This window comes from Microtus pennsylvanicus, chromosome 2 (genome assembly GCF_037038515.1).
Source record: "Microtus pennsylvanicus isolate mMicPen1 chromosome 2, mMicPen1.hap1, whole genome shotgun sequence".
Taxonomy (NCBI): domain Eukaryota; kingdom Metazoa; phylum Chordata; class Mammalia; order Rodentia; family Cricetidae; genus Microtus; species Microtus pennsylvanicus.
Genome location: NC_134580.1, coordinates 506,049 through 778,347, shown reverse-complemented (window position 1 = coordinate 778,347; position 272,299 = coordinate 506,049). Strand labels below are relative to the sequence as shown.

The following is a 272,299-nucleotide window of genomic DNA, read 5'->3' as shown; positions in this document are numbered from 1 at the left end:
ACTTTGATTTTCACCTTGCTTCTGCCATTGTCTATGTTGAAGTGTATTCTAGTTTTAACTGTGATAGACTGTTACAGTTAGGATACTTTTGTAATATATTATAATTTAAAATCATCTACAGCATTCCTTCATGTCCTGCTCTTTTCAGTTGATCCTCAGAAGTTTTGCTCCTTTTTCAGTACATTTCTCTAAAGAATAATGAATATTCCCTGCACCCCAATCTCTTTTTAATCTGTCCCTATCAGCCATTATCTAATGATCTGATTTTTCATCAACTCACTCATTTTATCTCAATGGTGAGAATTCATTGATCCGTTCTCAATTTTCATTTGAAGCATAAAAATCAGAAATACTTGGCAAGGATCACATTTCCACTCTATCAAAGTTCGTTTTTGTTTGGCTGCTAGACCTCCCATGTCACTAATGGGTCTTGGGCCTCTGTCTTCCTCTCTTTCTCTCTCTTCAGTCACGCTCCTTTCCCTCCACTCTCACTGCTGCATAATCTCAGGATTCTGCTCCTGAACCTCACTTCTGTCTTTATGACATTATTCATCTCATGGTCTGCAATACCCAGTGCTTGGAGATGACATCCAAGTTTAGGCTTCTCTGTGTCTCCCCTGAACTCCACATGCTTTGCCCTTTGTTGCATCACGTTTCCACCAGGACACTCACTAATCTTAAATAGTGTTGGTGGGTTAAGACCACATGCTCTCTTTCCAATTTCTTGTACTTGTATCTATTCTTCCTATTTTTGCCCATGCGTTATGACCACCTTCTAGTCATCCAAATAACAATCCCTTGGCATGAATATCGGAAGAGTCCAGAAATCATGAGAGTCTCCATGGAAGACTTAGCTTCAGTTTATTAGCTACACATGCAGTCTTAGAAGGTATGGCATTACGCCATGCAGGGCTCTGCTGGGGGTTCACTTGAGTACAAGAACAGAGGTCACAGAAGGCAGGCTATGGAATAAGCAAAAGGCAAGTTATGCCTCAGCTCCCAAGGGAAGGTAAAGCTAGTTTCTTAGAACAATACTGCAGGCTGGTAGGAACTGAACTGAAGCCTGTTAGTTTGAGGACTAAGTGTCCTGATGATCTAGCTGGTTGGGAGCTCATGTGTGGAGAGCCTCTTTTTCTTTTTTTCTTATAGCTTTGGAGCCTGTTATGGAACTAGTCCTTGTAGACCAGGCTGGCCTCGAACTCACAGAGATCTGCTTGCCTCTTTGCCTCCTAAGTGCTAGGATTAAAGGCATGCACCACCACTGCTGGGCAAAGCCTCTTTTTCTATATGAGAAAAAGCATCCTGTTGGGCTCACAACTGCCAGTGTAGCAAATAGGAGCTTAGGTTTTATAATAACACCATTCATGCATGGAGATCCCATCTTTGCAGTTACTTAAACTAACAGATTTGTCACCTGGACTGCTCGTCCTCTAGAATTCCCTGAAGCAGATGTCTGAGGTAGGAAATACTCCTGTGGCATCTTGTTTACAGAAATGAAAAGGACTAAATCAAGATAGTAAAGCCAATCACCGAGTCTCCAGCGTGTGACTGAAACAGTCTGGTTTCAGACTCAACATTCTTAGCCCCAGTGCCGTAAATTCTGCCATTGAGGACTTCTGTCTCTTCCTTTTGAACACGGAGTGTGTCTACCCTTCTATCCTCTGAGGTTTCCAATGTCATCTAATTCTTTCTGACCAAGGAAATGTGCCTGATGTGATCTATATTATCCCTTGGTTGTTTTCCGGGGTATATCAGTGGCCTCTCTCCCTCACAGATGGTGGGGATTCTACATTAAGATAACAGGATGGTCAGGTGAAGGGTTCTGGCAACCTACAGGTGTCTGTGACTGGTTGATTCTTCAGGCTGGCAGGGAACTGTATTCTAGTAGCCAGTGATGACTGTAACTGTGCAGGGTGCCATTGATATGGGGGGTGCTCAGGCAATGGAGGTATACTCAGGAGAGGAGACAGGAAAAGGCCCTCCTAGGTTCATCTAAACTTTGGGTAGCATGTAATACTGAGCTTGGATGGTAGGCTTAGCACTTACACAGTCAAAGGAGATCTCCCTATGTGTTCTAATCTCATGGTGGAAGGATGTGTGGAAATGAAACGACTCCCGACTGGGTCCCTACCCAGCTTTGAGCTGCAGAGCAGTCCCACAGCGCAGAGAGTCAGTCTCACATTTGGAAGCTGTACTCCTGTTACTATGGGAATGCTATCTCCCAAACAGGACACACCCATGATGCTTCTCCCCAGATCTACACTCTCAGGTAATTAACCCACTTCTAGTCTGAAAAGGGAGATTTGAAGATATAATTAAAATCTTTAATCACTTGGCTTGGACCGTTGAGCCCTTCAGAGAGGTCAGACACTTTGGAATGGTAGAGTGCATGAAAATGGACCAGACTCATGATAAGAATTTGAAGAGATATACTAGAAATTAAGAGGGATCTGACGGATGCAAAAACAAATAGGGGGTTACTTTAGTCCTACACGAGAAGAAATCCTGCCAAGAGCGTAAGGGAACCAGCTCACCATCCTCTAGTCTATCTTACAGATGATGGCACAGATGCAATCTGCATCTTGGTTACCACATTGGGTATCTCTGAGTAGAGGACTCTGCTAATATCTGCTGGATTCCCGAGTGACATGAGGAGCATGTGCTCTTATGATCCTGTATTTGTGATAGTTTGTTTTCTTAGCATATACAGCTGCATTAGCTTAGCTTAGCTGGCTTAGCAGTGTTAAGATCTGATTGTCATGGTGGGATCGTCACAGCAGGACCATTCCATTTGACCTAGTAGATGCATTTTGGAGCACAGCCTCCTTTGCAACAAGGAACCCACCAGTTATCACCTAAGTAGACAGTTATTAATTTTTTTAGCCTTTTTTTTATTGAGAAAAGGAAAAAAAAAGTATCCTCCTCCTCCCAGCCTCCCATTTCCCTCCCCCTCCTCCCACCCTTCTGGTTTCTCAGGAAATTCGGAATCAACCTACCCCTGGACCCAGTTATTAATTTTTTGAACAACATGCAGTATTCCCCAACTAGAAGTAGGGTTGTCTGTTTGGATGATTTTTGAATCCTCAGTGTTCTACTTGGTGGGTACTGAATGGCTCTGTGTGAAATGAACATAAGAAAGAAACTAAGGAGTTCATATCCTGCAGAGGCACCAAGCGAGGGCCATCCATGATCATGCAGGAAGGTTGAAGAAGTCAGAGTGGGCTGGCAAGGTAGGGAGGGATTCTTGGCAGAAATATAAACACAAACAGGAGACTGGCATCAGCACAGCCTGTGTGAACCTTTGCTAAGAGTGGCCTGGAGTTACAGGATGGAGTTATTGAGATGGAAATTTTGAGTCAGTTCTTTAGACTCTGAAAACTGCCTGTTCACAGGGAGAACACCAACATGTTTAAAACTCCCCTACCTTGTTTCCCAGAATTTCAATGCAAGTAGTGAAAGCTCTCTGGCAGTATCAAATACTGTCTAGCTAGTGTGACGTTATGAGATCTTTCACAATAAAATACCAAATATTTTCCCTCAAAATACCAAATAAAAATCTTGATCAATCATTTTGGGTCAAGTTTTTATAACGTACTAATGCTGAACTTTGACAAAGATAATGTTGGTCTAGTGATTGTCTATGATGAGAAGACACAATGGCCTGGGCCACTAGGCCACGAATGTATATTCTTTGCAGTGCAGTTCATACTTCTCTTTAATTAGAATACCAGACTGAAAGACTGAACCTAAGCATACATTTCAGAGGCTGACTTGCTGCAACTCATGGCTTAAACCAAACCAGCTTTTGTTTTTCTAGCTCCTGTTCTGTGTCAGGAATCTGTATACATCTTCTTGTAACATCCTGTCACAGCCTGATTTATGATTAAGGGATGGAGGGAGAAGCTGTTTATCTCTCCTCCAGAAATGGAGGTACATATGGAACACCAAGGCATGTGAAGGTGAAGCCTAGAGATATAAGCCTATATTTATTTTTTCTTCCTCTCTTCTTCCATCTCTCCCTCCATCTTCTTCTCCTTCCCATGCTATATTTTCCTCTATAATGTGTTAGTCAGTATGTGAGAAGAAATCAGACATATGGGACCGGAGAGATGCTAGTGTTTAAGAGAGCTGACTGTTGTTTTCAGAGGTCCTTTGTTAAGTTTCCAGCACCTGCAACAGCAGCTCACAACCGTCTGTAACTGGTTCCTTGAGATATGAAGCCCCTCTTCTTCAGTGTGCTAACACATATGCAGGCAAAATAATCATCCTCAGAAAATAAAATGGAGAGTGAATCCCCTGAACTCAGTGAGCTCAGAGTCAGTGCACAAATGTAATTTAGAAATCTGTACTACTTAGAGCACGGAGTGGAAGTGCCAGGACAGAAGAATGGGAAATATTTAGTTGGTCTACAGACATGGGAATGAAGACTTGACTCTTGGTATTACCGAGGATTGTGCAGGGTGATGGATATGTTATGATGCATGAGCAGCATTCTGTAGGAGTATAAGGCATGTATGGGACCCCCCCCCCAAATAGGAAAAGGTGTGCATAGCCAAGATGCCTTGTGTACTCACTTGAAATTATTGGAAGATAGCACGGGTCAAGTGTCAAGGGAGGTTCGGGCAACAGTGATATGCTAAATGGGTGCCCGTTTCCCAGACTCATGGCTTTAAATGTACAGTTACTAAAAGAAAATGTGTGAGTTCTGACTCTACAAGAATCAGATCCCCTTGTGTTATTAACAGGTAGGTATTTTATTGGGGAAAATGTCTATGTAAATCAGAGTAAACAGGAAGCAAGAGAAAGCTAGGGAGATGCAGACAGGGTTCAAGTCTGATGTCAGATGGAAGGGCAGGGGAAAGAGGTTGGGAAAATTCCTAAGTTTCTGTGTTATGGATCCCACGCTAGTGGCCAGTGTAGACTAAGTCTCCTGGTGTGCAGCCTGTCCCGGACTTCTGATAGTCCTTGATCACAGCAGACATCTGTAGTAGGTGTGGATGGCCCTGTTGCATATTTGATGGATATCAGAGCATCAGAGCTGAGTCATCTTCCAGTATCTCTCTCCTGCTAGAGGACAGGGATTAACTATTCTTACAACCACCACAAAAGAAAAAAAAAACATTAAAATGTATAGGCATCCATCAACATCCATAACAGATTAACGTGTACTCTAAGAACACATAAAATGAGTTGTCCCAGTCATGACAGAAAGGGCCCTTGAGGAGGTGATGACTGGGCTAACATAAAAAGGACCCAGAATGGGGAAGGACTCAGGACTGACTGGAGTGTGAGAATTATAACAGTAAAATTCCTCAGATATACCTGGTGAGCGTGAGACAGCCTAAGAGCCTGAGGAGTCATTGAGGAGGACAGTTGAGGCAGAGCAAGTCAGGGGTTTGGGGGATAAGAAAAGACTGTTACCTTTTGGTCCAAGGTGGTGAAAAATAATATGAACATTAGATGTGTAAATCCTGATGGTGTATATTTGGACTACAAGGATATTAAACCAGGAACTAAGAGATGGAGCAAGAGGTTGCTCTGAAACCAGATATTTAAAGTGGATGGCAGTTGAGCTTCATGGAGGGACGAGTAACAGTTAAGTGACAGATGAGGTATTTGGGAAGCAAAAGGTCCTGATTTGTGTGCCCCATTAGAACCAGCTGGAATAGGTAGTCTGGACAGAGGAGACCAACAGAGAGATAAAGGAATATACCAAGGACAAGGCTTGGTGTGAAAGACCTGCCTTCTTGTCTGAACTCCATTTAGCTCTGGACTCACCTCAGCACATGGCTGATGTTCAGAGTACTGAGCCAATGAGCCACTGGTCTTATTCTGCAAAGGCAAGAAGAAAAACTGCCAATTCTCACCATCCCAATTTTCAGTACAGAAAAGTGATTTGTTTGAGGCCAGAGAGAAATTACATCAGGGAGAAAAGGATTATTGGGGTTTTTTGTTTGTTTGTTTTACTTTGCTTTTTATCAGAATCCTATTAAATGTAAACATCACTAAGATGGAATCTTGATTTTTTTCTACTAAAAATATAATACTGTGTGTGCATGCATATGGGTGTGCATATGTGTGTGCATGCATGTGTGTGCACATGTGTGTACATGTGTGTATGTATGTATGTGGGAGCATGCACATATTTCTGGAGTATGCTATGGGTATTATTTATAAAAGCTCTTACCATTTTCTTGATAAAATTGATTCCTGCCTCTTCTCGTATTGTGTTGCTTCTCTACTGGGAATTCCGATAGTTCTACTTACCAGTTTTCCCACTTGTGTTTTAAAGGCAATTGATTCTTGCATATGAATTTCACACAACTGAAGCCCTCTTCTTCAGTATGCTCACACATACACATAATGTAAGCAAAATACTTATGCACAAAATATAAAATGAAGAACGAATTTTCTAAACTCAGTGAGCTCAGAATCAGTGTACAAATGTGATTTAGAAGCCGCAATACTTACAGCACAATGTGGAAATCTATGACGGAAGAATGCGACATATTTATGGCATGAATGTTGTGGATTTTAGACATACATCTAAGTGAGTTACGCTGTTGTTTGTGCTAGGTTTCTGCTATGTCTCTTGAGAATTACCAATCAACTCCTCTGTGCAAACTGATAAATACACAGCTTGTATTCCTAACATGATGCCTCTAATTATCCCTCTTCTCTAATTTTACTAGGTAATTACTCCAATGTAACACACCTACTTTATTGAGTGTGATCTACTATGCATGAACATTTTTTTAAATGCTTACTTAGAATTTATGGGAAAGGATAGCTCAGTTTTAATAGTTTAATAATAAGAAAAACATACCATTAAATATCAAACTATTTTTGTATTCTGTAATAAGCTGTATTAGGCCATAGAATACTATTTTGTGAACTCTGCTTTGTAAAATTTTCCTTCAGGTTTTGAATTGATACTTCTAAACAGCATATGTCTTATGTTTTAAAAATAAATTTTTGTTTGGTTTTGGTATTAATATTGCATTCTGTAAAGATAATGTAAAAACACTTATTTTATGGTCTCTAGAATAGTTAATATGGTACTGAATTTATATGGTCTTTATGTCTTTTAGGGATAAATGATATATTTTGATTTTTGATTCTATATTATCTATTTGTTAATTATATTTATCTATGAATTGCAAGTAATTTCCTGAATTTCACATTTATTTCCATAGAGCTAACAAGGTGTCTCTTGCAACTGTTTTTTAGTGCTCCCTGCCTCCAGTGGCTATTTTATTCCTGGTATTCATTCTAAAACATTATCTCTTACAATTGTCTTGATTTTGATTTTCATTAAAGTCTTGATTTTGATTTTCATTAAAATGACTAGCCATCCCAGGAAGCTGATGCGGCTCCTGAGGAAAATCAACTGTAATACAGGGAAGCTCATGGGGACTTCGTTTCAATTACGGAGCAAGAGTTGAAAGTGTGACATCTCAACATAAAGGGCTCTAGTAGTTAAGAGCCAGAGGGATCCATAAGAAGGGAGCACACACTCAAGCCAGCAGAAAGGTGCTGTAAAGGAGCCCTGGGCTATGGTCAAGGAATTCAGCAGGGCCAGGCAGGCTAGGGTCTGAAATGAAGGGTAAGGGTGGACTTTTCTCATTATGTCCCACTAAACAAGTGGAGAGATTTAAATAGAGGGGCTCATGATCTAGTGCTGTTTGTGGATGTTTCCTTTGGCTCCTCTGGTCAGCCAGAGTGATGTGTGCAGGGGTAGAGGAGACAAGTTTGGGAGGCCTCCTGCATCCAGATGAGATTTGACAGTGGCCAAGCAGAGGTTAACAGCTAGAGTTTGGAGAAATGGTTGGATTTGAAAATGAAATGAAGGTAGAAGTAATAGAATTTTTTGGTTTATTTTATCCATGATTTTTCTTTGGGGCTTTTATATATTGTACATGGATGCTTTACTTGCATGTGTATGTGTGTATCACATGTGTGTCCAGTGCCAACTTAGGCCCAAAGAGAGCCTTTGATGCTCTATAACTGGAACTACAAATCGTTGTGAGTTGCTATGTGGATACTGCAAACTGAGCTGAGATTCTTTGCAAGGGCAGCACGTACTCTTAACTACTGAGCCATCTCTCCAGTCATGTTGAGGGCCTTTTGAGACAAGGTTTCGTGTAGCTCAGGCTGAAATTAGTTTCACTATGTAGCTGAGGATGGCCTGGAACTCTTGATAATCTTGCCACACCTCCCAATTGCTGGGATTATGGGCAAGCACCATCATATGTAACTAGACTTCCATTTGTGCTGGCTCCTCGTGTGTACCAGCTTTCTCACGAGACTAAGCAAGAATAGGTTGCTTGTTATCAGGAGGCATAATGTTCACTATATTTTAAAAGCCGATATGGGCCCTGGGATGGTTTAAGCAGGATCAGGTTTGTATTTCACATTTCAAGATGCATGTTTAATTAAACCAACCCAAAAGGCTTAATCAGAAAACTTTTCATTTCCTTCTAGATTCTTACCCCACATGCTGTGGCAGGGGTGTTGACTGGTCTGCCATGAGAACAGGTAGATGGGTGTGTAGGTCTTCAGAAAGTCCTTCATCTGTCCCTTCTTCCCAAGGCAGCAGTGTGGAGGTGGAAGAGGCATAAAACGAGCTGCCCACACCAGTTACATTACCTCCCACTGACATCGTGAAGGACCTGGGATACTTGACATCAGTCTGGAAACCATATTTAGTGCCTAAAGGTGCAAATAACAGACACTGGGAGGAGGTTTAGTGGTCTTGACCTCAATGATACTTTAAAAAAAATCAGCACGTTGTAGCTTTTCACATAGGACGGATGAACATACAAATATGTGGGTATTATTACTTTTCAGGAAGAATACTCTGGCTTATTTTTCTTGATATGCCCGGTGGCGGGAGAACATTGTGGAGGAGGAGGCAGGAAGAATGTCAGCGCAGGATGACGGGGAGCACCCCTGTGAAGTGCAGACTTCTGGACATGATGTGGTTGGGGCACGAATGAGCTCACAGCAGCTATGGTTACTTGCACAAGACCTACACAAGCTCAGTCTAGCCAGCATCCCAGCATAGATAGGAGGGACATGCTTGCCACACCTCACTCATTACAGAAGAGCCACTGATGGTTGATAGCTGTGAGGGAAGGAGAATCACTCTCTTTTATGTTTTGAATGTGTGATGCCTCATAAATTTCTCAGCTCTGGTGGATGGCCCCATACCCATACATGTGTGGGTGGAACTAATTTGACTAAATGAGTTGCCAAAAGTAAAATAGAAGCATAACAGAAGATAAGTTAGGAGGGGACTTAGTCGGGAGTTGGGGACTTGGGAGGATAGGCAGGAGGTGTAATCATTTTTTATTGTATGTATATATGTATAAAATTATCAAAAATAAAGATTAATATAAAAACAAAACATATTCAGTGATTTGTGAAAATAAATACAATATAATTTAAAATAAACTACATGATACAAATGTTACTCAGTATTTCGTTAAAACAACATGACTGGTTGTGTAAGGAGTACAGTCACCTTGGGCTATAAGAATTAGATGTGTGTGGTGGTAAGGATTAGAGATATATTATTTGTTTGCATCCTTGGTTTGCTTTGGTTTTAATATAGAAAACCATATTTGTGCTAGGAGTAAAATATCAATGAACACCAGGCGATGGAGCTCACTGGCCTGATGTGTTTGTTAGTCCTGTTTGTATTGTATCATTTTTGCAAAGATAAATCACACATCTGAGCTAAAAAATCAATTGGTTGCTAATCCATGCATTAACTTCTGGTCTCCATTTGCTTGCTTGGGATTCAATGCCTGTTTCCTGCCAGAGACACACTGGTTTGAACCAGAACTTTGCAGCAGATTCTGAGATTCTGTGTCACAGGTCTTCCTGGTTTGTTTCTTTTGCTCAAGATTTTGTTAGCTGTTCAGAGTAAATTCGTGGCTCTGTGTGAAGTTTAAGAATACTCTTTCTATTTCTTTGAATAGATCATTGATATTGTTGCTGTATTATGCAGAATCTGTAGATCACTTGGGACAGGACAGAATTTCTAATAGTCATTTCTTCCAGCCTATGAGTACAGGTTATATTTTCATTCATGACAGAGTTACAGGATTCACACTCAACATAAACACCAGTAGTATTCTGTACCAGTACAAGTTGCTGACACCTGAATCGAATAATTCTTTGACAACAGCAGCATCTGATCATTGTTAGGAAAAAATCCAACCAATGAACTCTCACTATTCCCAAATCCCAGTCATTTCATTGGGGACCCCGTGTGAAAGAATCAAAAGCCTTAGAATTCTTTGATCACAACTTAAAGGCCTAATGAACTCCTTTGTAGTCGGATAATTCCCTGGCATTCCCCAGTGAGCTCTCTGAACATTTGTGATGGTCAGATTGGCTTTCTATAGCCATGTTTCCTAGAATACCCTTCTCTGCCTGGTTCTTACCTGGTGCTAACTTTAAGGAAAAGAGTACAGTGGGGCCTATTTTTATGATCTTGACATTAGTGTTGGGCACAGGTTTTATGGAAACTACGCACTCCATCATATATCTTCCAGAGAAAAAACAGGCTATGACTCCCACATTCCTCAACAGGTCCTCTCTTTCAGCTTCTGAATCTTTGTCCTGATATATGTAAACTTCCTTGTAAGTCATTGAATCATTGAATCATGAAGTCTTGGCACACTTCCTTGTAAGTCATTGAATCATTGGAAATGGCAGACTGTCCTTGTAAGTTCCAGTTCACCTTCTCATGAGTTCCTTTTTTTCCATATTCGGTTGCTTTGTGTCTAACTTTCATCTTCAGCTGTCGAAATGGCCATGGAGGAGCTGTGCATGGACTTTGTGGCCTGCTTCCCTAATAGTAAAATGTTGGATCCAAGGACAGATTTCTCATTATCCAGAATTGTTCCAGTTCTCTAATCAAACTTGCATGACACAGGAAGCATTATAAGAGCAAATCAGAATAGAACTTATATTTCAAGACTATAGTTTATATCTGCCTATAAACTTCTGAAGAGTTAACTAGACAAAATAAATAAAAAACTTTATGGTATTGTGTAGTTGCTTCTGATCACGGTGCTATTTGAAATCATGGGAAAGAGGGACTTATGGGAAAATGGAGTTTCACTAGTAATGAGCAAACTCTTCACAGTGAAAAGTTTAGGAGACAAGCTTAAAGTGATAGCATTATTCAGTGTTTGCAAACTGATTTACTTAAAAAAAACTGGCATAGAGTTTGCTTGTGAGCTTGGCTATCAGAAAAACTAAAGTTCTGGTGTCCTTGGGAAGGATCAGAAGATCACTTATCTAAATGACTTATCTAAACTGACTTGGGTGTTATCAGGTTAGATGCTCCTATCTACAGAGCCTAGGATCAGAGAGATAATCAAGGGGGACAAAAAAGAGGTCACTGCTGTAAGGGAAATAGCCGTGGAGGAGGAGAGATGAGGAGAGGCTGGGAGATGATGGGTGAGTCTGATGACAGAGTTGGCTGATGCATTGACACAGACTGCGAGATAGAGGCTGAGGAAGAACATGAACTGGAGGACTTTAAAGAGCTTCGCATTGTTTAATCTCTGCCACAACTCACTGTGTTCAGAAAGAGTGATGTGATTAGGCATGATCTCTGATATGGAGGCCATCGCTGGGCAGAGAGGCTGAACGTGAAGATGTACCCTGGAGGCAGTCAGACCTGCTCTTTCTATAGCCAGGGTTTAGATAAACGTAGAAAACTAATTTCATTTCTCTGACGACCCCATCTTCATCTGAATAATAGGTTATTATAATCTTCTTCCTCATATGTTTTGGACATTCATTAAAGAAAAATACTTCAGCAAAGCACCAAGCTCTATGGTCTATTCATTGCAAATGTCAGAAAAAGCATAATATTGATTAAGACTAGAGCTATCCCACAAAATACAAAGCTAACATCCATAGCGAATGTGCAGAGGATTTGGTGCCTAACAATAGAAGCTGGTGTATCTCTGGCTCTTTTGCCTACTCTCTTGTAACTTTTTTTCTCTTATTGGGTTACCTTGTTCTGCCTGGATATGAGAGCTTTTGCCTTGTTTTATTGTACCTTGTTTTGTCCTGTTTGGTTGTCATTTCTTGGTGGCCTGTTCTTTTCTGAAGAGGAAACGGAGGAGGGGGTGTAGATCTGGAGGAGAGGGGGGATAGGAAAAATCTCGAAGAGTGGAGGAAGGGGCAATTGTGGTTAGGATGTATTGTATCAGATAAAAATCTATTTTCAATAAAAAATTAAAAAACCTAAATCATAGAAAAGACTAGAGAGATCTATATATGTCATGGACCCTTTGGGGAAAAGCCTACTACTATTATCTTGTTAAGTGGATATAGAAATTTAGTGGCTCAATGGCATTCTGCTATACCCATAAATCAGTGTACCACTCACACCTTATCAGAGAAGCTTCTTGCAGTAGATGGGAATTAACACAGATGTCCACAACTGGATGACGTGCAGAGAGTAAGAGATCTTGGAATGCTCAATCCCAAATGGGATATTCTTAACAAACTTTTCCCCTCAGGGCTCAAAGATCTATGTGGAAGAGAAGGCAGAAAGATGGTAAGAGCCAGAGTTGGTAGCTTCCTCAAAGGAAACAGTCTTCCAGATAAAACAGGACTGATACACATATGAACACACAAAGATTGTGACCATCAGTACGAGAGCTGCACCCAGACAAAGCCTACAATGAGGAGGGGAGGTAAACACAAAGTCCCAGTCCTAACCAAGAACTTGTTTACAACTGATCCCTTCAAGGAAAAAGAGAATCAGCTTACTCCAATGAAGTGATGCTGGTCATATCCACTCTGAAGGACAGAACTCACGTTCAGGAGCAGTTGGCCAACGCAAAATGGACTGTGTTATTTTGGTGTGATTTCTTTGCTTTTGGCTTGGTGTCTTGTTTTGCTTGTCTTTTTTGTTTGTTTGTTTGTTTGTTTTTGAGAGAGAGAGAAACGGGTGGGAGAGAGGGAGAGAAGTGAAGGTGGGTGGGAGGGAAAAGGTAGGTGTGTTCTGGGAGGACTTGGGAGAGGGGAAAGAATATGATCTAAATTTATTGTTTAAAATTTAAAAAAAAATAACTAAAAATGTAATTAAAGTGGCTTGAGCTCATGTCTAGGGCACAATCTGACTGCCAAGGAGGGAGATGCTTCACTGATGCTCTGCCCTGAGAAAGGTCCAAACAATGGGCCCCCAACCTTACTTCAGATGCCAGGCGAGTCAGTTTTCCTTCAGCCTTGGTTCCACTATTTGTAAGGATAATGGGTTATTCATCTCTAGCTTAGAAGGGTTCAATGAACATAAAGTAAATTCTACCTCATTTAAAATAGCATATCAGTTTCACTGGAGGCTAGTTGCTTCTCAAATTGAATGAACACGTTCAGCATTAGTCAGGGGAATTTTATGTGGTTCCATAAGGGCAACATCTTGGAATAGGATTTTAAAGTCTCCCCATTGTCATCTTTTCCTAAAAGACCATAGTTCATAATTGCTAATGACTCCAGCTTGCTAGTCCCTGGAATCAGAGCCCTGCTAGTGTGGAAAGAAATTATACTAAGAAATATTGGCCATCCAACCTTAGTTCATTAATTTCAAGCATCTGCCCGCTGCCTCGCAACCACCAAGTGTCTATTTACTCTCTATGCCGGTGTGACCGAGTCACTAAAGCCCATGTTCCATCCTGCTTAAGGGAAAATTGAGTTTGATGTCTCAGTATGCTGATTCCACCCCTTCTCTTCCCACAGCAGAAAGTTCATCCTGCAGGGAAGATGATCGCTTGTCACCCGTCTTCCCCAGAATGAGACCTGTCACGTGTCCTCTTGTCGTGTCCATCTCTGAGTGCCCCTGAGAGGATGAATCAGTAAATATCTCAGGTAACCATACCTCCATCTGTAACTTATCCATGGAGACATGAAGGCTGGCTATTCTTAGTGACTCTGGTAAGTTCTTTCATGTTAAAAGAGATGGGTTCTTCTTGGGCACACTTAGTGATTGGCTACCAGCAACCAGCACTAGGATTGATTCATGTCCTTTAACTTCTTCTTTTTTTTTTGGGGGGGGTGTCTTGTTGCTTTTTTAATTTAAATTTTTATTGTTTTCAGAATTATGTACCTGAGTACTATATTTAAATTTTTTCCTTCCCCTCTTCTTCCTCAGTTCCTCCTATGCCCCCTTCTCCCTCCCAAATTTATGATCTCTTTTTCTTGGTTTTATTATTATCAAGTAGATACGTATACATATATTTGTAACTTACTGAATCCATTTAGCTAGCATAGCTCGTGTGTATATATGTTTAGGGCTAACCACTAGGATTTGGATAGTGTATCAGGGAGCTCTTCTGCAAATTCTCCCTCTCTTATCAGTCATTGGTTACCTTTTGCTCTTCATCTAGGGGTGAAGCCTTGTGAAATTCTTCCATCTACATTGGCATGTCAACTGTCATGTGTTATTGATGTCCAATGACAAGATAGTGTTATTGTTCAGGGCTTGTTTAGACAGCTGTATTGTTGAGGTTACATAAGTGCAAGTCCTTACTATGTCCAGATGATACCATCTAGCCATAGGCATCCTGGTCTTCTGGTTCTCACAATAGCTCTGTGGCTTTGTCTAAAATTTCCCCATGAACCTTTGGTGTAAGGGTTGTATTATAGACTTATTAATTGGGGCTGGGCACCACTGACTCTCTGCAATTTGACCAGTTGTGAATCTCCATAATAATTTCCATCTGCTGCACCAAGAACCTTTTGAAGAAGGGTGAGAGTTATACTCACCTGTGGGTATAATGTATTTTGAATACAGTTAGAAATTATATTGATTCAAGAAAATGTCAGTAATGATTTCTCCTCTAGGGTTCACTACCTCACTGACCATAGGGAGCTGGGAGGGTTCATAGTACTAAACATGAATTCCTGTCTTAAGTCCAATTAGGCAGCTTTGGGTGACTCCCGAGATAAAAAGTGCCATTATGCCCCATGGTGGATATCTTGCTGGGCTGGCTATTGTTGTAGGTCATTGACTTTGAAGTTTGTTAGGACTATTGATTGCTTTTCTCCATTGGCAGCTTGCAGAGCACCTTCTGATATAGTGAGAACTAGTCACCAGGAATGAGAATGCCAGATCAATTCCAGTTCTGTTCTTTTAAGACTCATGTCTTAAGTGTGTGGTGTTTACAGCAAGAGAGTTTTAACTTCAAGTTCTGTGAGGCAACCAAAGGCAATGATAATAGCCTGTGTTATTTTGGGAGTCTCTTGAACTATCCTGACCAACACTTTGAAGGCAGGTTTCCCATGCATGGCACTGGGAGTTTGAATAGATCGCCTGTGGCTCTTGGAATGAGCATTTTCACCCTGTATAGTTAATTACATGTAAACTTCATACCCATACAATACTAAATATACATATTTAAAGTAAGTTTATAAAATAATGTTTCCCTGTGACTTTTTCAAAGATCTTCCGTGCTATTTATCTTTCTTCCTTTTCCCTCTCTACTGCCACCCTCCTTCCCAGCTAAAGCCCCCATCACATTCCCTCATTTATTGTACCTGTATCCTGCTCTTGCCTTTTCTAGGACTTGTCCTCCACCGATTGTCCCTTTTTTACTTTTTTGGCTTCTGTGCTTACTTTGGGTTATATACTCTCATTTAAAAAAATTGGAGCTAGGATCCACTAATGATACGGAATATTCAGCCTTTGTCTCTCTGGCTCTGAGTTTCCTCCCTCAGTGTAATAACTCATAGTCTTCTGTGACTGTGGGGCCCCTTTGGTTGGGCCCCACATTTGGATCTTGCTCATATTGAAACGTGGATGCTCCCTGTACACAAGAGTGTCAGAAAAGACTGGAGTATAAACTTCTCAAGGTCAGGCAATGTGTCTTATTCGTCTCTACATAGGGCTTAAAGCAACACATAATGGACCAAGACAGTAAATAATTGTTGGGTAAAATCAAATTGTGAGCAGGTACATGGGTAGTCTCCTGAGTTTAGATTCTGAAGTGGAACCTTATCTGTGCTTTACTCGATCAACCAGAACAAGATCAGTTGCAGGACCGATCAGCTGTTGTGTGAAGAAGTAGGAAAGCTGATGCACTCTATGAAGGGAGGCAGGAAGAGCTGGTTGACTCTCAATCATAACTGTTTGCTGTTGGGATCCTTGGGTTGCTCACAACATCACACATGGAGCTGATAGGAGCTGTCAGCAGAGGAATAGTGTTTCTTGAGAGTCGGTTAGCATAAGCAAGAGGTATGGCCTTTCCAAACACGCATAGAGAAACTGATGTCCTCTGTCAGCAGCCCATCAGCCTCGCATTGTCCCAGCAAATTCTCACTCTCTTTCATCCCCTTTTCCCTAAATCAAATGCTGTGCTGGGGATGGAAGGATAAGCAAAATTGTCTCTACTCTCCCGGTCATGTTTCCCTTAACCAATTAAGCACCAGTTGGCCTTTGGAGGTCGTGAGCGGTATGACAGAGCTACAGAGACCTCTGAATTAGATATGAGATAGAGGTGTGGAAATGGGCATGAAGATGGTCATATAGACCATAATAGTATAACGATGTGACGTGTGCTTGGTGAGTGCATCATTTTGTGTCCATTAACAATTTAAAGTGATAAACTCTAGACTGTTAATGTAATAAGTGAAATTCATTATATATAACACACTGATAATTTTTTACATACTTGATGCATATTGAATCTGGCTTGCCCTCATTTTCTATAAAGACCCTAAATTAGTGATTCTCCCAGAGCTGTTCATTAAACTTCAAAAGTCAATGAATAATGAATAGAAAATCTATTTGTTCATTAACTTGTAAAATGAAAAGAATTATATCTCTCTCTCTTTGGTGTGTCTTGGATTAATTTGGCCCTGAAGCAAGTTAGTGAGTAGGTAACCCTTTCCTTAGGAGCCTCTATTTCTTATAAGGGATGCATATCTGCCTCTGCTCCTTCTAGAAGATTTTTGGACCAGGTAGTGAGTGACCTTAGCTTTCACGCGTATGCATTTTGCTTTGTTGAGAGTCAAGGTGGTATCTGTCAGCACCACTGAAGACTCTTCTTAGGGAGTGTCCCATTGGAGGACAGTCAAGCTTATCATGGTCACCTGCAGTCTTTAGGTTGTCCAGAAGTGAGAAACCCAAGTTAATATGGAGCAGGAACAGCCAACGGAAACTCAGTTTGGGTCTCTTCTGTGGACTATTTTATATTTAAGCCTTTGTCAAATGCTGCAATAACTTTGACCACATTGCCTTTAATTACGTGCCCCATCTATACATCTACTGGTTGAGCTCCATCCATATACTCATCCATTCAGTAATAATGACCTCTTTGAATGATCTGTGGAACAATACCTGTAAGCAGACAGAATTCTCCAAATTATACATAAGGCTAACAAAGACTTTGTATCAAGGAACTTATTTACATTCAATTGGGAACAAATAAACCAAGCAATAGGCCAAACAACATCATAGGTGCAATGAAAAACACAAATGGACACTCACAAATGGGCACTCACAAATGGGCACTCAGTGCTGCAGGAGCAAACTGTTCACAAGCTGCAAGTTGCTTTGTGGAATATTTAGAAAGCCAGCCTTGAGGACACTGTTCAACCCGATTCCCTTCTCAAGACAAGTTCAAGGGAGGTAGAAAAGAGGGAAGAAAATGAAAGTGGGGAAGCAATAAAGGTTGCTAGAGGAGGAAAGAAAGAAGAGAAAGAGAGATTAGAAGACTAACTGGGTGTCACATGATTAAGTTTAGTGCACCATCCCCTTCAATTTTTCCAAACAGAGGAGAAAACTGAATCTCAGAGAAGCTGAGTCTCCAAGATTGAACATATAGGAAGGAGGAAAACTGGTGTTTCTAGAAACAGGTGGAATATGGAGCAGGAAGGGTGAGAGAGAAGGGGAAAGCTCTGAGAAGGACATGGGCAAGCAGGAGAGCACACAAAAGGATGAGGAGAGTAACAAGATGCTTGCTTCTTACAAGCTTTCAAACAACTTTTTAAGATTTGACAGCTTCAAGGAAATGAATTCTCCATACAACATAAGGAAGTTTGAACCTGGATCCTTCCAGATGAGGAGGCAGTCAAGTGAATAATTTGAGTTTAGAATCATTGGACCTCAGCTTCTAGTAACACTCCTGATCCTTGAGACTGGAAAAAAAAAAAAAAAAACAAGACAAGACAAACTGACTTTGTATCAAGACTGTGTTTTTTGGGATAAGTTGCTACACAGCATCAAAAATGCTTTCATTATTCTATTTAAGTACCTCCTTTGTGACAGAGACAGGGGATGCTCACTTCCTAGCATAGCTTAGAAAGATGAGGGCTACAATTCCCATGAAGAGAAAAGACACTGATTCCTACACATGGTGGGGGTAGTTTATGTCTTGAAAGATGAATTTCTCAACTTATGACATGATCCAGTCCTCAAACATGCAAGTATGACAATCTGTTGGATGTTGATTTAAGAACACAGATGTCTTTAGAACAGCTGACATACTTATGGCAAGACACTTTTTCTTACTCTAGGTCCCTTATGTGTTAGAAACATAAAAAAAGAGCAGCAACAGAATATTGTTCTCTATGGTGGTCATACAAATTGTCCCAAAGTAACTTACCACAACATACACTAGTTATATTGCATGCTCATCACTTAGGAGTTGCCTGTGAGCCTCCCTAGGCTGGCATCAATGTGTGGTAGTTGTGGTGGGCCCCCATGGACCCAAATATTGTCTATAAATGTTTGTTTACATTTAAAGGGGGATATGCTATAGAGATTTGCATTGGTATGGATCTTGGTTTATTGATACAAATTTAAGGTCAATTTTGGTATATATATATTTCTGCTCTTGATTAAGGGATTGTGTTTGTAATGTATAATTTAAAAATATAGGTTAATAGATAATCATCTATAATAGTCAATCTTGTAGTCATGTTAGTTAGGTTTTCTAGATATACAGTGATATATTTCAGTTAGATAGGTATTCATCAAATCTTTCAGAGACCTTCAAAATATGACATTTAAAATGTTTTAAGAGCTTAAGACTTTTCATGATAAGGAGACACATCTGCTCCTGGCAGCACCAATCTACTTCAAGAGGAAGATGGACATTGAGGAAGCTCCTTATGGAGTTGTTAGCCATTTGGGCAAAAAACTGCTCTTGCCTGGACTGCTTGATGAACTGGACATGCAAGACCCACAGAGAAATGACTCCTAAACTTGCATAAAGGTGAGATAGTCATTCAGGGTTCCTGCTACACAAAAGAGTCTGCTAGACATTCTGCAGGACACAGAAGAAAGTGACTGACAAACTACCAATATAGGCAGAACTGTCTTTAAAATTTCCTGCTTCATGGAAAAGTCTGCTGGATACTATGGGCCTGTAGGCTAAAGATGGATGTCCCAATGGTACAAAAGAACTTTGGGTGATTGTCCAGGCAGCAAGATGTCTCTGTCATTTCTAGAGTTTTGGAGGTTGCTTACAATGTACTTCCTGTTTACTTAGGTAATATTATATCCTTCTGGAGTTAAAAAATTTATAGTTATAGTTATAGTCTTATATATTGTAATTATAATTCTTACTTAATACCTATTTTGTTATATGTAATTTTACTATGTTAAAGTTAGGACCATCCTTTTTATTTATACAGAAAAGGAGAAGTGATATGGGATTCCCCTCTGTATGCTATAAATACCATTGGTTAATAAAGAAACTGCCTTGGCCTGATAGGTAAAACTTAGGTAGATGGGGAAAACTAAACTGAATCCTGGGAACAATAAAAGGCAGAGTCAGAGAGAAGCCATGTAGCCCCACTGGAAACAAATGCTGGAACTTTAGCTGGTAAGCCACAGCCACGTGGTGATACACAGATTAATAGAAATGGGTTAAATTAATATGTAAGAGTTAGCCAGTAAGAAGCTAGAGCTAATAGGCCAAGCAGTGATTTAATTAATACAGTTTCTGTGTGATTATTTTAAAGGTCTGGATGGCCTGGAAATGAACAACTGCCAAGCAGCCTCCTTCAACACCCATGGACTGGCATCAAGCTGTGTGTGGTGGTGGTAAGTACCCATGGGCTAAGCTGGCATCAAAGTGGGGGTGGAAACGTGTACTTTATGAGTAAATCCCACTTCTTCTTTAAAAGCTTTTCCTCAGTTTTGGAAAATTGAAAACTTGTCGTTGGTCCTTGGTCTCTTCTAGGATCTTTCAAACTAACAACAGTGGCCAAAGTCCCTGAATGTCTTCCCATAGAACTTGAGCCATGATTACATCTCCTTCTCCAACTCTGTGATTTGGCCTTTAAGATCTCCTGCCCACGTTGCGCCCATAGCGGTGATTTTTTTCTTCAACACCACTCCCTTTGCATATAGTGTGACTATTATCTGGATTCAGGATTAAGATATAACCTTCTTTTGTGAGGCAGTAATGATCCTAACTACTATGCCTTGCAGGAAAACTATAACTATTTCAGTAACAGATTGAAAATGAAAATGGCTTGCTGTATATTTGACACATATCAAGGGCTGAAGAAATTGTAGCAGTCATTACAGTGTTTTGTTTGAAAATCTGGTTTCCCACAACGAGCTTGGAAAGTGTATGAGTTAGTGCAACAGCCAATCATTTTCTTAGAGAATAGATTGGAGCCCAGAGAAGTGCAGAATTTTGCTCAAGGTCACCAGCAAATAGAGAAGCTACTTTCAGATCTGTCTTAATAGACCTTGCCATAGGATTGTGGGATAGGATCAAAGAAGAGTTCTGAATGACAAAGCATTTTAAGGAGAGACAGCAAAGGCCCCAGCCATGCCTCTCTGCTGGGCCATGCCAGAACTCTAATGGAAAGCATTAGTCAAATTGGAAACAGGCTGTTCTCATTAACCATAGAGAAAACCCTATTTCACGCCCAGATGGAAAACATTCCATTATTTTCATCGGGCCGTGCTCCTCCTGGCTGCAGTCTCTGGGATGGATAATTTTTTCTACAAGCCTCACCTTGAGGGATGTCTATGCCCACTCCCAAGGGTACCTAGTGAGGTTAGGAGCACTCTGAGGGTTCACAGAGGCCTGAGCATCAGCTCCTGGGGGCAATATTGACACTGCCAATAAATACTTGAAAGGGTCTGGAGCAAGACCTGTTCTGCGCACAGATGGAATTGAGGTGCTAGAATTTGCTGGCAATGGGATAAATGGAGGCACTCTTATTACAAAAGACTGTAAGAGGGTGATAGGAAGAAAGCATCACTGAGATTGAGGGCTGCATGAGTACCCCTAAGAAGAGCTGAGTACAGAGATGTGAAGATACTGGGGAAAAGTCTTGTGTTTCAGGACCATCTAGGCCAGAAGACTGGCAGCTGTCCATGTAGGAATGCCCTCTGCTGTGTCTACAAAGAAGGAGTGCAGATGATATCAGTCTCCTGTGTAGGCCGGGGAGTGGAGGGGTAGAAAGGCTAGCAAGCACCCTGGTTTACCTGTTGTGAGACAATGGCCTTGTACCCTGGAAAGATTTGTCACTTGTATTGGTTTAATAAAACACTGATTGGCCAGTAGCCAGGCAGAAAGTACAGGTGGGTGACAAGAACAGGAGAATTCTGGGTAGCGGAAAGGCTCAGTCTGCAGTTGTCATCCAGACACAGAGAAGCAATGAGAATGCCTCACAGATAGGAGGTACCAAGCCACGTGGCAAACACAGGCAAGAATTATAGGTTAATGTAGGATGTAAGAGTTAATAAGAATACCTGAGCTAATAGGCCAACCAGTTTATAATTCATGTAGGCCTCTGTGTGTTTCTTTGAAACTGAACAACTGTGGGACTGGGTGGGATAGAAGCCTCTCTCAACACTTACCCCCAGAAGAGTCTGTTCTTCTGGATCCACACACTCTTTCTACAGCAAATGTCGGTGACTGTAGGTATTTGCCACCCTGGGGAAGTGGAAGGGCTGGGAAGATGTTACAAGCAGTCTTTCCCAATCTAGCACAGTTGTTCTCAACCTTCCTGATGCTGCAGTCCTTTAATACAATCCCTCCTATTGTGGTGAGCCCCAACCATAAAATTATTTCATTTCTACTGTCTAAGTGTAATTTTGCTACTGTTATAAATTGTACAGTTGATATATTTTGCCAATAGTAGAAATTATGCTCCTATGTCTAAACAAAGTTGGACAAGATTCTTATAAAGTGAGCAAACCATAAAATGTTAATTATTAAATTGTGTGATTCTATTTTCAGGTAAAAATTTATTGTGTAAAAAATCTATAAAAAGGAAAAGCAAAATTGAAAGGAAAAGATATTAAAATAGCAATATTATCTTTGGCTGAGAGGTGAGTATTTTTTTCTCTTCTTTGATATAATTTATGTGCCCTTTCATTGAATGCATATGGCTTTCTGAATGAACTAAATACATCAGTAACACTACTGCAACGTGTGCTAGGGTATGTGTGTCAGTGTTTCCTTCCTACCCATCTTAATGGGTATGCTCATGATAAGACACAACGAAAACCTCACCTTCTTCATTCAGGAAATCAATCTGTCTGCCTTATGGCACAGACTCTTGACCACAGGGAGTCAAAGTCCTATCACAGACATTTGTTCATCACTGTACTATAGAGTCTACATATTATTTTAGCATTCTTGTGGAGTTAGCTTTCTTTTATTGCTGCAATAACTATCCACATTTTGGGACTCTCCCATGTCCCAGGCCCTATTCTATCCTTCTAGTCTTGGTCTTCTGATATGGATATGGACATATCTACTCCTCTTGGTTGCTAGTGATTCCAAAGTTTTGCATGTGAGGCACATGGTGAAGCATAGCGCTAGAGTGGGTTATTAATACCAGCAGTGACTCTTCTGACTCCATTCCCATCTTCCTCTTCTTCCTCAAAACCAGTGGGAAGTACTCCAGCTATCTTCACAGTGCAGCTACAGAGTGAATCCCACACAGTATATAAATGTGAGGATTACCTGTCTGGGGAAGCTTCCCTTCCTCCTTACTGTGGGGAAAAGCACCGTGTATTACACCAACCCTAGGGAAATGTGGGTACCAAAAGAAGCATATTGACTTCTGAGTTGAAAACTCTCTAGGAATCACAAAAATGGTTTGTCCCTTCTGGTGATGGGAATTGAGATTAGCTTTCCTGGAAGCCCACTGAGCAACCTGAAGCCTACTGGTAACTCTAACTTGTCTACAACTGCAGACACATGGAACCAATTAGGCCACACAGTCTCAAAATATGCCGGGGACTTACTTTGCTCTTGGGGGTGAGGGTGCTAATCACTTTGAGAAGAAGGCAAGGCTCTTACTTTGATGGGTGCTGTAAATAAGGGAGTAAAGATCACTTCGTATTTGATCTTGTGTTTCTCTGTGGTTTGGGCTTTCATTGTACAAATATAATGCTGAATTCTTTCCAGGTTTTATGCTGCCTTTTCCTCTCAGCCTGCTTGTGAGTTATAACCTCAGTGTCAATTTTAATGAAAGAAGTTCCATGCCATAACTTAGTTATGAATCATGCACACAAGAAGTTCAGGATCTACCCTCTTGTAGGTAAACCTGCCCCCTAGCCTCTCACTCTTACAGCATCCATTTCCCCATCTCCATCCAACACAGCACTGTTCTTCAGGTCATGAATAAGACACAGATCCATGGATCTAGATGGTCAAGATTTTGAGTGTGATATACTGCCAAAGGCCAATTCTCGAGACTGCCTATTGTGCATACCTTGTAATATCGATGCTGGTTCCAAAATTCCTGTAGAAGACCATGTAGATTGACCACTACCCAGTGCTAAGATGTCATTATTTGTTATAAGTCATGAGCTATACACCTCCAGAGTTTGGCTGCAACCTCTGCGGAAATGGTCATTCTTGTTTCTATTGCCAGTAGCTGACAAGGACTTAGGTACTGGGGCATTGGAGCTGAACTAGAATGTGTGTTTAGCCTACATGCCTATTCCAACAGCAGAACTCTCTGTGACCCTAGTCAGTTCTCCTGCTCCACTGAAAGGAATCTGGGGCCAAGAGGCCTTTGCTGGTATCATCTAATAGAGCATCACCTTTCTATGCTAATGGCTTTAGCTGTAGTATGCGTGCATGCATTAATGTCATTTACTGCTGTAATGGGTTGCATAACTTTAGCAGCTTAAAGCAATACAAATTCATTCTTAGTTCTGGATGTCAAGTAGTACTATGTTCCTTTGAGAAGACCTAAGGGAGAACCAGTCTTTTCCATTTTCTAGCTTCTAAGAGTTACTGGGAATATGTGGCTGATAGCCCACACCAGTCTGACCTCTTTCTTTCAGACTCTATCTCTGCCTTTTATCTGGCTGTCCTTGGCTCTGTTATTTATAAGGTTATATCTTACTGGTAAAGGTATTTATTACCTATAAGGGCCAAGGTGATTTACAATAACCTCCCCATCTCAAGATCTTTCAGTCAATAATGTGTATACCATTCCTGTGGTCATGCAAGGTGAGGTCTTTCCAGGATCTAGGACTTAGCAAGTGGTTATCCTTAGAAGAGGACATTATCCATCCCAAAGGAAACTCCCTGACACACTAATTGAAGACTCTCATTGTCAGTTTCCCACATTCTGCTTCCAAGTTAGTCTTTACTCGGTGGCACTTCTGAAAGGGAAAGTAGAAATCTAGTTTAAAGTGGCAGTTGTTTAGGTTACCTACAACTCAGAGATTGTTTGCTGTAGGAAGAGTTTTGCTGTCCTGCAGCCCCTTTCAAATAAACACATTGAGGCTTATATTAATTATAAATTCTCATCCAATCACTCAGGCTTATTACTAATTAGCTCTTATATTTTAAATCAATCCATATTCATTTTGTACCCTCTGCCACATGATGGAACCTTTATTAGCATAGCCTATTCATCTCCTACTGTCTCTGTGTCTGGCTGGCAACACTAGATTCTGCCTTTCTTCCTCCCAGTATTCTCCCAGTCTGACTCTCCATCCTAACCTTATTCTGCTCAGCTATTGGCAAGTCAGCTTTTTTATCTTTGTCAATCACAGTGACAAATTTTTTACTGTACAAAAGGATTATTCCACAGCAATATGTCTGGGGTGGGAGGTCCTTCTGTTAATGGTTAATGAATAAAGAAACTGGCTTGACCTATAGTAAAGCAGAACTTAGTTAGACGGGGAAAACTAGGCTGAATGCTGGGAGGAAGAAGGCAGAGTCAGGGAGAAGCCATGGAGCTACAACCAGAGACAGACACACTGAAACCTTGCCAGTAGGCCATGGGCCTTGTAGTAAAATATAAGACAATGTAGATGGGTTAATTCTAGATGTAAGAGCTAACTAGCAATACGTTTAAGTAATTGGTCAAGCAGTGATTTAATTAATACAGTTTCTGTGTAGTTATTTTGGTTCTGGGTGGCTGGGACAAACAAGCAGACTCCTTACAACATATGTCTTTGATTGAGAGACTTAAGAGGGTCTTTCTTTGCAGTCTAGTCTCCTTAGGTAGGAGCCCTCTCCTACTATGCTCCTCTGTAGAAGGAATAAAGTTCATTTTATCTGAACTTCTCATATTTTAAGTATTATTCTTAATTCTGGGGAGTTTAGAAGGGAACCATGCATCTAAAGTCCTTCTTTCCTCAGCAACTCCCGGGGCAGGACCATGGTGATGTGTTTGCTGGGTACCTAGTAGCTATTGGAAGCTGTGAAACCTGTATCTAAATTGAACTATCATGGTACCTGTGACATTTTGCATGGTTATTTCCACTTGATAGCAGCAGAGCTGAAAGATTGCAGAGAAGCCTTCTTCACAGGGTGGACCTAGGTCTATTTAACATAAACTATGTACATATTTGTTTTTATTCTGCTTCCTCTATGTTGCAATAACTGCAGCCATCTTGGATCAGAGCAGCTGTGATCATAAGATGGGCTCTTTGAATATTCTCTCCTGGGGAAGGAGGAGCTCATATGACTCACATGTCTCGGCTCACCGAGTTCTCAAGAGTCACAGAGCTTATGAAATTCAGCATCTTTTTCAAAAACAATGAGAGGTTTTCCCCAGGCCATCAAAGAGATGAACAACTAACCAACTAGAGTGGTGGGATTTCATTATTCATTATTCCGTTGCCCAAGAGTCACCCAGGCCCCTGTGAGGGACTTGCTGTCTCACAAAGCTAGGCTTGGATAGAATCCTCTCTTTGGCTTATGTCTGTCCAGTCTTGGTGAATAGCATTTCTTTATATCTGTGTAGGAAGGTCATGCAGCAGCCAGTAGACAATGTGATCAAGACTTACCTGGAGTCCATTTAGCTCATAGGAACCCAATGAGATCTCTGGGCAGGGAAAATATGAAATAAATAAAGTGAGGGTGGGTTTGATGGCCAAGAACGCCCCATTTGCCCAGTAGCTGCTGAAGCAGCCATTATAATCCATTTGATTATTGTTTTCTTTTTAGCCCAAAATTTCTGCATAATTGTGTCAATTTTCCATTTTGCTCATTGTTTTTAAACATAGCCAAGACTTTCTCTTTTTTTTCAAAGGGAAATTGGACAACAAACAACGAAGCAGTCATTATTTAGAGAAACAGACAGCTTCTGGGAAATTGTGTCATTTAAGCTGAACCTGAGGCCTCCATTTCCATTCTCAAAGTGAAGCAGCTTAATTGAGAAGCATTCTTTGCAAACAGACAAAGAGGGAGGAATAGGTAGGAGTCTGGTTAGAAATAATGACAGGGAGCTGAGCTTCGTAACCATGCATTCTAAATTTGCTTTCTTTTGAGAAAATTAAGATAACAAACTGCATAATAATTTACCTTTAGTGCTAGCAGTTACGAGCTTGTGGATGGATTTCAAAAGCAGCTCTCAGAAACAAAATTGTTGTTTCAAGCTCATCCCACTAGGAAAATGCTTAGAAAACAATTTTCTAATACTTCAAACTAAGCCAAGAAGGTCTGTGTATCCTCTTACTGCTCTGACTGGGACATCCACAGAACAGAATTTATCATTGCTTACTATTTTCTTTTCTTTTCCTTTTGTTTGTTTGTTTGTTTATCAGGGCTGAGACTCTGAGGACATATACTCCTTTGTAGACTCTGAGAACTCAAAATGTAAATGATTCCTTTACGGTGCTGAAGATGACTTTAAAGGTTTAAGTGACCTGTAATGCATTAGTCAATGTCGTGTTTAACTTAGCACGCTTTCTTCCTATAAAGTTAATTTGTTTATGCACAGCAGAAACACACAGGGGAAGTGATATTGATAACAGGGTTGTCTGCATAAGAAAAATAGCTACCGCTTCAAAGGCTAAAGGTGCTTTATTCTGGAGTCAAATATGAGTAACTATAGTCAGGGGACACAGATTTAGGTTACACCAAGTCCATGTCCCAAACATAGTAATAGTTCCACTTCTTCTGTGTTAGACTCAGGAACAATCGCAGTGGGTTTTTGATCCTACTGCACGTACTGGCTTTGGGGGAGCCTAGGCAGTTTGGATGCTCACCTTTGGAGACCTGGATAGAGGTGGGCGGTCCTTGGGCTTCCCACAGGTCAGGGAACCCTGATTGCAGATGAGGGAGGGTGACTTGATCGGGGGAGGGGGAGGGAAATGGGAGACGGTTGAGGGGAGGAGGCAGAAATCCTTAATAAATAAATAAATTAATTAATTAAAAGAAAATAAATAAACCAAATAAAGCCAAAAAAAATAGTTCCATAGTTTTTGTGGTAACACAACAAAAAAGTATAAATCTAGACATTTTTTCAAGTACATTTCGGAAACTTCTACTATACAGCTTTCATCGCTGACAACATTCTTAGATTAGGACTGATGGAAGCTACATTGCAAAGAGTTTGCCTAATAGTCACATTGCAAATTAATTTATATACAGGGGAACAGCAAATAGCTATGAAAGGGGATAAAGCTGGCCCCAAATGATTTGACTTTGGCTCTGGACTTGCAGCATTTCAACGGTTCTGCATCACTAAAGCTCTGAGTAGTCAGTCAGTCTTGGAGAAGGAGCTTCTTTCTGAGAACTTGTGTGTGCGTGCATATGTATGTCTGTATGCATGTGTATTTGCATGTTCATATATGCACATGTGTGTAGGTATGTATACACATACATGGTGCTCTGTTTCTTCCTTTGTGTTGGCCTTACAACCTTGCCGGCTTCCAAGTTCATGGATTGCATATGTCTTTAAAATGATGCCTATTTTTCTAATGTGAATGAAACTTTTTTGCTAGACAGGAAATATTTAAACATATAGACAAAAATAGGCAGTAGGGTGAGACAGGCAAAATCATGAAAGTGCAGAAGGTAGTATCCATTCAAAAGTCAGGCCTTTGGTGACTGCAGCCAGTGGTTGCCAAGGATTGTCATGCAGATGTCAATGGACCTGTTTTTAAGGGAAGTCGAAGATCCAGGTTTTTATGGGAGATTTGCATTTTTCCATCCCAATAGGTCTGTTGTCTGAATCGTTCCTGTAACTCACCAATGTCTTTTAGTCTTACATATAAGTCCAGTGCTTTGCTTTATCCTAAGTTCATCCCTAAGGCCTTATGTTGTGTGTATGTGTGCATATGCAGACCAGAGGTCAATGTTGTGTATCTTCCATAATCGCTCCCTACCTTGTTACTTGAGATAGGGTTTCTTTCTGAACTTATATCTCAGCAATTCAGCTAAATTAGATGGTTAGCAAGTCCCAGCGATTCTCCTGTCTCTGTCTTACCCCAGTACTGGAGTTATAGGCATGCATTACCATGCATGTTTCTATTTGTTTGCTCCTTCTTTAATGGGGATGCCAATGGCCCACACTTGATTCTTCTTTCCAGGTAAGCACTCCACAGACTGAGCCATCTCCCCAGACCCCAGAGTTTCATGCTCTCAGCTTGTGCTTGTCTTCCATCCCCTGGGCTCCTGCAGCTGCTTGCTAGCTAGTGTGACCAGTGCCAGCGTTGGCTACTTCCAGCCCAATCTCTGTAAGAGCAGGTCTTGCTCTGTTCCACCTGTTGCTTTTAGGAAAAAGAACAAAACTCTAACCTTGATCCAGAAGGGTAGCTCTTTTCCTGTCTTACGTTTTTCCCCCATCTGTGGTAAGATGTGTTTTTTGAACTTATTAAGTGTTCCCTGTGTGTATTTCTCATAGGCTAGAGTTTCTTGGTCCCCACCCAGACTCTCATGAACCTAGCTTCTGTTCATAGTTTCGACCTTTTTTAATCATTTCCTCTACTGTTCTCCTTTATTTAATTATGCAGACACAGTGAATACAACCCCATTGCTTTTGAAATAGACTTTAACATTTTAGTTGGCCAGAAACCCCAGTTTTCATTGGCAGCCAGGAGAAAGTCCGAAACTATGACTATTCAGAGCACTTGGCCATTACCCATTTTAGAAGGATACTAGGTTCACATGGAGCTAGAAAGTAAAGACTTGAGTCCTCATCCCATTGTCCTAAGATGTGACTAATGCCCATTTTCTAATGAAGGATTTTTTTTCTTACAGTCTAAGGTTGGGTTTTGTCTACTTTTGTTTTTATTAGTTAAATTTAAATTAGCACATATAGTAATGGGATTCATTATGAGTCTTTTCATGTAAACTTGGGTTTTTATTAAACCTCTTCTGCCACAGTACCTTTCCCTACTGCCCTGCTCTTCCTCTGCTGACCCCATTCCTCCCCCTACTAATCTCTGTTCTGCTTTCTTATGACCTGAAACATATTACCCCCCCAATCTCTCTTTGAAGGAATATAGATATTCCATCATATTATATATGATGGAATACATACATATAATCCTTCACACACATATATATGATTCACATGTAGGAATATGTATGCAGTATTTGTTGCATATCTGAGCATGTGTGGGGTACTCTCAGACATATCTGGTTATAACTTTTATACCATGGGAGTTTATTTCATGAAGCTATAGTGATGATCTTTGTGGTAGAGGATCACTCTTGCTAGTTTAACATCAGCTGCCTTGTTGGAAGATGCTAAAGTTAGTACACACCCTTGCAGTGATTGACTTGCTTATCCTCAACCCATTGATCTTAATATATATATCAACACATGTAAGTTACTTGAACATATATATCAATGAACATATAAGTTACTCGAAAACCATCTGTGCAGCCTGAGGACTGGCTGGGTGCTAAAAGTGTTGTGTTAATGGCGGAGTCACAGATCTCATCATGAGTGATCATCAGTATCTTTCTCTGAGCTTATGCCTCCCTTTCGGAATATTAACATGCCAAATAACATTCCACCAAAATTAGGAGGCAGGCAGAGAACATGCAAGGAACCCTTACAATAGAATCTCCTTTCCCAAGTGCATCTGAGGTTTACCTAATTATCTAAGAAAATTTGCTTCATTGTCAGATGATACATGAAGCATCACACTCCGTGTGACATTTCCTGCCAAGTTGTTGACCTTCTCAGGCAGTGTTATGAAATGGTTTCTGTCTTGCAGAAAGGATAGCTGCAAAGGTCATGGTTTATCAAGCCAATTTTGTTGCTGGTTCAGAATATTTATTGCACATGGTGGGACTTCCTGGAAACCACATGCCCAGCATATGGAAAAACAAAAACCTCTGTTAAATGTGCTCAAATGGGGAGAGAGCAAACTAAACCAGGGGCTGGTGAGATGACTCAGTGAATTAGGGTGCTTGGTGAATAGCCTGGCAACCCGAGTGCCATCCCAGGAATTGACAGGAAGGACAGAGAATACTCAATGTTGTTAATTAATTTCTGGCTGCAAGGTAGAAGACGAAGATGGTTACGCGAGGAAAAGACACAGACACGCGGCAGTCCCACGTGGGTGCACTTTAATGGGGGAGGGGCAACAGGCAGGTAAAGGTGTGCCGATACAATAGGAAAACGAAAAAAGGGAAAGAGGGCGAACTCGTAAAGACCTTCGCTTTTAACGGGGAATGCAAAGGCTTCTGGGAAATGTCCGTATCCAGGAGAACGCTGAGAACTGTAGTTTGGCAAAAGAACAACACTCAAACTTGTCCTACGGTCTTTGCGTGTGAGCCATGGTGTACAAACATATACAGAATAAATAATTCTTAGGAAAGAATAAAAGGAAAACTATGTCAGAATGAAATATTTTGTAGGCTTTATCATTGCAAGTTATATTTCATTGTTTATTGTACCAGTTAGTTTAAGCTGGGCGTGTGCAATGACGGCTTCTGATTTTTACAGTTAAGAGCGATTTGGTAGGCCGTTTCGTTGTTTGGATTTTTGGAAGAAGAATCACCAGCTATTTCTCAACAATAGTTACAAAGAAAAACAACCATGAATCAGACCTTCATTGTTTTGCAGATAATCACTTGAATGTGCTCTTCTAGTAATAAATGCAAATAGCTAAGTGTTCTTTGTTGCAGGAGAAAGAATACACAGAGCCGATGACTGGAGACACAGCCTGGTTATCTATGGAATTAGTCCAAGCAAATTAGGAGCCCCACTGGGAACACAGAAAAGGGTCTGTGTCCCTGGTAATAAAGTAAGGTTTGCAGAAAGGTGTAGGCTAGTGCTAAGATAAAGGCTCATCAGCATCAGCAGGAGGACTGTGGGCGGCTTGTGCACTTACCTCCTTGTAATACTACTCTTTAATGGTGTTCTTTTATGTTGACTCTGAGCTTAGCAATGTTCCTTGCTTTGGCCAGATGAATAGTGATACTTGTGATATCACGGGAGCCTGCAAAGTAACTACATATTGGCTCTTGCTTTAAAGAAAATTTACATTATATTTATGCATTTGTGTCTACACGTGCATTCATGCATGTGAGTACAGTGTCCCTAGTGGCCAGAAGACATATTCAATCCCTTGGAGCTGAAGTTATAGTTGCTTAGGAGTTACCTGAAGTGTGTGCTTGGAATCAAACTTGAGTCATCTCTGAGAGAAGCATGTACTACTAATCTCTGAGCTACCTGTCCAGGCTCCGGGTCTTGCTTTTATTTATTGCTCTTGCAATCCCCTTCTAAGTGAACAAACTCCGGAAAACTTGCTGACAGATCAGGGACAGGTGGCTCATTTGCCCTTCTTTTCCCACTACATTGGCTTTTTTCTTCCTAGGGACAGCTCTTTGTGGCAATGTCTTGTTTGTACAAATAAGGCATGCCTGCTTGTCAGAGGACAGAGCTAGCCACTAACTAACCATAGAGTTCTGGAGGTCTGACAGTCAGACAGGAAATGATATGGCTGGGTGGAGAGAGGAACTGATAAGGCGGGAGGAAACAGGAACACGGTCTTTCTCAACTTCCTGGGAAGCTGAGGGGTTAGGTGGCTGTGTGGCTTTCCTCCTTTGTCTCTCTGATCTCTCAGCATTTCCCCCAGTATCTGATTCTGGGGTTTTATTATTAAGACTTATTAGAACTCATGCTGCAGCTCTCCAGAAGTCTGCCACAAACAGATGCACGGGAAAACCCAACCCGGGCTAGCAGGGGAACCTCTCAGCTGAGTGCAACTTCCCAGCTCAGGCTAATTGTGCTGTGACACTCTGAGTCTGGGCTGGCATGACATAGCAAAAGCTATTTGATAAAGAGTCTATTTGTGATACACATTCAACTGAGGTTGGAAGACCTGCAGATTAGAATCACCCGGCTCCAGTGCTATGCCTTGGGAAACAGCAATGGTGAGAGATAATCATGGATCCTGGAGCACTAAGATAGACCGTGGTTGGTGTGTCTGCCAGAAAGCACAACCTAATAACAGTGGAAAAAGTTTGCTTAATATATAGTGCATCCCGGTTCACTTTCTCTGCTTCTGACACCATGAAACAGCAGTGAGCTGATTAGATCCAAGTTCTGTTTCTGTTTGACAGCTAAATGCAGCTCTCAGAAATGTTTTGCGAGTATGTAAATACATGGCTAGCTGGGCCATTTAACTCTGGCTGTGGTAGGTTTGTATTGGATAGGCAAGTATCTGAAAAATAACTGAAAACATGAGACACCACAACCATAGAAATTTCCCTGTGTTTGGAACGTGTCATATAGTTCCACACACTGCTATTACATGGCTATTTTGCAAATAGAATCTTGGGTGAGATGAAAAGGAAAGTAAGCAGAGGCTTTCAATCATAAATGGAAAGCAGTGGGGAAGGAAGAATAAGACTTCCAGCGTTGGCAATTAACATCACTGCGGCCCTGGAGAAGGCTGCAAGCAACTTTCCAAACAGCTGGAAGCCTCGGGAGCATGGATGCATGTGCTGTACAAAGAGGGCAGGCCCCGTAGAAAGGAAAGAAGGAGTATGCTTTATGTCAGTGCCTGCCATTGCTTGTCCATGTGCTGGTGGGAGAGAGAATTAATTGAGCTGTGTCTCCAGTTTCTCGCTTAGAGAATTGATTGTCAATATCTCGGCGGTGGCAGTTTTACATGTTTAGAGCCAAATGCACTGGAAAGCACAACCCACAGAGAACAGGACAGACAGGCTGCTCAGTGGGTTTTCTTTAGACCAGATGCTGATGGAAGGCAGTTGCACCAGCCACCCCGATAGCAGAGGTGCCGGAGGCTGGTTGACCCCGTGGGGTGTGAAAAGCTGCTTTGAATATAGGACAGGGATGATGTGAGATGGTGGACAGAGCCAAGGATTTGACACTGAGATTATTACAAATGTGAAATTGTTTTCCCTCGCTGAGGAGCTATTGCCAGTCAATAAATGCCGGAGGAGAGAAAGTCACTTATTATTATGGAGGTGGCCACTGATGGCTTGTATATGCTCCAGTAGATGACATTTTCCCATGTGTAATGGGTAGCACTAATTGTACTAAGTGGGTTAAAAATATACGAACAAATGAACAACGTTTACAAAAAAAGACATGAAGTTAGGAAAGAGATGTGCTGTGGAATTTCTGGAGGCATTTGGAGGTTATGGTAGATATGATATAGGTACATTGTGTGCCTGCATTAAATATTCAAGGACTAAGTAAAAAGTATTATTAAAAATATATTCAAGGCCGGGTGGTGGTGGCATACACTTTTAATCCCAGCACTCAGGAGGCAGAGGCAGGCGGATCTCTGTGAGTTCAAGGCCAGCCTGGTCTACAGGGCAAGTGCCAAGACAGGCTCCGAAGCTACAGAGAAACCCTGTCTTGAAAACCAGTATATATATATAAAGAGGTTTATGAGTGGACTATTGCTTATACATTCCTTGACTATTTTTTAATTTACACCACTGTTTATGTCAGTATCCATTAATCATTTGCAAGGTGAAATATTAAAAAGCACAGCGAACTTTGGAAACCTCTGCAATCCTTACCTATGCTCTGCATACAGGTGGCCACATGCATGTCCACTAAGAAGTCCTAATTCCAGAGATGACTGTCTTTGGAGAGCATGGATTAACCAATTCTCAGACATGTGACAGCAACTAGGCAACTTTTTCTGCTTTTATATTTGCAGTCCCCAGTTTAGACACCCCTCCCTGTCTATTTGTTCTCTTGCTTCAATAAAAAAATACACCATGACCAAAGACAACTTAAGAAAAAGAGAGTCACTTGGGATTATGATTTCAGAGAGAAAGTCCATAATGACAGGGGGTGCTTAGCAGCCGGTAGTTGTAGCAGGAATCTGGGAAGATCACATATCAACCAAACAAAGGAAACAGAGCAAACAAAATACGGAGAGTCTGTCCTCTGGCAGGGTTCCACATCCTAAAAGTTCCACAACATCCCCAAACCGCACCACCAATTTGGAACCAAGTGTTCCAATACACAAACCTATGTGATATTATTCACTGAAAATCACCACACCCCCTCTTTTCCTCCTTGAGTCTCTGGGCTCATTAGAAAAGAAGCCACAGGCAAAAGCCTACAGGCATCCCACCCCGTATACCATAGAACAGTTAGAGAAATAAGGAGCCTTGCCTCAAACTTCAAAGGCTAAAATATTACGAATATTATATTATACATGCACATATTATACCCAGATTCTGAATGAAGCCCCTGAGAATGAGACAGACAGTGCCTTTTACATCTTTATAAATCCCCTGTTAAGGGCACAGTATCTTTTCCATCTTCCAACAAGAAGAAGAGCTGAATCACTAGATGTTCTCAACAATTCTGTGCAGTAGGCTGTCCAATATGTTAGCATGATGTATCCTGGTATTTTAGAGGTCAGCACACATATACACATGCATGTATGTATACATATGTATGTTCATCTTTTATAAAAATTCTTTGAATCAATTCCAAATATAATTATTTTTAGTAGGGACTTGCTCCTTGTGAGTTTAAATCCTTGCTTGTTTTAAAGGAAGGAAATTAAGAAGCAGTGTTTTAAGGACATAGCAAAATAAGTGCTGTATCTTAAAAATGGATTATTTAGTGTTCTCTGGTTCTTCACTTGGCCTCAAGGAATTTAGCACTTCAAGACTGGACTCTCATGAGCTTGTAGTGTGAGACTTCTAAGGCTGAGGTGATGAGGTAGCTGAGGTGACAGAGAGCCTTCTGTGGTCTTTTTGGAAAGGTTCATATGTCCTTCCTCACTGAAACCTCCCTCTGTTTTCTTCTTTTCCTCCCGCCCCCCCTTCTCTCACACACATATTGTGACTAGCTTCTGAACCTCTTGTATCCTTGAATGTGTGCGGCAGGTTGCTAGCTCCCTAGAATGAACATGGACAGTCCTGTATTCTACACTCAGAGACTTCTTTGATACATTTTCTGAGCATCTCTCAATTATTAACACATCGAGATTTTCCTCATGAATAAATAAAATTCTGACACATACCCACTTTGCATTTTTTATGATAACCAAACTTACACCTTTAGGAAAGTCCTATCTTTTTACAGTTGAGTATGTCATCTCCTGAGATGGATATGTGCCTGTTGGGTTTACCTGCCAATCACAGGTGAACTATTGGTGGAAATGGAGACATGATTGATTGAACACAGAGGTGAATTCTGACAGGCAGTGGAGTGTTAGAGTCTGCTGCTACTTTAGTTCCCTTTCCTTGATTTTGTGTTTTACTTCACTTTGCTCCATGGGTAACTAATAAGTTATTTGTTGAGATTGGGCAGAGGAATCTGTAAACTTGTCTTATGATCTGGATATCTAGACAGTTCTGCCAGTAGATTAATAGAGCATAGAGGTCTTCTTTGTTAGGTGAGAAATGATAAAAAATTTGGTTCTTAGTCTTTTTGTTTGTGTCCCTTTGTCCATTTTCACTCAAATCAAATTAAGAATCTTATGTCATTAAAAAGTAGAACTACTCTTTATTGTAGAGCTATTGAAGCTCGGACTCTCTCTCTCTCTCTCTTTCTCTCTCTCTCTCTCTCCCCCCCCCCCCGTGTGTGTGTGTGTGTGTGTGTGTGTGTGTGTGTAGACAATGGGTGCATGTCTCTATAACTCCAGTAGTCCTTTACTTATATGGAAGAGGTGACACTTTCCTAAGTCTGGATGATGTTTATAAATTCACCTTCAAGTTTCATTCATATATATGCTTATCTATATATGATTCTGATTTGTTTGTTAAGATAAAATTATATCTACAAAAGTTTGATATTCTTTTTAATATTTTTATTCCTTGAGCATTTCATAAATGTACTTTGATCATATTAAGCCCCCCCACAACTCCTCTAGATCCACCTCTTTTCCTATACACCCAAATTTATGTTCTCTTTTTTTAAATTACTTTTTAAGCCCAATGTGTGTTACACATATATTCTTAGGTCATGTGCCTTCTATTGGATTGTGATGTGGGAGTGTCATATATCAATCTGTTGATTTCATTGGTTAAGCAATAAAGAAACTGCTTGGCCCTCATAGGTTAAAACATAGGTAGGAGGAGTAAACAGAACAGAATGCTGGGAGGAAGAGGAAGTGAGCTCAGACTCGACAGCTCTGCTCTCTGGAGCAGAGACGCCATGCTCCCCTCTCCTGGGTGGACGTGAGAGCTCTGCTCTCTGAGGCACACGCAATGAGGCTCCGACCCAGGATGGACATAGGCTAGAATCTTCCCGGTAAGACCGGTGCTCACAGATTATTAGAGATGGGTTGATCGGGATATCAGAATTAGCCAGTAAGGGCTAGAGCTAAAGGGCCAAGCAGTATTTAAAAGAATACAGTTTGTGTGTTGTTATTTCGGGTAAAGCTAGCCAGAGGCCAGGGTGCTGGGGATGCAGCCCCGCAGATCCTATGACTACAGGATTGAGATGCGTCCTAAGCAAACTATTGTACAAATGGGATGGACAAGGCACAGTGTCCTATAGTCAAGATCCCTGGGTGGCTTTAATTTTTAAACACTTGCATCAGCACACCCCCATTCTTCTTCAAGACACAGCTAAATGCCTTTCTTTTATTAAGCACTCATTCCATTCCCCAAGGTCCAATGAGACTGCATCTTTGATGCATGGCATTGTACTGGTAGAGTTTTTTCTCATGCCACTGAAGCCAGAAAGAACAGATGGTCTTGGTGAGTGCTGTTTTGATTAAGGGTTACCAGTTTAAGATACCTCTATAACAACTTCATATTCATGCACTATCGTACTCACTGTCCAGGAAGAAGGATCAGTAGGAATAGAAATTTAAATAGCTTTTAAGTGGTAAAGATAATATTTGTAACTCAGAACGCAAGGCTGGCATTGGGCTTGTTTTCTCTCTCCTCCTATGCTCAGCTATGTCTGGCTCATCCTAGGAGTCAATCCATCTGTATAGAAGGGAAGGAGGAAAGGACAAATGGAGGGATATGACGAAATTCACATTGCTTGTGCCTGGCTCCTCATGAATATAATCCATGTGACTGCATGTTGCCAGTGCCCTCCTGGGCTGCTGACTCTGTCACAATACTCTCATCACTTTTCTCCCTAGATCTTTCTTGGTAGTACAAACTGAACATGCTATAGATCTGTGCACTGCAGCAGTATCCCTGGAGATACACACACACACACCTTTCTTGACAATGCAAGTCTCCCCCATGCTGTTGCCTCCTTCTGGAATACTCTCTACCCATGGATTTTAGCCCAAACCCTGCCTCTTCATTCCCAAATATTTTGGAATACACTCTATCTTATCATTCTGAGGCTGTTCCTATTGGGAACTTTTTAAATTTTTTTTTTATTTAAAACTCACAGGAGCAGTAGCTTAAAATAAAACAGTGGCAACCATTTGAATCTACAGTATTCTTCTCTTGATTCTATAACCTGTGTTCAGGGAGACAACTCCTCTTGCTGTGGTCTAAATATTTTGTGTGTGAGATGGAGCTGATGATACAGTAAAGACAGTACTGTGCTGGGGACTAACTATGTTTCAAGTGTTTACTTAGAGTTGACCCTTAAGATTTGATTTGGCTTTCTTCTTTTCTTGTGTCCACGAACACTTTCCTGATGTGTATTTTAACCTAGCGAACACTGTAATGATCGGTACAGGATCCTTTTTTTTTATTTTATTTATTTTTTTTATTGAGAAAAGGAAAAAAAGTTTCCCCCTCCTCCCAGCCTCTCATTTCCCTCCCCCTCCTCCTACCCTTCTCCCCCTCCCCCCACTCCTCTCCTCCTCCCTCTCCTGTCCAAAGAGTGGCCAGGGTTCCCTGCCCTGTGGAAAGTCCAAGGTCCTCCCCCCTCCGTCCAAGAGTCTTGAACCTAGAGTGGCTCCCAGGAGCCCAAGGTGATGTCCCCAGTTAGTTCCTTGGGCAGATGAGGATAGGGAACCTGAAACGACCCTATCCTATAGCAATACAGGATCCTTTTAAATTTTGAGCTTCAATGTAACAGGCATGCCTCCTTCAACAGTGAATTCTATAACAGTCTTTTGCTTGCATACAATATGTGCTTAATCAATAATAGAGGATTTGAATTCAATATTTCCTTATACCCTTAGCAAAATAACAGTCCTCTCATTTTCAAGAAGAAGCAGGAGAAAAATCAGTCACATGATTTCAAATCTGTTCCTCACACTCCATGGGAAGTGAAATGATGTGTCAATTAAATGTCTGATTATGCAACAGATATGTAATTTTCATATTCACAAAGCAATCATCCATTATTAAGATTTCTTCTTTTAAATGAAAAGGATCCTTTAGGTAGGATGTTAGTAAATTACTTTTATGTGGGGAGAAATGGAATGCATTTCTTTTAAACATCAAAATCTTAATTGCAGCCTTCACAGCCTCCAGTTTGTGTAGAAACTGGTCCTTTAGAAGATAGTTTAATGCATTTATGTATTTTTGTCCTTTTGTTGCTTAAAAGAACCCTTAAATGCAGGTAAAAGTGCAGCCATTGTTCTCTCTTGCACTTGCAAGTGAAGGCAGAAGCTGAGCAGTTCCTTGAGAATCAGAATATCCACTGGTGATTTGTCCATCCAGAATCAGTGAGATTCTGAGACAGAGATGGAAAGAAGCATCTTTGCCAGGCTTTATCTTCTGGTATCCAGGCATCAGAGATGCTCTGAGCTTCATTCCCCTCCTTAGGACAAATGAAGTGCCAGCATAGGACCAAGGAAGCCTGAAGGATAAATCCTGCTAAGGACTTTGTTCAGTCACAACCAGTTCCCATTATCAAGACCATCCTATAGAAACCCTATGGATCCCAGCTCGGGTTCTGGCTCAGCAGTGCTATTGAACCTTGCCCGGCCTGAGTGTGGCCCACTGATCCCTCACTTTGCTGTTGCTGATAAGGCGCAAGAAGCTGCTTATTTTGCAGTACATCAGGTACCAGGGAAAAGCAAAGCCAGGTATGGTACAAGGGGCTTCCACAGTCCTTGCACTCTGTTGTTTGCACCTGTGGGTTCCCAACACTGTCTCTGCTGCAGCTGTATACCAGTGGTGGCAATAATAGGGCCAAAGCAGGGACATCTACCCTTCCCATAAGAAGAGTGAATAGAAGGATGAATGACTATTAAATAAATTTCTTACATACAAACTTGGGGACATTTAAATCAAGGTTATTAAAAACAATTCACAGTTATTTTTACCTTGATGATAAGGAGAGAATGCATTCTGCTGCAATGTCTGGATTATGGGGAAAGAGGACAGAATATAGAACACTTTGGACTCCCCACCTGTCTTGGTATTGTACATTTTCAAATTGTTTTGATCTGTTCTGTTTGCACGAAATTGAGATAATACCATAAAACTGCTAAATCATTTTTTTCACTTTATAGACCGCTTTATTGTTAGACTCAACCAAAGAATATTTAGGATAGTTGGCTAACAACTTATTATTTTTTTGTTACTGCAAAGGATGCAACCTCTCTTTGCATTGCAAGAAAAGGGCGCTCGATGACTCAGTGCTTTACTTAGATAATTTACAAGTAGGAGCAGCAAAGACGACCTAAGAGTCTGTCTCCCATGCCAAGTTATTAGAAGCAAGGAACATCTTGAAGAGGAGCAGTAACATGATTATAGGATAAATAAGTCAAAATTGTCTAAAGGCTCACTGTGGCAGCTGATGGCATATACCCCGTTCTGGATTGCCCACGGAATATAGGTGTCTAGTTGTAACAAACAAGGAAGTAATGGGAAGTTAAGATGAGAAGGTATTACCAGACATGGGTAAGGTGTGTTGGTGAGGCCCCCAAGGGCCTGGGACATGGACTGCAATGTCAATAAAGCCTGTATTAGTCTGCCTTGATTTCATGCTAAGCAATTTGAATTCTATCACATCTCAGGGCAAATATCTACTTAGCTTTTAGGATACTCCCAACTATGCCTGGTAGCTGGGCTTATCAAGCATCAACCAGGAGCTATTTGACTGAAGTCTCTTCTTCAGAAAGTGCTTGTTAGACCCAAGCTGAGTGTGATTGTGTGTGATAGCCAGTGGAGAACCTTCATAAACAATTCTGTGTTCTAGTGTTCACTGCTGTGGGCTGTTAAAATATGCTCACATTCAGAGATCACTTCACTGGCCCAGAGACCACGTATTTTCAGAGCTTCTACAGTGCTTGGACCACAGAGTCAATGCCTTGAATGAACAAATGCTTAGTCTTGGTGCTTCCTCCTCCATTCTCTGCATTGAAACATTCTGTTACCAACACTCTAATGAGTCCCTTCCATGTCCATCATGTCTGCCTCTCCCTGAAGCAGCACAGATGTGAGCTGCCTTCTAAGGTGTTAGCTCTGCTGTGAAAGGACAGGCTGTGGGTGCAGGCCCACATGATGGAGAGTATTATGGATGAGAACTGAGGACTTAATAACTATTTTAATGCCACCCCCCGGGTGACTGACACAACTAGTGTCTCAAGGTCATACCTAATGGCAGGAAGTTATCATACTGGACAGGAATTCCCATCTTCTTTATGTCAGCATCGGAGTGGGAGATGAGCTATCTTGTTCTAGCCATTTACCCTACAGATTAGATGGACGCTGCATGGAAAGGAAGTATGGTTGGACTTTAAATAAAGGGAAGGAATATTCCTGTTTGACAGTAGAGGGGATGGGATGTACCCAGAGATTGTTGCTGTGATGGTCAGTCATGGTCAAACTGTCCTCTGGACATGTCTGTGAAGGAGTTTCTAGGCTGGCTTACTTAAAGTAAAAAGATTCATCCTAAATATGGGCAGCACCATTCCTTGGACTGGGGCCCAGGGTGGAATAAAGGGAGAAAATGAGCTGGGGAACAATATTCATGACTGCCACTTCCCAAATGTAGGTGCAGTGTGACTACCTTCCTTAAGCTATTGTCACTAGGCCTTTGTGTTGTGGAATATGAGTTGAAGTTATGTTGCATTTGTTTATGCTGTGGAACATTTGTTTAATGATGCAAAGATGTGCTGCATTATTTTACGTTGTATTTGTTTAACTCTGTGAAGTTGGGTTGCTTTGCCTCTCTAAAAACGCCTGATTAGTTCAATAAAGAGCTGAACAGCCAATAGCTAGGCAGGAGAAAGGATAGATGGGGCTGGCAGGCAGAGAAAATAAACAGGAGGAGAAATCTGGGAAGAGAAGATCCGGGAAATGAGAAAAGAATGAGAGGATGCTGGGGGGGTCAGTCACCTTGTTACACAACCAGCCATGGAGTAAGAAGGAAAGAAACACATACAGAATAGAGAAGTGTAGAGGACAAGAGTCAAAGGGTAGAAGAATAATTTAAGTTAAGAAAAGCTGGCTAGTAACAAGCCAAGCAAAGCCTGTCACTCATAAGTAAGAATAAGCCTCCATGTATTTATTTGGGAACTGGTTGGTGGGCTCCCTAAAGAGCAAAAGAGTTAAAAGTAAAAAGCAAGCAAGCAAACAAACAAACAAAAAAACATCTTTTCTGCCATGAGGGACTGAACCAAAATAAAACCCATCTTTAGTTTGTGAGATATTTTGTCACATCAACAGAATAGCTATTAAGAAAAGGCAGTTCAGTCTCCTCCCTCCATCCTTCCCTCCCTTCTTTCCACCCCTCCCTTTTTTCTTTCTTCCTAATTTTATTTTATTTGTTTCTTGGACATGACTTGGATAAAGCGCAGATCATATAGAACTAAATCAAAACCAGAGAGAGGATTTCTAGCCAGTACCAGTCTCTACAACACTTGCCATACACTATTGCTTCTGACCGCAGACTCAGGCAGGGGTGGTACCAGACACCCTTCCTCAGAGGCTTTGAACCTATGGAGATGACATACCGAAGCCCTATGTCTGGAGTAGTACAAGATATACAGTGAGCTATTTCTTCTTTTTTATGTTCTCCAATTACAGAAGATATATGTAGCTAGACAAATCTCTTGATCTCTGGGCTTATGTTGTATTGCCAGTAGAGTGAGAATAATAACATTCAAGTCACATGGCTGGCAAAGGGGATTCAGGACATACGTTAAATGTGAAATGCCCACTCAGTTCTCTTGCTCATCTTGGGAACTTATAAACAGACTATGGATGAATAGAGAATGAGAAACAACATGAAGACTGCTTTTTGGTGTTGAGGGGTGGAGGAAGGAAGACCCTTGGAACATATATATAGAAGCCTGCAGAGAAAAGCTGATTTCATAGAACAGCAGACTGTGAAGGTTGCTTTTGGATTTCAAAGCTCACCAAGGACACCTACTTGTGAAGGATCCACCTTCACTTGCTGATGAGAAGGTACAGGCTTTAGCAATCCAGTAATCTTACCCTCAGTACTAAGGTGGAAGGGGCTCCCTGCTGTGCACGGCAGGATTACTTTACAGTTAACTCCAGAAATAGGTAAACAAGCATCTACCAGTGTCTCTACCTTTTAATAACCCTTCCTGGGCACGGGGAAACTTCCCTTCTCAGAGACTTCAGGGCAGTGCATCCTCTCACTGAGAATGTTTTCCTCACCTCGTCTTATTTGCTCAGCAGTCACCCACTCTCTAACATTTCTTCAGAGTCTGTGCAAACACCACCTCCTCTCGGAAGCCCTGTGGGCAAAGCTAGGCAGTGACTTTCTGGGATCCACAGCGCTGTGCACAATCCTCATTAGAACTGCACGGAAATGGGACCCTAAGCACCCATTTCCTACTGCTTTCATTGCCAGAGGGAGGGGCTCACTACCTGCCAATTACACCTCCACACAAACCTCCCTCAGGCTTTGGTCACAGTGAAAGGTAGTTAGCTTTGATTAGACCCACACTCTCTATACCCTGTATTTTCTCTCTCTGAAATACCAGTAAGTCTCTCTGAAAAAGTATTTGGGCTTTAAAACTTAAGTTTGAGCATCACCTACTTTTGGGAGATACTTCATTGGCCACAAGGTAGACTATCTGCCCAAGAGCAGCTTGTTTTGTATGCTGTTGCAGAGACCACACACTCTTAAATCCTATCGTAGCCTTTAAGGTGAGTGCTCATGTGAGGGCTTGTGTTGATACTGAATAAAGAGACATACGTTCAGAACTGCTCTAGGCTAGCAGACACATGGTTGGCACCTGCCGATATTTGTGGGTGCTTTCTCTCTATGTATTCATCTCCATGGAATGCATGTCTTTGCTTTGGTTCTTCACGAACTCTAGATCTTAGCCATGTAGCAGCTTCTGAGTGAAGGGACTCTGGCCATCCTGAGCATGGCAAACATAGCTCGGGAAGGCTTTGCCCTTCTTCCTCATTCCCTCTGCCTTGCTTAAAGTGTTTTTAAGCTTTATATTGTTAAAACTAGTCACCAAGATCTATTTCTTTATTTGGCCACTTCTTCCACCCAAGGCAGACTACCCAGGTCCAGCTATCAAAGTATTGAAGTCTCCAGCAATCAAAAGACCCCCTTTTGCTCACCTAATTAATATGACCAATTAAAATTAAACACCTCATTCTAACAATGGGTTTACCATTGTATCCTTAGAAACTGCTAAGTGCCTATGGGTCATGTCGGACTCCTCTCTATCCAGAAGCAGTCCTTTGTCCATTGAGACAAATATCCCCCCACTGCTCCCTTTTCTTTTTCTCTTTTTTCCTCATCCTCCATCTCCTCTCATTGTTTCTTACTCATTTCTTTCTGTCCTTCTGGGGCAAATAAATCTCCTTTGTGCCAGGAACTTGGTCTTGGGGTGTCTTGTGCTAAATTCTAATCCCTTCACTCTGTGTCTGTGGAAATGTTTTTCCCACTTGTCCACTGTCCTAACAATGGCATTGCTGACACAAGGACTTTCTCTCTTACTCTTACTCTGGGAGAAATTTGCATGTGTTGTAAATTAAACTCCCTCATCCCTGACCTCTCTAGCAGTTAGGATCATGGCTAAGTGTAGAGATCATAGGGTTAGAAAGACCTGGTTCATCCTATGTCAGAAATGTGCAAAGTGAGCATGGTGCTGTGCTCCCTCTCCTGGGAACAACCTTTTGTCTCTAAGACTGTTAGGACCCCTCTGTTGTGCTGTGGTGAGGATTACATTATATAAGTATGTGAATTCTGTAATGTCCTGAAGGAAAAATTACAAGGGTGCAGTTTGTTCACACAGAGTTTGTTCCATCATCGCTTGTCACTAAAACTCCTTTGTCTCCTTTCCTAAGATGTCACTCAGGGTTGACCCTACATTTAAGTCAACACAAACTATCAAGAACTTTCACCCAGATAAGAATGAATTTAACAATTTAACAACAACAACAACTTCTTCTTCTTCTTCTTCTTCTTCTTCTTCTTCTTCTTCTTCTTCTTCTTCTTCTTCTTCTTCTTCTTCTTCTTCTTTTTCTTCTTCTTTCTCCGTCATCTATAGAACAGACATAGACCCTCTGCAACCTCTTCTTTTCTGGTCACCTGACTTTTGTTGTTATGGTACTGTGGACAATCTTTTTTATCTTTCTTTTTTAGTTTTTGACAATCCCAAACACATACATAGTGTATTGTTATCGTATTCTCCACATTACCCTCTTCTACCCCTATCATACTCCTGATAACCTCCTTTTCATACCCAGTTACACCCACTCCTAATTTCATGGCTGATTTGGTACAGGCAACCACAGCTCCTGTGGGTTCAGGTGTGCAACAGTTGTATCATATCCAGAGGGCATTTCACAGCACCCAACCTCCCATTGTGCCTGTCTCTAAGATTCATCTTTTTTCCCCCTACTATTTTGGCTTTTTAAATGTTTGCCTTCATCATCTCCAATCCCAGTTATTTTTTTCATTTCCCAGCTACTCATGTTCTGCCTCTTGTTAACATATTAAAACTTCCCTTAATTTTTAAATCTCAATCTCTCCTCACCTACAGATGCTATAGGCCCTTCTGGAATCCAAGCAATCCAAGCTCTTGTCCTTTCATAATGAACCATACCATCCTGGAGTTCCAGGTTTTTTAAACATCAGATCTCAGCCCCCATTTTACTCAAAACCCCGCTCCAATACACACATACTCTACCATGTATGAATGTATGAATGTGTGTATGTATGCATGTATGTATCCATCTATCTACCTATCTCCCAAATAAAACAAGGTTACATGAGGTAAGATTTTTTTTTTCTGCTTTCTGCCCCATGTCTGATAAGAAACAATTCCCTTTTTTCCAGTCTCTGCAGGATAGAAGTGTCTCCTCTTTCTGAGATGAGTCTTCCCACCTTAGCCTAGGGCATTGGAACCATTCTCTCAGTTCCTCCCTGTGCTTCCTTTATCCCTAGCACATCCTTTGTGGGTCTTTCTTCTTGGCTTATAAATGCGTTCTAGTTGTTTCCATTCAAAGCAGCTGTTTCATCTCTTAAATTTCATTTAGTGATTTTATTCTTCCGTTTAGCAACTGAATCACTGATGAATAGTCCTCTTGCCAAGAAAATGTTAGGCCCATACTATTCACCGAAGTATTCAAGAATCAGATATCACGAATACTGTGCCGAACACATCAAAGAAATGAAACACAGGAATGGTTGTACAACTTGATGTTAGGTGTCTGGTGTCACCAATTCTACACCCAGACAAGTTTGGTTGAACAAAGCGAAATTATGCTTGAATCTCAATCATACACATAAAGTATTTTTATATACAGACCTGGCAGTGAGAACAAAAAATATTTGTAAAAATATGACACATTTTCAAGAGGGGCTTATTTCAGGAGTATAAGTGTACATTACTAAACAGAACTCATTAATGTAATTTATTATATTAATATAGGTAATGGGAAGTAGCCCCCTTATTTTAAATAGTTATAGAGAGAAATGTTTAGTAAAGCTAAAAAGACATTATTTTACAACTTACTATTGTAAAAGTAAAAGAAATGTACTTTAGTTGATAAGTAGTGATTATCTACCACTAAAATAAATTGTATATACAATATTGTATCATGGGCAAGCATTCTCTTTAAAGGAGATTAAGTTAAGATCACACACTATTAATTCCTCAGCTTTATACTCAGCAAGGGAGCAATGGCACGGGAAAGAAATGATCTGTATACAGTATAAAAAATTCACAACTGTAATTATTTTGTGATGCCACCCCTGCATCTGTAAGAAACCTAATGAATCAATAAACAATTGGAAGAATGAGTACTACATTATAAGAAAATGGTGGATGCACTCTAAATGCCCCACCCAATTCATATGCTGAAGCGTAATCCCCGGGTGTGTTTGGTGTTAGTTAGGGGAGGTCTGAGGGGCATGGCAGCATCCACGGGCTTACTCCAGTCACAGAAGCTGAGGGAGCTTCTTTGTCTCTCAGATACTGTGAAGGCTGAGCCAGAAGGCACTGTCATGGAAACAGAGAGCCCCTGCATGGCATTAGATGCAAGCACCTTGATCAATTCTCTAGATTCCGTAATTCTCAAAAATTTTGTTTTGTTATAAGCCAGTTTGTGGTATTTTGTAGAAACCCACACATATTCAGCAAATAATTAATTAAAAACAAATGTTCTTTACAACTGCATTTCCTCCGTCAATGGCTAGAACGTTGTATTTTTAAAGCACAAACCATGGAAGAGGGAATGATGCTGGGAGAAGCAACCCAGACTCGGAAAAACAAACATTGTGCATTTCCTGGCAGATACAGAGCCAAGATTTCAATTTTTACATTTGTCTGTGGTGGTGGTGGAATACAAGCAGAGAGAAAGAGATCCGGGGGGAGGAATAAATTAACAATACACGAGACACGCAGCAAAAGTGAGGGGTGGCAAGGAAAGGCTGGAGACAGGGAGAGAAATGAGAAGGACCCATAAAAATGAAGTATATAAACTCCCTTTTGTGTGCTAATAAAAAATTAATAAAATATCATAACACATATATACATATATATGTATATATATGGCTCTTAGATCGAAATAAAAATATCCAAATAGATAAAGCAGAAAATTATATTTTTGTATAGGAATCTAAATATATAATACATATAGCCATATATATGTACATATATAATTATTTTCATAAACAAGGTGGTCACCCCTAAATACTTTGTAGACTCAACAAAATTTCAATGAGCAAAAAACTGATCAGCATGAACCTAACCAAATTTTTTCTAAAAATATAAAGAAATCCTCTCCTCCCAGAATCCCTGCTTGCTCTGTGTGGTCAGAAATAACAGATGCCCTCCAAGGAGAGCCAGTTGTGGTGGAAGCCCTTACTAGAAAGCAAAGCCCAGTATAAAACTGGAGTGTCCTGAAAGGTGGCATCTTTCCAGAAGGAAGAGTACTGAATAACAAAGGAGAAAACAGGGATCACTGAGTTGACCTTCTTGTGTTAGAAAACCTGATCCCTGTGAGAGTCAATAGAATGACCTCACTGCTTGATTGGATAGAAGAATTTAAAGGTGAAAGACAAAGGCGTGTGGATAATATGAGTCTATTTAACTGTGCACACACAGACACACACACACACACACGATATAAGTGCTTGGGATTTTAGCATTCTAAATATAGAAAGTGGTCTCAAGAAGCTTTAACACAAAGAAAAACAGATGGGCGGATGTGTTAGAGGGGGGGACTGGCAGGAAACTTCAGCCCAGTTGTAAAAACAAACAAATAACAAAAAGGAAATCATGGAAAAGCAGAAGAGAAGCCATGAACAAGCAAGAGCTAGTGTTCTGGGAAGGTATGTGAACACCTCAATCTGAGAAATCACATCAATATCTGAAGAATTCCTATAGATTTACAGGGAAAATACAAATGATCCAAAAGTAAGAATCAGTGAAAATTTTAGAGAACAGGAAACACAAATGGCCAGAAAGTGAAGATAAAAAAAATAAAGAAAACACTAAATATCTGAATCAAAATGCATTTCTCATTTATTGAACTTAAAAAAATCAGAGCATGGTCGTAGCAGGGTGAGGAGGACACGGTTCTTTGGGGATCCACGATCCTGCTGATGAGAGTATAAAATAAAGCAACTGTAAAAAGTGGTGTGGAATTAGCCAGCACACAGGGACATGTGTGTGTTCCCTTAGCTCAGCAATTGTCTTCCTAAGTATAGATATGAGACATTAGGCATACACGAACATAGTATTTTCAATGACACAATGGAGCCTGGTGTGCATACACATGGCACAAATATCCCTTGGCTGCAGAAACTCATGAGTGAGGGATGCGGGATGCTCAGAATGGAATAGTACGCAGTGAGGGCAAAGAGTGAGCCGTTAACATGGCAGCCTGGCTGACTCGCAGAAACACAGGCAGGGAAAGAGAAAAAAGCAAAGGCCCTTGACGCACACATACAGTATCACTCTTTTAACCAAAATACATTCTACTTGGCACACATATTGCAGGTATAAGGCCTAGGACATAGTACAAAATTCATAATAGTTTGCAGGTATGATAAATAATATGGGTGTGTATATTCTTATATATTTGGTCTGTTTAATTATTTAAAAGTCTTCTAGAAAATGCACTTGGTTATATTTGATCGAGAGAAGAAAATGACCTCAAATGAGAATAACATATTTAAGTTAAATTTTGTGTTGAAGTGTTTTCATTCCAGGCAACAAAGCATGGGGTAGGAAGGGGATAGCGCACAGTACCATGCAGACTATCCAACAGCAGGGACTTAGCATTCATTTAAAGAGAACTGCCAGTTATAGGGTTAAGGAAACAGGACGGGAGAGTCACCGAACACTTTTCTAGCAGAGGTGGCGCTGCATAAGATATGAGACCCTTGCATTACCCTTGGGAGGCTGTTTTACCAGTTACGGTGAACTATAAAATCCTTGTAACGAAGAGGACAAAACAAGATTGCAGAGTCTGGAAGGAACCGTCCTTAGATATTCCAGGAGCCTGTTGGGTGCCAGCTACCTGGTAGGGTAGCTGTATGCCATGTTTACATTTAAAGTCCCAGACCACTTACAGGGAAAGGATTCATATCCTATTACAAAGAGGAAAAACAAGTCTCAGAAATAAGGATGAAAGAAACACTGGGTTCACGATAAACCTTCCTCCTGCTTTATAATTTACTGAGGATATGCCTTGGAACAGGGCCTGGAGTTTCTGCTGGCAGAAACATTATTGCAGCCCCAAACGCTTCCATCAGAAGTGAGAATGCCCTGGACAACTCCCAAGGCTGTGTTCTTTATAAAAGGAAGAATTTGTCCCCAAAGTGCTACCATCATTAATGGAATGATTCATCAATCTTGGAACATAGATATATATTCATAATATATGTATATATAACGTATTAGATGTAATTTTATTTGTGGAGTTGCGAACGGCATTATGAGCTCATACTTAAGATGCTTGCTTTTAATGGAGCTCACTGTCCACTCAAAAGAACCTTTTCTTTGGTTTTCAAAGTTGCAGATACTCTCAATGACACTAATGATTTGTTTCCAATGAACATCTCTTGTTTTGGCTATCGAAGCATTCTCAGTAGTAAAGCAAAAGACATCGGTAAGTATGATAAATACATGAACCATTTGCTTTGAATTTTACCAGCTATCCACTACGCAGACCTTTATTAAGGTTTGTCAGAATGGAGGTCAAGTACATAGATGCTGAGGCCACGCTTTCTAGCTCTGTTGGCCAGCTGCGCCTCAGGTTCCTCTCCTGTGAGAGGATTAGATGGCAAGCTCACATAACCTCTCACATGCTGTGGTCATGGAAACTCTGAGTGTGGGTTTAGCATAGCTTATTGGTGATTAGAAGTCTGTTTCTCTGTTAATGTTATTCAAATGAGCTACTCCATGACACATATACAAGTACACTCAAGTCTCAGTGATTGAAAATGACGGTCCACTTCATCAACCTTCGTGGTCTGTCTTAATTTGCTTTCTATTCCTGTGATAAACACCCTGCCTGAAAACAACTCAGGGAATTGCTTCAACTTACATGTTTAGTCCCACACGAAGGGAAGTCGGATTAGGACCGCAAGGCAGGAACTTGGAAGCAGCAGGAACTGAAGTAGACCATGAAAACACACCGCTTACTGGCTTCTTTCCGATGGCTTGCTCAGCTTGCTTTCCTATACCTCCTAGGATCACAGTGGGTCGTGCCCTCCCACATGAGTCATTAATAAAGAAATTGCTCCCACAGACTTAGATTGTCCCACAGGCACTTTCTCAATTGAAATTCCCTCTTCCCAGTTGAACATGACTTGGATCAAGTTGGGAAAAAAAATCTAACTAGGGTGCAGTCTGATGTGCTCTTTGGAGTTTCAGAGGGGATTTCAGGAGTCTAACCCAGGCCTACTCTGAGTGAATCTTGCCAGCTGCTTTCCTTTAGCTTCTGTTCTCAGTCATGTAGATACAAGAGAAGATGATTTTATACAGGTGTGCTGATGTTATGCCTTTTTTCTGTACACATGGGAGGTGACATCTCACCTCTGCTCTTTGTACTGTAAGTGAGGTCCCAGTTAGATTTATGGGACAATTGTCAGTTGCTGGAGGCTGGTCGTGATGACGGGTTGGAAGTTCTCCAAGCATATAGTAGGATGATGTCTGGAATACTTTGGGGCTAAGGCTCACCTGTATGCAGCCCTTGATGATACTGAGGTTGAGAGCAATGTGTTGCAGAATGCTGATAAGATACCCGGATAATGTATGACTAGAAACTCCACAGAAAAATGGAAACAAATTGCAGGAGGCACCGTATGGTGCTTATGCTATGATAAGGAGCTTGGACTCACAATCCAAATCCTGACCTAGCTGCTATACTTGTGTGAACTCAACTAAGTTTACCATCTTGCTTCAGTTTTCTCATCACAGGGATACCCCCAGAATTATCCTAATGGCTCCATGAGATTAGACATAATGTCTAGGATGGTGCTGGTGCCCTGGAAGCACTCTCTCTCCCATGTGCCTGCTATGGTCACTGTTACATACCCCATAGAAAGCCTGGATTGTAGCATGTGGTTAACACAATGTGGATTCAAGACTGTAGAGATGACTCAGCAGTTAAGAGCACTTGGCAGTGTTGCAGAGGGCCCAGGTTCAGTTCCAGTGGCACACAGACAATTGGAACTCCATCTTCAGAGGATCTGGAGCCCTCCTCAGGCCCTATGGGCATCAGGAACAGACATGGTGCATATACACAACGCAGGCAAAGCATTTACATACATAAGACAAAAATTAATACATAATTTTAAAAGCAGATTTCTGGGGCTGAACTGCCTGCCATGTGGACAAAGAGTTTCTCCAAAGTTCAAAGAATCACCCTCTCCTAGGTCTGCTCCAAAATCCATGTCAAACATGCCAAACAATCTTTTAGTCAGCTGTTCAGACATCGCCATTGCACAACTGTCAGAAAGACCTAAGTGTTTTTAAAACTATCTTATGTGTATTGACAAGCAAGAAAACCACCCTGGGAAAAAAAATAAATCTTAAATCTATTCATATACTGTTCTAAATCTCTTCAGTGGCATTTGTATGTTCTCCATACTGTGATGTGGGTTGGAGAAGGAAAGATAAAACAGAGACCATTTACTTAAGAATTTCATTCACAAACACAGCAAAGACAACACAATGATCATAAACACTGACCGCTCTTGCAGTGGACCCTGCTTCAGTTCCCAGCACCTGGTCGGTGGCTCACAATCATCCTTAGCTCTAGTTCACTATCCTGAGTGAGGTAAGCCAGACCCAAAAGAGGAACATGGGATGTACTCACTCATATTCGGTTTCTAGCCATAAATAAAGGACATTGAGCTTATAATTCATGTTCCTAGAGAAGCTAAATAAGAAGGTGAATCCAAAGACAAACACATAGGCATCCTCATGAATATTAACCTTCATCAGGCGATGAAAGGAGACAGAGACAGAGACCCACATTGGAGCACCGGACAGAAATCTCAAGGTCCAAATCAGGAGCAGAAGGAGACGGAGCACGAGCTAGGAACTCAGGTGATCTGAAGCCTACTTCTGACCTCTGAAGACACCAGGAGTGCATGCAGTGCACACATTTCCATGCATGCACGCACATCCATGCAGTACACACACATCTATGCAGGTAGAACACTCATATACATAACATAATCATTCCAGAAATGTCTTTGGTGGGGGAGGGGAAATCTTGTTCTTCCCAGATTGACCTAAGCCATGAGGCTTGTTTATTTCCAAGAGAAGACCTTCTGGCTTTCTTCACACAGATGTAGCGAGTGGTCTGAGATCTCTTCCTGACACTTGCTTCTCAGTACCACAGGGTGTCACTATTGGAAGCATGCCTCCCATCCAGGGATGCTGGCCTGTTCTTCATGGATTCTTTGCTTACTAATACAAATCTCAAGCCCCCTTTGCTTCTTTTTGGGAGAAAACCCTCATCCTAAACCCCAGAGTCAACTTCAGCAAAAATGTTTTTCTCTCACATCCCAGACTGCATAGTTTGATGCTCACCCGCTCAAAGGGACTGTTACAATCATCTCATTCTATATCAGCCCTGGGGTTGGCTAGTGTAACACCTGTCATGGAATCAATCTCCCTCTATTCAATCCAGCTGGTTACCTCTAAATATAAAGCCGAGGCTACTTCTGTTTCTCTACATACTTTATAACCATAGCCCCTGATGAACCAGATTCAGGGTTCTCACTGGCCTCCTCCATAGATGATTTTGAAAATATGTGTATTGTGGAACACCTAATAATGAGATGTTATTAGGTGAAGGAAGCAAGGAGAAGGGTGCCTAGGAGAGTCTCTGGCTTCTATGATTCAATGGATGGGGATGGGACCCATCCCTGAGAAAGGCAAATAGCAGCATCTATAATTTCTGCTTTAAATTAATTTCTAGGGATTTTTCACTGTCGACCTTATAGTGACTTTTCCTTAGAGGCCTTTTGCATTGTCTGGTTGTTCAGGGCCTGGCAATTATCTTAGTTTCATCTCTTGTTGCTTTGAAATACCTGGACAAAACCAACTTAGGGGACAAAGGGCTTATTTTAGCACAGAGTTCTGTATTATGGCCCATGATAGCATAGAAGTCACAGCAATGGGAGCTTGAGGGAGTTGATGAAATCATCTACAATCAGTAATTGAGAATAATAAATGTTCCTCTGCCTAGGCAATGGTGCCACCCACAGTGAACAGGTCTCCCCGCCATAATTAGCATAATCAAGATAATCCTCCTGATCTAGACAATCTTTCATTATATTTTCTTCACAGGTGTTTTTAGATTGTGCCAAGTTAAAATTAAAATTAAACAAATGTACCATCTAAGAAGTGATGTAGCAATAAAAATCAATAAAAAAAGAAGTGAATAGACCCAGCTACAAGGAGGGTATAAGACAGAGGGTGACTGAACCCAGATGCCATCAACCATCGCTCCAGCCAAAAGCCTGATAGTATCGTGATGGCTGATCCATGAGTAGGGCCTTAAAAGGAAGGGCTTCATAAAAATAATTTATAATGCCATTTTTGTCACAGAGGGGACAGGGGTAGGTTTGGTGATATATCTGATTGGAATATGTGTCATTTACATATGTACACACAATCTATGTAATTTTTTTCCTCAAAAATTAAAAAAGTTTTACAGAATTCATGCCTCTAATCCTAGCCCTTGGGAGACAGCAACAGGAAGATCAGGAGTTCAAGACCAGCCTTGGCTACACAGAAAGTTTGAGACTAGGCTTGATTTTTATGAGATCCTCTCTCTCACGATGAAAATATGTTTTACAGATGAGTACATTAAAAGTCTCATTCCCACTCCAAATTTTCCATTCAATTTTCTCCCAGCCCTTACTGGCCTTGGTTATTTCCCCCAAGTTTCTTACCCGGCCCCTCCGCCCAGTGTATTTCTATGACAAGACAGGAAAATACAGATTGGCCTGACTATTTCTCTCCTTGATTCAGGAGAGCTAAGCTGTTTGAAACATTATTCTGTACTACACTTTTTTCACTTAATCTATCACAGAGATTTCTAATCTAGATGCTTGAAGCATGTTCCAACACAAGGGAACAACAATTGCAGCATACCTGCTCTGCTGGGCACCAATAAGTGTAGAGAAAGAAACACATCGGAGGCTTGCGTTGACTTTCAAAAGTAAGGTTGCATAGAACTGAAATGCAAAATAAATGTCACCCGATTTAAATCATATTTCAAGGACAAATATTTGCAAAAGAAAGGCAAGCATTTCCCCGATGGAGAAATAAATATTCCTTTATTAGCCATCCTCCCAGTATTTACTTGTGTGTGTATTGTTCCATACTTGGCTAGTTTACTATGGGGAGGATCAGCAAAGCAGATGGGTCATTTGTTCTGGTCTCTGTGCCAACAGCCCCCTCACAATAACCCTTTTGCAGGAACTTACTGCCGCAGTAGCCAAAGAGGCACTCTTCTTCACATGATGACCCAGCCTTTCCCCCTACATAAATGCCTTAGGTGTCCCCATTGTGTTCAAGGTCAGGTCTAAGCACCAGTCCTTGGTGTGAATCTAGCTGGTGTCTCACCTTCCTTGGCTCCCTCTGATCTAGCCTTACTGGATGTCCCCTGTGTGGGGGGAACAGGCAAACAAACAATCAAAATGGAACAGTCCCGCCTGTCTAGTTGTAGGGCTTTTGCCTGCCCCTTTCAATCTGGAATGAACTTCCCCGTTCATTACCATCACCTTTGATTGTACTCACTCACACCTTCTTGCAAGGGTCTTTCCCTCACTGCCCTCTTGCGACCATCCGACTTTCTAGCTGGTGTGAGTTAGCGCAGCCTAGTCTAATAGAGCGCTGAACCTCCGCCTATCAGCACTGGTTCCGCTCTAAGGCTCCCCTGTTACCTGTAACAAGTAGGACACACAAACTTCTTGATACAGTCATGTAGGATGATGCATTCCTAGGCAATCTACCCGCTGAAGGATGGCCAGCAGATGGGAGTTGCCTTATCTTTCCCCCGTTGTTCTCATCTACTCCATGGACCAAATCGGCACACCTCTAAACCTCCAGTGTCCAGTATGAAGAACGTCTGCACATGATGGGTGAGTTGTTGACTAACGACCATTGCGTATTTAGTAGTGGTGGTATAGGTCGCTTGGCACTTTTAGCCTTTCAGCATGTACTTGTTGCCTCCCCTGACTTCTCCCAAGTTTAATAACCCTCTCCCCTTGGGGTCTGAAAGGAACCTTCCAGCTGCATCTCAGTCTTGGTTCTAGAGGACAGTCCCAGCGTGGGGACTGAGCATGCTCCTGGCCAGCTTGGGCTGTTTGGGGCCCGACTTCTCTGGCCCAGCGTCTTGCGCCCTCCACAGGCTGGGCGGGCTGGCAGGAGAGCCTGCAAGCAGGCGGGGTTTGGCCTCAGGGCAGCCTGGCGCGTCTAGGCTCTCCTGGCGGACAGGGGTGGGGGATTGGAGCGGCGCCTCCCAGCCAGTCGCACAGCCTACCACGGTGCGCAGAGGCTGCAGGAGCAGAGCCGAGCGGCAGGGAGGGCTCTCTAGGCCTTGAGCGCGCTCTGTGTGGTGCTTAGGTTTGGGCTTAGGTCCCGGTGGGGGAAGGAGAAGCGCAAGGGCGCTGAGGTGAGCAAAGCCCAGAGACTCAGCCAGGGCTCGAGTGCAGTCTCTCATTCTTCTCTCAAGCGGGGGAAGAATTCCCTTAACCACATTCACAACCTTGCCTCGGGCACCTTAGCTGGGGCTGCCAGGAGGCCGTGGTGGCCGGGCAGCTGTTGCACCAAGAGGGGGCAGCTGCGGAGTTCCATAACCATAGCAACCGCATCAGTACCAAGGCGGCAGTGGCGGCGGCAGCAGCGGCGGCGAGGGCAGCATCCGTTTGCTCCTCCTCCAGGCAGCCTCACAGTGGAGACCTGAGACACAGCTCGCAGGTGCCGTGGACTCCTTGGTCCGCCCACGGTCGCTGCCAGTGTTGGCTGCTGGAGAGGTGAGAAGAAGAGAGCGGGACCAGAGCTGGAACTGGGCCCTAGGAGGTGAGAGAGAGAGAGAGCGAGCGAGCCCTGCAGTGGGAGACAGGTAGGTGAGAACGCTCTGGGGTCACCAGCTGTAAAACTCTCTCCTTTGTGGCAGTGACGTTTTGGGAAGCGCGGATGCTAGTTGGATGGCTTTCTATTACTAAGTGAGGATTCTGCCGCGAAATGTGTTTTTATCTTTCTCTTTTTTCTCCCAGATCTCTCTGTCCTCTGATCTTGCCCCACATGTGGGCAAGTCTTGAGAGGACAAGAAGGAACACTGATGTGACTGGGTGAATGAGGTGGTTCCCCAGGGGCTCATTTAGACCTGTCTGTTCAGGTCCTCTGAGCCACTGAGGAGCAAGCTCAAAAGACCTTGTTGAGATGGAGGGGGTTACGGTCTCTGTTCTGTGTGGGGCAGCTGACTCAGAGACCTTCTTTTTTGGGGGTGGGATGCAATGTAGTTCAGTTGTGGTACAGAAAGGGACCATAACACACAACAGCTCTTCATAGGTAAAACCAGCTTTAAACACAACCACTGCAGGACATATTTAGACAGGGTAGTAGTAACTCTTAAGATGTGAGGACCAAGGAGTACCCCTAGAGTTTACTGTGCTGTAGATAAGATGCTTTGATTGTAGCGGGGGGGGGGGGATCTGATAATAAAAGAAATAAGATTTTTCAACCAGCGTTAGGAAGAGACTCTCCTCCCATCCTCCTCATCTACTTTCCCCCTCCCTCCCTGATGCCAGCAAAACAAAAACTGGATGGTGTTCAGAGACACCCTTCAAGCCCTTGGCCACTGATAAACCATCCCACTTTCAGACAGCTAGAGAAGAGAACCCCACTTCAGTCCCTCATATAAACTGGGGGACAATGTTTTCCACTAGGTTCCAATGCTCTTAATGTTAAGTTTATTTTAAACCCTAGATTCACTTGGTATCTACACTGTATGATGGACTGTTAACTGCGTCTTTGGGCCAGGGAGAGGGCTGGAGCTTTTTGGCACATGATTTCACCCAGTTCAGTTGGGAGAAGAACCCCAAAGGACCCAATGGGAAGAACGTCGAGTTCGATGGATAATTTGAGTCAAAACCTCTTCATAGAGTTGAGCAGATTTCTGAAGAATTTCCAGGACAGGTAGCCACTAACTGTGAAAGGGTTCTCTTTTTATATCCTAGCCTCAGGGGACTGTGATAAGACCCAGTTAAAAGGCTATGTTCTTTAATTGGGCTTTTAATTTATGATGTGGTTATGTTACCCAAGAGGATGTGATCTGGCCAGTATTTCATCTGGGGATATATGCCACAAGGAGAACAGTATATTATAGGGAGATGGTACATTGTCACATAGAGGAAAGAGGGCAAGAGTCTGGAGTCAGAACTGGGTCTCAACTCTGTTTATATGATACACCTGTTGTATGACCTTGAATTGCTCCTACCTTGTTGGGACTTCCCTCGTTTATGGCATGGGATACTAGCAACCCTTGGAGTTTGCTAGGCTCTCCTAACAACCAAATGTAATGGGAGAGGGTACAAGTGGGAAAGGATTTTAAAGTCTGATGACTAATGCAATTTTAAGAAAAGCATCATTTTCTAAAGAACAAGTCTCAGATTAGCAAGGCATGACATAGATATCACCTATGGAAGGAGCGGAAATACTCCTCAGTGAGTCATGGCTGGAATACTGTCTTGTTCTGGAGATACCTGGGCAATATAAAAAGGGCTTTATTTGGGGTAAACACTGCATGTCCTTCTTGTTTATGACTGCTGAAGGTCAAGAGCTTTGCCGTGGAAGGTGGTGCTCCAGTCTGTCCATCAGTGAGTTCTCTGTAGCACAGAGTGGACCGAACATTGGAGAGCGCAGAGAGTATTTGCAAAAAGGGAGGATTCCTTTAAATGCCGCACACACTGTGGGTTCTTTGTGAGCTGCAATTGTTTCAAATCCAGCTCCACTCTGTAATGCCAGATTTATTTGATGAACCTGACCAAATCCGTAGAGTTAGATTTCACTGCTGAGGGAACTGTAATCTCTGAAAGGAGCCAGGCCTGGTGTTCTGCCCTTCTCTGCTTGTTTGTGCTTCTGCGTTGGCCCATGCTGGTGTCTTTGCCAAAAGTAACCATTCCTCACTTTCTCCTTCTTTTTGTGAACCAGTTCAAAGGCCCCATCAGACCTGGAGCCTTCCCAACAGGACATTGTGTACCTGTTGTGACGGGAAGAGTGTGCTGTGTCATTGCTTGTATACACATGTCTTTTCTCTTTAGACTCTATGTTCCATAAGGGCAGAGGCTTCTGCCTACCTGGCCTTCCTGGTGGCCCCTCAACCTATTTTGAATGGTGCTGAGTGAGAGAATAGACTTTATCCACAACCTGACCACATGTCCTGGAAGAGGTACCACAAAGTCTGTTCCTGGTACCTTCCTGTCTCAGGCTGCAGCAAGCCAGATTGATGTTTGTACTCTGCTATGCATTGTTTAGGGCCGGACCACTGAAGCAGAGTGAAAGGTACCACAGGCACAAACTTAGTCCCAAAACATTCATTTCTTTTCCAGGGACACTTTAGAATTGTTGTAGTCTGGTGCTAAATGGCTTTCATATAACATTTGCTGAGTGTTTCAGATAGGATGTGTTCCATTTAGAATGTATTTCTGGTCCTTCCATTTAACTCTTTTAACAGCTTTCATAAAATGGTAAACTGTACAAACAGGCTTCAGAGAGCCTAGGACTCGGCACAGGTTCTAAGAGGTCTGAGAGCTAGGGTGCTAGACTCCCCTTTTATCTCAGTTTCCTCATTTGTAGCATATGACTGTTGACATCAAACTCACAGTTGATGCTGACCACTTAGGAACAGCAGTGCAGGAAGAAAAAATAACACCTTCCCATGACCCACAAAGTACTCAGCATCAGCACATGCTCGCTTTTACTTCATTTCTTCCAGAAAATGAGCAGCAAGCCTGAGCTTAATTGCACAGGCCTGGATGAGATGCACTCCAAAGCCCCGCCTCCTCTTCTTGTTAGCTCTCTGTGACCTTCAGTAAATCATTCTATTCCCTCAGCCACTTGCCTTCCCTGTAAGAGATCATAATGACGGTTACCTTCCCAGATTGGCTCAGAAGACATAAAGTAAGAAAAATGGCATGTGACTTCCCAATGAAAAATATAGTTGCCAATTATAGAAGGTTCCGGCATTATTTTAAATGCCCCAAATCCATTTCTTTCCTGTATTGCATCTACAAAATAGACATTGAGATTGATGAAGGGGTAGAGGGAGAGAGGGAGAGAGAGAGAGCAAGCGAGAGAGAGAACACCTTTTGGTTATACGTGAGATGTGAGAGTCCGTGAGGGAGGGGAGTCCAGTTAGTTGTGGTTCTGGTTCTGATTCAGGAATGGGTTCTAATTCTGACATCGTTTATAGGACTGTTGACCTGTCCCCCATGTTCAGACCTTGGTTCCATTATCTATAATTGGCCTGGAGGATTTCAATGGCCCTACTTACTTGTCTTTCAGTACTCGTACACGTTGACCTATGCTCTCTTTACCGAGGTTTCATCTGTGGTCTTCTATCTCTGGCTCTCCATCTATCCTTTTCATCAAACCTTAGAACTTGTTCAAAACTTTAGACTTCAAAGCCTAATGCCACCACTGACACCAGGAGTCTTTTCTTTCCTTGTGAAGGTAAGGTGTTGAACATGATCTTTGGCCTTTGGGATTTTTCGGATACCTCAGTCCACCTCTCCCCAGGTAAAATGTTTTGCTGCAATGTCTAGCCTGCAGGAAGCACTTTATTTAACCAACTGGAAGGTGCATGTATGAATTCTGATATTATCTGAGAGGGTTAGTGGAATCTGTACGATCTCTAATGCTTTTGGATCTCCTGGACTATGGGTGATCAGCAATGTTGAATGTTTCTGCTGAAACAGGAGCCATTTTTAGGTGACTACACAGTAGTCTCTGACGTTGTAGTAGAGGATGATCGCACCACCTCCAAAGGTGACTGACACCATGAATCAGTCTCTGTGACCCCCCCCACCCTTAGTGTGGGTTGAGTGGGATCCTGCTCATTGGGTGTATAGAGTTTATGTAAAAATTTTTTCCCTCTGTCCTTCCACATGCCAGACCTGGAAGTTCTACCATGAACTGAGCAAGGTCCTGCTAATAAACTTAGCATCTGTTTTGGGTATCAAACATTAGAAGTGAGAAGAATGCACCAGGTCAGGTTCAGGTTATATGAGCCAGGGGAATGGCCTTCTACCCATTCCCTGGAAGAGACTGTCAAGGTTGATTTTAAATAATAGAAGAGATCTAAGCTCTGGTCTGAAAGAATATCTGTGTGGAGAACAGAGGGAAAAACAAGTGGGTATAGGAGGTGACATGAAAACGGAAGAAGAAGTACCAGGAAGTGAGTACGAGGCTGGGCTGAGATAAAGTCTTGTCCATGGGATCTGGTGAGAGGGAGAGAGGTGACATCACTGAGAGTCTGCACACCAGCCTCTTAAGTGTTCCCTCTCCTCTGAAGGTCATGGGAAGCCATGGAAAAAACAGTATTTGTGCAGAGTGCTCTTGTTTCTCTAGCTACAGAGTGGAGGGTAGACTAGAGGAGCTAGATCAAATGAAGCATGGGATGGCCTGAAAAATAACCTGGCAGGTAAGAGTTGCTTGCAGTTGGGCCATGGGAGCCAGGATGCAGAGAACAGGAGGTAGCGAGTCGTGTGATAATGGTGCCGGAGAACTGACCATGCTGCTTCATCTCTCAGACAAATGTCCGAGTGGAGCACTGTCAGGACTGGGGACCAGTGAGGGAAAAGGAAAAAAGGGACACAGTTGTTTTCCTGGCTGTCTTCCAAGACTCACTACAATCACTCTGGGTCTGGTCCTTTCACCCTGTACCTGAACTAATCAATCTGACATTGAGTTGGCACGCTGGCCTCCCTGGTGAGCCTCTGTACACAGCAGCTGGCTTGATGGTTGGAAAATTGAAATTGAATTTGATAAATCAAAGCCCTTCTCTGTTTTTGTAACCTAGAGCTGAAAACCTCTCTCCAAACTTTAACCTATTCCCACCCCAAGATAGACCCTCATCGTAGCCTCTCTTACTGTCCCCACCTGTCACGATATTCATTTTTAACCTCTGGTCATCTTGTTCATATCCAGCAGTCCACAGAGATGCATTCTCCTGGGATCCCCTTTTCTTCCATAAGCAAATGTTCATTTGCAACGTATATTGGTAGCAGCTACAGTGTCTCCTTATGAGAAAATTAGCCCACCCTTTGTCACCTACTTCTGAACAACATCTCTCTTTCCCCTATCTTTCCCTGCAGTACTGTAAAAAGTGTACCATGGAACTCCCACTGGTAGAACAAATTTTCTCAAGTGATGTGTGCTCAGTGTGTGCATACTTGAATAAATGGATTCACGAATGAATATAGCATTGGCTTCTGAGAACTCCCAGAAGAACAATAGGTCCTCTCCTGATGCGAGATGAGTCTATGTTTGTCAAGTGGATGAATGTATGAAGAAAAACAAGATTTCTAGACTCTAGGGTAAATGATGATCCCAACATTATAATGATGCAGAAGATAAACAATGACATTCTCAATAATAGATTAAAAATTAAACCATTAATCATTACAGTTTACATCCCTCTGATGTACTCTGCATGTCCTGGCAGTTGGACATCAAGACCACTCATAAATGCTTCATGAGACATGGAAACCTAGAGAAGTCCCTGTTTGATGAGTCCCTAGTGTGGCATTCACTGGAAGGTCTGGCTGCTTGGTACTCATTCATACTATATTTTAGGCATTTTTTTCTCTCCAGTGTTTGATGTCATGACTTATATTTTAATCAAAGTTATAGTTTTTCTTTGTTTGGCTTCACAACACAGGGAAGTTTTCCCCTGAGAACTTCCTTTCTTATTTTGTGTTAGGGGAAGTGATGTCACAGTTTCTGAGATCACAGTCTTCAGCTATGGGGGATTGGTAAGGGTAATGAAGAGAAGAGGTGTATTCCATCCTGAGGGGTGAGGGAACGTTGGGCATGTAGCTATTCCCGAGGCAGAGCCACCTGTTTCCCTCTGATGGAACGTTTTGTTAGAGCACAACAGGAAGTCTCTGTATGGACATGAGCTATGGCCGGAATGGCGAAGATGACTCTGATTCAGACTTGTCTACCTCTTCCAACCAGATGCACCTCCTGGTAATGTCTCAAGGAGAGGCTCCCGTGGAGGCTTTGTTGACATACCAGTGCCTCTCTTTTTCCCCAACAGTCAGTTAAATTCCTTTGAATTCAGCTTTGACTTGAGTGTCTGACATTTTTGTGTCCAGACATTTATTCTTCTTGGGCTATTACATTTTAGTGAGCTGAGTATCTGGAGTCATCTGCTATGAGAAACCTGATAGAGAAAAAAAATGAATAAGAACTTAAATATAAGTGCTGGAGAGGCTGCTCAGTGGTATGATGTTTGTCACTCTTGCACAAAGCCCTGGATTTAACTATCTGTAACACACACACACACACACACACACACACACACACACACACGTACACATTCATCTAAATGTGTCTAAAAACACATAATAAACAGATAATCTGAAACAAATTATGTCCCTCAAGCAGGACGTGGGGCAACTGTCCTAACTTGTGCAGTGAAGGGACTTGAATATACCGTAACTCATCTAGTCCACATATATTTTATAAGAACACTTTATGACCCCCGTTCTGTCCTAGAAGCTTAGAGGGCTAAAGACAATGTTTCTTCCCTTAAGAAGTACACAGACTATGAAAAGAAACAGAGTGGAGAAATCACAGAACAGAATGGGTCAAGCACAGAAGTGACTCTTCCAGGGATGTGCTATGAGTATAGGTTAGAAGGATGATATTCAGCCATGATTAGACCAGGTGGGTAGCTTCTGGGAGGGAAAGATACCTAAAAGAGGACATAGATGGTAGGCTGATGTTAGACAGACAAGCATGGCGTATGGAGATAGGAGGTATTTCAGATAAAGGGTAAAGCCAGTACTGGGACCAGCATTTCTATAGGACACTGCACACTGCGGGATGAATGGGTGTGAAGTACCTGGGGGAGGTTTGAGACAAGGGTGAGAAGAAAGAAACGTAGATAGTTAAGCACACACTGAGCCAAACAGGGTCTTGGGCACCTTACAGGGGAATCTAGTTTTAGCTGGATCCAAATGTGAGTTGTGGGCAAATTTTACAGTGAGGAAATGTCACTAAATTCTTGTCTTTAAATTTTTTCCATTCTGTCTACAGTGTAGAAAACACACAGGGAGAATATAGGCAGTGTAGAGGCCAGAGACAGTAGTTAGATGGGGAACTACAGGGCACATGGAGGCAAAGACATCCCAACTCAAATGAAGGTAGTACACGGAACTGGAGACATGTCAAGTCAGTGGACTCTGAGGGCTTTGCTAGATGACTCAGAACACCATGAAGGAGAGTGGATGGGGTTACTAACTTGTTCTGACACATGGACTTGTTGTTGAATTTTGACTGGGGGACATAAGGCCAAGACAAAAGGTTTTAAGGCGGGAAATGATGAATTCTCTTTGAATAAAGTAATGTAAAATCTCTGAAGCTGTCCATATATATTGTAGGTAAATAGAGATATATCAGAAAGCTTAGGGGAGAAAAAGGTCTTGGATGCATGTGTAGAATTAAGAAGCCATGGGCAGACATTTCTTGAGATGACAGGAATGGAAGTTATCACCCTAAGCAAATCAATAAAGAGAAGAACTCTTTATGAGAAAGGGGATCCTGAATATTATTAATTGGATTTAATGAGTTATAAAAAAAATGACATGAAATGAAAACAGAGATGAAAAGTATTTAGAGAGACTGGGGAGCTGGAGAGAGGGAGAGAATGAAGAATAGAGGTGACCAATGTACATGCACACATATATGGATTTTAAAAATGCTGTAATAAATATTTAAATAAATAATTACATTTCTACCAATCAACTTCTAAGGCACATAGAATTCCAATAAGTTAAAACATTGGTTTTATTTGAGAAGAGATGAGAGAATTGAGAGTGGGGGTGGGAACAAGAGAGGGTACTGTTGAGGTCAGCGTGATCAAAGTATATTATATACATTCATGAAAAGACATAGACTCATTGATTTCTGAAATTAATATTGGTCATGAAGTTTATCAATATAGAAAACATCACTATTCTAAACTCACAGGCCCTCTACCTCTTCCCACCCAAAATGAAAATCACAAGTCAATCTTTCTCCTGGGTAGTTTCCCTTCGTAGAGACTTCTCTATGAAGACACTGCTGGCAGCGTCACACTATCCCTAAGGCCCCTATGGTTCACTTCTTCCCTGGCTCAGGCCCTTTCTTCACAGAGTTCTCTCTGGAAATTTCTCCACATTTCTAGATCCTGAAGTTGCTTTATTTTTATTCATAGTGTTAGAATAATCTTAAGAAGAATTTGTCCACCAACGCAAATAATTCAAATCAGACCAAATTAGACCGAATCAAGGCCCACCCTTACTGCAATACTTCTGGGTGGCCAGGGGCATGGTGAGGAAAATGGAGAGAGACAGAGCACATTTTGTTTTTCTCAATGGCAGCCTAAATAGCCTGTAGGAGTAGTTCTGACTCTCCCTGGGGAGGGGTCAGTGCTTGGTGGGCTTCCCGGAGGTGGTGTCTGGACCAAGGCAACTCCCAGGGAGAGGGGGCTTGAAATAGAGCTTCCTGCTCCATTCCTGCTCCAAGGGTGGATGCTATGGGCTGGGGTGACACTTTCAATCAATCACATAGTGTTCATGATTCTATCGTTCTCTGAAATAGTACTATAGATATATCGAATTATTTTCTTACTGACTCTCTGTCTTACAAGATAGTGTGCTCGGAAGTACCTGGACTTCGCTACATTTATAACTGCATCCAATACTCAGGAGAGTTCCTATCTACAAACAGGATGCAATAAATATTTATAAAATAATAATGAATTAATATTCGAAATCTCCAATAATAAAATACTGCTTTCTATTTTCAGTTTAAAATCGGTAACCACAGCATGACTGAAGCATCGTCAGCACAGACTGGTCAGAAGGTGGGCATCTGGTTCAAGGGCACACTGAAACCTGGTCCCAGATACTGCTCCTTCTCTGAGGCAGCCTTCCCTGCCTGTATCTTTTGCCTGCACTGGCAAAAGTCTTCCAGGTTGCAGTTTAGTGGGAAAGACACTACAGCACAGCACATAGTTCATCACCAGGACTTAGAGTAGGGCAGACTAAGCCATCTAGCAGATGACTGCTACCCAGGATACTGCTTAGCCCAGGGGTAAATGTTTTATCATTTCTTGGGAGTCATTTCCTATTGAGACCAGTAATTAAGGGTGAGCAGTACAGCCACCCTGTTGTATTTAATCCAAAGATAAGAGCCATGTTCTCTTGGATAGTGATTCTTAACCCGAACGATGTCAAGGATTCATTGAACATGTGATAAAATACACAGCCACTCTTTTCAGACAAAGCTAATGAAACACATCCTGTTAAACCTTACCAGAGTCATCACGGAATCCCCAGTTCTCTCACGGTTCCCAGTGAAGAACGGATCTTTGGATAGGGCTTCCTTGGAACTGTGAAGATCCTGCATGTACGTCATATGGTGGATGCATTCTTACTGAGCTTCTGCACAGCATGTCGTCTGAGTGCACGTAAGACAGGAGTGTGTCAACTAAAAAGCATCATCTTTACAGGGAAGCATGTCTTGGGTTGAATCCCGGTTCTGACTGGAGTTAACACTTTGTCCATCTCTCCTGGGATTGCCCAGTTTTCTGGGAAACCTTTCAATCCTGGATAACACAGCTGGGATGGTCACACTAGTTCTAATACTTGTTAGTTCAAGGACCCTAGGCAGTTCCTTGGTCTTGTGGAGGGTCTCGCTACTCTGTGTCTTTGGTCAAGTTCCTGAGATACAAAGCCAGAATTGGGATTCTTGAGAGTGATGGACTGATGTTTTGTCTATTGAAAGAGGTCAGGGAAAGAGAGAGAGGTTGAGGGGGGGAAGGAGGGAATGAGGTAAAATGGGAATGAGAGAGAGGGATAAGAGAGAGCAAGAGTGGAAGAGGGAGAGGGAGGGAGAGAGAAGACAGAGAGAGGAAGAAGAAAGGAGAGGAAAGGGGGAAAGAGATGGAAGGAAAAACAGAAAAGAGAAGAGAAGGAGAGAGGACAAACAGAGATGTTGGTATAGTTCCGGTCACAGTGTAATTGTTCTTAAGGCTCTGGGCTCCACATGGCCCATAGTATAAGGGCCAGGATTGTGTGATGGCCTGTGTATCTGTCTTTGGCCACATTTCTTCTCAAATATTTGTGAGCAAGGAAGTTACTATCAGCCTGGGACAGTTCTCAGGAGGCTTTCTTAACTATGTCCTTTGTGTTATCAGCCAACACAAGAATTTGGTGAAGGGCACCCAATAGAGGACCACTCATCACCTTCAATACATTATAACCTATTTCCATCGGAGCTCACCCAGCCTGCTTTTGATATAAACTAGATGCTCAGGGGACCCTGAGAGAAGTATCCAGAAAAACATACTGCTGTGCAAGGGTCCCCTAACCTTGGAGTGCTTGAAAGCCAGGCAGCTTTGCCATGACTTCCTTTTCCATTTTCGCTGCACTGTTTGCTACTTGTTTCTCACAAAACATGAATGCAAATATATTTTAGCTACAAATAAGAATGAAATATTGTCATTTGGATAAATATAGATGGAGGCATCAAGAGGTAAAATAAGCCAGCATAGACATAAAAGCATCCAAATGGGTTTCATTCTATGAAAGAATTTATTGTTTGGGAGAGAACTCACAAATTTGTTGCTCAAGGCCAAATGGTTAACCCTAAACACAGAAGTGCTGAAAGAGAGTCCTGCACAGCGGGGGGCTTCCTCCCAGATCGGGGATTAGGCACAGATCACACATAAACACCCTTTTCACAGAGAGATCCTTTATTAAGCAGGGAAGAAAAGTTAACCTGGCTGCTTTCTGACTTAGGCAGAAAAACAGTAGCAAATGACCTTGAAGGTGTAATTTTAAGAAGAGAAAGAGGGGAGGTTTGTATTAGAATGGGCTAGGAGCAGTGGTGCAGGAGATAGAGGACAAGCAAGAAGGGGACCGAACAAGGGAAAGGGTGGGAGTATTTGTCCCAGAGGGACAAAGGACTGCCTCTGCACAGAGGGGAGACAGACATGGCACATAGGCAAAGGACAGGTTATAAAGGTAAAATGGGAAACCCCGTGTTAAAATGAGGTGTTTAGCTTGGGCATGTTAATTAGATGAGCTAAAGGGGACTTTCTTTTGCTGAACTTCAATACTTCAAGAGCTGAACCTTGGTAGATAGCTTCAGGAGGAGAAAGTGGCCAAATCAGGGAATAGACCTTGGTGACTAGCTTTAGAAATTTAATCTAACTTTTTTTATTATCAAGGTAGAGGGAACGGGGGGGGGCAAGGCCTGTCAGAGCCATAGTCTATTTATTAAGCAACATTCTTCCCTTGATCATGGTTAGAAGCTCAGCTTCCTCATGGATGATCTCAACACTTCAATTGTGTGTGCTACTTAACTTGTGTTACCTTTGGTTTCTTTTCCCCTGAAGCAACGATAAAATGCATCTCACGTGGACCTGCTACTAGTAATAATACTATACTAATAAAATGGAACAGATTCAATTACAATTCACAGTTCATAGTGGGAGATTATTTAGTGCTTGCTCCGATTAAAGAGTGACCTGAATACTTTAGTATCCATTAAGAAGAGGCAGCATTTTACTCTTTAAGATAATTTACTGGTTTTTATTTTATGTGTATTGTTGGCCTGCATGTATGTATGTGTGTTTATGTACCATGTGTGTGCAGTTTTGCTTAAGGCCAGAAGATGATATTGTAGCTCCTAGCCTTGGAGTTATAGAGAGTTTGGGGACTCTGTGTGGGTGCTAGGAACTAAAGCTGAGTCCTCTGCAAGTGCTCTTAACTACTGAGCCATCCCTCCATCCCCTGAAGCAAAAAACAAGGTTGCCTGGGTTAGATTTTTACTTAATGGTGTATCTCATAGGATAGATCATGGGATGACAGTGTTTGTTAGGTAGCACCTTGGACCTTCTGTGTTGCACTTGGGAGATGATCATGATTTAGGGGTTCTAGAACATTCATGTGTGACCATTCTAAGCAAGGACTTAATTGAGAAGCAGAGCTAGCAGTGAGTCTTCAAACCAACCAACAAACAACAACAAAAAAAAAATACCAAACTATAGTCCATAGACTTGACTGGAGTAATACAAAAGAGAGATTTCTGAAGTGTCAGAGAGCATCTGACACTGATGAAATCAAATATAAAGTATTTTTTATTCGAAAGACTGAATATAAGTTATGTGGAAATAGGTTTCTAGGGCACACAACATGTGAGGTGTTACTTCAGGTAGATGAGATGTGGCTTTTATGAAACCTTGTTGATTTTAAATGAGAGCATAAAACACACTGAAGAATAAATTACCCTTTTCTGTTTGTTTAAAGGAAATATATAAAGATAGGATTAACTTTTGAATCTTGGGACCAGGGTAGAATCTGTCAAGTATGGCATTTCAGCATGCAGGTTTCTGTTGGCCTTTGGGAGGAATAGGATGGTTATTTATATAATTGCTTCTGAATCACACAATAAGGTTTCCTTGCTTTTTTATTGTTTCTTCTTAGTTTTTAAATTGCATGAATATTGGAAGTAAAGAGTGACCAATACAATCATGTTTAAGGGATATTTTAGCCTTATCAGTGTGATGATATTTTATTTGTGCTATAACAAATAAAGCTATCCTGAGGATCAGAGTGTGGAGTGATCACTAGTTAGCCATAGAGGCCAGGTAGTGGTGGCACACACCTTTAACAAAAGCATGTTGATCTCTGTTAGTTCCAGGCTAACCTAGGCTACAGGAGATCGATCTAAAAGAGAAACAGAGCCAGGCAGTGGTGGCTCACACCTTTAATCCCAGTATTTAGGAGTCACATGCTTCTAATCTCAGCACTAGGGAGGTGGAGAAAGGAAGGGATATGGCTGGCTGGAGAGAGGAATATAAGACAGGAGGAGATAGGAGCTCAAGGCATTCTCAGTCTGAGGACTTGTAGAGACAGGATATCCCTTTCGGTCTGAGAATTTCATAGAAGTAAGAACTAGTGACTGGCTGTTTTACTTCTCCGTTCTTTCAGCATTCAACCCCTAATAGCTGACTCTGGGTTTTTATTATTAAGCCTGATTAGAATTTCTGCTACATATCAGTCAGCACTGAAGATGAAGGAAGGGAAGTTCTTTCTAAGGCCCTCTGTGTGCCGGGGCTAAGGAAGGTTAGTTCACTCTTAGATAACACTCCTACTTGAACTCTATGTAGAAACTATTGTCAGCCACAGAGGAAGGGGGGAGGAGAGGAGGCACAGAGACGGTCAGTACTTGCTCTCAGTTGCACAGCAAACCTGAATGGAAGCCAAAACTTTATTCCACGGTAGTTTGGTCGCCAAAAACATTTCCTTTCCCTATCACTTTGCAAAAGACTCTTGTGAAGTATCTTTAAAATTTAGCTACTCATCATTTAAAAAAAAAAACCAACAACAACAAAGAAAACAGGGCTTAAAAGCCATCCAAAATAACCCTATGTCCAGTTTACCATGAAGTTTTTCCATTCAGCTGCGAGTTTGGAGGATGTGATTAAACCTTTGTTTGATGACTTGGAGAAGGTGATTCATTTAGGGGGTTGTGGATGGTTATTAATGCCAGGTCTGCTGCAACATCTTTTGACTGTGAACATGGCTATACAGAAATATCATTCATAGGATTAACAAACTGCTCATGTGAAGTACACAAACAACAGATGACTATAAATCCAGGGCAAATCATGTTCTTTGTACTTATTCAGGTAAGAAGTCAAAACTTTACCTATTTATTTTTCAATACATTATTGACGATTGAATCAAAAGTGAAGGGAAATGCATTCCCAGAAATTCCTCATCTGCCCTTTCCTCTCTGTTTGTATGGTTTAATTCAGCATCCCTCTGGATGTTTGAATTCCAAATCAGTGACTAATGTTTATGCTGGAACTTCTGGGATGTTAATGAAATATATTATGTACATCTAGACTTAAAATCAGTATGCTATTTTTAAGATGTGTCACATGTGAAGTTAAAACTGAGGCTATGTTGAAACAGTGGAATGCAGTGGGAGACAGACATTGCAGAGTTGGTGAGTGAGTGTGCCCAGGACTGGAAGCTTCTTTGCAGGTATTCCTGGAGCCCTGAGTTTGGCCTTCAGGGGTAGAAAGGATGAGATATCACCCAAAAGAGGTTGGTGGATTCATTTACACTTTTGGCAGAACCACCCTTTCTTTGGAAGAGCATGGGCATGTGTGTGTGTGCGCACCTGCACACACACACATACACACACCACTTTCATCTGGAACTTCCCTCGCTGGTCCAGATCCATCTCAGTATTCATCTTATGTGGGAAACTTCCCCACCCTTCAGGGGGTTGAGCTTATCACTTCCTTCTGAGGCCTTACAGAACTGGGCTTAGTTAGACCATCGTATCATTATAGTAAGAGACTATGGTGTATGAGGGTAAGAAATTTCTGAGATCCTAGCTCCCATCATGGTTACCTCTGTTCTCATGGCCAAATTACTTGATCTGTGAACTTTATTCATAAAACTGAGATTAATGAAAAGTTCATCCAGGTATGATACAACAAGCCAGAAATTCAAGGCATTAGAAGAAATAGGGGTTGGGATCTGAAGCTTTTTTGGTTTGCATATCAAGTTCCTGACAAACCTGGGCAAGATAATAGGGCTCTTGTCTTGGAATAGATGAATATGCTGAGATCTCCAGCCAACAATAACTAACCCCCAAATACATAGGAGCAAACCTAGCCAAGGTAGTGAAAGACCTCTTCAGCGAGATGATGGAACAGTAAGGAAGAAGCTGATAGCCAGGTCACTGGGGGATCTCCTGTTCACATGGGATGGTAGATTAATATTACAATAGATATGTTACTGAAAATGATCAAAAGAGAAAATGGAATTTATACCAAAATTATATTCAGATACCTAAGGAAAAACAATTTCTGATGCTGATGTGAGACCACACCCCAAAAAAAGAATAGCCAAATCATTCCAGAGCAAAAAGCAGTTGATGGAGATATCATAGAATCTGACTTTGAATTCTGTAACAGAGACATGATAATGAAAGAACATAATGGGACCAAAATGGACATGTAGACTCTTGGAATAGAACACAGGACCCAGGAATAAACATAAGAATATCCAATAACATGCTGGTGCATTTGTCCCTGTGGGCATGTGTGGAGGCAGGGGAGTTCATGAGTGTCCACCCCAATTTGAGACAGGGTATCTCACTGAACCTGGAGGTAGGCCGAAAGCCAGAAAGTCCAGTGATCTTTCTGTCTCGGCTTCACTCTCAGTGCTGGCTTAAGGGTGCATGCTCGTGCATCTCTCTCTCTCTCTCTCTCTCTCTCTCTCTCTCTCTCTCTCTCTCTCTCTGTGTGTGTGTGTGTAGCCACATTAATACTTTAAATAGGTGCTGGGACCTAAGTTTAGTTTCTCACTCTTTTCACAGCTAGTGTTCTTACACACTGAGCCATTTCTCAGGCTTCAGATCTCCCTATACAATTATTTCTATTTTTATTTATGTGTGTCTATGTGAGTATACACCACGTAGGTGTGGGTGCCTGTGCAAACCAAGAGAAGACATTTGATTCCTTAAGTGCTGAAAATATAAGCAGTTGTCAACCACCTGAAGTAGATGCTGGAAACATCAACGTTACACATCACAGAGCTACCTTCTTTCCATCAATGTGCTTACACTAGTATAACAATGCCACCCCTTCTGTGGATTGTACTGGGATTCACTCGATGTATATTTTGTTGGTTTGGGTATATAAGTTATATCTACCACTGTGGTATCTGATGTCCTAAATCTCTCAGGGTCAGTGAACTTTACCATTTGTTTTCATAGTTTTACCTTTTCTAGGATGTCTTGTAGTTGGAATCGCACAGTAGGTACTGCTTTCAGATTGCTTATTTTCCTTAATAATATACGTTTAAGACTCTTATGTACCTTTTCAAGATGCAACCACCCATTTCTTTTTAGTTTTGAATGATATTCCATCTTCTAGAAGTGCAACCACATGCTTATCCCTTCATTTACATCTTGATTGCCTCTAAATTTGAGTGTTTATGAATAAAGATTCCATAAATATTTGCATACAGTTTCGATTTAGGGGGGGATAGACACAAGGGTTCATCTAGTTTAGGTAAGTACCAAGGGACATGATTGTACAGTAAGAGTGTGTTTGGCAACTGTCTTCCATGCATTCTGTTCGTTTATCCAGCAAAGCCAGAGAGTCTCCTTCATATCCCCATTGGTGTTTTTATTGTTTGTTTTCAAGTTAAGTTTTGGTGAGAGTCTGAAGAAAGGAGAGGCAATGACAATTAGTCTAGCAACTTCTAAAGGTACAGAGGATACTGAAGGAACGTGTTGAATATTGAGTGATTCTGAGGTTCTGGTGTAAACGGCAAAGTAGGTAGTGGTGTTACCCGCAGGCAAATGAAACATCAAAATTGAAGATTTTATACTTAGTCTGTGTCACATATTGAAGGTGCTATTTGGGAATTTTTTTTATTTATAAAGGTTCTAGTGGATGTCAGTTATGTCATTGAGAGTAAACCTTGAGGATTAGATCCACTTTTGATTCTGGTCTGAGCTCAGTCTTGCCTGGCCCTCCATGATGTGAAGCCTCAACCGCATACTGCTTTGAACTCCATCATGGTGCTATGGACTCTATCATGGCATGCCTACTGCGATGTACCCACACTGTGGGCCAAAATAGTCTCTTTCTCCTTGATGTTGCCTATCTTAGAATGTTGTCATCATGAAAAGAAAAATAACAAGTCTAGATGGAGGCTGCTCAACACATTGAGAATATAGAACAAAATCTTTATCACACACAATCTCTTCCAAGTGTAGTGAATAGAAATGTAGATAAGTTTAAAAACAAAAAGCAAGCCCAGCTAAGAGCCCTAGCAATAGTGGAGAGGGTGCCTGAACTGCCCTACCCCTGTAATTATGTTGGTGATTACCCCGTTATAATAGAACCTTCATCTAGAAACTGATGGAACCAGACGCAGAGATCCACATCCAAGTACCAGGCTGAATTATGGGAGTCCAGTCAAAGAGAGGAAGGAGGGATTATAAGAGCAAGGTGAAGATCATGATGGGGAAACCCATAGAGGCAGTTGACCTGAACTTGTGGGAGCTCACAGACTCTAGACCAACTAGGGATGCTGCATGGGATCAAACCGGGCCCTCTACATGTGGGCGACAGTTTTATAACCTGATCTGCTTGTGGAACATCTGGCAATAGGACCAGGATCTGTCCCTAGTGCATGACCTAGCTTCTTGAAGCTCATTCCATATGGTGGGGAGCCTTGCTCAGCCTTGATGCAGGGGCTGGGAGGGGGTGGGCTTGGTCCTGCTTCAATTGAATGTGCCAGGCTTTGTTAATTCTCTGTGGGAGGCCTTTCTGAGAAGAGAATGGGGGTGGATTGGGGAGAAGTGGGGAGAGGGGAAGGGAAGGAGGGAGAAGGAAAGGTAATTGGTATGAAAAGTGAATAAATTAAATAAATAAAAACAAAACTCAAGAAGTAATGAGTGTTATGCAGAAGAATATAGAATGGTAAGAGGAAGCAGAAAACTTGCTATGTTAGGGCCATAGGCATGTTCTCTCTAGAGTCATGTGAGCCTGGAGGAAGGACTTTATGTTAGAAGGAATGACCAGAGATCGTCAAGACGGTTCTGCAATATAATTTAACTCTTATGCTTTCAGTTTCTTTTTGAGACAGGGTCCGGAACAAGTGTAGCCTGGGGTAGCCTCAGATTCACAGAGATCCACCTGCCCCTGCCTCCTGAAATACTGAGTTTAAAGGTATGTACCACCATACACAGCCTTATAGATCTCTCTCTCTCTCTCTCTCTCTCTCTCTCTCTCTCTCTCTCTCTCATGCATGTACATGTGTGTAGGTGTGTGTGTGTGTGTGTACATATGCATGTAGAAGCCTGGGGTTGACATCGAGTATTTTTTTCCATAGCTCTCCATTTTTTTTTTAAAGATAGAGTCTCTTTGGCCAGCGAGCTCCAGGGATCCACATATCTCCATGTCCTGTACCTAGAAGCCTCCATGGAGTTACAGATTCATGCTGCCACGCTTGACTTGCTATTAGGGTTCCGAGAATACAAACCCTGGTACTCTGCTTGCATGATGGGTTCTGTGGTAAATGAGCCATCTCCTTAGCCCATGTCTAGACTTCTAAAGAGCTTATTATAAATGTATGGTTTAGACATGGAGTTATAGTTTCTGAATTTTGTTTGACACTTCTCACTTGCCCCTCACAAAATGTGACATAGAGGGTATCATTATTCTTTTTCTATGAGCTAGGAAGAGAGGCTCAGAGAGTCCATCACCTGCAGATGGGCACACAGTTGGTAAATGATGGAACTGCAATGTGTATTATTCCAGATGCAGAATCCATACTTTTCCCCATGCATCACCCTTCACAAGTGGTCCAGGAAACACATCAGCTGTATTCACAGAGCAGATTAAGCGTTCTTGGTCTTGCCAAGAAGGAATTGGGGCTATATTTGTTTTCTGTTGGCCAGCTGTCTTTCTACAATGAATTTGCTAATCTCAGATAAAAAAAAATCACTGATTCTATTTAATGTTTAGCTCACGGCACATTGATATTGCCAAATAAAACATGGGATATTGATCTTTATATAGTGTGCATAGCAAATCTGTCCTGTAGCGTTCCTTGTTGAGGTCTCTAGGGATGGTTTATGTTTGAAGGACTAGCTCTGTTTATAGTTTTATGTGCACTCACATAATGCTTGGATGAACTAAAACAGTAAAAAAAAAATCACAATTTGGTGGGAAAGTTTTCTTTCTCATATCAGTGCGATAATGTATCTGAACATGATTAGCAATTGGTTGGAAATATTTTTTTCATTTATTTTGTCATTGTAGATAAGTCCCTTTGATGACAGGCTGATCTCTGGTAACCTATTGATGAAAGAGTAGTAGGCTGCTCTCATTGGCAACAGCTACCTTTGGCGTCCAGAAAGACTTAAAGAAATTGTTTTGAATTGTGTTAGTCAGAATCTGCCTGGGACATTTTTAGAAGGCTCATCTCCTCAAAGACAGAAATGAGACGACCAGAGAATTTAGAACTTCTCAAGTATCTATACCCATGAGGTTTGTGAAGGAAGGAACCCATAAGTACCAGGGCATTTATGTGCCCTAAGACATCAGAAGATGCTACACTTTATCATGCTGGCAATGTGGATCTCAGGATGATATCCAGCAAAAAGCTTTTGGATTGTTCTTGGTGTTTCCTGTTGCAGCAACAAGGGTGTTGCTGTAGGCTGAGGTAGGCGGGGCATTTGGTCAGGTTTAATGGTTAGTTTCGGGTTCCACTTCTGGATCCAGTTGTCAGTCAGGAGCAGAGCTGGTCATACTACCACACTCCTAGGTGTAAGCAAAGATGGAAGTAGTTTGAGTTTGAGGAGAATTCACCTGATCGTTTTATTCCTGTTTCCAGAATGTGCTGGCTCCATTTAAGAGATGTCCTTCTGAGTCCATTTCATGCTGTCTATGTGCAGTGTAGTGTCCCATTCATAATAAGCCATGTTCCTTTTGTCTTCAGGTAGATATATATACCAATCAACACATCAGTTAGCAAACCAGGCACATGGCTTGCTCAGGCTTCCCTGAAGCTGTCTGAGCTGCTGAGGGAGGCACACCTCTACCTACTGCCTCTCTGGAATGGTGTCAGCTAGAATCCAGTCTTTGTATTATAAACTCGGCATGATTGTTGCTATCTTTCAAGCATCCATAAGCTTCTCTCCATCTCTCTTTTACCTAGTGGAATTATAACAATTAGTAGTCTCCCAAATCCTGTTCTCCTTGGACTGTGCACCATCTTCCATATTTTCTCACAGTCAAACAAGATCAGCCTCACCCTTCTGCACTAGGAAAGCAACAGGAAACAGTGACAAGATAGGTACTGCTTCTTACTCACTACCCCTGTCCTCAAACATACTAGTTCATATTTGCAGAGCTACCTTGGGAAGATAGGATTCCCTATGAAGTCAACTCTCCTGCATCTACTGTTCTGGATCCCAGCCCTAGAGAATGACATGGGGGAGGTCTATTGCCTACACCTTTACTTGCTTCTTCATGATTAAAAAAATAAAAGCTTTCTTTCTCCTGATCTATATAGTTCAAGAGTTTCTGCAAATGATAGAAATTTCTCACCTTTTTCAAGAGATGTAAGCACAATTACATGTGCACGGTGATCCTTCTGACCACAGACATACTCCTGATATGCATGCTGTGCCTCTTCCTGCTCCTAGACTTTCATCCCCCTGAAAAGTTCACCTCAGCTAGTTTGTCTAAACCGGGTGGTCCCATTTCCTTACTTTTCCTTACTCTTCTCCTACTGTGTGTGTTCCAGTGCAGACTTAAGTGAGGCAAGCATCCAAGAAAAGTTTAAAGATGCTCATTGGAACACAAACAGAAAATGCTACAGCTTCTTCTTCTTCTTCTTCTTCTTCTTCTTCTTCTTCTTCTTCTTCTTCTTCTTCTTCTTCTTCTTCTTCTTCTTCCTCCTCCTCCTCCTCCTCCTCCTTCTTTCTTCTTTCTTCTTCTTCGTTTTGGATTTGAGTGATGATTTTTTTGGGGGGGGACAAAGGTTGTGGCCCATTTCTTTTTTAAAAAAATTAAATTCATTTATTTTACTATTTATTTATTTATTCATTTATTTATTTTCCCCTCCCTCATCTCCTTCCATCCCCCTTTCCTCCACCTCCCTCAATTCGCTCCTCCCCTGTTTCTGTTCAGAAAGGGGCAAGTCTCCATTTTATCTCAGTTAGCTGTCTGAGTGTAAAATATGCAAGAAATTTGATGTCTGACCACATCCTGCAGGCTTCTGGTGCCTATATCCATCCATTTATGAGGTCATAAACACAGATATATTGAGGCATTGTAGCAGACTCCCTTATGAAGCAGGTTGGAGAGGTGGCCTTATTCATGTACATTTCAGTGTACAGTTTGCAGGAACTCATTAGACTGACTGGTAGATTGAGGAATTTCATTTTTAACTAAACCACACTTAACAAAAGAACATGTGCCTTTCTATGGTGAAACTAATAGGTGAAGACAATGCTGATAACTATATTTCTTTACAAAGTCACTCTACAAACTAAACAACAAAGCTGACCCAATAAGTTACTTAATAAACTGTAATGTATCATAATTTGAAAGAGGGCTTGGATGTATGACTACAACATCTGTACAGAGCCTGGCATTTGTGGTTATGTGTGTGGGTTATACATTGTTTCTGTTGTCTGCTATGATGCGGGTCTAAAATGTTTTGGAAACTCTCCAGTAAAGCTGCATGCATCCCATCACAGGTCCTCTGTGGGAGCTGCAGTGTTCCTTCTCATGGTGGCTTTCATGTTCCAGTCAGAGATCTCCTCTACCAACTCTAGCCTTGCTTTTTAACTTACCCTCATCTCTGTCGTTGTTCTATTACCTCATTTAGTTGATATAGTCCGTGGAGAGGAGGATGTCTCTGCTTTTGCTTGAGCTTCAGCCCTTGCACACTGGCTGTTGTACCAATGTGGTAACACCTGGTGAACCTCTGGGTCAATGCACACATGGCTGGTGTCTTGCTAGCTGTGCCCCGTTGGTCATTTATCATTCTGTTGAAGAATTTGCATGTGTGGGATGCTGGCAGCTCTGGTTTGAACTAGCTGGTGATCCTGCTGAAATCCAAAGCAAAACACCCTCCTCTTTCCCCAATACCATCGATACTTGACTTTTCTATAGTTTAAGGTGTCACACAGTACATGATCCCTCAGGGTCATGGCATGCAGTTTTTATGTAAATTCTCCAGTGTGGAAGGCACTGGTGTCTGCTTAAAGAAGTTACAGCTTTTCTGAGTCAAAAGCCTTTGAGACAGAATTGAAAGAGACACAACTTGGGAAGCCAGGTGTCTCGTATTTGATGGGCTGACACAAATATTGCATGCACATTCCAACAGCCAGCCTGGAAAATAAAAAGGAGGGGAAGGAGGAGGAGAATAAAGACAGCAGGTCCGGTGGGATCATGATGGGATGGATTGTTTCCAGAGTAGGAGGAGAATGCTGAAGATTTCACAGCTGCGCACTGCTCAGGCTTGCTTCTGCCCGTGAATACTGAGCCACGGAGTGCTAAACACTTGGGTCGTGAGGCATGATGCAATTATTCCTCACAGCTGACCTCTCAGACACATGTGTAAATAAGACAGCGTCAGAGGGATGGAAATATTATCTCACCAGGCTTGGCAAGCACGGGTTTTCAAAGACAAATGGGAAGTTTTGACACTTAGCAGCTCTGGAAACTCCACTGGGATGCTGTGCCACAAAGGTTTTCAAACAAAGACTTTCAGTCGTGGAAAGAAGCTGCAGGAAGATGGAATGAGTTCCCAGAGTTTCCCCCAAGATTTCACAATTGTTAGCATTTTGTAATATTTGCCTTAGAAGAATTAGAGTATATGCATGTTTCTCTTGATTGTTTAGTAACGAATTAGCTGTGTGTCATGGCATATACCTGTAGTCTTAGCACTCTAGAGGCTGAGGCTAGGTAAGCTTAAGCCCTGTCTGGGTTGCATAGAAACATAGACAGGAAACAAGACTATTATCTCAAAAGAAATATGTAAATGAGAGATGGGAAAGGAGAAGGAGTTAAAGATTTCAGGGCAGCTTCAGCAGGCTTATTATAATAATTAAATTTTCTTCCCCAACACCCCAACAATATACCAGCACTAGAACAATGAGCAATGATGTAGTATTGTTCAGTGTGTGCTCCATATTCGTGCTGTTTCTATTACTTGAGGAAGTTGGTTGTAATCAATACCTTTTGGAAGTATTTTCAGGTGGACTCCACCAGTGCTTACATGTATTCTGATGTTATGTTTACATTCTTTTCAGCTAGTAAAGTTATTTCCAAATTTTCCTCTTTTAAATCTTCAACCATGGTCCCCACTCACATCCTCTGAAATCCATGCTGGAGTCATCTGATTATGTCTTTGTGGGATCATTTACCCTGACTTGTTCTTCCCTGTATTTCAGAGACACCAGAAGTTAGAACTAAGACAATACTGCCCCGAAGAAAATGTTGTAATGATAAAAGCGTTCTATACACATAGCACTGCATGCTAGCAGCTAGCAACATGTAGTTGTCAATCACTTGAAAGGAGGCTAAGATGAAATTAGAAGATACATGTTAAAAAAGAAAGTCTAGTTAAATAATTCAAATTAAGACTATCAATCTGTCATGCAGTTCCAGACGTTTGAATAAACTTGGGTCAAATATTCCAGTGATCGTGCCTCTGGTCTGTTTATTCTGTTTCCTTGATGTTAAAGTCTGTAGCTCTGTTCACCCTCAGTTGGACAATGGCGTGACCCAGAGCAGTGAGTCCTCTAAGCAGTTTGCTGTGAATCCCAGACTTTGCTTCACAGTTCCTTCTGCCTGTTCGGAGAACAGGCAGAGAGCACTCTACACATCGATACCGGGGGAAGCTATGGAGATCGCAAAGCATGTTATTGACCTCGCGCTGCTTTGGAGAGAGGAGACAAACTGCTGGGAAAGCCACCAGGAAGACCGGGATCGTCATCATTAGTTCTGCCATTTGTGACTGTCTTTCCTACTTTGCCTCACTTCCCGAATAGGCATTTGCCTGTGATCATAGCCAGCTTTTCAGTGGTGGCACAAATGTCTGATCCTAAACCATCAAAGCGAAGTTAATGTAAATTCGCCACACTATTCTCATTAGGAAAAGAAAATCTTTAAGCGACTGAGGTGATGCAAACCTTTCATCTTCTGAATGAGACGTGAAGTAAATTATACAGAACACCACTGCCTGCCATAGAGTTAACTAAAAGCTTTGAGAGGGGAGGCTTCTGATAAGCCACTCTCACTGCTGTCTGCGGAGAGATTAATTTGCTCTAACCACTCATCTTGTAACGGGCTCCATTATTCTTTCTTAGACTCTGCTGTTCCATCATTAGCTCTGTCAGCAACCGCTGGCCAGCCACCGACTCTGCAGCTTCGTTTCCTGCACGCTGTCTTGCTCGACGGACTCACCTGCCCGTGGAGCCACCAGATGGTTCATTGTGTCCTGGTCCTCTCCCTTCTCTACCATGGATCCCTCTCCATTATTATTTCCAGGATCACCTCATGATCAGCCTCACGCTGACCTACTTCTCCCTCCTGACTAACCCATTCTCTTTAACTGGGTCACAGTGCAGTCTCTCTTGCTTGCTCCTACTTCAGCATCAGGACAAAGTCCGCGGTATCAAGAACGGGCCACTCAGTCATTCGATGGTTGTCCAAGGGGCTCAATTTGACCTTGTCTCGTAGGTTTCTTCCCAGGCCCTCTGCCTATGGGGGCAAGCTTGTCACTCATCCAACTAAAGGAAAAATAAACTTGGTCCTGGCTGACACTGACGGTCAATTTTAAGAGATCAAATGAGTCATGTACCAAGCTGTGCACTTAGAAGTTGGCAGTGAGGCTGACATTCACCCACTGAGCAGGAAGCTTGGAACCAGAGCAGGTTCAGGTGAGGAGAAGCTGTTGCTGTTGGCAGAGCAGCCTCCTGCAGCTCCCATTTGCTGCATGCTATATATTGGGAAGTATAGGTTGCCCTCGTGTGCCAGGCTCAACATAACCCCCAGTAATGCCGAAGAACGGAGCCTGAATTGTTTGGGATCAGGAGAGGCCTATGGGCATGAGAGAGGTTGGGAGAAGCCCTTTGATCATGAAATAACCTGGTATCTGGGAATGAACATCCGTCAGTCTCTCATGTAATTCTATAGAGTTTACTGTGTAAACCATCTTAGGACAAAATAAGTGATGGACCACGAGCCCTGAGATTTTCATCTGTCGATTGGGGAGCACAGTACATCTGATGCCCAGGATGGCATGAAATGATGTGTCTGCAGGATCTTAGCATGGGGTTACTACCAGGAGCCCTTCTCAGACACCCACCAGGAAAGGATTCTGGAGGGCATATGGGGCTGGTAGTGTAAAACATCCCACGCATGCAACTTCAATGCGCACTGGCTCTTGCCTGCCCCTTACACCTAACAGAACTGTGTTTTGATGTGGACAGAGGGGATGACTTATATTTGTTTTGCTCCTGCTTTGGACTTGACAGCTCGCCTCCTGAAACCGCAGCCTCTAATATTCGTAATTGCTAAATTGTCCCGTGGCCTGTGATTCCAGCTTGTTGCTGTTTCCTCGCTAATCATTCTTTAAACAATGAGTGCGGCCTGTTGATGTTTTCCCAGCTTCTACTCTTCTCTTCTGTGGCCTCAAAGGTTCCGATACAGACGGTAAATTCTCAATGCCCACACGCACAGGGAAGGAGGTTCTGTTGTGTTGACTGCTGGCCTTGGGGATGGCAGAGGGGCACTTACTGCAGCTCTGCAGAGCACTGGCCGCATCTCCCCTGAGGAGATGCACCACCTTGTTTTCGGTCTGAGGATCTGGGCAGTGGGCCCATTGTCATCCGGCAGGCATCTCTGCTGGGATCATGGCCGAGTATTTTGAAATCGTTCCATTCTGTTTTTTTCCGTCTTGGAATTTCACTGTTGTCGCTTCAGTAAACCTATGTTTGCCGCATTCAAATGTATGGTTAGCTCAACCTCTGTTTGGAAGACAGGGAAGGAACCTTATCGATATACAACTCTGAAGCCAGAGGCTCAGAGATACAAACTGAATTGTGCCCCAAAGGGCATGCATTGTTTTACTCTCTTTTAATCCCTTGCCTCTAATGGGAGTCCTTAGAGAGATGAAAAACTGAGTTCTGGATCTCAGTGGAGGATTATTTGGTGGGTTCTACACTAAGTTCAATATACTGATGAAGAAAGTGCTGCTCCTATTTCAGGAGAAAGAACTCAGTCCACAAACCCATCTAGTATTTTAGCCATCTCTTTCTCATCCAGGCTGGACCATGACCAACTTGAAGTCAAGGTTGGCATCTACCTTATGTCTCTTCCAGGTTTGAGGTCTACTGGTGCCTAGCTCCTGGTTCCCAAGGTCAGGTGTTTAGTGCAAGAATGGATAAACACAGAGGTTTATGTTTCTAACCACAGTCTCTCTTTCCCTTAAAGCAGGTGATAAGTGTTTGTTTCTTCTACATGTTGAAAAAATTGTTGAATGAGATCATACGGTCATATAACTCAGAGACAAGGCACATTCTTAAGTATCCTGTGCCTGGCCAGTACTTTAATAGTAATGATTATTATTATCTACAATGGATTTATCTGGCAGTTCCCCTTTCTTTGTAAAGCCTCTAACAGCTTTACAAACTTTAGAATTTACAAATTTTAATGGCTCCTTAGCAGAACTCAGGCCTCAAGCAGAAGTCTCCTCCTGAATGTGATATGTGCTACCCCTTGAAAGACCATCTTTCCGTTTATCTTCACTCCCTCTCTTTCTGGGAGCTTACTTAAGTTGTCACTTGGTTTAAGGGTCTCAATATATTTTTAATCCCTTGTATGGTCACCAGGAAATTTGTGGTGGGCACCACACTATAACTTCATTACAGCAGCCTTAAAGACATTTTCATGGATTTACTGAGTGATTAGTGGTGAAGCTGGCATCTGGGTTTTCCTGCTTTACTGGGATTGACAAATTGTTTTGTTTTTCTTCTTCTTTTTTTAAAGTGTATGATATGTGTGTGCTTGTGTGTATGCATGCGCATGCGTACACATGTTTGCATGTGTATGTGCCCTTGTATGACAATTCCCTTGCATGAGAGTACCCATGGAGGTCAGAAGAGAGCATCAGATTCTCTGGGGCTGGAGCTAAGGCAGTTTTGAGCTACTGACCAGCTGGGAACTGAACCTGGATCCCCAGAAGAGTAGGAGGTGCTCTTAAACTTTTGGCCGTCTCTCCAGCCCCAGGTTCACATTTTCTTTCAGAATGCTTTTGCTCTATGACAAAGCCAAGTCGTTCTAGTGGTTGTATCTATCACCTCGTCCAATGCTCAACGGCTTGGTTATGGCAGACCATCCCTGATATAACTCCTGACTCCATCTTTCCTAGCTCATTGTCCCTGCCACAGCTGTCCTGTCTTGGATTGTGTCTAGCTGGTAGTTTCCTGTTCTCCAACTGCAAATCATGGTGAGGAGAAAGATAGGGTTTTGTTTGTACTATCTCTTTTCCACCTCTTTCCTTAGTTTATTTAGCAAGAGAACCAGATAAAGCAAGTACTCAACACATGCTTTTTCACCAAAACCTAACAGACACTATTAAGTGACAGATACTATCTTTTCAGGGCTGAGAGCTTTGATATCTTCAAGATTACTTGTTGCCCTAGAGATGTCTGTGACCTGAGATTGCAGAACATTTGAGTTACGAAGTTCTCTCTGTGTTTTTTCCTTTGAAAAACATTTCTTTCGTAAAAGCTCCAAATAATATAAACAGAATCACAGAGTGTCCTCTCTACTCAGAAAAACCATTTCCCAGCCTGGTATCCGTGTTTTCAAAATCAACAGGGATTGCCTTTTGAGACCACTCTCTTTTAAAATGTATTCATTAGTTGTGTGGTGTGAAAAGCATTAGGTTGTAGATTGGCACTACCAGTCCCTACTTATGTTTGTTGACTCTGCCGCTTGTTCTTTCCCTACATCTTGTTCCTTACTCTCTTGTTTTCAAAGGGAGATATACATTTCCTGTTATTACTTAATTTCTCTGTGAGCATAGAGCAAACTTTAGACCCTTACAACTCAGAAATAACAGAGCCCCAGAAAACCCTTACTTGACTCTAGGCTGGGCACTTGTCTGGACCTGTGCCCAAGCACCCCCACCTCTCAGGTATTGGGGAGAACTCCTCCCACTCTCCCAACCCCACCTCCACACACCTTGCTTCGTGTCTTTGCCTCCTATTTTAGTTTTGTCTGATGGAAAGCTCCTGTTGCTTTCTTTCTCTTACTTATGGAAAACTATAAAAAAAAAAATGGTTTTTCCAGTGAAGTTGAACAGAAACTCCTTTACAGGAGGAAAGTGAGGAGGATGATTTGGGCTGTATCTGGACTGGGAGGTCTTGAAGCTTTCTCTTGTTTGCCTTCAGGCAGTTGTCAAAGGCCAGCCTCCTCTCAGGAGGAGGGCTGGAACCCCAGAGTTCTGGGTCTCCCTGCTGACTCTCCTAACAAACAACTACTCTGCAGTAAAACGGCCTCCCTTGGAGCTCACTTAGTGTTTACTGCTACAAGGAAGCCTTGATCCTGCCCTCGTAAAATCCTTGAAAAAACTTAGGTGCAACTTGCTCCACTAGAAAGGCAAGACTGCAAAGCTACAGAAACAAAATGAAATGTAAAAGATGATGGAGTAAAATGTAAATAAAAATAAAATCCACAGATGGCCTTTGGTACAGTGGAAAGAAAAAGGAGACAAAATACCACATATGCAAATATATGTATGGAAACATTTTCGTATGCATTCTCTCTTTGTAGATGTACATCCATAAGAAGAAGTCCACTATCCTCCTGGGTACCTGATCCGCATCTTCATTTATCAAGCCAGCCTTGAATCAGTGACTCAGCTGGACATAACCTTGATTCAGACCTTTATTTTGTGGGGAGAAGCGGGTGCTGACAGCTCCACAATGGTCTATGCATCATTAAGTAAGATGACATAGACATGAGTCATGATACTGTAGGTGGGTGGTTATTAGCAACCTTCTCTTACAGTCGTGGGTTAGGCATAATAAAGAGAAATTTATCTTTGTTCATAACCTGTTGGTTTTAAGAAAATTGGAAACAGTTCCAGTGTGGCCAATTGGTGTGGGAGGTCCTTCTGTCTATGTGTTGCTTTTATTGGTTAATTAAATAAAGAACTGCTTTGAGCCTATGGCAGGGAAGAACAGAACTAGGTGGGGAAAGGTAGGATGTATGCTGGGAAAAAGAAGGGTGGAGTCAGACAGAAGCTCTGGAGCTGCTACCAGAGTCAGACTTGCCGAAACTTTGCTGGCAAGCCACTCCCATGTGGTGATACACAGATTAATGGACATGGGTTAAATTAATATATAAGAGTTAGCCAATAAGAAGCTAGAGCTAAGGGGCCAAGCAGTGTTTTAATTAATACAGTTTCTGTGTGGTTATTTTGGTTCTGGGTGGCCAGGACAAGCAAGTGTCCCCCTCCTTGCCACAGCCATGGCTGACAAAGGAAGCCAAGCCCAGGATTAGATCCCAACAGTAACAGTTGGAGATGAGTTCCTGTGATTTATGTTGACTTTGAACTCTGAGCTCCACCTTTTGTCAAAGAGAATTCCAACTTGCTCCTTATGTTTTCATGAGGGTTAAATGAGTTATATCCTAAAAATCTTGGCCAAAAATGGGGTATCTTCTTTGCAATTTTGTCTCCATTTAAAGTGAACCTGAATTTGAAAATCAGGAGAAATTACATACCAACAGTGAGCCTATGCTTACATAATTTTTCTGGTAACTTCTTGTATGTGTGTTGCCTGTATCATCTCACAGTATTGCGCAAATCCTCTGCCATCTCCCTTCAATGCAAAATAAAATGAAAATCATTATATATCAGAGGTGAAATGGACCTTTATTGTCAGGTTATTTTACTTCCTTCTTTCAGCAATGAGAATTGATAGCACAGAGAGTGAATTTGCCCCTTGGGGTCCACTGCCTGACTCTCTCCATAAGAACTTAATACCTCTACAGATCCAGCAGCTTGGCCTTGTCAGCCCGGATTGCAATCAGCTCTAAGGAACAGTAACCTTTCAGACTGTTCACTAAATAAACAAACCTAGAGTTGCCTAAGACTAGAAGAGTCCAGCACTTTCCTTTTGTTCTTTATTTCATACTTATACAAAGGGACCGATTCTGGAACTTTTCAGCGATAGGTGTTCCTTGCCATCCTTACCTGTTTGTTTGTAACTCTTGGTTGTGATGTACATCTATGTAGCATCCATATATACCTGAAGAGGTTGGAATGTTTGGGATCTCCCATTTAGTGCCCCATTCCACCCTCAGATTTCACTCTTCCTATTCCAAACCCCACCCTCAGTGTACCAAGCGGTGGCCCCTTCCCTGGAAGTGCCGTCTTCAAACTCCACCCCTGAGGAAGCCTGCCAAAGATTACCCCCTCCTTAGGGTTGCTCAAGTCCATGACTATAGGCTACTTAAGACCTGATAGCCATATTTGTCACATGACTCCTTTTCTGTCCTCCTGAGGGTCACCCAGGAATTGCTTTGCTCTGTTCATGAAACCTGGATTTAATAATTCAGTTTGATTGGCTTATTACATCATTAGTAGTGGATTTCCAAGAATCAGGTATTCAAAACTTATCAGTATAATGACGAATGCTCTGACATCACCAGCCCACAGAATACTAGGAAACAAATATCTGTCTTCTTTTCTCCAGTCTTTGCAGAAAGTCTGGACAAAAAAGGATTGAGAGGGAATAACCCTTGGATTAGGCAGCCTGCAGTCCGTGGCAGCATCTGCCGTGCCTGAGTGAATCTTTTCCAGTTTTGAACTGCCTTTAGAACGTCTGCCCTGAGTCTTTCTCCTTTTCAGTGGAGGGCATGGGTGAGTTCTAGTCTAGGCTGAGCCTGGGAGAAAGCTGAGACTCATGATCTGTGGCCACTTCAATCGGTACAGCGTAGCACAGGGGTCCCTCTCCGCCTTGAATCGAGATAGGAATCTTCCATTCGTGCCTCCTCTATCTATTATGAGCAAATTATTGCCTTGTGGACTTGAGCCTCAACATCCTCACCTGTAAAACCAGGGCGCTAAATCTGTCTACAGGAGCCAGTGTGCCATTGAGTAGAAACAAAAGCAATAATGGATGAAATAGGATTGGTAAGGAATGGGTAATGAGTAGAAAGTGCTTAGCACATTGTGCCACTTGCAATGAGGGTTTAACTGCAAGTTGAGCAAATGAACAATCACACTCCCAGCCCGGCTCCATTGAAAGTGCTTGCGCATATATTGAATCAGTTCCCACAAAAAGTTTAGAAGGGAACATCTATTGTTATATTCATTCTGCAGCTGAAGGAACCAAGCAATGATATGCTAGTAGCTATTTCAGATCATCTGCATTTGTACTAAAATGGTCTAGACCCAGCAACTATGTCTAATCACTACAGAAAAGCAAAACTGCAGATTTCCAAGATAGCTTAGCTGTTGTCTCTTTGTCTTCCTTTGCTCTAGATTAGAAAACAGGCTGCAGCATATCAAGAACTCATTGGCCTCTGCCTTAGTCTAAATTTAAACCAGAATGTCTAAAGAACTGAGGTTCAGGGTGGCGTTGTCTTTCGAGAGGGTGGGATAAGAGTGGGCATTTATTTCCTCCTTCCATATGGGAATCAATAGCGTTTATGCTTCATGATCTTTCTGGTCCTCAGTGACACTGTCAGTGAGGAAGTCCATTCCCATGGTGGCTCATCGGGCTCATCATCCTGTCTGCAGTAGACGAAAAAGGATTCAGATGGTCTCTGAAGGGCCTGTTCAATTGTATGCTTAAAATCTCCTGGAAGCCGGGCGGTGGTGGCGCACGCCTTTAATCCCAGCACTCGGGAGGCAGAGGCAGATGGATCTCTGTGAGTTCGAGGCCAGCCTGGTCTACAAGAGCTAGTTCCAGGATAGGCTCCAAAGCTACAGAGAAACCCTGTCTCGAAAAACCAAAAAAAAAAAAAAAAAAAAAAATCTCCTGGAGTCCTCGAAGTCTACTACCGACTCTGACACTATTGCCATTTCTGACTCATTTATCTGGTTTTCTTCTTTTGGCAACTGGGAGCAGGGGCTCTGGACCAGTGCGCATGGACTCCCTCGTGCCTGAAGGCTGACTGTCAGTGGCAACATGGCCAAGCCTTGTGCTGTGTCCCTTTGCTTCATCCTCAGTGCCCCCTGCAGCAGAGCACCTCTTCTCCCTCGCAGGGCACTGGAGGCAGAGAGCTTTCTTCATCTCCTTTTGCTTTGGCCTAATTTTTCCAGGAGTCAAGTGGATTCAGAATCCTAGGCTCTACCTTGTTAATCTGGGCTTTTCTGCAAAAGGAATTTTATACCCAGGCGTCAATGACCACTCGAACAAATTGCAAGTTTCACATGTCAGAAATCCCACGGTTCATTTTTGTTTGATTAATGAGCCTCGTGCCAGTTGAGAATCACCATTTATGCTTTGTTTTGAGTTCAATGTTACTTCTTTTCAAGCAGCAGAAAAGTAAAAGAGGCCCCAAATCATGGGTATATAAGATAGTTCATATTTTAGGATTTCTGCTTCTATGTCTTCTGTTACAGTTCCTTAACTCTGCTTTTGGAGTGAGACCTCAATAGACAATACATAAACAAACAGCTATGACTATGTTCCAATAAAGCTTTATTTATACAAATAGGCAGGGGGCTGGGTGTGCTATAATTTTGGTACCAGGAAGCAAATAGGATATTCTCTGGCCACATCCTAAACACTTTAAGCTTAATAGTCATCCCTCCAGAGCCCAGAAGTCTTTGGTGGGGTTTCCCCTTCTGTTAATTTCTCTCTATAGTAACCTTTGCTGCCTTTTCCGAGCTCATCTGGCTTATCCAAGTCTCTGACAATTTGCCTTAGACTTTCATCCTCTAACATGCCATTCTGACTCCCACAAGCATCTGAACTTGACTCGCTCAGCAAATGTTGCATTCCTGCCACATGGCAGGTGGTTTGATGTTCACTACTAACGCTGCACAGGGGAAGAGGTAAACAACAACAGCAACAACATTTTCCTCCGTCAGGGAGCTTAAAATTTATTGTCAAAACACATTTCATGCACTAGACCATGGTAATGTACATACGTGATGGATGGTGGATGTAAAAGCATAAAGGAAGCTGACAGCTGTGTAATGGAAAATTTGAGCAGCAAACTCCTGCGAAAAACCCTTCCATTCTGTGCCTGATGGAGGTTGCCAGTGCTGGGCAGACAAACATCACCTGGAGTAGCCCGTGCACAGCATCGTGTCTATTCACTTAGCCATAGGCAAGCTCAATTTTCAGCAATTGTTTGTAGCCATGTCAAGGCCATTGGTTTGGATATTGCTGCATGAGAAACTCAGTTCCGGAAACCAGAGTGGTACACCCTTGCTCTGAGTTCAAGTACCGTCCATAGTGTGCTGGGTTTTCACCCAGTCTTCCTTCTGCAACCTTCACTCTGGCTCAGTGATGGAGATGCCTGGTGCTCCTCACTATCCTCATGTTGCCTAACTTTCTTTCCTTATGTTGGCATACATCGATTCTGTACTCATGTCTCTTGTATTTGGCTCTAACTCACCATCAGTGTCTAGCTGGAGATTGGCTTACTGTCCTTCTTTCCTACAGTATTTTACCTAGACTTTACCCCTCTACATTTGAATTCTCCTTTTAAACCTTCCTCTCACTTTTCCTTTTACATCTACCCTTTTGTCACAAGCTTCTCCCCAGATCCTCCCATGATGATTTCCCTTGAACTTCCTGCGTTTCATCTTTCCATGTCAGCTATGGGAGAACTGGGGAACACCTTGAAGAAAGGGAGTGTGGACAAGGTCTCCAGGTCCAGCCCCCCTTCATCTGTGAAGAACTGAAGCTTGTAAACACAATGCTGAATCATTTCACTTCCTCTCCTGAGACAGGCGCATTCTTTAATGGGAAAATACACTTTCCAAAGGGCTGCAAGGGAACTCAGAAGACACATAGTTTGTCCGGTATTGTGACGATGAAGCCTAAAATGACTTTGCAATGATTTTGTCTCTCACTGAATACAGAATGATCCAGTGTGACCCAGAATGATTTGGAATTAGTGGAACCACACATTGCAGACTGGGAGAGAACCACCACTCATCAGCACACATCAGCCCATTAACTTGAGGGCAGAAACTTCCCGCTGATGTTCAGAGAAAGCCCCCTCCCCAGACTGAACCTGAGCATTAAATAGAAAAAGCACATAAGGAAGCTGGCAGGCTGTCCAAACTTGCTGTCTCTAGGTGACAAAAATCCTCTCTTCACACTCCTCTTAACCTTTTCAGAAATTCACTTGTTTATAGAAAATCGCAAATCTCAGCTAGGGAAGTTACCTGACTTTGTGGATCACAATTAGCCCTTAATTTGGCTTGATGACTGGGATACATGAGAGGCAGTACATTTCTGTTACACAGCCCGTCATATGCATGAGGGCTTAACATGTGTCTAGGACCTTTGCAGTTAGCCGATGGGATGGTTTTATAAGACATCCCAAATTCTGGATTTTTCAGAGATCACCTTGATGAAAGGGACAATATTTTACTGTTAAGTCACTTACTGTCTTCCCATGCTTGTGGAGTATTTACTATGTGTCAGAATACCACTGGGGCCACACACATTCTTATGAGTAGATAATGGATAGCTCTCAGGTGTTCCTTTTTAACATAAAAACTGATACTCAGAGAGAGTCTTCATAAAGGCACGTGGCTTCTAGGGTAAAGATGGATATTGGAGTTCAGAGACAACCTACGTAACCACTCTTCTTGGCTTCTCTCCAAACCAACTTACTGAACGCCAATTATAGATGTCTGGATTGTGAATTAAGAATCTTGGAGGCCAACTCTCTACACTAAACTCACTCCATTAGTTGGTTCTAGTCTCTTTAATCCCCCCATCTGTTTATCTGTCCTTCTGCCCATACACCCACCTACTCACCCCTTCACAAGGACAATCATTACAGCAAGAATAAGGATATTCAGGATTTAGAGGTAGCTGGTCTATTAGAATTGCAAAATTCTGTCACAGAGTCACCTCATCCATAAAACTAGCATATTAAAGTAATAGTAGACATCTAAAGATTAAGATTATGATGATTAAATGAGCTAACATGTAATTTACTATTATTATGTATTGTTTCACTTCATTATATATAAATGTCCAGAATATTTTCTTTCCATGCTGAAGATTAAAATCCAGGATTTTGCAATTACTAACTGCTCTACCATCCCCAGGGACCTTAAAAGATGTTGTTAGATTAAGTAATTGAAGTTTAAAGCATACAAAATCCTGCTTAATTTGGATTTCTTGGAATGCCATCTTTGACGACAGTGGGGATTTATGCACCGGTGTAGTTCATATTTTCCCTCTACCATAAGGAATTGATTGAGCAAATGAGCAAAGGCAGCACCACTGCTTATGATGCGTCTCACTGCAGGAACACTTTGAAAGAACCTGTGCACAGAGAGCACAACGCTTCTGAGTTGGGAGCAATCTTATTTACACATTGAAACAGGTCTCTCAAGTACTCTCTTTTTCTAAAGGTGGTAAAGTTACTTCTAGATCCTGCATTTATGTCTGCCCTGGCTCTGAGAAAAACATCCAACAAATCTGAGCTTTTGTTTTCCGATTTGTAACACAGTACTCAATGGTTGTTTACAATTTAAGTGAGATCTTCTGAGTTGTTCAACATGTTTATTGTTTACTGCTGAGTGCCAAGATGTGGGGCACAGTGAAGAACAGAATCTGGACAGTCATGGTTCTTTGTCTTCCGTGGAGAATAAAGGAGAGCAGCAGGCCCACAGTTATCCTTTATTCCTATCCTCCTAAGTTCTATGTGGAGCCACAAAAGCACCAAAGAGACACTTTTCTACAGCACTTTAGTGTGAGGCTGTGGGTGCAGAATGCACCTCTGTGTTGTTCAATCCAGAGAGACAGGAGGAAACAAAGACGAGCTGGTTGGCCTTAGCTCTTGTCCTGGTGTTGCATTTCCCTACTTTGTAATATCAGGGCAGCTTTAGAGTTTGTTTGGCCTCAGTTTCTCCTTTAACTCAGTCAGTAGGTCAAACAGATAAACACCCCCGTCTCTTTCAGAGAAGACGGTGGGATTTTATGATCATTTATAATCCTTGCCAGAGACACGAAACCTTTAAATCTCTTAAAGCCACTATTCAAGGGGGCAGATGTAGGACAGCCGTTTTCCATTTGATGGATGGAGAGGAAAATGGGCTACTGAAATGTGGCCCTGGTCCAATAACCCTCTTTTCTGTACCTGTGCCAGTACTTAGGCTTGAAGGATTGACCACTGGGAAGATGCTTGGCTAACTCAATGGCTTAACACTTAGGCTGCCTGCCAAAAAGGCATTTTCAAAATTAAGCCTTTCAATTTTAAGAGCACTGGTCTTGACGTTTCTGCCCAATGTCCATCTTTCTCACCTGCCTTAATTCACTTTGACTATCTTCCTGGACCAGCCAAGCACCCATACAACTTGGGAGTCAGCATGCAGGAGACGCAGACTTGCATAATCACAGGATTCCTCGTGTCCTCCCTGGTAACCAGATTCTGCTTTAGAGATATAAACAGCATATACTTGATTACTTTGTAGCAAAGATCCTATAACCCAATGAAAGTTAGTAGCTGCTTTGTATTATTGATAGGGGGAAGGAACTTTAAAAGTCAGGGCCCAGCAAGAGTTATGTGATTGGGGGATGCCTCTCTGGGATTATGGGATGCCTTTCTGGGATTGGCTCTGTTTTCTCACCTCCATAAAGTGGGTAGCTTCTCCTGCAAAATGTTCATACCATGGCATAATATATTGCCACAGCCAACCCCCCAAACAAGATGGTCAACCATCCATAGACTAAAACCTCTGCAGCTAAGATCCAAATAAACATTTCCTTTCTTTAAATGGGCATGTTTCAAGTATTTGCTATAGTAATGGAGAACTGGTATGATATCATAGTATGTGATTTAATTTACACTTCGTATTATAGAACCAACACAATGTCCCATGTCATACAGATAGTAAATTGGGGTGTACGAAGGTGAAATATCTTGTCAGATGTCACAAGGATAACACTAGGTTTGCTGGATCTGAATCTGAGTGGTTCTGAGTTCAGTGAGGACCATGACACTCAGTTGCTTCAGAAAGAGCTGAGAATAGCACACGGGCCTTACTGGTTCTGCAAGTGACCTTGGCTCTGGGCTCCTTTCCTTACCCATAACTCTTCCTTGATCTTCTGCTAAATTTTTAGGCTGATTTTTCACTTCTCTGCTTGAGTGGGGACGTGTTCTCTCACACAGTGACACTCATGATTCTGCTGGCATGGTTTAATTGCTGTTTTTGTTCCATTTGAACCTAAGCAGGAGATGCTGAGGGTGTTAGATTAATCGTAGCACGTATAATCGTCTGTGTGAAGAAGCAGTATTTGGCAATGATGATGGCTTTGTACATGATTGATCGCAAAAGAATGCTGGTACCCTGTATTGGACAGTTTTACAGAAATAATGAGAACACACCAGATATTTCATATTATTTTTTGTTATTAGGCTTTATTTGGGACATTAGGATATAATGCTGACTAACACATGTCCTGTCCCTTTGGACATCTTTAGAAAATGTAAAGGAGTCATAATACAGTCAGGAGGATGTTTGCAGTCACATGATCTACCACTCTTTTATTACACACTCTAGACTTTAATGTCCATCTCTAGAAGTCATCCTCCTCCTCCCCCTTCTCCTCCTCTTCTTTCATCATTTTCATTTTTTTTTTTTTGAGACAGGGTTTCTCTGTGTATCTCTGGCTCTCCCCAAACTCGCTCTGTAGACCAGGCTGGCCTTAAATCACAGAGATCTGCCTTCCTCTGCCTCCCTGAGTGCTGGGATTAAAGGTGTGCACCATCACCACCTGGATCCAATGTTTTCTATCTGTAATCTTCAACCTAAAATTCCCCATTTGTTTTTAGGCTTCATTTATTTAATGTGGAATACAACAGCTCCTTTCCGACTTAGTTATTGATCGTGGGGCTAGATAGATGATTGAAAGGCCAAGACATTAAGGTATATGCACAGGACACAAGCTACACAGTACAAAAGTGGTCTCAGATGCAATGGATTCATGCGAAAATGCTTAACAGCACAGTAAGAGTTAGATTTTCATTTCAGAAGGATTACTTTGTGGTTCATGGAAGCTGTATTTGAAAGAGAAACAAGCGGCAATGATTACAGTCAGAAACTGGCTACCATCTCCCAGGCCAGAGATAAAGGAGAGCTGAAGAACTTTGAGAAATGAAGACAAATGAGGTTTTTTTTTAAAGCATTCTGGAGATTAAATAAGTAAAGTACGATTATCTATTGCATATGGTATATATGTAATCAGGATAAATGTAAGGTAATTTTCTTATTCTTGAGACAAGGCCTTAACAGTGCAAACTTTCATTTAAACATATGTGCATTTGAATCCTAGTGCTACTGCTTTTACCAGATATGGTGTTGAATAAGACTACCGTTGAGTCTAATTCTCTTCTTTTTTAAAGTGAGGACATGACAGATGCCTTCCTCCCAGAGCGTTGGAGAGCTGAATAAGCTTTGTACATGCAGAGTCAGGGACCTTGGCATGAAGACATTCATGGGGTGGTTGACATTAATGTAATCTGCCCCCCGAGGGCCTGACTGGCCCATTCTCACATTTTAATGACCAGATATCACCCTTGCCTCTTTCTTTTCCTCATATTTCTCATTGAATCACTAGATTCTGTCAAATAGTCCATAAAATTTCCTAAGTTTCTAACTCATGGCCATTTGTCTCTACTGCTGTCTCAACCACCATCTCACACAATGTTAATGCCCATTTTAGGGTAAGTCACCATGGCTTTTCTCCTGGATTGCAGACAGACCTTCCAGGTAGGTCTTCCTACACTCATCTTTCCCATCAACAATTACCTACAGCATATTATATTGGTAGTAACCTTTAGGGATATAATCTTGCTCAAAAGGGTGGAAACATGTAGGATTTATTTGTGAAGGTCAGTTTTTTTCCTATGTACTAGCAACTGACAAATAGAATTAAAATAAAATACACAGTAACATTTATATCATCACATTCCAAAACAGAATACTTATGTATACATCTAAAAGTATGTATAAAAGATCAAGACAAAAACATTGCAAACACAGGTGAAAGAAATCAAAGTAATAACTAATAATGAATTATTACATGTTTATGAACAAGAGGATTCATTATTGTCAATATAACACTTTTTCTACGTAGATCTGTAGACTTGACACATTGCTGGAAAATTTTTAGCAATTTGTTTAAGTGAATATTTGTAAGCATATTCTGAAGTTTACATGGAGAGACAAATAACCCAATGTAATATCAGAGTTGGAGGATTATCAGAACCCAATTTCAAGACTGGCTAAAAAACTATAATAATCATTAATGATTATGATGGGTAGAAAATAGACAAATTGATTAATGTAATAAAATAGATACCAAAAACAGTCCCACAATTACGACATGGGAGCAAAGGTAACACAATGCAGGAAAGATAGGCAATAACAAAGGGTCCTCCAATAACTGGACCACCATATGCAAAGAATGAAACTAGAAACATCCTGTGATGAGTAGTTCTGTCAGCTGACACAATCTACAATTACCTAGGGAGGGAGTTTCAATCAAAAATTGTCTAGTTCAGGTTTGACCTGTGGGCAGGTTTGTGAGGGATTGCCTTGATTATGTTAATTGTAGTGGGAAGGACCAGCCCACTGTGGGCAGTATCATCCCCTGAGTTTGGAGCCTGAATTGAATAGGAGTAGAAAAGAGAGTTGAACAGTAAATATGCATGCATTTTATTTGCTCTTGATTGTGTGTGACTATATGATGTGACTAGCTGCTTGTAGGTCCTGCCGTGACTTGCCCACAATCATAGATTGTAATCTGGAACTGTAAGACCAATAAACCATTTGTTCCCTTGCTTTTGTCTGGGTATTTCATCACAGAAGTAAAGAGGAAAACCAGGACACAGGATTTTCATGCTCATAAGAATTAACTCAAAAGGAAACATAGTTTTTAAATATTGTACAATCAAGAGTAAAACTGCAAGAAGATAACGGGAAAAAAATTGAGATGTCCTTGTGTCTAGAGAAGACATTTTAGTTTGATACTGATGGCTCTGTGAAAGATCTAATAAGCTGAAGTTGACTAAAATTTGAGACTTGGGTTTGGCAAAAGGCACTTAACATTGTAAAAATGATGGAAAAAAGCCATGAGCATGAAGGAAATATTGGACATTTACCCAAGGACTAGTAACTAAAACATGTCTATAACTCTTACAACATAATAACAGTGATAAATAATGGAATTAAAAATTGCCCAGCATCTTAGCAGACGTTTTGGCAAGATAGTGCTTAGCTGGAGAACAAGGTAGAAGTTCTTCCACATTACTTCTTACCAGGGCATGACAAATGGAACGTAAATGTGACGTCCCTGCAGTACAAACGCTGGCAGTCTTGGTATCTGGAAAGGGCAGTCAGTGTTCAGGCAGAGTCTGAATCCATAGTGGCCAGCATCCCAGCTGCAAGGCATTCACAAAGGAGGGGTTCGTCCTTACTCTTGGAAGAGTAGATCTTATGATCTATTCTGGTCGTTAACTGGTTGGGTGTTTCCTACCCACATTAGTGAAGATAATCTGCTATACTCAACTCAGAGTCTATCAGATGTAAATGTTTAAGCTCCCAGGAATGCCTTCACAGAAAGATTGAGAATGATGTTCGGTGACACATTCAGGAACCCTAGCCTATGACCCTGTCAAGGTAATTCAGAAAATTAATCAACAAAAATCTATCTTGACACCCATCTTAAGTATTTTCCAATCCCTTTCAGGCCTCCCTGGCCTCACTCTGGTCTTTGATATGTAGCTATGATGGCTAATGTTGGTGGTCAGCCTGAAGAGGGAATCCCAGTTTAAAAACTGTTTCCATCAGATTCCTTTGTGAGCTTGTCTGTGGGGCATTCTCTTGATTGCTAATTGATGTAGGTGGAAGGACTCAGCTCACTGTGAGCAGCACCAACTCTAGAAAGGGGGGCCAGGGCTGTAAAAGAAAGCAGCCTGTATGTGAGCCTGGCAACAACTATGTGAACGAGTTCCTCCAAAGTCTGTGCTTCTGTTTCCATCTCCAGGTTCCTGCCTCGAGTTCCTGCCCTAACACTCTTAACTGAAGGTGTGAGATGGAATAATCCCTTTCCTCCACAGGTTGACTTTTTGTTGTTGTTGTTGCACTGTTTATCACAGCAAAAGAAATAGAGCAGCTTCTCTCTTTTATCTTGGGTTGCTTTGAGACCCTGGTTCAGCTCTCCAAACTGGAGCCTTGGAAGAGAACATTTCCCCTTAGGGGGTGTGAAGGCAGACAGTCTAAGATTCAAGGACTGCAGTCCCTTGTGTTCCTTGGCGAATGACACCCAGAATAGCAACTTCAGCTCTGCCTTCTTACCTCCGCTTCCTTCTTATTATGTGCAATGTGTGTAGTTTTTGTTCTTGTTGTGTCTCTCCAACCAAAGGCTATAGGCCCCATGGGCTGTTGGCATTCTCCCTCTACCCTCCTGCCCTAATTTCATGAGCAGTGTTTAGTAAATACTAGCTGGATTAAGTGACTAATTAATGGTAATTATGGAAGAATGCCCTGGAAAGTCTAATTAGCAGTTCTATTTGTGAGTGCTGGCTTCCAGGTTTGATGTAAGATTTTGGAAGACCACGTACTGTCTTTCTTGGTTAACTCTTCTATTTTCTGCTTTTGTCTCTCATAGGACAAGGCTGATATACCTAAGTATAATATGTGTAATACTGAAGAAAAGTACTGACATCATGTTTTGTGCCTCCTTTTTAGAGAAATTTGTTGGGATCATAAAAGAAAAAGGACATTTGAATTGGATGGACGAGATTTCAATCTCTTTCTCAATTACTTATTTCTGGGACATTAGTTTCCCATTCTATTTTTGGTGTTTGACAAAAATCTCCTTTACCCAGATGTGATGAAAAATGAAGCTATTACTGTCTGGCATTAGCGTAGATAATGGACCATATCACCCCACCACACGAGACTCCTCCATACATTGCCCTGTCTGGAGATAGGACCTCATGGGGTCCTTACCTGCCATTTAATTCAAGCCCTTGTGTGAACCCTGACTCCTCAACGGGAAAAGCCTTAATGGTGTGCAATCCACCAACATAATGGGATGCAAAAAGCACTGGGAGCCCCCTCAATTAAGCACAAGGTGGCTTATCCCCATCCTCCCCAAAAAAGCAGCACACAGTTCCTTCAGACTGGTCAGTGTACTGCATTAAAATCAATATATTTCCCGAACTCCATTGCTGTTCATGTCTTACTGAATTACACAGCCAGCCTGAGTATATCAGCTTCTCCCTCTGGGAGTGGGGACTCCCCAGCACAGCAGGGCTTTTTGTTGCAGTATGATGTGCTTGGAATTCATTACCCCGGGGACTTGGCGAATTGAAGATCTATTACTTTTTACATTCCACTTGCTGTAGAGTGCCTGGCATAATGTGCTGGCTACTCTCCAGAATCTCTGATTGTTTTTATATCTCTGTCTGTTCCTCATCTTTGTTTTATTTTGCTCTGTGTTTGGTGGCAGAGACCAGCTAGAGATAATAGGGTGGAAAAAGAACAATTACAGAATTGGAAAGATAAAGCTTAAGTCACTTCCATCCAATAATGTGCCACTTTAAATATATTGACAGTGATGGTAAATGGTAAATAATATCTACTCCTAAGTATGCACTAATATGTTCGGCATATTCTAAGTGCTTGATAGGCATGTATTGAGAGGAAAACATTAACACAGAAACACAGACTCACATAAATATATTGTGATAAAAAAGTGATGATCAGCTGCCCTCTGATTTCCTCCTCCTCCCCTTCCCATTCCTTGCAACCTCCCTCCTTCTCTTTGCCCCCTCACTTCCTTCTCCTTATTCTCTTTCTCCATTTTCTTCTTCTTTTTGAGGTAAGATCCAAGGTGCTGAGATGAGAGATGTTCACTATCACATCTGGTCAAGTCCTTCTTATTGTTTAATTATTATTAGACCTATATTTTCATAGTTTATTTATCTGTGGCTTCAACTAATTATACGGCAAATATATTAAAATTACTGGTCTGTATAATCATGCATAGACTTTTTCTTTTATTATCTTAAATATTATACTATAACAAATGCAAACAGTATTTACAGTGTACTGCATGCTATAAGCAATACAGATAAGATTTGAAATTTTCAAGAGGAAATATATATAAAAGTGCTATGTGATTTTATATGAGAGGCGTGAGCATCCCATTCTTTGGTACCCAAGGTAGCCCTTTAATGAACTTACCCGTGAGCAAGTAATAACTATATTTCTCAACTAAAACCATTATTCTAGGAAAATCTTGATTCTCATCCTGTATTGACATGCCTTACACAAGTCACGCAACATCTTCAGACCTTTTCTTTCTCATATGTGGAATTGGGGGTGAGGTGCAATCACTAAATGAATTTTAGAAAACTCAAGTAATTGCTCTCTGCTACCTGGAAGATGCCTAGAAAATGGATTGTGCTGAATAAACTTTTATATTGTTTTTCTACATCATAACAGTTTTTCAGTTTAACTGGCTATAAAAACTAATACATATGTGCCAGTGCATATATGTATATTTATGTATACATATTTAAACTTTTTTTCTTAAGAAGTTCATACAAGCCTATGATACATTTTGATCAAACTCACCTCTTATACACCCCCTCTAATTTTTCCACTCTCTTCCCTCCCAACTAGATCCACTATTTTTAAAAAAAACCTACTGAGCAGACTTATTGCTAGTGGTGGAATCATCTACTCAGACATGGGTAGACTCCCAGTGGCTGTATCCCTGAAGAAAACTGACTCTCTTTTCCTGAAATATATATTCTGAATTCTGAAAGACCACAATTGTTGACCTCCTACTATTATACCCAGCAAAACTATCTATTCAAATTGAAGTAGAAATAAAAAGTTTCCATAATAAAAATTCACTAGAGGAATTTATATCATTAAGCCAAATCTACAAAGAATTTTAGAAAAAATACTTGAAAAGAGAAACATTGACACACCCAAGAGATTATAGAGAATAAACACATCTAGAACACACACATACACATACACAATATACATCAGTGTCAAACCCTCCAAATATAAGTACACCTTTCTCCCCCTTCCTATACTTCCTCATCTCAAATTTCTATTTATCTCTCCTTTGCTTTTTTTGTTTTCTGATACATTGAGAAAACAGTCCAAAACTTTGGGAACTATCACAGCAGGAGTTTGGGGAGGCAGCCAGTCACACTACAATGGTAGCAGAACAATATGAATGCTTACACTCTACTCACTTTCTCCTTTTTATTCTGTTCAACACCCCAACCCATGTAATGGTGCTTATAGTGAAGATGGATCTCCTACCTCTTTTAATCTAACCTAGATAACCCCTCACCGACATGCCCAGAAAGTTGCCTCCTAGGTGATTCTATCTCCTGTCAGGAGGATAATCAAGGTGAATCATCACATGTATAAAGGAGCAGTAGTTCTGATTTCTGACTTCCCATACCCATTGGCAGAGGCACCACTGTTTTCTTGTAAGACCTGGATTGGCAGCAAAATCTGAAGTCCAGATGCCCTCAGCTTCTTCTTGTTATTTTGACAATTCAGTAAGCAGTACCCCTGCTACTCAGGTCCTTATAGTCATGAGTAACGTCACAGGCAAGCACAGGAGCCACTTGGTTCCCCTTTGTGAGTGCTGAGATACTTAATCTTCAAATGGATGCTGCAGAGTTCAAGGTGTTTAAACTCTTTGTTTTAGGCCCCTGGTGTTGAGTGCTAGCCGTCTCTCTTTAATGTCAGTATTTCTTGTCTAGGCTTCTTTATGGAGGGACAGGGTCTCCACAAAGAGGAAGGACTGAGGTCTGGCTCTGGAACTCACACACTAACTCAGGCTGTATTCAGTTGCTTTGCTTGAAGTGGATCACAGCCAGTTGGATCCCAAGATGTGGAATCTGACTCTACCTCCCAAGGAGATAGGAGAGGAGGCCTGCTGTATGAATATAGCTCAGAGGTTGGATAGATTTTAAACTGATCTTGTCTTTTAAAAGACACTCTATGTATTTTCTTCTTCTTTTCAGCGGTTAAGAGCACTGACTGCTCTTCCAGAGGACCTGGGTTCGATTCCCAGCACCCACATGGCAGCTCACAACTGTCTGAAAATGTAGTTCCACGAGATCTGACACCTTCACACCAACAAACATAATAAAGTTAAATAAATAAATAAAAAGTTTTTAAAAATGTATTTAAAAAGGAAGGAGCTGCCAGGTATTCACATGGAGCTCAGGGGCGAGTGGAGAAGAGTGTTTTCTTCTTCCATCACATGGGTGCTGGGATCAAACTCAGGTCATAAGTTTTTGTGACAAGTGCCTTAATCCACTGAGAAGTTTTGTCATCACAGGGACATCTCTCATCTGTCTCTGTGAAGGGACATCACTCTACATCCTCCCATGCTTAAAAGAGTATTAGGCAGGTGTAATGGAACTGAGTTATGTTATCTTTCAAAGATAGTAATGAAGCTGTTTTTGATGATGATGGCGATGAGACTTTCATTATATACAGCTTATAAAATGCAGCTTACTTATGCCTTCACAAGTATTGTTAATTGAGAATATTCAGTGAAACCTAGTTTTACCTTTATGAGGCTTGAGTGCAGTCTATAAAATAAAAAAAAGGTCATGCTATATTTTCATCTTGAATTTTGGTCAGCATAACTTCATACTACCACCCAAATAGGATAATTACCTCTTAAATGGGTGTATGCTGTTGAGCACAACCCAGATTTATGTCCGCTTTCCTGGTGGCTTAAGGGACAGATTGGGCTGGTCGCTTGAACATGGTGGGTATATCAGAAATGGGATAGTTGGGTAGCATGGTAATTGCAGTTTTGTTTGTTTTTTTTTTTTTAAAAGAAACATGCACACTGATTTCCATAGTGGCTGGATCAGTTTATATCTCCTACAGCAGTGTCTAAGGATTTATTTTTTTCTCTGCATCCTCAGCAGTATCTATTGTTTCATTTTTTTCTTTTATATACTTTTTCTTCGAAGATTTATAAATGTATAAAATATATCTGAATGAAATCCACCCCTACTCTTCCTCCAATACCTCCTAATCTCCCCTCAACACATCTCCTTCCCAATTTCATGTTCACATATATATATATTACAAAATCTAATAGTCTGACTAGTGCCGCGCCTGCCGGTACATGCATTGGTTTCTTGATAGTCACTGCCTTGACAGGGGTAAGACGGAGTCTTACTGTCATTTCATTATCCATTTTTCTGGTGGCTGATGAAGTTAAAGAGTTTTGTATGTTTATGGCCATTTGTCCTCTGTCTTTTGAAACTTCGGTTCATTCATTAGCCTGGTTAGCGGTTGCGTTTTGTGGGCTTGTAGTATTTATTTATTTTAAGATTTTTTTATTTATTATGTATACAACATTCTGCCTCGATGTATGACTGCACGTCTTTATTTATTTTTACAAAGCAACATTTTAGACATTGGGACTCAGTATGTCTGGTTTCTGCATGATTAGTTATGTAATGTTCAATGTTCAATGTGCTGTGATCTCCCCTAATACCAACCAAAGCCAATGTGACATGAAAATGGATAATTTGTGTGAGGGGGAGTCTATAACACGGAAAAAAACTGTCTTTGTGCTGGGCCCTTAGCAACGATTTTCAAGTGCGTCCATACTGGAGCCCGTGTCTTGTGAAGTTCCCCATGAATAAACAGAGGCTTCAAATGGGCAGGAAACAATGCAATTTCCATGAAAGTTAATTGCTATCTGTGTTTCCTGGGAGCTAATGGCCTGGTGCGAGATGTCCTGAGCCATGCTAATGTGATGATTCAGGCATTTGTTCAGGTACCAATTATGAACAGGAGTCACGTCTGTCACTGCCAACCTGTTTGGAGAGCCAACCACCTCTCCCCCACCCCTGAGAAAGTTGCCATGGCAATTGCAGGACAAGAAATCATCCCAACAAAAGACAAGAAACCGGAGTGCACTACAGCCACAGAGGTCTCGCTTTAACCAACGAGCATTGGATCAACATTGGAGTCGTTCTGTTTATTTATTTTTTTTATTTTTGTGCCCAGCATGAGCGTAGGCATAGGCTGGAGGGAAAAATGTCATGGACCCTAGGTTCAAAAGATTGCCTTTTCACATGCCTTGTTATAGCTGGCAACAGGCTTCTTCAATGAGAAATGATCAAACGTTTGGGCAGCTTATGACAATAAGTCTGAGTTGGTAATGTTGCTGGTACATTTAGAAGAATCTTCCATGTCCTTCGTGGGCCTTATGTCCTGCTTCACTTGTTTCTCATCCATGTAGAAGTCCTAGTATTACATAATGTATGTAACTGTCACAACAAAATTTGAACTCTTATTATTTATTTTTTTCCAGTGGTATGATAAGATTCTTTTTAATTAAAAAAATTAATTTGTTCTCAGATGATTTCACCCATGTATGAAAACCATGCAGGCTGCTCTCACATCCACTTCCCTTCCACCCTGTGCACTGCCTTCTCCTTAGCTCTGTACTCTCTGCGCTGTGCTTTTTTCCTTAAATGCATATGGCTCTTCTGTCTCTACACCAAGGTTAAGTAAGACCTTACATTGATTCTGTTGACTCTAGGTCACACCTCTGACCATCCAGTCTTCAGATATTTCTGCAGGTGCATCGTCTATGTTTTCCTTCAGTTTTGATCCTTAACTTCAGCCCTTTGTGTGCAGTATTCTTTTGCTTCAGTATCTAGTATCATATCCAAATGGCATATCCCACCCTACCTGCTTGTAGTCCTCCAATCTCATCCCTGATCAGTCCTGATCAGTTTTCCCATTTTAGGGGATGTCAGTGGGCAAGCAATTCAGAAATAGCTTCCTCGTCTGAACCCTCAGGGAGTGCAATGGTTTGACACTCAGAGTCATACCTTCTGCGTGCCTTACCATTCCATATAGTGACATCCTGGTTCCAACCACCAGCACCATCTCCTTGCTTCATTGTCATTGTTTTCTAGTGAGTCTCCATCTCATCTTTGCTTTTCTACATTCTGTTATCTATCCTATAGTGAAAGGCATCTCTTAAAACACAAATGAGACCAAGTTGAGTCTCTGCTCAAAACCTTCCAGGGCCCATACTTGAACCTAACTAGCTTTAATTACCTGCCAAAATTCTTGTACTCTTACAAGATCTAAATAGTTTAGACTCTGCCACCTCTTGCACCCCCTTTCCTGCTTCTTTGTTACCTCCAGTCAGCTTCTTTGTGGAAAAAAAAATGTCCTGCGGGGCTTTTCTGTTTCCTCTTTCTTCTCCCTATAAACCTCTGTAGGTGACCAAAGGACCCACTCTTATTGATTCTATTCTCTACTTAAAAATCCCTTCAATATGTTCTTTCTGAACTTTCCCTAAAATTCCCTTTTCCCCGCCACCTCACTTCCATCATCCTCTGTCCTGCTTGTTTCCTTAAAACTGCCACAGCTGGGAGGAAGAAGCGCAGTGCAGTGCAGTTTCTCTGTGTGTGTGTTTTGCAGGTAAGATAACATGATGAAAATACGGGCAAGGTATAATTATATATGTATATGTATATATGCATGCGAAGCTCATAATGAAGTCTATTAGAGCATATGCAACAGTAGTCTTTAATATAGTATGAAATAGTGTTACCATGTTTTACTGGATGGAACCTATGAGGTCTGGAAGTGTGTCTGGTTCATACCATGTTTAAAGATGGTGCTGTTGTATGGTAGAAGCCCCATGCATGTATGTTAAATCTTCAGAGGTTCGGTTAACTTGCATGCTGCTGCTCTATGGGTCTTGAGTGTTATACCCAGCTCAGAGACCAGAGTTCTAGACTATTCTTTACGACATATCTCCTATGTTGCCTGCTTCAACAACTTGACCTACTGTAGAGATAATCTGCTTCCTTAACTTCAGTCGTCATCCTCCTATGTTATATAATGAAATGTTCAACTTTCTCATGTAGTTGTCTCTGAATTTCACAAGGGAAGATATGTTATTATTTGTTTAATCTTGTTGTCTAGAACAGAACGTTATAAATGTTCAACATCTGCATGAAAATAAATAGCAGAGTTTTAGTGACAGATATATGTTTCCTATGAAGAAGCAACTTCTTAATATCTCTACCAATAAAGTAGAATTATGGGGGAAATTTTAGACAATCTATTTTAGAAACATCTGAGGAGCGGAAATAAGAAATCAGGCATTAAAAGACCATAATAAAATGTCTAAATTGTCAACTATGTCATATAAATGAATTTTGAAACCCAGGCAATTATAATTGAAGTTGAATGTAGAAAAACCTAGTAATTTATTTGAGTCTATTTTCCTGCAGTTAGTACAATGCCTGGAAGATGTGTATTTGATGCTTACTTACTAAATTTTTAATAATTACAATTAATATCTTTTTTGCTTTAGGTATCTGGTTTATGCCCTAATATATTTAACATATTAAAAATAGTATCTTTGGTGATTAAGTTATTTTACAACCTTCATTCCACATTTATTTTAATTTTGACACCCAAGGAATATAGGTTGTGTAACTTATTTTCATTTACTGTGGATTTATTTTGAGCATATTTTTTCATTATGTGATTGAACTCAGTTGCATGCATTCCAAATCCAGATCAATGTAGTCTCTTTTTCCAGAGATACTTTTCAAAGAGTGGTTCCCAATTTCTTTTTATGTTGAACAATTTTTAATTGTGTCCTAGATTTTGTGTATGTCATTTTTTGAGACTACTTTATCTTAATCATTCAGTTAGAGTCGTAGTTGATTGTTGTTGGTCACTGGTGTTATTTCTTGCCGTGTTATAGTGGACAGTTAGCTTAGTTGAAGTAAAATTAAAAAAAAAAAAACCTGTATCACAGGTTTCTCTTGTTTGTTTTTCTTTTGGACAAGTGATAAAACTTCATTGCATGAATAATGAAATCACTAAAATCTTGGTAACATCTGTTAGAATAGGTGAGTGTATTCTTATGAATACACAGGCATATTTGAGTAGCCCATGGACTTTAGGTATTGGGTCATCTTTTCCCTCACATTCACCTAGCTCAGTCCTAATTATCCTTCAACATCCTCAGCATCTTTCCATCACCCTGCTAAGAGGCTCATCTCTCAGTTGTCCTAGGATCCTACTGAGTTCTGATCTTTCATCCTCAGACCATCTATTTGGTATTTGTCCTCATACACATGGTCTGGATTCAAGAGGTATGTTCAGTATTTGTATAAAGAATATGTCCTTTTGGAGTCTTTTCTGTGTTCTTTCCTTCACTTTGAAGATGCCTTCTGGTCTTTGGGATTTTTGTTTTTTCTAGCAATTGCTTCCTGTCTCATGTTAAAGTCACACAAAGAGTAACTTACTGCATTACTTCCCTGACTCTGAAGAAGTCAGTTCTCCTTGAGAATGTGTTTGCTCTCTTCTATACTGCCTTGCCTTCAAAGAGGTGTTTTTGAATCATTCACTATATCCACTGGCTGGTGTGTAGGAAGATGAACCTGGTAGGAGCTCACTTGGTCATACAGCAAATTAATCTCAATAAAACAATGAGGAGCATTCTTGAGTCCTGCTAAGGGACAGTCCTTCTACCAGTGATTTGTTAACACATTTTAGACAGTACCGACTCAGTGACACAGTTGTAAATACGTACAATGATTGCATCACGGTTTAGACAGATTTACTTCTGTTGCAAGGAGTCGCTTGTTCATCCTGGAAGCCCAGAACCAAAATAACCTCACAGAAACTGTATTAATTAAATCACTGCTTGGCCCATTAGCTCTAGCTTCTTATTGGCTAACTCATATTAATTCAACCCATTTCTATTCATCTGTATATCACCACGAGGTCATGGCCTACTAGCAAAGTTTCAGCACATCTGACTCTAGTGGCTCCATGGCAGCTTTCTCTCTGCCTTCCTTCTCCCAGCATTCAGTCCAGTTTTCCCCACCTACCTAAGCTCTGCCCTATCAATAGGCCAGGGCAGTTTCTTTATTCATTAACCAATAAAAGCAACACATAGATGAAAGGACCTCCCACACCATATTTCTTAAGAAATTCAACCACTAATTGTGAAATGCTAATATTAGTAACTGCTACTTCTGAGATATTATTTGTTTCTAATAAAGTAGATGCTTATGTATCATATATAATTATAGATTTATCAGTAGTTCTGAAGAGATAAGGACTAAAATGCAAGAAGATTTATGAATGAAATATTTAGCTTTTTAAGTCTTGCGATCATCTCCCATGCCTGCTTTGTTTTCAGTGTAGAAAGCAAGAGGCCTGGTGGTGAGGGAGGGGTTGGTGTGATAAGATGGGAGGGCTGGGCAGTTTTACAGGCAGTCGGAAGAAAGGGGTGCTGAGAAGCATGTCAAGGTAGCAAAAGCCACAAAGGTGTACCCCCTTGTTCATGATCTTTTTCTTAGATTGTATGTGTGTGTATATATGTCTCCACACCTGGGCTGGCAATGCTTCCCCTATTAGCCATAGATTATCTAACAAAACCCCAACTCCAACCATGATTAGTCCCCTTTTGAGTTGTTGGTAAGGGTGAACCAAGAGACAGCTCAAACTTTATAGTCTATTGCTATTACCTTTGCTTGCCCAATGGAGGTGGAAGGTAAGTCCCTGTTACTGCAGACACCATGCACCTCAGCCACAGGACCCCAAGGGCCTAAGCTGGCAATGTCCTGAAAGCCTTACCCTTGATAGTATCTGTTTTTTTATCGTATGTCTTCTCTCAAGTGATTTGTGTCCACCCTCTTCAGGAAGAAACCTGCTATATCTCTTTATCTAGCATAGCCTATTCCTGATGGTCCTTCTCAATAAAGTCTCCCTTCTTCTTGACTCTGCTCCTAGACCACAGATCCGTTTGCTCACGTTGCACTCAGTACTGAATTCATTTTATTCTATAGTCCCCTATCTCCTGTCAGCAATGGTTCAGGAAACATTTTTAAACTCCGTTATTATCACTTTCTATTTTTTTTGAAAACTCTCAGAGGTGTTCCCAGCTGTGATTTGTAGACTTAGAAGCGGCCATCATTGAGCTGGTATTTGAAGGGGAAAAAATTCCATCCCTACTTAATCTTGGCTGCTTTATTACAGTATCTAACATCCTCCTGTTTTTGTTGAATAAGCAGCATTCAAAAAACTCCCTGGAGTCCCTGAAAACCTCATCCTTAAGAGGGCACAATGGTGTTTTCCCCTAATAGAAGGCAAGAAATTCCAGGAGCTCCGCTCTGCTCAAGAGCTCCTTGAGGAATAACTGTAAAAATCCTGTTGTAATAAAACTTCACCTTCAAATTGCCTCTTATTCTTAGGGTGTCAAAGTGCTTTATCAACATGAATTTCTAGAAACCTTTTAGGTTAATTAAAATGAACAGGTTTCCTAGACACAGAGGGTGACTACGTTTATACTTGGAGGTGTTTCTCCAGGGGAGCAAATCGAAGCACAAACAAGACCGTGGATTAATCAGAGACTTTCTAAGAACTGGTGAATTCGGCATTACCACGCAAACAAATTGCCAAATCCATTGCTCTCCCGAACAGTAATGATAATAATTTTGTGGTCCTTAAGTACAGGCCTCCCTAGGCTTATTTGTGCTACCATTTACTTAAGGGCCGCAGGCAGTCCTGTGTTGCGCTTGGCACCTGGCTCGCAGCAGCGCACTGTTTCCTTTTCTTTGTGTTGCAGCAGTATGGGTTTTACCTGCACTTGACATCCCAGGAAACCGAGGTCTAAGGAGTAGCCGTGCGGCTCTAGCAAGTGCCAGAGCTGGGGTGGTAAACTAGGTTTGTGAACTAGACATCTATATATTATTTGTTCCTGACTGCATGGCCTGTTCCTTCTCTATTTCCACACTCACCGACAGTGTAACATATCCCCACCAGAAATAGAGGTGCACTGCAGACCTCGGGATTTAGAATCGGAGTTATACAATGGCAGGGAGAGGAGCTGAAGCCAGACTGCTGGTGGAAGTCGGAACACCGAGTGGAGGTGGGGGCTTGCAACGCAAGCCAAGGCATTTGGACTTTTCCTCCGTATGCCGTCGTGCTGATCAATATTCATGCAGCACTCAGTGATCCAATTAGCAAAGGAAGGAAATTTTGCTCTCTAAGGATATAATGCGACTGCTACTAAGGTAAAGATGTTTCCAAATCTTATTCTCACAGCAGCCCTCCCAGGTAAATCCTCGTGTTCATTTCACAAGCTATGAAATTAAGACTTAGGAAGGTTAAACGATTTGTGGAAGGTTGTACAGCCCATAAAAATGCCATCAGTTCATTGAACTCCAATGGTTCATCATATCATCCTCCCAATGTTTGACAGCTATGTCGTTAGACTTGATGGCCCTAGCAGGCTACGCTGAATGTATGGATTTCATATCACTTCCTGGCCCTTTGGCCATGTGGTGTGTAGGATTCCTGTTCAGAGTGAGCATGCTATTGGCAAATTTGCATTTAAAGACCTTTGTGATTTTCCAAATGGTTAGACCCCCCAGCATACAAGAGCATATAAAAACGTACCACCTTTGTTAGGGAAAGGCTTGCTCAGATTTAAGCCTAGACAGGAGCATGCCTTTGATCCTGTAATCTGTATTGCATCATAGAATTGTTTTTGGTTTTCTGTATCTCTGTGCCTAGTATTGATTTTGCATTCTGAAGGTGATATGGGATTTCCCTTTGTATGCTGTGAATACCATTGGTTAATGAATAAAGCTGCTTTGGCTGACAGCAGGGCAGAATTGAGTAAGGCAGGAATTCCAAGATCTAGGAGGAAAGAAGGTGGAGGCAGGGAGGTGTCATGTAGCTGCTGCAGGAGACAGATGTGCCCTGGAACCTTACTGGTAAACCACAAGCCTCATGGTAAAATATAAAAGAATAGAAATGGGTTAATTTAAGATGTAAGGACTAGCTAGAACTATGCATAAGTTAATGGGCCAAGCAGTGTTTTAATGAATACAGTCTGTGTGATTATTTTGGGTCTGGGAAGCCGGGAAACGAACAAGCAGCCTCCAGCTACATGGAGGATATCAGGTATCATGGCATCCTGCAAGTCTGTGCCCTGAGCACAGTGGCTGTCCAGTGGGAAAGTGAGCAGGCATGTTGGCTGATTCCCAATGTCCACCTGGAAAGAATACTAATTTACAATCATTCCTACAGAATTAGCCACATCTACATTGTGAAGGAATCTTTGTGTTGTAGCAAAATTCACGTTCAAGTTGTTTAGGGGCGTTTTCTAGGGAAATGGGAGACATAGGCATGAGACTGTGCCCCCTGTACCCATTCATGGTCCTTGGAACTACCGAGTTGTTTGTAATCATTGCCGCTTTTTCTAACTCCAGGTCCCCTTATTACTGAGTGTACTGATTTATCATGTGTGTTTCTTATTTCAATGCTTGCCCTTGGCCACAAAAGATAAATATCATCTACTGTGCTCCCAGAATGCCATCTTGCATGAAAGGGAAGGAGTCATGTCCTTAGTGACCCTGTATTATAAAGTGAATACATAGGAACTTCCACCACAGCAGGGCACACAGGTTGTCACAGATGGTGGAGGGATGAGTCAGCGAATACAAGATTTAGGAAACGGAAATATCTCCGATCAGCAAGGAAAGCAGAACAAGATAGCTTTGAAATGCTTGTGAAGCCTGATCCCTAATCCTAAGCTCGGTGTCTCAGACTGTTTATTCAGTTCTATCGAGTGGCCTGATTTGAAATCGCCACAAAAATATTTAAACAAAAATTTTAAACTCGAGATTAAAAATCCATAGCTGTAATTTAGAAACATCACATTGAGAGCAGGCCAGAGGGCTGCTCATATTTGGATCCATTTTAATGTGAACAACTTATTTGGGACATAATTTTAAAATATTTTAAGCTCAAATTGTGATATAATTGAAAATACATAAAAAGTTTTAAAGCTCTAAAGTATGTGTAGATATTATTGCTGCCTTTAAAAATATTGAGACATATTATTACATATTGATAGGAAGTATGGTTTGGTACAATGAAAATTTTCCCTTTATTACAGTGGCAATAATGGGGCACACAGCAGTGTATCTGTGGGTAAGTCAACATTCACAGCTTTGATTTCTTTGTCAGCAAAATGAAGAAAATACTGTAAGCTTCAACTGTGCTTGGGGGTTTCAGAGGCAGAATCTGTGGTATGTCATCTAGCTTTAAGCATGGTCCATAGTTTAGCTCCATTGGGGAGATAAAAATGTCCCCTTACCACGGGGAAGAGTGGGTATTGTACTGTAAGACATTTGTGATTGCTGCCAGGCGGGAGTTCTTCTCTACCCATGTCTGACTTGCTTGAACAACATTAGCACTGGTCCCTATGTTCCTGGACCATGTTCCTCAAGGTAACCGGCTTCATGTTTATCCCTTCCTTACATATATTCTAAAGGGCCAAAGGTAATTAGTTTTCAGCAGTTAAAACAAGGGTCCTAAGATGACAGTAGACAGCAAACAACACTGACTGGTGGTGGGGACAGTTGAAGCCATCTCTAAATGAGATTTAAACAAACAAACAAAAAAAAAACCAAAAAGAGAGAAAGAAAGGAAGGAAGGAAAGGAGGAAGGGAGGGAGAGAGAGAAAGAAAGATAGAAAAGAAAGAAAGAAAGGAAGAAAGAGAAAGAAAGAAAGAAAGAAGTCTGTCTGCTATCATTTTTTACACTGTAGCCAAGAAAGTCAAGCAGGGCTGATGATAGCAAAGGATTTAGCGTGTAGCACACTTCAGTGGAATCTTAGCTCCATCTGACCACTGCCTGTGGCACTCTGGATCAATAAACTGCTCACAGGAGTCTCAAGTTCCTGTTCCACAGAAAAGGAATACTTACCCCTGCCTTGCTTTTGAGGTGTGCATGGAATACATAATAAATACCACCTTAATTTTAAAAACTTTGCTAACTGTTCTCACTCTTCACCCAAAATGAAGGCTCAGAATTGAATAAATCAAAGAGATTCAGAGACGACAGTAGAGTCATATTTAGGCAGCAATTGATTTTTTTTTCTTGGATAAGAAAAATTAGACATCTGCTTCTAAAATCTGAAGAGTGGTGGCTGTGATTCATGCACACATGATTCACGGCGAAATCTGGAGCTGAAACAGTGAAACTAATAATATTCCACCCTTGTGACTATAGCTTGCCTAAGCTTAGAATGTGTACCCGGAGTCAGGGCTGTCATCCCCAGGACAAGTATGGTGCTGTCTTGATTTAGCGACAGCGGTACAAGCAGAAATGATTGTGGTTTCCCCGTAGCACACTCCCCAAAGACAGCGGCATCGGCACCCGCTGCAGCAGCCGCTTTCAGCACTGTTTGTATAGTTTTTATCTGTACCTTGGCAGAACCACCACAGCAGCTTCCCCCAGTGTGTCCATCTCTGTCTTCCCTTCCAACAAACCCGTTCATTGTCTTCTCCCTGGAATGAATTTATGCTATCAGACAGAAGTCCGCTTTTTGACTCAAAATGGAGTCATCAACTTGAGCATGAAGGAGATGCAGGAAGAGTCCTAACATTGTCATCTCACTACCTGTCCTTTACCTCTTCTCAACATCCATTTTCTTACGAGCGAAATAGTTGACAATGATTTCATCATACTGTCTAAGGATTAGATACACATACACACAGCACATAGCTCATGAAACCAACTTGTCATCAATACTTGCTCTTCAGTCACTCTCTATATTTGGAAAATCAGAGCTATGCTGTTGGCACCCGCTGGGCACTCTATGTGTGTACCGTTTATCTTTTGCTACAAATGCACAGCCCTTGCTCATCTGTTTTGTGTTGCACCTTTCTCTCTGAAGTCGTCTTTTGCCCATTTGAATCTTCCCAGAACTTATTACTGCCAAGATAGAGACTACAATGTCACTCTTTCTCATGTGGCTTTCTGTTGGACTGCTGAATTCTTGCAGAAACATCCAGGTTTTCTAGGAAGTCATCACCCTGAATGAACTGAAGTATTGTGACTCTAGCCTCTAGCTACCGTGCCGATTTCAGGGGGCATTCTGCAGGATTGCACCGTGTACACACTATGCTACACATTGTCATGGTAAATGGGAGTGTCACCTCCTGTCACTGGGTTCACATCCCAACCCACCTACAAATATATACTCAGCAGAATTAGGAAGGTACAAAGACGGGCTTCGAATAAGGTTTCATGAATCAAGGAAGATATATATTTGGAGGACATCGTAGACTGGAAAGGACCAGGATACCAACCTGGCAGCCCCGAGATGATGGTGGCTATTTGACTTCTTTCAGGGAGTGACCCAAAAGGACTCTGGGAGCGTGAGCGCCTGCGTGAGTCTTTTATTAGTTTTCAAGGTCTAACGGTTGTATCAGCTGGAGGTGAACACAAATCTCTTTGTAACCTTTGTCTCTACAGTAAGTTACTCCACATGGCTTCTTCTATTCCTCCACTCCCAGTGCTATCCCAAATGTGGATAACGCATTGCCTAATGACAGAAACTCTTTGTAGGGCTTCTCTGAGTATAGGGCAAGTTGTCCCTTAAAGGGATTTTGTGAGGTAGCTATTTTATATCCTCCTTAGGAGAAGGAAGGAGGCTCAGGGAAGTAAAGCATCCTGTTTACAGACACATGGTCGATGACAAAGCAGATCTTTCAGAGCTACGAAAACACAATCCTCACCAGTGTATTCCAGTAGTTGTTTCTCAAGATGTCTGTAATAATATTTCTAGGGACTTCTCACATGGTCTCTACAAAGTGGCCTGACATCCCACTGAGAGGCAGATCCTTTCTCCAGTCCCTGGAAGCTACGCCAGCTCTGTCACAAGGCTTGAAGAACAGATCATGGCAAGGATCATGTTGTTTACTTTTACTCTCTTGAGCCCCAGCATCTACTCTTCCTCCGGGGTTTTGTTCTCTCAGAGGCCATTGTGATCTGGAACTCTGACTACCCAGTTTGAGGCGGAGTATTGACAGAGGTTAATCCAGTCTCTCACGCACATTCTAAATCGGACCTGGAGTTACCACATGAATCCTTATTTTTTTTCATTTGTTTGTTTTTAGCAATGGTTTTTCACTTCTTTGGGAATTTCATCAGCAAGTTTTTAACTTTTTGCTTTTTTACAAATGTTGTAATAATCAGTCAGTTCCTACTTTCAGCCACTCAGGTTCAGGGTTAATGTGTGTATCATTAGATACTTGGGGTGCACACTAAATATACTAAGTAACAATGCCATGTTTGTCACAACTTTGGAAGAACTGCCAGCCTAGGACCCTACCCAGTGTACTGCATAGGAAATGATAAATAATTAGGGACATGTGTTGTCCGATGCAAAAGTACCCAGAGTTCAAGAGCAGGCTATTGATCAGTTAAGAGCATCATCTCATTGCGGAGCCAGCTATCGAGAAGAGCAGCAGGGGCATGACTGGAAGAAAGTGAAGCCATCAAGTGCCACGCTCAAGTGAGAAACGTGCACTATTATCAGACCTTAGTCGAAGATTCCACCTCGGCTTTGAACTCGTGATTTTTGTGTCTTATCAAAATCATTGGGGATGTTTTAGGGAGTCTTGTGCATGTGTACGCATGCACACGTGTGCCCACACACACAATGCTGGGAATCAAACTTTCAATTTTGTTACCATCTTTGTGTATCACCTGTGATTTATCTTCTCAGGCTCGAGGCTCATCTTCTCAGTTTCTTCTCCACGAGGGTGGCTTGGCGGGGTTGCTGAAAGAGCCCTTTAGCAGATGGCAAAAACCACAAACACCACTCCTTCAAACAAACACAGACAGACATGGCTCTAAGACATAAAGCTCCTAAGGACAGATCTTTTTTGCCACCACAGTTTATTTGATCTCTGCTTTGGACTGGATAATAACACCCTCCTCTCTGCTCCTACTGGCAAGCTGCTGCTTTAACCAGGCTTAATATAAAACATAATCACATCAAATTGGATTCGCAGGCAGCCATTAGCATAAGCCAGCGCTTGTGCAATTGTCGTCAAAGAACCGGAGATGCAGTGAGAAAAGTGGCACTGCAATGCTCGCAGGTCCTTGGCTTCCTCTTTTCTTTTGTCAGCAGCAAATGGTTGTTTTTGTTCTTGAGGTTCTAGGGTGCAGCGAGAACAGAGACACTCCTGCCCTGCAGACGTCTCTGGTATTCTTCTCAGGTAGTAAATGGCACAAAACTTCTCGCCCATGAGAATGGCAGAAATAAATGTGATGGTAAGAAAAGCCACTTTAAGGGAGCTCTGTCAGCCACCTACCAGTTGCACCTTGGTAGTTTTCTAGGGCAGAAGGTAAAAGTGTTGATAAAGCAAGGTCCTCGCGTCACACCTAGACTAGAACAATGTAAACTGCACACACTGCAGTGAGTTCTAGCACAGAGCACAGCCAGTGCCAGGCTAATTACCTCTTTCTGGGCACCAGGCAGACTTCCCTGACCTCAATAACTAGTTCTAATGCCCAATGTGCTTCTCAAAGTCCCAGTACTCTTCATTCGTAGCATTTACCACAGCTGGAAACCGCATTTTCAAGCCATGCGCGTTCTTCTCCACATTGTAATCTGTAGAAGAGCGAAAAGGGTGGCTTTCTGTGCACCACCGAGGCCTCCTGCATGGTCGGTCCCTAGTTGGTTGAAAGAAACAGCCAATACAAGGTCCAGGAAAGATTCCCAGAGAGCAGGGTGTTTGAATTGCGTTTTGAAAGATGAATAGAGAACTGCATCAGAAATAACAAGAATAAAAGCAAGTTTGAAAATAATAACGGCATAAAAGAAAAGTATGTTTTCCCTAGTCATTTGGGGTTTGGTATACTTCCTACTCAATCTTGTGCATCTAGATCTTAAGGAGGTAAGGTTTGTAGTGTAAAGAACCTGGCATAAAAGTACTTAGGGTCGCTGAGCAGTGGTGACGCACACCTTTAATTCCAGCACTCGGGAGGCAGAGGCAGGCGGATCTCTGTGAGTTTGAGGCCAGCCTGGTCTAGAAGAGCTAGTTCCAGGACAGGAACCAAAAAAGCTATGGAGAAACCCTGTCTCGAAAAAAAAAAAGTACTTAGGGTCTTTTAATTTTAAGCTCAGTTCCTATCACTGGTTGCTGTCTTTGAGTACATTGCTTGGCTTCTATGGCTGCATTAAACAGCAGCTACAGATGTTATTCTGAGTTACTTGTCTATTTTGTGATTCCTATAGTAGCATTCACAGGTTTTATCCAGGCATTGACATAAACCTCTCTATCTCGGCTCCCTACACTCTACTATAAATGGATACTGTGCCTGTGTGTATCCTACTGCAGGCTAGTGAATTTTTTTTATGTTTTTACTTTTGAATGCCTGACCTTAGCTTGGCTTGTTTCTTGTCAGCTTTTCTTTTTTTTTAAAGAAAAATTTATTTATTTATTAAAGATTTCTGTCTCTTCCCCGTCACCGCCTCCCATTTCCCTCCCCCCTCGAGTCCCCCTCCCTCCTCAGCCTGAAGAGCAATCAGAGTTCCCTGCCCTGTGGGAAGTCCAAGGAACCCCCACCTCCATCCAGGTCTAGTAAGTTGAGCATCCAAACTGCCTAGGCTCCTACAAAGCCAGTACGTGCAGTAGGATCAGAAACCCATTGCCATTGTTCTTGAGTTCTCAGTAGTCCTCATTGTCCTTTATGTTCAGAGAGTCCAGTTTTATCCCAGGCTTTTTCAGATTTAGGCCAGCTGGCCTTGGTGAGTTCTCGATAGAACATCCCCATTGTCTCAGTGTGTGGGTGCACCCCTTGCGGTCCTGAGTTCCTTGCTCGTGCTCTCTCTCCTTCTGCTCCTGATTTGGACCTTGAGATTTCTGTCCGGTGCTCCAATGTGGGTCTCTGTTTCTGTCTCCTTTCATCGCCTGATGAAGGTTAATATTCAGGAGGATACCTATATGTTTTTCTTTGGGTTCTTCTTATTTAGCTTCTCTAGGATCACTAATTATAGGCTCAATGTCCTTTGTTTATGGCTAGAAACCAAATATGAGTGAGTACATCTCATGCTCCTCTTTTTGGGTCTGGCTTACCTCACTCAGGATAGTGTTTTCTATTTCCATCCATTTGTATGCAAAATTCAAGAAGTCCTTGTTTTTTAGTGCTGAGTAGTACTCTAATATGTATATATTCCATACTTTCTTCATCCATTCTTCCATTGAAGGGCATCTAGGTTGTTTCCAGGTTCTGGCTATTACAAACAATGCTGCTAGGAACATCGTAGAGCATATACTTTTGTTGTATGATAAGGTCTCTCTTGGGTATATTCCCAAGAGTGGTATTGCTGGGTCCAGGGTAAGTTGATCCCTAATTTCCTGAGAAACCGCCACACTGCTTTCCAAAGTGGTTGCACAAGTTTGCATTTCAATGCCTGGTTTTGAACCCCATGTCATCCAGTTCCCAATTTAATTCACAGTCAATTATTTCCTTGTCATGATCTGAAAACAGCATATTACCGTCCAACTCCCATGGCTCTTGCTAATTTGTTTCCTCACTTGGATATCTCAAAAATCAAAAGTGCATACAAATTGTTTTAGAGATTCTGGAACCTCAAGCTTATATAAAGCACTTATCCCAGAGCCTTCCATGTCACTGGCTCCTGCCTGATGGAAGTCTCTTATTGTGGTGCTCTTACCGCTGCTAGGGAAATAGACAAACCCTAATTGAATTTAAAGAGGAGCTTCTGAGGAGATTACATCGTTACAAGCATTGAGGAAAATAGGGGTTTCGGATAGACTGCTAGGGAAGGAATATCAAGCATATGGAGCAATGTGGGCTGAGAGACATAGCACAAAGAGTGTTTCAGGTAGGTTACGATGGTTCTGGTTGGGGGAAAGCAGACACCATGAGGGCAGTGATACTTCGGTGGAAATGTGGGAAATGATCAGAGCAAAACACAACATCGATTTCGGTACTATGACTTCTAGGTCTAGATTACCATCACTGTGTCGTGGGATACATATGAGGTTTAGTGAGCTGTAGAATGATCGCATCTTAAAGTGAAAGCATTGATCCGACTAACTAACTTATTTACTCATTCACTTACACTCACTCATGAATTATTCATTCATTAATTCCCTCATTCATTCATCCCCTCTTTTACTCATTCATGCACTCATTCACTGTCACCCACTTATCCTCTTACTAACTCACTGTTACCCATAACTCATTCCCACCATCCCTCCCTCCCTGTCGTACACTAACTCATTCCCTCACTCACTGTCTCTCATTCCTAATTCACCCACTCTCCCTCAGTCATCAAATGTTGCAGATCAATTTTACTAATTACATAACAATTCATTGTTATTTTCATAAGCCTTTTGTCAGAGAGAACCTCATAATTGTCACTTCACAAATTGAGGCTTCAAATATGTATTTATGATTCTAAGCTGTGTCATCCTGAGTTACATGGAAGTATATGTGCATTTTGAGTATATTCCCATTCTCCGCTGACCTTTGCTTCATCATCCCCTCTCCCATTAGTTCTTTTCCTCCACCTGGATAGTTTTGTTCTTATGTTTGCATCGTGTATACTTAATGCTTTAATGTAGTTATAGAGTTGAGAACCCCAAAGTGAGAGAAAATGAGACCATTTTGTTTTTTCAGACTTAATGATATGGACTTAATTATAAAATATTCACATAATATGATCATGTCCGGTTGCATGTATTTTTCTTCAAGTTTACAATGTCTTCTTCTTTAGAACTGGGAAACATCCTACTGTGTATATGAACCACCTTTTCTGTACCATTCTTCCTTTAGTGGCCGTCTAGGCTGGTTCCATACTTATGTATTGTGAGTAGCATTGCCATAACAATGACATAAAAGCACCTCTTTGATGTGTTGACTAGGACTGGTTGAAGTTACTCGTGTGCCATCAGTTAAGAACTGTCTACTAATTCCATTAGTCCATTTGTTGGCTGTGTTGTTTGTTTGTTTTTAGTGTGTGGTTTTTGAGTGATTTGTATTTGCTAGATACTAATTCTCTGTTAGGTAAATACCCAGGGGTGGTAGAGTGAGGTCATAGGGCAGATTGGTTTTTATTATTTTTTTTTATTATTATTTTGGATGGGCTACTTTAACTCCAGTGTTTAGAAAAGTTGAAGAAGGAAGCTCGACACAATTTTGAAGCCAGCCAGAGCTACATAGCAAGTTAGAGGATAGTTTGGGCTACAGAGTGATATATTATCTCAAAATGAAACAAAACAAGAAAATGTATATACATGTACATGATCTTGAAAACATTTCCCAAACACAAAGACTAGTTTTTACCAGGCCATGGATCCAGACTCAGAAAACCATTCACACACATCCCAGGAGCCACCATGCTCCTTTCTATCCACTTACACATTACCAGATACTCTGTTGATACCCAGCGAGGTAGCTTACTTTTACCTGGTTTTGAATAGATTTATGCAAATGTGACCAAGAAGTATAGATCCTTTTATTACTGACTTTCAATGTTACTTAAACATTATTTTGCAATTTGTGCATATTGCTTGTAGAGAAAGCCTAGAGTAGTGTGTGCTTCATGTTCTGCCATATCGTGTCCAAAGCACAGATATGCCACAATTCGTTTCTACATCTTGAAGAGATCTTTGTATAACTGTCAGCAGTGAAGCATTGCAGGAAATGATGGCTGGCGGCATTCGTATGCATGTGTGCATGTATTCCTGTTGAATACTTTGAAGGGCTCACCTTGGCACAGAATTTGTATATTCTGAGTTTTAGGAGACAATGCTGAGTACTTTCCCAAAGTGGCCACGTCAGTTTACACTGGAGATGCATAAATGTTAATGTAAGCTTCCTCTCTACACCCCCACTTGGTGTTGCCTGTGTTTTCTATTGGCATTCTAGTCATTGTGATGTCATATGTTATAATTTTAATTTGTATTTACCAGATTATAAATAGGGTTGACCATTTTCCTTCACAACAATTGTTAGTAGTTGGCACAAAATCTGGTGAGTAATCTGAGGCCTAGATTTTTCTTTTTCCATGCTCACCCGTTCTTATGACCTTGATGGTGCCTGTGGAGCCTTTTACCTTTGCCCGCTTCCAGGTCCTGGGACAACACCTGACAATCAGTTGCTAGAACTCAGGTTCAGGGTCCACACTGAGGAAAAAATGGATGAAGCCCCAGAAGAGACCTGGGGACCTCTGTACTGGGTCTGTTTTCCATCTGCTATGGGGGGTTGGCTTAGGTTGAGCTCACACATCTCTATTGTGCAGACACAATTCCAAACAGAATGTTTGATGCAGCCAATGAGTGAGGGCATTGTGGACAATGGACATTCTTCTAAAGCCTCTCTGAAGCACAGCACCAAGGTCCAGATCTGCACTTTCTCTGGATATCTCTATGGATACCTGAAGATGCTCTGCCCCTCCTTGCTCCCTACCTACTTCATATTGACCAGACACTCTGCTCAGATGCTAACCTTGTCAGTGGTACTTAACATTTCCAAGTAAGTGATCGTGGCTGAAATATGGTACCAAAATCAAGTCCTGCCTCTTATTGATCTTGTTCGAATCTTAGTCAGATTACTTGTAGTGGGAGCCCTTTCCATATGTACTGCTAGAGAAATGCCATCCACCTTGGAGGCTGTCATAAGGCTTGAGTGTCCACACAGGTACAGTTCTGTGGGGGTGATCCTGGATGCTATTAGAACAGCCACTCAGTGCTGACTCTTAAATTCAGTGTCAACTCTTGAAGCATGGAGTTTCACAATTAGTAAGAGAATAATGATGACAATATTATTGACCCAATATGGTTTGGGGATGCCTTTGTGCCAGCCACATTTTGATGAGGACAAATCAGTGAAGCTGAAGGTGGTATCTGAGCACTGCTGGGGGTTGATTGCATTGATTCACTGTAAGTTTATTATGAAAACCGCCTGAGAAACCTAAGAAGTTCGCCATGATGCATGTTTTAAATGATATCACGGACTATAATTTTTTTTAAAAAACATTTTTGAAATGGAATGCTAAATATTCCTTCCCATGTTTCATATTTTATTTGTCATTCTATTTATTTCATTACTAATTATCCAATATGCCGAAGTACTGAAGTCAAAGGGAGGATTTTGTGGTTAGACATACATCAATATAAATCTTTGTACTCTATTGATTCCTACCTGAGAATCTCAGACCAAGTACAATAGAGCCATAATTTTCTAATACAGACATGTAAAGTTCCCTTTTTGGAAATCAGAAATATTTCTAAATAGTGCATAGAAATTATTTAGTCTAATCCTTAAAAATGTAGGAAATTATTTCATAAAAGTAGATCTTGTAAAAAAATAATCATTTTGTGTAGATCAATGAGGTAGAACTGGAAATAGAATTGAAGATAAAGATGCATACATGTCTGTCTTCCCAGGTATGAGGTGTGATTGCTGAGAGTGGAAATCATGTTTGGTTGTCAGTTCACTATCTCCAGTGCCTAAGGCAATACCTGCCATAAATTGGCGCTTAATGATTTATTTATGAATGAGTAAACAAACAAGACTTATATATGAAACTCACAGCTTGCTTTGTGAAGAGAAAGGGGAAAGACAGACCAAAGCAATAACCAAACAAATCAAAGAGTGACATCAGAATAAAACCAGTCATGCTGTCATTTTAGACATGGAAAAGCAAGGAGCAACCATGGTCTGATTATGTTACAATATTCTGTGTTAGAAAGTCACTCGTCCTCAGAAGCTAACTGCATGAATATCTTGCTGCGAAAATGAAATGTTCAGGCATCCAGGGAACTTGCCCAGGATCCCACAGCCGGCATGCATCAGGTCTGTTTGACTGAAGCCCAAAGCTTCTCACCTCTCTCCTGTCCTGGTATTCTCATTTTAGCTACCTGATCCAGAATTATGAAGCAAAAGGGGGCTGTGCCTTTCCTCTGCTGCATCATACAAGCTGAGCTGAACTTGAGGAGGAATAGCAGGGAGAGCATTGCAGCCTGGGTAAAAGGTTGAAGCTTATGTAGAGCTGGGTCAAGAGAAAAGGGAAGAGGCTGGAAGTGCAGTGGAGCCAGGTGGAGGGACCGTGAATCTTACACGTGGGAACTGGACTTCGGTTTCTGAATGCTGGGAAGTCAGTGGAAATGTCTGATGAGAGATTGAGACGCAGCCATATTTCAGAAGAAGACTCCACTAAGACACTCGCGATCAGAGCAAATAAACTTAATATTTTCATTGCTTCCATTTTGGGATTTAGGAGGAGTATAGACTTGCCCTTGGGGGCCACAGACCCTGGAACAGCACTTCATACTAATTAACTATCTCTTGTTCCTTTGTCTTCACCCACTTTAATCTCTTAGGATATAAAAAACAATGCCCAGCTCTTCTTAGGAGGACTTCTGGGAGGCAGGGGAAGGATGGCGGGTATACCCTAGGTTTCACACTGGTTACTATTTACAATTCTGTGCTCAGGGCTGTCATTTCTTTCCCTGGGGTCTCAGTTTGCAAACTATAATTTGAAAGAGCTGACCTTAAGGTTCCTTCTTCAGCAAAATTTCCATAATTAAATCTTCCATCATTGTCACCACCAGCAGCTAAACTTGGGTCCAAGGGGGCATCTTGTAACAACCAGGTTCAGTTCCACACCAGGGGAGGCAGGTGTACTCATTGCACACCTGTAGTAGACTGAGTAAGGAGGCTGTTCCCTTTACTTGTGGTGACACATCTTAGTAATCCAGAATTAGGAAAATGTAGCTCTTCACTTGTTCTTTACTTGTATGGAAACCTCACTTCAACTCCTGCCTCCAGATCTGAGATGAAAACAACAAAACTAGTTTCTCCTCATTTTGTGTGTGTGTGTGTGTGTGTGAGAGAGAGAGAGAGAGAGAGAGAGAGAGAGAGAGAGAGAGAGAGAGAGAGAGAGAAAGAGAGAGAGAGAGAGTCTTTAGTTAAGGAACAAGAGTAAAAATGAAGATAAAGACAGAGTGCTGGTAATGTCCCTGACAATTTATAGCTGCAGAATCACACTTGAGTTCCTTCATTCATTTTTGCAATGACCCCTCAAGATTGAACCCAGGGCCTTGTGTGTGTTAGGCAAGAGTTCTATCACTGAGCTGTACACTGCTCCATTCCACACCTTCTCATGGAGCATTGGTCATTGATGCGTTAGTCCTTATCCTGTGGTTTCTGTTTCCAGCCCCCTGAGCCCTTTAAGGTCTTGTGATAGGACTTCAGTTGGTACTGGTGGAAATATGAAGATCTTCTGTGCCCCAAACTTAACCCAGGGAGGAAGACACACAGAGGTCCCTTTAAGCCATCTCGTCCTCTCATTAGAATGGCACACACAAGAAGAGCTGAAGATTACAGAAGAGCTGAGCACCTCAGTCCTAAAACAAAAACAAAACCATTTCTTCTTGTCCAGTTGTACTAAAACTGCCCTAATCTAATCAGACCCTTCCTCAGTTAATGTTAGTACAGTGGTTGGTTTCAACTGTCAGCTCGACACAGTCTAGCATCACCTGGGAAGGTCTTAAGGAGTTAGCTAGATCAAGTAGGCCCATAAACTTGTCTGCAGTGATCATTATATTAATGGAGGTGTGAAGAACTACCATGACCGTGGGCAGGATAATTTCATAGGCTGATCCCTGAACTGTGTGTAAAAGTGAAGAGAGCTAGCTGGGCATAGGAATCCAGCAAGCAAACATGGAAGAGTTTGTTTTCTTTGCCCTTGACTCTGGGATGGGATGTGGCCACCTGCTCGACATCTCTGAAATAATGGACTGCAACTTGGGGAAAAAATGCTCCTTTTTCCTCACAGTTGCTTTTGGTCAGGATATTTTATGACAACCACAGAGTGAAATGTGTCAAGGTAAGACACGGTTCTTTAGACAGATGCTGAAATTGGAGTTCACACCCATATACCTACACTGTGACACTCTGAACTAAATGATTTACCATTCAGTAGTTTTTATCTAATTCAAAAGTTCATTTCAAAGTTTGAAATCAAGGGCCATCCTTTTTAATGTATGAATTCCAACATGTCACATGTCCTGGTAACCTGGTAAATACCTGTATATGTTTGGGGTGTGTGTATGTATGTATGTATGTATATATGTATGTTTGTGTGCACATGGGCATGCATGTGTGCATGCGTGAACATGTACATATGCATGCAAGTGTATGTATGTGTACATGTCTGTATATGTATGTGTGTATGCATGTATGCACATGTGTGTGCACGTGCTAAGGTTTATCAGTGCCTTGCATTATCAAATGTCCCAAACACCCTCCAATCTGTTGATGTCATTGATCTGTAGCCTTTTCTAAAACTGCAGATCATAGAGTGTATCATGCTCTTGCTCTTGACAGTGGAGTCTGCATTGTCAATAGGGGTTTTGGCAGCAGAAAGGTTAAGGGAGGTGGCATATACTTGCTTGCTGGCTTTCCAAGGTTTGCTCGGTGTGATTTGCTTTGTCACTCCGATTAGCTCTTTGAATGAGCCAGGCACTTTGCTGAAGTTCACCAGTGACACCAAACTCAGGGCTGAGCATGGACCTAGGTGAATGAGCATGTGGTTTTCTTCTAACCACCTCTTCTTCTAATACTGAAGTGCATGGATGTCAGGTTTAGATTGAAATTGTTAGCATGATGTTCACTAGAAAATTCGCTTTACCTTTCTTCTTCCTTATTGGATTCACTCATTCAATCAGAGAGAGTCGAATCAATGCTTTAGATGAAGTATGAGCACATTGTGAGACCCGTCCCAGCAGAGTTCAGTGTTGTTAAAAGAAATGAGTAAGTTAAAGTCTGTTATGTGTTCAGGGACCTTCATAACACAGAGAGAATGGGCATTCACACCAATGGAGGGGACAGAGGGCAGATTTCCTCTGTAACTGGATGCCATGTCCCTTAAGTCGTTCTATTAAATATAAATGGTAACTGATCAGATGATGGGAAGTTCTTCAAAGCAAGGACACAAATAAGCAAACGCTTAGCACAAAACAGTTCATGAGACAGGGAGACTCTGAGGTGGGAAGGAACAGTGTAGCATCAAAGCCACATGAAAGAGAGAAAGAAGAAATCATAAATGTGGGGGAGGGGAGAAAGAGAGGAAAAGAGATCGAAATTTCCCTTAATGTGATTCAAAACTCTTTAAATGAGCAATTGCTTTGTGTCTTCCATTCTTCTATGTTCCCAGGTAGAAAGTGAGAGATTTAAAATATATATATATATATATATGTATATATATATATATATATATATATATATATATATATATATATATATATATACAGACATAGATATCCAGAGAGAGAAGGGAGGAAGGGAGAAAGAAGTGTCACAAACATTCACACACACACACACACACGACACTGCAGTTGCCCAGTTCATGAGAGCAAGGATTTGATAGTTGCTATTGAGTGCCTCTGATAGATTCAATGGACATGTACTTCCAAGACCATCTAAGCAATAGAGTCTGAGATGAAGTCTTAAATGAGCACAATCCTATATGTTGTAGTCCTAAGGAACAAGAGCCAAGATCAGGGAGCAGAGTTCCAAAGAACGAAGAGTTAATGTAGGCATCAGCCGGGTGGGGGCCGTCTCAGTGCCTCTTAGCCACACCACCTGCAGGCTTAACAGTACCTGGTGAGCGATGAGTGAACGTTCGGACATCACTTCCAGCTGGCACAGAAGAGGAGCCTTCATATTCATACTTGCCCCTTATGGCCAAAGATTTGTTCCATAACGACATGACTCCCTTGGATGTCTATGGGGAGGGGAAAGAAGGTTGGAGGACAGGGCTGTGGGCTGAGACAGAGTCAAGGTGGGGTCAGCATCTGCCTGCATGGGGGGTTGAAGCCCAAGAGCTGCTCACTGTAAAAGCTAGAATCAGAGCCAGGTGAGGGTGTAAGGCTACACAAGTGTACCCCAGACATACCCGGTAGGCTGAGTGTGAGTTTTTGCTGTGATTGAGCAGACTACCGGTACTGTTAGCAACTTCAGAGCAGAGACACCCGTGATTGAGGAATTAGGGTGTTGGTGTGGTTAAGCCAGATGATCTGCTCCAATCTGCTATTAAGGGGTATTCTGACTGGGATCTTTGTGAGAAAATACACATCCAGTTTCTCTCCAATTGTTGTTAGCAGGATTTGTTTAAAGCAGGCTGTTCCTCCAATTCCTCCCTTGTTTCCTTGCTCTATCACAGTTTACAAAATGGCACCTGATCTTTTTTCCCTTTTAATATCAGAACCAGCAAGAGACAGTAAGAAAGGCAGAAGCAGAATGCTTGTTTGCTTATCTCCGGAGAGGATTACACAGGCTTCTCTACTGGGTCAGGGTCATTAGAACCTTCTCAGGGTCAGCTTACCACAGCACACGTTGCATTTCATAATCACCAAAGTTCCAGGGCAGGATCCTCTCAGGTCACTGAGATCAGATCTTGTCTTTTCAATTCCTATTTCCTGGAGTTCTTCTGGATAGCACCTGAGCCCCACACATGGAGAAGTACTCAGTGTTTCAACCATCTGTCATACACATAGAGATAGTTCTGTGTAGTACCCGGGAGCTTCTGGCCATAATCTCTGTGCTGCAGAGACTTCTGTAACCACCATCGGCATAAACTACCTTACAGCATCACTAGGCTGTGAAGGGCAGGCTTGACTGTCAGTATGGGCTGGAAGGTAAGGCTTCTGGGTTCAAGGATACTTCGCACTGTGTAGTTTTTCACTGGGAGTGGAATCTAAGTGTCTGAGGGAAGACTCCCGGGACATCAGACTTTAAATGTGGGGTTCTAGCAGAGTCCTTTCCTGCCATAGATAGAGCCGGGGCTAAGCAGCGAGTCTCCTTGTATGTTGGTTTCCTAATCTTTGATTAGGAACATCTTCCTTTGTGAAGGTAGGGCTAAGTAAAGGTCTGATACATGGCAAGGGCTATGGCCAGGTTCTCTTTCATTACTACTTGAAGATATATGTTTCGTCTTGCAAGAAAAACAAGAAATTCCTTGTTGGTAAGCACCGTGACATTTTAAGAACTAGTCGAATAGCATAAATCTGTGTTCCTAACAACAAAAGCTTGAGTCTATCTGGATGTTCCAAGTATCTTAGGTGGCAGGTGTCTTAGATCCCAGTGATTAACTGTGGAGCCTTAGCTGTTCTTTCTCATTCCTCTGTTTCTATTTTCTGTGCATCCAAAAAAGCTCTAGTTCCTGAAAAAAGGACTGCACCCCTCACCCTTTCCCAGAGATAGGGACACGGAATACAAGTGGTAACTCTTAGTGCCTGGCTATCCTGGGAGCACAATGCAGGTCTGTGGGGAGCACGTCTCCCAAGTCAACCCAGCACGAGTTCCCAGAATGCCGGCTTCTCTTGAGAAGATCCATCACGCAAGCCTCACAATTCTCAGAAACGATGGGGTGAGTTTGCCTTTGTGGCTCTGCCCTGAGACATATTATCCACAAGTGGCATCTCTGACTTGTCAGTTGCATTCATCACCCGGCTCCAGAGAAAGGAAATGGAGCTGCTTAGCGTCTCTACCGGAAAGCACTGCATTAAACAGTAGAGTCATCCTTTATCGTCCCTAGCCACGGCCTGGGCTGTGTCAGTTCAACTGAAGGTGGTTTCCCCTCCATTGCCAAGGAGTAAAAAAGTAAAATGGAAAACACAACCAAGATGGGCATTTGGCTCGGAGCTTGGACCAGTCAACAGATGGGATCCTCTGAAGTTTTTAGGTGTCTCCGGAGAGATCAATGACATGCTGGGAGCCTCTTATGTGGTTTTGCATGGTGCATATAGTTACGCTTCTACTGTTACTCGCTACAGCAGAGGATTGTGGCAGGGGCAGCTAAGACTCAGACCATTTCAATGATTTTCTCAGGTGACACAGCTGTCAGATTAGCCCTTCTCAGAGTGTGGCATGGACCATGGGGCAGGTGATGTCCTATATAATAAGACTTCCACTATCAAGAAGGGCATGCTAAATCCTATTCTAGGTCTGCATATAGTGTCATCTAGGGAAATACCATGGCAAAGGTTCTGAGAAGCTCTGCAATCCCCAGATCAATTCAATTTAACGTGTCCCAAGTCTAGTTGAGAATCGCTAAATTATAGTTCATAGCACACCAGATTTACAACATTATAAATAAGTACTCGGCCAGGTACGTGGCGCTCTGCTTAGAGCCCATTTTATGAATTTTCCAAGTTGTCCATTAACGTGTTGTTTGTGGAATTCTGTCAGAGGTCTCAAAGTCGTTGTTGGTTGTGTTCCTGTAAAGTCACCATCTGTAGGAAATAAACTGAAAATAGAAGGTTGGCCCTCATGCTAATACTTCTCGTACCTGGTGGATGTTTGGGATGAGACTCAAGACGGTAAGGATGGCAGGTTTTTAAAATCAGAGGAGCAGGCCACTTTCCCTGAGACTGGAGTCTGTGTGTAGTCCAAGGAGAAAGAGCCCTGCCAGCCTTAGAAGGCAGGGAGCACCCTGACATGAAGAGCTTTCCACAGACTGGGTAGCAGGCACAAAGAAACTAAAGGGGATCCCACAGCTTACAAAAGCAGCTCCCGCTACCCAGTGCTAACAGGAGTGGGTGTCTGACCTACTTGTTCGGCACTCATCTCCCCTCCTCCTCCCATTCTTCCTTTCCTCCCACTTGCTTCCCGTGGAGGTGGGTGGAGGGTGAGGCTGGGATAAACTAGGCAGGTCTGAGGGTATGCCACATGTGAACGACGCCCGGTCTCTCCTTCTAAGCTGACCCTGTGTGCTCCACCCTTCTGCAGTCATCACAGAAGAGTCCACTGCACACTGTCCCCAGCGGGTTCCAGGTCAGTGCAGAAGTATCTTCTCTGTGGATCCTTGCCTTTCACACCACTTTCCCCACCCAGCTTGTCTTAGTCCAGTTAGTGTAGCTCTAACAGATCACATCAATGATAAACAAAGGATCTTTTCAGTTCACAGTTCTAGAGCCTGGGCAAGCCAGTGTCCAGGCGCTGCGTTGTACAAGAGTCTTCCTGTTGCGTTACAGTATAGCAGAGGGTCTCACCTAGTGAAACAGAAAAAGTATTCACACTTGGGTCTCTTGTCTTCCAAACCCCCTAATCCCTTCTTTGGCTCCACTTCCACTAGCATACCTGATCCTCGTTACTTCTAAAGCCCACTTCTAGACAGCACTATAAGCAATTTGGGGAATTATGTTTCCAACATGTGAATTTGCGGGGACACATTCAAGCTGTGGCATCATCTGAGCCTTGGCGTCCCTGGGATTCCAGGCACTATTCTAGCCAAGTACTGCTGGTTTCCGGCACAGAGTCCAGCATTGAGAGCCCACTCTCCACTTGAGAGGCGTGGGCTTGTTACAGAGCACTAACCATGCTGCAGGAACCATACAGAATAAATATGAGTGGAAACTAGTGACTGAAGGATGGCTTTGCATAGGCGGCACTAATGGAAGCACTCACACTTTGGGGAAGCAAGGGAAAGTGCACTTGTGAATGAATGATTCCCTTAAAGGAGTGACTAAAGATGTGTGTTTATCCAGACAATTTTGAAGTGATGGTGATGAATGTTGACCCCTCTTTATAACCTTGCCAAGAGTGCGTCTTTGCTTCCTAGGAGACCAAGGATACCTTCTGAGATGATGGGCTTCCCTTCTGTCTCCCTGTGATGTACTCTAGAGCTGGGATTGCTTTAATTTGATGCAGTTATTTTGGTCAGAAGTTTTGACATGAATGTAACTGTGAACCAGGAACCTGTGTCAATCATTTGCAAATTATTTGTCACCCTAGGGAGTTAAGTGCTGGTGATAGCTGATTCTGTTGTCCAACAGGCATTCACTATAGACTCAGTGTGCAGGCATTGTTCTAGACATTTCTCTTACAGACAGAAAGTCATTTTGTTCCTGTTTTTTAGATACCAATATTTTCCCCTAAAGGAGCTTTTGCAGAGGTACCTGCCTCTCATCTATGCAGTCCACAGAAACAGGGGTGGAACCTTGATACTCCATGCTCTTAATGAAGCAAATATACCAAGGCAGCGTTTCTCAACCTGTGGGCCATGACCCCTTTGGCTAACCTTTATGGCCAAAAATACTTGATCCATAACAGTAACAAAACTGCAGTTATGAAGTAGCAATGTAAGTAATTCTATGGTTGGGGGATCACCACAACATGGGGAACTGTAAAGAGTGTCAGCATTCGGAATGTGAGAACCACTTAGGGCCTAAGGGAAGTCCCTGATCTGTGGCCTCGGGCTTGAGGAGCAACCTGGGACCTTGTGTTCTGCAAAGAGTTGCTGGATAGGGCTGGGAGTTTAGTCCTACTTTATATGGATTGGATTTCTATGGCACTCTGTCTCCCTAATAACTAAATCCCCTGTCAGGGCTTTTACTGTCTTGTCAAAGGAGATCAGCAATAATGCACTCCTTATAGCACAGAATGTAAGAGGATCAGGTGGTGTGTTAGTCAAGCCCAAATGCTTCTGGAATAGAATGGGGATGCTATGAGCAGTTCTGCTGGGAGCCTAGACCTTGTTGACTGACACTAGACCATGGAATTAAGGACAGTTGTTCCCATTAAAATTATGCTATACACACAAAGCCCCTCTCGTTATCATGTCAGTTAGGGTCGATATTCACAAGCAAAGTACATATAGAACAAATTTTCTTTTAGAATCCTGGGTATCTGTATTCAAGTTCAATTGGCAACTTGCTTCTAGGTAATCTTTGAACAACAACTTGTTAGAGAATGTACCAATTGCATGTTAGGGGAGAGGCTAAGATTGGAGATACATAACTTTGGATGCTAAGCACTCATAAGATGCAAAACAAAGGCATTCATTCATTCTTATCTGTCAGCTCCCTTGCTAATGGGTGCTACAAACAGCTTTGCATCATAGCTTTAAAACCATGGCTTCAAGATGCTGCCTTAAAAGAAATGAATGCCCCTCACTTTGCGTAATGAATTTTAAACCTTCTTTTCTCCCAATAGGCCCCTTCCATTACCCTCAGGAGCTTATGGCTATATTTCCCCTATATCTAATCTGTCTGAGTTAGAATTTATCAACAGCTTAATACAACCTAAGCTCACCTGGGATGAGGGAACCCCAATAGAAGATTCACGTTGACCAGATTGGCCTGTAAACATATCTGTAAGAGATTGATTATCTTGACTGGTGACTGATGTGGGAAGCTCTACATCATTGGAGGGGCATTAGACCTGGGCAAATGTGCCTAGACATTATAAGAAAGGTATTGGAGCAAGCCAGTGAGTTTCCCCCATGTTTCAGGTCCTTGATCTGAGTTCTTAGCCTCATGTAGCTCAATGACGGATTGTGGCCTGGGAGTATAAGTTTCAATAAACTCTTTCCTCCCCAAGTTGCTTTTGATCTTGGTGTTTATCACAGCAACAGAATGGAACTAGGACAAACTCTGTGTTCCCCTCAGGTGGGTCTGAAGGCATATCTGCTAAACCTTCTTCCCTGGGGCTACTGAGTGTGGATGATCTTTGTTCACTTCTGTCTCACTCTCATGAGCACAGGGCATCAGCTCTCAGTTTTCTGGGCCTGCAAAAGGGGGGAGTGAGGTAACTTTTGATTTCTACATTGAAGAGATTCATATGAAATCATCCATAGAAAGCTTGCTATTTTTAACAATATCCTTTTGACTACAGACACACTTAAATCTCCTTGAAAATCCACTCAGTAATCATTTTCTCCACTGGGTTCTTTCTCACATAGGGTCAGAAGGATGCCTGCCACGTGTTAGATACCATGCTGGGAGCTCATACACTGAACCACCATCCACTGGAATCTGATGAGTGGGGGGTAGTGCAACATCCCATTTCACAAAAAGCATGGAATGAATTGTCACAGGGTCAGTGGGCCATGAATAGAAGAGCCAACCTGCAGAACCATTGGCTCCTCTGAATTTTCATTATTGGGGCCTGAGGGAGAGAAGCCAGCTGAAGTTCCTATCTAGGCAAGCTCTCAGTGACCTGTTCAGGGACTTGAGGCAGGTATCACTGTTGGGAGAGAGCTGCTTGTTCTTCCTGGTTGTCTGGCTTGCTTAGCCTCGAAATAATCACACAGAAACTGTATTAATTAAATCACTGCTTGGTCCATTAGTTCTAGTTTCTTATTGGCTAACTCTTATACCTTAATTTAACCCATGCTTTTTAAAATTTTTTTTATTGATTTTTATTGAGCTTTACATTTTTCTCTACTCCCCTCAGTGCCTCTCCCCTCCCCTCTTCATCCCTCTCCCATGGTCCCCATGCTCCCAACTTACTCAGGAGATCTATGGTAGAGGGTCTCTTAAGACTAGCGTTCTCCTCCTACTTATTTTCTCTGCCCTTCAGCCACGCTTATCCCTGTCCTGCTTACTTATTTGCTGTACAGTTTTTATTTTATTAGACCAATCAGGTGCCTTAGGCAACAAGGTGAAACAAATGCAACACATCTTTACATAATTAAACAAATGACGCATAGACAAATGCAACACACATTTACATCCTTAACAAAGCAGCATAAACCAATGTGACACATAATCAGAGTAATATTCCACAACACTTGGGTCTAAACCCTGTGGCTTAGAGAGTTTGGATGAAGGTACCAAGACTACTCAGGTCGTCAGTAGCGAACATAGATGTAAGCTGGGTATTCCCGACCCTCACTTTCCCCCTTCGCCAGAGTTCTTTTGACTTTCTGTTATTCTGTATTGGCTCAGAGATGAGCACATTTGAAATGCAAAATAGGAGAAGACCTCTGGGCTACCCAAGCAGGTGTATCTCTGATTTGTGTTCCTTCTATTTTGGGGCTGGCACATCTGCTAAAAATTTTTCAGAGACGCACACGCTGTGAAAGGGGCTCTAGAGCAGAGATAATGGCAGGGCTGTGTAGGCAAATTTATTGTGTAAGTGGCGACATTAAATATAATTAATGTAACTGCCTTCTCATTAGGTAAATCACTCTTAGATTTAGGATGTATTTTTCATATAGGCTAAAGCTACAAGGAGGAAGGGGAAGTATTAGCTCAATATACTGGCAACAAGCCCCTGGGCCAGTCAGGGGTTACCTTTAAAAGGGCAGTGTAAAAGGGTAGGGGCAGAGGTCAAGAGGCAGGAAGCAAGTGTCTAATAGTATCTATAAAATAATTGGCCTTGATTGACTGTGTGTTCATCCCCGTTTCTTTTAATATTTCAAGATAACGTCCTGATGTGACTGCTTTCTCTTATGCAACGTGGGAGTCCTGGCTTCCAGAACTGCTGCTTTCCTGGACAAGTCTGAGTTGAGGTCTATTTCCTGTGGTCAGTAGCAGTGCGTTCTGGGACATCATGGCCAGTGTGAACCTCTGTCGCTCACTGTCCTTTATCCTCTCTGGGACTCTGACATATCCATCTAAACCCAAACAGTTGCTATTTGCTATAGTTCTCAGATGAGGATTTAGATGCTCATGAAACCTTGGTTACTTATCCAAGGACACAAAATTAGAAGTGGAGAGAATTTATACTTGGGTCTCTTTCTAAAATGTTATTTATTCACGACAAATACCCCAGAGGAGAAGCAAGGCTTTATGATATACAGGAAAACTTCAGGGAAGGAGAGGGAAGCAGGCATCTGTTTGGGAGTGCTCACCTCATGGCTTAGAAAGAACGCCAAGGTATTGGGTGCATACAATTTATTCACAACTGCTCTAATTGCCCCCCTTTTTCTTCCTGTTTAGTTATGTTCTTCATTCCCACTTTAGTGTGAATTACCCTAATTAGTTAATATCTTCACAGGTAGCAAAGTGCCACTTATGCTTCTGGCCTGCAGAGTTCCTTAATGCAGGCCTGGAGAAGCAAGAGGAGGAGGGAGCTTAACCTCATGGGAGGGGCTTCTGGGCTAGGGGCCAGGAGACTGGTGAGCAGTTCTGCAAAGGCAATTCTTATTCAAGTGAGATGGTTAAGTTCCAAGACTTATTTAAATAAATGTGTGACATTCACCGTGCAAGGTGTTTCCTTTGCATGTTTTATTCAATTAAGGATTTAATGTTAGATTTCAGCCATGCCCCTCCTGGATAGGTGTTAGTGTGAAGGCATGGTGTTGTAGTGATAACTTGGATATGTCTCCTGGCTTAGTGGGGAGCCAAGGTCATAGTGAGGCTGTCCTGGCTCTGTGTTTTGTGAGACAATTTTTCTGGGAAACTTGGAACAAATGTCTATTTAACCCAGATGGGGATCCAACAAAAGTAGTAACCAGTGTTGAGTCCAGAGAAGCAATAAGTTGATCGGTGTTCCTTACAGGAGCTTGGGCAACTCACAGGCAACCGCATCACTGAAAAACCCACCTCAGCATTAGTGATGCCCCAAGAAAGCTGCATCCTCAGAGATCCTTGCAGGCCATGGAGTCTCCTCCAGGACACTGGGCTGGTCAGAGAATTCGTCCTTGCCCTAGAAGCTATTTACTGTTTCCATAACCTTGGGAAGGAAACTTGTCAGTTTCTGCTTCCAGTATTCGTGGATTTTGCTTATTTCCTGGCTCTCATTTCCTCCTCCTTTCATAAGAAAATGTTTCTATTCAGATGAGGTGATCACTGCACAAAAGGCTCCAATCTAGCTTTTCTTCTGATTTAGTGTATGACCTTCAAGCAAACTGCTCCACTTTTATAGATCAGTAAAATGGAATGATGGTAATGCCTGCTGTCTTGTAACACAAAATAATAATATAAAACAGAATGTAAACTATAGATAAAATACAAAACAGAATATAAATCCGCTGCCTTGAAAAACAGAATAATAATTATTATTATTCAGATATTATTATTATTATTTTTAACAGACATTAGACTTGGTCTGTTCAGATGAAAGTTCCCAGTATATGTCAGATAGTGCGTTCTTTACTTGCAATGGGAACAACTAAACTGATGATTGGCAGTCCTGAAATAGTTAAAAAATTAATCCTACCAATTCATCTGCTTAGTCTTAAGGAACAGCTAGCTGGTCAAAGAATTCATCTTGAAGAAAATGTAGGATCTTTTCTTGTGATGGAGATGTTAGGTCCAAGCAGTTTATACTGTATGCAGAGCTGGGAAAGTAGGAGTTGGATCTGGGTTATAAAGTGGTTTCAGTGAGCTGGGACCAGCAGGATCTTTGTGAGCTGGCAGGTAGCCAGAAGCTGAGACGTGGAGGGGATATAGGAGGAATGGTGCTGGAGGAGACTGAGGGAGACTTGTCCTGGAGGCTCCAAAGTCTTCCTATGTAGGCTAAGAACCATGCTACACATAGACAATGATGCTCTCAGTAGTGGTGAGATAATCTGACATTTCACCAATCCATTAGGGTTCAAGATAAGACATAAGAGTCCATTCTAGAAAGAATGAGCCTTGGGTTCTTAAGCTGCAAGAAGAGAGGGGCTGGTGAGCAGGTAGACCACACAGCTTGGGAGTAGGATTGCTCTTAGATATGGGAGTGCTCTGCTGATGTCCCTACACTCCTACCCTATATGTCTCCTTCTCAATAACTTGGAAGGGAAGAAGGAAAAAGGAAAAGAACCCATCACTGAGATATGCTCCTTCCCTACCTTCTTCTGCGTTCTCCTTCATGGTCTCTGTACATGGCAGAATAGTGTAGAACCACGCAGGAATGTTTACTAAATGACTGGTCACTCATTAGTGAGTACTAGAATATTGCTAGCTGTTGTTTATCCACGGAATTTTCCATAAATACTTATTTCTGCACCTGCTCTCTGCTCTTGCAATAAAGTTATGATGAGTGGATAGATAAACTGAACCATACCTATCCACATTTGATTGTCATGCAGGAATATTGAATATATTTTGCTTCTAATGCATTCCAAAATTTGCATTATTCGATTGGTTTTTTTTAGGTCTTGCAACTTCACTGGTTAAACAAGTGAACTAAAGGTCAGTCTAGCTGTGTACGCCTGTGGCAAGGAAAGGAATGAATGGCTAATCACATAGGTGACATGGGCAGTGAATATAATACATGTTCATCCGGGCAACTGCTGGCTGAGTGCCCCAAAGATTAGTGTTGACTTGTCCAAGAAGAGAAATTGCAAAGTAGGACAGGAGGAAGGACTTATTTTTGTTTTCTTTAAGAGTGGAAATATAAATGTGACAAAGTCACATAGTTCGATAGTTTCGGGTATTTTCATAATCATTGCAGTAACCACCACTTTCTAGTTCTAAGAAACTTCCAAGACCTCTGAAAGAGATGTCCTGTTCATTGGTCGTCAATGCCCTGAATGTTCCCCAGACTACAGATTCTACTGTATTTCCTTTCTGTGCAGATTGTCTCTGTCTGCATATGTCTTAGGAATGGAATCAGAAAGCATATTGTACAATTGTGTATGGTTTCTTTAATTTAGAATCATGTTTTAAGGTTCATCTATATTTTAAAACTCCATGCTTTTTGTAGTTAAATAATATTCTGCACATAAAGTCAAGAAAAATGTAATGGTCAGGTGTATGTCAATTTGATACAAGCTGGAATCACTCAGGAAGAAGGTGCTTCAGTTGAGAAAATGTCCCCACCAGACTGGCCTGTGAGGCATACTGTGTTTAATTTTCTTAGTTGATGGTTGATGTGAGAATGCCCAGCTCTCTGTGGGCAGTACTATCTCTAGGTTGATGGTCTTGGGAACTATAAGAAGCAGACTGAGCGAACCACAGGGAGGAAGGCAATAAGCAGGACTCCTCATGGCCTCTGCACCAGTTCCTACTTTGTGTTCCTGTCCTGACTTCCCTGGATGATGGACTGATAACCTCAGGACAAAATAAACCTTGTCTTCGCCAAGTTGCTTTTGATTGTGCTGTTTTATCACAACACTAGAAATCCTAACTAAGACAAAACACCATGCAACCATGGTTTCCTGACCAAGGTCTCCTTAAGGTCAAGCCAGACAAAGTCCAAACATGGAAGAGGCAGGTACTAATGAAGTCCCACCCCTAGCTTAGGAGCTTTTGACAACTCATGGTTGCAGGGAGAGGGAGAGTCAGTTTTCTGCAGAGTTGTCCCTGAGAGGCTACCCAAGCTCCAGTAGATGACCCTGATACATGCAGCATAAAGTGGACTACATGGGTTTGAAAAAAGGGATGACATGAAATTGGGAAGGTGGTGGGAAGGATGGGGAAGGAATTGAAGGGGAAGGAGATGGGGTAGATTTAATCAGAACACATTATATATGTATGAAATTCAAAATTCTCAAGCAGTAAACAATTATGAGATTAGAGGAACAGAGGAAAATGATATTCTCTTGTGTGTATATACCTGCCATGTCTGTTCTAGTGATTCATCAGTTGATGAACCTTAGTTTCTTTCCTTCTTTGTCTATTGTGTATAACAGTTTTGTGAACTGTCACACATGAAGTTTTATTTGATCCACTGTTTTCATTTCTCTCCAGTAAATACCAGGCTTGGAATTGCTGGGTCACACAGCAGTTCTTGTTTATGTCACTGAAGCTTTCAAACTGCTTTGCACATTGATAGCCTCATTTTACACTTCCACAATCAATGAGCAAGGGACCTAGGTTTTCTACTATCTTGTTAGAAATTTGTATTTTTCAAATTTTCAAAAGTACATAGCTATCCTGGTGAGTGTAAAATCATGTTACTGTATCATTTTTATGTATGTATGTTGACAGGCTCTTTCAAGGAAGAGTGTTACATTCATATATAAAAATGTAGTGGAAGGGATAGAGATTTTTCTATTTCCTATTTAACTCCACACTTCTATAATTTACTTCGCCATCAATAATGCCCACATATTGGTACAATGTGTTTAAATTGTAGGTGTTTATTGTCATTATAATATAAAGTTCAGGGTCTACATTAGGGTTCATCTTTGATTCTGTACACTGAATGATTTGGGGTATATATTGACACCCATCTATACTGGTGTCATACTCCCCTAAAAAATCTGCTATACTCCATCTGTTCATGGCTTGCTATTTCAAAACCCATCACCACTACTAAAGGTTTTTTTTTTCAAATTCTACAATTTCAACTTTTACAGAATGCCATAGCCACAATCATACAGTATAAACCCATGCTACTAGACATGTAAGGTTTTCCCATAAGCTTTCATGGGATGTGAGTCCATTTCTCTTTAGCTTTATCTACCATCCCACGATCTGGATTGATGAATATTCATTTAGCTTTCAACTGACTGAAGGATATCTCGTTTGCTTCCAATTTTGCATAATTATGATCACTGTGCTTGAGCCATATGCATGCAGGTTTTTTGAGGATAGTAGTTCTTGACCTTTGTGTATCTACCAAGGAAAATAATTGCTGGATCTTGTGATAAGAATATGTTTGTTTTTGTATAAAACCACAAACCCTTTTCCAAAGTGACCTAACTATTTGTGTTTCTATCAGGGATGAATGAGAGTTCCTGTATCTCTCTCTACCTCTTCTCTAGCATTTGGTGCTTTGGTGTTGTGACTTTGGGTCATTGTGGTGGATGTGCAGTGAGTGGTGTGTCTTTGTCTTGCTTTGCATTTCCTTGATGACACACTTGATGGAAGATCTGTTCTTCTCTTTGTCTTTTCTTCAGTGTGTCTTCTTTGCTGAGGTTTCTGTTGAGCTCTTTGGCCCTTTGTAAATTGGTGTCATTCACTTTGGTTTGAGTTGGCATCTCTCTAATGACTAAAGATGTTGGGACTCTTTTCAGGGATGTGGTGGCCATCTGTGTTTCCTCTTTAGAGGACTTCAAATTCATTTAAAGTGTGATAGGAAGCAAACGGGATTTTCTAGCTAGGAAATTCTAGGATTTAATTTTCATATCAAAAGATCCTATGACTTACAAGTGGAGAACACAGAAAATCAGGGAGTATTTGTGTGTGTTGTTTAGGATCGGGGGATCTGGGAAGATGGTTGGGCTTTGGGAGATAGTGGTTTACAACTTTAGCGATTTCTTTCTGGTACTGTTTCTGGGTGCACATTGCCTCCCTGAGCCCCAGTTACTATCTCTGAAGACAGCACCATCCTCTCAGGAGCAGATACAGGCTAAGTGAAAAGCTGAGTTGGAAGGACTTACCCTGGGATGATTGTGCAGAAGGAGCCCCGAGAAGTGGACACCTTCCCAGTAGCATCTGGTTGGCTGCCAAGACCTGGAATCTTTAGCAGAAATCTCAAGTTTTGATTTCTTATTTCTGTTGTGTGTTAGGTTATGTGGATGATGAGATTGTTGTATGTTCTGCATTGGAATAAGTCTTAAAGCACAGTCTTTACTACGTGAACCTCTTCTCTTGTTCTTAGCCAAAATACAGAGATGTGATTCTGTCAACCACTTAACAGATAATGAAATGACTGGGCTACTTTTGCAATCTTGAGACAGGATCCCTGAATATTTCTTTTCCCTTATACCTTTCATTCATTCTACTCTATGCTGGTCATCTCATATAGTTAGTACCTCCCTCTTTTGGGGCCTGGTTGTCTCCCTTACATCTCTTATCCTGACGTTAGTTGCTGATACAACATGGGCTTTTAGTCAATACTTGCTGAATAATTGAGTAGAGTCATCATCTCTTCGTGCCCAGAAAAGAGGTCTACAGAGCCTTTGTGGGGACATATATTGAAGATTGTTTTTAAAAAGTAAAAAGCATAAGTTCACGATTAATTCATGCCAAAAATAGGTTTATTGTTATCATTTTATAATGATTAATAGCTAAATCAGTATGAAGTTTCCAACTTTAAGTTCATTCTGATTCACAGCTGAAGGAACTACCAAGATCTTTAAAGTTGGTAGTTTTTTTTCCTACCTACCTTATATTTTCTTTCCCTCTGAACTCTGCCCTTATCTCAAGGACCCTACACACTTTTGACCGCTGTTTTATGGAATATTCATTATCTTCATTCTCCCCTGGCTAAGGACATGCCAATGAGAGCCATGACGTCAGTTACTAGCTGGGTCATTTGGAGTAGCTCTGGCTGCCCATCTCCACTTAGATATCCTTCCCCAAAAGCAGGAACGTGTTCCTGATCACTTGTTAGGTTGCATTTTAAAGCTGTACTGAAATAAAATTTGAAGTATGCAGTATTAAGGGGATTGGTTGGCCCTTCTTTTTTTTTCTTATTTTTAACTTTTTTCTTTTATTGTTTTAGTACTTAAAAAAATACCAATCCAAATTCCCACTCCCTCCCCTCCTGTCACTTCCTCCCCACACCCTCCCACCCCTCCCCTTTCAATCCTAAGAGAGGACAAGGCACCCTCCCTGTGGCAAGTCCAAGACCCTCCCTACTACATCCATGTTGAACAATGTATACATCCAAAGAGAATAGGATCCCAAAAAGCCAGTACATGCAGTAGAGACAAATCCCAGTGCCACTGTCAGTGGCCCCTCAGTCTGCCCCAACTGTCAAGCACATTCAGAGGGACTAGTTTGATCCCATGCTCTTTCATTCCCAATCCAGTTGGAGTTGGTGAGCTCCCATTAGCTCAGGCAGACTGTCTCAGTGGGTCAATCACTCAGGATCTTGACCTCTTTGCTCATATTCTCACTCCTTCCTCTTTCAACTGGACCCTGGGAGCTCAGAACATGGCCCTTCTTAGCATCTGAGTTCTCTGGAGTTTTTTTTTTTTTTTTTGTTGTTTTGTTTTGCTTTTTAGAACTCAGTCCATTCTCCCTTTTGTGCTTTTAACATTTATGAAATACAGTGTCTGTCCTGAGCCTTATGTTCTCCACTGGGAACACAGCATCTCAAGAGCAAAGACTGCTCTTTTCCAGGAATGTAATTTTTCAGCAGGACATAGAAACCAAGCAAATAGTTAATTCTATAGAATGATAATTATTCCCCAAAACAATAAATCAAGATGATATACCAGAGGAGCAGACAGAAATTTTGGGAAAAAAGGCCTTGGATTAAGACCAGAAAACAACTGAGAACCACCTTGGAGAAGCCTCAGTGGCACAAGAAAGGTTCAGTTCAAAGCCTCAGGTACATCCATACAGGCACAGTTCCTGACTAGTAAGGAGTCTGAGAACAGGCTCATCTTTCTAGGAAGAAATTATCTCCAGTAGAGCTAGGAGGAGAGCCTGTGGACCATACTGGCCAAGGTAAGAGTCTAGAACTTCATGACCAAGGGAGTAAGAAGTCCTTAACGACTTGCCTTGAAGCAGAGAGGGTACTTCCAGTCCTGTAGCTACCTTAAGTTCTGACCTAACGTCTATAAATCTTCATACTGATCTTCAATTTTCTTAAGCTTCCATTGATAGTCCCTTTATAACTAGGCAGCATAGTATTCTGCGCCCTTTGAAAGACAAGAGTTTGTAAGGTTAGCCAGTGCTTTTAACTAATAAGCCATCTCCCCAGTTCTAGAGATTACGGTGTTTGAAAAACTCTTGCCTCTGCTCCCCTTTTACCCATTATTGTAATGCCATAATACTTATTTATAGAAATAAGGAATATAGTAAATAACGTAACCTTTGGAGAAAATGTAGATAGAATGTTAGGATCCTACTGTTCTATCCCACAGCTGCTGTGAAGCTTCTCTGGGTAAGGACTGAGACTGTGTCTACACAACTCATTTCTGTGCAGCGCCTTGGCATTCTGACCAGGCGGGAGACACTGGTTAAGTAAACTGGAGTGTTCAGGCTTCATGAATGTCTCCTGGATCTTCTTCTTCATGTTGGATGTGCATGATTTTTACAAACGGGGGAAACTGAGTAAAAAGTAGTAAGTGGCACACCAGAAAAAGTGCATTTTGGATCTGGGATTTGGAGCAAAGCCTGACTTCCTTTAAAGACTGTGAGTGAGGAGCTCAAGAAACAGAGTGGGTAATGAATATATCTTTCCCCCAGGATTCTGAGTCTCCATCTAAAGAACCATTCATTCTGGAGCTGAAAGAGGCTGCCACCTTCTCTGGCATTAAGAAGCCTGGTGACAGCACAGTACAGAAATGGTCATTTGTGGTTGGGGTTAAAGGAGATACCTAACTTGGTTCAGCTTGTGACATGGCACATTGCACATTCCCTTACACGATGGATGTGTCCAGTACAAACTGATGCCCATTCTCTCTCTCTCTCTCTCTCTCTCTCTCTCTCTCTCTCTCTCTCCCTCCCTCCCTCCCTCCCTCCCTCCCTCCCTCCCTCTCTCTCTCTCCCTCCCTCCCTCCCCCCCCCCTCTCTCTCTTCCCCATTCATCTATGTGTCTCTCTATGATCCCAGGGTAAATTCCTGCCAAGATCATGGTGTAGATAGGATTTCGGAAGAATCACTGTTAAATGAAAACGCGATGGAGAGTTGGCTCCAGGGTCAAGTACTCTTGCTGCTCTTCTGGACAGCCTAGGTTCAGTGCCCAGTACCCACATAGTGGTTCTCAACCACCTGTAACTTCAGTTTCAGGAGATCTGACTCCCTCTTCTGACCTCCGTAGGCATCAGGCACACATGTGGTACACAAGCATATATTAAGGCAAAATATACTTACAAGTAAATTAAAATAATTTAAAAATTTAAAGAATAAAATAAAACCCCTCCATGTACTCTAAGCGGCCAATATTTCTAACCCTGATTGAGAGGATCATTACTTTTCTATGTCACTCTTTTTAAGTGTTGTCTTTTGTCACAAATACAATGTTAACAATGATGACTACCTCAAGTGTTTTCTGTCCGTGAGATGCCAAACTGTGTACTATGGAGGGAAGTTATTTGGCTTTTCTCACAATCCTGACTGTAGAGGGTTATCAGCCACCAAACACAGAGGAGAAAACTGAGAAGCAAACCAGCCTACGCATACCCAACAACTAGTAAAGAGCTTGGAATTGTGGTCATGGCAGTTTGGCAACACACCGTCACCCCCTCTGGACCAAGCAGTTCTCCAAACCAACAGCTGCCCCAGTTTTCCTTTTGAAAGCAGAGGGAGTTGGGTTTGGATTTGTCCAAATTCATTCAGCTTTGATACCTGGCGAGCCAACAACTGAAGCTTCAGGGGAGGCCTGGACACCTAGACAAATAGAGTTTGTGTCCCTGAAGCAGAATGCCTGATGCACATTTGACACCACCTCTAGTAAGTCCGTGGAAGACTAATCCTCTTTGAAATCTGTTTGGATCCCAGAAAAGTCCAGAATACATCCCCAAGCATCACCTGTAAATGATTTCCATCCTTTGACTCTCTCTTGAGTAGAATCTGCCTGGAAGTATGTGAGAAGGCTGGAATGAAGGCCCAAGGATCTCGTGGGTGGTCAGTGTGGGAATGAAGTGATGCAGGCTGAGTCACGGTGCTCTTACAAGGCTAATGACAGATGCTAAATGAAATGAGATTGCAAACCATTAAATCCAGGGCACAAGCAGAGCTCAACTGAAATGTCAGCTTTGCCTCACCTCGTCAGGGAAGCCGGTGTCCTGCTTTCTTGTGGTCAGGTCCTCTACTGTTGATTCAATAAGTGTGAGCCCGTCTGCAGTGCACACACCAGGAGCCCCTGAGTCCTTCCGCTAGGCAGGCTGCTATGAGACCCTCCCAGGCACATAGCATGTACTTCCCCGCTACTCATAGACATGTACACAGGACAAAATAAGCCCAAGATTGAATCTCTCTCAAGTCATGAAAGCGGGTTCAAAGTGAGCTGGGATAATCTATATGGAATCACCAAGAAGAGTCCACTGGCTCATTCATTCAGAAGAGCATTTGCCTTGTTCTCCATTCCTTCTCTTGCCCACCCCTAATACTACTCTATCTCCCATGATTCCTGGTAAATTTGGTAGAAGTCCTCTTGTAACGGGTCTATGCTTCCATGTAGATGTGCCTTCACAGTATAGGACAGGAAGAAACTTGTGTTGGAGAGGGTGGTGCACAGACATTCTGGGGAATTGGATAGGGTTTGCAGGGATAGATAGCCTATCAAGTAGGGAGGTGAAAGTTAGCCTTACCTTGCTGTCAATGGCAGCTTGGGCAAAAACACAGTGATATCTTGAGGACACAAAGTGCTCAAGTGTAGAATGTTGAGGAATTTTTGCAGGTTGACTCTGAGGTGATGAACGAACATGACAGAAGTTCCTGGTTTTTCTAAGACTTCATGTGTTTCTTGGAATAGATGCACACTGGTGCGGGGCTGGGCCAGTGGCACAGTGGGTCTTTCTGTGGAGCCCTATGTACCACCACACTCTGAAGACCCAGCCATTAAAGTTCCAGTCATGGCTTTTCTCTCACATGACTGTGTGCCAACCTCTTAAGCCACCACTAGCTAATAAAGGAGCTGAGTTCTTCTTTTTCTGAGTTTTCTAAAATCTCTAATGTCCTGAGTACCCAGTGTAGCTCACTTCACTTGCCACAGTTCCTGTTAGTGAGACTGGGCGCTTTATGTTTTCTTGATCTTTTTTAGTTCATTCTGTGGTTAAATGAAATCATGAATCTGAAAACTTTGTTCACAAAGAATGCTGAGACTCTGGTTTGGAAATCAAGAGACAGGATTTCTGAAGAATGCTGAACACAGTGCTTGCATCTGTGTATAAGTTATATGTATAACTTCCTCAGTGCCTGGGTAGTGCAGGTGAATTCAAAGGGTTAAACGAAGAAGCACTGATCCTAGGCCCGCTGACGTCTTCCCGTGATTCAACTTGAATTGGGTGCGCTGCAGTTATGCAAAGGAAATGCTTCTGAAACATTTATAGCCATTAATGAATGCAGAAACTTAAAATTAGATGGTGTGATATTCATAGACTCTCAAAGCTGTCAGGAAGCCTAGAGGACGTCGACTCAAGGCTCGATCCTAAAGCAGGAGTCCCCTCTTTAGCTTCTGGGGCAGACAGCAGCTGCTGATATTCTGCTGTAGACTGCAAATCTGTGCCTTCCAGCGGGTGTGTTAGTCACCTTTTATCTCTGGTGTGGGTCATTTCTATCATTGCTTGCAGACACCCCACCTCATCAACCCTAATGAATGTGGGTCTTACCACCTCACTGACCTGGGTTTCCTCAGGAAAGAGGGAAGAAACTTCTGTCTTTTCTAAGACTCAGGGAGATGTGAAGTCAAGTCAAACCCAGCTTCCCTGGCTGTGACCTGGACTCTCAGCATGCCTCTTCTGGGGCAGGGTCCTAGTCTTTGAATACCACACAATACTAAGACCTTTTCTGAGGATCTCACCTCTGACCAGTACTCCTGGCGCTTCATACATCCATCTAGTATATTACTTTGGAAGTTGAAGCTCATCTTTAGTTATGCTCAAATATTATTACATAATGTATACTCAATTATTGTTAATTCCCTGAATACTACCATTGTATACTATTTACTAAACAACTATTATATGCTTTTGTTGAAAAATGTATTAGTAATAATTTTTAAAAATTAAACCATAAAGCTAAATAATATTTCGCATACATATGCTTGTAGGATTTTGGATGAAGAAAGATGGGAGGTCTAAAGTGTGGTTGAGGTGACCTGTGAGGTGAGAATAGAATAGTCAGATTTGGCAAACTTGGAGCCACTGCGATTCCTATGAACCCACATTCTCTGTTGGGGGCCCAATCATGGGATACTTTGGGTATGTGTGCACCCACAGACTTAGATGCCTCTGTGTACACATGCTGTAGTGTTTATCAAGAGTCATAAGGGTGTACCTACTACAGAATGACAAAGTGCCTGTCTCTGGAGTATCTCACAGGAGCTGAGTTCTGTGCCCAGATCTGTGGGTGTGACAACTCTGACCAGGGCTTCCTTAGCTTTGCTTCTCCACAGCTTTAGCTTCCGCTTATGAACCACTGTCTTATGACCAAACTGTAAAATTATGCGTATCTTTGTACTGCAATTTAAAATACTGTGCAAGATGAGGGTCCACGAAACCCTAGGAAACACAAACTTGAATCCTCTGATTTGAATTGGTTCTGGTATACATATATACATAAGTATGTATGTATGTATAGCACATTTTGATTTCTGTGCCAAATGCAAAGTCTTTAAGCATACAGGTCCTTAGTCCACAACTGAATGTGCTTAATAGATGGGCTTCTGAGTCCCAGGTCCTGACTTCTTTGGCACCTGACATCCGGGAAGTCCTGAGGAAGCTTGCCAGCTGCAGATTGGTGGAAATAAATGATTTCTCTCATGCGCAAAACTATTTCAGGTTTTTCTCCTTACACTTATCCACTGTTTGTTATGCAGCAAGCTACAAATCAGCTTGTAATGGGAGAAACCGAGTCACAAAGAGGTGCCTCTACCCCTTGGGTCTTGCTTCCAAATCAGTCTCCTCCTAAGGGCTCTTCTTCAGTGCTGTAATGACTGATTAAGAAAGGTAAGCTGGTTTTTTAGGTCACAAGCGTCAACACTAAAATGCCTACTACATTTCTCTCTTCATTCCCATATCATGGTATCTGTTTCTAGATACTTCTGTGACTTGATTTAATCTCTGGTCTGGGTTTTCTGATGGCCTAGGGACCTCGGATCAGTCATTCTTTATCTGTATCTTCCTCAGTTCGAGAGCATCCCTTCAGTGTGTTGAATATAATCTGCCTCTCAACAGTGGGCAAGTATTGTTTGCTTGTGGATAACCCTAAATATTTTCCTAAAAGATCAATGTAGACCCATAATCCAGATGTGAACATGGAGGCTCAAAACCATGATAATGAAGACAAACTTGAATAATAAAAGAATTGTTGGAGATATCACCTCTCCAGATTTAAAGTTGTATTACAGAGCTATAGTAATAAAAACATTATGAAACTGGCATTAAAACAGACATATTGATCAATAGCATAGAATTGAAGATCTGAACATAACTCCACACATCTACAGACACCTGATCTTTTTAGAAGAAGGCAAAAGTGCATGCTGAAGAAAATTCCGTCTCTTCAACAAACCGTGTTGCTCATTTTCATTCTTTATGAGATCATTTTTCTGGGCATGGAGCAGATTCTTTCACAGCAGCCACAGCATCTGGCAAGTTGTGATAGCGCATTTCATTGGGGGGACCGCTCGGAGTAATTCTCCTGAGGAGACAGAAGAGCATAGGTTTCAGTGGTGGATGCCTGCAACCCATCTCCGTGTGGAGTGGAGACACGGGTTGCTTGTTACCATCTCTGCATGAAATGCAGCAAGGATTGCTCAGAACAGTCTTTTCACAGAGTGCAGGTAGAGACATCAGGGAACATTTTCTCCATGGTGTGCTGGTTGGTACAGGATGCTCAGAAGTGCAGAATTTTCAGATTCTGGGTCCATCTCTGCACGGAGCACAGAAGCAAGTGTCAGGGAACCATCTTTGTCATTTATCTTGTGGCTGAGTGAAGTCAGATTGTGCTAACACAGTGTTCTGAGTCCGAGACTGTGGCTCTCCGTTGCATTGCTACGTTGTCCTTGAGTGACCTCCCGTGTTCGCAACCTTCCATGAAGGATGAGAGATGTTTGCCCACCTCTCTTTTCCCAGGCACTGTCTTTTTCAGCACACTAATGCCGTGCGCCCTTTTGAAAAAGTAAATGTATGTAAAGGTCAACATACTCTTTGCGTTAGTTTAAAGTATCAAAGGCTGCACAAATTAAATACTGAAATTTTGGATAAAAACCATACTTTAATGGAAAGCATGCCCGCTAAAGAAGTTTTCCTCAGGTGGTATATATTAAGGTGATGGAATTATAATACTTAAAAACAACTATACATATTTATTTTTAAGTCAGATTAACCAAGAAGGTAACCGAGGGCATTTTAAAACATCATTGAAATATAAATCACTAATTAGACATTTTACTCATATTGTATATGTTCAAATAATCATGAACATTTAACGAACACGGACATCACTTCTCTAGGGGCCCCACAACCTCTAAGCTAAAGCAATCTAGTTGTTTTGGAGTGGATTACATGCCAAAGCTTTGAAGTCCTGCAAACTATGTTGAAGAAAAATAAAAATAGCAATGTCTTTGGCTGATTTAATGCAATCTGGTGGCAGTGGCTGAAACCCTTGAATGTTTGACCATCATTAGTTATGAGCACCATCCTTCTGGGCTGGGGTCTGTTTCCCAGAACCTATACTAAGATGGGATCCTCAGAAAACCTCACATTATAGAGCTGAGGAAGGGAGATTAAAGTTCAGACTCAAAACGGGAGTGAGGGTAGAAATCACCATCCTAAGAATAAGAAATGCATAGCTTTAAAATATCTCTTGTGTTACACTGAGGGCAAGGAGAAGCAACTGCATGGTTCTGGAAATTGATTTATGTTCTAGAAAGCCCACTACTGTAGTGAGAATATGAGGGTTTCCTAACAGGAGCATGGGCTGGAGCAGATGCTGGTACCCAGGAGACATGGCTAATGCATGGAAGAGGAAGGTGACCACATTCCCAATGCAGCACTATGGAAATGGAGAGAAGGGGTTGGACTTGAGGAACTGAATGTGGTGACAAGTGAAAACCATACTCGATGGATAAAAGATCAATGTCCAGTTGATCCCAAGATACCTAGGTAGGCAGTGGCAATCTTACATAATTTAGGAATCCTTCAGATACCGCTGATCCAAGGGCGGAATATTCTCCTGGACCTATCTCTTAAGGAGGGAGCTGCTGGTCACAGTTGTGGAAAAAAGTGAACTCATTCTTCCACCCCCTCCCCGTGTTGCTCAGTTTTCAAAACCTTTGACTATACCCTCTGGATAGTGATGACAAAAAGCTAGAAGGAAATTACAGGCACAAGAGGGACCAATGAAATCTGAAGACTTACATCAAACGAAAGCTCAGATGAAGCACTCATCAGATATACACTTAAACTTTGTGTTTTGAGGAGTCTTAGATGAACATACTTTGTCAACCTTCTCCTTCCTATGAGGTAGATTGTTTATATGGAGAAGAAGACTGAGGCTTACAAGTTGAATCAAATGATAAAATAGGTATATAAATCCTAGGTTACTTATATGCAAACCTAAGACAGACAGGCAGACAGACAGACACACATACACATACATACACACTACACATACACACATGCTCATGCATGCACATTCACATGCCTCCCATGTCCCCTCAACCACAGAGACCCAGATGCTGCCTTTTACAAAACAGTACACAAATCTAGACTGTCTGCATAACTCTAAAGGAAGGAGCTTGGGCCTCCAAAGAGAAAGACTTAATATTCTGCGGACACTTTCTTGTCTTTCTTTGGTTGTACAAATAGGAAATCGATGCCTTCATCTTGTCTCTAGCTCCTCTTTTAGCTCCTGGTTTTCTTCTTTACCCAATTCGCATCAGAAGCAGATTCAATGGCTACAAACCTTACCAAGCATGTTACTCTGTCTCTTCTGGTGTTTAGTAAGTCTGACTGTTTCACCCAAAAACCTGTATTTTTAACTTTAGGTTTCTAGATGGTTCTTTTATAGGATGGGCAGGGACAAAATGTGGAGGAGAGATTTGCACTGGAGAGACTAGGTATTCTTCTGCCCTCTTCCTGATCAATTAAACCTTTCTGCAGCTCCCTGTTGCATCCCCAAGTCCTTCACTCTCCTTTTACCCTCCTGTGTAAGGCCAAACAGACCCACAAAGGTGAAGACTTTCAATACTACCCAAGCCAGGACCAGGCAGTAATTGAAACATGGCGTGCATGAGGCCTTACAAACTGTGGAAGTATGTGCCAAGGACGAACGTGCTGACTTCAAGTGATCTCAGATGGCAAAGACCTAATGATCCTTGGCTCCTTTTAAAGAGAGATTGCCATTGATTACTCTGAACAAATGCTTGACAAAGTCTCCCTAACTCAAAGGTTAGTCCCTTAGAAAAAGGCTGGGCCCCCCGTGAATTTGCCCTCCCTCTCCTTGAGCTCCCAGAGTCAAAGAACAATGGTCGCTAGAGCTCCCTTTCTCAGTCTGTGAGTATTTTGAGGGAACATTTTCCTTTAAGCTCTGTAATCATAGTACCTGAGGATGTAGCTCCTAGGAAATGTAGCTGTAGAAATGAGCATGCCAGAATCAAATACAAAAGGATGTGTGCAGCCATGAGTCATGGGAGGCATTGGTTGCAGCAGGCATCACAGAGACACTGTGATGTATACAAGGTGAGTATATGTATAGTGATTTGGGTGTTTTGCTATGGGTGTATGTTGAGTGTGAGTGGGTGCATTGTGGGTGTTTAATAATTAGTGTTTATACTGTTCGTGGGCATCTTGTCAGTATCACGGATATATCATGCCATGTGTAGGTATGTATATGTTTGCCTACATTGTGTGATTGGTGAGTACTGGGTGTAGGGGAAGAGGATTGTGTTGGACGTGTGCCTTGTAGCTGCCAAGTGGATGTCATTGTGTCAGTGCACACAATACTGTATTAAATCTTTAATATTCTCTATCCCTACCAGCCACAAAGGATGCCTTACATGGCAAATGATCTCAATAGTCTGAATAAATCTTGTGGAAACCAGGGAACAGGAAGTTCAGCCATCATTCAATATTACGTGACTCATAATGGACTGGGTTAACCCAGGTCTAGTCAGCTCCAACCTTAGCATCCGGGCTAGTGGTTTTCAAATGAGTGTATGTGTCAGAATTCCGGGTGGATGGAAGAACCTTTGAATGAATCCTGACTCTCTAGATCTCGGTTAGGACTCAAAGTTGCTTTCATCACTGAAGCTGTGAGTTTGAGGATCAAGTTGAAAAGCCACCAGTTTAAGGTCCTCATTAATTTTCAAATAGAAAGATCTGGGGAGAAGATTGGGACCGAGGGAGATAATTTTGATTTGTTGAGCATGAATTCCATATTGTGCAGTTAGTTCCTTGAAAAAATCGAAGTAAACATTTAAAATGAATATTTTAAAATTTGTGCTTAGCATCTTCACTTAGTGCCATGTATTAGTTATAATTTATCATATGGCATTAAAAAGAGAAAGGACCCTGTGTTTGTGTTTACAAATTCCCGGACTCTGAGTTTATTAAGATGTTTTTGATCATAGGATGGTAACCTGCACTTTCCACGGAGAAAATGATATATCCATATATTAAATATATTTTTCTTCTAAATATTTATTTCATAGAGTTTCATTCTCCCAGAAAACCTGTGTATAAGCCCTGGAGATGGAAAGGCAATGTCTTTGGCATCCTGGGTCATCACGGACCCCAGAATCCTAACAGTGTTTGTGTGAAGCCGAATGTGTAAACCCTTTTGCCTCATTTAACATGTACCAATTGGCATTGCCATTCTCTCTCCCACTCCTCCTTCTCCCTTTTCTTCTCTGCCCACTCCATACCCTCTACTTATCCAGCCCCAGGGATCATAGAGACAGCAGGGTAATGAGAGCCTGGCCTCCACAATCAAAAGATCAGATGGCTGAGCCAGAACTGCAGGTTTGTGATCATTGCGCCTGCGAGGTGATAAGGGAAAGGGGAGCGTGCAGTGCTGCTTTCAGTGTGATAAGTGAGTCATAGAGGGAGCTATCTGGCCTCTCCTGGACACATCTTGAGATCGGTGTTAAGAGGGTGGCTTCTGACACCGGCTGATTCTATTGTGTTGGACAGCATTCTAGCTTACTCTGTACTGCCCAGCACAAAGTGTAGGCTAGGAGTTTCATGTTTTTTTGTTTGTTTGTTTGTTTTGTTTTGTTTTTGTCTGAGAATTCTTTCAGGTTTAATATAGTTTGGTTACAAGGATATGTAGCATTCTCATTTGGTACACAGTCTTCTGCATTTTCATAAATGTTTCCTGGGAGGGAGCCCTTGCCAGTACAGAGACACAGTGTGAAAGCTTATTTAATCCTGAGTGGTGTGTTACTATCCTCGGGAGCTGGCCCAGCAAGACCCTGGGCATTGGGCTCTGAACCAGGGAGAGAAAGGACAGAAAGAGAGAAAGAGAGTGAGGCCTTCATAGAAGACCCACAAGTCCATCACCTGTGCCAGTCATGAAAAACTATGTGTCCTCTGCTTTTATCTTTTCTGCTCTCTCTCTCTCTCTCTCTCTCTCTCTCTCTCTCTCTCTCTCTCTCTCTCTCGCTCGCTCGCTCTTTCTCCCATAGGTCATACCAGATACCAATAATAGCAGGTCCACAGGTACATTGTCTCCATGACACATTATGGCAAACTGAGCCTTTGAATAATGAGAAGACTTGCCAAATGATACAATATTTGGGTTTTGGGTTGCAAGAAAGAATTTCCTTCATCTTTTTTCTTTATCTTAAAAAATAACATAATAGTCTTTATCACATAAAGTCATTGTTGTCAAAGCCAGATAGTATGTAAAATAATGTACGCAACACTGAGAATATAACAGGTGTTCTACTGATTTACTTTTTTTTCTTTCAACTATCTCACATCTAGTTGGTCTTACAAACTCAAAAATTCAGTCTGCCTGGGGGGCTCTTCTTGGTTTGTTTCCAGTATCAGATGTGGACAGTTGTAATTTTATTTTATTCCAGGTGTCTTGCCCAACATTCTTATCAGCTTTTGCATCAATCTGTCAAATTAGGTTAGCTTCTGCCTGTCACAGCACCCATGCGTTCTGCTGCCACCTCAGGCACCTGCGTCCTCAATGTCTTCAGTACTGGTGATAGAGTGATATTCAGCGATCGGTACGCATTATCAGTGCTGGTTAGCGTTTATTGAGAATTTGCTACATGCCAGGGTGTGTACAAAATGATAAGCAGGGCATGTTCACTTCATCCTCTCCTCAGTTATCCAACCCTGATGCAGTTACCAGTCCACACCCACTGATGAAAGAGCACAGAGTCGCCTAAGGTTTCCTGTGAGAAACTGGGGGTATGTGGCTTCCAGGTCATGGGCAGATGAATGGGCCTGGACCAGGACTCAGTTCCAGCCATAACAGGTGCTAACCACATGGCACTCAGGAAGGCACTGTGTGTTTCTGCTTTTTTTTTCCCTATTAGAAAAACCTTTGAACACACCATGAAGGAGATACACAGTGCTCTACTGATCCTGTCAGCCACATGTTCTTGTCCATCTAAGCATTGCTAAGTTCCTACTATTGATGCCAGGCTATGTTTGGCTGAAGCCATCTTAATCAATTAATTTATTCCTTTGTTTTTCAGGTAATGAACCGAAAAGATCATGTCTGAAGTACAAGGAACAGTTGAGTTTTCTGTAGAGCTACATAAATTCTATAATGTGGATCTCTTTCAGAGAGGGTGAGTACACTTCAATCTCTCTCTCTCTCTCTCTCTCTCTCTCTCTCTCTCTCTCTCTCTCAGTGTGTGTGTGTGTGTGTGTGTGTGTGTGTGTGTGTGTGTGTGTGTGTATGTTTATATCCAAGTGTATCTCTGTGTGGGATCAGGTGAGAAGATATTTGGGATTAATGGAGAATTTCCATTATTTTCTTGACCATGGAAAATTCCAACTATTAGTTCATCTGAGAGTAAAATATGTATTGACTAAAAGCCAATTTATTTGTCCACCTTCATTTTCTTCTGCAACTCCCTTCTCTGTTGGTCTTTTCACTGCGTTTTGAGTTGTGGGAAGTGAGGCTTGACTGTGTCGTTTTGGTAAAAATAAATCCTATTTGTAGTATTTGCTAGAGGTATCTCCCACACACATACGGTATAAAACTTATGACCAGATCTTTAAAAACCGGACACTGTTTTTAATCATAACTAAAATATAATTGATGTCATTATTTTGAGAATGTAATCTGAATTTCGCATTTTAAATGCAAAATGTCCACGAATCCTTATGACAAGTTTCACTCCGGGGCTACTGAATAATTAAAAAGATAAGCAGTTATGTACATAAAGTAATGGCTCACGGACCAGTGCTACCCATTCACAATGGCTGAAGCCCCTTTCCCCACATTACTGACGAGAAAACCAAGTCGTCTAGCAGTGGGATTTCTATGCTAACGTCCACAGAGCCAGAGTATGTCCAGGACACCAACCACTTTGCAAAAGCAACAGCAACAAACCCATTGTGGCTTTGTACGAGAACATTCAACCTATACCATCGTTCTGGGGTTAAACAATGTGGGCTTGGCTTAACTTGTGGGGGCCACTCATTTCTACTGGCCTAGGCTTGCCTAGTCTCAGAAAGGCATGCTCTAAGGTCTGTGGCCATTGGATAGGAGTTATTGGTTCTTCTGCCTATGGCTCCCTGTCATATCATAGGCATCTAGATGTGAGAATTGGAGTCGCACAAACTCACTATTACCCATTTTATCCAAAAGTATGAATATCTCTGGGGTACAGGATGATATTTATATACTTAAACATGTGTAATCAAATTAGAACAACTGTCACCTCCTTGGCAGCAAGTATTTGTCACTTCTCAATGCTGGGATTATTCAAAACCTTCTCTATTATTTTGAAATGAATGTACAATTAATTGTTATCAGGTAATTTTTCCAAATTATAAATATTATCCCAACTTGAGAAGTAAGTTCTTCTGTCCAAATGTATACTTGTATCCACCAGTTCTTCTCTCCTATGACCTTTTTAAGGTTCTGGTAAGCAGTGTTCTTGTGCTGGCAGCATTTATGTCATGTTGACCCAAGATAAAGTTGTGAGAAGAGGGGACTCAATGAAGAAAATGTCTCCAATGAGGTCACAGGAGACAACCAGTTCAGCCTATGCATTGCTATTGCTAGGGGTCTTAGATGGGGTCATCCTTGAAGATTTCAGGGAGATTCCCATGCACCAGGTTTTCACCTGACACTGAAATGCACCTCTTTTACAGTACTCCCCCCTCCATACCCTGCACAACCTGATCTCTCATGTTCCCATCCCCTCTACCTTCAGTCCACTCTTATAATAAAAGAAAATCCCAATGCCAAGTGTGGAATGCATTCCTATGAGTTGTGGGTCCTGGGGAAGGCAGAGGTTCCCAAACAGTGTAGTCTATTACTATACTCTTAGTTACTCACTAGAACTGAACAGAAACCCTCCAGCATCATACCTTGGTTACCAGGACTGTTAACATTTAGCCCCACTATTTATATATACATTAGGTCTTGAGCTTATAATTAAAAATATGAGAATATATAATAGTAAATATGTCTTCATGGGTTTGGAAGAAAATGAATTCCACTTTTAGAGAAATGAGTTCTAGAATCCATAATGTATAATCAACAATAAAATAAAAGTAGTGAACAGCAGCCCCCTGGATTGCTGCCTTTAGTGAACTGTAGATGAGCTGGGCATGATGCCAACCAGAGTTCTGTATTTCTTAGGAGAGTTTCTGATAGGCATGATCCCTGAGGCTCAATATTTGAGAATGTTTTTAGTGTGAATCCCAAAGGAGCCACACTTGCAGAAAAACTTCAAAGAAGATAGATGGCTGCATCCCAAGTCTGGTAGGCAAGACGAGGCCCTAGGGTACCTCCTATAAAAGAAATTAATGCATTTCTGCTTTCAGTAAGAATAACAGCAATGGTTGCTAAAAAGTGGTTGATTTAGAGAATGAAAGGTTTAATGATGAAATGATTCAATGAATATTGCATATATGGTCACTAGGAGGGTCTGCCATTCAGAGCTCCATCATTTAAACAACTTATAAAATCAAATTAGAAAAGTTTTGTCTTGGTTAACATGTTTGGAAGCTTTGGTTCAAGATAAGTGAGCTCCAATGCCTTGGAACTGTGGCAAAGTGGCACATGACAGAAGTATACAATGGAGCAAAATCAACCATTTCCTGCTGAAAATAAACAGATTGGTATGGGGATTATATATATTACATATAATATATATTATAGATAGAGATGTGGTTTAGAGGAGGATGGAGGAGAGAGAGGAGTGGGTAAGGAATGGAGTGGGAGGAATGGAGGGGGCAGGTAGACATATCCAAGTTCTTCTTCACCACGAAAGGTAAGGTGTGTGTGTGGGGGGGTGTGCATGCGTGTGTAAGTATGAAAAGTATTCATTCTATCACTAAAATAGCAAAGTCTTAATTATTTCAAACTGGTAAGATAGAGTTAAAGGACAGGCGCACTGAACATTCCTACTTCAAAGTGAAAGAATAAGAAAATGGGTAATGTAGGCTGTTGCGGTTCTTGTTTTCCCATCATAATTAACTGGTATTGTTGTGATGCTAAAGACACTGTGTGTTTTGTTGCAAGACAGACAACTCAGTCTAGAGCTGACTATGAAACTCATCTCATTGGTTACTTTTCATTATGCTGGAAGATGCTATCCAGGTTGCTAGATAAGAATAGACATCACTGGTCTTATTCAGAGCTAGACTCTGCATGGTACAATACCAACCAGTCTTGCAAAAAATTCTAAATGATACGACAGAGTCAAAATTGTATGAGGGTAACTACTCACTTTCTTGGTTGAATTTCAGACCTGGTCTACAGGAGGGAGATTCGTACCTGGTACTATAAATATGGGTGAAAACCATAGGCCCTGTTGATTGCCTTTGGGTGGGCTACTCAGTCTAGGGGTTGTAACCCACCCGGCAGTCAGTTATTCCAGGGTCCCGGAGAGGCACTACCTGGAAGATATGGGCTAGGAGACAGGAAGAAGGCCATGCAAGGTTTGTCAGAGCCTCCGTTTATTACAGATGGGGTACAGCTTTATATATGGTAAAGAGTTGGGGGATGGGCACAGGGTTCTGGGCTCTTGCCGCGTGGTTCACGTTGGTCACATGGTCCGAGTTGGTCACGTAGGCAGGAGGTTATCTTCGGTCAAGTCACTGTAGGCCAAGAAGTCACGAGTCGACACACCTAGATCTTTAGATAGTTTGGAATGCGGGGTGGGTTCCACTAACAGATAGCTCTCATTAACAGCCAATTTGGGTGTGGGGTAGGCTTTGATTCCTAACACAATTAGGGGTTTGGGGTTCTCTGCAGACTCCCCAGGGTGATGGTTCCTGTAATGATTTTAGGAGGAAATTGGCTCCTGACAAGGCCCTAAGGGACATCTTATTAATATTGTATTGTTTGTATAAATTGTCATATTGTCAAACTGCCATCTAAATATTTATATTTATATTAATAGAACTGCTACTCCCAACTTTGTTCAGAGAAACTTCATTTTGTAGTGGGTAGTGGTTAATGCAGGCACTCATTCCTGTTCAAGATGCAAAGAATAAGCCACAGTGAGTGCTTAGCTATTTATCAAATATCTATATCAATTCCCCTTTCCTAAGACTCAGGGAATATCAAGGAAGAGGAGAAGAAACAATGTAAGAGCTGGAAGATGGTGGAGAGAGCAGAAGTGCAGAAGGTTGCATGAGAATTGCCCCTGCTAGCAGAGTTACTGGCTTCTAGCACATTAATATTTGAGGATGGCTTTTCTAGCTCCAGGAAGCAGGATGTCTTCTGATGATGTTTGCTCTGAGCAAACACTCAACCTGCATTTATCCAAAGTCTATATTGGCTGAGGCAAATTCTCAAAGGGGAACATATCTTTACCATAGTCAACAAATAGCACAAGGTGTTGCACCCACGTTCAACACTAAGACTTGTGCTAACAAAAGGCAGACATAGTCTACTGGGGACCTGGAATTTGGAAACCAGAACGGGATTTGAAGCCATGCTCTGCCACCTATGAGCTTAAAGAACGTTTGCGTGTTTTTTTTGTTGTTGTTTTTTGTTTTTTTATTGAGCTATACATTTTTCTCCGCTCTTCTCCCTTCCTTCCCTCTCCTCTTCTACCCTCTCCCATGATCCCCACACTCCCAATTTACTCAGGATATCTTGTTTTCTTCTCCTTCCTATGTAGATCTGTGTATGTTTCTCTTAGGGTCTTTTTTGTTGTCTAGGTCTAGGTTCTCTAGGGTTATGGGACTGAAGCTTGCTTTTCTTTTTTTTTTTAATGTCTAAAAATCACTTATGAGCAAATACATATTATATTTTTCTTTCCGGGTCTAGGTTACCTCACTCAATATGATTTTTCTAGATCCATTCATTTGCCTTCAGATTCCAAGATGTCATTGTTTTTATTTTTTTCCCCACTGAGTAGTCCTCCATTTTATAAATGTACCACACTATATTTATACATTTTTCTGTCAAGGGGCCTCTAGGTTGCTTCCAGTTTCTGGCTATGACAAATAATGCTGCTGTGAACATAGCTGAGCACATGTCCTTGTTTCTTTCATTAAACAAACAAAACAAGACAAAAAAAAAAAAGGCATGAAACAGGATGAGGATTGCAGATGAGAACAGGTTTGGCAGGAGTGAAAGACAGATGAGAAAGGAGAGGAGGGAGAGTGTGAAAATAATCAGAGTACATTTTATAAATGTATGAATTGTCAAAGGGTAAAAACACATGAACTATCATATGGTGTGGACTGGAGAAATGGCTCAGTAAAATATAGTGCCCAATCTTTCAGAAGACTCAGTTTTGATTCCTAGCACCCACATGGTGGCTAACAACTGCCTGTAATTCCAAATTCAGGGAATCCAATTCCCTCTTCTGGCCCCAGTGGGCACAACATACATGCGGTTAACAGACATTTATGTAGACGAGACATTCCTACACATGCTAACAAACAAACAAACTCAAAACATATGGAGGAAGAGTTAAAGCAGGAGGAGAGTAAGAGACTGTGATGGAACACATGTTACACTGAGCAGAAAGAGGACCAGCTGTAGAGAGGAAGTCCACATCAAGCAGGAACAGGGTAGTGGTAGGGGAGGGAAGTGAAGGGTGGATAAGAAGAAAGAAGTATATTTGCATAAATATATGTGAAAATTCCAAAATAAAATTTATAACTTTGTGTGCTGATTAAAAACAAAATTAAAAAGTCAATATCTTATAGCCTATAATAGCTAGCCTTCTCACCATGGAAAGCTGAAAATTATAGTAAAAAATACATGCAGTGAACCAGCACAGTAGCCAGTGTCTTTAATATGTGGTTTGTTCTCTTGTTTCCAGTCTGTCTGTAATACCACTTAGGAAGGGACAAACTCCAGGGTTATTGTGACCATTCTGCTTTCCTGTTGAGAACCCTCTGTTCCTTTTGCTTTTACTTCTTCACCAAGTTCTCAAATCTTGTATAATTTACTCTTAAACTTTTTTCTTGGCTCTCAGAACATTCTTGTTCCTCTGATGTCTATATCTACCTCAAAAAATTCTGTGCTAGGCAAGTTCCAGCTCAAATATATTCCTCAAACCAATTTTTAATGGCTGGTATTGGCTCTCATTTTTTCTTAAGGCTAGTCTATTAACCAACAGTATATAAATTTTAATGACTGACAGTGGTTTTCATTTTTTCCTTAAAGCTAGTGTTCCAACCAATGCTATGTAAATGTTTTTCATATTTTTTGTTCTTTGAAAATTTTATATATTTATACAATGTGTCTTGATCATATGTGGACTCCAACGTCAGTCTCCTTTCATTACTCTTCCAACTCCCCACAGGGCCTTGCTATCCCATCACTTTTCTAACCTCATGCTTCCTTCTTCCTTCTTCCTTCCTTCCTTCCTTCCTTCCTTCCTTCCTTCCTTCCTTCTTTCTTTTCTTTCTTTCTTTCTTTCTTTCTTTCTTTCTTTCTTTCTTTCTTTCTTAATTTTGGATATGTTTAACCCACTGAATCTAATAAGTGCTACCTGCAAATAAATGAGCATGAAGTCATCCATTGGGACATGAAGAACCAACCAAACTATTGCAAAATAGTGACTCTCCCATAGAAACCATCAACTGCCAATACTTTCCTATAGGAGTAGGAAATCAGAGTATCCTCTGTCCCCAAATGCTGGAATTTTAATAAGCATGATCCTGGAAGATCTTGTGCAGGTGCCATAGGTGCTGTAAGTTCGTGTTTTGTGACAGCCATGCCACATCCAGAATACAGCAGAATACAGAATTCACAGCACTTCCCACAATGCATCAGGTTGTATGTTCCTTTCTCCCTTCTTTCCAGATGTTCCCTGAACACTGGGGGAAAAGCTGATTGGCACAGATGTCCCACCAATAGTTGAGAACAGTTGCTTGTTCTCAGAACTTTGAACAGCAGCGCATCTCTGCATCAACCACTACCCAATAATAATAAAAAGCACTTCTGACCAAAGTTAGGAGAAGAACAAATATATGGGTTTAAATATAAATATTTATAAGGTAGTTTGACAACAAGGCCATGTAGAAAAAAAAGAAAAACAAAAACACCCCCAAAACCGGTGTTAGTAGATTCTCCCATAGGGCCTATGCATTCCATAGCTATGAGTTTTGGCCCTGTTTGCAGGCCTAGGCTTGAAAGTGGAAGAGGCCTCAAGTCCTCAAACCACTTTGGTATGTTGACACTACTGTATTTAGCCATAGTTTCATAACCTATTATTATTTCTATAGTTCCATCACTTAACTGATTCACAAGATGTCTTTTGGGGACTGACATTCTGTTCATTGTTGTTATATTCGTTATGACATTATATGTGGAAACACTACAATGAAAAGATTGTGCCCATGACTTCTAGGTGCTTACCACCTAAAGAGAGAGGCAAATAGACATATTAGGTAAAAATAAGCCTAGAGACCTGAAAAGTCAGCAAAACAGACATGTACGGTACCAGGGAGGGAAACAGGAAGGGTAATCCAATCCCTTGGCAGAGAAAGGCCATCATGAAGCAAAACTGTGTCAGGCTGTCACTTGAAGGATGAGGGGAGTTAGCATCTCAGAGGGCCTAACCAAGCAGGAGCAGGGTGGCTCTGATGTCAGGAAGGTGAGCCTGCCCTAGACTAATGAAGATAATTGATGAAGAAGAAAAATGGGATGGGTCTGAGAGAGATGAAAAGACTCACTTATTCATGATTTTTATTTATTTTACTCAGGCTGTAGGGTACTGGAGAAAGTTAGGAATGTTATGGGTAGCTTGTTTTCCCTTTGGTAAGTGTAAAATTTAAGAAAGTGAGGATCTGGTCTTGCCATCTTTAAGTGCACCAGTCCCCAGTAATGCCTGGTGCACACTGGGAGTGAAGATCCAGCTTACATTTGATGAGTTTGAACTCTGTGTTGCTGTTTTCTTCACCCCGTCAATTACAGATGGCATCATGCGGATCTTAATTAAATGGTGTTAGCACAGAGAAGATGATTCCTAATTCTTTTCACAGTGCTTAAATCACTGGAGCCAAAAATGTGGCCCAAGGGCTGCAGCGCCACTCTTCCCCCGGCACTTTTTTTTTTTTTTAAATGGAATCCATAGCCTCTGCTTTAGACTCCTAAGCCAGCACCACAGGAAACCACAATCTAGCCTGTTCTCCAAGTGTTCCCTTTGGAGTGAAGCCAGGGCTAGTGTTACAAGCCTATCAGTGAAAGTCTAAACCCTGGAAATCCACTAGAATTGACTTAAAGCTGAAACTGGCCCCTCGCTAGGGCAACAAAACCTAACATTTCCACTGAGCATTTATGCCAGGGTTCAGCCTTGGCTTGGGTTCAGGCCCTGAGATGGGGGAAGGGGCATCAGCACAAAGAAGTGAATTGGCGGGCCTCTAAATGTGTTTCATATAAGTGGCTGTCCCTGAATAGCTCCAGCCATCTTTATTCATACATCAAAAACAAGCATGCTTTTCCTTACTAACAAACAAGTTTTTCCCATCCTCCAGTGTTAACCTCCAGCAATAGCAAATGATTTCTTCCCAACTTACATTTGATGAGTTTTAACTCTGTGTTGCTGTTTTCATTCAAAGCATCTTTAAATCAAAAATAACACTTATTGTTTTGCTGGCTTGGCCCAATATCAAGCCAGGTACATCTTGTCTTTAGAAAACTAAAAGGTGATAAACACAGACACACGTTTTCAAGAACATTGATATTGCTCAGAACATATTTACAAAAATAGGGGTGATATGCCTCTGATCTTGTCAGCACTGAGTCAGAACAGCTCCTGGGATCTGAAGTGACAGTTGGCATCTCCAGACAATAAACCTGAGAAGCATCATCTCCCAAAGAATTTTAGGGAAAGATATTAGAGAAAAAAAATGGGGTTTCCAGGAAGGATCCAGTCTATCCCATGCAGGGTTTACAAAATGGCACTAAAACCACCAAGAGAATCACTTTTATGATAGAAAAGAAAGAACTCAGGCCATGCGGTCTCAGCGGTATTCTGTATTGTGCCCAAATCCACTGGTCCTCCCCGAGTGAGACTGTCCTCGTGGGCTTTTGCCTCATTTGGAGACCTGTTGAACAAGCAGTCATATACTTGTCTAAAACTAGGCTGCATGAATGCTGTAGGAAATCCTACAGCAAGTAGTCCTTACTTAAGTTACCCGCCCACTGGGGAGTGGCCTCTTATACTAATTGTGTTGATGTAAAGCGTGTCTCCAGCCTCTTTTCCGGCTGCGGAATTCAGCTGCTGTTTTCTGTTCCAGCAGAGGATATTTGTGAGTCTACTCCTAAATAAGCAGCCATCAATTATTCTCAATTCTGAGCTAGTGTGGGGTTACTTTTAAGCATCCTTCTTCACACGAGTCCTACCACATGCAGTTTGTCAAGATCCCCGGGTGAACCTTCAGATTTCAGATGACTGACTGGATTGAAGGAAATAAAGAGTCCACTTGCCTTTCTTGCTATCCGTTGTAACAGGAAGACTGTGATGTTTCATCTCCCCAATGCCTTTACATAGCCTTCTGCTGTGGAAACTGCAGCGATGCCTCAGGTTGCTCTTGGAATGGAATGGTACTGGGAAGGCAGCAGAAAATGTCTCATTTCATAGAGGGCAACAATGTTCTCCTAAGAAAATAAGTTATATAGATGATAATAATAGAGGGGTGATTAATGACAAGACATATCCTGTTCATATTTCATATCTGACAACTATGTACATTTCTAATCCAGCTGTATCTGTGAGAGAGCAAAAATATTCACTTTTTAATGTTTCAAGATGTTTATTCTCAGGGCAGATCACAGTACTAAGCTTTTGGAGATTCTGTTGCTGAATGAATTGTAAATGCTTGCTCAGCATCTCAGGGGAACACTTAGAAGCATCCTGTTCCTGTTCAAAAGGTGAATAAAACGTGCATATAAACCAAATATCCACAGTTTCCGCAGAAGCACAGATAAGCATGAACACTATCTCTAACAAAGATATTTTTAAAATTAGCAGTAATTAAGCTAAATGTCTCCATAGCCCAGCCCTCCCTACCCTTTAAGGCAAGGTAAACTCACAGGTAAGAGTTACAGGAAAGGCAAGCATGCTTTTCTAATATGGACAGCTCAGTTGAAGCTATCATCCATTATTCAAAAGAAATTGAAACTTGCTTCTAAGTCTTATTCCTCAAAAGGCTTTTAAGCCAAACTGATTTTCCTTCCGAGTGATGTTTTCCATCATTTGATGTTCAGAGTCATCTCTTGTCTTCCCTTGACCCTTTCTCCTTCATCTCGTTTTGAAGATGTCTCTTCAGAGGTGTTAGATGAATAACTTCACATAAAGGATTATAATCAGTACTGTCAGATCTGGTGTAGACGTTCAGTCGTTCATAGACCTGTCGGGATGGGAATCTCTCTGGAGCCAATACACCTGCCGCTTGTCTGCTCGCACTGAAACGCTGAGTTTATAGCTGCCATGATCCCTGGGAGAAAATGCCATCTTGTGTTTCTGCCCGATGTTTCCTATCGCTGCCTAATGCCCAACGACAGCCAGTTCCCCTGTGAAATCAGCTAACTGGCCCTGATGTGCCTTAATAGACTCTGAAATACAATTATCTTTGCTTGCCAGAGATCGGCTAATTGATTTGTCTGGTTTTGTCAGAAACAATCTTGTTTTAACTTCTTTTATTAATCTGTATTGAGATTCTTTTCATTCTGTCCCACAGTTTGGAGAGGGTATGGGGATTGTACAGGGGTGAGAAAAGCATTGCATACCCCACTTCTTCAGGAAAAAGGATAGAGCTAGGGGCAGCATGGAAGTGGATTGGGGGGAAGTTAACAAGCCTCCATCACAGTGACGCACTGCACAAACTGAGTGGTCTCTGCCCGTGGTCAGGCACCCCGCAGAAGTGATGGATTTGACATTTCGTTTCAATCTGCTCTGCAATTTTCAGTTTAAGAAAAACAATACATTTCTCCCATTTGGTTTAAGCCAGTTTCTTGAGGATGTGTATTACCTGTAGTTATGCACAAAGAGTAGAGGAAAGTTTCATGATCTTTGATTACTTTTTGCTAAAATAGCATAACTATTATTTTAATAATTTGATCGTCCTTCATGAAATGTCATTATTATCCCTGTGAGGATTGACCTGATTTCAGTCTCTTGAGTCCTTATGTACATGGGCTTGGCGGATTATTTGTATAGCAAATCCACATGGATAATAACAATGTCCCAGGCCTGTTTTTCCCTTATTTGCCTTTTAATCTGTGACTTCAGGAGCCTGCTGCTTTAAGCCTTTTATCCTCTTAACCCCTGGTGAGGACATGCTCAGCAGGTGGGCAAAGCAAAGACCTTTCCAGGGGACAAATGTTCCACTGCAGGGCTGGGAGAATACAGCAGGAGAGCTCAGAGCCACACAGAGGGCCCAGTTACTCCCTGTGGAATCAAAGCAAGGCACAATGTCTGGGGGAAGTAGGGACCTTCCTAGTTCCCTCTCTAAAGAAAGACACTCTGTGAGCCTCACCCACGACTCCCCTTTTAAAATTTTATATTTATGTATCAATTGCATATGGTGGTATATGTGTGTATGTGTGTGCCTCAGCACACATGTGGAGGACAGAGGATAGCTTGTAAGAGTGAGTCTCTCTTTATACTTCATTGAGGCAAGGCCTCTTTGTTCTACCATGCTGTGCTCTGTACTCCAGGTTAGCTGCTCCATGAGTTTTCTGATGATTCGCCTGTCTCTGCTCCCACCTCCAGTGCTTGATTACAGATGTGCACCACAGCATCCAGCTGTTTACAGGGGCCAGCCTCGGGTTATCAGGTCATCGGGCTTGTGTGGTGAGTGGTTTTAGCTGCTGAGCCATCTGGCCAACCTTCAGCTAGGACTTTTAAGTAGAGCGAAAGGCCTGTGGCCCTGAATACAGTCAAGTGCACAAGAGGGCATTTAGGAAATGGTAGTGTTGGCTGCAGTCCTCTGTTTTCTACTAGCTGAGGCCTATGGTCAACTCGTTAACATCTCTGATTTGATTTTGTCTTTGTTCATCTTTATTGGGAGCTTATGAATATTTATAAAGTACACAGCAACACTAAGGTCCACATTTTGCATAGCAAGTCAAGAGAGTCTTACCTTCCAGTGGTCCCCATTGCATTCTGAACCAAGCATCTTCATCAGGAAAGTGTCCAGGGTGAAAACCCTGGCCTTCTCAGGCTCTGAGTCTGGTTTTGTTCAAGCATTTAAAGCAGAGGTTTCATACTCAAAACAGTAATCTAGTAATTCCTAAGAAAAAGACATTCTTTCCAGTGGAAACACCAACAACTTCATGTGGATTCTCTTTTGTAGGAGAAACTGCATTTTCTGTTATTTAATAGTTTGTGCCCTAGGGATTCTGGTTATAATAAAGAGAAGGACCCATTTGTGAATGCACGTTGTTCACAAGATCCTATGGGAGAGAGGGATGAGAAAGACAGGCCAGTCTAAGCATGGATAAAATGTTGAAGGTGAACCTGGATATTCAGTCACCTAGGAGGTATCAGGACATGTTACTTGAATGAAGGATGTCACTAGTCACGCAAGAATGGGAAGGGGACCTCAAGCCTCGAGAACATAGTGTGGAAAGGGCTAGACATGGAAAGGGCCTGAAATCTTATGAGCAATACCACCCTGCACAAGAGACTGGCCTAGAAGTGATATTTTTGATAGAGTGGAAGTGATGGGACTGGCTAAGCTGCAGGAGGATTGACGGTGATGGTCACTTGTGTCCTGCTTTGAGCTAGAAATGCATCTCAGAGAAGGAGGGCTGTAATCAAGTATCAGAGGGCTGCTTGACTGGCGTGGGTGGCATAAATGCCACTTTGAAGAAAAAAAAAACGATGCCATTTGGGGTGGGGACATGTTGGAGGAGGTAGGGACAGCTCAGAGGGACAAGCTGGAGAAGGCTGGGATAGTAGAATGAGAGAACAAGCGTGTTTTTGTTGTGCCGAGGGGGAAGAGAAAAGTCAGCACAGTTCTCTCCTGTGGGAATTAGGTGGTAAAGCTGAGGAGAAGGACCAGGTGGCAGCAGGAGCTGGGGTGAGTCCAGATATCTTGCAACTAGATAGCATTTGGGTGCCTGCTGGAATCTGGATGGAGATGTCTCAGTTTATGGGCATTGCTGAGCCTAACCAAAACCATGTAGAGACCCTGGCTCTAGCAAAGGCTTTGCAAGCTGAGAGCATGTACCTGCACCTTCACTGTACCTACTCCTGAGATGCCATCCACAGCCCTATAAATTAGGCTTTGTGATTTTCAAATAAGAGTTAACGTCACCCGTTTTCCCATATATGTCACAGCATGAACTCACAGATATGTGCCTCTAAAGAAAATCTTTCTATTGTTGTTGGTGACATTGGTTATAGTCATATTCCAAGGAGAAAATTCATGATTTAACTCCATTTGAATGTGGGAATCTTTGCAAATAGTCTAGGCTAGAACTATTGGGGTGGTGCAAAGAGAAACAGGATGGTGGAGTCATAGCAACTAAAGGATGCAACAACAGAGTTACTCAGATATTATAGAGGAACAAAGAGTTTGAGGAGCAACTCTTTCTTGAATTTGGTCTCAGGAAGTCAAGGCAAGCCTTGACTTGTCAGAACTCTTTGCTCAGAGTGAGAAATCAGAGATTTCAAACTGTGCAAAGGTATGTAAATTGTTTCTGAAGAGGACTATCTCACCATTTACAGAGGCAGACTAACACAAGAACTGGTATTTACTACCCATTATAATCAGTATAAAGGTAGGGTTTATGGGAATCATGTTGTGCCTCATGGTGTCACTTCAGTGATACCGACACAGCACTGGTGACATGGTGTTGCAGAGGATTCCTGGAGGAGGTGGGCAAGCACACAAAGGAGCATGCACCTTACCTTCTCTCCATGTTGTTGAGTGGGTAAGACTGGAATGTCTTGTGTGGATTGGCTGGATCCTCAAATGTCCACATGTTAAAGGCATTGTGCTGGTTAGATTTTGTTTTGTTTTGTTTTTTAGTTAACTTGATACTCAACTTACCTCCAATGGATGGAGTCTCAACTGAATAATTGTTTCCTCATATTGATCTGTGGATATATATATATGATCAATTTCTAAAAATGATAATTGATATAGAAAGACCCAGCTCACTGTAGGCAGTATCAACCAAAATCCTTAAGTAGAGAACTCTGGGCTGTATACGGGAAGAATGTGACCTTGGGAGCAATCCAGTAAGAATTCCTTCATGTTGATTTTCTGCATGCTCTTACAGAGTTCCTCATCTGGCCCCCTTCCCTTGATAATGGGCTGCAATCCCTAAGGCAAATAAACCAATTCCTCCTGAAGCTACTTTTCATTGCAGTATTTATTACAGCAACAGAGAACAATTAGAACAGGAGTGAGCCCAGTTTGGGACTACTGGGCTAGAGGTAGATTTTTCTGTCTTTGGGGTGTGCTCACAAAGAGGATTTGGAGACGTAAGCATGGCATGGCTTTTCTCTTTTTCTCCCTGAATTCTGAGGTAATCAGTCTTCTGTCTCATACAGTTCCCAGCAGTGCCATCTAGAACCCAGGCAATGGAGTCACTAAGACTCAAACTGAAGCCTCCAGATCTGTGATCCAAATGTTTCTTTTCTTTTATAAGTTTGTTATCTCAATTATTTTATTAGAGTGACAGAAAGCTCTCTGTCACAATGTGCTTTAAGTAAGGGGTGATGTGGTCATGCTTGGCCTACAGGAAAGTTGTCTGAGAGTGGAGAAGGGACTTTGGTCGGTAGTGTCATTGTCCACCTTGAGCATAACAGACATTTTTTTCTTATGTTTAAATTTCTGCGCGGGAGGTGGTTCCTTATGTCAGATAGATGGGAATGATGATGAAGATACCTACTGACCAGTAAGAGGCCTCTTACAAACTTTAGTTTCCAACAAGGAATGACTTCTGAAAGCTGGGCTTATGTTTGCAGGAAGCTTACTATCCTTTAATTTTTCTTTCTATGACCTGGTGAGCAACAGGACCATAGGAAACAGTACTGAAATGAAAACAGCATGCTTAATTCATAGTTAAGAAAGCGTCTGGTACTCTCCTAATTCAGAAACTAAAACAGATTGAGAAATGAAGGTGGAGTATATTTAACAATAACCAAATAGAATTATCTTCTGTCTCTTTCCACCTCAAGTGACACGAAACTTTAGATTTGGGTCTTAAATGTTTGGAGGCTACAGCAGAGGAGGAGGAAGAAGGGGGAAGGAACAGGGAAGGATCATTTGAGAGGTTGGATGGAACCTGATTCATATATGCCTGTGTTCAAGAACTGTGTTTATTTACTGAATACAGGGAAATCTTGCTGATTTAAGGCTGCATTATTCTGGACAACTTAAGAAATGGAGTGATATCAACTATTAAGTATTTGCAAACTATATCCCACCCTTCAGCCAATCAAATTTGCAAAATATTTTTTAATCTTTACCCACAGATAGGCTCAGTTAACTCTCACAAGGTTAAAGGTCATCTATGTACCAGTGACTTGCCAGGTTTCATAATCAACAGAGCTTTCAAGCAGAAGAATGTTTCTCAGGGTCTCAGATTTCCTGATTGCTAATTGTGTCTTTTTCTGTTACAAACATGTCCCAAATTCAATGGAACAATTTCCTCTCTCTTCTTATCTCTTCTCTTGGGCATTTCCCTGTAGCCCTATTTGCCATGATATGTCCCCCCCCCCCCCCGCCTCTCTCTCTCCTCTGTGTATGCATGTGTATCTACTCACAGTTCTTAAGAACACATCAATAGGAGTGGCTAACACCCTTATGTTGCCAGTTTTCCTGTTGGCTTTATCATTTGATTGGAGGACTGGTGGACACACTGTGTTTCTCTTGTCCAGAAGCCTTCATTTGAATACTGAAGACAGGAACATTGACAGAGGCCAATCAGTACTTTGAGTAGCATATACTCTAGTTTGCAGCTTTGCAATACAAACAACATATCAAGTGAAGACAGGAAGGTTTGGTCAGTGGTTAGGACTTAGGCTATGTTGTGCCCAGGACTCTGGAGAATGAGAACATACTTGTTTGACCAAGCGTCATTCTGTTGATGAGGTTTCTGTCCTATCTGGTCCTGTAGTCATTCAGTCCCAAAGAAACACACAGAGGTCTACATTAATTATAAACAGGTTGGCCTATTAGCCGAGGCTTCTTATTAACTCTTATAACTTATATTAGCCCATAATTCTTGTGGGTTAGACACGTGGCTTGGTACCTTTTCAGGTGAGGCAGTCACATCTTGCTTTCTCTGTGGCTGGGTCATATCTGTAGACTGAAACTTTCCTCTTTCCATAATTCTCATTGCCCTGCCTCTACTTCCTGCCTGCTAGCTCCGCCTATGCTTCCTGCCTGACTACTGGCCAATCAGTGTTTATTAAACAAGTACATGAAAGAAATCTTTACAGGGTTAAAACCATTGTCCAACAGCATACTTGGACAAGTGAGTATGCTTTTCCTCAGTCACAGCATAAAGGCAATGGTAGAGCTAATGTTTTTGAACAAGGCAGAAGTGTGTATGTATTGTTATGTGTCCTTACCCTCTACTTGGCTTTCAGCAGTAGATGTGAGGGAACATCACCAACCAGTACACCTGAGTGTCAGCTCTGTGTCCAGTCACTGGGAAGTCTGTGCTTTCTCACACATTTGAATTTAAGCCTTTGCTTGGCTCATCTTAGTCAAGAACAGATTCCTGCATGGCCACAAACCTGCCTTCGGGGAGAGAGTATCTGTCTATATTTCTATTTATCAATCAATCCATTCATCAATCTGTCCATATGTCCAAATCTATGGCTTAAATTTGGAATGGACCTCATGCAATTATGTTTAGAGTGACTCCGGCTTATAGCACTGTTTAGAAGGATGTGGAGGCTGGGTGGAAGTGTGTCTCTATAGACCGGACTTTGAATGGATTCTATTCAGCTATCTACTTCCTGCCCACAGCCATATGAACAAGCAGTTGTGTACTTACACAGCCAACATTTTATCTACATCATATTGTCACATGCTATCTTTCCATTTTACTAATGAGCAATGAGAACTCAACACACCTGAAATGAAGCTTTGTAGTCTACTCTATCAAGGGCACAGAGCTTACCACCATGCCAATCTCTCTTGAGGGATATAGCTTTTTCTTCTAATGCTTGTCCATAAACACCCCAAACTTGGTTAGGCAGTCCCAAGTGAAGGAGTACGGCTATACTCCCTTTGCTTTTGTGGCAGCTATTTTATAGACCAGTGAGCTCAGAGCAGGTATGAGGGTGTCCAATTGGCCATCTTGTGCTAGAGCCAAGTGATGGATTGCTACTCTTCTCCAGTCAGAGTTCTGTTATCCTTCCCTACATGGGTGCCCAGGTTCGTATGTCTGAAAATTACTGGCAGTTTGAGGCATGGCTGTGCTCTCCAAGAAATGGTAAAGATGCAGCAGAACCGTGAGTGCCCTCTTGTCTGCAGTAAGTAGCAAATGCCTCCTGGGAAGAAAGGCCAGTGGGATTTGATTTCTAGCACCAGGAAATGAACTCTAATGGGGTTCTCTTCTGTGCATAGGGTTACTCTAAGCAAATATGAGTGTCCTTAATTTGGAGAAAACGGGGTTCTGATGGGTGGCATTCAGGAAAGCTACTTTTTGTCTGTGGGAAGACAGTGGTGAGGGATCAGGGCAAAGTCTTCCATCATTGTTGTTTTCAAGTTCCTTTTTCTTTTAGTGGGTTGACTCATTTAGAAAATCCCCGTCTGTAATAGGAGTCAGCCTATTGGCATTAATTGAGAGGAAACCATGGAGATTTACTCCTAGGCCGTGGTGTCTTCAGTGGATGGATTCCAAGCATGAGACAGAGCAGTAAAAATAGTGGCAGTAGTGCTTCTCAAAGCCTATTGAGTGCTGCACCTCATGTCTAATATTCGTCTAGGATCTTCTGCCCATTAAAGATGTATAGTGGTAGATCTTCTTATAATCAATCAACACAATCAAAACAACCCCCCAGACAGGCCATCCAAGGTAAACAATCTCCTACTGAGACTTCCAATGTGATTCCAGCATGTATTAAGTTGACAAAACTTGGCCTCCTGTTGAGAATGAGCCAGTTATGGAATCATGGACCACTGGTCTCACAGGAGGTGGTGATCTGTGTTCTAAGGGATGGGCTGTGTTTCCTTTTGCCTTCCCTCTAGGGAATATCTGTGCCATCAGCCTTGACAGAAAAGTTCAAGGCTCATCCAGACCTGTTCTGAAATGTCCTGTTCCAGCAAGAGTAGCTAGTTCATCATAGAACATGAGTTCAGGGGAAGAAAATTCATTAACTCCAATTTATTTTTTATCTGTTCAGACACAAAAGGCAGTTTGAACACAAAAATGACAGTAGAGTCCTAATTTAAAGTGCCGACTAGACAAGGATTACTTGAGAATGTAGCATTGAGGAGGAATTCTGAAGTTAATTAAAAGGTGGTCAAGTGCAGGTAAGAAGAAAGAGAGTGAAGTAGGAAGTATAGAAAGGAGGCTACATGGTAGGAATAGCTTATTTCAAAAAAGGAAGTAAGGCTGTTGTCATTACTGGAAAGACCAAATGCTGCCAGATCAGGAACAGTCTCAGTGCTGTTAAGAGGATTATGGACTACCTTGCATTCAGCAGGCTGTCATTTAGAATCATTTTTAAAGCTATTCCTTCTGTTTTACCTTTTGTGCTAATTATTTACATTTCTGTGCAATATTTTTAATATATAAATCCATCGAATAGGTTCTTCACTTTTCACTTTTATTTACTTCAAGCATAATTGCTGTAGGCTAGAATTTACCTTGCAAACATATGCAAAGTACTGTACACAATGGCAATGTATTGAACAGTGCACCTAGGGAAATGGAGTCCTTGATGGTCTGGGATTAAAGAAGGACCCTTAGATTTGTTGATTATTCCCTACCTTTTCTCCAAGATAACCTAGCAGTTATCTTGTCTCTGAAATTTGCTTTTCTTCTTCCTGGTGCTCTAAAAGCACAGAAGAAGTGTTAGGTGTTGATGTTTCTCACTAATCTTTGATACACAGTATGGCTATGCAGAGAGAGAGAGAGGAGTAGTTCAGAGGAGAAGAGAAGAATCCAAACCACAAGGCATTGCTGATGGTGAGGACTGTACATATTGTTTCTTAGATTTGATGATTCACTTTAGCAGGTCTGCATACATGGCTTCAAGCCAGCTAATGTGTTCATGATTCATTAGGTGTGGAGCATTTGATCTACATGATGATAATAGATTCTGGACTTTAAGCCATAAAAATCAGCAGGTGCATGCCCATAGAGTCTCCTTTCTTCAGCATCATATGAATTCTGAGGGACAGCAGCAAGAATGTTCTCCTGGCTCATTGATAATAATATCCTAGAAGGACACTTTAATATCATCACAGGGTGCCATTTGTATACCACTATACAAATCCAGGCACCTCAAAAACAAGTAGAGCTATGCTTCTCAAACCAATGAACAGATCTACCTTACAGCATGAATAATAAAAACCCAGAGACAGATATTGGGGTTCAACCTGAAGGTCAGAAAAGCAAAGCATCCTAGCTATTAGAGAGCTCTTACCTCTTTGAAATCTTCAGACTGAAAGTGAACAAGTTACTGTCTCATCCTGCCTTATATTCCTCCTTAGCACTGGGATTAAAGGCATGCATGCCTGGCCTCTAATTCTAACTAGTGTGGCTGTTGGGATATAAGGTGTGCGCCACCATTGCCTGGCCTGTATGGCTGACTAGTGTGGCTGTTTTGTGTTCTGCTTTTCAGGCAATCTTTGTTTATTAAATACCAATGTGAGTGTGTAAAGCATGGTTAGATTAAATTGTGCACGTTGAGTCTTTTCTTCTGATTCTATAGTAGTTTATGGATGAATAGATATTTTTAGGAGTTTTGTAGACACTTGTGGTAGGACAAAGTGTACATGACATGCAAACATGAATACGCTGCCAGGACAAGGGTGTCTGGACTCTCCCTGCTACGATGGGTCAATAAAGAGTGATGAGTGTCAGAATCAGGGTGAACGTGAAAAGGTTATCACACCATGCCATCTCCATCACAAGACATCCCGTTAGCTCTAGAGAGCTGCTGTCAACTTTGGATATTGCTCAACAACGTTTACTAGAGTTCAAATGCTCTTGGGTCACTGCACTGGTACACTCTTCTGCCCTCCGTGTCTTCAGTATACCTTACACACCCATTTCTTCTCCAGGTCCACCTCACCAATAACAGTTAGTGATTTCACCTCTTGTGTCACTTGAATTCAACAAGAATGATAGAGAGGGCAAGTATGCTCTCTGCAGCCAGGTCCAGTTCGGAATTTTCGATCTACCTTATTTGCCTCTTGTGGATTGGGATACGTCCACTTAATAAAATCCCTTCGAGTACTGCATGATGTAATGTGTATATGACGGTGTCCATCAAGCAAATGATAGGATTATATCAAGAGTGAATGTTTTTTTCCCCTCAAAGATAAAACCCTCATTTGACTTCTGAGAGTGGCAGCAACTTTGCAATTATGCATCAGACAGAATTGTGGGCCACAAAAATTGTTCCATTGATCAGCAGGTGCACATCCCAGACCACCAGGCTTATTCATAATACTTATATATGCTTTTCTTCAACACAGATAACCAGTCCTGGACTAAGGCTACAGTGTCTATGAACTTCTTAGAATAGAGTCCTAAGCCTTGGACTCAGAGACAGCATTCCAAGTACAAACCTAAGCATGGGTGCAGCTCTCACTGTGGCTTCCAAAAGCCAGAGAATAATTTTGTGTGCATCTTGGAAGACAATTTTGGTGCAGAATTTGTAGAGTTATGTGGTCAGTTTTCTTGCTTTAGACTACACTCATCCCAGAGCTACTGACTGACTTGTCTAAGGTCAGAGGTGAGTTAGTAGCAAGGGTGACTCTAGGATCCTCTGGCCATAGCATGATATAGCTATCTTCCCCACAAAATTTATGTCCTCATGACATCCCAGGGATGCCTACAAATGCTGAGGTCTTCTTTATGTTCTACATTCTGTTTGGTTCCTTTTATTCTAGCTTCAATTATACTTTTGTGGAAGAAGTTGAAATGAATCCAAACCAAATAAATGAAACTGAAGGGCTCACACTACTACAGGACACCCAATAGCAAAGATTTCATCATATGTTTTCTTTATTTTTTTATTGCCCTGAAGTTGTTGCTACTTGACTGGGTGCTTCATTTTGGAAGACCATTCTTCTATGGAAGGCCTGCTGCTCAAAATCTGAAATACTCCAGTTTTAAATCCAGGTCCACTAGTTCTTTGTTGTGTGGCCCTGGGGAGGTCTTTTGACTTTACTGTGCCTCTTTCTTCATCCATAATTTGGGACTATGAGAGCCAGAGTTTGGGAATGACTGACGTAAAACAGTATCTTCTGGATATGGCAGAGTTTTTGAATTCATGGGCTTACTTTTGATATAAGTTGCCTGTATAACACTTGTATAAGATCAAGTCAATCAATGTCCCTACATGGAATGGGTAGTCCCTACCCCTAGTGAGGAACTATTGGCTCCTGATGATTGCTGAGAGAGGTACAATCATTTTTTTCTTTGGTGTGTGGCCCCTGGTAGGTTTCCTGTGCTCCAGTGGATACTCCCAAACCTGTGTGCATATAGGAAATGCTAATTGAACTCCATAGTTGACACCACACACACACACACATACAGAGAGAGAGAGAGAGAGAGAGAGAGAGAGAGAGAGAGAGAGAGAGAGATGGAAGGACATCAGTGAGAGAGGTCTTGGTAGAGTTGGAGAAGGGGAAATAGTAAAGATAAATATATAATCAATATACATTATATATAAGAATGATATGGATCATATAATATAATAATAATTAATTAAAATTTTAATAATAATCACAATTAATTGTATAACATTAATTTATATGATACTTGAATAATAGATAAAATTGTGTCTTAAAAATAAATGAAGCTATTTTCTGTCATCATGAAGATAAGAGAATTATTTTTTATTGAAAACTGTAAACTTTAGTTTTCACATATTATTGATCAAAAATGCTCCAGGATCTCAATACCTTATATGTATGAGTCAGATGAGAAATGTGTGCCAAAGTAAATCTTGTTATAATAATGTGTACATGATTGGAGCCATTCCTGGATGCTCTGGGGGTGCTGTGCTGTCTGGTAATAGTCCCTATCACCTGCTGTGGATTGCATGGGCTGAGCTAATGAGAGAAAAACGACTGCTTCCTTTCAATAATTTTGTCTAGAACCTGACAGAGGGCAGTTTCCAAGTCCTGCCCTGCAATAATGGAAAGAGAGGCCAGAAGATGGTGAGGATGGAAGAATTCTGTTACATCCGGGCTGGATTAATCAAGGAGCAGAGCCTAGAGAAGTCGTACAAGTTTTGTGAGTTTTATAAGTAAGCAAAGCTGGCCATGTTCAGGGTGTCTCAGAACCTACAATTAATGCGTTCTCATGGCTCAGGTGCTATCGCATTACAATGTTCTCATGAATTTCCAGGAGCCCAAAGGGATAGGATCTTCTCAGGCCCTGCCTTTATAAGATTTGGTGTTTGTATTCTAACAAATCAAGACTTGGGAGGGTACAGCGGTGGGTTATAATGACCAGAGACTAATCTGGTATCTCTGCAGCCAGAACCTTGAACTCACAACACCTTGACTTCAGGTTAAGGGAGAAATACAATGAAAGCTAACTAATAATAGGAAGGGGCTAGTGATGCCTGGTGTAAAGCCAAGAGCCAGAATTTCACTGTCGGGGAAGTATGGACTCTCTCTCTCTCCAGTGAGTTGTAAACCCAGATTCAAGCTGGCATTTCTGTATTTGGTCCATCTTAGCTTTACCCAGCAGTGTCTGCCTCACGGTTCTCAGTGTGTCTGTAGGAAATCAATCTGTTATAACTCCTCACTCCAAGACCAAGGCTTTTTCTGCACTGTCATAGTGATCTTATTAGTCCAAGTGTGACTGAAGTGCAGGCCGTTGCCGGGTGTTGAGCTGAGCTCTCACGTATGTTGCCCTGCTAATCCTCACAGTGGAACTGTGAGAGCCTGCAACTCCCCACAACTGAGTGGCCCTGGAATTGCTTCCCCACCATGCCCATCACTTCAACCAGAGTGCCATTCTGCAGGATTATTTGCCTCAGAGTGTGTGGTATTTGGTTCAAAGACCCTTCCTCATTGTAATGAAAGAGTACTCCTATCAGTCACATGCAGCTGAAGGAATTTCGTTATTCTGTGTGAGCAACTTTCTGGAAATAAAAATTTGATGAAGTAATGGAAATTGTTACACCTACCAGGATATCCATTTAAATTTACAGAATGGTTTCAGGCCATTCTGATTGATTTCATATTCATAGGAAATTAAGAGACTTGGGAGAGCGGACATGGGAGAATATAAACATGTGACAGTGGCACTTCCTCCTTAGAAGAGAAACATTCTGGCGAAACTGAACAACGTCAGGGACATTCATTTGTTTCTTAATACTATTCACTCACCTACCCATCAAGCAATCCATAGATCCATTAAACCACCAGCCATCCGTCCATCCATCCGTCCATCCATCCATCTGTCCATCCATCCATCCACCCATGTCATCACTTATCTACCCATCCTCTACTCCATCCAAGATCCATCTAGCTATTAATTTGCATAGGTTTCAGTTGCAGTTTATATGTTAAATATGACTAGGTAATTAGTCGGTAATTTTGTCAGAATGTGTGTATTAGCATGTTTGTATACATGTGTATATGTATGAGTGAGTGGGTGCATGTGAATATGTGTATATGTCAGTGTTTATGAGAGCCCGTGTGTGCGTGTGCATGTGTACTTGCATATGCATGCATGTGTGTGAGTCTGTGTGAGTGATTTGTTGGAGGGGACCATTGCTTGTTCATTCCCGGCTACTCAGCCCTGAAATAATCACACAGAAACCATATTATTTAAAGCACTGCTTGGCCCATTAGCTCTGGCTTCTTACTGGCTAACACATATTAATTTAACCCAACTCCATTAATTTGTATATGGCCACGTGGCAGTGACTTACCGGCTAAAGTTTCAGCATGTCTGACTCTGGTGGCAGCTCCGTGGCGTCTCTCTGACTTGGCCCCCCTTTCTCCCAGCAGTCAGCCTAGCTTTCCCTGCCTATCTAAGTTCTGCCTTGCTATAGGTCCAAAGCAGTTTCTTTATTCATTAATGGTAATCACCGCACACAGAGGAGACTCCCACATCAGTCCTTTTGGAAAGAGGCAGAGTAGAAGATGTCATCATCCAAAAGGAGGTTTAGGCCACCTTGCATTTTTCAAGTACATCAGTCATATCTGTCCTTTCCATGTGTAGTATCACATACTTCTCGGAACATACACTTGGCTGATGGGTATTATTGTCCATCTGAAATAAATGAGAAAGCAGGTTCTCTGACAAGTGTAATGACACCCCTAATTTAACACACCTGGTAGATGATGCAGCCAAAATCTGAAGGCCATACCTTCCTGCCACCATGACTCTCTTTATTAGGATAATAATAATAACTATCAATTCAAATAACAATTATCCAATCCTTACTCTGGGATATACTAAATCTCAACAGCAACCCCAGTCAAACTCATGATTCTGATTTGTTTATCTGCATGTCCCATGAAGGAAATTATAGCTCATAGTGGCTGAGCAGTTTTCCTTTAGATCATCTAGTAAAGCTATTTTATTTCTGCTAGTGCCACTAATCTCGATGTTTACATTTCATGATGGAAAATGCCTTCTGTCACAGTTTATATAAGAGTGCTACGGCAAATTTTGAGAAGGGAGTAACCACTTGTCCTCCTTACTCTCCATCCTGTTCTCCGTGCTTAGCTTGTCTGCATTTTCCCACACTGTTTCTTCATAGGAAGGGTGAAATTAAATAGCTTGTGAGCTCTGTGAATATTAACTTACATCTGTGACCTTAGCCCGGAGAAAGTCAGGTGTACTCATGCCTAAAGCTTTAGCAACATGGGCACAATTTCATTACAGAGCATTCATTGCTGAAGCAGATCTCAATATCTGAGGGTCAGTGTCTACATTTCAACACCGATGCCCTCTGGGGAATGCAGACACACTGAATTCACTTGGTCCTTCTTTCCTGGGACAGCTTTCAGTAAGAAACTGAAGAAAGCTGTTGACATTGAAGATAATTCTTTTTGCCCCAGCCTCCCTGCTCTTTTTATTGGCCTTGAGGCTTTAGGATGATGTTGCTACTCCATGAAATGAGATATGAAGTCTGTCCTTATCTCTCATGACTTTTTAGTGAATTCTAACCTCATAACCTCTTCTACATTGGGCCAATCGAACCTTTTCTAAAGATAACATCACACTTGGTGTTAGCCTGGCCCTTCTTCTAGCGGTGATGGGAGCCTGGGATCCTTCTTACATCAATGCAGTCTTTCTCTGTTTTGTGTTGAGCCCCATAGGCGTCCACATTATCACACACCCCATTTTTCTCATCCACTACCCTGTTGCTGTGTTCCCAGTATGGGCCATTTTTCAGCTGAGTAGAGCTAAACTGAGATCAGTACAGAACTTGGAATGGCCTCTCCCATTTCTCTATCATGGCTTTCTGATATCATTCAGCTGGTTTCCAAAATGCACAGATTGAGTACAATTTTTAAGAATCTCTTCAGCATTAAAGTTCCCAGCAGCATGCTTGCATCCTGGTTCTTCTTGTGGAGCACTGGCTTGGGAGGAAAGTGCTTTCTGCCTTGGACTCCTGTTCCTTTCAAGTGTAATGGCATTATACTGAAAACCATATGGATATCATTCAGGTAGAATGTGAACCACATGCATGAAGCATCTGAGACGGTCCCTGTTGCAGGCTGGTTGTGAAGTATCTGCTCTTGTTGATATTTGTGGAGTATCTGAAAGGTAAGCAGCAATAAGGTCACTGTCTTAGGGCTTCTGTTACTGCAGCAAAACACCATGATCCAAAGGCAAGTTGGGGAGGAAAGGATTTGTTGGGCTTATACTTCCACATTGCTGTTCATCACCAAACAGAGCAGGATCTTGGAGGCAAGAGCTGATGTAGTGGCCATGAAGGGGAACTGCTTACTGGCTTGCTCAGCCCACCTTCTTATAGAACCCAGTACCTGCAGCCCAGGAATGGCACCACAGACAGAACAATGACCTGGTCCCTGCCCAATTGATCACTAATTGGTAAAAGAAATGCCTTACAGCTGGATCTCATGATGGCATTTCCTCAACTGAGGCTCCTTCCTCTCTGATGACTCTAGCTTGTGTCAAATTGACACAAAACCTGCCAGTACACACACTGATCTTCAAAATGACAGGTATTTTATTGTTTTTTAATACTCTGCATATATTCTAAAATTAAATCATATCAAAATACAATGGGATGATGAATTGAATGGGGGCCAAAAATAGTAACTCTGAGTTCTAATACAAGCCCTGCTAATCTGTAGTGCGTTCTTTTCCCTTTTTGTGCCTTTCTCATAAGCAACACATGAGTGTGTCTTGTGCTGTAGAAGAATAAATGTAATTATAGTTTCTTAAGGAATTGGTACAGAAGGTGTCTCTCAGGACCAGGTGTTCAGTCTGTATTATTTCATCTGTTGCTTAGAACAATTGATTTTTAATGTGAGAAAACCAATGCTCTGAGACACAAAATGAATTACCCAAGGTCATGTACCATTAGTCACTGACAAATGCAATGCTTAACATAGGGCTGTGTGGGTCAGTGCTGGGAACTTGGGTTCTATCCCATGCTTTCATTTCGTTCTTTGGAACCCTAATTGGAATGTATGTGAGCTGTGTTTATGCCATGATCCCCCACTGCATTTTCTGCTTCTAAATGGCTAAGCATTCCAGATTTGTCAATTAAAACAAAATCCTCTCTGCAGAGACCTCCATCACAGTATGAGATTGCAAGGCAGATTTTCTGGTCTGAGGTTTTAAATTACCCGTGTCATCTCAAGCTGTGCAAGTTGCTTGAAGGTCTCCTTCTACCCAGGCTCATTTTGTTTTCATGATGAAATTTTTTATTGAAGATTTCACACACGCATATAGTGTGTTTTGACAAGTCTAACCCCCCCTCCATTTTCTCCATTCCAGTTCCTCACCTATCCCTGCTCCACTTTTCTCTCCCAACTTCCTTACTTTGAAAAACTGTTCTCTTAATTACTTGAAAATTTTATACAATGTATTTTGATCATATTCACCTCCAATTTCTCCCATATTAGCTAGCCCCCATACCCTGTTCACCCATCTCTGTATCTTCCATTTTCAAATTCTGGTTTTAGTGAAATACTCAGTCCATTTAGACTGCCTCTGTGTACAGTCGAGCGTAGACTCTTCCCCCTTCATTATCCATCAGTTGATAGTAGTTCCTCAGACAAGTGTGAGAGTTCATGAGCTCCTCCTCCACCCATGCTGGTGTTTTGGCTGGTTTGTTTCTGTGCAAGTCTTGTGCATGCAGTTGCAGCTGCAGGTGCTGTGAGTCCTGAGTTCATAGGTGCAGCTGCACTACAGTTCAGATGTTTTCTCCTTCCCTTCCGATCTTCCGGCCTTCTGTTCCTGGAGGGCCACTGGGCCTGCGTCATTTAATCAACAGCAGGCACCCAGAGGAAACTGGAAGCTTCCCTCCTGAGGAGCAGCAAGCAGGATCATCTGAGCACACACCATGTGCCAGCATCTTGGAGGGGGAGAAACTCTTACCTGCAAATATTGCCTCCCTGATTGAAAGTGGATGGCGAGCAGCCACTTTCCCAGAGCAACACAAACAAATGCCTGCTCACACAATTTGGAACTCCCATCTGGCTGGCTCATTAGGTAGGAACTACAGGTCCCCCAGGCAATGCGAATAGAAACAACAGAGGGAGATGTGGGGTGGGAAGGTGCTTCTCAGTCTCCCAGCACATATTTATATGTATTCACGCCCAACCTTTTTAAAGGGGAAAAACACTTAAAAATGAAATGATGCTCACCTAATAAGCATCTTCCTCTTTACTTCTTTTCTTTTTATTTCCTAAATGTGTTTTAATTAAAATAGATTTTCTTCACTTTCCCCTTTCCTTTCCCCCCCTCCTGTCCCTCTCAGGTACCTTCCTTCTAACTGCTCCCATGCTCCCCTACTTTCAGATTGTTTCCTTTTCTTTATTACTGTTACATATGTATGTGCATATTTATGTATATAGATATAGATATTGATGTAGATATGCCTATCAGCTTCTGCTTAACTACATGTGTTACTGGCTGATACGAGTTCTGTGTAGGACCTCCTATTACAAACACACATTTGTTAAGGCACATACCAGATTTGAGATGCAAGGCCTATAGTATGGATAATAATGTCCACCATTTGCCGAAACTCGGTTTTGATTTTCGCATTTATTTCAACTTCTCATCAGCTTCAAAAAGTATCTGATGCTTATTTGCAAAAATAGAAATCAGATAATCTCAAGTTGCCAGGAAAACTAAACAAAACACACCACCACTGTCCATTGCAGTGGCTGCTTTAACTTTACGTGAGTGAGAAAGGAGGCTAATGGTGAGGTTGCCTCAAGACCTCATTGTGTGTGTGGGGGGGGGGGGGGGCATTCTTTCTTCTAGCTTATCAGAGAATTATCTCAAGAGCCTAATTTATATCACTGTGTTTAATTATATTTTCCTGAGCAATAAAATGTTTTGTTTTCTAAAAGCTCACCAGTGATTTTTTTTTTTTTTAGAATTATTCTAGTTATTTTCTTTGTGTGAGTTTCAGACTTATTTTGATTGGAAGGGTGCAGTGGTAGGCTTGATAGGGGATGAGAAGCAATGTTGTGCAGATAAATGTTCAAAGACTGTTTCTTTACAAAGAACAACAAAGAATATATAATGTATCAGGGGCCATGCTCTGCTCCTCCTTCCACCACAGTCAACTCCAACATATCAACTTGACGTCTAAGAGCACGAAGTTGTGCACAATCAATACGCTGCTGCCTGGTGAGGGGAACGCCACTTAAAAATGCAGTAGCTGTGCTAATTGCTTCTATAGACATCCAATTTCAAAACAACTGGATGGAACAAATGTTTATTTATTGCCAACAATTCAGATCTCCTGTTACTAACTGTAAAGGCAGGCATGTAACTTAAATTTGTTGGTTGTTTTATTGCTTCCATTTTTTGTTAGTGGTGTGTGTGTGTTATTTGGAGTTGGTGACCTGAAGAGAGAGCTACAGACCTAAGAAAGGGTATGATATCAAATGATAAAGTAGGAACAATTGCATTGAAGTCAGAGTTTGTTTGAATCCTGACTCTGTCATAGTCCGGGATAAACTGTCTAAATATATTGCATTTTAATTTTTTAGTATGGGGAATAAAGGAATAATCATGCCTTAGAGTGAGTGCAAGAATTAAATAAATTAGTGCGTGTGAATTGTAAATAATGAAACTAACATAGAGGATCACTCAAGGAATTGCAGCAAACCCTTAAAGTAAAAGTCGTGTGAGAAGAGAAGATACCTCAATGCAAAGATTGAGAGGCAAATGAGACTAGAAAGTCCAGACATGTGGAGGATTTCTGGTTTGGATGAATGTTTGATATGCATACCAGTATGGAAGGATCCTGTACCCCTTTCCAATGCATTTATCTCATACAACATTGGTGTGTGTGTGTGTGTGTGTGTGTGGTATGTGTGTCTAAACAATTCTGATGAGAAGTTGCCTATCATTCTTATTTTATTTTTCTGTGTTATATAAAATACTTCCCTGTTATGAGTTTTTAACTTAATTTTTTATTTATGTCTTTTTGTCTTTTTGTGCACTTCCTCATTCATTTCAAGTCTTTGTTTATCAGTAAAGAGTTTGAATGAGAAATGTCCCCTACAGGCTCAAATATTTGAATCCTTTGCTTCTAGTTAGCTGAACTGTTTGGGTACACTGTGGAACTTCTAGGGGCAGAGTGTTGCTGCAGGAAGAACATCACTGGAGTCAGACTTTGGAAGACCACAACCCCACCCCGTTTCTATTTTCCTTTCTCTGCTGCTTGTTTGTGGTTAAACTGTAAACTCTCAGCTTCCTGATCTCGCCATGTGCCTCCATGTCTTCTCTGCCATTAGAGACTCTCCCTCTCGAACAATAAGCCCCAATAAACCTATTTCTTCTCTAGTTTGCCCTGGTTATGGTGCTTTATGACAGCAAAGTAAAATGAATATCAAAATCAGTTATGTGCATTATTATCAGTCTCATTCTCTTTATTTCTGCCCTCTGAGGCATAGAATGTTCTAGAATCCATGAGGTTATGAATGACATCAAATTTGAAATGTTAGACTGCTATTTATTAAATAATTACTTTGCCTTGTCAGCTCTTTTCTTAATTGAAAATAAGTTTTCTATACATTACATTCTGATCAGTTTCCCCTTCCTCTTCTTCTCCCAGGTCCTCCCTACCTCCCTACTCTTTTAACTTCACATCTTCTTTCTCCTTCTCTTCAGAAATCTAGGAGGAAATCAAACAAGAATAAACAAAGAAAAAACACAACAAATGCACACACACACACATACTCACACAACCCATACAAACACAAAATTACAAACCATAATATAAAAGCAAAAGACCAATAAGGTTTGAGATGTTAAAGATGCCCAAACAGAACAATATGAGACAAAAAATTCCAGAAATCCCTCTGAGTTTGTTTTGTATTGCCATCTATTGGCCTCCTTTAAGTGTGGCTTATACACCAAGTGAGACTGCATTAGAGAAACTAATTTTTCCCTTTCTTGCAGCTGTCAATTGGAGCTAGTGTATTGGTTGTGGGTGGGAGCTCAGCTCCACTCCCCATCTCAGTACTGAAATTCCAATTGTAGATGTATTGGTGTGTTTCATGTTCCCTGCCATCCCATTCCTCCACCTCCTCGACCAACACGTCCTCTTTTCTTCCTCTCAATCTTTCTCTTACTTTTTTCTTCCTTCATTTGTACTAACTTTCATTGCAAAAAACTATCTACAAAGATCCATTTCCCACCGTTTGTGATGTGTTGATATTAATGCCATTTAATTTGTTTCAGAATTTCCCTCTCTATCTTTTATCTCATATAGTTTACCTGGAAGCTTTGGAATATCATCTGTTTTTTACTGTTACCATTTAAGACCAGCTTCATCGTCTTCCTGTTTAGGAGAACACAAACACGTATTCTGTTTAGAATTGGTCTTCATTTTGTCGATGGGTCTCTAAAACGGTTACTTTGAGGGAAACAGCAGAGTGCCCTGCCCTACCCAAAGGAAATAACTCATATTCTAAGTTCTCTATCAATTTCCCACATGTTCGTAAGGAATCTTCTCAGTTGTGTGGGGCGAGGAGATAGAGAGAGGTTGCTGTGATTCTCATACAAACAAGCACAAGAAGGGATAATCTCTTTAGGATATCTTTGCTGGCTGTGACAGTGCTGTCCTTATAGGACCCTTGTCATGTGCAATTTTGTGAATTTGTGATTTAAAATCACATTCACGTATGCATTATTTCAGCTTAAAGAACCGAGTCTCTGCAGATTTGGAGTCACTGGAAATTTGAAACTATTTTCTCTCTTACTGGAAGATCTTTGTATTGCTCCCTCTTGGAGTTCACGCTGAGCAGACCCAGCTATGAGACATATTCTCATGATTTCTAGTCAACTGGACAGGAGTTTGGCACAATGTGTTTGGTTCTCTTATTATCAGTGAGGTACCCACAAAACCTTCATGACACCTGTTCACAGTAATCCTGGCATCTGCTTGAGCAGATATATTGAGAAGGGCAGCTGTTCTGTCTTAGGACAAGTGTACAGCCAGGCGCCCAAGTACAATCATAGAGACATTTTTCTCATTGTTATTATCATCATAATGGAAAATCAAATACTTCTGTATGCCTAAAATTTGACAGTCACCCCAAACACTTCGTATTCTAATCACTAATCCTGAGTACTAAAGGTACTATCCCTTTTACAGGTGAGAAAGTCAAGCAGGACATTAGATGATATAAGTCAAGGTCATAAAGACAATGGTAAGTGAACATCAGAGTTCACACACCTTCCGTGACTCTGTACCATCGCAAGTCTACACAAAAGACATTTTCAGCCACATCATCAGTGAGGGAATAGCAAAGAATTTCCACTATGACTCCATCATCTGTATTATTAAGATCTGAGTACCAAGGGCATCTCTGCTCTTATTCTAACCAGAACAGCAATCTCTCTCTCTCAGATTTACCCTAGGTGTGTGACTGGCGGAAAGATTGGGATCACAGATATAGGAGGTGTCTGTTTCACACACGTGTTAGGAACCAATAACTGAGATACCACATTACTGGTGAAATCTGGGGTCAGACACACATTGCTTAACTGTTCAGGTCTTGAAATGTGCTGTGATTCTGTGGGGTTGGGACATGTGAGCATCTTTAACCATGAGTCAAAGGTTTCTTAGATAAAAAGCTTCCTGCTGAAGCCTATTTGACTCTTGGAACTAGTAGTTCCAATATCAGCTTTTGACATTTTCATTATAGTGATTTTATTTCAGGTCATACCATAGGGTCAGAGGATCATTTCTTAATATACCAAAATGAAAGTGATCATTGCAAAATATTGTACATCTCTGCATTCCTTTCATATTCTACTGCTTCTGGATTTATGAAAAGTAGCATGTGGAATCTGAGTCACTCAGAGAATTGCAGATATTGAAGTTGGGTTGTATAGCCCTGATGTTTACCAGGGGACTCTGCCATTGGGATTGTCTTCTGACTATCCATTCTTTCAGCCACGTGTCCATCTGTCCTTCCAGACATCCCTTTGTCCATTCATGTATTCTTCCTTTCTTCTATACATCCATCCTTCCATCCAATCATCCATCCTTCCATCCATCCATGTCTATTCATTGATATGACACTTATGTAATTTAACCATGCTAATTTTTGGAGATTTAGAGGACATAACATAGTTTGTCTTCTCCAGCAGCTGGTATTGATAGAGCTCTAAGGAAACAAAGGAGCAACAGGTACATTCCTATTCTCAAGCTACTTCAAAGAAAACAGAAAACACGTGACGTAGAGATGACACTAGAAAATTAGTGATCAGAGAAAGAGTACATGTTGGGTTCCTAGTAATGAAAGACTAATCAAGAAAGTAAGACAAGCCAATGAAACTTAACACGTCTTACATTGTTTACCCTAAAGTAAAATTCAACTTATATGGTCTAGAATTATAATACCTAAAACTTTAGTTAACTACTAGGTTGTTCACTTTCTGTTGCTGTATGTAATAAATACTTGTATTAATATCATCTTTGTCTTAGTCACTGTTCTATTGTTGTGGAGAGACACCACAACCAAGGCTATGAAAGAAGGCATTTAATTGGGGGCTTGCTTACAATTTCAGAGGCTTAGTCCATTTTCATCACGACAAGAGCGTGGTGGCCTCCCTGACAGTAGGACAATGGCTGAGAGCTACATCCTGCTCCTCAGGTCGAGAGAGAGAGAGACTCTGGGCCTGGCATTGCCTTTTCAAACTGCCAGTGACATACTGTTTATAAGAAAGCCAGACCTCCTAATCTTTCTCAAAGAGTGTAACTCCATGGTGACTAAGCATTTAAATATATGAGCCTATGGAGCCATTCTTATTCAAACTGCCACAAATTTATAAAGACAAAAGATTCACTGTGGTACCTGGTATTAAAAGTTTTGGTGTGCAGAATGTTGGCCAGGAAAGGACAGTCCATCATGACTGACATGTGTGCTGGAAGAGCTCTATTTATCTCTTGCTGTCTGGAAGGCAAATAAAAAAGAAGAGGAGTGAGGTTCAATATCACTCTCAATCCATGCCCTAAATGACCTAACTTTCCTCCTTTAGGCCCCAACTACAAAACTTCCTCGCCTCCTACTAGCACTGCAGGATGATGGCCAGGCCTTCAACACATGGACCTTTGGGGGCATTCAGGATCATACTAGAGCACATATCTCTGTGTCTATGTACAGACACACAGCTTCCCTGAGCCACCGCTGATATATGATAGTTTCGTTATTCTTAGTAGTTTTGTTATGATGAAGAAATATGGAAGCTTGCACATGTCATCAGGCTACTGTTGCCCTAACACATCTATGTTGTTAAAGTGATGTATATGGCTCATATGAAGATTCTGGAGGCTGGGGATTTGAAATGTTCCCCACTGAGAGCTAACCCAACATGCCAGGAGTGCTGCCTGCCTTCCTTTTGGTTTTTCTAAGAGAATATCTTACATATTCCCAGAGTCTAGAAACTACAGCATCCCTGGGAAGAAGATTCATGTTTCAAAGCTACCAATGTGAGGGGGAGCCTTTCTCTCCCTGTGTTATTGTCTCTCTCCTCTTCTACTTATTGGACCGGCTACATCCCAGTTATCCAAAATAATCATTCCCAGCCTCCAAAGCTATCTTATTGGATTGACTACCCCAGGGTTATCCAAAATAATCATCTCCAGACTTAAAACCATCTTATTACCAGCTTGCCTTCCATCTGAAACCTTGATTCTTTTTGATTAATGCGTTAACAGGTGACCCCTACTCATACTGATGGCAGTTGGTAGAAAACGACTGTTAACATTATTGTTTCTAAAAAGGAGCTCTGCAAATACGGCTTCTTAAACATCAGCAAAACATCTGGTTTTGTACCCCATGCAATCTTCACACCTCTCTTCATGTTGAGTTGATCGTCCTACCCCATTGTTCTCCAAGGGGATGACTAAGTCTATCCTCCTTCAAAACATATTTAAATCATACCCTTTAGAAAATGTGTCTCTGAGATTATTTCATGATTTACGCATAAAACCAATGTTGTTCTTAAAAATTTGCATACATTATTTGCTTTGTGAATGTGGATGGCTTTTCTTTATTCCTAGATATTATTTTTTCTCATGTTTCGCATAGAAATAATGGTAAATTCATCCAATACATCCTGAAGAAATCAAGGGTCACCAGCTGTATTAGGTATGAATATTCAGTTTATAGGCTTATCAATTGGTAGAAACTTCAAATGAAATAAAAGAAAATTGCTACGAATAAGTTTTAAATATTCTGTTTCACCAGGACAGAAACAAACAGGCATACCTAACTAAAACTTATTTCCATCAATGGACACCTACAAAGAATGTGATATTAAAGGTGATGGTTGATTCCACAAAAGGAAATTCATTAAGAACAAGTGCTTTTAAGACATAATAACTCAGAGAGAGGTTTGGAATCATTTATAAAAGAAGTCTAATTTATGCAATAAATAGCACTGCTGATAGATGTAGAAAAAAGCTAAAACTAAGTTTTTTTCTTGAACAGAGATTTCTCATTGCCCTTCTCTAGTACCATGGTTTTGACAAGGGGCCAGGTCTTCCCAGCAGCTCCATTCTTTTGCATGCTCAGCACTTGAGATGGTGCCGTTTTTCACAGAGGACTAACACGTTCGTGGGAACTAAGCAGGACGGCGTACATACAAGTTCTTAGTGCTTGTTAGTCCTAGAATGGCAATACATCTTGAGCTCAGTCTGCTGCTTCAATCAAGTACAGTGTGATAGGAGACTGATGAATAGACTGGGGTGTTGTGCTCAGAGGAGATGTCATAAGAATATGACGGTTATGGAGCTGATGGGATTGAGGCCAGTTCCCTTGCTGGTAGAGTTTCTGAAATGCATGGGTAAAGGCATTTGTATTGAGGAGAGGCTTCGATGACTGGCCTTGAGGGAGGGAGCCTGCAAATACAGTCTGCCTTGTCGACAGTGCTTTATTGCTAGTGCTGGGGCTAAGGCTGATGTGCTGCATTTTTCCTATTGATGCTGCTCCTGTCGTTATAGTTGATTTTTAAACTGATTCCTAGCATTTTAAAGATGGTTTATGGGGAAATCAAATGTCTTCCTCCAAGAAGATAAAAGATCAGGCAACAGAGTAGTGTTCTTGAATTGTGGTGAGGAGTCGCGGTGACATCTCATGTACCCTGTAGATGTGACAGCCTTTGCTTACCAGAGTGACACAGCCTAGAATCATCCAGGCAAAGAGTCTGAACAGTTATCTAGGTCAAGTGGTCTCTAGACTTCTCTGTGGAGGACTGTCTCGATTGTTAATTAAGGTGGGAAGACCTACCCTTGCACTATTTCATTGGCAGGGTCCTGAATGGTCTTAAGAATGAAAAAACTAGCTGTGCATACACATAACCAGCCATGGATGTGTGTAGTCTCTTTCAGCTCTTCATGGTGGGTGGGACCAGCTGCTTGAGCTCCTGCCTTGGCTTCCCCTCAATAATAGACAGTCACCTGGAGTTGAAAGCCTAATAAATTCTTCCTGCCCCTATATTGGTTTTGTTTGTTTGTTTGTTTGTTTTTTTTTGTTTTGTTTTGTTTTGTTTTGTTTTTTTTTGGTCAGGCTATTTGTTATAGCGACAGAAATGAAACTAGGGCAATTTCTTTTCCCAATCATTCTCTCTCTCTCTCTCTCTCTCTCTCTCTCTCTCTCTCTCTCTCTGTGTTTGTTTATTTCAGCCTGGTGAGGCACACACATCCACTCTTTACTTTGATTTTCTCCCTACCCCTGGCAACAAATGATCTGTATTCCCCTTCTGTTATTTAGCCTTTTCAAGATTGCTTTGCCAATGAAATCATCCACCTCTTGGAATGGGCTTCTTTGGCTCAGCCTAATTGTCTAGAGACCCATCCAGGATGTTCTTGGCTCTGATTTGATTTTTGGATATGGGCCTTTCCGTGTAGCTCAAACTCTGTTTGAGCTGTCTCTTTCTCTCCTGCTTCCCCAGCCAGGTAAATAGGATTATAGAGTCACAAGCCAATGTTACCAGCACACCCACCCTGCTGAATGAATTAGTATGTACAAACTGCAGAACAGTGGTTGGTCATTTAATGCTTGGGCTTTTACTCTTTTGACCACTCTCTCTGCTTCACCTAATGACTGTTACAATTTAACTTCACAGAAACAGCAACCAAGGGTTCACTTTTCAAATCCTTATTTACAGCATCCTATGGCCTTTTCCACAATAGACAGCATGACATGTGAGATACCATCTTACTGTGGTCTCAGGTTGCATTTCCATGATCCCTACCTTATGCAAACTGTTTCTTTGTTTTTTTTTTTTTTTTTGGAAGATGCCTCTTTACCTCCTTTGCCTACATTTTGTTGATGTTTCTAAATTTGTTTCCTTTTCATTAAGTGGACAGAATAATGGGTTTCATTATGACATCTTTAAATATACTGGGGACATGACTGTTCATTTCCTTGATTTAATTCGAGAGTTTTATTGGTTTATTATTGTTTTGGAGTTTTATAAGCTCATTCCATATCATGTTTATGGAACAGTTCATTACCAGACATAACAGGTATATGATTTTCAAAGATTTCCCTCCATGTGAAGAATGCTATGCACTCTGTTTATTTCTTCTGCTGTGCAACAGCTTCTTTGGTATGCTTCCTCTTGTTTATGTGTTGTTTGTGCCTTTGATGGCAGAGTAAATCAATCATTGCCAATATTAAATTTGTTTTGATTTTGAGTCTTTCTGTTTTGGGTATTGTGTTTAATTCTTTACTACACTTTGAGTTTTGTAAATGATCTTAGGGGGTATTCTGATATCTTTCATGGATATACAGTTGCCCAACATTATTTCCTGGTAACTATCTTCTTTTCTTCCATGAGTTCTTCATGTTCTTGTCAAGAATGTGCTGAGCTCAATCTATATTCTTGTTTTTTGCTTTTGAATATATTCTATTGGCCAATGACTCGCACATGTAGCAACACTTGGTTCAGATTACTATAAATTGTGGTGCAATTTGAAAACAAGAAATCTGATGTCTGCAGAACCTTCTACAAAGTTACCACAATTAGCAAATACTGAGTCACCCTTCCTAGGTATAATGGCTCCCATGAGCTTCTTTTTAACTTTCTTTCAACAGGTCAATACTTAACCTTGGACCAGGGAGATGACTCAGTCAGGCAAATCCTTGCCTTGCAAGCATGAGGACCTGAGTTTGCTGTCTAGAACTCACACTAAAATGCCAATGTGTTGATGCTAAGCCCAGCACTGGGGTGGGGTGGGGTGGGGGTGGACAGGGGTTCCTAGAGCTAAACTATAAGCCGGTCTAGCTTTTTCATGGGTTCCAGGCCAAGTGAGAAACCCTGTCTCAAAAATAATGTGAATGATATTTAAGGAATGACACTCAAGTTTAAATACTGCTCTCTCTCTCTCTCTCTCTCTCTCTCTCTCTCTCTCTCTCTCTCTCTCTCCACACACACACGCACACGCACATGCACACACATACATGCAGATGCATCCCCTTCTGCATATAAACACCCTCCTCACACACACATTATCTAACCTTCCTTCATGTGTGTCTCTGTTGAGGGGTACCTTGCCATATATAAAATTTATTAACATTAATTCCAGCCGTCTTCTCCCTTACTCATTCCGAATTGAGTCCCATTCATTCCATACAGTTCCTCTCAGGACTATTACTGGGGACATGGCTTTGGAGAACTGATCAGCCATCAAACACCACCCTAGGGTGGACATGTTTAATAGTTAAAAAAAAATCAACCCGAAGCACAAAATTGCCAAATGCAAATGTGTTTGCAGGATCAATCCCTCAATCTCCCTTGCAGTCCAGATGTCAGGTGCTTCTATTGATTGCCACAAAATTCATGTTTGTGAATAAGCAGAAAGGAGATGGAAGCTTCGAATCTGAGGCTAACTAAATGTTAACAAGTATGTGAGCCTACAACAATAGAATTCACAAACAATGAATGCAATCTCCATGAGATTTGCTAATGTTTTCTCCTTCACTGCAGCTTCAATCGTGAACCCCAAAGTGTACTTGTCATGGAGGAAAAAGGTGTTTAATTTTAATGAAATCAGATACACCCACGTCTGCTTTTATAGGCCACACTTTGGATTTAGAGCCTAAGAAGTCTTCTTAGTTCTGTATTTAGAACATATTTAAAGCATTTCTATTTTTCTTAATGTGTCATAGGCTTGTATTATTAATTTTAATAGAAAATAATTCTTTCATACAATGTGTTTTTATTATGGTTCCCCTCTCTGACTCCTCCCAGTTTCTCCTCCTCCCTCCCATCTGGATCTACTCCCTTTCTCTAACTAGAAAGAAAACAGACTTCTAAGGGAAAATATTAAAATATAATAGGATCAGACAAAGCTAAGCAAGTCAGAATAGGACAAAACAAACGAACAGAAGGAAAAGAACCCAAGAAAAAGCACAAGAAACAGAAAGAGATGCAGAGACACAATTGATTGCACACTCGGGAGTTCCATAAAGACACAGAACAATAAAATTGAAAACCATAATAAATATGCAAAACCTGTGGGGTAATAAATTAAAGAAGTAAAAATTCTTTAAAATTAAAGATAAGGCCCTGATATGACATTATAAGACAAGGAACCTCTAAAGGTGCCTTTGAGCTGAGTTTGTTTTCTGTTGGCCAACAACTGCTGGGCCTGCTGTCTACCATTAAGAGTAGTTTGCTTCCTAGTGAGACTCTCTTGAATAAAACTAATTTTTAATTTGCAAGTGGTTAGCAAAATGTCTTCTGGCTTAGGGATGGGAGCATGTGTCCACATCTGCATTTTACTCTATGACTACATCTGGTACAGACTTCTGCAGGCCCTGTACATGCTGCCTCAGTGTCTGAGTTCCATATTTGGAGGGTCTTGTTTTCTTGATGTCCTCCATATCCTCTGGTTCTTACACTGTTTCTGCCTCCTGCTTCCTCCTCAGGCTTCCCTGACTACTGAGTGACGGGATTTGATTGAGACAATCCATTTAGGGTTGAGTGTTCCTAGGTCTGGTTATGGGTCTCTGTATTTGTTCCCATCCGCTGCAGGAGGAAGCTTCTTTGATGATGGTTGAACAAAGTATTGATCTATGGGTAAAGCAGAATGTCACTAGCAATCATGTTATTGCTCTAGTCTCTTTGTAGAACAGTAGTATTTAGTTTTCCTCTAGGTCCCTGAGCTATTTAATCTCAGGTTCTTGGTCACCCACACAGTTTCAGGCATGAGTTTCATCTTATGGAGTGGGCCGAAAATCAGATATTGATTGGCTACCTCTACAGGCTTTATGCCACCATTGCACGGGGGTTTCTTGCATGTAGGACACCATTGTAGATAGAAGGATTTGTATCTGGGTTGGTGTTTACATTTTTTTGTAGTGTGTAATATACTTTCTAGTACTAAGAACAATAGCCAGTAGTGGTAAAGCCTCTGGGTAGGCTGCAGCTCTACTTCTCCATGTTAAATGAATTGTGTAGGTGGTGTCTTCATAGGTCTATATTTTTTCATTTAACTGCAAGACCAATTTGGGAAAAATTTTGTGGGGAGAACATTTTGAAAATGTAAAATGGAACTTTTAAATCCGAGGTTTGTTTATAATTATTGTTTTCTATGGGTGTTCAATTGCTTCAAGAAAACATGTTAATAAGATGCCTTTTCCCGCTTTGCACAGAATCTCTCTCTCTCTCTCTCTCTCTCTCTCTCTCTCTCTCTCTCTCTCCTCTCTCTCTCTCCCCCTCAATCTCTCTCTCTCTCTCTCTCTCTCTCTCTCTCTCTCTCTCTGTGTGTGTGTGTGTGTGTGTAAAACAATGATGGTATCATGAATTTAAAATGAGTTAGTGGGAGAATAGGAGGAGTTTGAGGGCATATAATGATACAAATATCTTATCTGTGCATGAAATTCTCAAAACAAACAAAACAAATTAAAACACCCACAAGTGTTGCTAGTGTATTTTTGACTTTGCTACCATGGAGTGGAGGTGGAATTCTAGGTTCCTATATAGTCTCCACTGAAATCAGAGTCATTACTATCTGCTAAAGATGAAAGTCTGGATCACAATGGAAATGAAAGTCTGCTCTCAGCTAACTGTCAAGGTGAAGTTTTGTTACAGCCTGGTAATTGTAACCTTTACAGTGGCTGGAGGTGCTGCCGTTTTTGGTGTTACTAGGAGAATGCAGAGAGCTGTTATCTATAAGTTTTTTGGTTTTGCAATATTCTTCCCTGTTTGTGTGTATGTATGTGTGTGCATATATGTGTATAGGTGTTATATGTGTATATATATATATTTGGTGTGTACATATATATGTGTGTGTGTATATGTGTTTATGTGTGTATGTCTGTATGTCTATATGCATATGTGTATGTATATATGTGTGTATGTATGTGCATAGGTGTTATGTATAAATATATATGTATATGTGTCCAGTCATTAGTGTTTCTGGTTTGTTGGCTAAGACACCCCCCAATATCCTGTTTAGGGCACAGGAGGTAAAAGCAGAAGGTAGTAAAGTTACTGTCTTCCTTCTCTCTGAGTTCCTGGCCTGTCTGTCTCCCCATCATTTCCTCCTTGTTCTTATTTTGTGCTGATAGAGTTTTACTTGTGCTTGGGGGAAAACAACTAGAAAAACATAAGCATTGACTGTCCTATCCTCTAAGGCAGACGTCATGCCAGATAGTTACCATTTTTCTTTCTTTCTTTCTTTCTTTCTTTCTTTCTTTCTTTCTTCCTTCCTTCCTTCCTTCCTTCCTTCCTTCCTTTCTTATTTATTTATTGTTTCCTTTTTTCCCCTCAATTGGGGGCCTTATTTTGATATTCTTCTCATTTTACAGATATAAAGAAAGCACAGAAAATTATGCAAAAGATTCAAAGTCACTCAGCTCGCACATGTCAGAGAAAGTTCATAAATTTACATGGTAGTCAGATTTAGCCAGCTCAGAACTCTTACCCAGACTCCAGTCATATAGCCAGGGCCTGTGCTTTGAATGTCACATACCCTATGTTCATCATGTACCCATGAGAGTAACACCCAAGGCCTTTACCAGAAATATTCTGTTCTGTGAGTATTCCTGGTACCACCGACATAGTGGCACACAGCTTCCTAGCTAGGAGCACAGTGAGACACAGGACATTTGTTCGTTGTCTATTTACTTCCATTTTACCGTCCTCATGGGTTTGAAAAGTGTGGAAGGAGAGGACAATTATGCCAGAAGTCGTCCCCAAGTATATATAAGCGAAAAAGGCATCAAAAGCAAGCACCACGGCAAACACAGGGAGAGGTTCCTAAGAGCATGGGAGCCTGTGTAGGAGTCCCAGATGTGGACATGATGAAAAGAAAATGCAGCAAGACAAATATGGTGGGGAACGTGGTTAGTGATAATATTCAGAAATGGCAGCCTGGCTTCTACACACCTCAGGGAAGTGTGTGGGTGAGGGCTGTGTGCTATTTTTTTATAAGACAGCAAGTCAGTCTGTATCTGGATTTTCAGTTTTACATGTGCTGTCTTCCTGTGGCAGTTGATGTTTCTGAAGAAGCATGTTTTCATAAGACTGCCACATGGCTTACCTGTTCCTTTTCTGTATTGGCAATCACCTCCAACCTTTTTCATTCTTATGTGATCTCAAGTGATGCAATTTCCTGTCTCTTACCCTTTAATTGCTCCAATAAAATGCATTCTATTTTGCTTCCGGATGACTGCATTTTATCCAGAGCCTTTGATGGTTTCCTGTGTCTTTTCATGTCAAGTCTAGATAGCTTTAGAAGCCACACTAAGAAATCATGTTGTTATGGCTCTGTCTCTGCTCTTTTCTTAGGTATTATCAGATCCGAGTGACCTTGAAAGTGTCATCAAGGATCCCCCACAGACTGAGTGCTTCCATCGTTGGGCAGTCCGGTGAGTAGAAAGCATGTCTCCTGCCTCATGGGTCTAGCAGAACACAGAGCAGAGAACACTGTCATCATCTGTACCAGTGGGTTCAGGAAAGGCAGACCCACTATTGGAAGTAGATTTGTGTAAACATTGTTGTTAAGGAGGGTTGGGTAAATAAAAATCACTCTTAGCAGTGGCTGATAGCTGGGGGAACTGTCTGCAGCAGGTTGACTGAAGTCACATCCTGGATTAAATGGATGAGAAATGACATTTAGCTGATAGGTAAGGAGAAGCTGGTTGCTATGGCTTCAGGGGACTGAGTAAGTAAACAGTTCTGCTGGTACTTTCTAGGCAAATAGAGAGTCCGAATGCCATCACCCATTGTAAAAGGAGCATCAAGGAAAATCCAGGTCCTAATTCTGATGCTGAAGATCTAAGTGGAAATCCATGGCTTTGAGGAGCCATTCTGAGGGAACACAGTGCGAAATAAAGAACCTTGTGGATAGGAAATACTTGTGGGAGACTATAGAGCAGAAGAACAGAGTAGTGCAGGCACAAATAGGGCAGAATCACACAGTCTAGTGAGTCTTAAAAGAAACGATTCGGTCTTCAGGGCAGAGAAAGAGAAAGGAAGGGAATGAACAGGACAACTGCCAAGCACCTGTTCACTGGTAGAAGTAAGAGTGACCCTGATTGTCAGAAACAAGGTATAGAAGAATGCTGGTCCCAGCCACACTTTATAAAAACCCATTTGAAATGGGCAAAAGCATCATGATGTGTCAAAATGTACACTTGAGATCTTATAAGTGAGAAGTGCAGACACCAGACCTATAAAGAGAAAGACTCGTTGAGCCACCTGCCCCTTCCACAAGTCTGAGCCTAGCAGGCAGGTATTAGTTATTGGTTGGGTCGCCATCTCTCATAGATACTTCTCTTCTTCATCCCCCTCTGTTGGGGGTGAGCAATGCATCTTAGGTGAGAAAAAGAGACTGTATACTCTCACACAATCTATATGTCCCACAGTATAGATTCAGTGTAATTTTCCTCTTTTCCATCCTCTACTAGGTTCCCTCCTTCCCTGCCTTAGTCCACAGCATCCACTAAGACAGCAGGATACTTGGACTCTGTTTTGGATAAACTCACTATATGGTCCTAAGGAAATGGTTAACACCTTTCTTCACTTGAAATAGGAAGACAAATGTTCACCCCATGGTGTCTTTCTCCTTTTCTGGAATTGATATACAACAGTTATGTCTTATTGAGGTGATAAATACCATTGTGTTGTGATGGGAACTGCCCTAAAGTAAGGGCCCAAGAATCTGCCCTGGGGGAGGCTGTAAGTCAAAGTGATGACTCAAGGTCTCTTTCTTAGAGCCAAAGCAAGATTCTGGGGGACAGGTGACAGTGAGAGCTGGATGATTGATGACAGCCATCTGCAGGCCAGTATGCACTTGGTCTTTGTACTCTGAGATTCTCAGCAGTATGAACTCAGCTCCTGTCATTGCTACACCTTCTCTGGAGCGGGCAGACCGAGCTGTGAGGACCAAAGACTGCTAGGCATGCAGGACCTTTTGAGGTCCGTAGGGAAGGATCTGATTGAGATGGTGCGGCAAAGACAAAGAAAACTAGCAAGAAATGCAACTTCAAGATAAAGCCCATTTCCTTCCTGGTCTAGTTTGACAGGGTAATGATGATGATGTAGCTATCATGCCCCTGAGTTTTGCACTCAAATTGCATTTAGAACAGAAAGCCAACCATGCAGGAGTGACTTATGAGCAGACAGTTTCATGGGTGAGAGATATATTGCATATTTATTTATTTCTCCTTCAAGGTGAATTTTCTCATTATATCACTTTCCTTTGAATGTCTGCATTATCTACAAATCTTCCCAAAACTTGGTGCTTAAAACAATGGCCTTTTCTGCTTGATTTTTCAAGTGGACTGATGTTGCCCAGCCTCAGGATGCAATACTGTTACTTCAGGCCTTAGCTGGGATGGAGCCCTCAAGGCTTCTTTACTCTCGGGTCGGATGGATTCCTCAGGTCACAACTTAAAGAATAGCTAAGCTTTTACATGTACTTGGAGTATCAAGCTACTTTTTAAAATGGTAGTTTCATTGCCAGGTGATAAAACAAAGAAGATTCTACATTGCTTCCTGACTATGTATGGAATGGGTACAGGGTTTTTCCTCCTGTATCTAGGATAAGGTTGTCCATCATTACCTGGAAAAGGAATGTTCCTCTTCCCTTCCTGTAAAGCTTTCCCTTCAAGCCCTGTGTGAAGAAGATACTGACAACCATGATTACAGACAATCATCTAAACACACTTTCTATTACTTGTAGGTATCTCTGTATAGAAAATAACAAATATAAATGTTTTGGAAGAAAAATATGAAGAAACTAAAAAATCTGGGCATATCAAAGGGTCTCTATGACTCCCATTAATTGACTTGCCTTGTCAATGTAGTTTATTGAGTTTGTTCTTTTGTTACAATTGTCTTTTATGTGAACATAGACAAAGCTTACTGAGTCTAGTGTGGGCAGGATTCAGTAGAACCGAGTGCCATATGCACTGAGATGTTCGTATTCTGGTCCTTCTCCCCCACTTCCCAGCCATGTGAAATTAAAAGTTAATTCAGCAATTTCCTTTCTAGTGCCTTATCTATAAGTTGGGGTCTGTGGGTGGTACTTACCCTCACAGGTTTGTGGTGTGAACCCAACAAATTTACTGAGAAAGATAGTTACATAGTTGCTCAGCTCAGAGAAAGTTTACAGTAATTGTTCACTAGGCTAAGTGTGGCTTTGATGCAGAGTATAGCTGTTTGCTATAAGTAGCTTTATGTAGAGTCTGCTTCATGTAGAATCCCAGTACTATCCTTATGGATGAAAGCGTTTCATCATATGGATGATGGTCTCACAGTCATCTCATGAAATAAAAGTAATGAGAGTCATGCAATAGACGCAGAGTTGGCTGACCCCTGAGGGAGCAAGTCGCTAAGCAGGAACAGGGCAGCTAGGTAGAGGAAGAGAGTCATCATGGGGCCTGGATGGTCAAGAAACTAACCCTAGATGAGGCTATAGAAGGATGATCAGTCAGAGACCACAGTATGACCCCAATCACTGGAACCTAAATGGATCCTTGAATCTCCATGCCTATGTAGATTAGATCTAGTGTATTGTGAGAACTGGGACAACAGGAGAGAAAAAAAAATAAAACCATCTGCTGAATTTGTGCCACATGAAAGAGTGAAGTTTTGTGTGAAATGCAGAGATGTAGGGGGATATTTGATGAGCCCAGTGCTGTTCAAATGCAGTGTTCTCAGCAATTAAACAGTGGGTCTGCTTTCTCTCTCCTTCAAGCAAATTAGTTCTTTGGTAAATGTTACACAGAAGCACATTCCCATGGTTCATATGGATTAGATGCAGGTTCTGTAGGTACAAAACAAAGTCACATTGAATTTTGCAAGATAGATTTTCATGGTTAGACCCTGTACAGCAAATTCCATGTGCTTAACCTGTCTATCCCTGCATTGCCTGTCATAATACTTTTTAAAAGGACATTTGAAGAGATTTTTCTCTGGAAACAGGTAATTTGCTCCCACCTTGGTTAGCTGAGTGGCTTGTGACAAGCTCTGAGTTTGTGTTGGTTAGGAACAATCCTTCCCTTGGGCGTTCTAAAAGATCCCAGTGTCAGAGAAGGGACAGGTACTTGATTAGGTGACAACTGTAATTGAGTTAGACATGCTCACAGTCATGAGTGTAAAGGACAAAGAGGAACACCTCTGTGTGAATTTAGTGACATTAGAAAGTGTGGAGTCCTGTCTCAGCAGGTTTCAGGGCCTGAGATGGGGAAGGTGCATTGGGGAACAAAGAAGTCTAACTACCAGATGCGCTTCACAGAAGTAACAAACAGCTCCAAATACCTTGAACCATCTTTTATTTATACTTCAAAAACAAACATAGTTTTTCCCACCCTCCAGAGTTAACCTCAGGCAAAACAAGCATGTTTTTTCCATCTTTTAAATCAAAGCAACTTTTAAATCAAAAACATCAGTGCTCAGCGTTTTGCTAGCTTGTCTAAATATCAAACGAGACATATCCTGTCCTTACAAAGCTAAAAGGTGATAGACACAGGCCCACATTCACAAGAACAGTGATATCATTCAAAGTTAGCAAAGCATATTTACAGAAATAAGCCAGGGGGAGATCTGCCCCAAGCTGCTTTCATATAGTTCGCTTGTACTTCTCTGAGTGTCCTCTTGCCCTCCAAGGGTCCTCCTTGCCTCAGCCTCTCTATAAAGGGTGAACTCTGATAAGGCACACTTTTTCCATTGTGCGATACCATTCTTAATGTTTTCTTCTAGATCTGGCAGACATAGTTATGTTCCTGTGTTGCTTTCTTATATGAGCCCACGAACTCTTATTGCTTCTAATACTGTCAGCACTAAATCAGGAAAGTTCCCAGGGTCTGGAGTAGCAGCTGGTGTTTCCAGATAAGAACGTGAGAAGCATCAGTTCCCAGAGAATTTTCGGGGAAAATATTTGAGAAAAAAATGGGTTTTCTGCGGATGGTTACATTTGTCCCATGTATGACTGACAAAGCGAAACCAAAAAGCCACCAAGAGTATCACCGACGTTATGAGAGAGAAGAGAACATGCAGGTCACGCTGCCCCAGCAGTAGTTTGCACTGGCCCCAGGTCCTCTTGTCTTTGCCTAAGGAGAGACCATCTCCACAGGTTTTTGCCTTGCAGAGACCGGCTGCACAAACATTCATATGCTGATCTGAAACTAGGCCACATGGCTCCCAACAGGAAAGTTTGATCCTTCCATTAGGGTCTTGATTATCACTAGAATAGGAGATTAGAGATTACAGGTGATTGTCTAGGGTATCCCTCGACTGCTGTAAAACCTAAAAGAGAATAAAGACTCAGCATGCTATGTCTCTGTTCTACTTTTGATGCAGTTAAAACTGGGAAATTACTAGATGAAAAGAGCTGGCTATTTGAGAGGCAGGTCAGACATGCTGTAGTCAGACCCTGGATTCACCCCTGCTAAAATCCCACTCACCTAATTCAAAGTCTTCAACCTCCAAGTCAGGTAGCTAAGGATTTGCGAGTTTTTTGATGGGGCTACTGTACCATGATTGATGCCTAATGAAAAGGGGCCAGCCAGATTTAATCTCTATCAAAGGAGAACCTTATCATGGGTTTAATGAGAGCCCGTGGGTAGTGCCAAACGAGGGTTCCCCCAGAAAAGGTTAATCCACTGTGAAAGAGTGGGGACTGCTATGAGTGAAGAGAGGCGAAGGCTGGATGTGGGTGTTTGTGATGTGGACATTCCTTATGGCAGCTGCATGGCCATCAACTCCTTAAGGCGTTTAGCCAACCATCTCAGTGCCAGGCTGTGCAGTCCCACGTATCCTTTCAGTGTGCCTTGCCCATGGCTAGCTAGCTAAGCACAACGGCAGTGGAATATATCTTAGGAGCCTTGCTTTTTTTCTTATTTAATGGGGACTCTGGGAAATCTCACCAGTTTACTTGGTGCATTAAATGAATATTAATTTCACTGTTCTTAGTAGGTAAGACATGACATGCACATATTCATAATTGATTTTAGGTAGCATTTGTATACATATAAATGCCTCTAGCGGAATGGTCTCTAGAGAAATAGTGCACTAGAACAAATATGTATTGCAAAGGGGATTGGCTTGCATGATGCATGTTGGGTAGTTCAACCGTGACTGTCTGTACTCTAGAGAGGCTGAAAGCTACTGCAGCTTGGTAGCTATCTGACCCAAATTTGGGTGATGCCTCAGCAGTTCAGAGATGTACAGTGATAAAGGCCAGGAAGATTCCAGGAAAGCCATGGGTCTAGAGTCTACTTTGTCAGGCCAAACTATTGGTGTCCACTGTAAGTGGCAGATGGCAACAGTAGGAAAAGCCACACAGTGGATGCACTCAGCATCAGGGAGTAAAGGCAGCAGGCAAAAGCAACCTGACTTTCCTCTCAGTACCCTTTATATCTGGGCTGACACTGAGTTTGCCCTTCCCTCCCCTCTCAATTAATCCTTCCAGGAAATGCCTCAGAGCCCCAACCAGAGACGCTTTATTTATTTGATACCAGATTCAATTAAACTGTCAACAAGACTAGGTATCATCTCTGTACATATACATTTGCACATATGTGTGTGTATGTGCATAGAAAAGGCTGCTCACAAATTATCTTTCCTGTTCCTAAAATATTATTTGAATCTACAAGATCAAAACAACATTTGTAAGGAAACCTGAACAATAATAAGGAGAGGGAAGAATGGGGATTTAAATGTGAGGCTTAAGGTATTCCAGGAAAGGAACCTCAGTATGAGACGTTTTAATCACTGAACCACTGAATTATGCGATTACAAGATTCTCTCTCTCTCTCTCTCTCTCTCTCTCTCTCTCCCTCTCTCTCCCTCCCGAGTTCAGGGTCTCAGTTAGCATGCCCATGACAATTCTAAGGACACTTAGCATTGGGGATTTAGCTCCATAAAAAGGTTCTGGTTAATAAATTCTCATGTTTCTTCTTCCTCTTGAGATGATAAAAACAAAACAAAAAGTCATTTCCCTCAGGGTTGGGGGCTGATCAATTGGGGCAGACATGGTAGGAAGGTGCATATCAAAGTGTATTAGGGCTGTGGGAAATGATTAGGTTAAGAACAGGCATCTGCTAGTGTCTGCTCATCAAAGCAGAGGGAAAGATAGAGGAGTAAATTGTGGAAATGTATAAAATTCGCCGTGATTAGTTTTCGTAATGTTTTGAGAGGTAATTTCCATTTCCACTAAGTGGAAGCACTTAAGAGCTTCACCATGTAGGGGCGGGGAGAGACATTTATTTCTCAAATGAATCAATCTAATTTCTTTTCATGGTCCATTAGAGTGCACCTAAATATCAAATATGCCTGTTTTCGTGGAGAATGCTAAGCAGGTAAAGCCCTCCCTCTCTCAGGCTCTGATCCAGTTAGGGTCTGCAGACAGCTAGCTCAGGCTTGACAGAGTGGCTGTCTGCCTTCAGCCCCGGAAATTCAGGGAGGCATTCCAATCCATTACCATACCATCCACTCGTCTCCAGCCAAGTCACGCAGGCAGCTTGAGGACGGCAATGGCCTGGGCGTCCTTACCTCTGCCCCTAACCGCTGTGAGTGAGAGTCTCCTCTGCCAGCTTCCCAGGGACTCAGCTTCCTTTTGGTCAAGTTAGCATCTCACCTGTGCTCTGGTACTGAGACATTAAAACTGCCTGGGGCCAGCGCCTCTTCCGAGAGCTTTCATTACATCATCTGTCACTCCACCTGCTTTGACTGACAACTGCCCCTGCTCCTGGTACCATTTTGAACAGCTGTCCCTTCCTTTCCAGTGTTGTGTATTGCTCTACAGGTAGAAGTACTGCCTGTGGTTTCCCATGAGCAGGCTGCACAAGGGCGATCAGGCCTGTAAGCATGAACGGCCCTCACTCTAGTGTCCTTCACACAATTTGTAAAAACAGCCTTCGGCCCCCCTACCTGCAGCTCTTCCTACTTCTGCACCTCAGCTATTCTACTGGAGCTTGTTTTCTAACACTAGAAGCTATGCCTTCACTTTGGAGAACGAGCCACAGGCCACAGAATTTGCTAGGAAACTTGAATCTCAAATGCAAGTTCTGCCATGGGCCAATAGTTATTGATGAAGAAGCTTGGAGGTTTAGCTGCCCTGCTTCCGGAAGAGAAAGATAGGAATATGACATGAAGCCTTGCTGTATGCCTGTAGAATTTGCCATGCTGGCTCTTCTATCTTCCCACCCAGCTTCTCACTGCCCCTGTGACCCCACCGAGGGCAAACCCTCAATGAATTACTGATGCCCACATCCTGTCTCCCTCTCTACCAACAGCATCTGGAAACATCCAGGCTCAGAGGGCTGTGAGTTGCCAGACCAGGCTTAACTGACTCATTCCAACCCTGTGCCATGACTTTGGTATAGTTCTCTGCATGCAAAATAATCAGAGCCTGGAGAGCCAAAGAGCAATTAAGTTGGAATATGTAGTTGACAGATTTCTTGGGAGTCCAAATATTCACCTGCATATACTAAGATACCATATCTGTATACCATCTCCAGACCTCATCAAACAGGGATGATGTTTATATCCATGACAGGTGCTCACAATTCCCTTTAGGTGTCTGCTGGACCTCAAATCTCTAGCTCCAGGAAATTGGATGTGTATGAGGCAGTTAATACACAATGCAGTGAGGCTCAGATGTCTGCTATGAAGGGAAAGTAAAGTGATTGGTGTTAGAGATGGGGTTTAGGAGAGACAGAGGGTCCTAGGAGTCAACAAAAGGTCCATCTGGGAAAGTTTCTCCTCCTGGAATCTCTTCTGTGAAGAAAGTGCAAGGGGTGTGCTTAGCTAGTTTCCTTTCTTGAGTTTCCATACAAATCCATGTCCTTTCTTCGCCTGCCATCAGCAGGAGGGGCATTGTGCAGATGGATTGAAAGCCAGACTGTAGGAACTCTAAGTCTCGCAGTTGCATGCTCTAGGGCAACCCTGCTCTCACTCAGAGTGCTTCTTGTTCACATTGTTCCATCTCTGTTGGGGAGAGTTGGCTCCATCTGACTTCCTGAAGTAATGTGCTCCTGATTCTTACTGGGCATATCTAAGTAAGACAATGAATCAAAGGCCTTCTATAAGAAACAAGAGCATGCAACTGGAGACTTAGAGTTCCTACAGTCTTGCACTTTCTTCTATCCACAGGACATTCAAAAGTCATTTAAAAGTTCCAAAATTATGCTCTTTTTTGTCTCAGCTAATTGGAAACATTTCAGAAACTGTGGGGAAGGGTGCATCTTTGAAATTGTTGCCTTGGCATGCTCTCAAGTAAGAGCATGCACTTGATTTTCTCTGGGTTTAGTTTTGGCATAATGCACATGCTTTAGCCTGGCAATATATTTTTGAAGACTTTGCTTGTTTCAGTCCAAGGCACATACATTCTTGGGGATACTTTGAAATCTACATGCCTAATGCATCCGGCCTTTGAAGTCAGCTCCTTTGTGATGTGGTGGTATGTTCTTCCTGTGCTGCTGGTGGTGGAGTTAGTTAGTTTTAAGTCACTGGTTCTTACCTGGTGTGAGGTGGACCAAGTTTCAGAAAGAAACTATGTTGGCGTCTGGACAAGGAGTGTCTGTTATGTTGAACCCCTGCTAAATATGTGATTTCTCTCTTCTCTCCTTTTCCTTCTTCTCCTCTTCCTCCCCACTTGTCTCCTTTTTTCCTTTCTTTTCCCTCCTGCCCTCACTTTTCTCTGCCCTCTTCATTTCCTGTTCTCCTCTTCCATTCTTTCTCCTCATTCCTCCCCATCATGACAGTAAATAGCAGTAGCTAATTTCCACCATACTGTCTCTGCCCCAGGCACTGTTCTATACTCTTTGCATTTATTGTTCACTGGTTCACAGTAAGAATTTTTGTGAGAAATGGATCTTTGGGTGACTTTGTGCTTCTATAAACATCAAAGCATAGTGCCTTGGCATCTCAGGACACCTTCATCACATATATCTGCCCTTGACTTAAATGTTTTTAGGTCATGTATAAAAGCATGTGGAGTAGACGCTATTGCCATCTTTATTGTACAGTGAAAATACTGAGAAACTCACGGCAAATTGGGAGTCAGGATTCTAACCTGGATCCAACCACAGCACAGCTGCGGCCTCTTGTCCACTCTAGCCCAGTCAGGAGCACTTTATCAGGCTATAGTGTTCTCTGCGCCTTCTGCTTTAACTCTCCCTCACAGTCATGGCTATTCCTCTTCTTTGGGTTCACTCCCAGGTCAGCAAATCTGAACTTGGATATCCCTTTACCTGTAACTTGATATCTTTCCCAGCATTTGTTTAGTGTTCCATCAGCTAAAGCAGGTTTGGTTCAAATGTGCCTTCCGCAGAGAGGCATCCTTCCATGGGATTTTTTTTTTTTAATTGACTACTGCTTACCTGTTGTCACGCAATTTCTTTTTCTGTTCTTCAGACCGGTGCAGCTAATTTTAGTATATATCCATTTATTTACTTAATGCCTGCATTTCCTATTGAATTTAATAATAATGATACCTTCAGTAAATCATGACCATTTTAAATGTGGAGGAACCATTTTTAACATTTATATCTGAGTACATATATATCTTTTTCACTATGATGGTTCCAGGAAATTGGGATGCTGTATCATGAAAAACTGAGATCAAGACTCTTGTCATAGATAAGACAAGCAAAGTTCCTGCACTGCAGACATCAAATTGAGCTACCATTTCAAACAAAAGGGAGCTGCCCAGAGCTCATATGAATAAATCAGTTGACTTTTGTTGACTTGCTTTTGGAAGAGTAGTGAAGTGTTCAGTGATTGTCTATTAGTCATGGGCATAGCATCCAAAGATGTTTTTACTGTGCGCACAAATATTTTGGCTTTGTGCTTGTTGAGCTATTGAATCATGCCATCATCCAGGAAATGTTGTGTCTCTTCTGATGTCATCAATTTGCATAAATATCTTGGTCTTATTGAGTGATTTGAACCCTTCATAGTATGCTGAAGGATTTAGGTTCTTAAGCTACTAACAAAAGAGAGGGGCTAGGTAGAAGAAACACCCATGTTCTCCAGCAAGCAGAATATAGGTCAAGGTAACCCTGTGTTATAGTTATGGGCAAACCATTCCTCAGAAGATCCACCTATCTATGTTCAGAGATGACTAGAGTCTAACTCAAAAGCGTGAAAGCAAAGGGAACAGATAAAACATGAAGGCAGAGATTCCAGACCTCTGGTCTCATTTGAATCATCCAGCAGATACCTGCAGGTGCTAACTGACTGGCTGCTTTTAGCAAAAGTCTGCAAAAGAGCCTAAGCAACTGCTGTCAGAATGCATATGCCAGGATTGTTATCAAGGCTGGGAAGATGCTTACGAGGTATGACCTAGCTTTACGACTTCAAAATGGAGATTCTTAAGCCAACTAACATCATGTGAGCCCATTTGACTTATTTGTGTATTTTTTTTACATATTCACATTTGTCTCTCTTTGTCACGTACATTGTCCCCTCAAAGCTCACTGAAGTTAGCTTAGTTTAGTCATGAGCAGCTTTGTAAACATTCTGTTTTTGTGACCCTACATGGTATTTTATGACAAAGTTGATGGGTGAAACAAGGATTGGGCACATGATTTAATAAGTCACAGAGTAAGAGGCCAATTTTATTTGCCTTTTGTTCTGCTATAGTGATTTATATTAATGTATAAAGAAGGGTCTGTGAATGCCCTGTTTATTCCTCTTACTGCCCTTCCACAGTTCAAGGACCTTCAGACTGTGTGAGAGGCAGGAGCCAGCCAGCTTGTGTATTGGCTGCCTGGACACCTGCCAAACCCAGCAATATAAACCTGTAACTCACCTTGAGCCTCTCACCTGCCCTCTGTCCATACTGAGCAGAATCCCAGGGCTTATCAAAGGGTCTTTTCTTCGCTCTCTTGGACTTGCCTCCCAGTATGCCCAAGGGAAGGCTCTTGTATAAAGCTCTGCTCTCCTGTGCTCTTGCTGCTAGATAACCAACACCTCCATCCCTTATCAGGCATCACACTCACCTGAGAAAATCCTCAATAGATTTGTAGATGCGCTTCTAGAGCACTGCACACACTGTGACATTATAATTTCACTTTTTAAATTGTGCAGTAATGCAAGAAATGGGAATTTTCTGCTGCTATTTTAGTAAGAATTTGTAGACGGCTGATTTTTGCAAAGTACAACTAGTGTCTGCTTGGATTCAAATCCTAGTTCAGCCTCTTGAAATGGCAACCAACTCGGTAGACATTTGGTTTAGTTTTTCTCCTAATCATCCCACAATTTTAGGTATTTCAGCTGTTCCTTATATATATTGTGAATTGAGTACTAGAGTAATTTTATGCTATATATGAATATTATGCTTCCCCAGCACCATTTGCTGAAGAATCTGTGCTTTCCCTTGCCTACTTTCCATGTGTTTGCAGAAAGTCAACGGATAGATAAGCACACTGATTTCTTTCCGGGCTTCCAGCTTGGTTGTATTATTTGCCAGGCTACTTAGATGCCTATATCTTTGTATGTATTTTGAAGTCAGATTCTGTAATGGCTCTAATGTTCATTTACTAAAGATTTTCTTGGATGTACATAATTGCTTGTAGTTGTGTATGAATTTTAAGACATTTAAGGTGAAAAATGGAATTTGGAATTGAGATAAGCATTGCACTTCCTTTTTCCATCGCCGTGTGCAATATTACGTGTGCATTTTAATGATCATTATTTCTTCCTACTCATGAATATGGAATATCTTTACTTTTATGTTTATCATCTTCAATCCCATTCTTCCAAGTCTCATAGAAGATAGATAATTTGCCTACTTGGTTTAATTTATTGTTGAATATTTTATTGTTTTGTAGGAATTTATTTAATAGCATTGTTTTTTAGTGTCCTTTTCAACTTTTTATCATTTTTTCTGAGGAACAATTAATCTATGAATTTTGATTTTGTAAATTGAACTTTGCTTTGTTAGTTTTAGCAATATATGGTTGAAGTCTTTAAAGATTATATAAAATCACAACATCTACCAAGAGAAATATTTTCACCTATTTCTTTCTGATTATTTATATTCAAATTTTCATGTGAAGAACTTACAAATTAAAAAATTGCCACACATTGAAACTGACCAGACCTAAAGTCTACACAACTCTTTGAACTTCTATATATGACAGTAGCTATTCTAAAGCTGCAGAGTTTCACAGAGGATTTTGCATTTTTGCTATCCAATATATTTTTATGCAATCATCCACTACCAAAAACCAATTTTTGAATGTCATTTATTTTTACCTTTCCTATTTGCTGTGACTTTCAGAACTATGTTCAGTTGAAGTGATAAAATTTGGCACTCTTATTTTTCTTCCTAGCATGAGAGGAAGTGCTTTTGGTTTCTTACTACTTAGTAGAACATTAATAACGAGCTTATGACATACAGGTTCTGCTAGGTTGACTATTATTTCTATATTTCACTTGTATAGGCTGTTGTGAGCCACCTACATGAGTGCTGGGAATTGAACTCAGGGCCTCTGGGAGAGCAGCAAGTGCTCTTAACCACTGAGCCATTGCACCAGCCCCTAAAGGTGATAAACTGAAGATGTTTTGTAAAAACTTTAGTAAACCAGCTTTTGCTGTCCCTTAGGGAAATCATCTGACTAACTTCAAGACTACCTGGGATTGGGAAGAAGTAGGAGAGTCATGCCATATGGCTGTGGATGGCTCAGCTTCCCAGCTGTGATGTAACTTAACTAATGTTAAAATAACATAATTGGGACATGATAGAAGGTCCCCAAAGATGATCAATCACATGTTGTAAGGAGAGGGCCTGCTTGTTCGTTCTGGCCCCCCAGCTAGCTTACACCTGAAATTACCACACAGAAACTGTGTTAATTAAAACACTGTTTAGCCCATTAACTCTAACTTCTTATTGGCTAACTCTTACATCTTATTTTAACCCATTTTTATTAATCTGTGTATTGCCATGTGGCAGTGACTTACCAGGAAAGATTTGGCATGTCTGTTTCTGGCAGCTCCATGATGTCTCTCACCTTCCTTGCTTTTTTTCCTCCCAGCATTCAGTTCTGTCTTCCCCACCTATCTAAGTTCTGCCCTATCAACTAGGAAAGGGCAGTTTTTATATTCATTAACCACTGAAAGCAACACACAAACAGAAGGACCTCCTACACCAATCACAGAACATGCATGCTTGAGGACTGTGTCTATGAACAATGCAAGCAAGACATACATAGACATTCCTAACCACATTGATATAAATCACCCCAGGAGGACAAAAGGCAAATAGAGGGAGAGAAAAAAGTGACTGAACTAGGAAATGAATTAATTAATTATTTTTACAAAGAGGACTTTCTGATAGTCATAGTATAGCTATATTCCTTTGTCAGTTTATTAATTCTGTCAGGTAAGTTGTCTTTGACAGAATGCACCTTCATAATAGTATAAAATAAAGATTAGAGCTATCTTAGACTTCATACTCAAATCTGAGTGAACAAGTCATAGCTAAGTTGTTGACATGTGTTCTATGTGTATCTTTAATCTAGCTACAGTGAGGTTACACAGTAGACTTTAGGGTTTCTTCCTCCAAAGAAACCAATTTGCATGAGTTATAAATATGTCCCTCCAAACTATGGCAAACATCTATGACCAACCAATGACCAAAAACCATTTATCCCCACTCTTGGGAATGTGGGCGTTATATTCTCTAGGCAGCTTCCTGTTGTCTGGGGGAGGGCAGTAACAGCATCTCTATGGGATCCTGAGAAAACGGAGATAATGGTCAAGTCCTGAGACAATGAATTGTAGCATTTGTTGTCCAGTCTAACAACTGTTCCCATGCAGAAGGATCAGTATAGACATAAACTGTCTTGTGGTTTTCCTTTATTTTTTATGTCTGTAGCCAAGATTTTCAGTCAGTCTCCCCCAGTCAAACCTGATCATTGTTAACCTTGAAGGAATCCATAGTTTGTCATTTCCCGTGGAAACAAAAGCATAGCCTCTCTCCCAACATAGTACATTTTCTGAATTTTATAGTAAAGTTAAAACATCTCTAAAGACTCTGGGCTGGTTTAATTTAACAGTCCCCAAAAGCTTAATGTCTATCAGCAGGTGTCATCTCATCGGTATTTAAAGAGCCAAGGTCATCACAATACAGGATCCAGGCTCTCTTGTATTTTCCATCTTCACATAACTCTTTTCCTTTTTATCACCTTACTCTCTCTTTAAAGACTTTATTATTTTTAAACTTTCTATCTTTCTCTACGACTGCCTATTCCCATTTTCTCTTCTTTCTTAAGCCTACTAAAATCTTTAAACCCTTTGTACCCCATTTAGAGTATTTTTCCATCTGGACTTGTCTTTATTGTGTATTTGTAGCCTATTCTGACCACGTGAGCCAAACCTTAAACTTGTTAACATATTTAGGCCCTCTGCTGGGGCACCCTTCTTGGATCTGTGGAAGCTAGCCTTATGCCGGCAGGCCTTGCCAAGAGCTGTGTTCACCTGGGGGCTGTGCCAAACCAGGTGCTGTGTTCAACTGCCCCAGTTCTAGGAAGTTGGTGCCTGTGCTGTGGCAAGTGTTTTTTACTTAGCTTGCTGTTTCTACTTAATGTGCTGGCTGCTCAATTGCTTGCTGTATGACAAAGTCTCTTAAAGGAGCTGTATCTATTTCTCCCTCCCTCACTTTTTTTTTTTTTTTTTAGATTTCACAGGCCATATGTGAAAATTCAGGCCCTACATAGGAATACCAAATGTGTGTAATAGGCTTTCTTGGACCACCAGCTACCTAATCATGACAGGGAGATTTATTATTAATTATGAATGCTCGGCCTTAGCTTAAGCATTTTAAAGTTAATTTAACCTGTTTCTCTTCATCTACACTTTGCCTCTGTGCTTTTTACCTTCCTTCCTTCCTTTCTTTCTTTCTTTCTTTCTTTCTTTCATTCTTTCTCTCTGTATGTCTTACTTTTGTACTTCCTTTGTGTGTGTCTGTCTGGCCTCAGGCATCTTCCTCTCTCTCTCCCTCAACCTCTCTTGAGCCTAGATTCCTCCTCTATTCTTCTGACCACCAGCACTGTCTATCCCTTTACTGGCTACCTATTGGCTGTTGAGCATTTTTTAGACCAATCAGGTGCCTTAGGCAGTCAAGATAAACCAAAGTAACACATCATTACTTGTTTGAACAAATGTAGCACAAACAAATGTAACACATCTTTGCCTAGTTAGACAATTATTTTATTTCATAATGCTTGCTTGCATCTTTTCCTTTAGGAAATTATATGATTTTTTTCTTACCTATCCAAAACACATTTTGACAATCATTCTTTGACCTAGTATGTAGAAAATACCCTGTACTTTATCTTTTAACTTTGTTAAGTTACTTTTTGTAATCTGCATTTTAAACTTATAAGTTTAATATGTTAAAGTTCTGTGTACAGTATAAGACTAGGTTTTTTAATCCTCATAATTATTCTGGTAAACAACATGATACTGGAAACTCATAGTATTTCCTTTAATGGTTGGAGGAGTTGATATTCAGAGATGTAGGGATGTTCTGGCTTGTGCTCAGACTTGTTTACGTCTATCATTGGGATGGTTTTGAGACTCGGTTTCATGTAGCTACTCTGGGGTAACCTGGAGGCTCCCCACGAGCGCCTCCACTGCAGCAGCCACTCACCTACTCAATCGGCCGTGTCTCCACCTTGCCATTGGATATATATTATTTTCCTACATAAGCATACCCTGCTGGAGTCATGGGCATTTGACTATAACATTTGAAATAGCACTACAACAACTCTGTTTCCCACATGCTTATTTCCTTGCCTCACAAAATTCTAAATATTTACACTTAGCCTAGGAAAGTATCTGGTCTCACCATCCAAGAGGCTTTAACCTTCTGAGGAGTGAGATGTGCCTGAGTTACCAAGCAGTGGCAGTTGCAAGTAAGCTCTCTGAGTAGACCATCTTCACTGGGGCTAACGGAAAAGACACCTCTCTCCTTCATTAGAGGTGGTTTGAATAGAATCTTCATAGCAAAGTTCTTTCAAAATATGAGCATGTATCTTTTCTGCAAAATCCATTTTTTTCTTTCCATCTGACACCGTACTACTTCCCTAACCTAACTGAGGGTTCAAGAATCATGGTTGCCAGCCATGTATTAATGAGATCTCTCTCTGTCTCTCTCTGTCTCTGTCTCTGTCTCTCTCTCTGTGTGTGTGTGTGTGTGTGTGTGTGTGTGTGTGTGTGTGTGTGTGTGTGTAGAGGGCAGGTGTCAGTGCCAGGTGTCTTCATTAATTACTATGTCCTTTATTTATGGAGACAAAAATCTCTCACTGACCATGGAGCTTGCTGATTCAGCTGGGCTAGGCTGGCTTGCAAACCTCAGGGATCGTCTTGTTCTCTAGATTCCGTGTGCTGGGGTTAACAGCTGTGCACCACTGTGCCTGGCTTTTTTATATCATTGCTGAGGATTGGACTCAGGACCTCTTGTTGGATTGGCAATCAGTTTACCATTTGAGCCAGACCTCAGCTCTATTTTTGTGTTTTCCTTTGCTTGTGGATTCATAGATATCCTGGCCTCTGTCAAGTTTCAACTGAAGTAGCACGGGAAAGTACTCATTCTACTGTCTAGATGGTAAATTTATCTATCCTCAAGCATGTGATATTTCTGTGTTAAGTTTTAATTTTACACAACTTACAGCCTTAGAACTGAGCATATGATCACTATTTTCTCTGTAGAAACTATTTGTTTTGTATAGACTAAGGCCGATGGGATCAGAAGTTATCTTCTGGTTGCCAGGACTTAGTGCCTGGGAAATACATCACTCCATACTTAGATTTAAGTAAAGGTAAGGCATCCGAATAACAGAAACCAGCAGGTATGTCTAAGATCATCTCTAGACTCCATTTAGATACCTCTGTCCTTTTACTGAAACCCTGTAGGAAACCTCCGCACGTGTGTTCCAGTATTGATGGCTTTGGCTTGAAACAATTCCGGTTGACGTTGTTAAAGTTTAGGGTGTAATAAAAGTCATGAGCCTTGGAAATGAATGTTCTTCTTTACCTCCTTTGAAGTCAATGGGCTTTGCTTCAGCCTTCTGAGATATGTGTCAGGGGCTGACCCATACTCTCAATGATTGTTAGTAATAACACTTATAAATTTTTGTTGACTGAATAACTGTGTACAAGAAGCAATATACTAGGTATTTTCTAAATATTATTTTACACATAACCTTCTTGGAGAAAAGCCTGTGTTTCACTTTTTCCAAAGAAGACCTGGAATCTGGTGTCTGGAATTTCTTTCATGTATGAAGTCTCTTATATTAATCATGTCAAATTTAAATTCCCTTGTGCCAGATTCCAATTTATATGCACAATTTGAAGAATGCATAACAGAGACACCTTTTTGGAAGAGTAGTCAATCAATACAAGCCAAGTGGCATTGTATGATATGAAGAAAATGTACAACTGTTAGGGAGAGTCTGCCAACTTACAGATTCGTGACTAAAGAGGAGACAGAGGAATTGCCAGGGACGGGTATGGGAGGACCAGTGACTCTTCAATTCAACATCAAGATTAGAGGGTATTTTAAGGAAAGACTGCACAATCAGTTCAGTATGGACTGGAACATTTCTGGGCCATTTGAAAACCTGTAGGGCACTAGTCATTTGGACAGAAACATATTTAGGTAACGAAGGGGGCAGAAGTTAGTCTTCAGGGTGCTGCAGAATGAGTGTAACATTAAAGAAAAGAGAAGCCAGCGGAGACATACTTGTAGCCAGCTACTGTTTCCTAAATGTGTATGTGTGTGTGCGTGTGTTAGAGCAATTTGGTTTTACTGTGTATTTTATTTCTGATGAGAGTGTATAGAGAAAGTACATTTAAAGATCATTGAAAAAGACTTGGCTTAGGAAGGGGAAATTCCTATGTAAGAAAAGGCAGGAAAAATAGCCCTGACCTTTTCATCATTTACAGTATATTTTCTCAGGCCCAGGGCCAGGTGGGATGAGCAAAGAAAATATGTGTGTGTCAGCTCGATAGTGGGTAGGGCTGGTATGCTCTGGGGATGCACAGGGACATTGAAGACAAGTGCAAGTTACTCTGGCTGGTATGACAAAAGGCCTCCCAGAAATGGCAAAGAGGAGATAGTATTTATTTGGGTCCATGGTTCTAGAAGGTTTTAGTGCATCATGTCAGGTGAGGCATGGTGGCGCAGCTTGGAGGAGTTGGTAGAGGATGTCACATCATAACAGAGAACCAGTGACCAGAAGTAGCCAGGTACAAAACAAACTCCAGGAGTCTATACCCAGCAACTTGCCTCCTTCAGATTAGCTCTACATACTAAAGTAGCACAGATAGCTGAGAACTAAGCTTTCAAATCATTAACCTGTGATGGATGTTTCAAATTATGTCATTACCGGCAGGCAGCACCCTGACCCTTGCCCACAATAGCTTACAAAGGGCCAAGTGGCTGTGGCCAAGGTGTCCAAGACCACCAGTAACTATTTTTTGTGTCATCACAACTTCAATATATGGCAAAAACACCTTAAAGGGGGGTGACTTGTTTTGGCTCATGGTTTCAGAGGGTTTGAGTTTATCATGTTGGAGAAGGCAAGTCAAGAAGCTTAGCTCCTGGTATCCTTGAAATGGGTTAAAGAATGGGAAGACATCAACCCTGCATGGATTCCTTAAATCCCTGTCATCCAAGTGTGAACACAGTGAGTGGTGTTGTCACACACTCCACCATTCCAAAGGCTGTGATAGCTTCTTGGGGCTAAGGCAGGAAGTGCAGGAGTTCAGATTGAGAAGGGTCCCAGAGTGCACGGCATGGGTGGTGACAACTCTTCCAATCCATGCCCACGATGTCCAATGGAAAATTAATGGCTTGGCTCAGCCAAGGACAGGGCTGAGTAAAGTGACCTCAGAATCCAGGTCACACACTATGTCATGTCCCTAAGATATGTAGCCTGACAAGAAAGCCTGAGGATATCAATAAATCAGAGAGATGAGATATGACCCTAGAGTAACTTGAAAGTCTACATTCAGAGCAGCTACACATCCAAACTGTGGTGTTTGGCACCTCTGTGCAAGTATCAAGAATAAATACTGGTGACCCTTCCAGTGTCCTGAAGGTCAAGGGACTCAGAACACCTTGTAATTTAGAGAGACAGTGTGAAAAGTTGAGAAGATAAAGTCACACCTGCAGGCGTGGAGCAGTGAGGCTAAACAGCCTTAGCTTGCAAATGCCTTGCTTATTTTAACAAGGGACAATGTTCAGTAATGGCAGCAGGTAGGAACAATTGTAATAATTGATGCCTAGCACTTTCTGAATGTCTCTCTCTTGTGACTTAATATGCTGACCTCTTCCCCAAGCCTTCAGGTTCCCCACAGCATCTAAACGATTTGTGCCCAGCTAGCTGATAGTCCACAGGACCCTGTTCACTGCCATGCCTGGCGTGCACTATGTTTAACTTGTATTTATACTTTAGGTAATGCTGTATCTTTAAATCATCCTTTCTTCATTCCGCACTATATATCAGAGCTAGGTATGTACACGAATTCTAAAGTGGGAGGGGCAACAGAGGAAAATGAGCCAGGAGAGGCCAGGTGAAACACTGATGGGACAGCTCCTCCAAGGAGCTCCTCCGTTGGGCAGGACCATGTTCTGCCACTGTGGGAACCCTGTTGGGTGCTGATATTTTCTGGGCAGTTCAGGCTTGCTGAGATGCTAGAGCTGAGGCTGTCCTACCAGCTGGATACTCTGCCTCTATAGAAGACAAAAGCAAAATAACGACCGGATCCTGCCTATTCAGCCGTGGCTGTGGGGACCCCAGCTCTTTGTGTAACAACCCATGATTCTCTGCTGTATTCTGTGACCTAAGCCAAAGTCACCATGAGCTGGAGAGCAGTGCTGTGCTCCCGAGAGTGCTCAGGAGCAGGCACGGAGACTGCAGCACTTACAAATGTTTGATTAGCTGCGATTGCAGCTAAACTTAGTTCTCCTTGGGAAGCATATGGCTGCGGCAGATGGTCCAGGACAGCCCAAATCACATAAGCAGGCCTTTGTTTTTGAGTTTCCTGATGATTTATTAAGGGGAATGTGTCTATGTCTGTGTGTGTTATGTGTGTGGTTTTGTGGGGGGGTTGTGTGTGTGTGTGTTCATGTGCTCTTATGTGTGGGGGTGTAATCAGGATTATAATGTGGCATTGTAGTTATGCCCTTCTCAGAGAGTCCCATGCTATGATCTTTGGCATAGGTCATGTCTATACTACCGTTTGCAAGATATATTATATTGGTATGAACTGTTGGTCAGTATGACAACCTAGCTGGAAACAGACTGCATCAGCAAGCTATGCATGTTCTTTGTCTGATATCTAGCTCAGGAAGATATGACAAACACAATGGAAGGGTCTGTCTGGGACATAATAAGCTTATGCTTTATCTTTGAAATAAAGGTCAAGAGCATAAAGCATCATACCCACTCAGAAAAAGGCAGGGCTACATTCATTGCCTCATAAATAAAAAATGTATTAACACTTGGAGCCAGCTGGGATTCTCCAGAGAAGAGAATTCAGTTTATGAAGAAGAAATAAATGGGCCTGGCATGCGGAAGCAAGAGGTTGTTGAAGAGGCCAAGGGAGCCCGAGTGACAGAATAGGGGTGACACGAACTTAGGTACTTCCCCTCGAGAATAGTGAGGAGTGTGGGCTGACGGCTGTGGAGAGCCCGAAGACTGTGAGTGCTGCTTTTCCTGTGAAGGAACTACAGATGAGAGATTTCAGAGTGTTCCCTAGAGTTCTTCAGGTGCAATCCCAGGGCTCTTCCATGCTCCATCCCAGCGATGTGCACTGTGCATCTAGCCTTCTCCCTTGTCAGAGTAAGAAACAACAAAAGATCTCTACCACCCCACCCCCTTTCTCCCATGAGAGTTCTATTGGTAAATATCCTGTAGTTGATTATTTTATAGCCACATTGGTCACCAGTTTTCATCTAATAGTATGTCTGTCCTCCACTTTGGCTACCCATCAGACATTTCACCCCACATCAAGCACTGTCAGAGACCCACATGGATGGTGGTGCTCTCCCCGTCTCAGCTCACAGCCGAGGGAACTGATGCTCAGACTGGATGATGCCTTGTGCACAAATATACACTATATAGACTCCAGTGCTAAGAACAAACCCACATCTTGCAACTCAAATCTGCCTTTTGTTCTTAAAAAAACCATAGTTATAAGACTGTTCACTAGACTCAGTTACTGAAATGTAAATGAAAGTACTTGAGACTGCTCAGAAGTGGGGACCAATCTGGAGGAAGGCCCAGCTGGTGGGCTCTTGGAGGACTAGAGTGTGCTGCAGGCTTCACGCTAGGCTTTTGCCTTTGTGAATATAGAATAGTGTACATTATTGTCCAATAAAGTGATATCAAGTGCTGGACTGACTGGGCTCAATCTAATAGGCAGGTCACTGTGGCTTATAATTAAGTAATTAAACCCACTCAGTGTTGATAGGAGAACACTCCCTAGCAAACGGCAGCCACAGCTCCTGCTTATTGCCAGACATTTAAATGGTGTTTTAATTTGGCTCTTGGGTTTAGTTGCCCTCTTGTGAGTATGAATCTGTGCCAGGATATAGAGCCTGCTTTCTAACTTGAGTTTTCTTGCAGAGTAAGTTAGGCGTGTGAAACCTCAGCATTAGAACTGTGATCCTGACAAGAATCCCTCTGGTATGGGATGGCTTTGTCAAGTTGTTTTCCTCCAGCCTCCCTCTCACTAGTAGCTGATAGAATTATTGACTGAGCATCTGTAGAGGTACCCTGAGCTTACTCTTCCATTATTCTAGAACTTTGATAAAACAGAATCAATGAAAAAGATCACCAGAGGTGGAATGTGAGAGAAGAAAGTTAGTAATCACCACCGAGAGTGTTGAAGAGTATCCCCTTCCATTATATCCTCACCAGCAAGAGAGTAAGTTCTATATATATCCAGTATGGTTGGGTAGCTGAATAGTGAATGATAAATCAGGTCAATGTCAAGAAATAGGAAGATTTGAAACAACAACAACAGAACACAATCTGCAGCCACCATTCTCCAGATATGTTCTTTTGTTCAATTTGACACTGAACACATAGCAAACTATATGTTCACAAGTTTTCTCATGATTAAAATGAAAGCTCATATAATCAAAATGATGCTTAAGTGATACATAAAAACATGTAATATATATATATATATATATATATATATATATGAAATATGAATTGACAATCCAAAGCTAGTTCCTATCCATGTTCTAGAACCTGTAAACATCCAGTCATAAGCAGAAAGAGTATTATGGGAGCACCCATCCATCAAGTTGAGCTAATGGAAGTCATTGTCTTCCATGATGCAGCCAGTGAAGAGTCACTTGCGTGTCGTGGAAAGCTTCACACCCATGTCTACTCAAGTTGGCCTTGTTTGTCACAAAGCAAAAAGACATGAGTGTGGGAGGGGGACTTGGAGAGAAGAGGGAGAAGAATCGATAACAGTGGAAGGGGGATAAGAAAGGGCTGAATGTGGCCAGAAAGTATTATTGATGAAACTGTCAAATTATAAATTAATAACAAGAGAAATTATTGCTGAGAACGCTGTGTACATCAAGAACTTTTATATCATAAAAGAAAGAGGAAGGAAGTCAGACTTTGTAGAAAAATACATTAAATTTGCCTTCTATTTACAACATATTATAGAAGCGGTTTTGGAAACCACATAGCTAGTAAAAATATCCATTTCCCAACTCAATTTGGTATACATAAAATGTCAACTTAATTAACAGTTTTCAATTATCCTTTGTGAGATGTTGTGAATAATACAGCATCACAGACAATGAGGCATTCTTTATGGGGTCCACTGGGTTGAATAAAAAATCTCATTCCTTAATCAACAGTATAAAACAGACATGTATCACAAAGAACTCTACAATGTTGTTTATTGCTGAATCCCAGTGTTCTGCTCAGATCCTGAGTCTATGGGTCAGCAATTTCTCTTTAACATGTACGTGAATGGATCTAGTTTATTAAAAGTCATAAAATATATTAATCTGGGGTTATGTGAGAGGCATAAACTTATACCCACACCTATAAATGCAAAACAATCAGCATCTCATCTACAGTGGAGCACTTTAAATACAAAACAACAAAAAATGTCCAAGAGTCATTGTAATTACAATAAAAATGACATCTTATTGGTGCGTCGCCAGTAAGATGTGCTTCACAAATTGAAAGCACACAGAGAATTACATTGGTTCAGTTGTCCATATGAATGCTTGCTATGTATTCCTTGTTAGCAGAAACACCTTTCCCCACCTCATATTGTCCAGAAAGCCCTGGGCTTACGTAGTTAAGTGGCTTCCTTTCCAGACTCTGGTTCTGATCATTGCTATGCATTAAATTCGCAACTGAATCTACAGAAGTGAGGATCACTGGAGCTCATGAGGATGCTCATGACTTAGTGGTGAGCTCCTTGATGGTCCACACATCTGGTTAGACCTCTGGAGACCCTGCTGTAAGCTTTGAGGTCATAACTCTTTAGATATGACTGCACTTTGGATGTTTTTCACCTCCCAAACTGTCAATAAGCTTTAGTCTTCATAATAGTGTTGTAAAGTGGGGCTTCAGAAGGCAACAAAACTAAGACTCTGCCATGGGAGGAGAATAGTTACCACTACAAAAGGGTAACCTAATGTCTCTTCTGTCGTGAGGATAGTACAGCACGAAGATCTTTGCCGGAGAGAGACCCATTGATGGTGGACTCTCCAGCACTCTAGAGCCAACAGATTTTTGTTCATTAGAAAATGCATGGTATGTAATAATATGTAATTATAGCAGAAAACACATGGAAACAACTTTACATATTCCTCTGTGGCTCAACAGAATTCAACCTTTCTATCCCATTGTAGCATGTCATAGTACAGTGAAACCAGGCTAACCCAGAGGGCCTGAACTTCACAGCATTGAGAGTTCTCCTCTTGGTGTTTACTTTCTTCTTTACCTTTCTTTCTTCTTTGGACCAAGTCTCCCCTCATTCCACAGAGTATGTGGATATCTCTTTGGATAGGAAAGCTTGCCTCTTCTAATGTCCCCCCAGATGTCACATACACAGAAAGAAAAATCAAGGCAAACGCATGCATAAAGTCCTTGTTTCTTCGGAGTTCCTGTTTCCCACCCAGGTTGTTGCTACCTCAGTGCGTGAATGGGCAGTCATATCATTTACACTGGCTATGTGTAAGCCCTAGTTCCACCAGCCAGCAACATGGGAATCACAATTCGAATTTATTTTTCAATGTGGCTTTGTTTTGTCTCTTCCTTGAGTTGTTAGGGAAACAGTAATCATTTCATTTCAAAGTAGCCTTCCCTCTTTCTTGGAAGCAGGCAGAAAATGAAGAGTGTACAGTCATCTTTAAGCCTCACTTCATCTTACTCGGAAATCTGAGTTTTGAGAATTTTACAGTTAAAAACTTTATTCTTTATTTACCATTTCCTGGAAACTAGGAAAACAGTTTCTTGTATTATCTAAGCTAGGGTTCATTTACCCGACCAAGACCAAACATCCAGAAAAGTGGTGGGAGTGAGTGTAGAAATGACTAGGTCCATAAGGGACTCACATTCAGATGGGGCTTTCCAATGCTCTTTCTAATAGGGTAGGCAGTAGTCTTTCTTAGCGTGTGGGTTGATTTCAAGAAAATTCAGAGGTTGGTTCTCAGTATTTTATTTGGTTCACGTCAATGATCAGTGAGGCTGCTGTTGGCATTGGGTTCTGTGGGATGAATGGCAGTTCTAGCTTGTCTTCCATGCTCCCAGAGCCTTTGTGTGTAGGGGGGTGTCTCAACAGAGGAAGATCATCATCAGAATTTTAAACATTAAGAGGTCTGTAATTATGATCTGTATTCATCTGATTAATTTTAGGGGGAAAGAGAAATATCAAGTAGAAAACTTTGTTCCCTTTCTTGCCATTTGACCTGAATCCGGGATCAGCTGCTGAGATGCATTTTGTGTACAGTAGGGACCTCTGTGCTTATCTCTGTCCTGCTTGCTCTCCTCTGTGCCACCTTCTTTTCCCCAATTTCTTCTTCTCCCTCTTCCAATCCCTTTCTCTTCTTTCTTTATATTAATTAAAGCCCTTGCCGTCCTCATCCAAGATGTGATCCCTGACATGCAGAAGAAAACATAGTTCTGAAGACTTGTATGTGCATTCTCTTGTAGACCATTCAGAGTAGGCTCCTTGAGTGATGAAATTTCAGTTCACATCAATCAATCAATGCATCCAAAATATAAGAAAGGACAACTCTTCAGTGTGTGCTATCATGTTTTGAATGTCACACTGACCAGGTAACTTTTCTACAATTCTGACACTTCTCTAGTCCTTTTGAATTTTTGCTTTGAGATAGATAGGGTTGGACCAAGTTACCAAGGCTAGTTTTGAACTCACTTTATAGCTCAGGCAGACATACAATTGTCCTGTTTCTGCCTCTTGAGTAGCTGGGATATGGACCTTTATTACCAGGTCTGGCCACTGCGCATTAGGTCTATGAGAGATATAGACCATACATAATACATTTCTGGATTCCTTGCGCCTTTTTCTAATGTCCCTCCAAATTTCACATACACAAAAAGAAAAACCAAGGCAAATAAATAAATATATAAAGTCCTTGTTCCTCAGGAGTTCCTGTTTCCCACCCTGGCTGTTGCTACCTCAATGAGTGAATGGACTGCCAGATCATTTTCATGGATCGTGTGTAAGCCCTAATCCCACCAGCCAGCAGCATGGGAATCACATTTTGAATTTATTTTTCAATGCGGCTTTGAAGAAGCCAGATGATGTTAATGGGTCCCTCTAGTCTAATGTGGAAACCTCCACAAAGAGAGCAGGGGACCCAGGGTAAAATGTTTTAGTAAGTAGCTTTTTTGATGTGGGAATTGTGCTCTCTTCGAGATGCCAAGCAGAGGGAAACAGGTTGGGATATCCACACATGGACTACACTCACTGAAGGAGAAAGAATCTTAATGGGGTTATGGGGCTACATAAGCAGGTGAAATCTCATTGGTGTTCCCCACTAGAGTGTCTTGCGATCAGTGTAACTTCCCTTGTGGATAAACATATAATCCTTCGTTTGGTGGTGATGGAAGACAACACAGTCCCAGGCAATCTGCTAGGTACCCTGTCCTGGAATGAGCAGAGTCTTGTGGGACTCTGGGATCTTCAGTGATGACAAATGGTACCCTGTGATCTTGTCTGCCAATCTGATCAGAGAACATTTGTCCTTAGAGACCTGTTTTATGTCACTGCATTCAACAGAAACTACTGAGAAAGCCAGTCCTCAACACAGCTAAAATGCCATCACCTTGTACACAGCAGCCCCTGTATGCGCCAGGCCATAGGATCCTGGTCTGTGGGCTTTTCTTTATATCCCATTTGATCAGTGTGGATATGCCCATTTTTTTTCCACAAGAAAAAGCTGCTGTTATAAGAGATGATGTCACCTCCCGAAAAGGAAACAGATTGTGCTTCTTTGCCAGCTGTCCCTCCTGGCAGCAACGGTTCATGCTGCTCTGACCTTCAGAGTATTCACTCCATCCATCCTCTTCCACATTGTTGGTCTGACTTATAGATCAACCAGGCTCTGACAGGGGAAGGAAGAGGCAAAGGGGCAGTGTGGGGAATCAAAACAGAGGAATCTATACATAGAGGAGATTCTGTTTAAAAGTCTTTTCAACTTGGATCCAACGGGTCTCGATGGAGCTGGATTAGGACTGTGATTTTATTTTCTCCTGATGATGGACAAGTTAGAGCAGGAAGGTCTTAGTGGCCCTGCAGATAACAGGGGGTCATGGTCTCTGCTTCCTATCTACAGAAGCGTGTGCTTGGACATTACCTAGTGTTGAAAGATCATGCCAATCCCCGTAATCCTTATTTCCAAGATACTCAGACACCATGAGCAGTTTATATTTGCTATTTGAGAAAATTACTTTCTTTTCTAAGATCATTGTTTTTCAATCAAGCTTATATTGATTACTCTTCCTTTGCTATGATAAAACATCACCATCAAGACAACTTATAAAGGAATGAATTTATTTCAGCTTACAGTCGCAGGTTAGATTCCAGCATAGTGGTGGGGTTAGCATGACAGCAAGCATCAGGTCTGGTTACTGGAGCAGGAATCTAAGAGTTCATACCCTCAACCATAACTGCAAATCAAAGAGAGAGAGAGGAAAAAACACTGAATGTTGGTGAGGGTTTTTACTTGTACAGCCTGATTCCAGTGGCGTATTTCCTCTAGCAAGGCCATACCTTCTAAACTTCCCCACACAGTGGCAACATTTGGGATCACATGTTCAAAAGCCACAGCCTGTGGGTAACAATTCTCATTCAGCCTCCCAGTTCATGGGGGTCCATTATTACAACCGATGGATAGACAGATTGAGAGACACAGACGTCTCTTTGGAATATCGTCATTACTGTTAGGCTATTTACAACCTTGTCACCTCTCAAAGACCAGTATCTTCAAGAGGTATCTCACTGATGTTTATGTTTTAACCTGTGAATTTGGGATAAACACAAGCATTCAATTCCCAATAAGGAAATACCAAGGCACTGTCCTCTAATTTTAGGGCATTAGTCTATATCTTACTTACCCTAGAATTTTTCTTGGTCACTAAGCAAAACACATTTAAAATGCTTTGGAAACTACTGAGTATGTCTTGTAGATATTATTATGAATAGCAATCATTGATTTGCATGAACTTTAACGTTGTTTATCTTTAACTAATTGCATGCTTTTTCACTCAAAAGTTTATGTGGCAAGCATTTATAGGCATGTACCTATTTCATGCACTAGATGACCCTGCAGAATGGATGCAGATAGGGCCTCTTAACCTTACTGTTTACTTGAATTAAACTTAGCATTGAAATATTGTTTAGGGATTATAAAATAGAAAACACCTAAGCTCCTACATAATTTGGTTCATCAAAGTGCTTGTCAGCAGTACAATGAGAAGGTGACATTTGCAGTCCTCAGATCAAACAAGATATAGCAGCATTTGGTGGGGATGCTGTGAAGTTACAGGGTCTTTGTAGAAAGAGGGCAACCTCCTCTAGTTACTCATCATGCTCTGTTTCCTGGATGGAGGTAAAAGAACTCATAGAACCGACCTGTGATCAGGTGAGGAATTTTGCAGGCACTAACTTCCTGGTGGGAATACTGCCCACAGCAAGAGTTACTTTGCCAAAGTCATGAGGTGTATAAGACATTGAACAAGGTTCTCTTGAGAGACAGTTTACACCAGTGAACACAGATGTTCCCATGGCGGGGACTCATTTACTTGGGATCTTAAGCTTTGGAAACTTGAATGCGGGTTTGAGTCCTAGTATCCCCAAGGCCAGAAAGAAACCTGATGGGATTGTGTTTTCAGGATAGTTTAGAAGTTCATGGCCTCCTACTAATTTCCTTCCTGTTTGCAGAGAGCAGCAGCCTGCATTCAGCCTGTGTCCATGAGAGTGCCGTGCATAGTCGAATCTTCCAGATCTTATACAGGAATGAAGAAGTTCCCGTAAATGATGCCATGCTCTTCCGGGCTCATTTGCTCTTAGATGGTGAGAGGGTAAGTCTTGATCTCCTGCCAATTGCAAAAGGTTTTCTTTCCTGGCTAACTATTCCCTTTCATTGCTGGATTCTGGGTGAGTGAAGAATGTACAGATTGATTCTAAGATCTGGTAAGAATTTATGGTTCCTATATTCACCTGTTTCTGACAGCTTTTTCTCTTCTTCTCATCACACACATGATCATTCCACGAAATCTTGATCATTTGCCGTCACTTCTCCTTGCTCCAGTGTATCTCTGCTCAGGCATATTGTCCAGGAATCTTTCATCAGATGGTTTGGATTATCTGCTCTTTACAAACTTGGGGTTGGGATAAGACACAGAAGTGAAGAAGGTTTCAAACTCTGTTGATTTCAAGGGGCTAATAGCTCGGTGAGCAAGCAAATTTATAAGCATGTGTCTTGCTTAGCAAAACTTGCCATAGCTGGGAGGAAATCAAGAGGCTCCATGGGTGGAGAAAGAATTTTGGGATGACCAATCTAGAGCTAGAACAGTTCACAGAGGAGTGCCCTTTAAGAAGCACGTACTGGATGGAATTCATCAGACAGAGAAGAGGGAGAATCCTTTCCTGCAGAGAGAGGGAAAGCCAGACTAAGTTTAGAGGCCTTGGCACATTGTTTGCTTCGATTGGAGATTGAATAAAATATTTTCATTTGCTAAATGAATATATTTTCAAGGTCTCTGGACTATTGTTCTTGTTCCCGCAGTCAATAGCTTGAATCTTTGTTCCCACATTCTGGCTGTTTATTTCACAATGGGGGCATGTATGATGTGAAGAATGCCTCTACTTTAAACAAACTTAAGAGCACTTCTGCTCACCCATGGCTGGTCCTTGCTGTACAGCAGACTCCCATTGAGTTCCTGTACTCCAGCTATTGGCTTCCTGTACACATCTTTTTGTGCTCTATGTAGGGAGGCTAGTCCTGATTTGCTACTCTTTCTTTATTAATTAACTCATGCATCTCTTCAGCCAAGGCTTTCTAAGCACTCACTAAGTCTGTACTGTATGCTGGAGAGAAAGTAGCAAATGGGAGACTCTGCTAGGAGATTTGGCACTACCGTTTACCTGTTAGATAAATGTGTATTGGCTCTCAGGCATTATTCCACTTCAATGGTAGCAAGAAATGTTTCAACTAATTATTATATCCAGAGCTAAAGTGAATAAGACCTATCTGAAAAATTACATTTGTGATGAACATATGAACATACTAGTTCTTTTTGAACGCATATCAATGGATTTATGGAAATCAAACTGCTACTTATTGCTCTAGCAGATAATGTATTCATAGATGCAGGTTGCAATATCATGTACAACACACATTTGGATAATGGGTGACTAGCCAACAAGCACATTATGGAAGAGAAGATGCAGTCTCTACATTGAGGCCAAGGATGCGAATCAGAACTGAGTACAGAGAGAACTAACTAGAAGCAAAGGAATCTGATGGGATGTTTTACAGTAAACACAAAGAGGCCCTCTGGAGGCCCTCTGGATATTTTATTCATATTTGCTGTAGTGACATACAAGATTTAGGTGTACATAAAATATATAGAGAATAATAAGAGGGAGCCACAGTAGAATGAGCTAGAGAAGATAAACATAGAAAGGGAAGGAAAAGCATTCTCAAGATAAATATACCAGAAAAATATGCATGAGTATCTTCTGCACTTAATGGCAGCTCACATGTGGAGGGCCAAGTTTTCAGTAGTCAAGGCAAAGAAGATGTACAGATTAACAAGAGGATACTTAGCTCTGTGAAGAAGGAGAGAAAGCGATTACAGCAGAGAGGGAGAGTGAACAAAATTACATTAGATAGCATTTTATGGTTTGGTGTCACCACATGAGGAATTGTCTTAAAGGGCTGTAGCATTAAAAAAGTTGAGAACCACTGTTCTTATGGTTTCATTCAGAAGGAAGAGGAATGAGACCGACCAAGGTATAAGTATGGGAAACAAGAGCAAGGACACGAAGGTGGTTGCTGCTGTTTCCTATGTGGGTATTGGTGAGCCTGAAGACACATAGGTACAGCTGAACAGAAACAGAGGAAGTCAGTAGTCAAGCCATTTGATATCCGAGGTAGCCCAGAAAACAGAGCTCAGTTATACCCAGGGGGTGGAGGACGCCATGTAGATAAAACAGTCTGTAAAAAATAGACTGAAAGAGTGGAACATGCCCCTTCTGGCTTCTACAATCCTTCCTCCCTCTCTTCCGCAGAATTCCACAAGCTATGGCTAATGTTTGGCTAAGGGTCTGTGCATCTGTTTCCATAAGTTACTGGATGAAGGCTCTCTGATGACAATTGCAGTAGTTACCAATCTGATCACAGCTAGTTCAGGCTATGTATTCACTATTGCTAGGAGTCTTGACTGGGCCATCCTTGAGATTAGTGGGAGTTTCCCTTGCCCCAGGTTTTTACCTGAGCCTGAAATGCCCTCTTCCAGTCATTTCTTTCAGTATTCTCCACCCCATCCACTCTCCAAACCAGATGCCCAATTTCGCATCTGCACCTGCCCCCAGTACACCCGGGAGTTATCTTCTACTTCCCTTTTCCAGGGAGATCCATGGGTCCCCTTTTGGCCTTTTCTTTTTCCATAGCCTCTCTAGATATGTGGATTTTTAGCATGGTTATAATTTACAACTAATATCCACTTATTCATAAGTACATAACATGTTTGTCTTTCTCAGTCTGAATTACCTCATTCAGAATATTTTTTTCTATTTCCATCTCTTCTCTTTCAATTTTCTGATGTCATTGTTTTTAAAGCTGATTAATACTCCATTGTATAGATTACCACATTTTTTACCCACTTGTCACTGACATCCTGGTTGTTTCCAGTTTCTGACTATTATGAATAAAGCTGCTATAAACATACTTGAGCAAGGACATTACACAAAAAAAACCCCACAAAAACAACTAACTTGGCTCATAGGAATTTACAATCTATACCAACAACCAGGGAGCCTTTATATAAATGATCTAGGCCCCCCTCCATATGTGTGTGTGTGGCAGTTATGTAGCTTGGTCTACTGTGGTAAATCTAATAATGGGAGTAAGGGTTGTTCCTAATGCTTTGGCTGGCTCTTGGGAACCTATTCCTGATCCTGGAAAGAAAACAGGAAAAGAAAAGGATGAGGAAATTATGGTCAGGGTGTTAAATAAACAAACAAACGAAGAGAGCAGGGATAGAAGGAACATACCTAAACACAATAAAGGCAATAGACAGCAAGCCAACAGCCAACATCGAAATAAATGGAGAGAAACTCACAGCAACCCCACGGAAATCAGGAACAAGACAAGGTTGTCCACTCTCTCCATATCTATTCAATATAGTTCTTGAGGTCCTCGCTAGAGCAATAAGACAACAAAAGGAAATCAAGGGGATACAAATCAGAAAAGAAGAAGTCAAACTCACACTATTTGCTGATGATATGATAGTATATATAAGCGACCCCAAAAATTCTACAAAGGAATTTTTACAACTCATAAACTCTTTCAGTAATGTAGCAGGATATAAGATTAACTCAAAAAAATCCAGTAGCCCTCCTGTACATAGATGATAAAAGGGCTGGGAAAGAATCAGAGAAACAACACCCTTCACAATATCCACAAATAGCATAAAATATCCCAGAGTAACTCTAACCAAACAAGTGGAAGACTTGTATGACAAGAACTTTAAATCTTTGAAGAAAGAAATTGAAGAAGACACCAGAAAGTGAAAAAAATCTCCCATGCTCTTGGGTAGGCAGAATTAACATAGTAAAAATGGCAATCTTACCAAAAGCAATCTACAGATTCAATGCAATGCTCATCAAAATCCCAGCAAAATTCTTCACAGACTTTGAAAGAACGGTACTTAACTTCATATGGAAAAGCAAAAGTCCGGGACAGTCAAAAAAATTCTGTACAATAAAAGAACTTCTGGGGGCATCACAGTCTTTGACTTTAAACTCTACTACAGAGCTACAGTACTGAAAACAGCCTGGTATTGCCATAAAAACAGACAGGATGACCAATGGAACCAAATAGAAGACCTGGATATTAATCCACACACCTTTGAACACCTGATTGTTGACAAAGAAGCAAAAAAGTATCAAATGATAAAAAGAACGCATATTTAACATTGGTGCTGGCATAATTGGATATCAACATGTAGAAGAATGAAAATAGACCCATATTATTACCATGCATAAAACTTAAGTTCAAATGGATCAAAGACCTCAACATAAAGCCAGCCACACTGAACCTCTAGAAGAGAAAATGGGAAGTACACTTGAATACACTGGTACAGGAGACCACTTCCTAAATATAACCCCAGCAACACAGACACTGAGAGAAACAATTAATAAATGGGACCTGAAACTGGAAAGCTTCTGTAAAGCAAAGGACATGGTCAACAAGACAAAAATGACAGCTTACAGAATGGGAAAAGATCTTCACCAACCCCACATCAGACAGAGGTCTGATCTCCAAAATATACAAAGAACTTAAGAAATTGTCCATCAAAAGAACAAATAATACAATAAAAAAATGGAGTACAGACCTAAACAGAATTCTCGACAGAGGAATCTACAATGGCTGAAAGATACTTAAGGAAATGCTCAACATCCTTAGTCATCAGAGAAATGCAAATCAAAACAGCTCTGAGATTCTATCTTATGCCTGTTAAAATGGCCAAGATTAAAAACACTGATGACAACTTATGCTAGAGAGGTTGTGGGGAAAAGGGAACACTTCTGCATTGCTGGCGGGAATGGAAGCTGGTACAACCCCTTTGGATGTCAGTGTGGCAATTTCTCAGAAAATTAGAAAACAACCTTCCTCAAGACCCAGTAGTACCACTTTTGGGTATATATCCAAAGGATGCTCAATCGTGCCACAAGGACATGTGCTCAACTATATTCAGAGCAGCTTTGTTTGTCATTGCCAGAACCTGGAAACAACCTAAATGCCCCTTGACTAAAGAATGCATAAGGAAAATGTGGTACATTTACACAATGGAGTACTACACAGCAGACAAAACAATGACATCTTGAAATTTGCAGGCAAATGGATGGAGCTAGAAAATATCATTTTGAGTGAGGTAACCCAGACCCAGAAAGACAATTATCACATGTACTCACTTATCATTTTTTAAACATAAAGCAAAGAAAACCAGCCTACAAGTCACAATCCCAGAGAATCTAGACAACAATGAGGACCCTAAGAGAGATGTACATGGATCTAATCTACATGGGAAGTAGAAAAAGACAAGATCTCCTGAGTAAATTGGGAGCATGGAGACCTGGGGAGAGGGTTGACAGGGAGGGAGAAGCAGAGAGAGGAACAGAGAAAAATGTAGAGCTCAATAAAAATCATTAAAAACTAACTAACTACCTAACTAACTAACAACAAACAGAGTATGTCATATTCCTGGAGATACAAATGATAGTCTAATGTAGTTGAGAGAAGCAAAACTTCTCTGAATAGTGATAGGACCTGGATCTAATCATCATATCCATCCATTGATCTTATCAGCAGTAACACTTCTTATTTGTTACATTAATTCCACTGGATTTTTTGCTGAGTGCTTTGTAGTATATCATTGAGTTATTGCAGCATAGTGATGGGCTTTCTCAGCTTCATTTGATGAATACGGATGCAGAGATTTAGAGCTGAGATTTGTCTCCATCACATCACTAAGGTGTGATAAAGACATGGTTTAAATATGGAATTTAAGGCATGTATTTTCAAAGAACATTCAGGTCCACCATGCAGATGTGGTGGGATAAGGGGATCCTCAAACTCAGTAGTAAAGTAAAAATAACAAAAACCATAATACATTGCATCATTTGAAATTGGTCAACCCCTTTTGTACACTTTCTTATATAGCTACTTACTATAATGTTATAGAGTTAGTAGGATTATTTTATGAATGGAAAACAACTAGATTTAGGATTTGCATTCATGCATTCTGACTTTAGAAGCTGCCTTCTCAGTTCTCAGTCTCAAGGCTGCAGTGGACCTGGGGGGGGGGGGGAGTCATTGTGATAAGCATTGATGTGTAGGTATCTTGCAAGTATAATATGTAGGCTTTTATAAACATGTATGTGTAGGTATCTTGAAAGTAGTATTTATCAAGGAACCAGTGAAAGTCATAATTAGGCTCAGTCTAGCTTCAATTCCCAGAGAATTGTGACCACCAAATCTGGTGCTCAGACGTTCTCCGTATCCAGGCAAATGATTTCTCAGAAGGTAGTAGTAGTATTACTTCTCCAGTCTTATTTCCAGGGAACAGGTAGTAAGAGCCTGTACTCCTTTGACTGAATACAAAGCTAGATTTTTGGTTATGCAAAAAAATCGCTAAGTTATTTATAGCATTTGAATTAAGCAAAAATGTTGGTGTAATATTTAGTTGGAAGTGTGACCTCAGCTTGCCAAGAGCTTGAACTCCAATTCCCAGCCTGCCAAGTGCTTGAACTCTAACTCCCAGCCTGCCAAACACTGACCCCCTCCCATGGAAGGGTCAGGATCACTCCCACAGAGTATTTAGGGTCACAGGAACAAGGAATGTGTGCTTTTGGGTTTGTGTGTGCACTTCTCCTGTCTTCCCCCTGCCATGCTCCCAGCCACTCGGGAGCCCACCATCTATTAAACTTGGGCATTTAATTTGGCTTAATCTGGTTTGATTGGAATTCTTCCCACGGGGGAGAGGCTCTGTTAGAAAATACTCTTAACAGTTAGCTTTTAAGTATTCTTTTAAAAAGTATCATTTTTAATAACACAAAGGCCTAAAGATAAATTCTATCCCTATGTCTCTGCTTGAATTGTGTTTAATTAAGAAGCTATTTCCAAAGAAGCCTTTGGATAGGCAATGTCTGTCTCTGTGGGATAAGGGTATTTTTGCAAAATAATAATAATAATAACAGTAATAACCAAAACAGGTGACTGTGGGAGAAGAGTTTTATTCCTCAGAGATGCATTGTTGTTATCTCTCCGCCTATACACTGTTCCTGAAAGCTGGAGCCCACAACCAATGAGGACTGAGGGGATTAGTGGGAACACATGGCAAGAAAGTAGCCAGGGCGTTTGGCCTCAAGTGGCAGAGTACTGTCACTGAGTGTGGTAAACCAGTGGTGTTTGCAGGATTTGTCTGACCCAAGCAGAGCTAACACATGTCAACCCTGCCTTTGCCAGCTCCAAGGGATGTTTTGCTTCTCTCTCCTAGAAGCTATAAACCCACAGTATGAATATGAATGTGAAATTACCTGAATTTTCAGCATTTGAAACTTGTTCAAACATTTTAAGAAATACTATGGGGACTAAAGCAGACATGCCTGGAGATGAATTTTGGCTTATGGGCTTCCAATTTATGAGCTCAGAACAAGCTATTGTGACCCGAAATGCTGAATGCGAAGAGGGAAGGGAAGTGGCTCACTGCGAGTTGCCTAGGAGGGCTTCAGCCAATCAGAGAGCAAACAGGAGTCTAAGCCCTGTGCCACGGGACAGTCCTGACACTGAACGAATCCACAGAGCACAGATAATGAAGACTAGTGCATAGTACACAATTCCCCTATAAATATGAAAAGGGAGACCTGGGGACCTCATTTGAGGGGCACATGTGAAAAGAACTGTCTTATTACTTATTTTTGCACATAAAGGACATTGAAGGAAGGAGAATTTAAGATTTACCATAGATGCAAGTTGGAAGAGCTTGAGTCACCTGGGACATCAGTGACTTAACTACCCAGATTGCCAGGCTCCTCCCATTAATGTGTGGGCAGTGATGTTTGTCATGTGGGGACATTTGAGTCTAAGTGGTGACTTCATGCATCTTTGGACAAGTTTGCTGCGCTGGAAGTTCACTCCACCATTCTTCCCAAAGGAGGTGCGATGCAGTCTTTCACCCATGCCTGGAATCCATGTCAAATTCGTTTGACAATGAGGCAACATGCTTAAAAGCTTCATCTTTATTTTCCAGGTCCTGTGATAAAAATAAGCTGACAAAAGCAAGTTAAGGGAGAAGGGATTCATCCCAACTTACATTTCAAACACAGAGCCTTGTGGCAGGAGAGTCAAGGTTGTAGATGCATGTAGCAGCTGGTTACCTGGCATCCACAAACAGGAAGCAGAGAACAATCACAATATGCAAATGGAATGTAGTTCAGGACACCTAACCAGAGAAACTCCCATCTAACCCTTAAGATGGGTCTTCCCGCATTATTTAACCAGGTCTATCGCTCATTTGCATGCTCAGAGGCTGAGCAATCCCTCATAGATATGCCTGGAGCCTTATCTCTGAGATGACTCTATATTTCATCAAGTTGACCAGGGTGATGAAGCATTACAAGGATGCTTGTTTAATAATGGTTGAAAATATGCTTTTACCAAGCTGGCTGTATAAATCCTTTGCTTTCGTTTTCCATCAAATATTCCTATTCTAAGAGTTTGCTTTTCCAGAACACCTTGTCTCGTACATAGATATTCTCACTATGCATCAGTGGCACCTGATAGTGAGATTCTGTTTCTCCTCCTTGAGAAGCAGTCCGCTAAATGACCCAATTGGATTACTAGTTGACAGCTGAACTCTCTTGGTCTTTGTCTTTCAGGTAGAAGATGCGCTGAGTGAGGTCGAGTTTCAGCTCAAGGTGGACCTGCACTTTACGGACAGTGAGCAGCAGCAGTGAGTGTCATGGACGTCTTTGGTCTGTGTAGGGAGGTTTCTTCCTTCACCTCATACCTCACTCTCAGGTTTTCCTCAAAGCTAGAGTCCTCATAATTTCTCTGGAATAACTAGTTACTACTAATCTGAAATGTCCCTCAGATGTTCCAATTTACCAGGAATATGGGATAGACATTTTATTAGTCAAGGTTTTCCAAGGAACAGTTCTGATAGCATCACACACACACATGTGCGCGCACACATACATAAACATACATGCACACACACACACACACACACACAAGATTTATTAGATTGACTTTTGTGGTCTGGTCCACCTAGTCCAGCAATGGCTGACTCGTGCTAGAGTGGCCAAGAATCCAGTAGTTGCTCAGTCCATGATGCTGAATGTCTCTGCAGTCCCAGTCTGGTACTGAAGGTCTGTGGGGGGACCTGGGAGCTTGCTGGAGAGATGCTGATCTTCAGTCTACATTAGGATCCAAAGGAAGCTGGGAGAAGTTGGTGTGATTACCAGGGAAAGAATGATGCAGCAAAAGAATCGCTAGACTTGCCAGCAAGAGTGAGAGCAAGTAGGCAAAAATCCTAGTTCCCCTCTTCCATGTCTCTTTTATGTAGCTGCTGCCAGATTTAAGGTGGGTCTTCCTGCTGCAAATAAACTTATCAAGAAAATCACTCACAGGGCTGCCCAGCTGCTCCGGTTTTAACTGATTCTAGATGCTGTCAAGTGGACAGCTGTGATTTGCCATCACAGCATGTCTGCCAGAGCCTGGAAAAGCTCACTCATTTGGAGCCAGGCTGCTCGGGTTCTGCACACAGAAAACTGTTGGCTTCTTGCCTTATTAATTGATATCTTTTACTTAAAGCATTTTTTCTATGTAGTACTGACATGGGAGTTTTAGAGTAATGTCTGCATGTACGAGACAACCAAAACCCCCTTCAAATCATCCTTCCTGGTTTTCCATGTGTTCATACTGAACATCTGCTATTGTCCTTCAACTCTCTGTGAACTGAAAATCTATTTATGTAAAACTTGCCAAGGAAATAGTCAGGGAGCAGTTCTCTTCCTTTGCTTAACTGCTTCCTTCAAATGTGCTTCGTGCCCTCTTCCCTCTATCCTGGGCTGCGCTATTTGCCTCTTAAGCCTTTCTGCATTCTTTCAGGAATTACATAAACAATCTTTCTCTGAGGTATTAAAAAGTGTGACACCAAAACCTTGAAACGCTCATCTCACTTAAGGTTTATTTCCCACTCGGTCGGGCCCTTGAAGCACTCATCTAAGGTTTATTTCCACTCAGTCAGGAGGTTCTCAAAATCCCAAAAGGGAGATGGAGGCTTTGTATTCCTTTCTTAGCTTGCTTTGCCCCTGCCTCTGTGGTTTGTAGATCAGACACGATGAGTAAGGAAGATACAGTAAAAGGCTGGGGAGTCATTTGAGTGCAGGTAAGGAGTGTCCTTTCCAGGGTAAATGCTCAGTCATCATTAGGGTTCTTGTGAGTTACTTGCTGGCATGATCATTATGCACACCTCCTCCCCAACTCTGCCCCACCCTTGAAGTCTGTTGGTAAACTCCAGCCTCTTCTAGGAAAATATTTGTGGCTGATCCTTTCCATAGAATCCACATGTGGTCCAGGGGGGCTGTGTAAAGTTATTTTAATCCCCTTCCTAAAATTGTGGGAGCTATTCCGTACAGATTGCTTTCCCATCAAAGCCATTCAAACCCCAGATAGATCGTGCGGGATAAATCAGGCACCGGGACTCTACATCCACAGCCCTAGGGTGCAGAGGCGGTTACCCCCTCAGAACTCCTTCTTTGGTTTCTATCTTATGAGAAGGATCTCCCATTCTCTTGGATAGCTAGGATCAACATAATAAAATAAAATGGCAACACTACCAAAAGCAATCTATAGATTCAATGCAATCCCCATCAAAATCCCAACACAATTCTTCACAGACCTTGAAAGAACAATACTCAACTTCATATGGAAAAACAAAAAAACCCAAGATAGCTTAAACAACCCTGTACAGTACAGAAACTTCTGAAGGCATCACCATCCCTGCTATCAAGCTCTATTATAAAACTACAGTGATGGAAACAATTTGGTGTTGGCATAAACACAAACAGGTTGACCAATGGAATAGAATCAAAAACCCGAGATATTAATCCACACACCTATGAACACCTGATTTAGATAGCAGCTAAATTTATACAATGGATAAAAGAAATTCGCTTCTTCAACAAATGGTACTGGCATAACCGGATGTCAACATTTAGAAGAATGCAAAGAGATCCTTATCTATCACCATGCACAAAACTCAAGCCCAAATGGATTAAAGACCTCAATATAAATCCAACCACACTGAACCTGATAGAAGAGAAAGTATCTCTCAAGGCATGGACACTGGACACCACTTCCTAAATCCCTTTTCCTTTGAAGAACAGGAACTGAAGGTTGGGTGGAGACTTACAGTGGCAGAATAGGATCTAACAGTGTCAGACTTGGTTTCTCTTCCCTTCCTTGGACTTCAGACTCTCTCTATTTAGGATTTTCTTGAGGGTTCTCACAATAATGGAAACTGAATCATTGTGACTCTGAAGCAAAGAAGAACCTCTACTAAGATGTTAAGAGATCTGGTGGGGTTGATTCATTGAGAAGCAATGTGTATTAAATTGTAGCTGATAAGACCTTGTCTCTGGGCTGCCAAGAGTATTCATGTTCCTGACATAGTGTCTGGTCTCATCAGCACACATTTCTCCCTTGAGAATAACTTGCTCCTCACTTAGGTTCAAAAATCTTCAATTAGGACATGTGGGACAAATCTGTGTAATTTTCCAAATTTCAGTAGTGTATAAAATGGGCATCGGGATTTGAAACATTCTTAAGAGGGATAGATGTTTTTATTTATTTATTTTTTCACCTTTCATAGCAGTGTATAGAAAACAAACAAAAAGAGATGAAATGGGAGGCTGTTGTTTCACCAGAGTTAGACAGGCTGTGAAGTCCCTCTTATATATCAGTAGGACAATGATGTCCCAAGGCTTTGACCATGTCATGTTACTGAAGGTAACAATGATGCTGACATCTAGTGCATGGAAAAAGAGGTGCTACTAAATAGTACAACACATAGGACAGCTGTTTCCACCAAAGCTTATTCAGTCCCCAAAGTCAGTATTAATGAGATAGAGTCACATACTCGGGACCACAATCCTATCTACACTCTCTGATTTCAAATGGTCCATGAGTACCTGCTTGTACAGGGTCCCAACACTCACCCCTACACAGCCCTGCCAGTCTCTGCACAGCTCAGCCGATAGGAAATTCTTTAATACTTAAAGGGGTGATTCATCTTCCTGTGGGTTCTCTCAGCTGGCCTTAATTTTATTCCTTCCAAGTGTGCATAATAATTCTGTCTAGAGGGCTGTTCTTTATGTGAGATAGCAGATTTGCTGCTGTTTAATTACTCTGTTTGCTTAGCTCCTTTATAAGTATCCCAGACATTCTACTGCCTCATCCACCAAAAATCACCTGTATCTTCTTTACTCTGAGATTCTCTAGGAAGTGAGCTTCTTCTCCATAAGGGTCCATTTCAGAACACCGAAAAGTGATCTCTTCTCTCCTTACATCTTCTGAAGGAGGCATGGGTTGTTCTCCCTGTCAGGAGTCAGTGTCTAAGTGAGCACAAAGCAATACTGTGCAGTAACAGCACAGAGGAGAGTCAGAGACTACTGGTCTGGCATGGCAGGTTTTTCTCAGGACTGTGAACAAGTTAAATAAGTCACCTTAGTTTCACTTGTTCTTTTATGAATAGAGTAAGATAAGCAAGTGTGTTATATGCTTGTCTTACAGGGGAAAGCAGAAGGTCCAGTCCCCAGTTAAGATTCAGATCATTGTTGCCCATATTAAAGTGAGCATGAAGGCTGACAGTTGCTGACACCCACAGCTTGGATTCTCTGCCTTTCTTCATCTGGGTTCATCCTGGTTAAAGCAAAGAATGTGTTACACATAGTCACAATGGGCACCAGGGGACGGCAAAGACCACAAGGAAAGACTGACACTGGGTCGGGCTGTGGGAGCCTTCACTGTCTCCTCCCTCTCTGTACTCTATTTGCTTATCTATGGAGGAAGAAGAGATCCTCTTTCTTGTGTTCTTGGAAAATGCTCATAGTGACTTTCCTCGAGTTCTGGCTCTCTGCAACCTGCATAGCCACAGAGACTATTTTTCAGTAATTATGTCTAGACAAACATTATTCTCCCTTTTTGTGTCTTCTGGGTTTGTCTGTCTGTGGCCTGTATCTTAGGATTGGGTATGCATTGATTACAAAGTGCTAGAGCAAAAAAAAAGGGACCACTTCCTGAAACTGGTCATACTGCTTCAGCAGCGTGTTCTGGGTCTTTGTTCATTCAGTTGACATTTTCATAACCATGGGCTTGATCACTTTCTCCATCATGTCTGTACCAGTGAGATGCTAGAGATGTAAATGTGAGTTAGTCACCGCTGCTGCCCTTGGAGGCTAGAGATCCCACACAATTCACAACCTCACAAAATCTGCTCAGCATTTTAAGAGCAGTGTTCATCCTATGGGGGTGAAAAGGGGGGAAAGTGTCCAAGAGATTTGTAGTCATGAGAGGAGCCTTGGAAAGATATGACCATCTTTACCATCTCTGAGCTTCAGGTTTACCTGCAACAACAGAAGAACTGAGACCCAGAGTTGTTCTGTAGCCTTCATTCTTCATTTACCAATTGTGGGACAAATTCTTTCAACCAGGCTGCATATTGCAGGACTGAGTAAGATGATGAGACTATTAGTGACAGCATGGCCAACCAACCACGCTCACATGAGCTCACTCACTTGCCTTCCAGGCTGAGAGATGTGACCGGAACACCAATGATCAGCAGTCGCACGCTTGGCCTGCATTTTCACCCCCGGAGGGGTCTGCACCACCAAGTCCCTGTCATGTTTGACTACTTCCACCTGTCGGTGATCTCTGTGACCATCCACGCTGCCCTGGTGGCTTTGCAGCAACCTTTGATCAGGTATGAAGTTAGAGGTGACCCTAACATTCATCCCATGCATCACGGAGAGACACAGCTTATCATAAGTGTTCAGCACACACCAGAGAAGGTGGCCCATGGTTGCTGACTTAAGCTTGGGTCTTCAGCTGGCCCACAGAAGTAGTAGGCGAAAGCTTGGGTGTGATGCTGACAGCCTCAGCATCACAGAGGACAATGGGAGATTTTTTTTGGGGGGGGGAATAAGGTATAAACTGGAGCTCACACCTCATGGATTTGGATTCTTCCCTTGGCCTCACTTGTCTCTAGCTGTGCCTTGAGAAGGTCCTCGTGTTTCTGAGCTACATAATCCCTGTGTGTAAAATAAGAACACCGACTTCTATATAAAACTTTTTGAAATTTTTAAAATTCATTTGATATTTTGGGATATCTATAAGGTTTCCAGCACTTTATTATCTAATATTCAATTTAAGCTTAAATAATTCATTCCTTAACACCTTCATATGTGTATAAAATGCACATTATTCTTACTCCCACCTTTTTTCTCACCTTCTCACTCCTGTCAACCTCCTTTCTTCCTTACGAGTTCCTTTAACACAATCATGTCTTTTGTTATTTTGTGACCCACTGAGTTTAACGAGGGCCATTCGTGGAACATTTTAGTGAATCCCAGAGGAGGCCAGGGCTAGTACATAGCAGGTATCCAAATCTCTTCCTTCCCCCAGTCACTGTTTGCTCAAATGCAAGTCTGCTTGTAAGATCGTTTGCCTTTGCCCTTCATTGACTCACCCTACAGCATCGCCAAGGTGCAGAGGAGAACTTGGGTTTCATTAGTTCTACAAAGGAAGGGAGAGAGCTCATAAGAGTGATTGTAGTGGGCCATTCGTGGCCATCTATCATGGTCTCAGATGGCTGACTATGTCCATTCAGATAATTTTAAACAGGGAGAGTAAACAGTTGCACGTGTGTACAACGAGGAATTTGGGGTATATTTTTGTAACCCAGAGGAAAGAAAATTGTCCAATGTCTGTGTTCTAGACAGTTTCTATGAGTTTGCATGCATGTGTATGAGAATAAGCAGAATCCTTGCTGATTTCTTTGTCCATAACCTAAAAGGTCTGCTGTCTGTTAGAGTCTGGGAATAGAAAATGAGATATGACGTCTTCCTTGACCCAGTTTTATTGATCTGTGGATGGACAACTGGGTCATTTCCAATTCTGAATGAGACTGATAGAGATACTGGATATGTGTTGAGTGACTAGGATGGAAAGCATTGCCCAACAAGAAAGTAAATTGGCTATTGGCTAAGGTGAAGTGATTTGAGAAGGCAGAACTGATTATCATGGCACAAGTTTGGGGAAGTGTTAGCGCTTAGCTATGGAAATGCCTACACAGGAATTAAATCAGAGCACATAGCAAGGAGAAGCAAGAATGGGGAAGTAAGAGGGACAGACAGTTGGTTAGCAACGGCTCTGAGCCTGGAGCTGAGAGTCAATGTCAGATAGTTTGTGGCCTTCTATAACTGACTGTGCCTAACATTCTTCTGCCCAAAACTTTGCTGAGCTCTTAGATGGAAGCTGTTCCTACACTGGAGGTCCTGGACTGAGGGGAAAAAGGGACAAGGACCAGGGGTCTATGGTTTTAATTCTTCACTTCTAATGGGTGTCTATGGGGGCCTGTTGTGCTCCAACATAAGCATCAGAGTCCACACAAAATGAGTCTAAGAGGACCATGTAGGGTCTTTTGAAACACAATTTATAAAAACTCAGGGATAGAAATTGGAGTTCAACCTGAAGACCAGAAAAGCAAAGCAACTAGCCACTGGCTCTTACCTCAACCTCAGTCTAAAAATGGCGATCCTGCCTTTAGCTACTGGGATTAAAGGTGTGTGTTACCACTGCCTGGTCTGTAAGGCTGACCAATAGGGCTTTTTACTCTTTGATCATCAGGCAATGTGTATTTATTAAAATGCAAGTGGAATATCATTACAGTCCTCAGCATAGACCTTCAGATAGCTGCGTCCAGTGGGTTGAGCTGATGTTTGTATGTTGAATTATGTAGGATGAGTGTTAGAGCAGAATGTTAGAAAAACGTTACAATGTAGGAACATGGGAAAGCAACCATGGCCTTGGAAGCTGCAACACAAGTAGAATCTAGGAAGTAGAAGAGTTCAAGTCTCCCTCAGACCATGTTCCCTAGCTGGGTGATTCCCTCTGATCAAGGCTGCTTCAGTGCATGGCTCAGTGTGAAATCGGTGTGCCAAGGGTGAGACAGAGCAGGTGTGCTCTGAGATCAGCAGAGACTGTTCATCTGGAGGCCAGGCAACAGCCCAGATGTGAAAGCAAGTGACCCTTCTGGGGCTTCTGGGTCCCAGAGAATAAGCTATTCCCATGCAGCTAGAGTTACTAATATCTGGCTGCTTAGTTCCTCCATCTACTTTCTAGGGGATCTTTGAATAGTTGATCTCATGCCTCTGGGTGCCTGTTTCACCATATAGATACATACATATACATGTGAACAAATATTTTTGTGATAATAAACAAACAGATATTATGACTGTACATAATAAAAAATGTGTAGACGGTCCCACATCCTGAACACGTGTGTAATAAAGGCTCAGAAGAATTGAAAACTAGCAATTCTGAGATGTACATATTGTACCCCTGGCTGTTAAGAGACTCAGAGTCTAGAAGAAATCCAGGTGGTAAGCTTCCAAACTGAGGGGTGTGCAAAGTACTGGCAAGGCCTGAGTCAGGGAGCAGTTTGAAGAATGGGCTTCAGGACTGGGTAGCCCCCAGTGCCAAATCCGAGATTCTACTTTCTAACTCTGTCCACTTGAGCATGCAGGATTCAGGTTCAGTTATCAGCAGACAGTTGGAAGGATTCAATGACGGGACACAGGAAGCCCTTGATTATGCATGCGTCCAGGAGATTAATTTTTGTAAAGCACCCACTGTATTCTGGGCTACCCATTTGGCACCGATAAGCTCCTGACAAATGGCAGGAAGCTTTATGCACAGGGGTGTGCACTTCTCCTTGTGACTCAGAGAGAAACTTTACAGAAGACATTGCTCTACCCAGGGGACAAGAGTGTGACAGCGAAAATTGAATTTGGAAAGGTAAATTGGAGTCAGATTTTGGCAGTGTAATTAATGATGCATCCAGGGGTTGGACACGAATTAGTTGAGTATAAAGAGATACTGAAGGCTTATGCCTCAGAACAATCCTCAAGACGTAGCCCTCTCAAACTTCGTCAGGCAGGAGGGTCACTAGTGCAGGCAGGAGGACCACTGAAATGAGAGGTTTCCCAGCACCTGACATCACCTTTCGGCTCTAATGTTGCTAGGGACTCCGATGCTATCTAACCATGGGTTTGGAACCAGGATGTCTTAGAAAGTTTAACCTTTCGGTAGGAGCAAACTCGGCAGGTTTGTCGGCAGCAGCCTTCCAGATGGGAGCAGGGACAGCTGCTGAAGAGTTAAACTTCACAGATGGGGTAAAAATAGAACCGCCTTCCACTCTCTGGGTTTTGCAAGAAGAATTTCTGTCTTGACACATGGTACCTTGGAACAAAGGGAACCCTTTAAGCTTGTGAGAAATACCTGTCAAATTGGGTAAGCAGCAGCTTTTCCAGAAAAGCACGCTCATAGGATCAGTTAGGTCCAACACGGATGCTGCAGCTGGGAAACAGAAATTTCACCTCAAAAGACCCTTAGCCTTTGCTGGGAATGACCAAAGAAAATCTAGGTTTTTTTTAATAGTTTTTAATCTTCAGATAGGTAAAGTCAAGTGTCTCCTAGGGGCTCCCTCCAGTAGAGATGCCAACTAAAAGCCATAATTAAATAGCAAGTATTTTCGTCCTTTGTTGGCAGATATCCCAGGGAAGGGGTCATGATTCCTTCTGTATACACATTTTTTTCTTCTAGAATGTTCCTACCAGTACCTTCTGGCTGTATAGTAAATTCGCTTTAACATTCAGCTCAATACAAATCCAAAGGCAGATATGGTGAGGTATGTCTATAATCTTAGCACTCAGGAAGTTGGGGAAGGAGAACCAGAAGTTTGGCCAAACTGGTATGTATGTGTGTGTGTGTATATATATATATATATCCCTGTCTCAAAAGAACAAAACAAAGCAAAAGCAAATTCAAATATTAGTATTCCATAATACGATTGTCCCACAGTAAGGCAAGGCATCTCAGGTACCTAAATACCCAGAAGCTCAAGGCACCGATATTAAATTATAGGTTTTCCTGTAACCTATGTGTGTACTACTCCTACATGCTTTACGTTACCCCCAACTTACTTGTGATGACACTGCAGTTAAAACTGGGGAACTAAATATGATTGGAATCCCGTGAGCCAATGCACATGTAGTTATGTAGTTAGTGACCGAGTGACTTTGATCCAGTTAGATTCTCAAGAATACTTACCAGCAAATTTTATTCAGTGTCCTTGTTTGCTAGACCTTACACTGAAAGCTAACTTTCGCAACTATCAGGAGTCTCCATGATACCCCATGGCTCAAGTGCATTAATCCTTCTGACAGGAGATGACGTAGGAGGTTCAAATCCAGCCCAGGTCCTATTATGTAAGTGGTGTCGCTGCTGGTTAGGAACTCCTGCTAGCGAGTGTAAGTTCCACACTGTTGTGGCTGCCTACTGTGCCACACCACTTCTGTGTACTCAGCCCTTTCATCCACCTCACTTCATACACTTCTCCTCTATGCCCATTGGCTGCTGTGCATTCCCCATCATGTTCCAACATAGACTGATTGGTTTGAGTCCCCTTCTAGGCCAATGTGTGCTTACGGTGTACGTGACACATTGCCACTTCGGCATTCTGACACCTCATGCGCTCTCTGGCTTGTGGTATTAGACTAATAATACTTGGATAAATAAATTCAATAAAAATGTAACCTTAACTTTATTTCTCTGCCAATATTGCTACCAGAAGCATGAGTTCCTCGTCTGAAATCTGCCCCCCTTGCGCAAGCACTCAGCAAAGATGGTGACATCTGAGGACATTCATGGTAGAGACCATTTTGTTTTGTTTTGTTTTGCCATAAGAGACTCTTAGTCTCTTTGGGAGATTAAGACATACCTACAAAATGGTTAACTATAGAATTTCAAGTGTGTCTAAATAAGCTATTAGATTTTTAATTTCTTTAGAACTTCATACACGAGTACTGTATTTACATTATTTTTCACCCTCTCCCTCCCCCTCCTCTTTCCAACTTCTCCTGTGTCCCCTGTAGTCCCTCTCATATTCATGACCTTTTCTTCTTTAATTATTATCATTACATTTATATATACACCTGTTGAGTTCGGTTAGTGTTGCTGATAATGTGTGTGTGCTTGTGTGCATGTGTGTGCGTGTGTGGGCACGCTTAGGGATGCCCAGTTGGAAAAACTATCAGGTGGCTTGTCCCTGCAGAAGAATGGCTTTTTTATTCACTTAGTACATTAGTTGCCCTAAGCTCTTCATTTTGGTTTAGGGCCTTGTGAAATTTCACAGTGACATGGCAACTGGTATACTTACTGTGAAAGTCTTGTTTAGGCAGCTGTATTTTTGAGATTTCATGTGTGCAGCTTCCCTGTTATATATAGAAGACACGATCTCACATACCATCCTGAATACATAAAATCTCATCTGAGTCAGTAGCGCTTTAATAGCTGATATTTGAAGGAAAGGGAAAACAGTGTAAGCAACTTTATTCTCATTTATTATTGGAGGAAAATCACAAAGTTTAAGGTAGAAGGACTGACCGTATACCTAAATATCATAAGGACACACCATCTAGTCACATTCCTAAATCTCCATTGACTCTAGATTGATGATAGCCAGATGACCTGCCAGATGACCTTTGTAATGAAGCAGAATTGGACAGAAAAATCCCTGTTTTTTTCCTCGTGATGAGATTACAGCATTCCCAGATAACATGCAGGAATACTTTGTTGATTACAGAAGTCTAGGACATATCACAGGAGTCTTCCATGGATCGTGGAGATGAACATAGTTTTATGACTTTCACCAAAAGGCAAGTAGAAGCAAGGAGGAACTAAAACTAGAAAGAGCTCATGCAAGGCAATGACCCCATGAGGGCAGAAGTAGATCTCAAGAGCATGATGAACTAGGCAGGGTGGGCGGTGTCTTCTACTCTGGTCAGGAGTTCCTTCTAGCTGCCTCCCAGAAAGATGATTCCCTAGGACACACCCTCAATAACCTCTCAGTCAGAGGACATACAGGTGTAGGGATACCTCTCTGTACCTCTGCTGATGCACACATCCAAGAATACTCACCCATTAGATAGTATTGGAAACACAACATCCAGACCCTCCTGCTGGAACACCACTTAAATCTGTACCACAGGCTCCTCCACTGCAGCCCAGAGGGAGCTGATTTAACACATGGTGGCTTACTTACCTCCTGTTTTCTTTTTATTCTTCTTTACAGTTTCACCCGCCCAGGAAGAGGCTCCTGGTTAGGAAAAGGTGGCCTAGACGCAGGACCAGAACAGCCCACTATTTCTCTGGAAAACTTGGTCTTTGGAGCTGGGTACTGCAAGCCAACTTCCTCAGAGGTAATGTGCGCATGGGAGCCCATGACCCTGTGACCTGCAGTTCTTACTTTGAAAGAGTGTGTCCTATGAGGTTCCTTATTCTATCAACTATATGTTTGTTTGTTTCTTTCAAGGTCCAATCATCCTTTGACTTTTCACTAATCTTCTCTTAGATGTTTTCTGAGTGTCAAGCCCTATAACAGACGTAGTGAGTATTCTTCTATGGTCCCTCTTATTTCTAGTCCTTTTGGAGATAAGAGCTCTCTAGAAGCTAGGTGGTGATACTACTGTAAGGTTGTTTCCTTCACACTATGTGGTGATATTGAATGTCTGTTGACATTGGGTTATGCCTGCTTTCAAATCCTGGATCCAACTCTTCAATCTCTCTGTATTTCCCTCTCCCCACCTCTACAGCAGCGTCAGCAAGAACCACTAATCTCACATGCAGTTATGTACACCCAATTTTGTCCCAAATTAAAGTCCTTTGACTCATACCTGGTCATTAGGTGCTGTTTAATAAATACATATGACTACATCTCCATTCCCTTTGCTTCTTCCCAAGAAGGACCTGACATTGCTCTTCTTTCATCACTGCCTGTGTTACTTTTTAACACATGAAGCATTTTGTTAGTGTATTCTTCTGAAATATCCAGGCAGTATTACTCAGAGTTGCCCAGAGACATGGAACCACTAGGAATGATTTCTGCATTGTTGTTGTGAGTTGACTCACAAGATTCTGGAGGCTGAGAAGGCTGCAAATCTGCTTCACCAAGTTGGAGACCAAGGAGAGTTGATGGCAGAGGTCTAGGCCAAGTCGAATTCCAGAAGCTGGATAACATTGTCACTTATGAAGGATAGCCATTTGCTTTGTTATAGTCAGAAACTCAGTGGATTGGCCCTGCCGTGTCACACTGGAGAGGCAGATCTCTTTCCCTCAGGGAGGTCTTTTGTTCAGTTCAAACAGTTCTCAGAGACACCGATCCTGGCAACTACAACGATGTTTAACCAAACATCTAGCCACCCCATGACCCAGGCAGGGAGACACAAGAAATTTATCATGTTTAAACCAAAGACAGGCATGTGAAAGACTGCCTAGCCAGTTCTGCCACCTTCTGCTACAGAATGTTCTTTGGCCAGACAGTTCAGGATATGAAGGAAAATACCCTGCTCTTCTGGAGTTTCCCCATTTGAGATCTAGTCAGGAGATCCAGTTGCAAATGTGAGCCTAGTCCCATCTCTATCTGGGTTAAGTTGCTATGTCACATGTCTTCATGGTCCTGAGGTCTCCAAAGGGGGACAGCCACAATTTCCCTAAAGGATGGGAAACTGAATCTATAGCAGCGCTTGTTCTCATGCATGGAGCTGGCGCTGGAGAACAATGAGAACAGAATGATTGTACGTGCTCAGTACTTCTGGTACCCACCAAGCTTCCTGGAAGCTAATGTGTTTACCTCCTACACAGGAGCCTCAAATGAGTGAGGGGGAGATGGGACAGCCAAGAGCCTGCCAGCATAACATGGGCCTTTCTCTTACCCCCCTCTGCATCACCCATGCATTTCAGCATGGCATGAGGTCTGGATAGAAGGCTCCCCATCCCAATGTCTACAGCAGACCCCCTCATCCCTCAGTAGATGTGGTGGTATGTCCCCAAGTCATCTGCCAATTCCCTTGCTACCAAGACATTGACAACTGACTCCCACACAGAAACAACCATTCTGCCCAGTTTCCAATCACAGTTCAACGTTCCCTGTGCCAAGTTCTGCCTCAATCACAGCACTGTATGGTGGCTTTAAGAGTCTCCCTGACAGACGTACCACCTAAAATCCATCAGGTCAGTGTCCTGCCAAGGGAATATGGCCAGAGATATTGATGATTGGTAGCATTCACAGCCTAATTCAAAACATTTACAGCAGCATCCTCACACGCTGAGGTCCTTAGCTGATGCCACTGAAGCGTGTGAAAGTGTGATGCTCCATCTACCTGGGAGGTTCTCTGGGGCTCAGTGTCATTTGCATCAGCCTAAACCATTTGTACCAGCACTGCACAAACAGTGCTGTCTGATTCCCCAAATGCTTGATTGATCCCTGGCTCTCCTGCGCAGGTGCTCTGCATAGTTCAGTGGAGGGACCATATCATTTAGCTTCTTTCTTTAGGACCTAGCAAGACACCTGCCCTATGAAACTAGTACCCAAGCAATGTGTGTTGAAAGGAGGATTGAAACAACTGTGTACAACATGTTGGTGCAGAGTTGAACAGCTAGAGATCAGGAGAGAGATCACTCACTGCAACAGACAGAAAGTAAGGGCAGAGCCATGGATTGCAAAGATGCCAGAACCAGCACTGGGCAGGTAGCCAACACTGTAGTACATTCCAGCCCACTGAACTTTTTTTCCCACATGTCCTGGCACACTGCCAGAGACTGTTGTAATGTGTCCCCTGCTGTGACAAACACTGACAATTTGTGGAAACTCGGTGCTTACAGAAACTGTAAGTTTGTTCAGCTGTGAAATGGGTCTGTCTTCTGGGAAGATTTCAGAGATTTATATGTGTAAATACTTTATATCACTGGGCTTGGCAGGCAGATGATGCAGTATAGTGGGAGTTTGTTTGTTTGTCTGTTTGTTTTCCCATTTTTTCTTGGCTGCTTCTAGGGCTCTGTGTCAAAATTAAATGTGCCCGCCTTTCAAATGTTCAGAGAGAAAGACTGATTTGTGAGTCTTGGCACTGGGCTTGCTCCTGTTGCTCCGTGAGTTGTTTTAAGGCTCCGTTCTTTTCCTGTGTATTTCACATTTGGGTCCCATCCAATTATGCGGAATCATTGCTGTGTGCCCACCCTGCACCTTCCCACCAGGCAAGGCTGCCAAGCAGAGAATCCAATCTTAGTTCCACATTCCCTTGAGAGCACTGTATCCACATTTCAAGAAGCCCGGAACATTAGCAGGCAGAAGCGGAATCCACATGGACTGCCGCATCAGCTGGAGGCATCCGAGACAGGTGCTCCTCTCAGTAAGACCTTCCTGGCAGAGGCCTGGGAAAAATCAGAGATTTGTGGCAGAGTGAGCTTGTTGGAATGAATAGCATCCCAGGAAGGTAAGGGATGCTGCTGCAGTGGGACCTGCCCCAATTCTCGGATCCCTACAACCACTGCTTCTACCATCACCAACAGCAAGCTTTCCCTTTAACTATGAGAAGTGTGATGTTGGTCATTTTAGTTCACACCTATTGTCACCTGCTCTCCCTTAAGATGTTGTTTACAGCTGCTCCCTGACACCAGGTGAACAGAATGTCAAATGATGTGTATCTCTATGTCTCCCACTTACAGAGTTCTTCTGTGCAGGTCTTGCTTCTTTTTAGCTCCCTCTGTGTATCTGGCTCCTAGTGTTTCCTCAGAGAGCATTGGTTGAGCTGTGGTCTTGTAGTTTTAATCTCCATTTCACTGATGATTACTAGTGGTGAAACGTTTTCACTGAAAATCATTGCCCCCTGCTCCATCCTCTTTGGGGGAATGTCCACGTGAATAATTTGTCTATATGTAAATTTGCTCATCTTTGATGATTTAATTTTGTCTAGTCATAGGAGTTCCTTATACAAGTTGGATATTAGCTCTTCATCAAATCGCAGCTGAAAGTGGTGGCATTGCATGGCTTGTCCCTTTGCAAAAAGGAGCCTTGTTCGGCACAGCCCCACTTGTCTCTTCCCTTCCCGCTGCCGTGCAGCCTCACCAATATAAATGTCCTCAAGTTTCCTTTTACATTTTCCCCAGGGCTTTTTATAGCTTCAGGTCTGACACTACATTCTTCAATACATTTGAGATGATTATGGTGTATGGGGTGAGGAATGAGTTCAGTATGGATCCATTCTTTTCTGTATGGTTGTGCAATTCAAACACTGTTTATGTGAAAGACTATCCATGTCCCGTTGTGTGGCCTTGGCATTATTCAGTGACAGAGAGGATTTATTGCTGAGATGTCTGCTCTTTTAAAAGGTGTGTTATGGTGATACAAGTTCTGTGGGAAAAAATGCAACAAGCTTACTATATTTAATGACTCGGGGTGGGCTTGCCATTCTGTTCAGTTGGTTTCCGTGCAGTGTCTATGGCTGTAACTCACCGTGTGAGCCATTGCCATTCTGCTCTCTATTCTGAAATCATAGGCTGCAATACTTCCTGTTTATCTTCTTCTCACAGTTGCTTTGGCTGTTCAGGGTCCTTAGTGTCCCTTAGGATTATATTCTATAACTTAAGTCAATCACAGAATAAAACAATACTGTGTGAAATAGCTAGAGACCAGCACATAGCAAGGAATGAAACTGTGTCCGTCACCAGGGATGTAGGGAAGGAGAAGAGGTTGGAGTTTTGATCTTGTGTGATGAGAGAGGTTCCTGGAGAGCTGTGGCACTGAGCTTCTCTGTACTCCATCCTGCTCGGTGTGTACAGTTTGGTTAAAAGGGTGGATCTCATATTAAGCACTCTCACTTGAATTTTAAAAAGAAAAAAAATTATCATAATCAGAAAGACCAGAAAAAACTACCAAGCCATAGTTATTTTAAAAAATGATTTGTCGTTAAAAAGCTAATATGTTTTAATATTTTAAGAATTTGAACGGTGACTATTCCTGGGCTTCCCTCATCGATGTAAATTGACTGACATTTTTCTCATTTAAATGCCTGTCTGGTTTAACAAAATCATGCAGAAAATGTAGCAGGTTGTTTGTATGACATATGGGCTAGGGTGGGCAGGTGATTCAGAATAATTCCATGGGTGATTTCTAAAGGAGCGCATGCGTCTGTGACAGAAGGCCTTGCATCCAAACTGTAAGGTACTGTCTGTTTATGTCATGCTCCCGTGGCTGGAGACAACCCTGATTTCACGCAGCTGAGGCTGGATGCCTTGTTCCTGACTAATTCATATCACAGGTCTCAGGAAGGAATCTGCACCTTTCATAGGCCATCCAGTGTCACCCATCACCTCATTGGTACCCAGCGTGTCTCCTGGTACACCGCAAACACTTAACAAAAAGGTTTTAAATAAACGCAAGGCGGAGGATCAACAAGGTTACAGGCAAGAGCAACAGGCATGGAGTGAACGCCAGGGTGGGGCTAAGGTAACATTTTCCCTGTGGGTTACCTTTGGTTGTTTGGCCAGTCCTGCCACTGCCTTACACCTCTGTTTCTCTATGGGGATACTGGAATCTCCTCTCATGGGAGGTTTGTCTGCGACTTGTGATGACAAAGCAATTCTCATCTCCTCCCACCTTCTGCTTTATGCTTTCTTGGTGGCTAACCCACGGCAGTGTGACAGCAGTCACCAACAACCCACCTAGCTGTTCACAGAAGTCTGCTTTCTAAGTGCCATTATTCTCAAGATCTGACTGGAGGGACTCAAAATCTGCTGACTGAAGCAAATCAGCCAGAGCATGAAGCCAGATGAGCTCTTACGTCATCTGCGTTTAGACTCACCTTTCTCCTGCTCATCCCCACAGTGCCCAGCTCAGGCCATGCTCTCACGTTCTCCACTCAGGACTGACTGGTCAGCAACAGGTGCCTCCTCAATAACTAACCATGATAATGTTTGCTCCGCATTGGATGGCTGAACCTGCGTTTTCGCCCATAGTCACACCGTGTGTGTTCTCCTGGAGAGTGCTCAAGTTTAATGCTTCACTTAGGAATTCGAAGGCGGCCAGTGTGACCAGTCAAGGGGCTGGAAATATCATGAGTGACCCTGTTGTAGGCATGCATTTGAGCCTTCTCATGTGTCCAGGGTTGTGTGCCTCACAGCATAGAATTAGATAAGGTACACCTGACAGGAAATAGAACAGTTTATTAATAAAAATAAAATACCCTGGAGAATGGGGTGGGGTGGGATAATGAGCTGAGGGGGGACACAGATGTTTATAACCACTGAGCCTGGAATGGTATGCTCTTTGATATGACATTTGGATGGCATCCAACTTTGTATATTCTGTGCTTTTCTTGAACATTCTCTGTTTATTGTCTGAAGCCTAGGTGGGGAGGGGCTTCCAGGCTTTCTCTGCCTCCTGGTTTCTTTTATATTTTATTCTTCATATAGCTTTCCCAGCCTCTCTTCTCCTGCCACAACCTGGTGGCTTGGGGCCATGTGAACCAGGTTAGCACAGATAAGTCATAAACAGACTATAATCGGGATTCTAAAGACAGTCGTAATTATCATTCTTGCTTGTGGCGTACTGATTGGTGGTAAGCACAGTTTAGGACAGAGGGAAGGACAGATGCTGCTGCAGCAATCCCAGAAATAGTAGAGTAGTGGCCAGAGGCAAAGGGGGAAGAAGGGTAATTAAAGTAGAGACAGACACAGATGGCAGAGAAATGGCTATAGTAGAAGGCAGGGAACCTGCAGAGAAGCAGACTTCAAATATTCTGTCATTCATTGCAAAGGCTTGACCAGGAGCTAGCCAACTGAGGGGAATTAGCAATACTGATTTACACAGAAGTGTGAATGGCTGAAACTATTCCTTTTGAAATACCTTAATCCAGGTTCTCTTTCTTTCTTTCTTTCTCTCTCTCTCTCTCTCTCTCTCTCTCTCTCTCTCTCTCTCTCTCTCTCTCTGTGTGTGTGTGTGTGTGTGTGTGTGTGTGTGTGTGAGAGAGAGAGAGAGAGAGAGAGAGAGAGAGAGAGAGAGAGAGAGAGAATGTGTGTTACATGTCCACTTACATACATTATATATGTATTTTAAGTAAACATAAAATAATATCTCCCTGTGGCTTTTAGTCTTTCGTCATCTTTAGTGTTCTTTTATCCATCTTCCTCTGTATGACTCTGCTTCCCAGCTCTTCAGATAAAGCACACCTTCCCCCATTTTTCTTATTTAGCCATAGTAGCAACTAATGACCCCTGGGGGATGGAAAATTAGCCCCTCCCAAAACCTTGATGTAGCCTGAGGGTAGGTTCCTATTGCTGATGATGACACACGCTTACACGTTGGGGATGACCATAGCTGGCTGTCACACAAAACCATCTTTCCTGTCATCTAGCTTCCATGGTTGCAACAAGTAGTATGCAAGCTGCCAAGGGAGGGAAGTAATTAAACTGTTCTATCCAGCGGCAGCACCTATGAATCGTGATAAGGACCAGCATGGAATAAATACAAAAGGTGAAATAACTGGTACTTGGGTGTGTGGGGGGGGACAACAGCTACCTAACCTTCTGTATGTGTTGGCAGCCCTGTCCCAGCGTTTACAGCTTACAATATTTACAACATTTATAGCCTGCACTGAGTCATGGCTGAGATCATAGGGGTTCTGGGCACTGGTACCAGTTGCAGTTCTAGTAAATGACTAAAGGCACGAAGTCAACTCTGTGATGAAAGAAAGCTGTGAGGGTCAGGCTCCTAGCTGAACAACTCCAGCAGAACTGGAATTGTGAAATACAGTCTCCAAGAGCCAGCCACTCCCCTCACCAATAGGTATCCTCTTCTCGCCCTGAAAAATCAGCAGGGCCAAAGAAGCACCGAAGACCCACGCTTTCTGTCTCCATTGCTATCAATAATTGACTATATTTGATAGTTTCTATCACCTTGAAAAATCGCTTTTCAAAGATTGAAATAATAGAAGATCCATCTAGGAACAGGGATGGGATATTACCTTCTGTTTCCATGGAGACCAAATTGCGAGTGTTCTCTCTGTGATTTTTATTGGCAGTTGCTGAGACCACACTTCCTGGGTTAGCTTGGCCAGTAAGTACATGATATTTATCATTGCCTGCAAATGTATGGAAATCAACCCAACTTACATTTACTCTTGGAGTTTTAGAAGTGGCCTTTCCCCCATAGTTTGCATCAATTTAACTCAAAGTGGTACTTTCCTGTGCCAAGTAAGCAGTTCCTTAAACTGTGCTGTCTAGTTTGATGTGTGTGTGTGTGTGTGTGCTTTTCTGGGTCCTGTGGCATCCATGGAAAAATCAATGCTCTGAGAAATAGCTTCGTTTTTCCCTAAGAACTGTGACCTCCACAGAACTCTGTAATGCTCGCCCCGTTTGTATACATCCACAGTTCACCTGTGGTAGTGAGCAGACACATTGCTAGCTTGGTGGGTTTTCATGATCATCCTTGTGGTTAAGACATTTATGGTGACTGCCATACGGTAGATATTGCACAAATCATAACTCCTTCCTCTTGTTTCTCCTTCCGCTGGTTTTAATTTTTTCTAGCTACAATTAGAAGCACTAGAAACAAAAAATATTACTCTTTTTCCTATGCACAAATGATATTCAGTTAACTCAAGAACTGCATTTATATGAATTCAGCTTTATTTTTCCCCAAAGCCTCTTTTCTCATTTATTTAGAAGTAATTAAATTATCCTATTCCCATGAACACTAATACTTTTCTATTAAAATCTGCTGATTATGCTTAATATGGAGGTTAGAAGTGTCTTCATTACTTGTCTCACTGTTTGAAATGGAGACGTAATATTTGGTATAGAATATATTTTACTTACATTTAAGAAGCTACCACAAAGGAACCCCAAGGTTGGTGAATGTCTACCACGGGTGTTTTATAGCAGCATAAGGCTTCTTGTGTGCCATTGTCTCGCTCTTGCTCTTATGCCTTATGACAAAAGGGGCATTGGATATTCATAATACTGACATATTCTCAGCCTTGTCATGTGGGAGGAAATGCACATTAATAACATCAAGAGGAAGGGGACCAGGCAAAGATTCTCACATACATGGGGAATGTTTGAATTGAAACAGTTCTTCCAGTTCTTAGGACAAGAACTCTTTGGACTAATGTTTTATTGTCTAGATATAACTATCCGAAAACATGTAGGTAACAGTAGCCATAAATCACACTTCCCACTTAGTTACTGTTTATGTAAACACAGATTGTAGATAAAATTTCCAGACTTTAGACCTTAGCAGGTGTACTTTTCAGAATCATGGTGGCAACCGTGGTGGTGACAGCTGGCGTTTTTAGCACTCACAGCAACTGTGTGGTGTTAACTATGTTCTAGGATCACATGCATCAGAAAACTGCCTTTGTGCAATTTGTTCTGGATCACACAGCTGTGATAAGATGTGATAAGTTGGTAGATACCACAGCCTGTGTCATTCTGTCCACAGAATGTCAACAGTTCCTGTGGTTGCTTCTCAACCATGAGATAATTCCCTATTATTATTGTTTCTTCTTCTCCTTGGAACTCTGAGATCCAGGACAAATACTGTTTGTCCAGAGAGGCTTTTTCTGCATCCCTTTCCTTTCTACCTACTGTAGAGATCATCGCCCTGTGAATATTGTTCACTTTAATGTAAACTGAAGGTCTTTCTCCCTAAATTCATCTTTGTCTACATGCAGAGGTATTTAATCTTTCAGCAAATACCATATGTATAAATTACACTGGTTCTCTGAAAATTCCTAGTACTAAATTCAAGAGATATGTCAACTCTTACCTAAATTTCTCTTCTCCTTCAATGACTTGTTAGTAATAACTTTATATAGAGATTTTCATTGTAGCCATTTGTGTTTATGCTGTGGGAAGTATGTTTTTATTGCTGCATATTACATATAGAATAATATGTTATGAAATTTTCAAACCTTAATATAGTGTAAATTTATTATATTTACACCCCCATCATCTTTTGGTCCCCCTTTGGATAGTCTCCTTTCACTTCCCAGGAGATTTCATTTCTAGTTTGGTTTAATTAAATTGAATTTTTAAATTTATTTTTATTATCAGTTTCTAGTTAGTGTCTATCATTCCATTGCTGTGAAGAGATACCGTGAGTAAGACAAATCTTATAAATGAAATCATTTGATTGTGGGCTTGCCTTTCATTTCAATTTCTCATCTTCATGGCAGGGGCCTAGGTGGTAAGCATGGTGGGGAACAGTAGCTGAGAGCTACATCCCGGTCTATAAGTAGAGAAACAGAAAAAATCATCTAGGCCATGCATGGGCTTTTTAAAACTGCAATTCCCACCCCAGTGACAGACATCCTCCAACAAGGCCACAACTTTTAATTCTTCTCAGATATATGAGTAGATGGGGGCCATTCTTATTCAAACCATCACAGCATACAAAGTAATGTTTCGCCATAATATTTGAGCAGCTATGCACAATATGCTTTGCTCATAAACAACTCCTCTGAGTCCGCTAGCTTAGTTGACGCCAGAAACCTCACAGCCACCTCCTCCCATAGAACCTCTTGTTTCTAGAGGAGGCAAGAAGCGTGACCCTCTTGGATCCAGGTATTAAGATCATTCCCAAAGCAGACAGTCCTCTTGTCTACAAGCACAGATGTTGGAATGCATTAACTGCCATTCAGTTTCCCAGTCTACTCCAGCATTTATCAGTAGAGAGTGGCTTCATTCCTCACCATTCACAATTACCACTGCCTCCTGAATTTCCTATCGGGGTAGCTAGAGAATTATGTTCCATACGGATCTCATTCTCTTTCCCCGAGAGAGCTTTCACACAAATCAATGTTTTCTCCAGTGAAGGCGTAAGTCACAAACAATGCCACACCAATTTGGGATTATGATTAATAGGGTGATATTTATTTAAAGGGGAAAAACTTACAGATCACTGTCCCAGGCAACAGCCCTCTACGCGACCAGGAGTCTAGTCGCCGGCGGAGCAGGAAGTGAAGAGAGAGAGGAGAGGGAAGTGGCCGCTTTTTTAAAGGGAGAGAGACCACGCCCCAAGGGGCTGGTATCTCAGCGGCGATAGGCTGGAGGAGTGGGAGGACCTCCCGCAACACCTCCCCCTTCTGTTTAAATAAGAGAGTTCTAAACCTACTATGAAATTATATACAATAAGTACAAATATCCTATTCTAACTAGCTTAGGTCTTGTATAATAAATAACTTGGCCAAGTCATGAGAGAAAGTAACTACATTTATATAGTCTTCAACCCCATCAAAGATCTGAGAAGGGAAATAATGTTACCTGCGTAATTAGGAAGTTCAGTAAAACAACTTCCAAAACATGCAACAAATCACAGAGACAACTAGCTACCTAGGCAATCACCCAAAGTCACATTAGCAGCATTGAAGCAACCAACTTTGGCTAAGGCCTAACATAACTGACACACCATTTTCAAAGGCAAGCAACTTTTCAAAACTATCTTACCCTGTCTTGGCAGGATAAGACAGCCCTGTTTTATCAATTGATGCACGCTCTGTATCTTTGTCAGTGGTTGAGGTATGGGCATTTCTTTGCCCCAAGGCCAGTTCTGCCAAAAGGAAAGGCTCCAGGTGGAGTGTCTTTGGTGCTCAACATTCTCTCGGGAATAGAGTGGTGTTGCCAGGAGCAATTGTGTCTCACTACCACAAAACTCTGAGTTAGATTAAAGGCCATTTTCTACAGCTCTTTGAAGAAGTTGAAGATTATCTATCTATACTGAGTATCATCTCTATATATCTAAAGAACCTGATTAGTCTAATTATAAATGACAAACTTAGATGACTATTAGTCTATATAATTCTCAATATCTATCTAACTTAAAGACTAAGACAATAAACGACTGTGAAACAAATGAGGACAATGACCTCCAAATATAAACAATGTACAAATATACATTGCAGTAGGTAAATATATATCAATACACAAACATTATATAAGTATCTTAATCAGAGGTAGAAATGTACACTGCAATATGGTAAATATATACAATATATATATATCAATACAATATATGTCAATACATAAAAAATGTTTTAAACAGAGGTAGAAACATGAATGCATACAATAGTCAATACAATTTAACTTTGTATCAATATACAAGAATCTATATCAATATATTTGTCTAACAACAGTAACTCACAATTACAAATCTATTATCCCATCATCCCTCTTTTTTTTTTCAAAATGATCCCTGAGCTTATAAAATTCCTCCCCGAACCCTCAATCGTATACTAATTATAATCAACCCCTAAATGATGTCCCTAAACCCAAGGGCAAACTTTACTGGGAGAGGGGACGTCGTCCTCTAAAATTACTTCCAGCTGTCATCGGGGCGACGTTCTTTCTAGGGGATCCTGTGAAAGTAAAATGATGGTTAAATTTCAAGATCAATGTCTTTTAAAATTGCCAATAGTCTCTGAGTATTTTGTGCAGGTCTGGCCAAAATGTTGTATAAGATGTGCACCATTTCAGCTAACCAAGTTGGAACTGTCTTGTGCAGCTGGTATCCAAAGCAGGTCTTGTTGTAGCGCTATCAGTATCATGACGTCATATCAACCAGGTGGAGTTGTTGTTATGGGGCCCCATCTTTTTCCTGGAAACTTCAAATGTCACTTCAGGAAAAACTCATTGTTCATTATGAAAAACTTAAGCATTAATCATATAGACATATATATATATATATATTCAATGAAAGACATGATAGATATATTCAATGAAAAGTATGATAGATATGAAGAAAAGCAAAGATGTTTTCTAAACTCATATTTCTTTCTGTCCCATATCATGGCTCTTGACATGAGACAGAAACTCCAGAAACTCTGGGTTTTTCTCTTACTAACAGGCTTGGAATTGGAGAAGGACTGAGCCAGAGTCCAACTTCAAAACCAGCTTTATAAATTTAGAAATATGGTTTAATATTACTTACACAACCCTTTCGGTTTTCTTGATATTTCCTATTGGGCAGGTATTTTTCCATCTGTCAGTATCCAAATATCCAGGGTCCCTTGAATTTTTCAAAGATGAGTGTTTTCCTGTGGAGATAAGAACAGAACCCTGCCCCCATTCTATATGTTTTTCTTACCATCTGTATGAATATCATCATTGTAGATAAGTTGTCATTTCTCCTTTCCAAGAGGTTTCTCCTCTTCAAATCGAAACTTTATTAATTTTGATGGTATCCACAATTTTTCTTCTCCTGTGGAAACAAGAGCAAAACCCCTTCCCCAACGTAGCACATCTCCTGGCTTCCACTGAGAGGTCAGCACATCTTTGAAATAAATTGGTTGATTTAGTTCAGCAGACTTTTCCATTATCCAATGTCTTTCTGCTGCTGTCGTTCCTTTCTCATTAGCGTTGAGAAAATTCAAGGTTAATAAAGCATTATGTAATCTATTTCTGGGGGTATTTTCAGTCCCTTTCTGTTTGTTCAGCATATCCTTTATAGTACGATTTGATCTTTCTATAACTGCCTGACCTGTAGGATTGTTTGGTATACCTGTAATGTGTTTTATATTATAATAATCAAAAAAGCATTTCATTTTCTTAGATACATATGCTGGACCATTATCTGTCTTTATTTGTGCAGGTATACCCATGATGGCCATAACTTCCAATAAATGTGTGATTACTGAATCAGCCTTTTCTGAGCTCAGGGCAGTAGCCCATTGAAAACCTGAATACGTGTCTATGGTGTGGTGTACTTATTTTAATTTACCAAATTCCATAAAGTGGAACACATCCATCTGCCAGATTTCATTTCTCTTAGTGCCCTTTGGGTTACTCCCTGCAGGCAACGGTGTTTGATTATAGAAAGAACAAGTAGGACATCTCTTTATAATGTCCTTAGCTTGTTGCCAAGTAATGGAAAATTCTTTCTTTAGGCCTTTACTATTGACATGATGCTTCTTATGAAATTCTGAGGCCTGCAACACACTTCCAATCAATAATTGATCAATCTCAGCATTGCCTTGGGCTAGAGGACCAGGCAGACCTGTATGGGACCGGATGTGTGTTATGTACATCGGACAAAGCCTGTTCCTGATTATGTCTTGTACCTGGATAAACAATGAAGTCAACTCTGTGTCATCTGGTATAAATTCAGCTGTCTCAATATGCAAGATAACTCTTTCTGCATATTGTGAATCTGTAACTATATTAAGAGGTTCTTTAAAATCCCTTAGCACCATAAGGATGGCATATAATTCTGCCTTCTGGACAGAATTATAAGGGCTTTGTTCCACCTTACTCAATTCATCTGACTTGTAACCTGCTTTCCCTGATTTATTTGCATCAGTATAGAAAGTACGGGCTCCAGTTATTGGAGCATCACGTACAATTCTAGGAAGAATCCAAGAAGTTCTTTTTATGATGTTAAGTCTACCACTTTTGGGATAGTTGCTATTAATTTCTCCCAAAAAATTAGCACAAGCTCTTTGCCACGGTTCATTGTCTTCCCATAACTTTTTTATTTCTTCAGTAGTAAAAGGCACTATAATTTCTGCTGGGTCTATACCTGCTAGTTGACGAAGTCTCAGCTTACCTTTTATAATTAATTCAGAGACTTTTTCCACATAAGTTTTTAATTTTTTACTTGGTTTATTAGGTATAAATATCCACTCTAAAATAATATCTTCCCTCTGCATTAGAATCCCTGTAGGAGAAATTCTGGAAGGCAATATGACTAGGATGCAGCTAAGATTTGGGTTCACCCTATCCACATGTGCCTCCTGTAATTTTTCCTCAATCATTGTCAGTTCCTTTTCTGCTTCAGCTGTCAGTTCTCTTGGACTATTCAAATCTTTATCACCATCTAAGGTTTTGTTTAAATGAACTATTAGATCAGGTGTTATCCCAACAGCTGGTCGTAGACTGGAAATGTCTCCTAACAATCTTTGGAAGTCATTAAGAGTCTTTAAGCGGTCTCTCCTAATTTGTGCCTTTTGCGTTTTAATTTTCTCTAACCCTATTCTGTAACCTAGGTAATTAATAGAATTTCCTCTTTGAATCTTTCCAGGGGCAATTTGTAATCCCCACCTAGGCAAGACTTTCTTTACTTCTTCAAACATCCTTTCTAAAGTATCTTTATTTGAATCAGATAACAAGATGTCATCCATGTAATGATAAATGATGGACTTGGGGAATTGTTTACGAATTATTTCCAATGGCTTACTTACAAAATATTGGCACAGTGTAGGACTATTGAGCATACCCTGTGGGAGGACAGTCCACTGATATCTCTTATTAGGCTGAGAATTATTATAAGTAGGCACTGTGAAGGCAAATTTTTCTCTATCCTTTTCTTGTAATGGTATAGTGAAAAAACAATCTTTCAAATCAATAACTATAAGAGGCCATCCTTTTGGTAACAGAGAAGGCAAAGGAATTCCAGACTGTAGTGGGCCCATAGGTTGAATTACTTTGTTGACAGCTCTTAGATCTGTCACCATTCTCCATTTACCAGATTTCTTTTTTACAACAAACACAGGAGAATTCCAAGGGCTGGTTGATTCTTCAATATGGTGAGCATCTAGTTGCTCTTGCACCAGCTGTTCCAATGCCTGTAGTTTATCTTCAGCTAGAGGCCACTGTTTGATCCATATTGGCTTCTCAGTTAGCCATTTTAAAGGTAGGGCTGTTGGTACCTCTAAAGGTTTGGTATTTGCTGCATGTTCTTGTACAGCCTGAATGGCTGGTGACCTTTTTCCATAATACCTCATCATATCCTTCCCCGAATTATGAATTCCTGGAAATACAGGAATGTTAATCTGGGTATTCCATTGCTGTAGCAGGTCATGGCCCCATAAATTTATGGCAATATTGGCTATATATGGCCTTAGTCTTCCTATTTGCCCTTCGGGCCCTATGCATTCAACCCATCTTGTGCTTTGTTTTACACGAGATAGGGTTCCAATTCCTAGGAACTGAACATCTACCTCTTGAAGAGGCCAATTCGGATGCCAAGATTCTGGGGTAATGATACTTACATCCGCACCTGTGTCTAATAAGCCTTCAATAAAAGTGCCATTTATACAGACTCTTAGCTTTGGTCTTTGATCATTAATAGAAGTCTGCCAAAATATACGTTTACTCTGTCCTACTGGGTTTTTTGACTCATCCTCCACACATAATTCATCATTTAGACCAGTATTACTTTTTACAGCAGAAATTGGAGCTTTTAATTTTCTTGGTGAGGCACGTTCTCCACTGTGACTGGGAATGACTGGGCCACTGTTGGCTTGGGGGCCTGCGAGAGGCCCCCCATGGAGTTTCCCGATGATATCGGATTGCCCCGTCTATCTGTTGTTGACCTACATTCGTTGGACCAATGCCTGCCTTTACCGCATCTCCTACATATACCTGAAGGCCGAGGTCTCCTATTTTTGTCATTCCCAGAAGAGATATTATTCCTAGAAATTCTTTGCCTGCAATCCCTTTGTAAATGTCCTAATTTACCACAATTAAAACACCTGGCAGTTTGATGTCTCCTCATTGCTTTGGAAATCACTTCTCCTACCCAAGATTCATCATTATAGCTAAACGTCTCAACATTCATCGTATGCTGAATCCATTCATCCATAGGTGCTGATCTAGACTTTAAAGGCCCAATTATCTTTTTGCATTCTATGTTTGCATTCTCAAAAGCTAGAGATTCAAGAAGTATTCGTCTAGATTCTGGGTCTGTTACCCCTATGTCCAGAGCCTTAATCAATCTTTGCAAAAAGTCAATAAAGGGTTCTCTCTGTCCCTGCCTAATTCTGGTATATGATTCAACCCTTTTTGCTGGATCTTGTATCCTATTCAAAGCATTTAAAGCTGCTTGGTGACATAGACACAGTACTTCATCGTCATAAAGAGCTTGGACCTGTGGATCAGCATATTCTCCTGCACCAAGAATTTGATCTTGGGAAACCTCAATACCTTTTGCTCTTCCTTGCTGTTCCATATGTTTGGATTCTTCTCTGAAATAAATTCCAAACATCAAGGAAGGTCCCTTATCTAAAACTGCAGACACTAACTGATGGAAATCATGGGGGATAGCTCTAGCATTAGAAGCCCAAGTCTTTATCATTTCCTTTACATATGCATTGTGCAAGCCAAAATTAACAACAGCTTGCTTAATTTCTTTCAGATCATTCATTGCTATTGGTGTCCATCTAGCTTCTCTGACTCCCTTTGAGCCTTTAGAAGTTGACGCTTTGTCAGAATCAAGTATAGGGTATGTCGCTAGAACCCTGGGTAAGCCAGTTCTAATAGCTGGTGGAGGCATTGTATCCTGTCCTTGTGCCTCCTTACTCTGTTCACCAGCTGCAATAATTTCTCCAATCTTTTCAAATCTTTTTATCATTGTCTCTCTTAAATCCTGAATCTCTTGACCTGTATATATTTCCAGTGATTTCACTGAGGTATCAATTTTTTGGTCCCCATTCTGCACCTGTGATTCCAAAGCTTTAATTTTTTCCTTCAAAGATAACATGTCCTCCTTAGACTTTTCTTGTATATCATGTAGATTCCCATCTTGGAGGTACATTCTGTCTGTTACCTTATCAAAACTTTGTGATAAACTCTGAAGGTCAAATTCAATAGCCTGAACCCTTTCAGGTAACTTTCTAATACCCTTGGATATGGAATCAATTTTGTCTGTCATAGTATCCACTTGTTCAGATAACCTCTGATTTTCAATAATTTTAATCCTGTCAATTAGTTGTTCATTATTAGTTCGTAAAGATTCTATCATTCTTAGGAGTGCCATATTCTTCCTTAATGATAGAATATGGAAAAGAAAACTGAAGCCTAGTAACAAGCAAATTAAGGTATTCCCATAATCATATAGACCTTGTATGATGTAATTCATTGTATTAGTAAATACAAAATTACTAATCCATTGTATTAGTGAAAACAAAGCAGTAAAATTTGCGTTAGAAACGAAAATTGCCATATTACCTATTGTCCAGCAGGTGGCGCTGTTGCAGAATCGCGATGAAAACATGGTCCTGTTTCAGTGCCTTAGTAGATGTTAAAAACTGGAAAACGCAAGTTTCTCAACAAAGTAAATGTAATTAAATCAATTCCAGAGATGGAACCAGAAACCCAGAATCCAGGGGTAGAGAAGAGCAATCTGGAAGCTGCTTATGCCTCCACATGACAGAGTCACCCTGAGGGGTTGCAGCTTTCAGCAACCGCGTGCTCTGGTTCGTGCCACTTTAAGAGCTGTGCTTGCAAGGGAGATTTAAAAACGACTCAGAAAAGAGCAAACCACGGGAGGCCAAGGCCGCCGCTGCAAGGCACAGGCAGCGGCTGAGGAAGCAAGGGCTCCCGCCAAGCCGAACTTGCGGCCGCCAAGCCGAACTTGCGGCCACCAAGCCGAACTTCCGGCCGCCAAGCCGAACTCGCGGCTGCGAGCCGGGAGAGGTTCTAAAACCAAACGTTGGGTGCCAAAATGAAGGCGTAAGTCACAAACAATGCCACACCAATTTGGGATTATGATTAATAGGGTGATATTTATTTAAAGGGGAAAAACTTACAGATCACTGTCCCAGGCAACAGCCCTCTACGCGACCAGGAGTCTAGTCGCCGGCGGAGCAGGAAGTGAAGAGAGAGAGGAGAGGGAAGTGGCCGCTTTTTTAAAGGGAGAGAGACCACGCCCCAAGGGGCTGGTATCTCAGCAGCGTTAGGCTGGAGGAGTGGGAGGACCTCCCGCAACACTCCAGGCTGTGAGAAAGTATTCTGTGGGCTCCAAGGAATTACTATAAACTTCACTCAGTGTGACTTTTGGTATGGGAGTCGTTTTTAGAAAGAAGGCTAGGAGAAAGAGTCAGGAGTCCAGGTACCTTCTTATCAAAGAGCATCAGTTGAGCTTTCTGCAAATCAACCTAGACGCTTCCAGCAAGAACAGCATGTGACTTGGGCTCTATAATATTTTTCTGGTCCCAACGTGTTTGCATTTGTTGCTTCATCTAATGGCCATCACACTTCCTTTACACATTTCGTGCCTGGAAACACGACATTGGGATTACTTGCTGAGGGTTTTCTATGCACTACAGAATGGACCCTAATTAGATAAGTCTAGTTCTGTTTTTGCTCTGTGGCAAGAAGAGTGAATTTATGAAACATCATCTCTAGTTATGGTAGTAGATTTATGTTTATAAAAATATATGGCTGCATGGATAATATTCAAGTTAGACTTATTTACACTAAAAACCATGGTTTTAGCTAAAACATAGTATTGAATCTTTACGATCCTCTGACCTCCTACCATGTCAAGCATCTGCAGACATATTCCGATTTATTCTGCTCTAACCCTCTATCCAGGAGCTATTAGTATTTCTGTTTTACATGTAGGAAAAAAATGTCATTGAGGAATAGCTGTCCCAAGACCTATTATACGAGGATTTGGAATGGGGCTGATAGAGTAGCGATCTGTGGGGACATCTTGGGTCCTGAATTTTTCCCTAAGTGGTTTATTAACTGCTTCACCAGAAACCTCAGAACTATCCCCAACCCACATTTGCTCACCTCGGAGGGACTGGTTCCTACTGCCATATATTTGTTTTCATACCCCGCCCTCTCCTTCCTCCACCACCTGAGCATCATCGTAATTGCCTCTTATTGGCTCACACAGCAGTTTGCCAGCTATTCTCTTTCCTTTCACATCTGTCCTTGCAGTCCACTCCATCCTCACTAAGGCCAATTTGAGGTGGAAAATCTTGTATTCTTTTTCATGAGAACAAGCCACAGAAGCCTCTGCACTGCCCTATAGCTCTAAGCCTAACCTTACTCCATCTTCAGTGTATCCCAACCCTGCTTCATCATACCACAGCATTGGGTTGGATTTTCACTCCAGCAGAGGCTTCCTTTTACATCATACTGACTCACATTTACCAATGTGATTGGATTTTTTTTTTACTCTGGTCAGTACCTATTTCTTTTAAAAAATAGAATCACTGTTCTCACACAGTGCTTTTCTTGCCTTTCCCAACATGACTTGAGTGTCTCTATCTGAGCACAAGTAGCATTTGTGCATCAGATTATTACAGAATGTACCAAGCTGTCGTGAAATCTATGTGCTGCCTCATAAACCAGACTAAAAGGGTCTGAATGTAGAAATAATAGGCAAATAATTTTCCCATTTCTATTTCCACTTAGTGCTTTGACAGAACAATATTGAGTAAATTATTCTTGCATTCACAAATGATACACGTATACTCTAATTCTGGAATATAATTATTTTAGGTAGAATGATGAATGAATTAAAGAAGTATTAGTAAGTGCAGCATTTGAGGTAGAGAATCAGCCAAGCCATTCTGAGATGAGGTAAGCTCTCAAGTATTGGAGTCTCTATGAAGAAACATTTGGAACGGGACCATGTCACCTAGAGCATGATGAGATAAGGCAATACATCAGAGTACTGGTACCCAATTTCGAAAAGACAAATGATTCCAAGACATAGCATGCTCATTTAGGAAATACTAAAGTTACAGGAAGGAAAGAATATTAGGAAAGAAATCAAGTTTTAGATTTTCATTTCTGTGGTAGAAAGAACTCTAAACAAAGCCACTAAAGTCTACAGGAAAGTCACGTCAGAGCAGGTTGAGATCAGACCTAAATCTCTGATCTCCAGGGCAGCAGAAGGCGCAGAGGGTCCATCACTTTTTTCTATCTACAGGGAGCTACAGCCCACTCTGGGTTGCTGCCTCTTCCCTGCTCCTAAGATAGCTTGTTCATTGAACTTACATGGTGTATAAGCTATCATTGTATTTACCTATTTCCTCTTCTCTTGCTTAAGGTGATCTTTTCCCACTTAAATACATACATGGGCATTTGCAAGGCAGATGAAATTTTTCCACTTCTGATCCTTAGTAAGCTAAAATCCAGTTTTCAGTGCTGTCACATGCGAAAGTCAAAACCTAAAGCAATAAAGGACATCAAATAATGGAGTAAGAGGAAGAGGCTAAAGAGGAGGAAGAGTAAAAAAGAATGAGGAATGGGGAGAAGGAGGAATAGAAAGAAGATGAGGAAGATTGAGGGAGAGAAGGAGGCTGTAAGGGCAGGAGAGGAGGAAGGGTCAGAAGAGGAGCAAGGAGGGGAGGAATTGGACATATTAAAAGTGACAGGTAAGACAGCTGTCACTCTCTCGTTCCATTTACTATCCGCCCCCCTTCCTGTAACTTGTAAGTACAATCTTAGTGTGAGCAAATATAAGACTATGTGCTACTAAGATTATTATAAAGATAGTAATTAAAAGAATGCAATAGGTTATAATGACAGTCATCGTTATTACTATTCAATTCATTTTAGGTATATTTTGTTAGATATAATATGTGCACATGAAGCAGCTGACAGACTGGTATGTGATTCCATAGAATCAGTATTTCCAGAAGAAGAGCTTATGAGGGCCGAATCACCTCTCTTGCTCTTATCTTTATCTCTTACTCTTGATCTTAGCTTTAGTAATTTTCAATGTTTTCACGTTAACCCAGGTGGAAGTCTGGCTGGCTCATTACACTGAACACACAGGTCTTGTGTCTCTAACACAGCTTTTGTGGTGATTGTTTGATATATATTCAATATTCATATTCATATTGAATCAGAGAGTTATAATATTTTCCCTTAAATCAGAACCTTCCTTCAAGCAAGAGTGTAAATAAAAAGACATTCATCAAAATGATGTTTGTGGTCTTAGGACAATCTGACAACTAAATTACTTGTTTGAGTTGAAGACATTCTCAATTAGATTAAATATTAAGAATCCCATTTCCAACAGCTAATAAAATCACTGACTACTGTGCCATTTAGGGAATTGTTTTTAATGGACAGATGAAAGAAAAATACAGAGAATCAAAGAGAGGAAGTTGTAATGTTTCCATAGGTAGATTCAGCTCTTTCAATTGTCAATTGTTAATTATTTTCTACATTGCAATGTTGTACTGACCTCAGTCTCCTTAATCACAGCTTTTACTGTCTGCAGGGCCACTTTGATAGTCCCATTTATAAAATGGTCTATACATGTCTTTTGTGGCTTATGTACCAGAATCTTTGTTTCAGATGAGGGCTCTGTCTACAATAATGAAGAGATCTAGGCAGAAAGCAGCACCATCTATGAGACCTTGGAAATGTGGTTCCAATTCTCCCTTGCTTCCTCCTCCTATGCTCCAGTCCAGAGCAGAAGAAAGGAGGAAATTTTTGTGATGTGTGTTTGTGGTATAATGGCCACCATCATTACTCTTCCTGGTGAATCTTTGTGTTGTTTGTTTTTCCTTTGCATTTAGACGTTTCCTGAGGCCACATCTCTGACCACAGCTCTGAGCTGGGCTGCAGGTGCCACTTGTAACTCTCCCCAAGACAAATAGCTATTCTTTGGTGTTTATTCTTTGTGAGACTCTCTAGGACGTCTGAATTGTGATCCTGGTTTGCCTGCTTCTCATCACATCAGCAGTGCCCTTTTGTTGTAGAGACTGGGTGGTGCAGATGTACTGCCTGTGGATATACAGTGATATGCCATGCAGGAAGCTGCTCACTGTCATCATCAGAGGACCCGCAAACATTAAAAGAATGCCAACCAACACCAAAGTCAATTCACACACAGTAACCTCAATGAAGAAAGGCTGCAGTACAGTGTTCAGTATACAGATAGCACATCTTACACCACATGCATGTACAAATAGTTAAACTGTATGGCAATATTTGGATGAAATATGACCATCATCATGGCTCAGCATTACTTAAAATTTGTTCAGGTTATTTTTAGTCTATTAGTTTTGATTTAAAAATAAAAGCATTTGTGGGAATTCTTTTTTCCTCCATTGTCTGTGAGATCTAGGCTGTTTCAACATCTGACAAGAGGTTAATGATACAAACCTTGTAGAGTTTATTTAAAAGCCCTAGGTAAGCTGTGATTTACTCTGTGCTAATAGTATTCATTATTTTGGTTTCTATGATTGCTATCATTATGCGGTTATTATCCAGACAGGCTTTGAGGTGGTTTTCAGTGGAACTTACTTAGAATGTGGATGGGGAATTTGTCATCTCTTCTGTGGCTCCAAAGTCTCTCAAGGTAGCTCTCTTTTTTTCTTCAGTTTGGAGACAGATGGGCCCCTTCTGCTTCACTTCTCACAGTCAGATAAACTCCCATATTCTATGTAGTTCAAGTTAGAAGTCCCATGAGAACATACCTGAGCAAGTGTCCCTTTGGGATCAGAATATGCATTCCATCTTCAATGTTGTCCAGCTTTGATCTACTTTCCAGACCTACAGATTGGGTGACATTTACAAAGACATCAAGGGTGGCATGGTGAGAGATAAAGAGCACATTTGCACAATAGGCCTCAGACCTCATCATTAGACAGTAATTGTAGATGATAAATGTTGATGGTAATGATATAAAATCACAAAAGTATACAATGTTGATTTATTTAGTCACTGGGCTGACCCTCAGCAATTGCTTGGTATGAAGACACAATAACCACAGTGTCCCTAGGCATGGGTACTGGAGAAGACTATGAAGACTTACAGCTCTGCAGAAATATCTTGGAGTGTGATCTTGGAAGGAGCTTCAAGGGCTCGGAGTTGGCTTTGTCGGGCCACCAAGAACTCACTCTTTTAAAGTGTGCTTCAATAAACTACACAAAATCACAAGGTACGACAGTGTATAACCCATATACAGCAGGAGAGGGACACAGAATCACCTTTACTACAGTTATGGCCAGAGTCATATATACTCATGGTGCTTAGCAGTCATTAGTATGATGATCTGGGAAATCTAAGGTCTCATGTAAGTAAAAGGAATTTGGAGTAATAAATACAGAGATTTTATCTCATGGGTAGTCAGTTATACCTATTGAGGATATACAGTCATAGGATTGAGAAAATACCACATGAGATTGTCTTAATTTCTTTGCTATTGCTGAAAATAGTCTATTTTAGCTCAGAGGTCAAGGCACGGTCTAGCATAATGGGGAAGCCAAAGCACCAATGCTACATCAATGAAGTAGCTGGTAAATCACATCCAGTCAAAAAGCAGAGAGCCCGAATGCACTGTAGGACACAGCTCACTTTCTTCATTTTATACAATCCAGGATTTCACGTATTGTGTGGCCTCATCCATATTTCAGATGGATCTTTCTCCATCATTAATGTGATCAAGATGTAATTCCACACAGGCATGCCCAGAGGCCCTTCTCCCAGTGGATTCTGGAGTCTGTTGAGTTGATAATTGGCACCAACCATCCACGAGACCTCAGCAATGTGTTTCTGGCAGAGAGGGCACTGGAATCTGGAAAGGGAAAGTGATTTTCCAAGATTACAGCTAGTTAATAACAATGGTGAGACTAGCAATAGGGAGATTTATTCTATTTGCCCCTGATGGAACAGGTATCCTCTTTAAAGCTGAACCCTGACCTGGTGAGAACGTCAACTCAGTCGCTTCTTGTACAAAGTCAACTCTTCAAACTGAACAAAGCACTGGGAGAGAAATGTCAGAGTCAAGGCTCAAAGTGGGTCGACTTTCAGTGCCGGCTCATTCCTGAGTTGTTGACCTGCCGACTGCCTGGCCTGAGAGCTGGCAAGAGTCATTTCCCACCCTACAAATGGGGTGTAAATAAGGAACCTTATTTTATTCTGTTGTTACGTGTGAAGAACAAGCTCCAATACTAGAAAAAGAGGAAGACTAGGAGATAAGTCACATTTTATTTACTCCAGGCAAAGGCCATATGATAGACTGTAAGTCAGGCAGCTGGCACTCATAGGCTGAATAAAAGGGAGAATAGACATACATGCAGACCAGCATACATGCCTCATGAGGGTAGACACACAAGCTAAACACACAGTCTCACACACACACACACACACACACAGAGAGAGAGAGAGAGAGAGAGAGAGAGAGAGAGAGAGAGAGAGAGAGAGAGCTGTTTATTGCTAAGAATCTTTAAGATGACGTTTCCTCTGAATTTGTAGATTGACTTATGCTGGGTGATGAAGCAAACCAGCTTATGTGGTCTATGACTGCAAACACAGGGGAGCTCAGAGCCATGAGACCTGTTAGTAATTTCAGGGAGCAGTTGAGACAACTGAAACTAGGCCAGAGAGCAGACAATGCCAGCATTTGTGACAGATTCTTGAAGTCAGCAAGAAGCTTGCAGCTTAGAACTTTCTGTTTTTTGGGTGTTGGACACAGTGACATTCAGTAGTGAATACCAGAGGGAAAGAAGAAAACGTAAGGTTTGGGAGTCATAATCAGCTGGTTTCACATGCCTCTGTGAACCCGACAAGATGCCCAATCCTAAGTGTGCAATTCAGAAATCTGGAGTCCAACGCTATATTCAGATGGAGCAGTATACCTTTGAGAGGTGTGTATCCACAGGTAGTATCCAGAACACACAACATTATGTTTAACTTATGTTTATACCGGTAGGTAATAAATGTCATACAAAGTAAACTTCACTCACATCTGGTCAGTTAACTATAAATCACACGTTGTTACTATCCCCACTTCCTACATCGGGAAATTTGCTCTTCTGATATTAGTGGGCAAACTTACCATAACATGGCTAATGAGGTTCTAATCCACAAGCAGAGATCTATTTGAATCCAGGATCTGTGTTGAAAGTAGCACATGTCTACAGGTTACCAGTGGAGACCAGTTAAGTCACTCTTAGTTGATCAGTTTTTAGTGTGTTGATTGTTAGGCTGAATTATTTGTGGGCATGTTCACACATCCATCAAGGACTGTGTCTCTGAGTGTGCACAAGTGCCTTTCAGCAGGCACCGACTCAACATTTTACCTGAATGTCCTCATTTGCTTTCTAGTAGTGGTCCTATCTCTGATGCCTGTATTGTGAGTGGTCCCACTTTGTTGACGATGCGTCTGCAGTACTGAGATGGAGGAAACTCTGTTCAATATTTTTCTACTTACATAGGATTTGATTCATCTATAGAAAGGAAGAGGCAGCTGTCTTTTGTTGTGTAGATGAAGTCCTGTAGATGAAGTCCAGTCCACGGAATGCCACCATTTGTGAGTTAATATATTGACTGGCAATGTGCCTTCCCTGGTTGGTTCCTCTCTCTCTGTGTACGTATCTCATTCCAGACTTAGAAAAGTTGACTTCTAAGTGTGTTTCCTTACACTTTGTGGTACTTCATAAAGGTCTGGTGGAAGATACTGGTTTTTCTGCATATGCATGCATTCTGCAGGCCTGCAGGGCAGCTGTGTGATTTTATACATTATATTGTCCAATTTCAGAAAGCTATATCCTTATGTAATTTATGGCCAATGGGATGTAGTCTTTAAAATAATGCTCTCCAGCCAGTTTTCAGTATAGCTGCTTAGATTAGCACTTAGACTCCTTACCTACCTCCATACTGACAATGAAACAACCTAATGAAGATTCACCATTTTTTGTCATTCTTTTTTTGTTTATTTTATTTATTTTTAGTTGTTGCAAAAAAAATTTTTTTCGCCTCCTCCCCGTTTCCCATTTCCCTCCCCCTCCTCGCACACATCGCCCCCTCCCCCCACTCCCCTACTTCTCTCCGCCTCCCCCCCACTCCATTCCCCCTCCCTCTCGAAAATGAAGAGCAGTCCAGATTCCCTGCCCTGCGAGAAGTCCAAGGCCCTCCCACTTCTATCCAGGACCAGGAAGGTGAGCATCCAAACAGACTAGGCTCCCACAAAGCCAGTTCATGTATTAGGATCGAAACCTAGTGCCATTGTCTTTGGCTTCTCATCAGCCTTCATTGTCCACCACGTTCAGAGAATCTGGTTTCATCCCATGCTTATTCAGTCCCAGTCCCGCTGGCCTTGGTGAGCTCCCAATAGATCAGTTCCACTGTCACAGTGGGTGGGTGCACCCCTCGTGGTCCTGACTTTCTTGCTCATGTTCTCCCTCCTTCTGCTCCTCATTTGGATCTTAAGAGCTCAGTCTGGTGCTTTAATTTGGGTCTCTGTCTCTATCTCGATCCATCGCCAGATGAAGGTTCTAAGGTGATATGCAAGATATTCATCATCCATATGACACTGAGACCCATTTTAAAATCCAAACTTACAAAACAGAGACTGTCACATTCTTCCCCTTCCTTGAGTTTCCAAAGTCTCTCCCGCTCCCACTTCTGAAATGTTCTTTGACATAGATATTACATTTCCTGTCAA

General features: G+C 41.6%; 1 protein-coding gene across 1 annotated transcript; it reads left to right on the top strand.

The window, feature by feature from the left end:
• The first annotated feature begins 55,901 nt into the window (after nt 1–55,901).
• On the top strand, nt 55,902–249,987 carry Fam135b (family with sequence similarity 135 member B). The gene is made up of 7 exons (XM_075963480.1): nt 55,902–56,603; nt 153,424–153,519; nt 195,996–196,075; nt 225,132–225,271; nt 233,859–233,932; nt 238,793–238,966; nt 245,399–249,987. Exons 2-7 carry the CDS (start codon nt 153,443–153,445, stop codon nt 245,556–245,558), a joined length of 705 nt encoding a protein of 234 aa, XP_075819595.1. The 5' UTR covers nt 55,902–56,603; nt 153,424–153,442; the 3' UTR covers nt 245,559–249,987.
• Nucleotides 249,988–272,299: the final 22,312 nt, after the last annotated feature.

Excerpts from the sequence above, each read along its gene's own strand:
- Fam135b (XM_075963480.1), top strand. The coding sequence starts at position 153,443 with ATGTCTGAAGTACAAGGAACAGTTGAGTTTTCTGTAGAGCTACATAAA. Across the intron at positions 196,076-225,131 it reads TTCCATCGTTGGGCAGTCCG|AGAGCAGCAGCCTGCATTCA; the intron begins GTGAGTAGAAAG and ends TCCTGTTTGCAG. Across the intron at positions 225,272-233,858 it reads TGCTCTTAGATGGTGAGAGG|GTAGAAGATGCGCTGAGTGA; the intron begins GTAAGTCTTGAT and ends TTTGTCTTTCAG.